The 288358-nt window shown below is 30.2% G+C and overlaps 3 protein-coding genes across 8 annotated transcripts; 2 read left to right on the top strand and 1 right to left on the bottom strand.

Annotated features, from left to right (window-relative positions):
• Positions 1–42756: 42756 nt before the first annotated feature.
• LOC126739782 (uncharacterized) lies at positions 42757–43215 on the top strand. Its single transcript, XM_050445595.1, has one exon. It carries the CDS (start codon positions 42757–42759, stop codon positions 43213–43215), a length of 459 nt encoding a protein of 152 aa, XP_050301552.1.
• Positions 43216–43748: 533 nt separating this feature from the next.
• LOC126739781 (uncharacterized) lies at positions 43749–44270 on the top strand. The gene has a single exon (XM_050445593.1). It carries the CDS (start codon positions 43749–43751, stop codon positions 44268–44270), a length of 522 nt encoding a protein of 173 aa, XP_050301550.1.
• Positions 44271–46678: 2408 nt separating this feature from the next.
• LOC126739158 (zinc finger homeobox protein 3) lies at positions 46679–281656 on the bottom strand. 6 transcript variants are annotated; one of them, XM_050444702.1, is made up of 6 exons: positions 281313–281656; positions 278757–278779; positions 137888–140207; positions 126771–129781; positions 119339–122606; positions 46679–48056 (listed from the first exon to the last, which is right to left on the bottom strand). In XM_050444702.1, the coding sequence occupies exons 3-6, from the start codon at positions 140172–140174 to the stop codon at positions 47452–47454; spliced, it is 9171 nt and encodes a 3056-aa protein (XP_050300659.1). In that variant the 5' UTR covers positions 140175–140207; positions 278757–278779; positions 281313–281656; the 3' UTR covers positions 46679–47451. The 6 variants fall into 6 exon arrangements, with proteins under 6 accessions (XP_050300659.1, XP_050300660.1, XP_050300657.1 ...); XM_050444704.1 differs by lacking the exons at positions 278757–278779; positions 281313–281656 and adding exons at positions 73068–73120; positions 188407–188723 and having other exon boundaries at positions 47889–48056; XM_050444703.1 differs by lacking the exons at positions 278757–278779; positions 281313–281656 and adding an exon at positions 191765–191818.
• Between the last annotated feature and the right edge of the window lie 6702 nt (positions 281657–288358).

Below are 288358 nucleotides of genomic sequence, written 5' to 3'. Positions count from 1 at the left end.
AAGTCATGAGAATAGATTCTAATATTATTTTGAAATTCTGAAGATTGAAACACCTTGAAAGTTTCACTTGAATTTAGTTGAGGAACGTTACAGTTCAAACGTGACCAGGACTGTATATACGACTTGGACAATCCACTATAAAAAAGGTGGAAACATGCAAGGGTACCTTTTGGAGACTTTTATTCACTTATGCTCTTTGCGTGCGTCGAATTATATTTTTCTCGCAATAATTTAATTTTTTTAAAATGATTTATTAGGAATATCATGAGAACATTGATAATTAATAATTGAAAAATATGAAGAAAAATCACTGGAAAATAATAGTTTTATATTAAAAATCCTTAGGAATTAAAAAGTCGCATTTATGCTTTTTAACAAGTGTTCATGTAGGTCTTAACAAATAATCTAAAGACATATCACTTCGTTAAGGAAACATGTGTAATTAATAATTTTAATAACAAATTATAATAGGGAATTAATAACAAACAGAAAGGAATATTTAACAAATTAAAATTTTTTGATTTGTTTCAAGAATTTTATTATTTATATGTAGTTTCCATATCTAGACAACTTCAAAGTTCAGAATATTTAAATATTAGCAGAACTTTGATAAAAAGTTTCATAAATGATCCGTCCTATTGATGTAAATATTTTTATTAATAAAGTAAAAAATTAAATATAGTATTTACAGATTAAGTGTTTATAAGTTAATGCCTATTCATTTTATAATATAACTCATTTTATTTATTTCTATTCAAATTTTTATTTAGCCAGTGATTTAATGAACAATAACCTGAAATATACAATAAAAATTAATTTTTTTTTTTTAAATTATCAATAATAAAATTCAAGTTTTATTTTTTTATTTTTTAAGTAGGATTACTTAAACACCCTATTTATTTTATGAATATTTTAAACTCCTACATATTAGCGAGTTCCACACATACACAGGTCAAAATCCACAGGTCGTAGATCTCTACGAAAAAAAAATGGCAAAACAATAAAATAGGATTAAAATCCGACTAGCAGCACAGATAGAAACACTCAAAATATAATTAGCTTCACATGCAAAAATGCAATTACAAAACCCCGTTAATAACCATTGTTAACGAAGAATGTTTGCCAAAATTACAGCATAGACCGAAGACTTCGTGGGAACCCCATCCATCCAAGAAGATATCCCTTTCAGTACGAAAAAAAAAGAGTTTTTAGTTGATGCATTTTGGAGCCTCGAATCCGCTAAAATTCCGGCAATTATCGGCCGAAATTGTCCATAATTTATGACTTTAATTGGGGCAGATCTTTGCTCTGTCGGTATTAAAACGCGATTATTATCGATGTAGGAATGGGGTTTATATAGTGTTCGATAAGTGATGGTAATTTAGAATTTATTTATTTATTTATTGCACTCAACAGATAACAAAACTATTTACAATAATATGTATCTAATTGGGTGACAGTTTTAAAACTAACAATGGGAATATATGAGAATAAAAAAAAAGGAATAAAGGGAGTAGGAAACGAAATACTGCAATAGCTAATTTGTTCTCCTTGATATATAAGTTTTATGTTTTTTAAATAAAACATACCTAAGTTAAAATTATATTTTTCGTTAGTAATTTTATAAATGTTTAAAGACATTTTTATTACTACCACAGCGTTAATCTTAAAGCCTGTTATTATTTCATTGATTGTTCCAAAAATTTTATAATATTTATAGCCAGATAATAGCATTTTATTATTCTCAGTATATCATTCTATGCTGCCAGTCTAATTTTCAAAAGCAGTTCAGTACATCGACTTTCTTTTTTAACGTTAATAAATATAAGACATAATCATGATAAAAAACTAATGACATGACCGTGTCTTCTGGACTTAATGAGTAAGGCTTTTGATACACTCAATCTTAAAATGTTACTTACAAAACTACATTATTTTGGTTTTTCAGATATTTCACTAAATCTAAGTGTTATCTTTCCGATAGATTCTATTGCATTGTAACTAAAACTCAACACTTAATTTCAAAATTAATCTGTGCACTATAACGATATTGTAAACACCGAGAAACCAGCTGATTATCCATCATTCCGGAATGACACATGTGGCACACCCCACGGCGCGGCGTCTCGAAAGTTAGCGAGAATCTTCCAGAGCGGCGTTTTGCCGAGTATATAAATAGCCGCACTCCAATAGTTGTCACTTCAGTGAAGTAAATTGGAAATATTGGCACGAGATTTAAATAAATATAGTATAAAATAAATATTTCTAGTAGTCGTGAGTGATCTGGTTTTCGTACTGTATGTGTGTAAATAAATTAGCTGACTGTTTCCGACTATTTTAATTTACACCTAATGAACGGGAAATACGTTACAATACTTACCTTTTACCATTATATTAACTATTACTTTTTACCACCTTTAATTACTGGAGTGCTAAAAGACTGTACTCTAGGACTTAATTATTTTCCTTGTATCTTGCTGATATGGAAACAAATTTGACTTATACGAAACTTTATGATTATTTGTAACTGTATACAGCGTTTTGTCGCGATTCTTTACCTGCTTCCCGAATACAATTTATACAAAATATAAATATAACAGTAGTGGATGAAACGAAACATTTGGGATTGATTACTGATGGCAGCTTAAGCTTCTTAGACCATATAAGTAAAAAGTTGAGCATTGCTAATATGTGTCTATGTGGTCTGCATAAGCTAAGCCATCACATTTAAGCAAAAACTAAATACTTCTAATGTAATACAAGAATACTATCTTTGGTTGGCTATTGCAATGTAGTTTATTGTAATGCAATTACTGGTGCAATCTTCAATTCAATCCAGAAATTACAAAATTTCTGTATGAGAATATCCTGATACTGTTTATTTATTGCATAATCAAAACTGGGCAACCAGCTTAGCTAAAAGATCTATTTAGTGTTTATAATCATTTCCAAGATCCTAGATATGTTATTATTGATATGTATTCACAATTTCTTGATATTTCTCCGCTATTTCGGATTAACAAGTGGCACATCGCACGACGTCTAGAAGGCTGACGAGAACCATCCGGAACAGCGCTGAGCCGAATATATTAGCAGTCGCATCGTCGAAAGTGGTCAGTTCACGAAGTTCGAGATATGAGCCCGAGATTTAAATAGTTGTATATAAATAGAGTAAAAATAAATATCTCTTGCAGTCGTAAGTGATTGTATTCTTTTAGTGAAATTGTCTTAATAAATCAATTGACTATTTTCGATTGGAAAAAAATTGATGTATTTTGATCCCAACATATTTTCTAACGTGCATCGAATAAGTCCTCGTTTATTTCAAGTGGGTTTATGTAACAATTTCGTTAAAATCAAGATGCATACCTATTTCCTAAATAGTTAATATGGTAGTTTAGTGAGTTTTTTTGTATTTCTTTTCTATAATTTGTATTTGAATTTGAATCTTAAAATTACTTTTTCTGTTTTAATTTTTTTCATCTCTACTCTTATAGGTAATTTTTGACTACCTAAATATAGTAAGTACTTCATTATCCTGTATGAAAACACAACAAAAACTTAAGGATACTTTAAATAAATTTCAAAATTACTGATACAGGTTGTGCGTTTATTATTCCGAAAATTAATAATAAAAGAAAATACAAATGTGAGAACTATGCTTCTATTTTTATTGCAGAGGCATTAGCAATATTAAAAGTCCTGGAATTTATTAGTGAAGTTAATATAATTTCAAACCTTTTAATACTTTCTGATTTATAATCAGTTTTGCAATCACTGAAAAACGGACATAATTTAAACACCCAGTTATTTTTAAGATTCAAGAGGCTATCAGTAATCTTAATAAATATAATACTAAGGTAGCATTCATTTAGTTAAAAGGACATACAGGATTGCTGGGAAATGATTCCTTCCAAAGTACACTTTAGTGATATAATTCAAAAGATCTTCAGAAACTTGGCAAAGGACATCTCTTACATATTTAGCAAACACTTTAAATACATACACTTTAATAAAAGCGTTCCTGAGCAGTTATTTCCAAATGTAACTTTCCAAGATACTTGACAATATTCTTTCTTTAGATTTTAATAAATTTTTACAAAAATTAGGAATAAATGACTCATATATATGTAATTGTGGCAACCAGTCAACTGATGATTTAAACCATATTTTATTTAAATGTAAAAATAATTTTGACGCAGTGATATTTCTGCATAATCAATTGAAAGAGCTGGGCTTGATTTCAATGTATCATACTTCACTTATGGCAAACGTAATTGCGGACTTTATTTTTGATATTGTCTAAAAGGAAAATATAACTTGAAAGTATATGCACTATTTAATAATTTTATTTACTTGGAGATCCCTTTGCCTTTTCCCTATTGTTTACCTATATATCCGAGCTTCCCTATGTTTTGTCTTTTAAAAAATGTCCTGCATTGGCTCGAGGACGAGAAACGTGTGACCCTGTCTAAGATTCCTAGTCTTAATTTTTCTTGCACTATTTCTTTTTTTTTATACTCTTTCATTAGATACAATGTCATACTACCCAATAGTATATTTGTTGGAACACGTGGCCAAATGTGCCAAGCACAAGGCCAAAATAAGGGAATAAAAATTTTGCTTTACTTACTATAATATAATCCCAAGGATACTTGTGTCGTGTCTTTGGCTTGTGTCTATCAGATGGTTACTATGATTAAAAGTTAAAAAAAATTGGATTATATTATTTCCAATGATTTTGCTTTTTGAAAAATAGTATATATTTTAGGACGGTTTGGTTCCTCAAGCTTAAAAGTAGAAAAAATATTAAATTTTAGACTATTTTATTATTTTTATAGCAATTTTTTTTTAATCACTTCCTTCCACTTCACAAAAAAATATCTTTTTCTGGTAACATAACAAGCAAACTTTTTAGGCATAACGATGACATCTTTCAAGAAAAAAAGTAAATTAGGTTGTAGTGTAGTATTCTCGCATCGGCAAAACCAATCCTTTAAAGAGCGACTGATCCGCACTGCATATATACACACTGTACCGTCGCGAAACGAAGGCTCTTTCGGCTCTCGCAGATCCGATGTTTTATTCATCGCACGGGGCGCCATCTTGCGGCGCTCAATCAACCGACCTTATTGGAATGTATGCAAGGAAGGCGAAGTCGCGTCGCGACGCCCCGCCGAAGCCGGATATATGGGAAAGTACCCCGAAAATTAGTTAGTTTTTCTTTGGCATATGCGAATAAGGAAAATTGGATTTTAAAGGAGCCTGGTTATTTGTATCTTAGTTTTAGCCGAAAAAGTTTACTATTTTGTATTAATGTTGCAAATTTATTATTAGTTAGAAGGATTGATTGTTCTGTTCACTAGGTCTTAAAGGTTACTGAGTAATTTTAAAAGATTTTTTATACCTTTAGTATGTTAAAGTGTTATTTATAACACCTTTAATTTTTGACATGAAGTGTTATTTAATTGTAATTTTTTATACATAAAAAAGGAAAGAAATGTGAACTAGAAGAGAAAAGCATTACAGATTACCAAATTTTATATGTCTTATAGGTGGCGATTAACGGGTATGTGATGTATATCCTTCCTAACTTTTGGAACATTAATTGAAATATTTTCTATTAAAAACCGTTCTCCATATTTCATATTGTTATCTAAGCAGTAAGTAAATAAAATACAAGATGTGTCTTCTTATTTCTAAAGTTTGAATATTGAAGTCCTCTAGCATCGTTTCATATGAAGCTAAGTTAGGGTCGTATTTTAACATAAAGATATCTTAAAAATCTTTGCTGAATTTTCTCTATTGTATCACAGTGTAATGCTGCCTGTGGTATCCATATCACTAAGTAGCATATTCTAAATGAGATCTTATTACTGCATTATATACAGTTGTAGAATTAATATTTGTGAAATCCCTTGTAGTCATTATAACAATCATCCTTTACATCTGTTTAAGTGAGCAATGGTACATTATTTATGAATTAAGTGAATTTGATATCATTTAGTTTTTCAATAAAAGTTACTGTAAAGCATTTACCAATGTTACGTAACATAAGATTTTGCTTTGACCTATTTTTTTGTAGAGTACCTTAATAACGGTAGTAGTATTTCGTTCTTTTCTCAGTAAAAAAAATAATAAAGTTAAGTAGGATACTAAAAAGAACAAACAAGCTCAGAAGTCGATAGATATAACATCAGCTCCTAAGTATATAAAACAAATTTATTATACCCCAAGTAAATTACTATATTTAGGATAAAAGTCCTGCCTTTGGAACATGCAATATAATTCGAAACCAATACATACAGGCTATCTTGGTGAACTAAAGACCAGTGAGACTAGCCATGTTCTCCAGTCCTCTTCTTCTGATGGGAAGTTACTATATAGTACCTCATACAATAATCGAGTTTATAGGTTTTGCCCATATGACGGGCAGAGAGTATTCGTAAGCTAAAGTACTCGTTGTGTTAAAACTGTGTTAACTGTGGTAGCAGACTCTTCCTTTCGGACAGTAAAGCCACCACTATGCTGGTATTGTTAAAAAGGGAAGTTCTAAGCTTGTGTATAAACCCTAGAGGAACTGATCGAGGAGTTGTACGGTTCAGCTTGTCTCGCTTTTTGGCTAATACAGGTTATATTAAAAGAAGCAATGTTGGAACTAATATATTCATGTTTTCAAATTTTGGCAATGCGATCATCTAAAGTATCAAAAGATTTTGCGAGATCAACAAATACTGCTACATCACTTATTTGAGTCAATATTTTGACCTATTAATTACTTATCTTTTAAAAGCGTTCGTTATACTGGACATTGTGCTTATTTTATTGGTCTGTGATTTGGCGCACTTTCTAATTAATATCCTTAAAAAAATATATAAAATGTACATCATTTTTAGATAAAATACTTTCAGATTCACCATCGTTTGTATTAGATTGCATCATACTGAAGCGTAATCGGAAATTTTTAAACGCTGAAGAAATTGGCAGCATCATCGGTAAAACGTCAATAACTGCAACTACTCGCAACAACCTAACATAGAATAAATCTAAAAGCAATTTATCAAAAAATTGAATTGCTTGTAGACGTTTTTAATCAAAAATATATTGCCTTGCTTAAAAGTTGGTTTTATCAAATTTCCTGTATAATAATATACTTTGGTAATTCACTTGTATTTAGTTATAAAAAACTTGTTAGTTATTTAAAGCTTAAGTTGCTAGTTAAAGGGAATTTTCATACAAAACTTAGACTACTAATATTTTACATTTTTAGACAGTTGATATCCATAAGTATATTTACAAAATGTAATTCAAGATTGGGATCGTATATCAAGGATCTAAAACTATTAATATATTTAAAAAGGTAACACGTGTTTCGCCGCTGTTTGAATGTAATGTTGTATCTATTTGATGTATTTACATTTTTTCTAAATACATTTTTAAATGTTAGCCATAGTTTATTATTTGTTGTTGTTTGTAATAATGTGAACGTGTGGAATTTCTGCTTCATGTAGGATGACGTGTAAGAGGTCAAAACATGTATCATCTTTGTTTTTTCACTATTTAAATTAAGTCTCTTTAAAAATTATGGATAACTTTTGCATATTAACGGGCCCGAGTAGTGTGACTTGCTTATAACTTTTCTCAAAATCCTTTTGCTTATTCACTTGTAAATCTTTAGGAGATACTTTAGCTACTTAAATTATTTATCATTCTTTGGAATTCCAATATAAACTAAATTATAAATGGTCTTTGTGAACAACGACCTTAAGCTTTATTTATGCAATATTTATTTACTTCTCACCATGTAATTTTTTTATATATATTTACATCAATGAATTAACAAAGCTGTATGAATGACGTGATATTATCAATTTAAAAAAAATTATCATCTGACAAAGCTCTCTCCGCTTCGATAAACGACCTAAACTTTCTGCATTTCTACAACAATACAAAGCGAATTTTAAAGACAACAAAATTTCCACACGAAATAATTTAAATTTAGTCTGCCATCCCGGGTCTTTTATCGATTCCTATCCATTTGGACCTGCGAAAACTAGCTTTTTCCTTATATCTACATACTGGAGTGGCGCTCAAATAAAGAGGTCGTTCTGCTGGATCTTGTCGCGCGAAGCCGGTATATGTAAAGGAGAAACGCGTTGGCCGACCGTCTCCCTAAGATGCTGCTTTCAATTTGCCTAATGACGTCTCCCGGTTGTCACGGGCACACGTTGAGAGACGTTCCCTAATTGGACTCTTTGCGAATGCGCCACCGATGAGGACGTATATTATAGGTGTGGCTTAATGTATGTGTGTGTGTTAATGTTTTCTTTCCTTGTCCTTTAAAATGTATGCATCATATGTAAATGTATGACACTCGCTCCCTTTGAAGGGTTACAATGTAAGCCTCTATACGTTTCGTTTCTACTTTCTAAATTTCTACGTCTTCGTTCATAGCAATAAACTGCTAACTTACAGTATTGTGCATAACTTGTAAGGGTACGATTATCTCTTTAATAAATTCCAATAATTTTTTTTAATAAAAAGTATATAATCTAAAAATCAGTGAATCTAATATTTAGAACTGATACGGAGGGATAGTAAGACATCCCTGTTCTTTCTGCGGAAACTAAATGAAAATGAAGTTCTGGTTATGCTAGAAGGCAGCGAGTTAAATGCATGCGTTGACATCTTTTAAGGAATTTATTGTTGTACCTTGGTATAGCAATGTGAGTTCCAATCGGATCCGTAGCATGGAAATAAGAGAAAATATTAAGTTTCTGGTATAGGTATCTGAAAAAGGAGTTCTCTTATAGTAAGCCAGCCATAATCTTTTAGACATGGTGATATATGATCAAACTTACAAAAATCATAGCTAAACCTCAGGTATGTATTTTAAATTTTTTGCAAAAACAAATGATCGTGCTGAGTTATACAAGATATATAAACAATATTACAGTTATTCAATTGGGATAATACTAATAAGTCACACAAACTGAGCCTACTTGGTGTATCTGGTAAGTCTTGCAAATTTTTTTTTCAAACTCATGATATATGCCTTCCTTTGTTACACTGGTTTCTTCCGGACTAGCTGTTATTGCTCTTGCCGGTCTTCTCAGTTGCAACTGCGTGCTATGGTACTTTGAGCTCCTATACTACTTTTCTCTGTAGCATGTGGGTGCTGAGCTTGGATTAAAGGATTTTTGACTTATTTCAGGATAGGAAAGAGTAGTTAGGCTTCGGGAAAAGGTTGCCAGTTATCTTTGGGCGGAGCCAGAGCCCGAGCCCTACTCCTCGCAGAGAAAACAAAAATTGAGTGAGTCGGGCGGATGACTGAGCGATCTCAAGCCTTTCCATGGCCGGTTTTCTCTTGGTCTAAGGAGAAATTCACCTATTAGGGAATTGTCCACACTTCTGACTTTTTCCTTGAATGTTAACTATGTATTCTTGTATTGTATCAAGTTTGGAGTCAGAGTGCAGATCAACATTCCTTACAAAGAAGGGTGCATTTGTAAACATCCTCAAACACTTATTCTGAAACACCTGAAGCTTTCTGATGTTCGTCTTTATGGTATTCCAGAAAATGTTTGAGGCGTAAAGCAGTTTAGGACGTAGAACCTATTTTTAGACCATTAATTTATTAGTCAAAGAAAGCTTACTGCTCCTGCAGAGAAAGGAGTAGAGCGCATGAATGGTTCCATTGCATGAATTAATTTGCTTTATTATGTGCGTGTTGAAGTTATTTTTTTTGTCGAAATATACTCCTAGGTACTTTATCTCATCTTTCCAGGGGACCAGCGTGCCCGAAATTGCCAAATTTGAGATGTTGCGGTCATGCTTTTTTGTTATTAGAATGGCCTCTCTTTTCTTACTATTTATTTTGATTTTCCAGTTGTTTGCCCACTCTATAATTTTATCTAGATGACTCTGCATGTACGCTAATATCTGAACTAAATTTTTACAGCTCGCAAAGTCACAAGTGTCGTCCGCGAATAGTGTGTGCTTTTTGGATTGTTCGCTTGGTATATGTTGAATAAAATTGGTGCGAGCGGGGAGCCTTGGGGAACTCCCGTTTTCATCCTGTTATAGGAGGTGATAGTTCCATTTATTTTAACGGTAAATTCCCTGTCTTTCAGGAAATTTTTAATAAATTTAGTAAACCTTGCGGACACCCCAAATTTCTGCAACTTATAGATCAAACCGTCATGCCACACTCTATCGAAGGCCTTTTCGATGTCGAGCGTGATCATGGCGGTAGATCCCTTCGCATTAAAAGAATTCACCAGACTGCTTTTTTCCATTCGACCGGAAAATTGCACAGGCTCATACATTTGTCAGGTAGTGTTTTCAGCATTTTGTTATTTATTTCATCATGACCTGGTGCTTTCTTATTCATTTGGTCTTTAATTACGTCTCTTATTTCTTGTAGGCTTATACTTTTGTAGTTTGGTAATGCGTTTAGTGGCAGGTTTTCGATTTGTACGTTTGATAGCTCTATTTCTTCACGTAATTCGGGATTATCTGGTATATCGTTTAGGTGAAATTGTTCTGTTAATGATCTGTTTCCGCCTTATTCCAGTTCGAGTATACTAGATGACCGTCTTGGTTTTCTATGGGTGAGAACTGTTTTTGTTCTCCCTCTCAGTATTTTTGAAACTTTCCAGAATTTTGATTTGCCTTTATCGCCATCGTTCTTCTAAAAAATTGCCCCATCTTTCATTTCTGAAGTCGAAGAATTCGTTTTTTATTCTTTTTGTGATATATGCCTTAAGAATCTTAGATCTTTCTCGATTCTTTCTTTCTTAGTCTATCTAGTCGATAGACCCAGATTCTGTCTATTGGGCTTAACGAATTGTCATTTAAAGTCAAAGGGTACAAATAATTAGTGCTGACTCAAAAGTATAAAAATAATACTTATCCATCATTACTCTAGTAACTACGGCCTTATACGACCGAAAGAATCCAAATGCAAAGTTTGTTTTTAAACATTTCTGCCATTTTAAAACTTTGTTTTAACATCGTAACTCTTAAACTGAAACCAAGCAGCGCGAGACCAATTTAAATTAATTAAAAATCGCTGTTAGCCGGCTCGAGTTAATTAAAGATAAATTAAGTTAAAAGTAGGAGGGTGCATTAACGAGACTAAGTGTAATTGTGAATTTCGAGATTCTGGAGATAAAGGCAAGTGAGGTTGAAATTATGATTAAGATTGAGAGATTAGAAGCTAAAGAGGTAAAGTGAGCGATTTAACAGCCGCTGATTTTTCACAGTCGGGTAGGGATGCTTCTTGAAGTTTTAATTTATGCACGAGGTGATTTATTAAATGTTTTGTTGTTGTTAATTATATAATCATTTACACATTATATGAAATTACTAACATTTAATTTGTTCACTTATTATTAAGTGCAATTATAATTGAAGCAATTTATTATATATTGATTAAAAAATATTTTCAATTGGTGCCTCTATAAATGCTTAACACCTACGCTGATACCTTTATTTTTATCTATTAATATACAAATTTGTAATTTCTTTATTATTTTGGCAATACGCAAGACTCCATGATAATAAACGCGTAAAATCTTGGTATTATATTTATACAAGAACACTAAAAAATATATATACAATTCAATCATTCAATTTATTTCTTAACAACCAATAGAAGTTGGTCATATATGCTTTGGATTAAAAAAAAGTAATGTTGTCTTAGGTATTTCCCATCTTAGGTAATCTTCTATGATCTACTATGAGCAACAATTTATATCGTAAGAGTATATTTTCCATACAGTTATTATATTAGTCATATCAGGTCAAAAGTTTTTTCCATCTTTTTCTGAAGATAAAGAGCAGAAGGGAAATAGAGGTTTTTTTAATAGGATGATAGTACAGAAGAAAAAAGAAAGGACATTGTTTTTGTGTTAAGGAAAATCTTGATAAATGAACTTATAAAGGTCGGCCTGGAGTTAGGTGAAGATGATGAAAATATAAAGTTTGTGTTATTTATTTAAAATAAAGAAACCAAAAGCATACTTAAACCTCTTAAATATGTTTTGTAGATAGATGTTTCGAAAGATACATAAAAATCTTATAATGTAATATTAGGTCTCTCCTAAAAATTTGATTAGAGTAATCACACAGTGAACAAGATCTTCTGATCAATCATAAATTTAGGTCAATTTTAATTGTTATAAGTAATCACTATTATTTAAATATTACTTTTTAAATTGTTTCCTGTTTTTTTTTTTGCTTAAAAATGATAAACTCTTAAAGATAATATTTCTTGTGCAATATTGATTAAGGAGTGACACACCTTAAGAAATCGAGTAACCCGATAGAAAAAAATCCAAACTCTTTCATCCCCTTAATTTTAAATATGCCCGCGGTGGTCTCTTGCCTTCATTATTTTTATTAAACCGCTCTGCTTGACCTGGTCTGAGCAAACAAAGTTGCCATTAGGATATTAAAAGCATTGGCGCGTTCTTTTTAATACTCCGTTATTAGGAAAAATCCGCAAATGTCAGCTAAAGAAGAAAAAAAAGATTTAAAAGAGGTTTTTATGGAATAGTGGATAAGTTATTAAAAAAACAGATGTTTTTTAAAGAAAACTTGGTGGCTAAGGCAACTTAGTAGTTTATATAATTTTATGGTATGGACTAATCATTATAATCTTTTATTGAAGAAATTAGAAAACCCGATGTGATTCTATTAAGTCTGTTTTACGTCAAGAACGTATACAGGGTGTCCCAAAATTAGTGGACGAAACGCGAACCCTGTATTCTTTGGTCAAAAATAACCTTACTTTGTCCTATAAACATATATCGGCAAACGCCCCCCAAGGGAGCTACGCCCCTTTTAAAGGGGGCACCTGAAGCTGGTTTTTTCCACTTATTTTCGAAACGGGTAAATATAAAAATTTTAAATTTTGGTATTCTCCCAATTTTGATATGCTGAATTTAGTTGTCACTTCATAATTTTCATTATTTAGTCAGGTACGTATCATTTAGGGGGTGAGCCTAAAAAAATACCTAAAAAAAATTGTTGGTAAAGTTTTTGTTTTTTTTTTCTTTAAATTTTAAAAATTTGAAGCTTTTTACGTAAAAAAGTATCTCTTGGTATATACAGTAGTGGAAAAAAGTAGAGCAACATTTGAAAATACTTTATTTTTTCAAGCAGTGAATGTAAACCAGAAGTAAAATTAATTCCAGTAATTTATTATTACACAAGCAATTTAATATTTAGAAAAAAAAAACATGTTTCCTTGTCCCTAGTATTTTTGTATTAAAAAATTATTTTTTAGGTGGAAAAAAGTTAAGCAACATTTTTTAATATTCGTTTTTATTTCATTTCTAATAAATAAAAAAAACATAAGTTAATATTTTGTAAAGTACCCGTTATTCTTAATCAGATCTTTACAACGTTTTGGCACTGATCTTATTAGCTTAGAAATAATTCCTGGATCCATATTCACCCCATGCTTCCTTCAATGCTTCAAACAATTCTTGCTGATTTGTATAAGATTTTCCTCTGATTTTGGAATCTAAAATGTCCCACAGATTCTCAATTGGATTGAGATCAGGGGATTCCATTACATTAATGTTTCCCTTTCTGAACCAAGCTTTTACGAACCGAGAAGAATGCTTGGGATCGTTGTCCTGTTGAAATAAATGTCTTAAAGGCATAGTATCATCAGCATATGGAATCATTTGGCTCTCTAATATGTCCTTATATTGAAACCGGTCCATTATACCTTCTACTTTATACAAGGGGCCCATACCATAGCCCGAAAAGCATCCCCAAACCATTACTGCTCCACTACCATGTTTCACTGTTGGACAGGTATACTTGGGGTTAAGTCTTTCATTGACAGGGCGTCTACCATACACAATTCCATCACTTTTGAACAAACAAAACTTGGATTCATCGCTCCAGATTACCTTTTTCCAATCATGCTCTGTATAATGTAGATGCTTTTTGGCAAAACTTAAACGGGAACTTCTATTTTTTTTTTGACAGCAGCGGTTTTTTGGAAGGTCTTCTGGCAAATAACTTGGCCTCTTATAGTCTATTTCTCACCGTCCTCGAAGTCACGTTTACTTCAAGCTCTTCGGATATGCGGTGCTTTATCTTATTGGATCCCAGAAAAGGCTTATTTTTAGCAATTTTGATAATTTGTTTATCGGTATATGGAGTGGTTTTTCTACGTCTCCCTGACTTTTTCTTAATAGATAAATCGCTATTTATATGAAACTGCTTAATTATACGAGACACGATAGATCTATGTAACCTAAATATCTTTGCAATAGCAATCTGCTTTTGACCACTTTTGTATAATTCAACAATTCTATTTTTAATATCAACAGATAAATGTTTACCGGGAGGCATCTTAAGCAGCCAATTACGGTCAACTTATCAGTTTAAACTAACACTAAGTAAAATATTTTGCATGATTTGAGAAATATTTAAATAATGTTGCTTTACATTTTTCCACTCTGAACTATTCTTTTTTGTGTCCCTTGGTAAAACGAGATAAGAATTAACAGTTTTTATTGGCAAACCATTTATAACTACCATATGTTTTTATCTACCGAAATTTTATGCTAAAAGTCATCATCTAATATTTTATTTTAGCAACTTAATAAATGTTGCTCTACATTTTTCCACTACTGTAACTCTACGAGTTACCATTTTCGAGAAAAACGCATTTAAAAATAACGCTGCATAGTATTATTTTCACTACCTCACCACTACCACATTTATACTATGCAGCGTTATTTTTAAATGCGTTTTTCTCGAAAATGGTAACTCCTAGCATTATTGACCAAGAATTACTTTTTTACGAAAAAAGCTTTAAATTTTTTTTTTTTTATTTTTTTAGGCTCATCCCCTAAATGATACGCACCTGACTAAATAATGAAAATTATAAAATGACAACTAAATACAGCATATCAAAATTGGGAGAATACCAAAATTTAAAATTTTTATATTTTCCGGTTTCGAAAATAAGTGGAAAAAACCATCTTCAGGTGCCCCCTTTAAAAGAGGCGTAGCTCCCTTGGGGGGCGTTTGCCGATATATGTTTATAGGAAAAAGTGAGATTATTTTTGACCAAAGAATACAGGGTTCGCGTTTCGTCCACTAATTTTGGGACACCCTGTATAGCTGATTATAGAAAATGGTAAGTTATTTTTCTTACTTTTAAAATACTCTGAAGAATCTTTCCATTTGGTGTACTGAAAATCTAAAACATGTTCTTTTGATTATATTAACAATGTTGTGATAAAATTTCTTTTGAACTTATGGATCTCGCTCATTTTAAATCAATTTTCTCAATTAGCTTCTTTGAAGTTTTAAAGCTTCTTTCGTATCCTTGAACTAGAAAAAAACTTTTGGTCAATCCACATTTATAATAATTAATCGCACAGTTAACTTTTGTTTTTGGCAAATTAGTTAATTCCTTGTTAGAAGATTTGCCTGTTTAAATTTTATAGAGATTTTAATTTACATAGTACCTTTGCTAGTTTAGAACTTTTAAAATAATTTTTATAAGGGCTTAGTGAATATCCCGACTCACCCCTATCTGATGTTATTTAGCTTTTTGGGCTCACTTTTTTTTTTAATATTTTTTAAGCTTATAAATTATTAAGTTTATTTTTAAGTTCTTTGAGATTTAAATAACTTTTTTTTTTTTTAAATTAAATTATTTGGTAAGAGTTTCAAATTTTCCTTTTTTCATATAGTAATAAATTTTCACTGTCAAAAGATCATAGATCATAATAATATATTAACTGAAGATTATAGCTGTAATCTTTTTTTAAATTACTGTTTTAAGTAATTTTAAGAAATTGATTGTAGTTCCTACTGGAATTCTGGTAAAAACTGGAAAAATCAATCTTAGAAAGCCAATAAGCCCCCATCTTTACCCTAATTTGATATATATTTTATTTAGTTATTTAGGTATTTTTTTATATATATTTTTTTTATTCTTGAGTATATTGGTAACTACTATTTTTTCAAGAGAATTTATTATTTTGTTAAATTTTTTAATAATGGTGCTTGAAGATATCACATATATTTTTTTATTTCACTTATAATTATAAGCTTTTTTCAGATAAAGTCTGATATTTGAAACTTAAAGTTAAATTCGAAGCTTAAAATCCAACAGAAAATTAATAAAATAAACAAAAAATGGCTCAATTATTTTTAATCCAATAAACGGCTGATAAAAATATGGCGAACAAAAACGAGGTTAAGGTAATTACGAGAAAATCTTATATATACGTGGCAATTAACACATCTGATGGTATTTTTGCTTAATGCAGGCTTGTTGCGTTCGTCTGATCATTATTAAATTCATTATAAGATTTTTATTTTGTCAAGCCCCAGAGCGATAATGACGAATCATTATATGTTTTTTCGACTCATATTTCGCGTTATTTTGAATCATCTAATTATAATGAGCAATAATTGCGAGGCCCCAACATTGGCCGCCTTCTTGTTGTTATTAACTTAATAACTCTAATTAAAGAAGATTATTAAATCGAAAGTATAATATACGAAGCCACGTTGCTTATGTTATGATAAGTTTTGCCTTTCGTGCTGTTGCCCTAATGAAAATTTGAAGAAAGCTCTTTTTATGGAAGTAATTATCATTTCCGGTTGTTTGGAGGTTCAAATTTCGGTTTTCTTTATGTGCTTTGATTGGCAGTTGTTGGGAAATAAATTGAAACAGGGGAATTAACAACCTTTTCGAAATAATTTACAAAGTTAAATTTTAATTGGTAAATAAAGTAAGTACTAATTTTTTTCTTAATTTTAGAAATTAACAACGCATTTTTAACATGACATTCTAATTACAATTCAGTTGTGACAGTCGCAATTATGTAAATTTGTAAATGTTTACTAATAAAATGAAGAAAAGTCATCGTTTAATTGTAAATTAGTCGGTCTTTATGGGATGTCCACCGGATAATACCATAAATTTACACCTACGGCAGACCAATTAAAATCAAATCCGATAAATGTCTTCATTTTATAGGTTGATGATATTTTATACCTTAATAAACTAGAATCTTAAGTAAGCGGTTATCTTGGCAAATTTATTAATATTTTTTAAGTGCTTAAAGGTTTTAAGATAACATAATTAAATTTATTTTAAAGATATAAATTTAACTACCTATAAAATGTAGTTTGAATTTTTGAAATCTTTTTTAACAGCAGTTTTACAAATAAAATGTCTTTTTTTGCTTAGTCACTTGGTAGGAATTATTAAAAGATTAAATAGATTCATTTTTAAGTTTTCAGTCCTAATTAATTTTTTTAAGATTTTAGTGAACAATATTTAATACTTACAGTTGATTTTTTGTAGAAATTATTTTTAATATAATTTAGTATCCTATAACCCTATCCTATAACTCTATGTACATATATATAACATAACATAACATAAATATAACCCTAAACATCAAAGAAGATATTAAACAACTACGCACATTGCATTAAACTATTGCTAAATTATCTCTATATAGACTGTTATACATATAGAGAACTAAATTTAAAATATTATTTTAATAATAAATTAATGTATTACTATTGTTTCTATAAAATGTATTCAAAAATTCACACGCAACCCAATTTTCTTGATTTAATCCCACAAAAACTGAAAAACGCGTATTGTATCTCTTTTTTTAAAGTATCTACGAGATGTGTGACACCTTTGCTCTCAGACTATTTTGAAGCACATGCGTCGTAACTCAGATGAGTTTCTGCGCATACTAGAAGTTAAACTCTACATAAAAATGGATTATTATGGCACTCGTAAGTTGATAGAATAGTCAAAACAGAGAATTGTTAAATGCAAACGGTCTTCAAAGAATACGAATACTCATAATATAAATATAATTAATAATAATGGATCTTATAGGGAAAAGTTACTTATTTGGTAAATGAGTGGTCCAGCTAAAGAAATAAATAAAAAAAAGGGAATAATAACCATAAAATATAACCATCAAAAGAGGAAAGTCTGAAACAAATTGAGAGTAAAATGATATGATACAAATGTTTCTAGAGATTCATTTTAATAAACATCATAAGATTCTAATTAATTCTAGATAATTATAATCAATTTAAATGTTTATGTTGGCTAATTAATTGTAAATTTACTAGTCTATTACTTTATCCTTCGTTCTGATTATAAAAGTGGGTGAGTATTTTAAAATTTAGTCATAATTATGCGTAAAGAAGCTTCTTTGGTTTTTGCAGAAAAATTTCCTTCTAGATAACAGAGTTTTTTTATTAAGTATTACAGTGCAAACATTTTAGGCTTATTAACACGAAGTGTCATCTATTCTATCTAGTCATCTTTCCCATTAACAAACACGTATGCACGGATTTACAAATCAACAAATCATTGGAGAATCTCCTTCTAAATATGATTTTTAAATCCCATTTGCATAAGAAATTATAAATGGAAAAGTTAATGAAGAAGGCTTAATACTACGAGAGACGTAGTCGAAAAAATTAATAGGAAAGAGCTTTCCTACCAGCATTGTACAACCATAAAAGGAGAAAAGCTTGAATCATAATTATTGCAAATAGGATAATTTGATATAGAGATCAAGAATTTATCGTGGAACTATTGAAACCGTTTCATAAGAACAACTTGTTCGAAATATTTTCGCTCTATAGGAAAATTATTTAAAATAGTTTGATAATTAAATGTTTAAAGGAAAAAATCTTAATAGCAGAAAGTGAAATGCTGTTAACAATAAATAGCTACTTGTAATAATTCATTTTTGCAAATTACCTAATTATAATTTTATCTACATATTCAACAAGAAGAAAGTATTCATTAATTAATAAAGTTTTTTTTCCCTAATTTAATCAATCTTATTATTTTTTAACTCTGAATAGCAATATATTTATGTAAAACATGTTGAAGGAACATTTTCACATTACTTCACTTACAACATCGCATCCTCCTCTTAATTCCTTTTTTTCCTATACTTTGCTTAACAATCAAACAACGAAGAAGCACATTTCTATTTACCACTTTGTCCAGCTCATAGAAAATTCTAATTTCTCCTGCGGTTAGGCTTCATTTGCAGCTAATTATGGTACCTTACATGCAGGTGTAAGTGTTCAATTTCTAAACAGAATTGTGTTCTACGAGATGTTGATTCAAATTACATCATGCGTCTGACCGGTCTACCAGAACGAACGATTTCGATTAAAAATAAATTTTCTTTAGTACGAGAGCCAATTACTGCTATAAAGCGCAGTAAATGGAGGAAAGCCACCATTCATTTGATATTTCTTTAAAGTAAGCCTTCTTACTATATGATCAATTTTTGTGAATGGGCTCTAGAAAATCTAATTTCAATTCATTTTCAATTATGGCTATGTGCTTTTTATATAAAAGGTTTTCTTTTTAAATTTCAGTATCTAATATGTTATTTGGGAGTTAATTATTATGGATTCTGAATTTAAAGGCATGATGAATGCGGCCATTTGTTGAGTAAATAGAGTATGAAATTAGGTTTTAATCCGTTGAGACTTTGTAAAGATTTCATTATATTTAAGTAAACGTTGTTTGGTGGTTCCAATGATGTTTGCTATTGCATTTACCCCAGTTTTGTTCAGATTTGGAAACCTGTATAAAAGAAATTTTAAATTAAAATGATATTCTGGTTGCCTATATTTTAAGCAGTTTGAGCGATACATAAGAAAATAAGAAATCAGCGAGCAGGTAAGGAAATCATAGAGCCTTAATTTTCCAGCATTTTTACAAGTTGAAATGGAGTTCTATGAATGCGTTGAAATTTTAAATTTTTATTCATGTAATGCAATGTAAATAATTTTTTTTTTAGATGTACCTACATAGTTACTATGCTCGATAAAAAAAATATATCTACTGGGTAGGAGTTAGGAGTAATGGGGGATTAAATCAAGCATCAAAAATGTATAATACAATTTTCGAAAATATAAGATACATGTACAAATAAATGTAAAAAGTTTGTTAAACTAGTTAAGATATATTTAAGTATCATTGTTATACCGTTTTTGTTTAAAATTATATTGTATAACCTTGAGGCCAGAGCTTCAAGCTTTGATTATAGATGTAGTAAATTTAAAAAAATTGTACTAAAGTATAATTATTTTAAATTTCGTTTTTAATTTCACTGGACTAAGAAATACGCATGAAAAGTGAAAGTAAAGACGCGCGCACCCCTCTGTTTACCCCCACGCTGTCTACTGACAGCGTGGAGTCTTTCGGGTAGTGGGGGAAGGGGTTCGCTGCACTTGAAAGGTACTTCAGTCAGTCTTGTTTCGGCATCGGTAGAAATAGGTCGGAAGAAAGTGTTTCCTTTATGGTTTTTATAGTAATGCAGTGTGAGTGTATGGTCCCTGTAAAGTTGGAGCAAAAGATAAGTACTGATTTTTTTTTCAATTGCATGCAATTTATTTTGAGTTATAGATTACTATTTTGCTTTTGTTAATGCATGTCCAATTCTGGGTAATTTTTGTTAGTAAAAATTATTTTAGCATGTTTATTTACGATTAAATATTCGATTCGCCTTAGTTTGCATAAAGAAATAAAACAAATTATGTGAATTTATTCGCTAAATTCACATCTACTTTAAATCACTAAGGGGTTATATACAAATGCGGCTTTTAATATACTCAAAGATTTTTTATTTATTTTCTTAAAACTTAAGGAAATTTATTTGTTAAATTTCCACCGTTTAAAACAGTAAAACATTTTCTTTAAAACACTTTAATATTCTTTCTCAAAAGTGTCTTGTGTGAATTTATTCGCTAAATTCACATTTAAATAAAATTAATAAGGGGATTAACAGACAAATAAAAATTTCTCTTTTTAAAATATTCCAGTGAATTTATTCGCTAAATTCACATTTAAATAAAATTAATAAGGGGGTAAACAAATAAATGAAAACTTCTCTTTTCAAAACGTCTCGGTGAATTTATTCAGCTAAATTCACAATTAAACGAAACAGAAACATAGCCTTATACGTTTACCATGTCTGATCTGATAAGTATTTCCTTTGTGGTTATTATGATAATACAGTGTCAGTGTTTTGTGAGTGTGTGGTTCGAGTAAAGCTGGAGTAAAAGGTAAGTACTAATTTTTTTTTTACAATTGCATGCAATTTATTTTGAATGATAGATACTCAACACAGAAACTAAAATTCATATTTTATTAGTAGCAATTCTCGAGTCAATTCAATAAATACAATTTTAAATGAATTAATATTAAATTTATTTGCTAAATTCACATTTAAAGAATAAAACTGAACTGAATTACTATTTTATTTTTGTTAATGCATACCAGTTCAGGGTAATTTCTAGCATGTTTATTTATGATTGGATATTGGATTCGCTTTGGTTTGCATGAAGAAATAAAACAAATTATGTGAATTTATTCGCTAAATTCACATTTACATTTAACTACTAAGGGGTTATAATACAAATACAGAGTTTAATAAATTCTAATTCTTCAAATCTTTCTGACAACTTAGGGAAATTTATTCGTTAAATTTCCACCTTTCACAATAGTAAAACATTTTCTTTAAAACACTTTAATATTTTTTCTCAAAAGTGTCTTGTGTGAATTTATTCGCTAAATTCACATTTAAATAAAATTAAAAAGGGGATTAACATATAAATAAAAAATTGCTCATTTCAAAATATTCCGGTGAATTTATTTGCTAAATTCACATCTACATTAAATCACTAAGGGGTTATATACCAATGCGAAGTTTAATACGCTCTAATACCACCTAAAATTTCCACCTTTCACAATAGTGAAACATTTCCTTTAAAACACTTAAATATTTTTTTCTCAAATGTGTCTTGTGTGAATTTATTCGCTAAATTCACATTTAAATAAAATTAATAAACGGGTAAATATTAAAATAAAAATTTCTCTTTTCAAAATATTCCAGTGAGTTTATTCGCTAAATTCACATCTATATTAAATTACTAAGGGGATATATACAAAATCCGGACTTTAATAAACTCTAATATTTTTTCAAAATTTTCTAAAAACTTAGGGGAAATTTATTCACTATATCATCACCTTTTGAAATAGTCAAAAACTTTTACCAATTTTTCCTAGAAAAACTTTAATATTTTTTTTCAACCGTTCGTTGTAGATTTATGCGCTAAATTCACATCTACAATAAATCACTAAGGGGTTATATATAAATATGGATTTTAATAAACTCTAATATTTTTTCCAAATTTTCTGAAGACTTATGGAAATTTATTCGTTAAATTTCTACCTTTAAAACAGTGAAACATTTTCTTTAATATTCATTTTCAAAAGTGTCTTGTGTGAATTTATTCGCTAAATTCACATTTAAATAAAATTATTAAATGGGTAAACATAAAAGTAAAAATTTTTCTTTTCAAAGTATTCCGGTGAGTTTATTCGCTAAATTCACATCTACATTAAATCACTAATGGGTTATATGCAAATACGGAATTTAATAAACTCTAATTCCACCTAAAATTTCCACCTTTCACAATAGTGAAACATTTTCTTTAAAACACTTTAAAAGTTTTTCTCAAATGTGTCTTGTGTGAATTTATTCGCTAAATTCACAAAAACTAAAAAGGGGATTAGCATATAAATAAAAAATGTATCTTTTCAAAATATTCCTGTGAGTTTATTCGCTAAATTCACATCTATATTAAATCACTAAGAGGTTATATGCAAAATCCGGATTTTAATAAACTCCAATATTTTTTAAAAATTTTTTGAAAACTTAAGGAAATTTATTCGCTAAATTTCCACCCTTTAAAACAGTGAAACATTATTTTTAAAACACTTCAATAATCTTTTTTAAAAGTGCCTTGTGTGAATTTATTCGCTAAATTCACATTTAAATAAAATTAATAAATGGGTAAACATAAAGGTAAAAATTTCTCTTTTTAAAATTTTCCGGTGAGTTTATTCGCTAAGTTCGCATCTACATTAAATCACTAAGAGATTATATACAAAATCCGGATTTTAATAAATTCTAATATTTTTTCAAAATTTTCTGGAAACAGGGAAATTTATTCTCTAAATCATCACCTTTTAAAATAGTCAAACATTTTTACCAATTTTTTATAGACGAACTTTAATATTTTTTCTCAATCCTTCCTTGTGGATTTATTCGCTAAATTCACATCTACATTAAATCACCAAGGGGTTATATACAAATGTGAAATTTAGTACACTCTATTATTTTTTTAAAATTTTCTGAAAACTTAGGGAAATTTATTCGTTAAATTTCCACCCTTTAAAACAGTGAAACATTTTCTTTAAAACACTTTAATAATATTTCTTAAAAGTGTCTTGTGTGAATTTATTCTCTAAATTCACATTTGAATAAAATTAAAAAGGGGATTAATATATAAATAAAATAATTTCTCTTTTCAAAATATTCCGGTGAATTTATTCGCTAAATTCACATCTACATTAAATCACTAGGGGGTTATATACAAATGCAAAATTTAATACACTCTAATAATTTTTCAAAATTTTCTGAAGACTTAGGGAAATTTATTCGTTAAATTTCCACCCTTTAAAATAGTGAAATATTTTCTTTAAAACACTTTCATATTTTTTCTTAATCATTCCTTGTGGATTTATTCGCTAAATTCACATCTACAATAAATCACTAAGGGCTTATATATAAATACGGATTTTAATAAACTTTAATATTTTTTCTGAAAACTTAGGGAAATTTATTCGATAAATTTCCACCCTTTAAAATAGTAAAACATTTTCTTTAAAACACTTTAATATTCTTTCTCAAAAGTGTCTTGCGTGAATTTATTCGCTAAATTCACATTTAAATAAAATTAATAAACGGGTAAACATAAAAGTAAAAATTTCTCTTTTCAAAATATTCCTGTGAGTTTATTCGCTAAATTCACATCTACATTAAATCACTAAGAGATTATATACAAAATCCGGATTTTAATAAACTCTAATATTTTTTCAAAATTTTCTGGAAACTTAGGGGAAATTTATTTACTATATCATCACCTATTGAAATAGTCAAATATTTTTACCAATTTTTAATAGAAAAACTTTAATATTTTTTTTCAACAGTTCCTTGTGGACTTATGCGCTAAATTCACATCTACAATAAATCACTAAGGGGTTATATATAAAGATGGATTTTAATAAACTCTAATATTTTTTCCAAATTTTCTGAAAACTTAGGGAAATTTATTCGTTAAATTTCCACCCTTTAAAACAGTGAAACATTTTCTTTAAAACACTTTAATATTTGTTCTCAAAAGTGTCTTGTGTGAATTTATTCGCTAAATTCACATTTAAATAAAATTAATAAACGGGTAAACATAAAAGTAAAAATTTTTCTTTTCAAAATATTCCGGTGAGTTTATTCGCTAAATTCACATCTACATTAAATCACTAAGGGGTTATATACAAATGCGGAATTTAATACACTCTAATTCCACCTAAAATTTCCACCTTTCACAATAGTAAAACATTTTCTTTAAAACACTTTAATAGTTTTTCTCAAATGTGTCTTGTGTGAATTTATTCGCTAAATTCACATTTAAATAAAACTAAAAAGGGGATTAAAATATAAATAAAAAATTTATCTTTTCAAAATATTCCTGTGAGTTTATTCGCTAAATTCACATCTACATTAAATCACTAAGAGGTTATATAAAAAATCCGGATTTTAATAAACTCTAAGATTTTTTCCAAATTTTCTGAAAACTGGAAATTTATTCGTTAAATTTCCACCTTTTAAAACAGTGAAACATTTTATTTAAAACACTTTAATGTTTTTTCTAAAAGGTGTCTTGTGTGATTTTATTTACTCAATTTACATTAAAATAAAATTAATAAGGGGGTTAACAAATAAAGAAAAAAAATTCTCAGAAAATAGACACTTTTGAAGGGACGAGGGAGCATAGGAAATTTATTCGTTAAATTTCCTTTTTATTAAAATGTACCTCTCTTATTAGCCAAATCTGACATAAAGTTCATGATAGTCAAACATTATTATGAGCAGGTTCTAAAAAACAACAAACAAAATATTTATTGTCAAATTTATTCGCTAAATTTGCACACCAAACTAATCTTATAAAAAAGGGATTTAGAATTTATTAAACTCTTGGAGGTTTTCTGTAGGAAATTTATTCGTTAAATTTCCTTATTAAAATTGCTTCATCTTCATAATATAATTAAAATCAAAGTTTTTATAATTATAACTAAATGAGATCTAAATAAATTAATATCCAATTGTAGATAAGCAACATAGGCATTTATGATGTAATAATTTCGTTTTAACGTTAATTTTTTTAATTTTAAAGCGTCCTCTTTAGATTTTAAGAAGTCATTTTCAGTTTACTAACCTTATGAAAAAGAATTATAACTTGACGTGACTTAACTTGACTCGATTTAACTAATAATATTGACAAAGCATGTAACCAGTATGCTCTCTCCCTTGAAAAATTGGCAAAGCATGTAACCAGTGTGCTCTCTCCCTTAAAAAATTGACAAAGCATGTATCAGTGTGCTTCCCTGAATAAAATTGACAAAGCATGTATCAGTGTGCTTCCCTGAATAAAATTGACAAAGCATGTAACCAGTGTGCTCTCTCCCTTGAAAAATTGACAAAGCATGTATCAGTGTGCTTCCTTGAATAAAATTGACATATCATGTATCAGTGTGCTATTTTTTTTCCTTGAAAAATTGACCAAGCATGTATCAGTGTGCTTCCTTGAATAAAATTGACAAATCATGTATCAGTGTGCTATTTCTTCCCTTGAAAAATTGACCAAGCATGTATCAGTGTGCTATTTTGAAAAATTGAAAATCTCTTGAAAAATTGACCAAGAATGTATAAGTGTGCTTCCCTGAATAAAATTGACAAAGCATGTATCCGTGTGCTTCCCTGAATAAAATTGACAAAGCATGTATCAGTGTGCTCTCTCCCTTGAAAAATTGACAAAGCATGTATCAGTGTGCTTCCTTGAATAAAATTGACAAATCATGTATCAGTGTGCTATTTTTTTCCTTGAAAAATTGACCAAGCATGTATCAGTGTGCTTCCTTGAATAAAATTGACAAATCATGTATCAGTGTGCTTCCTTGAATAAAATTGACAAATCATGTATCAGTGTGCTGTTTCTTCCCTTGAAAAATTGACCAAGCATGTATCAGTGTGCTTCCCTGAATAAAATTGACAAATCATGTATCAGTGTGCTATTTCTTTCCTTGAAAAATTGACCAAGCATGTATCAGTGTGCTTTCTTGAATAAAATTGACAAATCATGTATCAGTGTGCTGTTTCTTTCCTTGAAAAACTGACCAAGCATGTATCAGTGTGCTTCCCTGAATAAAATTGACAAATCATGTATCAGTGTGCTATTTTTTCCCTTGAAAAATTGACAAAGCATGTATCAGTGTGCTTCCCTGAATAAAATTGACAAATCATGTATCAGTGTGCTATTTCTTCCCTTGAAAAATTGACCAAGCATATATCAGTGTGCTTTCTTGAATAAAATTGACAAATCATGTATCAGTGTGCTATTTCTTCCCTTGAAAAATTGACCAAGCATGTATCAGTGTGCTTCCTTGAATAAAATTGACAAATCATGTATCAGTGTGCTATTTTTTCCCTTGAAAAATTGACAAAGCAAGTATCAGTTTGCTTCCCTAAATAAAATTGACAAAGCATGTATCAGTGTGCTTCCCTGAATAAAATTGACAAAGCATGTATCAGTGTGCTCTCTCCCTTGAAAAATTGACAAAGCATGTATCAGTGTGCTTCCTTGAATAAAATTGACAAATCATGTATCAGTGTGCTGTTTTTTCCCTTGAAAAATTGACCAAGCATTATAAGTGTGCTTCCCTGAATAAAATTGACAAAGCATGTATCAGTGTGCTCTCTCCCTTGAAAAATTGACCAAGCATGTATCAGTATGCTTCCTTGAATAAAATTGACAAATCATGTATCAGTGTGCTATTTCTTCCCTTGAAAAATTGACCAAGCATGTATCAGTGTGCTTCCTCGAATAAAATTGACAAATCATGTATCAGTGTGCTATTTTTTTCCTTGAAAAATTGACCAAGCATATGTATCAGTGTGCTTCCTTGAATAAAATTGATAAATCATGTATCAGTGTGCTATTTCTTCCCTTGAAAAATTGACCAAGCATGTATCAGTGTGCTTCCTTGAATAAAATTGACAAATCATGTATCAGTGTGCTATTTTTTCCCTTGAAAAATTGACAAAACATGTATCAGTGTGCTTCCCTGAATAAAATTGACAAATCATGTATCAGTGTGCTGTTTATTCCCTTGAAAAATTGACCAAGCATGGATCAGTGTGCTTCCTTAAATAAAATTGACAAATCATGTATCAGTGTGCTATTTTTTCCCTTGAAAAATTGACAAAGCATGTATCAGTGTGCAACCCTGAATAAAATTGACAAAGCATGTATCAGTGTGCTTCCCTGAATAAAATTGACAAAGCATGTATCAGTGTGCTTCCCTGAATAAAATTGACAAAGCATGTAACCAGTGTGCTTTTCCCTTGAAAAATTGACAAAGCATGTATCAGTGTGCTTCCCTGAATAAAATTGACAAAGCATGTAACCAGTGTGCTTTTCCCTTAAAAACTTGACTTAGAGGAATGGTTTTTAGTGGGTCGGGGCTGGAAAAGGCCTTAACCCCACACTATCCCGGGCCGGCCCGGGGTGTCTGTTTGCAGATTTTTTTAACCTCTCTAAAAAATAAAAAAAAAAAAAAACGATGGTAAGTATGTTTTAGGCAATCCCAGGCATAGAGGAATCTGCATTAGAGGATCATGAAGTTGAAAAAGACGATATCTAGCAAACTAGTTGGAGGCTTTTACAATTTAAACACTTTTGCTCATTGCATTACGAATTCTTCTTTCATAGGTAGTTGAGGAACCTTTAACTGCCTGGACCGGAATTACTTGATATAATCCCAAGTAGTTAAAGACTAGAATATTAACAATACATAGGTTATTAAGAAAATTCTCAAAAAATCATTAAGAGATTTGAAAAGACCACTTCATATATTAAGCCCCAAGATAAGCCTATATTTACATATACATTCAATCTCAATTCTAACAAGCATTTTTGAAACTTAATAATTACATTTCAAAATTATATGATAGCATAGTAGGGGTCTAAAAAATCGAAATGCTGATTCTAAAATCGAAATCACACTATGCTTATTAAACGATATCTGTAAGTAGATACTATTATTATTTTGCAAAATGAGCTAGGGGCCAAAAAGTAGTATTAAGGTTGCTAATATTGCTATATGTTTATATTCTATCTACATGTTATATTTTAGGCATCCAAGTCTTATTTATGTGTATTGTTATTTTTTTGTGTCCTTATGTATTGATTCGTTTTTTTTAATAAATATTTATTTCTTTATTAGTAATATAGAATTAGGACTTTACTATGACACTCAGACAATTTTTAGTTTAAAAATGAAAAAAGAAAATTAATCCCCCTCTTAACTAGACAGGAAACTAGCAGTGAGATTGTTTAAAGTAAAATTAGTAAACTGTATTTTTTCGAAGGAAATTGTCTTGTTTCATTTTAATTCTACACATAATGAGCTCTCAGATTTTTGAAATGGCGCCTTGTACAAATCTTCTTAGTTTTAATGTAAGAAATGAAAGTTGTTTACACCACAAAAAATGAACATTTATCGGTACAGAAGCTCGCCAAAAAACTTAAGCCGCGGAAATCGTTAAGAATAGCAACATAATTTTCGTACAGTGGAAGTCACGAAGCAATACCGACTTACAAAAATTGCATTTAAGATCTGATATCGACTTTAAATTGACAACGTTTTAAGTCAATTGGTTGACCCGTTCTATATCATCGCTGCAAAATAAATTAAATTTTATAATGAGTAAAACAAACTACCTGACTTTGGATGATACATTACAAAGTTCCCATCTATTTTGGAAATTACGGAACTACATAAAAAGAACAGATAACAACAATACTGTTAAAACAAGTAGTATAAAGCAAATTCAAAATAGCAGTGGCGGCTTAATACAAAATGAATAGTCAAGAAATATAAAAACAGACATAGACGTACAATTTCACGACAAGAGAATAGGTACAAAATTTATTGTAAAAAATATAAATCCCACACAAGTAGCAAAAATAATATAACTGTTGCCTTATAATTTCTATAAAGTCACAAATGCTGAAATGCCGCTGAACAAAACTGAATTTATTTAAGGTTTTGGAGCAAATATTAAAGGAACAATTTTAGCATACATAGAGTACACACAATTTTGTCGGAACATCAATACATGTACTAACATGTTGACATGTTCTTAGTATTTATCCTGTACCTTAAGGGATTTATAAAACAAAGGTAAAAAACAAGTCAGCTGTTACAAGTTCCTTTAAAACGCATAAATATTGACTTTCATTCATGATAAATTATGATTTAATAAAGTTATGGCTATATTTTCTTCTTGCAGTAAACCTTGAAAGTCATAAATCAGTATTAAATTTCTTTAAAATTTGACCACCCAATTGAGCTAATAAGCGGACTTTATCAGGGTCAGAATGATTAACACTAAAACCCGAGAACCCTAATTTTCTGCACTATCAAAAATAATATAACAGATCGGGGCATATTTTTGGAAATCGCCCGTTTAATTTTTATTGAGGGATCACCGAAATTACAATGGCATATTGCTAATTTAGTATGCTAATAGGGGTATCGGGACGCGCATTTTTTTCCATAATATCCCTTTTAATATTCAGAAGAAGACTATCAATTAGAAGCAACCGCGGATACTCATACTGTTATTAAATTATCACGAGACGGAAGATACATAGGGCTGGGGGAATATTTTTTATCGATATGCGAAGCCTTGTTTTAATAAATAAGACAAAATAATAATTTGTTTAACAAAACAAGACTTTAAATATCGATAAAAATCGTATTTTTAATAAACTGTATTTAAAGGATTCTGGTATAAAAAATAGCAAAAAAGGGAAAAATTAAACTTATATACAAAAAAAAATATAAAATAAAGTTAAACAGTTAACATACCTTATAGACAAACTTAAAATTATTGTAAAAAAAAAACTACAGAAAAAATAAATGTAAAAAATATAAAATTTTCTTTTTAGTCTCCCATGTTATTATTAATCTCTACGTATATGAAACAAATTAATTTATAGCTGAATCTTTTCTTTTAGCAAAAGAATAAAGAAATAACTTACAAATTTGTATTCCCCACAAAATTTTTATTTATTCAGAAGCTATTTATTAATAGATATCAATTTATTATGTTATTTTAGTAACTCAGCCTTTATTAAGCGTTCTTCAGGGCGCTACCAAAATTATAAAATGTTTTAAATATAGAAATAATTAATAGTGTTATTATACAGTAATTACGATTAAAAACTAAGTAGTAGTTAAAATTAATTAAATAAAATGTTTAAGTTGAACAATAAAAATTAAAAAAAGTTACACATGCGTGTTATATATACATATTTTGGTGCAAATAAATTAAAATATTCCCTCCTTTTATTTATATCTTTGCTTTGTAAGGGTCGAGGAATAAGAACAACCATCAAAATTTGGAAAACACATGAGTATATTACCATACAGGGCCACGTTAAATGGTACTTAAAACTTATAATGGGGTTTTGGTACAGGATTTTTTTAACAAATACTTTCTCTGACCGTCTTATTATTGGGACTGGTAATATTAAATGGCCTCCTGAATCTCTAGATTTGTCCCTAAACGACTTTTATTTGGGGAAGTAATTCTAAGAAGACCATTTACAAACACAAATTTGTTATGTGAACAAGTTTAGAGGAGTTGTGAAAGAGAATTGCTGAATTTGCCAATGTTTAGAAATACGAAATGGCTTATATGAACTTCGCGTAATAAAATTATAATACGGACTTTTATTGCAAGTAATAAAGTTACCCCCATGAAAGTCAAACAGTTACTAACGTTGTACTAAAAACAACGACGTAGAAGGAGAGAAGCGTTGCTATATTCGCCTTTAAGCATCTTCTCTATGCGTAATGATTCTTTATTCTCCAACCTGTATACTCCAATTTTAGGCATTTTATCTAGTCAATTTGAATTATTGTTATTGGGTAATAGGAATTATGCTATAGATCGAAAACCTGACATTACAAAAAATTTAAAAGGCTTTTTCAAGTAAGCTTTTTGTAGCCCTCAAAAAACTAGAAAAAAAAACAAATTTTTTAATTTTAGCAAAATAATCCTGACGGTTTTTTTTGTTCGATATAAAGGCATATTTAGTAAGACCCTGGGGTCAGATCTCCTCTCGCAGACCATTGCAATTACACAAAACGTGGGTATATAATCGCTCCTTCGCTACGACCTTCTATCAAGCTCCATCCTTGTCGTACCCATTTATTCCAGCAAATACTGAGCAACTCAGCGTGTCCGCATATTTGCGACTCATATAGCACTGAATATAATAGGGAAAATTAGCATACGATTTTGCAGCGCGGACCAGTTCGCTTTTGATCGAAACAAGCGTTTCTCATAGGTGGTGCATCGTGGCGGTCGACTAAGATAAGTGCACATTATTTAATAATTATTCTGATAAATCAAAATAACAAATCGTATATTTAGGGTTCGCGGTACGTTAAAAATAATTTTATTTAATTATGGTTTATTAGGCTCTCTCGCCGTGAACGCCGATTGGTGTTTGGTCGTAGATTAATGCCCCCTTAAGCATTACTGAAAGCCCCCCTCGATTGTTTGGGGATTTCTTTGAGATCCAGAGGCGTACAAAGAAAATTTTTTATTTAGAATAAAAAAGTGTAATGTGTAAATTGAAAAAATAGCAAGATGTTCAGTGATCGTAAATCGATATGCAGTCTGTCTACGTAAGTTGGCTACATATAGGAAACTTTTTTATTATTAGTTAAAAAAAAATTAGTTATTTTTTATAAAAAAGTTCTGCATGGTCCAAAACCTAAAATGCAATAATCAAGTATCAAATTTTATTAGTATACCAGGTTAATCATATTTAATAAGAAGAAAGAGAAAACATCTGTTTAAATTAAAAACATTTTATTATCTAACAGAAGTTGAAGTAGTAAAATAACAATTATAAAACTATGGAAAAACAACAAAAGAAAAATAAAATGCCTATCATCTAGAACCTTTGAAAAAGGAACCCTTGAGATATTTTTATAAAAAAAATTTATAAAAATATTTTTTTTTATCTAATTTCTTAGAAATTCTAAGGAAACAATGGATTCCCACATGGTAAAGCAAATCTCAATCAATGTCAACTCCAATCAACATTCTGATTATTCTAACAATGCCTAAGACACCCAAAATTGGTTTGTCCTAGTATATGATTTATAATACTATAAGGACAAACATTGGCCTGAAATGATTTTCACACAAGTAGATTTATTAAATTTAAACATTAATATAATATTAGAAATCAGTATTATTTTTAATATGCAGGTATGTACAGCATTAAACTTATAGCAAGGCAGTCTTAATTATTTACCTACTGGAAAGTAGAAAAAATTAATACTGAGAGTGGTATCAAATTATTAACCTTCCAGACTAGTCCTACAGACTTAACTCATTTTGGTTTTGTCTTAACTATTAAATGAAAAAAAGTCTCTACCAGATTTAATAATAAATCTGTTCACCTAGTCTTAAATCAACATTTGGAAAACGTATTCTATGTAGAATGTTATTATTATGAAATTATGAAATTGTCATTCCGTGACGTAATACGACCAAACTTAACAAATTTAAGTCTGCTTTCTAAAAGAAACAAAAATATTTTACCAGGTTTATGTAGTCCCACATATGTGCTTATGAAGGCCTTTTCCATCCCGTCAAAGGCTTTGGTAAAATCTGTACAAGTACTTGTAACATCCAACTGCTATTTACCATAAATGGCCTTATAGCAGTTTACAATTATTTACTGGATTTTACCTTTCTAACACTATCTATTCTATCCTAATCTCTCTAGTTTTCTTATGCTACTTCCTCAATTATATAAAAATGTCGTATTTGCTGAATATAAGATCAAACATCTTATTCATCACCAATCACCGATCACCGATAATTAAGTCATTTAAAATTGTGAAATAAATTCTTAGGAATTTTAAATTTCAAAAAAATTGGTTTGTATGTTATATTATCAATATTCTTTCGAGCTTAATCCTAATTAAGTTTCAAAGTTATACTTTCTGTTTTATTTTTCTACTAGTTGGTAGTTCTGTTTCATTAAAAAAATTACGGTATTAAAAAATGTATTTTCAATCTTTACAAAATTGTGTTAAGCTTTTATTATCAGTTTTTAATCAAAAATAAAATAAAACTCCAAAGGATAACCTCATCAAACCATACTTTTTAACCAACATAACAATTTTTAATGTTATGCTTAAATATTTCGGAGTGTAACCAATTCAAAAATTAAAAATCGAAACAGGCAAAAGTGATTATTAACTTCGACCGTACCACATACATTTTATTTAATAAGAGTTTTTAGTTTCAAATTAAAGTTTTTTTTTATCCTTCGACACAGCAGAGCATTATATTTTCGGAGTTCATTGATCTGTGGCCTTGTGGGTAATTTTCAGTAGCAGGCCTTATTAAATATAAGTAATTTAATTCCACAACAGTTACAATGCAAAGACAGTAATCGACCATATTGCCTCATAGCGTTTAGGTAATAAATGAGTCTTATCACTAATTTACCGAAACTCTTAAGATCACGTTTTTAATCTAGTGTAGAAACTCATGGTATTGTCACAAATAATTCCAGGCTCGCCCTGATTTATCTCCATCGGGATTTATGTACACACTCTGAGTGTGGCGCGCGTAATTCGAAAAAGATGGCAAACAATAATAAGAGATAAAATACGGGACAGTGTGTGTGTGTGTTTGCTCTTAATTGGAAGAAATGAGAAAGTATTAGTTATTGCGGCATAAATCCTGATTTTCGCCCGGGATGGCACAATAAGGCGTGTGATTGTAATGAAATTGGGTTTCGCTTTTTCTATGATAGGGATCGTTTTGAAAGATGACAAAATAAAACAATAAGATACAGATTCTTCTTTTATTTTTATACCGAGTGCAAACCGTGATATGCTAAAAATATTTTTAAAGAAGATGATACTTTCGTGCGAGAATAAATGTATATTATGAAATATGCTATTGGCTTTACTAATTATTGCCTATTATTTAAGCTTAAAAATTAAAAGTACAAGAAAATTTTAGGACATCGTTATAATAAAATCATTAAAAAAGTCAATATATTCTAAAATCAAAAAAATCTTGAAATAGAAAACCATTATTGAAATACCTTATTGTCATCTTACATAGAAACCAATGCAAATTAAATACTAGCATCTTACTATTTAATAAACAATTAAATTATTTTTTTTTGTTTAGTATTATGTGGAAAATGAACATTCCTGTGTGGCTATCCTTGGTAAATTCAGCAAGTCTCGGTTATTGAATTCTGTAGTAATGGTATTCTGTGAATCTAACCTTAGCCACCGTACCACACCAAGTAATAAAGAGAGGGAGAAGAAGCGAACGTCAACGGTTGCAGGAGAGTGCGCGAGAGAACTTCACTTACTTACGTAATCAAGACGAACGAGAACGAACAATAAATTTATTTAACTGTAAACCTTTCTTTTATTTTCTAAGTGTAATTAGTTTAAATAAATATAAAAAAAATTGAGCATGTTTTATGGCTGGCTGAAAGGTCCTCCAAAACAACCCCCAATAAAATTCATCTTTATTCGTCAATAAGGGAACTCGAGCTGGATTTTTTATTTTCATCTTATATTTAAAGATTTTTTACAATTTCTTTAAAAATTCACTCACTCTTGCGTCACTCTAAACGTTGAGTTAAAAGCTTAGACTTCTTTAAGTTTACTTCTATCAATCATTGTTCGTTGGCAGGCATATACATATGTAGATCGTTCGAGACTTAAAAAAAAGTTTCAAGCTATAGAAATCAGATTTTAAAGGTTGTATTAAGTTAAGTTAGATTAAAATCATTAAATCTTTTATTTCAATAAATAAAAAAGTAGAAGAAACATTAACTGTAGAAGCGGAAAACATTTTCAATCCACTGATATAGTCGATATAATAGAGCGATACGTGTCGTAACAAATAAAGCCCATTACGTAAATAAAGTATTAAATTTTTAAACATAAGACAAAGCAATTGGAATAATTAAATACTTTAAACAAAATACATTTAAATTATACCTGAAGAATATCGAAATACCATTTTTATCTAGTTTATCTAAGATCCATAATAATAATCCATAGCCGAATAGGTACATAAGACCAGCAATATCTTTCAGTAATTTATTATGTTACAAACTCCGTTTATCGCTGAATAATATCCTTAGAGAATTTTTGGGTTTTAACGCTACTTGGTCCAAAAAGTATCCAGGATATGAAGGTTCCAAAAGCTGTCCGTTCTCTTTCGACGTAAAAAATGTATTTACCAGCATTCCACCATAAGACTATATTGCTAATAAAAAAATGTTTACATAGAAATCTACTCACTTGGGTCATTGAAGATTTGCTTATATTGTTAGGGTATTAAAAAAAACTTTTCTAAACCTAACAATCCATTATTTAAACAAAGGGAACGGTTAGTTATAAGCTCTTGCCTTTTTTTGTCTGTCTAAGTGAGGTCTTAATGGACCACTTGGAACATAAGATTGTAAATAGCAATTTCAGGAAAAACTCATTCTTCTACAAAATATATGTAGACGGTTTTATCCTTTGGATGAAGACAATAAACAGCTGAGAGATTTCTTAAAATTTTTGATCTCACTACATGATAAAATAGAATTTACATTAAAAGTTCAGAATAGTGGTAGCCTTCCTTTTTTAGAACTTCTTTTAATAAGACAAAATAACAGACATTGTATTAGTAATAAAAGTACCCAAATAATCCTCGTTTATAATAATTGGTACGATTTATGAGAAAAAAAGTTGGCACCTAAACATATACTACAAGACATGAGCAGGATAGAGTCGTGTGTTTTATATATGGAGCTTACTGTTTATCAACCGATAGTGAGACACATTTAGTTATACCAATTAAGAGTTTATATTCTAAATCGTCCACATTATTATCTAGCTAGCCCTTAGCAACCAAGTTAAATCCTAGAGGACATCTATCATCAGGAAAACATGTAGTTAATGGACTTATGTAATATCAATTCTATGTAAAGTTCTTTTAGTCCAGCTGTGTAAATGTAGTATGCATTTCTTTAAAGGGGCATTGGCAGATTAATCACATACCAAGACTGAGTATGTGTTATGTCTGGATGGAAGATCATTGAGCTATACTTTCTAAGCATTAAACAAACAGATTCCATAATAAAAATATATGGTGATGTAAGAATTTTACCTTTTATAAGGTATGGGTGACAGGATTGTCTGGAAAAGGGATTGTAAATACGTCATACTGCTCTTTTTTGTAAGATATACACCAGATCAAGACCAGTGATGTAAGGAGCATTAATACTGAAAAAATATTTTTAGTATTTTTAGAAGAGATAAAAATACAACGTGGGATCAGACAAAGATGTATCTTCTCGCCTTTGATATTGAACTTATACTTGAACAAGATTTCAACGAAGGTCTTAACTGAGTAGAAGGAGGTATCCTTTCGAACAAAATCGGACTCAATAATATTGGATACGCCGACGATACCATGGTGATAGCAGATAGCTTGGAAGCACTGCAAAGGTTAATGGACCATATCGGTCAATACAATGAACAATATGGTCTTAACATCAACGTAAAGAAAACGACACAATTGATCATGAGCAAATAAAATATATAACTGGAAATTACCTGTATGTCCACGGAACTCAAATTAAATGTGTTCAATAATGTTGGAACATTCGAACCATCATAAATGCATAATGGGACAGTGCACAAGAAATAAAATATCGTGTAGAAAAAGCAGGAACATTTCACAAAATGAGTGCCATCTTTAAAAGTCACAGTATATATATCGAAACGATAAGAATGCACTATGATAATAGGCATGCTACTCGTATGTCTTCTTTGTTTTACTGTTAAGCATAGAATCCTGGACACTCCAGAAAAGCCACCAATAAAAACAGAAAACTACAATAAAACATCGGAACCGAATAAGTACCTTAAAGAAGAATGTTGTGTTACATCATTTCGACCACTTGACTTTGTACTTTGACCTGTTCGTTAGTAGGCATGCAGATGAAGGTACACTATGAATATATCCGAGAAATAAAAGTGGAAGTCCGGCAAACTGGTTCAGTAAAAAATAAAAAATGATAATAAAAATCTTATGAAAAAGGAGCCAGTAGAAGTAGCTGTTCTGGAATAAGGTCTATAATCCTACATTAAGTATTAGAGAAAGGAGCTTCCCGGACTATTATACAAAACATTCAACTTTTTCAAGAATTGAATGACGATGGTCAAGACCGCCGTTTATAATTTTTTTGTGAAATTATGTCCGAAATAAGTGGAGACACTCTTAACTATTTTTCTATTGCTCGATTTTTAGACAAGTATTTTTTTTCTCAATAACACTCGATATATTTGTCATTACTGGCCCAACACGAAACCAAAGATCTATCATGAGAATAATATACAACTTCCTTGGAAACTAAGGCATTTACTTCTGGGCTAGATCACATACTTAAACTATTCTATTACTGAGAAATTCAAATAAAAATACTTACCTTAGCCTTGTTGAAGAATACCCTCAACCCATTAAAATTAAAGAAACCGACTAATTTGAAGAAAACATGAAGAAATTCTAATCTACAAGATAGTTCTCTACCCCTAAATGAATATTAGGCTGTTATGAATCAAATGTTTAAAAAAAAGGGTACTATTGAATGGCACGCGAGATCACCTGATTTATCCCCCCTTGATTCTATTTTCGATTTGACATCTGTAATCAAAAATATATGCAACACAGCCTGAATCCTTAGAAACTGCATCACTAGTGAACAACATCATATACCTGATATTTTTCACTATGTCCAGTTCTATCCTGTTCTATTTAAAATTATAAAAGTAACTCTTGCTTGACTTTTCGATTGGCCTCCCTATATATTTTAATTTATATAAAATTTGCAAGGTTTTGCAGGTAAAAAAAATATTGATTAAATTAGTTGTATTTGGCAACACCGTGGCGGCTTAATTTCTTATTCATCTAGGTTAGAGTAGAAAAAACTTACCTTAAAGAAACTAAAGAAATCTGCATCAAAATACAAATAAGAGAAAATAAATAAAAAAGCAATTGCAATTAAATTAAAAAATTGAGAAAGACAGTAAAAAATATATAATTTTGTGTTTTTTATTAATTATATCTACATGGTTTATACTAAATAAAACAAGAAGATATGATAAACTATTTAGTTTATTTTGACTTTCATATACACTCACAAATTGAGAGGCGGCTTGTAAGCCGTAGGATACAAACATTTACCTATTAGATATTAGGGAGCGTGAGCAATCTGTCCGCTATTTTTAACGTAACCATAATGAGTCAATACACGAATTGAAAAAAACTATGATATTTCTGATATTCTTCTAACTATTACCAATTTGTAAAAATGTTGTCCCTAATGCGCTTGAAATTATTTAATATGATTAGGTTCCGTTAAAATAGCTGACAGTTTGCGACAAGTAACCATTATTATTAGTATTCAACTGTTTTATTAAATAAAAAAAAATTAAATTTTTAATGTAACATTCCAGATAAAAAGTATGTATTTAAAAATATAAAATAATTGTAATTTCCTAGTAAATAAAAAATCTTAAAAAATAGTTACTAAACAAAGTCCTATATACATACTTTACGAAAAAACGTATAAAGAAATAAACTATCAGTATTCTTATAAAACTAAAAAATCACTTTGTTAAGTCTTTATTGTTTGACGATTCCTACAATGTAATTTACAAAGATGCCTATAGACTCGCTGAAACAATATACTTTCTATTAAAAAATAAATTAAAACTGCATGCGGATAAACCAAAATAAAATTTTAATAAAAGTCAGTAAACCAAATTCAGTAATTCATAAAGCAAAAGTTATTAGCAAAATAAATGTGTTATAATTATGTTTATAAGCATCTTTGTTAGTTTGCCAAAAATTGAGTATACATGACATGTTAGAGAGCTCTATTGACATTTAAAAAAAAAAATATATAACAATGAACCATATCTGATTAATTAGTAACAAATTTGAATATTAATAATAATTGTATGTTGACTTTCGATGTATAGATGTGGAATTTTATACGCTACTGATAGGTTAAGTACTTTCTGCTAAAAAAATAATTTAAAAAAGTTTTTTTTGTAGTTTGATTGTCTGAATGTTATTATATTTTAAAAAAATACGCCTTTAAATCAAACTACCAATAAGTTGGTAATGCTGCATAGTAAGAAAGTTGATTTTTTTAAAGTTATACAAAAGAAATGTATGTAAGAAACGTTTATGAATATATCATAAAACGAGAAAGCAGAAAGTCGCCTAACCCAACACATCATCGAAATATCATCAGCAAAATTCTATAATTCAACAATCACACATTTGTTCCAAGAAAACTCACTTTTTAATGCGAGGCAGGTCACGCCAACCGAGTGGCGATCCCCATTTTTGAGTTATTTTGGATACGTTAAACCTAATAGTTAAAATTTTTAATATATATCTACTTACTATATATATGCGATCATGTTGGAAACCAACGAAAAACATAATAACTTACTATTCGAACAACGGCCATTGGACAATTTAGAGATTAAAGGTGGTTAGTATCTTGAAACGAGGCAGACAAAATCGGAAGAAGCGATAAGCGCCGAATGAAATTAAGTATTTATCAGGATGTTTTTATAAGTAGTGAAGTAAGTAGTTTTAATATTTTGCTCGATGTAATTTTTACTTACATTGATATATTTTTTATAATTGGCCCTTTAAATACTTACTTTCAAGCATAAAAAAAGACTAATATTGCACTTTTTAGTAATAACAGACAAAAATCACTTACCCTCTTCCTTTATAAATAAATCAGCCCAGCAGATACCAACACCTTCATCGTCCAAGACCACTGTACCACATTATAATTAATAATTAATATTATTATTAGTAGGAACCAAGTTTGTCAGATCGGGGGATATTAAAGAATTTCATGCGAATTACTTAAAAAAGCACAACACTTCTCCCATCTAGCATGATATCTTCAGTTACATATAAATATACATATACAAAGGTTTTTTTTTAGTGAAAACGATATTGGAAAAATATACCAAAGAAATTCGATCAGGACCACTTTAATAGCCTGTTTTTAATTTGGAAAAATATTTCCACTCGATTTGCCATTCAATTCCAATAGCATTTTCACAGAATAAATACAGAGCGATCAACTTTTTATAATAATAATAGATAAATAAAAAAATGTAATAATAAAAAGACTCTTGCAAATATTTATAATAATAATAATAATAATAAGTAAAAATAGGCGCGTCCGTAGTTAGCGGGTCGTTTTATTTTTATTCAAATTTGTTTCATGAGGAACAGGGACGGATCGCGCCCAATAGGAACTTGCTTTACTGACGTCATCGCCAAAAAAATTGGCGCATGCAGTTTATTACATACTAAGCCCAAAACAATATTTTCGGCAATATTTTTACTCGGACCTAGTAGTATTATTAATTTTTTTTTCTTTAATGTTATTACGCGAGATATAAGTTACATTTAGGAACATTTTATGTCGCAGTTTTCAAATTGTCTATTTACACACACAAAAAAAAATATCAGGAACTGGCATTATGCAGGACTGGCTTACGTCGGCTTCCCTCGGATCCGTACGTCAGCCTCCGCCCCGCTACGACTTAATAGTAACTATAAGTTGCGATATTAGGAAACATAACCCTACTTTACCTATGTTACATACAACAATAATTAATAATATATATTACACAGCTACCTTGATTTTGTCACACTACTTTAATGTTTTCTTTTTTGTCGTCTTAGTAGAGAGCTTATGTCCAAGTTGAGTTAAGTCATTTAAATCCAGTTTTTTTTTGTTAAAAATTGTCAACATTTAAAATTTTTTTATTCGTGAATTGGTTAGGAATGTATTGAAATTCCGAGTTTTATTTAAAGAATAATATCGGTTTTAAGGAATCTTGAATAACGTAGGTAAGTTTAGAAATTTGACATTTGGAAATATTGATTATATACTATAATTTGACACCTCTAGCTTCATGTTATATGTTATGGTATAAAATTAACTGACCATATGCCACTGATTTCTTTTTGACCATCGAAAATTTCATTTTTACTTCAAATAAGAGTTCTAAGCCTAAGAGTTTAAAATAAGAAATAAAAAAAAGCGATGAAATTAGAATTACAAATATGTTTTACTATAATTTTGCTATATAAAGCATAACATTTTTTATTTTTTAGAATTTTAATGAAAAAGTGCTTAATATTATTGAAAGAATTTGTGCTGGCCATAATGGATTCTTCAGAATATTCTACACATATGTCATGTAATATGTCGTATAGTAATTTTCAACGTTTCGGAGTTATTAAGTGTTTTCCGATTTATTCCAAAAATTCGTTACAACACACTCAATTCTGATATTCCAATTTTGTTTTGACAATGGGAAAGCAAACATATATTATTTCAAAATAACTTTTTACTGATATGAGATTTAAAAAAAAATTATAAATAAAATTGTGTTCTTCGCTTTAATTTAAGATGCTTGGCCTTAAAAATTATTGTCTGTCAGCAATAGTTATCAGTGTCGTAGTTTAATTTTAGTTAACTGCTTATCACAAGAATGGTTAATTCAACAGGAATATACAAAATAATGATCCTACAGTTTATTGGGAATAATAGAGATATCGCAGGGACACAAATGCAAATTGCTTACATATTCTATGAAAAATTTCCCAATTTTTTTCCTAGGGGAAAGGCGGGCAAAACGGGGTGCCGTGATTATTTTTAGTACAGCCAGCTCCATCTATCCGAAAGTTCGTACAGCTTAGTTTAAGACCATGCCCGATCGATGGCAAAAAGCGCGGTCGCTTCAGAAGCTGCGTGCATATCGGTCAGTCGAGCGGTGTTTGTTTTAGAGGTGCAGGTATATTTTCGTCAATAATTTAATAAAAGGTAAGTGAACCATAATTATAATTTATATTTAATTGTTATTCTTTATGGAAAAGTACACACATCTAGGCATATTTCTGTGTAAAAATGTTTAGTAACTTTTTAATCGAACAGGGAAAAAATATACCTAACCTCAAAATGTGCATTTGGGCAAAACGGGGTAGGGCAAAATGGGGTACTACCCCAATATAAAACAATAATAATAATTATTATTTTCAGATGGTGTTTAAGCACAACCGCCATTCTGGCCGACACGAATGGTCCACGGACAGTATGCAGAATGCTGTAATAGCAGTTTAAAATTGCAAAATGGGGTACCAGTCTACCAGTTTCAATGTGCCTTAATCTACATTAGAGCGCCACGTTAAAAAAGCTAGAGAAAATCCCGGGTATTTTGTTACTAAATCTTTGGGAGGATCTAAGGCAATATTCACTCTTGAACAGGAACAAGACCTTGAAAATTATTTAATGCACATGGAAAAAAGATTGTTTGGATTAACTATGACTGAATGCAGGCGTTTAGAATTTCAATTAGCTGAGCTCAAAGAATTTGATCATCCGTTAAATAAAGAACTTGCCATGGCTGGGAAGGATTGGATGCAGAGTTTTTTGCGTCGACATCCAGAACTTTCAATCAGAACACCAGAAGCAACATCTGGAGCTCGAGCAATGGGGTTTAATAAAGTGGCTGTAGCTAATTTTTTTAACTTACTTATCGAAACTGTAGATAAATATCAACTGACAGCCGATAAAATCTATAATATGGACGAAATCGGAGTGTCAGTTAATCCAAAGGGTATGTCTAAAATTATTGCCACTAAAGGGAAAAGACAAGTCGGAGCCTTGACGTCAGGGGCGAGGGGTGAGACCATCACTCTTGAAATATGCTTTTCGGCTTCAGGAGCATACATGCCTCCCATGTTTATATTTGGTAGAAAAAAATGCAACAAGCTTTCATGAATGGAATTGTTCCTGGCGGTTGGGTAGAGCTAAATGATAGTGGGTGGATAGATAAAAATTTATTCTTTATTTGGTTCAAAAAATTTGTTGAATTTGCCAAGCCCTTAAAAGACCGACCAATTCTGCTTCTTTTGGATGGACATTCATCCCACACAAAAAACCTGGAAGTTATTAATTACGCCAGGAAACATGGAGTTATTTTGATCTGCTACCCTCTCCATTGCACCCATCGACTACAAGCCCTAGATGTAGCTTTAATGAAACGCGAAATAAGTACCTTTTACGCTGAAGAAGTACGCAAATGGCTTAGAGCTAATTCTGGTCGTGTAGTTACCTTACAACAAATAACTAAATTATTTTGTGTAGCTTATCTCAGACCAGCTACACCGCTTACTGCCATGAATGGATTCTTAAAAACTGGAGTTTGGCCAGTTAATAAGGATGTTTTCACTAATGCAGACTTTTTGCCTTCTAAAACAACAAATATTGAACAAAATGAAAACTTATCAACTAAAAACAATAATAGTGAAACTATGAATGAAACACAACTATTGGAAATTAATTTAGTTAAAGAAAAAACTCCAGAACCAATTGATATTTCCAAACCAGGAAGATCAAAAGATTCAGAGGTAAGCTTTAAGCTTGTTAGTCCTGAGGGTATAATTCAAATCCCTAAAATAAAACAAACTAAGAAAAGAGTTTCTCGTAGAAGAGGAAATACTGCTATTTTATCGTCTTCGCCTTACAAAAACGAGCTAGAGGAAGCTGAGCAAAAAAAGAATAAAAATTCTAAAGGGAAAACTCTTGTGAAGAAAAACCTTGCACCATCACCAAAAAAGAAAAAAATTAGTAAAGCCTCCATGATTCTGAAAAATAATGACTCAAGTGGCAGTGAAGTTAGTGATGCGGAGTGCCTTTATTGTGGAGATTTTTACTCTTCGTCAACGGAAGGATGGTTAGCATGCTCAATGTGTCACCACTGGGCCCATAACTCATGCGCAGGATTTGAAGACGAAGATGACAAAGCCGTTTTAGTTTGTGAGTTATGCAAGTAAGGTCAAATCCCATTTTGCGCGACCGTGCGGGCAAAACAGGGCAATTAGCATTGTTTTGCTAAAATTACTGTAACAAAAAACTTGTATATTTTTTATTTTATTTTAAGCTCTTATAACTTAGGCATGATATGTAGAAATTATTTTCTTCGTTAACTAAAGTTTCTGTGTCAATTAATACTAAAGTTATCTTTATTTGGAGACAAACTACCCCATTTTGCCCTCCTTTCCCCTATATCCCAAGGGATGATGATACCAAATTGGATATTATGGTTCAGTTTATCGCAATCTACATGCTTCTGGTCGAAAAGCAGCGCCAATGTTTGATGTTAGCCATTCATGGATTATTCGAACATCGTAAAGAAAATAAAATGCATCCCTATTAATTGATCGGAACTCATGAAAGGCGATTTGATAGTAGAACGAATTTTTTGTATTGAGTTTCAATCAGAGCATGTTTTGTTTTCTGATTAGTGTACCTTTACACTTCATAGTCATGTTAATTGACAAAATTGACGCTATTGATGTAAAGAAAATCCTCGCTGGATGAGAAAACAACATACCCAACACCCTGAAAAGGTCAATGCTTAGGCAAGAATTGTTGAAAATCATATCATAGATCCCTTGTTCATCCATTGCAATTTAAATGGTGATAATTATTTAACACTGCTCCTATATAATGTTGTGCCAACTCTGATCCAGCAAACCACAAGTTCCAGCTAATATCATAAGGTTTCAACCAGATGAAGTACCACCCGATTACCGAAGATGACGTTGAAGAAATTTGTATTAAAGATTTGGATTTTACCAGGATGTTCGTGACTTGCCTATAAAACATCTTCTATTCATTATATTATATTCTCCTATCAAAACATTTATATATCCTATAAAAACATTTATGTTTTTTTGTTGTTGTTTAGTTAATAGATAAACAGTTTTAACTGCGTTGTAATGAGTTTATGCAACCAAATAACTCTCGTTGTTTTTAATGTTAATTTCTGCAAAAAAATCGGAAAACCCTTAATATATCCGAAACAGTTGAATATGTATGTACATGAAATATGGCTAAAATATTCTGAAGAATTCAAAAATAAAGTAATATACAGGGTTTCGCTTTTAAAATAGGAATGTTGATATTGTCCACTGCTCACAATACACCCTGTATAATTTTTTTTTGAAAAAAAAATTGGCTAATAAAAATACTTATCGACGTGTGAGCGTTTTTTCGAAAATAGCCCTATTTACTTATTATGGAATTAATTCTATTTGGCTAATATACACTTTAGAATAAATAACAAGCAATATTGATTTTCAAAATTATTATCCTTTAATGACCATAAGATAGTCAGCCAAGGAAGAATGTTCTTGAAAAAACGATGAATATAATTAATATAAGTTTTATTACAATGTGCTATAATGTAAAACAGCTAATAATTTAGAGATATCAAAAAATGATTATCGAAGCACTCAACAACTGATAATTTAAAAAAGGTTGTTAGTTTAGAGTTTATTTACAAAGTGCTGAAAATTTACATCTCAACTTATGCATCAAATATTATTAAAATCAAAAAATGTGAGAGTAAATTATGGAGGAGAAAACATAATATTGACAGAGGAAGATTGAAAAATTCAACATGAATTTAAAAGGAATTTAAAGAGTATTCTATACAGATCAGTAATTTTTACAAAATCTAGCTTCAAACGAAAAATCATGAAGCGTAAAAAGAACATATTATCATGAATAAATTTATAGGGTAAATATTACAACGCAAAACACCAAAATCGGTATTAAAGACACATTAACAAGAGATATTACTTCATATTTTCCCAACTTCAAATATTGTCAACAAGTATTTTCAAATTGATACTTTATACTGTCGTATAATTTTTCAAAACATTGATGAAAAATTCCATAGAAAACAAATAGCACACTATTAGGTGTGTACTTCAGCAGCTATATTTTATTATTGTATAAAACAAAAAAACATAAAATATAAAAAATGCTTTTTTGAGAAGCTAAACAAATGATTATACCATTCTAGAAGAATATGTAAAATAAATTTAAAAGAAAAATTATTTGTACCACTTTCTTAATTAAAAAAACTTGTCTCAATTCTGATTGTCAACCATGATTCAACTTATATTACTATAGAAGAGATATAATAGTGATTTTGAAAATAAGTCGGCATAGCAGAAGAGGGAAAAAGATCCTTTAGAAAACGATACGCATAACCGTGGTAAGAGAAAAATGTCATTATAGAGATATTTTCAGTTTCAATAGCTGCTATTTTAAACAGCCATAATAACTAAAAAAGCAATGGAAAAAATCCGATTTTTAGAAAAATAAGAATTAAATTTTAAGAACAAAAAGAATATGAATACTTTTAATTCTTGTATTAACCCTTTTGAAGAAATGAAAGCCTATTCAAATTATTATTCAAAATCTTTCAAAACAAGCATTTTATAAGATTTAAAATTGAATATGAGTTATTCTTTATTTCTTATATTCTAAATTGGCCTATCTGATATACATAACTATAATGAATAAATTACCCTTTATATTTTAAATATTCATCAAAAAATGTAATCAGTACTAAATTCTATTTTGTCAATCTTCCAATTTTATTCATTATACATCTTTTGGATTATTTCGTAGCAGTGAATTAATGGCTTGACTTGCAAATTATATGGTAATCATACTGCATTTTAATAATTTTCTAAGCTCCTTAAATATAAAAAAAAAATCATAATTAAATTACGTGATACGTTGTCTATTTTTTCAAAAAGTGAATTATGTCTTATACTTTGATTGATCTTCTTATAAAGCCTCAAATAGAAAAGGAATTTGAAATGGTCAAAAAGATCTAGTGAAAGTATTTTTTTTTGAAATGCCCACTCCAAACTAATTAACGAAATTAACAAAGGAGGCATTTTAAAAATAAGTTCTACAAAAGTACTTGTGATTGTAATTTGCAACTCATTTATGTCAATATGATGGAGAACCATAAAAAAATTAAAAAATATATAATATAGTGGTTAAAATCTCAAATAAATTATTTCCCAAATAGAAATAATGTTTTATTTACTTTTATTCAAGATTCCTTAGTTATATCATAAGTCCCATTTTAATTATATAATAATTCTCAGCTTAATAGCGAAAGCAAACAACAAAACATTCACCATTCTAGTGCCCGGCGCTAGTGAGGGCCGGTTGCGGACTCAAAAATCGTCTCTTGGGCTCAGCAGGTTGACAAAAGTTATTCGAATTCGAATCGAATAAGTGACCTTGAGTAACCGGACTCTCTTGAGCTGCTCTAGCAGCCAATAAAGTAATCTGATTAACAACGTCCTCCATTTCATGACTGAGAGGACTTTCGCTCGGCGGCAGTCCACCTCTTTGCTGGTGCGCCCCAGACTCAAAATGTCCCTTAAGCTCCATCAAACTCTTAAACTTCTTACCGTCGTTGCACTGTCTACACTCGTATCCAGTTTGAACGATCCTGAAGGCCCCTCGGGACTCTTGGTTGGGTCCATAGCACTGTCTCTGATGCGACAGAAGTGGAGAGTCACTCGGATAAGCCATTCGGCATTTTTTGCATACAAAACAGAGCTCTACGTCGACATCCCTTACTGGAAGATCTGGAGATCTTTGATAGGTAGCGTCGGGCAGTTTAAGGGTTGTTACTCCTGGTTCGGTGTTGTTTTGTGCCACTTGATCGAGTACTTGGGGGGGAAGAGGAAGGAATGAGGGACCGCTACCGGTATCTAGAAGCAGTCCTCCGGCTCCGCCTGAAACAAAAAAAATGCAATAAATTGCTTTATAACACTCCATTTATTAAAAACATACACATTCCAAAACTAAATTGTGGCAAATAATTAACAAGGCAATAAGATGGATTTTTCTTTTTTTTTTTTTGGAGGTTTTTTTAAGTGTTGTCTGCCTCGCGCCTGACACGACCAAAGAACAGAGAAGAATTTATTTCACTGAGGGCTCTAAAACGAGTCGTAAAATTAAAACCAATAAACCGTGGTCAAACTAATCATCCCAACACCTGAGGTTCCTGGCCGTGGTACCACACGGGCTATTAAAACAACGATTTATTTTTATCTGCTCGCAAGGTGGCGTTCAGACGTGTTCGAGAGCTAATTACCGGGATAATTTATGCAGGAAAATCGTTTGTTTGCAATACGTTGATCTGGTAACATATATTTTGGCTGCGTTCCAGATTTCATCTTTGCTTTATTAAAAGAAACCCGATTTTTATATAAATGAAATTTTCATTTAATTGAGCAGAAGATTGATAAAATTCTCACATATTATATAGTGCAATAGGATGCACGTTCTTACATCGTCGTCTCCTTTCGTATCTTTCAGCATGGATATGAATGATATCGCTTCATCAAAAAGCTTTCAGACAGTGCATACATTTTTTTAAGATTATGAGGATTTATAAGATTTATAAATCTTAGGAGGTACTACATCACTTAGTCACCAATAAAATACTAAGTTACAACAGAATTCAGATTCTTCATATTATCCTAGCACTTTCTTTGTAATTCAATCTTAATCGAGAACCAAAATGAAAAATCAAATCTTGACCATAACTGACCCCAACTTAGCTAACTGCGGCACACAATACAATAATTAGAGATACTGGAAAATAATGTACCTAATAGACAAAAAAAATTCGCAGACTCATGATGGCTAATGCTAATGCTAAAAGACATTTTCAAATTTCGGGTGAAAAACGCAATAAAATAGGAGAGACGAGGTAAAGTGTTCAATAATGCGTAAAATACGTGGAAATGTACTGTATTTATACTGATAGAGAAATAGTATATTCTATAAAAAGTGTGAAAGAAATAAAATTCTACTCTACTAGATTAGTTTTGTTTTAATTTTTTCAGTTCATATTTGTTTGAACGGGTTTCGTTTTTGGCTCCAGATACCTTAATTAATGTTTTCAAACCTGACTGTTAGATGTCGCTCTGGTATAGGAGAGAAAAATTTGACACATTTATTTGTTTGAATATGTATTTGAGAATGTCTTAAAGGCTCCGTATTGGATCATTGCTAATCAAATAATCCAATAAGAAAAGAAAGTCAGCTTGTTGAGTTTTGTTGAAGTTGAATTTTTTTACATAGAGATCTTAATTGCAAGGAGCTAGTTGCCCAGTGTTCTATCTAATTCTTTTTTTTTAGGTTAAACTTCTTATACAACCGTCAATTTAGTCTTCTTTTTATTTTTTCAGTTTATATTTCCTTGAACGGGTTTTCTTTTTGGCTTTGGATACCTTAATTTAAGCTTTCAAGCATAAATGTTAGATGGCGCCATGGTATAGGAGAAAAAACGTGGCACAGATATTTATTTGAAAAGTTCACCTTATCAGAATTTTAATGAAAACCTTAAACTTCTTAAGGCTGTCTGGTCTGTAGAAAACAAAGTCAGCTTAGGTTGAATTTTAGTATATATTGATGCTGATGCAAAAGAGCTAAATATACATTCTACCTAATTCTTTTTTTACGTTGTACTGCTTATACAACTACCAAGTTAATTTTCTTTTAGTCTTTTCAGTTCATATTTACTTGAACGGGTTTCCTTATTGGCTTCAGATACCTTAATATAAGCTTTCAAGCATGAACGTTAGATGCCGCCATGGTATAGGAGAGAAAACGTGGCACTAGTTGACATAATTCTTACTGCTCCTTGGACACAGTTTGACATAGGTAATTCTCTTTTACTATATTTCTACGACAACTAACAATTTAGTTTTGTTTTAGTTTTTTTAATTTACATTTATTTGAATGGGTTTCGTTTTTTGGCTTCAGATACCCTAATTTATAATCTTAAGCATAACTGAGAAGAGAAAACGTGACGACGCATATATTTGTATGAATAATTCAGCTTTTTAGGACCTTAATGAAATTTTAATTCGAGACTGTCAGTGTTAGTTCTAGTTTAAGGATTTAGTAATACCGATGGAAAGGAGCTAATTGGACATCTATATAATCGTTTTATTGTTTTAAATCTGGTATTTTTTCGAGACCTAAATGGGTTTACCTGGGAAAAGAGGTGTATTAGAGAGAATCAGGAAATCAGTCTAAACCTATCCTCGGTTTAGACAAGGTAAATAAATTAGAAAAGAAAGAAGCAACATGGCCGAAGATCATTATATCAGTTTTTATATCCATTATTTATTTATACGAGGGCGGGTCAATAAGTCCGTGACTTTTTGAATTTCCCGCCCTTTAATGGAAATGGCAACTCTGCTCCTGTCAACAGAGAACTGTCAGTTGACGCCTGTCAAAATTTGAACAAGCTGCGTCATTTAGTTTGTGTTTGACAGCTGTTGAGAGCAGACTACCACTCGCTTTGAGAAGAAAATGGAAAAAAAGTGAATTTCGTGTGCTCATTAAGCATTATTTTTACGAAAAAAAACCATCACTCAAACCAAGGCTAAGCTTGATAAATATTATGGGGACTCTGCACCATCCATTTCCATGGTAAAGAAGTGGTTTACTGAATTTCGATGTGGCCGTACAAGCACGGAAGATGCCGAACGTTCTGGACGTCCAGTCGAGGTCTCTACATCCAAAACAATCGAAAAAATTCACGATATGATTTTAGCCGATCGGAGATTGAAAGTGAGAGAGATTGTGGAAGCCATAGGCATCTCACATGGTTCAGTAGTTTCAATTTTGAATGATCATTTGGGTATGAGAAAGCTTTCCGCAAGATGGGTGCCGCGTTTGCTGACAATCGACCACAAACGCAACCGTGTGACATTTTTCCAGGAGTGTTTGGCGTTATTCAACCGCAATATGGATGAATTTTTGTGTCGTTTCGTCACCGTGGATGAAACGTGGATCCACCACAACACGCCGGAGACCAAACAGCAGTCAAAACAGTGGATTTCTCGGGGTGAATCGACGCCCAAGAATGCAAAGATGGATTTGTCAGCCAATAAAGTCATGGCGACCGTTTTTTGGGATGCACGCGATATAATCCACATTGACTATCTTCAAAAGGGGAAAACAATCAATGGAGAATATTATACCAATTTATTGGATAGATTCAATGAGGAACTAAAAGAAAAAAGACCACATTTGGCCAAAAAAAAGTTCTTTTCTACCAGGACAATGCAAGGGTCCACACATGTACAGTTTCCATGGCAAAAATCCATGAATTAGGTTACGAATTTCTTCCTCATCCGCCCTATTTTCCAGATTTAGCCCCCAGTGACTATTTCCTATTCCCAAACTTAAAGAAATGGCTCGGCGGAAAGAGATTTGACTCCAACGACGAAATCATCTCTCAAACAAATGCCTATTTTGATGACCTCGACAAATCATATTTTTCCGAAGGGATAAAAAAATGGGAGAAACGTTGGACTAAGTGTATAGAACTCAAAGGAGACTATGTTGAAAAATAAAATAACTTTTTATATAAAAACCTGTCTTTTATCCAAAAAGTCACGGACTTATTGACCCGCCCTTGTATCTATCATTATATGTATATTTAATAAGTATTGATACTTCAAGACCCTATGGATTATTTCACTCTGGATTCAAAGTAAATTTTTATCAAATGATAGGAACTACTACTCTATTATGACAAAAAAAATTGATGATTGAAGTAACGATTCCTTGCCAACAAGATCTAAGTGATTTGCATGGTATTTAAATTTTTATCAACAGATGTAGCTTTAACGTATAATGAGGTGTGAATCCAGCACATATAAAAGTTCGAAGGAAGTCTTAAATATCTTTCTCGTTTTCTTTACGTTTACTTGTTCTATATTAAATTGGGTACTAAACTCAGTGTGGACTTACAGTTCCGGAATTTAGGTAAAATGGAGCCAAAAGTCCCCAGATCGCAATGGTTATAATGTGGATAGATGAAAGAAGAATCCCATGTTTCAATATTTGAGTGTTTCCATTTGTAGTCTGGACTGAGGTAAATGTGAAGTGTGAAAGACGAAAGCGAACATTTTTTTTAAAGAAAGTAAATATTATGGGTTGACAGCATGTATATTCGCGTAGATATGTAACTGCCAGTAGAAGAAATATTTGATTGAAATTTAGAAAACACTTGGCATTTGAAAATACTTTTAGAAGTTTGATATTAGTTCACACATCTAATGACAGTATAGTCATTATACTAGGATTTAAAAAAAAATTATCTATTACAAAATAAAGAAATTTAAATTCATGCATTAATAGTAATACTGTAGACGTAATTTGGGAACGCAGTACTAAAGTACTTACACCTCAATAAAATCAAAGGTAAGAGTGGGCCGCAGGAGAATCACATTTTAATCTAGGCTCAATCTTAACACAAATGTTGGGACAAATTTATACAAGTCCATGAGACATTGGTCCAGCCCAAACTACAACCGTACAACTATATCGTCTGGGCATTTTCACGCCCCGGCCATGGTGAAAAACCCGTCTGGTCTGCCCGATAAAATGTTGATGTTAATGTATCGACAAGTATGTTATCTTTTAATGATTGTCTTTTATTTATTCTGGTCCACTCTGGGCAGGTTTTAATACCGGTAATGTGGGCCGTTCGACGATCTTTATGGGTATTTAAAAGTGTCGAGATAACGTTACGTTTTTGTTTAATTTTTATTGGCGAACGAGCGGTAATTTTTTGATCGTCGACGGAAGTACTTTATCGAGATTCGGCATTGAATTACATTGAGCTAATTTACATACCAAATTTATTATGTTTTAATAAATTGATTAAGTAAAAATGACTCATTTCATCATATATCACTAAAAACATGATTAATAAATCCTTAACTAGAAAAAGACGAACAACAACTTAATCAAAAAAGGAAACTTTCTTTACTCGGGAAAAACTTTTTAATTTTCTATAAAACCGTTGCCGTCAGAATACAGTGTATCCAAGCAAAATATATTTTATAATTCGGAAAAAGTCGCACACGGTTCGGAAGCAAAAATCCATATCTCACAGTGGGGAGTGTTTCGAGACGCTGGCTTCCCCCCCCGTTACCGTTTTCCTCCCTTACCGCCCAAACACGACTTTTCCCTATTATATTTCATCGGGCGAAAAAGTAAAATTTAAGAATCCCTCACCCTCGCCTCGCACTGGCACAGAGAAGTGGAGCCGCTAAATTTTCATCTTTCTTTTTTAATATTTTCGCAACGGATTTTTCTTTAGCTGGGTTATTCTTCAAAGAAAGGAATAATTAGCAATGCGAAGTAAGGACCTTAAAACTAAATAAACTCCTATTAATTAATATAAGGTAAAGCAAATAGTAAATGTTATAACCAGTTATTATAATGCTGCTTCATTCGATTAAGTATAGATTGGTTTTAATCATTTTTGTAATAAGATTGGCTGGAACCCACAAATTATATATTCAGAACTTCTTTATATTAAGATTGAAAAAAAACACAGACAATAAAATATACTCAAAATATAAAGAAGCAATGAGCACAAGCAACAAGAAAACATTTAGAGGGACAGCTATTAAAATCTGCGAATAATACTAATGAAATATCGCTTTCGGTAGTTTTTGGCTGCTGGAATGTAGTTTTTTGGACGAAGTTACAAACATGTGAGCAAAATAGGCATATATGCATTTAACTAACATAATTATTGTACTAAATTTCATGATGCAGAATAATTAAAAGTCCTAGTCAACTTAATCTATAAAGAAGTTTCTTTTGTATAGTCGGTAGCATTTTGAATTTCAAAAATGCATTTTCAAAGGAATGTATAGAATATATAGTATGTAGAGTTTTATCATATTCATTAAAATCTAAGTACAAAATTATTTAATTATATTTTTATACTGGGATCTGACCAAAGCATTGTTCACTTTAGGCCCAAAGACTTGAAACCTACAATTCATAGTTTTGGGATTTAATTTTTTAAGACAAAAAATAGGGTACAAGAGTTTATAAAGATGCAAAAAACTAATTAAACTGGTTTCCACGGGGTATCCCGCGAGGTAACGGATAAAGTTTCACTACGTTGGCTTTGGGCGAATATGAGTAGAAAAATTCCTATGAACATTGCTTTACAAATGCTTTCTTACCAAGATATGATTTTTTAAAATTTACTAGCATTATTGTGCCGAAAACTATAACAATAACAGCCATGGATACTTCTTTGGTTTGTTATTCTGTTAAAGTAGTTCCATCAGATTGACAGAAATTTGCACAAAATAGTGACATGTTTGTTTTTACAAACGAAGGATACCCAGATATATTTCTAGTATATGTATATCGTAACGGAAGTGGTAAAGTTGCAGTAGTTAAATATCGCCGCCGATATCCAAATAGAAAAATACCTGATAGACGAGTATTTGGGTTTTTAACTTGCAAGAGTGACTGTGTATATGCAGAACTAATAAAATTCTTTATAAAAAATATATACACGTTATACAAATCTCTTCTCGCATTTTATTTTATCTTTTTAATCAAATTTCAAATGCTTCCCTCATACTTCCATCACATGCCTAAGATATAATACTTGATAATCTTCAATGGTTACTATAAACTCGTGTTCGCAGATTATCACGTCGCACTAGTGACTACCCGAATGATTGGATGGAGAACAATGCATAACTTTGGTTTCTATCCATTTCATCTGAAACCAGTACAAGCTCTACAGATCACTGATCTGGAACCTCGAATGCAGTTTTGCATTTGGCTCATTGCACATTGTAATTTGGTTATTAACATTTTGTTTACCGATGAGTCTATGAGGCTTGACAATCACCATGTCGAACAGAATTTCCAACACAATTTTTCGGTTATTGTTGTTATGTGACCGAATATTGCAATAATACTTTCTTTTTCTGGACGTTGGATTGGTCGCAGGGGTGCAGTTTCTAGCCTTCCCGCTCACCGGATCTAAATCCTTTGGACTATTACTTGTGGTGACATGAAGAGTTAAGAGTATAAAGAGAAATTACTAAGGTGCTTCGTGAAATTAATAATATCGCTATAGACCTAAGTAAGAAGTAATGATTCATTTCACTCGGTAAGAAAGCATGTGCGTACCCACCTTCATATGATATTTTTGACTCGAATTCATCTAAAAAACACGTGTTAAAATTACATTTCTATTTATTTTATACGTCGCGTAAAACCCTGTATAACTGGAAATTATGCTAAAAAGGCATAAGACTATTTGCACGTAGTATCGAGTAAGTTTTTGTCTGACCATATAAAAGTTAGTAAGATATTTCAACTTTAATACCTTTATGCTTCCTAAATGTGCTCTTACTAAGTAATATTATAGATAGAATGCAATGCATATAAAATGCACAAAATTCAGAGTTTATAATTTTTTTAAATTAAAATTGAAAAGGTAAAAAAGAAGGCACATAATTTTACTACACAATATATAAGTTAAATAGCATTTCACTTTACCTGCCTCTAACTCCTATGTTAAGGCCTAGCTATGAATTTTAAATTTAATTTATCCGTAAATCATAATATTTGTGATTTACGGATCATATCAAATTCTTTCAAAAACTTACAAAAACTACAAACCTACCGAAACTGTCTACAACTCTGTACTCGCAAATTTTTTGGTGAATCCTAACTATTGTAATAGTGTTTACCACTCATGCCTTAATAAGTTTGATCTACATAGAGTAGAAAATATGTAAAATTCATTTATGGGATCTAGTTATGACCCAAATGAAAAAACTCATAGAATTACATCAGATCTTCGAAGGTCTAATTGACTAAATATGATTAATAGACACAAACTTCTTTTATATTGTTAAGGTTTTAAAATTTAAAAAAACATAAAATGCCTAATGATCTTTATAATAAATTACGATTTAGAAGGGATATCCATAGCCTAAACCTATGATAAAGAGATTTTCTGACAGTATCCAAAGATCGCAAAGAGCTCCTTAAAAGATCAGTTTCCTATAACTTGCCCAAATTATTTAATACTTTAATTAATAACTACATTTCTATAACAGTTTTTAATAAAATGTATCTTTTTTCAGTAAGTTATATGGTCATTTCGGTCATTCTAGATTTATCTCCTAACTTCTCTAGGATCCCACGGCATTACGACGTCTGTATTTTCTTTTCTCTCATATTTTAATTTTAAGGTTTGTAGCGTCTGTTAAATGGAACGTGTGGTACCTGGCCGCTCATGGTTTTGATCACATTTGCTCCTTAATGGTAAATTAACATACAGTGCTTTCATTTCAAATCAATCCACCCTTAAAAACTTTCTTAAAAAAAAAAAAAAAAAAAAAAACGTCAAATTAGATATACAGGGGACGTTTAATTATGCAATTACTGAAGTCCTGTCAGTCACCTCCTCACCTCCAGCGAACCTCACTTTAATATGTCAAATGGGAACCCCCATCGTGTGATACATCATAGTAAGTAGCGTAAAATTCTCTATTCAATGGTACCAAAAAAAATGAAATAACTAACAAATATTTCCACTGGTTCCGTACATAAAGTTTAAAAAAAAAAGTTCTTTCCTTATAAAATTCATATTCTTCATGAACTCGGAGAAGATGATTTTGACAGGAGAATTCAATTTTGTGAAGTGATGTGCCAGAGAATTGACGACGATCCCCATTTATTGACGAACATTTGCTTCAGTGACAAATCGACCTTTTTCTTAAATGGCCTGGTGAACAGACATAAATGTAGATACTGGGATAATGAAAATCCGCATGTTTTTCGGAAAGGCCATACCCAATATCCCCAAAAAATTAATGTTTGGGCAGGAATTTATGGGAATTAAATAATCGGGCCATTTTTTTTGGAAGAAAATTTGACTGGCGAAATTTATTTAAACCTTTTAGAAAATGCAATATACCCTTTCATCATCCAATCTATGGAAAATCAAGTAGATCAACATGGTGCTATATTATGGAATGAAAATAATATACATTTTCAGCAGGATGGAGCTCCGGCGCACTACACTTTGGTAGTTCGAGAGTGGCTTGATGAAAATTTTCAAGAAAAGTGGATTGGTGGATTGGCAGACATGGTGCAATCGAATGGCCTGCGCGGCCTCCGGACCTAACCCCACTAGACTTTTTTCTTTGGGGCTACTTAAAAAGCAAAGTTTATAAAACCCCACCTGAGAGTATTGAAAATTTTAAAAATAAAATATTTCAAGAATGCAGAGAAATTAGCGGGCAGACCCTTGCCAATGTTCGTAAGGAGTTTGAAAATAGGCTTTTTTATTGTCTTGCTAATAACGGCGCGCATTTTGCACATTTAATAAAATAAATTTGTTAAACTAATTAAATTCGTTTTTCTACCCTACCGATTTACACTTTAATTGCTTCTTGGTCAATCAATTTGATTTTTTTTGACAATTGTTTTTTTGACCATTGGTAGCATAACAAATGCCCTTTAAAATAATGTATCACACCATGGGGTAGCCATTTGACATACCAAAGTTTGGCGTAAATAAAATATTCATTATTTCTAGACATTTTCGCTAACTATTTGCTTACACATTTACTGATTTCATTTTTTTGGTACCGTTGAATAGAGAATTTTACGCTCCTTACTATAATGTATCACACGTATCACACGATGGGGGTTCCCATTTGACATATTAAAGTGAGGTTAGCTGGAGGTGAGGAGGTGATCGACAGAACTTTAGTAAATGCAGAATTAAATGTTCCTCTGTATTATTAATTTGACGTGTTTTTTTTTTTTTTTTTTAAGTAAGTTATTAAGAGTGGATCGTTTTGAAATGAAAGCACTGTATATAAGTGGAGTAGTTGAAAGCAAGATTTATCAAGCAAACAATATTTTTAGTTAGATTGGGGTTCAGACAGTACTTAGTATACCAGCATAACTGAATGGCCACAATTCTATAGAGCTCAGTGTTTAACCGAGAAAATACTGTGCTAAGTTATGTTAATATTGTAATTAATTTGTTTGGTGAAATTATAAATAAGTGTAAGGAATATAAAAGCAATTAAAAAAATGATACAATACAATAACAATTTTCATGAATAATCTTGCATCAAAAACCACATCAACAAAGGAATTATAGGTACTGTAGGAAATCTGATCCAAAATAAAAAAAAATATATTTTTTTATAGGATCAATATACTGCAATAGTACTTAATACTGTTATGGGACACTGCTAAAAAATAAATAAAACAAGAAATTTTATTTTATTTCGAAGAAGGCCTCTCCATTAAAACGGTTTTCCCCTTCGATATTCCGTACAAGGAATTTTCTTATACAACAGCATTCGTCGCCGGAGTCGACATTACAAAAAAATGGGCAATTTTCTTTTTATTCCCCCGGCGGGGATTTTTTAATTTCGACCGCGAAATATAATTAAAAAGTCGGGAAAAGTGTAATTTAGGACGCTGTTTTATTGGAGATTTTATTGTTAATGAAAATGAGTTTTCCGGCTCCGAGAGGTTTGCCGTCTTTTTATGGTTTTTAGCTTTGATATTCGGATTTGTATCAAGAGGGGTCGAAATTCGTTTTACGGTAGATTAAAGTAAACGGTGAGTGATGCTCGATACCGGTAATTTCTTTTATATTTAAAAATTTTAAACATTTATTGCCTTAAACAGCAACGGAGATCTCAAGGTTTTAAAACCTAATGTTACAAATTTTTAATTTTAATAATGCCTAATCGTATACATCAATTTAGTTAAAATTCCAGCATCCTGAAGATAATTTTTAAATACCTTCTTCCCAACGACGTAAATGAGCCCGCCCCCGCCGACCAGTGTAAATTGCCCCTAATAATTACCTTAACTAGAATATCCCTATTAAAACGTGAATAATTATTATTCGTTAAGTTAAGCGGCGTTCACACTGCAATTAACGCTCGCGCGTCACATCCTCTTCCTGTTTGATGCGGTAAAGGCGCGCAGATAATTCGGTCAGATTTCATTCTAATTGCGTTAAGGGTATGATTTAAGGCGATTTTTAAATTAACCCAATTTGCTTATTGTAATTGACGGCATGTCAGCTTCTAAATTGCGCTGATTCTTCACTCTGGTGTGTCTGGTCTGGTGACAATATTTTGCTATTTTAAGTATGCATGCTTTAATAGCAAAATGCGCAATTGGAGTCATATTTATTTAAAGGCAATTTCTTTCTTAAAGTATTGAAATTAAAGTATACACTTCAGACGGTCGATTTATATATTTTAGTAGATTTTCCGATCTGTATGAGATCATCCTTAACACTCTAAAAAATATTTGGTTTTAAGTATCTTTTAGAGTCCTCAGGATAATTTCACTAAGCTTGAAACATCGACAAAAATATTTAAATCGATCGCCTGAAGTAGTTTTTTTGATATATCCAATATCTAACAAAAAAAGATAGACCAGCTTACTTTTTGAATAACCCTCGTATTTTCAGAAGAAACTAAGTATTGATAAAACAGTAAATAAAAAGAAAAACTAAAACCTAAAAGAAGGAGAAAAAATTAGATTAAAATTACAAGTAGTGTAATATTTTGTATTAAGATTAATCAAAACTACACTTATATATTCAATCCAAATTAAAATATTGTGACATTTTTTTAAATTTTAAATCCAAGATAAATAAATAAAATTTAAATTAAAATATAAGACAAATGATACAAAAATGTGAATATAAAACATATGTTAAAATATTTTTTTAATTAACATTAATAATATAAGTGATAAATTTAAGAAAAGCATTGTTAATTAATTAAAATATTGAATTTTTAATTTCAAATAAATTCATTATAAAAACAACGAAAATCAAAATTATTCTAAAAGAATATACTCTCCATATAAAAATCCATTAAGAAAGGACATAGTAAAATAACACAAAAAAGGGTATTAACAAGATTAACAATACTAAAATTTAAGACGTTAAAGTTTAAGATTAAGTGTGAAAATAAAAGGATAAGTATACTTAGGCTATTACAGTAAGGCAAACTACATTTTTTTAAAGGATTTCTATTAAAAATACTAGAATAGAAAAAAAACAGGTGAGATATAAAAAATATGAAATAAATTAACTAAAGTTGATAAAATAAAGAAACTGAAAAAAATTAAACACAACACTGTCTGGAGTTACAAAATAATAATAAAATAAATTAAGGAAGGAGTCAATACAACACAAAAATCCATCTTACTACTTTAAAAAATATTAAATTGGGTCATAAATAAAATTTGCAAAAAGTCATTTATCATTCACCCTATTACTAACAACCACATTCCGTCTTGACTCCATCTGTCTCCTAATCCGTCAAGCAATTCTTACAACTGCCCCCGCCTCATTCTTAACCCTTTAACTACTCCTTTTCAACCCCTTATCGCCCTCGAATATATAACTGCTTAATTTGTCAAACTGGCAAAACACCACCAACTTTAAATCTGTTAAAACGACTTGTGTGCCATTTTAAATTCAAACAATACACTGTCGAGGCAGTAATTAAGTGTTTCGGAATGATGGTACGTACACCCTTTCATTCCGGGCCCGCGGGATCAACAAGTGGCGAAAAACGAAAGGGTTGAAGTCGGAAAATTAATTGCCGAAGAGGGTGAAAATGGCAATTAACCCTTTTAGCACTGATTAGGGCGGTCGTTTGTTTTTGATGCTGCAGGCGTGGGAATATTTTTGAATGCCTGGGAAAGAGTTACGAATTTACAGAAAATGAAACGTTTTAAGCTTGAACACGCTTAAGAAGAGATTAGTTCGTTAAAAATAATGAAAAATTCGCTGACGTTTTAAATAAATAGGCCCTCTCGATTCCGGATTTGCATTAGACATCAGACAAAAGAAGATTCATCCTCGCCCGTATCCAAATCGTATATATAGAGGAAGTTTCGATCTTAAAGGGCCATAAATTACCCTTTGAAGACAATGGTGCGTGGCAACCCCTCTTTTTAGCAATCTGGGGGGGTGAAAAAACTCATTATCTTCGATAATAACGCGCCTAAATCAAAACGCAGACTAGGCAAACAAAAACGCAAGGAAAGCTTTTTACGCGCGCTAATAAGCTTAAGCTGCGTTACTGATTTAAAAAATAAATGGCCACCGCTAAATGAAATAATGGTTCTGGCTAAAATACGGTACTCTACTAATATAAATTAAAAAACAAAACTAGTTGTAAGGTATTTCAATATAAACAGAAAATACATAATTAATTAATTGCGTTTTTGAAAGTGGAAGATATTTGTGAAGTAGTAAAATCTAATTTTCAAACTTGTTATTATTTTAAATATAGTACCACGTTTTGGCTTAGGAAGTATCTTTAACTATTATTAAGTATAGACTAACAATAATAACTACTCTATAGGGTAATAAACTAGAGGTGTATGACGTCTAGTCATCCGTGAACTGCATTGCTATGCCCTGAGAGTACGGGTCTCCAAAATATCAACAATGACCTGGTTAAAGATTCCTCAGTTTTGCGTGATGTTGATATTTCCAAAAAATGTTCTTTCCTTACATTGTTTTTCCTTGCACAAAATCTTTACTAATGTTACATTGGACTTACATTGTTATTGTGGTCATTGGATCAAGCATTCAGCTATTTCTGGTCTAAAGACTTAATTTCGAGTCATTTGAATATTCTTTTGTCCTGATTTCCAGTTTCTTTGTCTGGTGTATGTATGATTCTCCACATTCCTAGGAGATTTGGTATACAGTTCTTGGTGTCTAGTAGGTATTTTGGCTTTATATTTGTATGGTTGTCCTTAAAGTAAACGCAGCCTTAATGTTATTTTATATTTCCCTGATGGGCTCAACATTATTGTTGCATATTGTGGCTTCCCTCCTATACAGGATTTTACTAATTTCCACCTTTGTTGAACCAGGATGATTGGAAATGTAGTATAGGTATTTTCCTACAGGTGCTGGTTTGCAGTAGGCTGATCTCTTTAAGCATCCATTGTTGTTCTTTACAAGAATATCTAAGAAGTGCTGTGCTGACTAAGTTTCCAATTCTTTTTGCCATCATGAACGTTGACGATGTGCGTTAGAAAGTTTGCTAGTTTTGTATCGATTTTGACCCAAATAATAAAAGTCTCATCAGCATATCGAAGCCACACTTGGCTACCATTGGAGATATATACGAGCCCAAGCCCTTTGACCTTGGACGTTAAGTCTATCTTTGAATTATAAGTAGAACTGACCTAAAAAAACCTCCAAAAGGACCATTGCCTGCTCCAGCAGAAGTTCTGAGAATTCTGCAAATTAAAAGATTCCCCGATTGACTCATTTATATAAAGGCTCTCAACAACAAAGCTTACTGGCTTATCGGTGGATCTTTCGTAAGTGGCTTAAAGGAATTCGACAAAATAAGCTGAATTTTATACAAGCAAATCCATGTTTTCTTGTAGTAGTAGGATAATGCTCTACATGAGTTTGGCAAATTCCGATGTCGGCAAATTCCTAAAGCTAAAATGCCTTTAAGGTGGACAAAAAAAAACGTTATTTAGGGATCATTTTAGATTTAAAAGAACAATTTTTCATTATACCTAAGACCGTATTTATATATTTTTTTTATATTGCTAGGAAATAACATTATTATAAAACTTGGAACACACAACAGTCCTTTATTATCTTTGCATTTGCAATTAAAAAAAATGTTTTCGTTTTTTTTATCAATGTTTTCTACAAAAAAAAAACATATAACAATTCAAATCAGTTTAAGTTTTCAGTCTTAAGAACTAATGTTATAAAAGCGATAATAGAGAAATATGAAACGCTAAAACGAGTTAAAAGCCAACCTACAATGAACTGAAACAAAAAGTTAGTGAGCGAAACAAACAAAAAAATTAAACATTTTTTTGTACCAAAATACTGAGAATAAAATTTATTTTAGAGAAAAAAAATAAAGAGCAACATGAAAATATAAAGAACAAAAATTAAAAGGAATAGTAAATGAGTATAAAGTGATTAAATAGTGATCTAATATTGGGAAGACGGGTGGAATATATTAATTATATGCTAATATAATATAATCTTTTCAAAATATAAAAAGCTAGAAAGTCCTTAAGATGAATAAAATGTAGGTAGTAAATTTATTTTTTAATATCTGCTGCTATATATTTATGTAATATCAATATTTTTTCCAAAAAAAGCACAATATTAAATTTGTAAGATAAATAATGTAAAAACCATCAAAAACTATTTTTTTTGAAATAATTAACATTTATTGACAAAAGCACCAATTAAAATTTCCATAAAATGAAAACAGAAGTAAATATTTTATTGTTAATATTTAGTTTCCTTTACTTTATTCACAATATTGAAGAGTCACAATTTTATGGTATCTTCATACCATCCTCTTAAGAGCCCTCTTAAAAGTTGGAAAAGTCTTGGCTCTCTTTATTCTACATGGGAGGTGATTAAAAATTTTGAGAGATGTAATTTCCGGACCATCCTGTACCTGTGACAACTGGGTAAAAGGGATGTATAATTTATCTGCATTTCGAGTTTTATTAAAATTAAGTATATTATAAAATAAGAAAAAGATTATGGAAAAAATAAGAAATGGAGAAATGCAGTCTAAAATAGCAAAAGACAAATTAAAATAAACCCGCAATATCGAGAACTGTTTCTTATTTTAATAGAAGGGGTACTTTGGAAAGAGTTCTAAAAAGTGGCAGGAAAAGAAAAACGAATGGTATAGTAGATAAGAAATATAAAGAGATTGTTTCTGCAAGATCCCTTTATTAGTGCTTCTTGAGTTAAGCAGCAGTTAGGACTTGTTTCAATGTCGGTAAGCACTATAATACGCAGACTTAAGAAAGCTAGTTTAGAGACTCCGCAAAAAAGCCATTTATCTCAAAGGAAAACAGAGAGTCTAGACTTTGATTTGCAAAAGACCATCTTAACTGAACTTGCCATAAATGGAAAACGGTAGTATTTTCAGACGAAAGTTGATTTAAACTATTTAGATCCAATGGTATTTTCTGAGTTAGGAGACTGGTGAATGAAAGATTTAACCCTAAGTATACGCGACCCACCGTAAAACATGGTGGTGGTGTAATGTTTTATGGTTGTGGTGGTTGCTTGAGCAGGTTTGGTATGGGTACAAAAAGAGGTTTACAAGAGACTCAGACCAACACCACACAGATATCTTAATGCTTTTTTCTGAATAGTAAAAATGATGTTAATGAGTCGTTTGGAGCACAAACCCCAAAATGGCAACCCATAACGGATATAAGAGTCTATTAAGGCAAAATAAATTAAATAAGCAAAAAATCCTCCCAAATCATGCCTGGCCACCCTGCCAAAACAACCAGAAGAAAGTTTAGCAGTGAGGCCCAAAACATAGTTGTCAAGCTTTAAATTCCCATCAATGAAGAGGCCCAGAAATCCACAATACTCTCCACCATGTAAGAGTGAGGATTTTTTTGTTATCTCAGTACTCTGGAATGCATTAAAAGGGGTGAGGCTGGGCCCTGAAAATGAATGTTGGTGTCAAGGTAAATTTCCTCTAAATGTCCAGATTTCTAAGACCAGGACTGCAAATGCCTCCAAAACCATAACAGTCGAGCTTCTGAAGCAGAATTTCTTGGCTAATACAACTAAAAATGATGGGTCACAAAAGATTGCTGACAAAGACACCAATGCCATTTATTTGGGGATTTAGATCATTCAAGAAATTTTAAATAGTACTGTATATATTTTTCATTTTTATATTTCTGTATTTGTACTCTCTTGAAAGCCATACTGAAAGTATCTATATCATTTGAGGTAAGACAAAATTTTACCTTTTTTAAAATCTTAGAAAAACGTAGAAATTTTTTAATCTAATTTTTGTACATATGATTATTAATAATTAGATTGATTCCCCTTTAGGTTTAAAAAACCTATACATATATTTGTATTATCCAAACTTTTAATGCTTCCAGATACTTTTACAACTATTTATAAAACTTTCCATTAATTAGATGTGCTAGAAATTTTAATGCATTTGAACTTGCAAATTCCAGCGACTTATAATGTATTTATGCAACATTAAGGTAACTTAATGTTTACTTCTCATTAGTATTTCATTCCTTTTTATATATCTTTAGCATTATCATAGGTTCTTACTTTTTTGTACTTTGATTTTCATACATTCATTTCATACCTACTTCCACATTGAATGTTATAATTTGAGATATTTAAATTCAGTAAAATACTATTTATTCTTGTTTACTTGTTAATTGGTTTCTATTCATCTGTGCTTTTCGTTTTTGGATAATTAGCTCTATCTGTTGAAAAGTCTTTGCAATAGATAAATAAATAAAACATATAACTGCGTCAAAATCTTTGCACGCCTAAGAAAACTTAAAATTAAAGAATAATTGAATTAAAAAAATTATAAATTAAAACGTTCATCATATATAAATCAACTTTTCCAAATATCCTATTTAAAAAATAGTAATTCATCGTAGGTTTACTTTAATATTATTACATTTATTACATTACCATTTGATTTAATTTTTATATTTTTATAAATGCAAAATAAAGACGAAATAAATGCGCCAACATAATTGATCTAAAATAGCAACGAAATCAATCTAGACTGACAAAGTAACTCTAATAGCAAGTCAATAAAATAATTAAAAGTTATTGAACTGTTTTATGTTAGATATCACAGAAATTATGTTATTTATTTAGTGGCAAGAAAAACGACAGCTTACCAATCACATTATCCGATCATCAAAATTCAACTGAATTATTCAAAAAAATTTAACCAAAAAAAAATGGCGTCGACATCTGCCGTCACTTAATGCACAATAAAACAGACAACTGTTTCCGAATGTTTACACGCGTAAAACTCATTAGTAAATACATTAACAGTTTTATGGAGTTCATTAAGAACCGAAGAACCAAAGAACCAGAAGGAATCCCCATTTTGTCCCGCTTAGGTGACAGCCATTGATTTAATCTGACTTTCAAAGAAACCGCTTTGGCGTTTTTTTTCCAATCTAGATTCATTAATTTTCGGTTTATAAGATTGATTTGCAGCAGGTGAAATTATCGTTTTGGTCAGTGGGATTTAACGAAGAAAAAAATATAATGAAGAATTTGTGAATCTAATAAGTTTTTTATTTATAAATTTTTTTGCGAAAATGTACTTTCATCTTTGTCGTCCTTTTCCAAAAATGATCCGGCATAAAAGAGAGCCTAAATAAACTCCCTGATTATTTTAGGATATGTCAAAAGGGCCGCTCGCAAAGGGCTGTCGAAGGAAATCAATAATTTAAACCCGCGGGGCCCAGTTTGCTTTTTTTTTTGGGGGCGAATAAGACGTCCGTCGATTCGGAATTAGAAAACAAACGCAATGTTGTCAAGTTGAGCCCTTAGAATAAAGAAAAATAAATATATTAATGTCAATAACTACCTTGCTCCTTAGATAAAAAATTGTTTGTTAATAGTAAGCTGTTAGAGGTTCATTGTTGGTGCCAAAGAGGTGGCCAGTTAAAAAATTAAGAGAGAAAAAAATTCTCACGGATCATCATTATCAGCTCGTTCATTGATAATCCCTTAGAGGCTTTAAGATAATACATAGCCAACATAAACCTGAAAAGTTTGACAAGATATGCACATTCATGAATGAATCAGATAATAATAGCCTAAAACTAGTATCAAAGATTAATAATAACTCTCTAGCTTTAACAGCCGCCTTGTTCAAAAATAAACTGGATAAATATTGTTCAAAAGAGCTGACAATAAACAGTTGGAACTTAGATGTTCTTAAATCCCTTGAACTAATTAACTTTATTTTGTCAAACACGTCAACCTCATAACATTTCAATGTGAAAACCTTTCAATTTGTCAATTTTCGACTAGGATATTTAAAATTGTTTTAGGGTTAATATTGCTAAATAGAAATGTACAATTTACAGAACTATTCAATAATTTAAAAGTGAGAAAAAGCCCATACATTTTCTGATCAAACTAATTCATAAATCTATTCTGAAACAGTTCTATGCTCATATCAACTTGGTTACCAAACAACTAAGGCGTATATTAGATCTTAGAAGGGCATAATGTAATAGCTAGTGCTTTAGGAGAAACATCTTTACAAGATCTAAATAAAACCAAACATTCGCAGGGCTTTGAAACTTATAACTTGATATTAGTTCCTTCAAGAAATTATTTAAAAAAAATAATCTTAGGTCCTTTACGGCCTCAATTAACTGTAATCTACACTGGCTGATTGGCAGACGATTGGCCCTTTGAATTCTATTGATCAGAAAACCCTTTTAAATTCTGAGAGAGTCCAACAGAATTCAATTGGCAGTCAGCAGTTTTTGAGGTTAACTTTATCAAACGCCTCGGAAAATAAGTACTATTAATTATATAAACCTAATGACTTCCAAGACCTTGAACCCATTAAGGATTAAATTAATTATATTCAAAATCTAATTACATAGTTGTCAGTTTTAGGCTCCTAAGTGATATATTTGGAGCAATTGGTTAGTTTTTCCCTCTAAAAGATTTTCGTTTTTGAGGTGTAACATATGGTCACACTAGACAATACGGTTTGTGCGAAAAAGTAAAACTACTTTTCATATTTTATATTATTTTATTATCCATATTATTGAGTATGAAAACTAACAAAACACTGTACACATAGTCCAACCTGACATTTCTTGCATTGAGTGCATCCAACGCTGGTACATTTCTCATCTGCGCGTCATCTTCTTTTTTTATTTGGAACTTCTTCGACAAAATGTCTGAACATACCTGAATTTAAGAGATTCGCATGAATTTTTTGATGAAGATAGGGAAGGATCAGCACCTTTAGGAGAAATTCCGTACTTTTTTAGGTAACGCTGGCCAATATACCTTCTTAAAGGTTAGATGAGATAAATTGTTTCCTTTTTTTTCATTAGGATTCATAAATTTTGCATACATGCATCCATCATGTAGGTAGACAATACCATATTTTTTTCTGATGTTCCTATATTTATGTCCATTTGATAAAAGGATTGTACTATGCTATAAGATTTGGACGTGGAATTCCAACTTTCTTCTTTACAGCCAAAGAATATCTACTTGCCATTATTTCAGGATGAATGCCATGAATTGAAGAGGAAACAGTTACAATTGCGTTATCCATTCATCTTGCTAACATTAATCCTTATTCCATATCCATTGCAAAATCATAATCACCTCGAAGTTTTTTTATTTCATTTCATTTATAATGGGACAATAGTGTTGAAGAAATCGCCCTCTGATAAGGTTCACAATTGGTATTGTTTTGTTAACTAATCGGATATATTCAATTTCGCGTTGTGTTTATAATGCAAATATCTTTTTATTTGCAAGAATCTATTAATGCGCATTGAGTTATATATAAGACTATTGCGTACATCTTTGCCATTGCCCCAATATAATTTTTTCCCTGGCACTACACAGGAATTAGAAGACTCGCACCTCATTTCACCCGACGTAATTTTTGGGTCATTGTTATTCAAAAATTGGGCATCGTTACGTGATTTATCAATCAGACGATCTTTCACAATTTGGTCCCTAAAAAGAATAAAACAATCCACAGGGCACAACATTTTGAGTAGTAAGGTTTAGGAACAGAATGTCTGGTTACACGTAAATCATCTTCTTTCGTCCAATTCCATTCAATAGATTTGTTAATAAAATGGCTAAGTAGAAGGTTGTCGGTATGTCAAATTATTGACAAGACCACCATGGTGGCTTCCGTCGGCAGAATCTTTATCCGATTGCAAATGGTTATCGGGTAACTCAATAAAAACATGATCGAATTTAGCGTCTTTTCAAAATCTTATGCTTCTAAGGTATCTGTCAGTTTTTTAAGAGTCAGTCTAAAAATAAAAAGTATTAACTTAAATATTTTGACTAATATTTTATGTAAAATAAGGAGGTCAAATTACTAGTATAACAGCTAGTAAATATTAGCTCGTAAAATACAAATTTTTAAGTGTAACTAAAATAACATAACATTACAGCCACTCTATCATAAAATATTTAATTTACATAGTCCTGTGGTTGTAACCTTTGGTATGACACTCAAATCACGAGACAGCCTATTAACCAAAACTCTTTATTTCACTCTTCTGTTCTTTAAACTGTCTCGTGATTTAATTTACAGTAAAAAAAATATTTATAAGACTGTTAAAGATAATACTTACGGTTTAGAAGTACTCATTTTTGCACACACAAAAATAAACGTCTTATAAAAGCACCAATTGTTTGCCAAATTAGAATTTTACACTAATGTATAGTTTGAAGATACTATACAGCCTACAAAAGTCGGCTAACTCTTAACCATATTATTTTTATATTACTCGACCTGTTTAAATTGAATACTTGCCGTAAACATACGGTCCCGATAGTACTTAATGGGCTAATAAAGTAGTCTTATAGTCCAGATTACCGGTGAAAAAAATCCTCTGAACAACAAAAACATTACTAATAATTGTGTCATACACTCACCGAAGTCTCGTTAGTATATTGTAACTTTATCAAGCTTATAAAATAATATGTTTTACAAATGCATATCCATCAATTATAATCATTTTTCCTTTAACAGTCTACTATATACACAAGGCAATAACTCACAGAATAGTTACAATAACTAAGAAATAGTTGCCTAATACAAGGAGACGAAATCAGTCAAACAATAATTTTTTTTTTCAATATTATAAATCGTCCTAAGAATAGTTTCCAATGAAGCCTTGGAAGTACTGCTTAGTCACACAAATGTGAAATATTGAAAATGAAAACTTTTTATATTTTAATCAAGAGACAAACATATACATAAGACAAACATAATATCATAAAAAGTGCAAAAAGTAAAGTGAGCAAAGGTTAAACATTCATAAGAAAGTTTAACCTCCTAGAAAGTACAGTTTATATAAACTAAAAGCTATCTTGTAATTTTACCGATTATTTAATTAAACAAAAAAATCAATTAATTTTGACGAAATTCCACTTGCTTTCTCCAACCTGTTCAAAGTCAGTGAATTCACACCCTCACATGCTCTAAGATATGCTGAATGAATTTGGCAACGTCGATGATCATTTTTAACTGCTGTCCCGTGCGTGACTCATTTTTTTCCTACCCTTATTAACAGGGCTGAATATCTGTACATAAAAAATGCAACCCTCCCACATAAGGAAGGCTGTCTGTCTAATTTATCGCAAAGCTTTCTTTTTTTTTTCGTTTTAAAGGGGAGCGGATCTATCAAAACGAATTTATTTTTGGGGGTGCTATAATGATAGAAGTGTATGCTATAGAAGAAAATTCAGATACTTTAACATGTTTTAGGTGCAGATATTTATATATTCCGGAATGACCAACCTTTAAAATCACTTATGAGAATGGTGTTTTTTTTTTAAATAGTAAGCTAGGAATGTGTATTCTATTAGTTTTATAAAAATCGTTGTGTTGGGATTATCATTTTTAATCCGAAAAGATAACAAGGCAGTTTAGTTTCAAAGGTAAAACAAAGTGTTTTTTCCGAAAAGTAGACAAAATATTAAAATCATTGCTGAGTTGAAATATTTATTTACAGACAATATCATGTAGGAATACTAATATAAAATACACACCAAAAATGAGGTTAAAAAAGGTATCACAAAATTAAAATAGGTATATATAATATACTACTAAAACACCAATAGATGTAATAAGGTGCCAAGACAGATATAAGGTAACACTGGAAATTTAGGAATTCTTCTAGAAGATACAATGGAAATTTTTTATGTGGCATTTGAACTCTTTTATATATTTTTTTTTCACAGGATAAAGCGCTTATTAAATAGTTTAATATCCATATTATATGGTTTATTTTGACACTTCCCTAAGTGACAATATATAAGAACATTTTGTTTCTGGTGTCATAATCATATCTATCTTGATAAGTAGCAAAATTACCATTAACCTTAATGTAAAGAAGGTTTCCAAAATATATAAACAAGGGAGTATCAATATGCTTAATTGGGTAACAGAATCTTGGCAGTCCTGCCTACAGCCTATAATACCAAACAAAATTTAAATCCAAAAACCCTCTGTAAATAAGGGGATCCTTCCTATATTAATCCACTATAAGCGATAACGTTTTGGAAAATGTCAAAGAACGCGGTTCTCAAGATATAAGTAGAAACACACCCATATAGATTACGATTTTCCATTTTAATTTTAGATCCAGGAGGATGCCAGACAACTGATGATGGTTTTTTAGTTTCTGCGGTTTTTCTTAAATATAAAGATCATATTTTGGGTCTTATCTTAGTTCAACAGAAGCTTGTTTGCCAGAAACCAGTCGTCAATCTGTTTTTTCGCCTCAGATCGTTTTGCAAGTGCTTCTGCTTCAGATTTAGCAAATGCAGTCGTATCGATAGCAAAAGTTGCAGATCCCCATACTTGCCTTCAAATTTTTCATCAAATTAATGATACTTTAATTTTTGTAATAATAGTTCGTGAGACATACAATCACCGAATAAGGCAGAGAAATAGAGCCGGTCCTCATACCCATACATGTTATGCAAAAGTTCGACCATAACATTGGTATTTTTACCCTATCTAAAGCTGAACTGGCTGTAAATAAGTCATTGGGCTCAACAAAGTTAACAATTTGATTAACAACAACTTTTGCAAACTTTTTTGAAACAATTGGAAGCAAAGAAATAGGCCTGTAGTTATCCACACAGTTGTTATCGCCTTTTTAAAAACTGGTGACCTTGCTTCAAGCTAGATAAAAAGACTTGCTCACGTATATACATATTAATAGAATGATTAGGGTCAGCAATAAAATAGGATGAACAATTTCTGAGGGAATGAGAAAGCAAGTCGATTAGTTTGGGATAATACACCTTTTAAATCACTACAGAGATAATATTTTATTACTGCCTATTTTTTTACTGGCCCAGGATAATAAATATTGTATTATTTATGAAGCAATAAACATAGATACCTTGTCGATAAGTTTAAAAATAACTGCAAAGATAAATATTTTTTTAAAGGCAGCAAAATTTATAAGGTTTTAACTGGTTTCAGATCGTAAAAAATTTGAAATTTTGCTTAAATAAAATATTTAATTTATAATTTTCAAAGAGAAACAGAGAAAAGGCAACACATTATTGTTTATTGTTGTGAATTTTTGAATTATTATAGTTAAAAATAATCACTGCTAAGATAAATATTTTATTATATCCAAATAGATAAGTCAATTTAACTTTTTTTGTACTTTGGGACAAGGCGCTTTCAAAATCACCACTGCGATAAAATAAGTTTATCATTTTTGGTTTTTTTTTAAGTCAATAAGGAAACAACTATTTTCTTTATTTTTATTTAATATTTTAAACCTATTTCTTATTATTCATTTTTAAGGTATGAAAGGAACAAAATTTAATTTTTACTGAATCTAGAGAGACGAAAGGATTATTATTTATTTGAAGATAATAGCGGAAAAACCGTGCAAAAATTGACTTCTCTTCTTCAACCTCATATATTTCACGATAAAGTTTACGTCGCTGTAATTAATTATAAGTAAGGATGTAACAAATAAAGTGCTTAACGAATGGGGAAATTTTAAAATCTAAAACCAGTTTAAATAGGCAAGAATTAAGAAAGTACAAATATTTCACCTCATGCCAAAAGCCCATTTTATCGCTTACTTGCCACTAATAGTTTCAAAGTTTATCTTCAGAAGTTAAACTCTTATCAGCTAAAATTATGCATAATAAACAAATTACAGCAGTCTCTTAAATTATTATGCAAAAAAGCAAAACAAAACAATGTGCCAAAGCAGTGATATGACTAATAAAATATAAACGTGCTTAAAAATCACAAATACTTGTTACTGACCTGTCCTACAGAGGTCAGTATTGGTCCGTAGTCGCAAGGCGTGGATTCATAGGCTGAAATTCGAAAAAACTGATTCAATTTATATGGAATTATTAATTTTAATTTAGGATTAGCAATTTTTAAGCACGTTTACGAAAGAGTATTGGTAAAAAATAAATAGAAGTAAGTTGCCGCCTGTTGTTTATACAGTTATAATCTAAACATGCTTAAAATTAGATTATTTAAACAGTTTTAAATCCAGCAATTTAGACTTCAACAATCCGAACACACGTGGCATTTTCTTTTACATTCATATATTCCTTCCTAGGCAAATAACGTATGTATATCAATCACAAATTTGAAACACTGTTACCTCTCAGGTAAAAAAATACCATTCAAAGAAAAACCCTCTGGTAGAGAATAAGTCTTGAATGAGTGGACAAAACCTTGGGTCGTATAGAACCTTTAACAGGGGTTTCTTCTTAGAATTTGATATATTAGTTTAATTTGACAGATCTCGTGGCCTACCGGGGTGCGTCTGTTGGCAAGTAACCAAATATTTACCAATAAATTAACAAGGATTTGAATAAAAACTTTTTTTTTTCTCAAAAGCCTCAAACTCAATCTAAGGTAAGATTTATTGCGATCGAAGAAATTGAGTTCGTATAATGGCGTGAGATGTTCCCGAGACAATAGACAATAAAAAATAAATTATAAGCGAACGTTTAAGAGTCCGTTACGTTTATTTAATACCGGTTAATCATGCAACGATTCCAACATTTAAATATAAATCGGCCCGTACACGTTGGTACGCTGATTCAAATCCCCCCTTACCCACCTTAGGCCCCCCCAGGCGCTCTAAGGCCATTTACTTAAGGGCGAAACTTTTTTCATGTTCCATGATAACGATTTAATTTTTCTCGGCTGTCAGAAGTGGGATCGACTAGGGTCAGGAGCCACTCGAATTGGATTTAAACACGAGATTTTCTTTCTAAAAATATGCTTTGTCGTAAAAATTGTTAATATTTGTTCGTCAAACTGTCAGATATTTAATAAAAAAGTTTTGGGTCGAATAAAAAAGCCTTGTTTAATGTCGTGGGGTTACTTAAGTTAAGGGAATCGTGATGAATGTATTTTTTGTACCTTTTTTTGGTTGTTCTTTTTTTTTAAATAGGACATCTCTAGCACGATACTGAATTTAACAATTTACTCCTCAAAATTAGAAAAAAACCCACATTTACACTATATACTTTCAACATTTAAATTATTCATTATTTAATAACAATTTCAATATATTGGGGTTCTATTCACTTGCTAAAACATTTTAACTAATTGTTTTAATTCTTCTTTCTTGGGTACCTCTCCACTTATTATATATTAAATCTAGTTTCAGATCATCATTGCTATTAACTTTATTTTACTTAATTTGCCACCACTCTGAAAGGTTCTATTAAGCTACAGTTCTACTTTATCAATGCTTCCTTTTCCGTTTATCTTTCCTTGCATTCTCTAGTAACTTTCTTTCTTTTATGGTGTATATAATACTCCATATTCTTTACACATTTATTTGCTGTTTTTCTGTCTGTTCATGATATCTTGAGCATCCCTTTATAACAACATATTTGGAACGACTACAATTTATTTATGTGTTCTTGTTTCAGTATCCCGCTTTCCAGTCCCTAATATAATATTAAAAACACATAGCACCATAATATTCTTATACTTAGTTCTATTGTAAGGCTTCTCGAATAGAGGATTGTGTTCAGTTTTACAAACGCATTTCTTGCTGTTTATATCCTATTTCTTATTTTTGTTGTTTGGTGATTATTTTCTGTAATCCAGATGCCCAGTATTTGTGTTTTCGTACTCTTTCTATTTGTCCATCCAGTAAATTTATTAGTTATAATGTTTAATAACACCAACAGTAACGTTTTGAACAATATGCGATTCGCTGATGATACTATTGTAAAGGCAGATAATCTCAAAGATCTCCAAAGACACTTATGTTAAATAATATATGTAAATTCCTAGAGTCTAAAAATGAATCTTAAAAAAACTAACTAAGTTTACGGTCATAACCAAACAAGAAAATATCCAAGGTAACCTTGTCATAGATGATACACCTATAGAGAGAGTAAGAAAATATGAATATATGGGTAGTTAGATAACAGAAACGTTGGACCAGTCAGTTGAAATAAGATCCCGAATAGAGGTAGCAAGAGTAGCATTCCTCAAATTACAAAAATTTCTATGTAGTAATTTTCTACATAGAAATATCTCGGCTTCTATGGGAGCTATCGGGAAAATTCCAACGGTTTTGTCTTGGTTCTGTCGTAGCTTTTACGATAGCCGAGATATGACGTTTTTGATGCCCATTTTTGGCCTCAAAAACGGACGTCGAAAACGACTTTTTCAGGATTTTCAAAGTGCTCTCATTCCCTTAGTTCTGCTCGGATCCTGTTATAACCCGGTGTTTTCGTAATCAAGGTGACCGAAATAAGACGCTGGTATACTTAGTTTGATTTCGAAAAAAATCAATTTTTGGTGAAAACATTCGATACGGGGGGGTATACCCGAAAAATGAAAAATTCCAAACTTTGAAGGTGGATATCTCGGCTTCTATGGGAGCTATCGAGAAAATTCCAACGGTTGTGTCTTAGTTTTGTCGTTCTGAATCCAACGATAGTATCCGCAAAGTCGTAGCTCTTCTAATAGCTGAGATATGGCATTTTTGATGCCCATTTTTGGCCTCAAAAACGGACGTCGAAAACGACTTTTTCAGGATTTTCAAAGTGCTCTCATTCCCTTAGTTCTGCTCGGATCCTGTTGTAACCCGGTGTTTTCATAATCTAGGTGACCCAAATAAGACGCTGGTATACTTAGTTTGATTTCGAAAAAAATCAATTTTTGGTGAAAAAATTTGATACGGGGGGGTATACCCGAAAAATAAAAAAATCCAAACTTTGAAGGTCAATATCTCGGCTTCTATGGGAGCTATCAAGAAAATTCCAACGGTTTTGTCTTAGTTTTGTCGTTCTAAATCCAACGAGAGTATCCGCAAAGTCGTAGCTCTTCTAATAGCTGAGATATGGCATTTTTGATGCCCATTTTTGGCCTCAAAAACGGACGTCGAAGACGACTTTTTCAGGATTTTCAAAGTGGTCTCATTCCCTTAGTTCTGCTCGGATCCTGTTATAACCCGGTGTTTTCATAATCTAGGTGACCCAAATAAGACGCTGGTATACTTAGTTTGATTTTGAAAAAAATCAGTTTTTGGTGAAAAAATTCGATACGGGGGGGTATACCCAAAAAATAAAAAAATCCAAACTTTGAAGGTCAATATCTCGGCTTCTATGGGAGCTATCAAGAAAATTCCAACGGTTTTGTCTTAGTTTTGTCGTTCTAAATCCAACGAGAGTATCCGCAAAGTCGTAGCTCTTCTAATAGCTGAGATATGGCATTTTTGATGCCCATTTTTGGCCTCAAAAACGGACGTCGAAAACGACTTTTTCAGGGTTTTCAAAGTGCTCTCATTCCCTTAGTTCTGCTCGGATCCTGTTATAACCCGGTGTTTTCATAATCTAGGTGACCCAAATAAGACGCTGGTATACTTAGTTTGATTTCGAAAAAAATCAATTTTTGGTGAAAAAATTCGATACGGGGGGGTATACCCGAAAAATAAAAAAATCCAAACTTTGAAGGTCAATATCTCGGCTTCTATGGGAGCTATCGAGAAAATTCCAACGGTTTTGTCTTAGTTTTGTCGTTCTAAATCCAACGACAGTATCCGCAAAGTCGTAGCTCTTCCAATAGCTGAGATATGGCATTTTTGATGCCCATTTTTGGCCTCAAAAACGGACGTCGAAAACGACTTTTTCAGGATTTTCAAAGTGCTCTCATTCCCTTAGTTCTGCTCGGATCCTGTTATAACCCGGTGTTTTCGTAATCTAGGTGACCCAAATAAGACGCTGGTATACTTAGTTTGATTTCGAAAAAAATCAATTTTTGGTGAAAAAATTCGATACGGGGGGGTATACCCGAAAAATAAAAAAATCCAAACTTTGAAGGTCAATATCTCGGCTTCTATGGGAGCTATCGAGAAAATTCCAACGGTTTTGTCTTAGTTTTGTCGTTCTAAATCCAACGACAGTATCCGCAAAGTCGTAGCTCTTCCAATAGCTGAGATATGGCATTTTTGATGCCCATTTTTGGCCTCAAAAACGGACGTCGAAAATGACTTTTTCAGGATTTTCAAAGTGCTCTCATTCCCTTAGTTCTGCTCGGATCCTGTTATAACCCGGTGTTTTCGTAATCTAGGTGACCCAAATAAGACGCTGGTATACTTAGTTTGATTTCGAAAAAAATCAATTTTTGGTGAAAAAATTCGATACGGGGGGGTATACCCGAAAAATAAAAAAATCCAAACTTTGAAGGTCAATATCTCGGCTTCTATGGGAGCTATCGAGAAAATTCCAACGGTTTTGTCTTAGTTTTGTCGTTCTTAATCTAACGACAGTATCCGCAAAGTCGTAGCTCTTCCAATAGCTGAGATATGACATTTTTGATGCCCATTTTTGGCCTCAAAAACGGACGTCGAAAACGACTTTTTCAGGATTTTCAAAGTGCTCTCATTCCCTTAGTTCTGCTCGGATCCTGTTATAACCCGGTGTTTTCGTAATCTAGGTGACCCAAATAAGACGCTGGTATACTTAGTTTGGTTTCGAAAAAAATCAATTTTTGGTGAAAAAATTCGATACGGGGGGGTATACCCGAAAAATAAAAAAATCCAAACTTGGAAGGTCAATATCTCGGCTTCTATGGGAGCTATCGAGAAAATTCCAACGGTTTTGTCTTAGTTTTGTCGTTCTAAATCTAACGACAGTATCCGCAAAGTCGTAGCTCTTCCAATAGCTGAGATATGACATTTTTGATGCCCATTTTTGGCCTCAAAAACGGACGTCGAAAACGACTTTTTCAGGATTTTCAAAGTGCTCTCATTCCCTTAGTTCTGCTCGGATCCTGTTATAACCCGGTGTTTTCGTAATCTAGGTGACCCAAATAAGACGCTGGTATACTTAGTTTGATTTCGAAAAAAATCAATTTTTGGTGAAAAAATAAGATACGGGGGGGTATACCCGAAAAATAAAAAAATCCAAACTTTGAAGGTCAATATCTCGGCTTCTATGGGAGCTATCGAGAAAATTCCAACGGTTTTGTCTTAGTTTTGTCGTTCTAAATCCAACGAGAGTTTTCGCAAAGTCGTAGCTCTTCCAATAGCTGAGATATGACATTTTTGATGCCCATTTTTGGCCTCAAAAACGGACGTCGAAAACGACTTTTTCAGGATTTTCAAAGTGCTCTCATTCCCTTAGTTCTGCTCGGATCCTGTTATAACCCGGTGTTTTCGTAATCTAGGTGACCCAAATAAGACGCTGGTATACTTAGTTTGAATTCGAAAAAAATCAATTTTTGGTGAAAAAATTCGATACGGGGGGGTATACCCGAAAAATGAAAAATTCCAAACTTTGAAAGTGGATATCTCGGCTTCTATGGGAGCTATCGAGAAAATTCCAACGGTTTTGTCTTAGTTTTGCCGTTCTGAATCCAACGAGAGTATCCGCAAAGTCGTAGCTCTTCTAATAGCTGAGATATGGCATTTTTGATGCCCATTTTTGGCCTCAAAAACGGACGTCGAAAACGACTTTTTCAGGATTTTCAAAGTGCTCTCATTCCCTTAGTTCTGCTCGGATCCTGTTATAACCCGGTGTTTTCGTAATCTAGGTGACCCAAATAAGACGCTGGTATACTTAGTTTGATTTCGAAAAAAATCAATTTTTGGTGAAAAAATTCGATACGGGGGGGTATACCCGAAAAATAAAAAAATCCAAACTTTGAAGGTCAATATCTCGGCTTCTATGAGAGCTATCGAGAAAATTCCAACGGTTTTGTCTTAGTTTTGTCGTTCTAAATCCAACGAGAGTATCCGCAAAGTTGTAGCTCTCCTAATAGCTGAGATATGGCATTTTTGATGCCCATTTTTGGCCTCAAAAACGGACGTCGAAAACGACTTTTTCAGGATTTTCAAAGTGCTCTCATTCCCTTAGTTCTGCTCGGATCCTGTTATAACCCGGTGTTTTCGTAATCTAGGTAACCCAAATAAGACGCTCGTATACTTAGTTTGATTTCGAAAAAAATCAATTTTTGGTGAAAAAATTCGATACGGGGGGGTATACCCGAAAAATGAAAAATTCCAAACTTTGAAGGTCGATATCTCGGCTTCTATGGGAGCTATCGAGAAAATTCCAACGGTTTTGTCTTAGTTTTGTCGTTCTGAATCCAACGAGACATAAAGACTGTAAAATAATGTAACTAAATATATAATATAAAATAGAATAATATAACTGTGTGTAAATAAAAACTTATTGACATTTTTCAAAATAATAGAAAAGTAACTTTATAAATCATTCTGAAATTTCTAGGTAATGCTGAAAATATAGTTATTTTTAATAAAAGAGCCAAAAATTTCTTACTTTAAAACTAAACCTGGTGAAACAAAATACAGTCCTAAAAAAATTTGGAAAATTAATAATGAAGAGTTTGACTATAATGTAGAAGGCAGAAGCTAAATATCTCTTAAAGATGACAATAATACAACTAACACTAATAGAAAAGATGTAGCAAATTATTTTAATAATTTTTTATACAAATAGGAAAAACAATGTCGAGTAAATTTACAGCTACAAAATGATACTGTTTTATTAGTGGAGGGTGGGGCAACAGCTGGGAAAGTTCTGCAGAAAGAGCAGTTTTTGATTTTGAGAAGGTTCATCAATGGCTAGAAGAACATCACTTAACGATTAACATTGACAAGGCTAAATTTATGACTATTTATATTCTAGATCAGAACCAAATAAGTATAAATGTTTTAAAGGTGCACAAATATGAATGTTTATTTGAGGTGAAACCATGCAATTGCACCGAAACCTTGAGCAGAAAATCATGTATAAAGTACTTAGGCATTTTTATCGATTAAAATATCAAAGGACATATAGAAAGTATTAATTTCAGAATTCGTAAACTAATTTATAAATTTTATCATATTAAAAATTATATGCCTTTAAATATTTTATATATAACTTTAGCTAAATCAGTTTTTAGATATAGTATTTCAATATGGGGAGGATCTTTTTCAGTACCGTAAATGCTTTAAACATTACTCAACATTTTAAGAGTAATTCTTAAAGAACTGTCTAGATTTTCTACAAACCTTCTCTATCAAGAAGCACAAGTTTTTACAGTAAAACCATTTTATGCTAAATAGTGCTTATCTTTGTATATGAAATTCCTCTATTCTGATAGCACATAGAGAATCCAGTTTACTATACCAGAAGACAGACCGCACAATCTGTTATTGTACCTTACAAAAACTACTCAAAGATTTCTGACATACTTTGGTCTCAAACTTTTTAACTTGTATCACGTAATATAAGACATGCATAAAATAAACATCTATTTAGTAAAAAGATAAGTAAGTTGATTTGAGAAAACTTCAAGGTTTTTGTTATAATGGTGCCAAGATAGTTAAAGGTTATAAAAATTAAACGTTACTTCTCGACCAATAATATTTTTTCAATAATCTTAGTCAATAAGTGTAATGTTAGCTTGTGGTATAATATAGTTATATTAAGTATTTGTGTCTATTTTATTGAGTATTTTTATGTTTTGTCCACATAGGTGTAAATGTGTTTTTTGCTTAATCTGAAAAAAAAATTGCTTCAAATTGCTTGATAAAAATAGTTATCTGGTTTAAGTTCTGAAATTTGCAATATCAAAACCTGCACCAATTTCCAATATAATAGCATTAAAGAAAACTTCACAGAACAGGTATATTAATTTGCAAACATACAGCAAATTATCCTAAAATGTAATCCCAATCCGGAACCAAAAAAAAAACGGGACAAACATCACAATATATAAAACTCTGTGATCTTTTGTTGCGATGCGCCTTTTGTACGTGGGCGCGCAGGTAGCCGAAGGAATGCGATCCCGATCTCCGGTCGCCGTGATTCTATAAACACTGCGCGGGTGTTGGAAATTATCATTTATTTTGTCAGATTCGTTTGGGCCCGAGACAACACTACTCCGGTTCGTTATGTGTTATACGAGATTGAAAGAACTGTTTCCGCTTTATTGTCTGCACGATCTTTATGTTCCCTATATAAATAGGTAGGATTCTACTTTTGAAACTGTTCAGGGTTGAAATTAGAGAAGCGATAATAATTCATTTATTTTTAACTGTCGAAATTGCCCCGATCAGATATGTTAGGATTAGTAGGTTAGCAGAGACGGGCCTTTTTTTAAAGAATACGCATTGAAATTCACAAAACGTTTTTGGGGGGGAATAGCGTGAATACCTTAGGGTGTTTATTTAGGCTTTTGAAAAGGAAACATTAATTTACACCGAAAAAAAAACATCAATTTTTCAACTGTTTTTATTTTGAAAATTCTACTTTAAGTTATTGGATACAGTAACTCATTTGAGGGTTTTCTTTAATCATGTCACAATAAAAATGTAATCATTTTATTAATTCAATTGGAACACTGTACATTTCTTGTTGCCCCCATCAAAAATTATCGGCTGGATTAATCCACCGATCAGCAAATTTTTGATCAAGATTATCTCGAACATCAATTCCAAAATGTGCAGATACTCCATCGCATTGGAAGTATATGCCTCTTAAATTTACTTCTTCTAATAAGCATGGTAAAATATTTTGAAGCAGATCTAAATATATAATAGCGGTTACTCGTTCGGGAAAAAAATTTAGTCTAATTAAATCATCATTTATTAGTCCGTACCAAACATTTAACAAAAATTTGCATTGAAAATTAGCCAAATGAGGATTTTACCCATATATGAAGGTTTCTCGAATTAAAAACTCTGTCCTTTGTAAATTCCTTCATCAAATTTTTGAACCTCTTGTTTGGGTGTCCCATTTTGGGTACTTTTGCGGGATATCTCCGTTATTTTTAGAGATAGAGAGTTACGGTTTTCGCGATACTATACTACTTTTTCGTAAAACTAAAGATGCTGTATAGATATATTTTTTTTTATTAATAGTTTTTGAGTTATAACCCAAACTTATGTTTTTTTAAATGGAACACTCAATATATTTATAGTTCATAAAATTGGTTTTTTTTTACCTTTTGAAAAATATATAACAGTATGGAATTATTTTCAAAAATACGCAAATAACTAAGAATTTTTTAAATTAAATGCATAATTTAATAGTAGGCCATGAATAACAATAATAGAAAAATAAAAATTTACAAATTAATAACGACAAATGGGGAATTGCATAATTCCTATTTTTTTTGTAATAAAGAAACATAAAAAACAAATATATAAATTTAATAAACACTATAAGAAAAGAATTATATAACAAAACAACATTTTTACAAGAGATGTTCAAAATGACCACCATCTTCTCTGATACAAAATTGGCACATTTTTGTAATCCTTTGAATAGCATTTAAAATTATAATTTGTCTCCTTGTCAGATTTTAAAATGCGAAATGAATTGCATCTTGAAGTTCTATGAGATTATTGCATTGTCTTTTATACACTTGATTTTGTATATATGTACCACCATAAAATTATTTATTTATTTGTTAACGGTATCCACCAATTTTACAAAAATAAAATAACACAAAAGATACTAATATTAATTCAACTTAAGCTTGATAATAGTAAAACATAAATCAATGTTACCAATTAATTCAAAGAAACATGTTAATTTAATAAAATACAATTTATTTGTCATTTTTTTGTTTCTCATTATAAATAGCCATTGCCTTCCATTAAATTACGAATTTGATTATTTAAATTTAGAAAAGTGTAAGTTTTTTGCATATTTTTGAAAATAAGTCCATACTGTTATATATTTTTAAAAAGGTAAAGAAAAGGCCAATATTATGAACTATAAATATACAGGGTGTTCCATTAAAAAAAAAGTTTTGGTTAACTCAACAAATCAACGTCAACTCAAAAAATATTGATAAAAAAATATATTTACACCACTGGATTCTACGGAAAAAAATTTTATAAGAATGAACTTTTACTTTAACAAAAACTTTAAAGATAACGGAGATACGACGAGGCTCCCAAAATGCAAAAATTTCAAAAATGCCCTGTATTTTTTAAAATAAAAGGACTATGAAAATTGTGTTAACAGCATCTTTAGTTTTACGAAAAAGTGGTACAGTGTTGCGAAAACCGCAACTCTCTATCTCTAAACATAACGGAGATATCCCGCAAAAGTACCCAAAATGGGACACCTGGTACATGGAGAGGATATAAATTTTAATTTTTTATAGTTTTCCATACTCGTGACTGTGACTGTGGTATCACCAACTGGGCGGAAATTCGTCTAGTGCTAGTGATTAGATTTTCTCTTACAAGGTTGAGAATATTCTCTTCTTGAACCATAATATTAGCACCCACTCTTTCAACATGAACATCGGTTAAGGGAAACTTACCCTTCTCACATAATGTATTAAAAGTTGCGGCGAACATCTAGTGATTCGGAATTCACATCAAACAAAAATAAAATAGCTACATCAAGGTCATTTTACAATCGTCTGTCACAAAAATTCCAGACTTACTTGATTAGTTTGAAGCTTTAATTTATTGATTTTTTCAAAAATTGATTTTTTCAAATAGCAATAGTAGGTAGGTAGATATATAGCTTTCATGATGTTGTCTTTAGTACTGTTTAAATAGCTTTATAGCTTTAGTGTACACATTGCTGAAAAGGCGTGTCTACCATCTGAAGATTTTTTTTTGTACATAACCTTTGGTGAGCATTCAACATAGTTCATATTTTTCTTCAGAAATGTATGTTGTTTTTGGAAAAAAGTCTCACAATTAAGGGGCTCGTTTTTTGAAATGGTTCAATCCGACCCTGAAACTTTTTAAATGTGAAAAAGTATAGATGCTCGAAAGGTGTTTATATACAAAATTTTTAAAAAATCAGCTAAGCCGTTTAGGATAGGAACTACAAGGTAAACAACTTTCACCAAAATACCTAAATCACCCTGTATATTGCTAATAAAGCCGAATTGTTAAGTTAAATATCCTAGACATAAATCAAAAGACAACAACTCAAAGTCTTGATTTCAATTATTTTTTTTTGAGACCGAGAATTGGTGCTGTTGTCTTTTGATTAATTTTTATCACACATGCCTTATACTCCACCAAAGTATGTACAGTGGGTCGCGAATCACCATGTATATTCGACAATTTCTCATATTGCATTCAGTTTTAATTCCTAAATAAAATCTTTTTCATTGCCACTCGATTCCTTAGAAAACACAAATAACAGCTAAATTTGGTAATCTGAAAGAAAAATTCAGTTTATCCTTAAAACTTCCAATTTTCCAATTGTTTTCTTTTTGAAACTTCCGGTTTAAATTTTATTTAACTGATTCATCATCTTGTATTCAATTACTCTGCTTCATGTTCCAAAACAAATCTTTTTCATCACCACTCGATCTCTTGGTAAACATAATTTAAAGCTGCAGATCATAACATTTACCCATCACCTAAGCAGGTTCTTATTAAAAACTTCCCTCATTATCCTCGTAAAGCCGCAAGATGAAGAGCCAAGAAAGAAGAAAAGAGTCCCGGGTTCGAGAGAGTTTAATAATCGCGCCGCGACATCTGCTCGGGCCAATTCAAACTTTATAATTACCGGAATCCCCCCAGGTCCCATACAACCTTCTTTACGGAGGCGTATATATTTTCAGCGGGGGTATACGAGTATAAGCTTCTACAGAATGCGAAATGAGAGGCCCATATTAAAATTTTAACGTTCAAGAAGACGTCGCGTTGGGGGACTTATGAGCCGCGGGTTATTAGGAAGACGTTGGGGATTAAAAATGTGGTTTTTCTGGATTACTGACTCAGTTTCAGGTGGAAATTTAACAGCTATTAATGTATATTCAGTTATAGTAGAAACAACTTAAATATGATCTAAGTGTAGCTTGGAATATCTGAATAGCTGACTGACAATACTAGTATTGTACTTAAAATGACAGACAAGATCTTAGATTTACTCACTAGTATAATAATGTTGCCTAAATATTTAAAAAAATCCTGTCTATCTTATAGAACAGAAAGCCCTATATAACTCAATAGTAACAAAACGAATATTTATAATGTCTGGCTTAAAAGCACTGAAGCGCATAAAATTTTTGCTGTATAAGTTTGTAAACATAATATCTAATACAAATAGAGTCCTTTGTTTTTGTTAAATCCTTTAGATCCTTCTCAGATCTCCATCCTACAAAATAAAATCGTTACAACGAAATTGTCAATGGATTTTTAATAAAAGGTGACTTTACTTTTAATAAAATATTATTACCTTAATGCATAACTGAAATGGGTATGATATGATTTAAGTTTAATAACTTTCCTTATTACATTGTTATAAAGAATTTTTAGCTTTAGGTGGAAATTTAACAACTATTGATGTATATTCAATTACAATGCAACAAACATGATCTAAGTGTAGCTTAAAATATCTAGATAACTAACTGACAATTCTCTGGTTCAAAAATAACATAGCGCACAAAGTTTCCTTGTAATAATTCTGCAAATATAATACCTAATATAGGTAGGGTTCTTTACAGAGGAACCATACTCAAAAATTGTTCTAATAAGTTTGCAATTAATTTTTCACTTGTAACTAACCTGACCTAAGTCATGATCTCCAGAGCGCTTAATTTTATTTATGTTCGGAAAAGACAAAGTGAGCAACCATTATTATTCCAAGATCCCCAATAAAAGGTACTCTTACTAATATATAAGTATTTATAACCAAAAACTATGTTGCCCTTCTTCTTTGACATCCAAAAACCGCTTTTAGTGCTTCCGAAGCAAAGTCACACTCAGAAAAGTCAGTGTGAAACGTTCTTCCATAATAATGTAATATATTTAATTACTTTTTTAAATAATGTAAGTAAAGGGATAGTATTAAGATTTCTTAACGGAATAAAAAAAAATAATTGGAAGGAAATTTTACTGGCGGAGCTATTTAACACAATTTTTTTTAATACTATATTGTACCTCAAGTGAAATACTTGGAAACTTGGGGTGTTACTGATTTTACCTTACTTGATTGGATAAAGGAATATTAGAGACCAATTGATATTTATGCCTGTTTAAGATTATAATTTAACAAATGATTTCTTTAAGGATCCTTCCGATCCTTCTGATCATGAACTTAAAAATTAGAAGTTATAAGAAAATGCCTTCTAATCTAATATAAAGAAAAAATTATTAAATTTGAAATAATCTAGCAATAGCAGCAACAAATCTATAGTAGAATGCGTTTTTTTCTTATAAAATAATATTTACCTAATGCATAACTTAAATGGGTATGATATGTTAAGGCTTAATAATTTAATTTTAAAAATTTAATTATTAATTTAATAATTTTGCATAGTACTTATTTTTATTACGTGAATAATAGGGACTAAAAATAATATCTGATTCGTAAATTTTATTTAATTTATTTTTGATTTATTATAGGAGAAAGAATATACGTTTTAATTAAAAAAACAATGACGCAACTTTTTTATCTATTATTATCCTCGAATTGGAAATGAATTTTATATTCTTCAGATGTGTTAAATAAAACTTTAATTTCTGATAAACTAAACTTAACAAAGGAACTAGAGCGTTATAAAATTAAAAATTTAAACTGCTTATTTCAACTGATTATTTTCGGTTTGGACGCCCTTAATAACAACTAAAAAACAACCCAAACATTTATAAGCCCCAATCATTTAAAGCCGTCTCCATATTAAACTCTTTCTGGTTCAATTCATCTATATGCGGTCTAAAAGATAAACACACCCATAAGGGCGAAAATGATTTTTTGCTATTAAATACAGCGTTAAAAATATAAAAGTATACAAAAGTGCGGATATTTCTTTTTACGCCCGACTATCGGGACGTCATTAATCACGGGAATAATACAATGTGTCATTTATAAGGGAGGGTTTTGCATGAAAAATGTTAATTTTTTATACAATAAGAGAGATACACAGGGGTGGATTATGCGGTTTCCACATTTTCGTTGGGGGAAATTCAGTACATAACATTAATATATATATATGTTTAGTATATACCAAAACGCGCCTTTTGCAGTTAAGGGGATTAATTAAGTTAAATGTTAACAATACAAGATCCTATTGAAGATCATATACAATCAAAACCACGTTCATAGGATTACCCGTAAGGCAAAACAAAATAATAATAGACTTTCTACAAGCGCCAAACAATATTCAAATTACTCTTACCATTATTGTAATAAAAGAAAGGCTATTTCGTATCTCGGTACCGAATTTGACATTTGACGATAGAGAAGGTACGCCCCAAATTTTAGTCGAAACACCAAAATAAATGACCTCAGGTATTATTTTTTAATTTAATTATGATACCCAACCCTTGTTCGCTTGCATTAATTATATTTTATTGGTGGTTATAGTAATAAAAAGTGATGTTTCAGAAACAATAGAAGGTTAGATTAAAAAAGTTATTGATTATTAATTCAATGTATTTATTATTTTTTCTAAGGAACTATATTTATTAACTAAGTTATTTAAGAATAAATATTGTGTCAATTTAAGTACATTTACTTAAAAGTTAAATAAAAAAAATCTATTTAAATTTGTTTTGTAGATTATTATTTGTTAGTATTACTAAAAAAATAACGCTAATATTCGATTTAATTTTTTTTAATAAATTTAATAAGAAACTGTTTTGCTTTTTTAAAGATATTCAAACTATATGTTTCTTTCCTTAATGTAAAAGAAATTATAAAATTATGTTTACGTACACTCAATTTTTTTTATTCCTTTTTATTGATACAATTTTGTTTTTTCTATTCGATGACCCAATTTTTTAAATCATTATCTGTTTTTTTCTTTTAATATGTATATAGTCTATATTTCTTTATTAAAGAGAAAACATCATAACAAATGCAATGTTAAATTAAATGCTACACATATTTTTCATGGTATTGCTACCACATAAGTTTCGTTTTTCAGTATAAGCGTAAATGAATGTTATGTAAGTCTTCAGTTTTTTAAGGGAATCAAAATTGTAAAATTAAGAAAAATATATAATTATATATTAAGTGATTTATTATTCAAAACCCAATAATAAACATTCATTTTAACCCTTGCAGACTAAATTAAGTAATTATATTTTTCACAAATATTTACATGAAGCAAACTTAGTCTACTGATCTAGAGTAAGCAATACCTAATTTTTTACATTATTTTCAATTTAAAATAAAGTGCATATAATCTTATTATTTACAATTAGGCGGGCTAATACAGGCTATAGTAATTCGGTAGAGTAATACAGTGTTCTATTTAATTTTTTTTTCATATACTAAAAAAATCAGAACAAAAAAATGGATCGCAATGTACTTAACTTAAGTTCAAGCATCTTGATATCTGCAAAATTAAAAATGTTGCCATATAATATTTTTTACTAAGTTGACCTGTTTTAACTTATATAACAAAAACCAAACAATAAGATTGAAAAATATAATTTGTATTGTATTGAAAAAAATTAGTGCTAAGTAACAAAATCTCTTGTTTGCATTTAAATGTTCAACCAATTTTACAAATTAAAATAAAAATAATTTAACATTTAACATTTTTCCAAGATTTTATAGTTTTTCTTTCAGGCATAACTTAAATGGGTATGATATCATTTTCCAAAAGTTAAAATACTTAGATAGGCACTATTTTAAGTGGTCTTTGGAACATAATTGGAAATTGGGAAACTTTTCAGAACCCTTTTACACATTACGTACCAAAAATTTAATCTTGAAAATTCAATGGAAGCCTGAATCCAACCCTATAAATGATATTTATTATATTTAAATTGCAAAAAATCATATCACCAGCACCCCCCATATATATTATTTCTCACCCACCACCCTTCCATTCCCCGAGAAAAAAAGCCAGGATAACAATGGCTTAGGGTGAACGTCAATAATTTCAAAAACCCATTTTCCGAAACTTATTACTTTTTAGTTCAAACGGCTTTAATTTTAATGACTGTCATAAATTTAAAATTCCCAATTTTCAAGCGGTCTACTTTTTAACGACGTCCCATATAAGTTGGGGGACGATTTTATAATTTGAAATTTTGTTTCAATGTTAAGGGAGTTTAAACGAAGTAAAAAATATAGAATAAGATCTTGCAAAAGTAGTTTATGATGGATTATTTTATACGGGATAAAAAATGAAACTTTTTAAAAAGATGGTGATCTCAATTTTAGGACTTTTGTTTGCATTCGATAATATATTTCTTTACGATTATAGCAAATATCCATAAAAACCCTTTTTATTTTGTTTAATTTTAAAAAAAGTCAATAATAGTTAAATGCGACCTTAAAAACCCAAAATTAATAAATTAAGAACCCACTAAAAATCGGTTCCAAGAAACTTGCTTAAAATCTAATCCTAAACTCAGTTGCAAAATCTGTAGAATAATAGCGAGTTATATACATTTAAATTTTACAATGTACCATTTTGACTGTAAAATTTTTATTATTGCCGCAAAAAGGTTTTTCGGCACACACAAAAAGACCGCAAATGGTGCTGTATAGGGGAATTTTTAAAAAGATATTGTGGATTAAATAGGTCCACTCAATTGAACCGATGGGCTTTTACAGTTATTCTTGCCAATGGGTTGCCTTTTGAGTTAAAAACTTTAAACTGAAGTAATGGTTAATATTATGTGGCATACGTATGCATATGAAGCAAAAGGTAACCTATACGATATGCGGTAATAAACCTTAGGCATTTACATAGCCGTGACTTTGTCTTATTGTGCCCAACTTTACGAGCGTATCCCCGTAAACAAGCAAAAGTGGGCTGCCTTAACTCGTTCGTGGGCGATTTTAACACAAATAAACGCCATCCTTATCCCCTTGCAGTCGTATATAACTTAGTTAACCGGCCGAGTCTAAATGACCGAACTTAGCCAATAATTTAAATCTATAAAAACTCGCATCTTTGTTCTCCGACGATAAATTTTAAGTTTCCACATTAAGGCCTTTTGAATTCTGATTCTTCTCTGCGCGCTTTTTTGTCTGCCGTTATACGGGCTACTTTTATCTTGTTTTTTTTTCATCATGGCCGTTTCGCTCCTGCTTGAGGTTTTTTGCCGCGTTTTGCGTCTTTTATATGTTAATATAAAAAAAAATTAAAAAAACTAGCAGATCCTAAGTTTTAAATTAATTTTTGTCAACTGTTAAAAAAACGAATATCTTATCTTATAATATTATTTCGTATAACCGCAAAAAAGAGATAAAAGTTCTTTTACAAAATATAGACTAATTTTCTTATTAAGTCACTTTAGAAAGTAATCCCTCACTCATTTTTAAACACCTCTTTTTTAAAATAACAGAAGTAATTAATGTCAATTAACATGGATTTCTCCAGAGAAGATCAGCTCTTACTAATTTAATATAATTCGTTTAGAACATGGAACACAAACAAGGTCTCGAGACATGATTTCTCTAAGGCATTTGATAAGGTTCATCATCTAATGCTTTTGTGGAACTTGAGAATTTGGGTGTGCATGACGCATTGTTTAGTCTCATAAAGAGCTTTAACTAACCGCTCTCAATATGTTATAATAAATGGTGTTACATCTGAAAATATTGGCGTAAGTGCAGGTGTGCCTCAAGACCTCTCCTGGATCTAATATTATTTTCTCTTTTTTTAAATGACGTTGGAAAATGTTTTGTTCATAGTAATTACCTTTTGCACACGAATGATTTGAAATTATATAAAGTTATTAAAAATCCATCAAATTTCCAAACATCGCAGTCATATATTTCTAACTTTGCACGTTACTGTACTTTAAATAAAATATTTTATAATAATAAAAAATTTCATCGTATACTTTTCTCAAAGAATTCACCGCAATTACAGATATGCAGCAATACATGTTTATTTTGATGGGGCTAAATTAAAGTATTTGGATTATATTAGGGATTTGAAAATTGCAAAATTGTATTATCTACCTTAGTGTCTATTAGCTTAAAGGAGAATTTATTAGTTGCATTAAAAATATCAGAATTTTAACGTGTATTTTGTTATTATAGTTGTAATTTATAATTATGAAAAATTAAGCCACATATGTGTAAAATGTGTTCACAGGAGTAAAATCTTACTAAAATCTAAACTAAATAGCACCTAACAGAAAAAAAAAACCCTACACGAATAGAGATAAATATACACTACACACAACAAGAATATTGTTATATATAACAGTCACCTAAGAATTATCATTTCATTATGCAGCAAAAAGATTCAATATATAACTAAAGTTTTGAGCCAACCAAAATGGTTATCAACCGACAGGTAAAATTTAACAAAAATTAATTATATCAGAAGCTCTTAAAAACAAAATAAAGAATAAACCAATCTTAAATTTATTTTCAAACTTAAAATAAACATTAAATATACCAAAATATTATTGGTACATTTATTGTTTCTTATAGACATGTGATAATGCTAAGATAAATAGAGGAAGCGTGGCTAAGCTTAAACACTGGTTTAAAATTTATGTAGATATTAAACTTCTTATCCGTACTGATTAAACGCCATCCGACTTGCAAACATTATCATCGTGTTAAATGCAAATAACATAAAATAAATATATTTTAAAATTCTTTACGTAGTTGCCCTAGATTTTAAATATTTTTTAAATTGTTGTCTTGCTTCTCTTTTAATCTACTTATTAATTTTTTGGTAATCTAAAATATTCTCATTTAAGGCATAACTTAAATGGGCACGGTTCACCCTTTAATATACTCCAAACAAAAATGTGGTCTATTAATGTGTTTTTAAAATTTAAATTCATGTTTGGATTAAAGAATTGTCAACGAATTATAATAATTAAATGATACTACATCGCTAGTCTTCTTTCTCTTTATATCGGTTGTTTTAAGTATGTTTTATTTGCTAGTCTTTGCACTATGTCAAAATATCTATTATGGTTTAAGCTATTTCATCTTTGATCATTTTCTTTTATATATTTTTTTTAAATTTGAAATGTCTCTTTTACCAATATTTCTTTCTAGCCACTAAGCTTAGGTCGGTAAAAAATACAGTTCCCATTCTACAGAAACTACTCACCAATCTACAGGTGCGTATTATTCCCTTTACTTTGTAGGTTTAATAGAGACTACCTAACCTTATCTTTTTTTTATATTTTCCATTAAAAAGAAAAGACATTAATAAAAATAAAAAACTACTGATATCGCTTTCAAAACAAACATCGTTATATAAACGGCATTATCCTGCATGTCCTTATCTCTTTTTTCCTAATTTTTATATGTATTTAGATTATATTATTCTCAGCTTTTAATTATTTCATTCTCGAAATTATGAAAATAACCTCTTTAGTTACAATCTTATGTTTGCATTACAATCTTAGTTAAACCTTATACACTCGAGTAAGTAGCTGCTCACTTTAAATGCAAAAAACCTGTACATTTTTTCTCACTATCCATTTATAATTTTCTGCCCTCTTCATCTAAGTCCTATCCGCCATATTTTTTTGAGAAAAACTTTTTTCCAAGTTTCCTTTTTACTAATTTTCGAAATTTTTAAACTCCAAAAATCAAAAATGCCTAAATTAAAATTAAACAAATGTACAATCTTACATTTCCTTAAAACTCTAGTAAATAAAAATTGTATTGGATTAAAAAAAAACAAATAAACAAAAATATTTAGCCTAAAAACTGAATCGCAAGTTATCTTTTTTAATATCAGTCATCAATGTATTTTACCATTAAAAAATATTATAAAGGCCACATTTAACTTTAATAAACACCAAAGGCTGACTAATTTTATTTAAATTTTTACCACTTAGTAATCAAAGGTTTAGCAGTCATCTTTAAAAATTATTTTTTTACCTGAGCTGACATACAAGCAAACAATGCCCAAAGTCCTTAAGCCACGATCCTATCTCTAATCAGCCCAGAAATACCCTGACTTCATTAATTATTAATGTGTCATACAAAAAAAAGAAGAGGATTTTTGCCTATGGACCTCTTCAGTAACCGATTAGCATATTTAATTGTGTTCCAGCCCGAGATGAATATGGTTAACAAAACAAAAATGCCTTTGTTTGAAAATAACTATGTAAATCGTGATACCGATCGGTGTTTCGCGCCGTTTTAAGAGCACATTTTTTGATTTCGTGTTTTGTTTATATTCATTTGTATAAAGAAATCACTAGATATATAAATAAAATAATTAAGTTCTTTCTACTGCATAATGAAATATCTCTTTGTAAAAAAAAACACTTTTATCACAAACTTGCTTGAAGATATATTTAATTCCGCCCCTGCATCGTATTAATGGGTGTTTACAAAAAGGCGGCCAGCAACACCTCGACAATAGCATTATGACAATGTACCGAATGTGATCGATTTTGACCCTTAAATACAAGTGTCCTAAAGCCGTACCACCAGGATTATCGAGATTTAGGAATTAATATTATGTTCGGATGGAAAAATAGAATAATAATGAGGGTATTGATTTTGTTGCAGCAGCTGTCCTGATCTAGATCGTATATAGAATCATAATTTTATTGTGGAAGTGTGGAAAATATTACAATTAGGGGAAGTTTTATATGCTTTTTTTCTGTGAACACTAATAAATATAGAAAAAAAATTCTATTCATAAATAAATAATATTAGCTTATTGGTCAACTTAGTTAAAAAATTTTAAATTTAAGCTATTCTCTTTTTTTAAGGATATTCGAGCTAAATGACTTCCGCATGAGCCTGCCTATCAAAAACATGCATCATGGATTATTTATCTATATTTTAATAATAGAATTAAACAAGATATTTGGAATTTCAAAGTCATTGAGAGTCATTTCTCGTAAAATCCAATTATTTTCAGCATTTCCTTCTTTGCAATTCCTTTAATTATTTAAACTATTTACGCAATTACTTAAGGTTTTTATTATTTTTAATTTTGTTGCTTCCTTCCTAATTCACCTATTAATTTGTGATATTCTTAAATATTCCCATTCAAGGCATAACTTAAATAGACACGGTTCACCCTTTATTATACTATAAACCAATAATGGGTTATCGTTAGCATTTTTTTTCTTTAAATGCATGTTTAGGTTAAAAAGTTGTCAAATGAATAAGAATAGTTGATCAACACTGAGTCGTTTTTAGTAAATTTAACTGTTTTTCATCAGAAAAATTCTTCAGCTAGTCTTCTTTCTCTTTACATCTATTGTGTTAAGTATTTTTTGTTTGCTGATCTTTGCATTGTCTCAAAATATCTACTATTAAGCCATTCCATCATGAAAAATATAATTTCGATTTTTTGAAGCTTTGTACTATTATTAATTTTGAACAGAGTATCTTAAATGTACAGGGTATTAAGTTAAGGGTGTACAATATCTATATTTTAAAAATTATTGATCACATCCAATTAGGAAAAAAAAAACGAAACAAATATGGCAACAAAGAATCGTTCAAAAATATTTTTAACTAACACATATTCCAGAGACTTAACACTTTCAACCTTGACATGCTAATATCTTTCCAGAAATTAAGATTTAGGTAGTGCAAGCAATTTATCGGAAAAACCCAATCTCTCCAATTTTTGCAAAAGGACATCAAAGTCAATCTGATCGAAAACCTATTGAAAACTAGTATAAACCACATTAAACTGGCCTTGATTATCCAGTATTGCACAAACAAACCAACTCAAGCAACGAAGATTGGTAACACAAAAGTTTTTGCCCATATCAAAGAACATTAAACATATTTGCAAATCTATGATTTATATGGTATCCAAAAATTTTTAACGAAACAAGCCTAAAGAAAAGCATAGTAGTTTGTCTAAAATTTTAATTAAAATATGCTGTTCAATAAGAAGCCTCACGTTTATTTTAAGCCTTAAGACTATGGCTTCAAAACGATTTTTCCTTTAACTACTTTGGTATATCTCTTTTAGCAATATTTAATGTAAAAAAACTTTTCCAATTAACTCAACAATTCAGTTTTCCTCGGCGAGTAAACACGAAAGGCTGCCATAAAAAAATTAATTGAAAATCTTCACCGACCCAATTTAAACAACAATTTACAAAATTCTCACATAAAATCTCGGGAGAGAGGCGTCCTGGCTCGTCCTAGCCGAGCAATTTACGATCCGATGCTCTAAAATTCAGACCAATTAAGAGCTTGAAAGGCGAGAGAGGCTCCGCCCAATGCGCTATTCCAATTAAAATCGGGAGAGGAAAATCCCCGGAAATGAGAAAAACCGAGCTGGTCGGGATCATTATCCGGGCATAGGAGCATTCCTCCTCTGGACTAATTAGGGACGCTGGCCGGTCCAATCGAGGCGTCGCGGCCCTTGGCTAATTGGACGTCGGTAGGGGCGGCGCCCGTCGCGTCGATTAAAAGCTTGCGCGAAACGTCGCGACGCCGACCTGCTTCTTTTCAGGTCCAGGAGGATAAACGACATCGGATGGAAAGTCCGTCGTCTTCGCCGCCTAGACCAGTCACTGTGATTTCTTGGATCAATATTTAAATCACGAAGCATTGCCTGGGTTTAAAATTCACTTTTATGCAGGGCTTTAAAAGCTCGGGCGATCGAGAAAACTGAAAAAGAGTCATGTACCCTAGAAGTAAGTCTATACAGCGCTTTCATTTGAAATGCACCTATAAAAACTTCTTAAAAAAAACGACACCAGCTTAACGGGGCGTTTATTTTTATATTCTACAGAATTCTGTTAATCACCTCCAACCTTACTTTGATATGTGAAATTGGGCTCCCATCGTGTGTTACATAATTATAAGCAGCATTAAAATTTAACAGTGCTAAAAAAATTAAATCCGTTTAGATGTCAGCGAATAGTAACCTGGGAATAATGGATATTTTATCGACCACAAACTTTTGTATTTGAAATTGCTACTCTAAGTGTGATACATCACTTAAAAAGCATACAATTTCTAATCAAACCAAGCCGAACATTCATAAAGCATCATAGACGATGATATCCTGTGTCCAAACATATATAAGATAAATCAAGGATATTCGTTATCACCCTTACTCTTTATACCTGTACTGTCCCATTCAACTCACTTGTATAAGAAAAAATACTGAATGACACTTCAGGAAGTAGAAACTAAAATCAGTCGATGACTTACTGACTTACTTAGTGATAACAAAAGAAAATAACGAACTAGAAGCCCAGGTAAGAATAGTAAAAAAATGCAGCCACGACTTACATATGTAATTTGAATGAAGAATTGAAATACTCAAAACTGCCAAAGAAACCTGAAATTCCAGTGGTCCAATAAAATGTGATCGGTGCGTTCGTAGAGCCGCAACGGCATTTAACGACGGCATTTTATGAGAGATCCAGACAAGAACGTAGGCCATAAATATATCCTAAAATTGGTGAGAAAGTTTAAGGCAACGCGATTTGTTTGCATTAAAAAGTGTACTAAGGAAAGGATTGTAAATAAAGCATGCCAAACTAAAGTTCGGTGACAATTTGAAATAGATCCAACATTATCCATCTCTAAAGTCGCAGAGTTAAAAAGAATTTCAAAAGGCTTGTACACAAAATTTTGAATAAAAAATAAGTTTTTCCCTACGAAATTCAAATTCTTTAATATATAGGAAGAATAGGATTTTGATAGGAGAATTGAATTTTGCGAACTGATGGGCCAGCGAATTGAAGGGGACTCCATTTAGTAAAGAACATCTGCTTCAGTGATCTGCTTAAGTGGTAAACTGGGATAACTGTAGATACTGGGATAATAAAAATCCACACTTTTTTCCAGAGAATTATACTCTGTATCCTAAAAAAAATAATGTAATGAGCATTTGGAAACGAATTCATCAGGCCATTTTTTTTTAAGAAAAGTAACCTGGACTGGATTTATTTAGACCTCCTCGAAAATACAATATATCCTTCAATCGTCAAATCTTTAAAAAACTAAGTTAATGAAGTTGTGATACTAAACGAAAATAATTTGTATTTTCAACAAAATGGAGCTTCTTTGCACTATGTTTTGACAGTGCGAGAGTGGTCTAATAAACAATTTCCAGGAATGTGGATTGGCAGACGTGATGCAATTGAATGGCCCGCACGGTGGCCAGACTTAGCACCACTAGATTTTTTCCTTTGGGGGTATTTAAAAAGCAAAGTTTATAAAACCTCACCTGGAAATATTGATGATTTAAAGGATCGAATTACTCGCGAATGTAATTCGATCCCTTAAGCTGACAAATACTTGCCAATGTTCGACAGGAATTTCAAAACATACTTCATTATTGTCTTTTAAATTACTTGAACTTTGTCAAATATATACTTAAACATCTCCCTGTATATGTATATTGACGTATTTTTTTTAAGAAGTTATTAAGGGTAGTTCGTTTTCAAATCAAAACAACGTATAGATGGCGGTAAGAAAACGAAACTACTGCTTAGAAACTGCCCGAACTGTAAAGCATCTGATATATCATATAAAATGCGGCCATATTTCCTAACTTCTAGAATTTTGCAGACACCGGTTTGTGATTTGAGTGTCACACCAGGTTTCAATCATAGGATTACTTATAATTTACGTTAATAAAATTAAATATGATTGAAATGTTTAGTTTTTATTAAATATTAATGAAGAAAATCACTAATATTTCCTACACAACCTCAAATACTCTTCTGTCCCTACCTCTAATAGGTAAAAAAGGTATATATATTGCTTTTTATTCAGATAAAAATTACACATGCTATGTGTCCTATTTAGCGCCTAAACTACTTTTTGGTATTACCTAGAATAAAAGACTATTACTATAAGCTCACGCTGTATATGTAGAAGAGGCAAGTAGTCCTCCCCGTGCTTGAACAAAGTTTTATTACACAGTATAATAAAATTAATTTAGATTAAAAAGAGTCAGTATTGAAAATCAATAATTTGACAAAAATTACGAGAAAGAAAAGGAGATGTTACCGATTGAAAGCAAAGCAGTTTAGAAAAATAAGTAATTAAGAACTCAAAAAAACTGTTAAAGAAAGTTACAAATTAGAGATTTGTAAAAACAACACTGTTATGTGAGGTGGTACGGCGATTACGGAAAAAGGTAAAATAATTTAATAATACTGAAAAAGAATACTAAAATAATTCAATAAATTATGAATACAATTTTTATTATATTTTTCAACCTTTAATTATGATTTAGTAATCATTGATAAAAGTTTAAATAAAATATTAAATGATGTCAACGTTTTGCTCTATTGTAAAACGATTATCAGGAGTAGTTAAGTGCAGGAATAGTGTTGGAGAGTTTAAAATGTGATACAGGGATTTCGGTTGCTATAATCCCAATACACAAAAGGCAAGGAAAGAAAACAGAAAATAACAAAGAAAATAAAATACCTCATTTTATTTTTTCCTTTTTAATTTTTTTTTTAATACCATCAGATTTACAGTAGATTTCTCGGGTGCCTTGAAAAATAGATAAGTATAAATAGTTTTTTTCTTAAGCTTGTAGTAATAACAATAAAACAACACTTTCAGTAACATACACTATTCTCACAATGAGCAATATTCACAAAAAAGCAATATATTCAAAAAAAATGCACTTCTTTACCCGATTTTGATTAATAGTTGTCAACTGTATACGACATACTCAATTTTTCCAACAATGTATGTATCAATGCTATGCAGTAAAAAAGGGAAAATATCTACGGTAAAGCCTCTATTTACTCCTAAAACATTATTATAAATAATTAAAAACATTTATTTATCATTAATAAAAAGTCCTTTTACCTCATATTTTCTTTTAAACATTTTTTATTGTTTTCTTTAAAATTATTGATTATCCATTAAAACCCTTTTTCACTAAATCAACTAATTGAGACATTTTTAGAATTAAAACAAGACATTATCCTGATTCGGCAACTGAAAAAAGAATTACTGAATCGTGTTACCCAGAAGTGCTTTGTGTTAATCAATCAATATTCCCCAAATAACATTCTTTATGGCCCGAAGACTTACTGGCAGCGTTCTTTGCTTAACTAACCATGTGATTTAATCTCTACTTAAGCGTAAAAACCTTGTCTTAACTATTTAGCTTCCGAATTAAAATAAAGTTCGACTGTTGTTTTGCTTCGGGGGATCTTTATTGATGACCGCTCCATCCCGAAGAAGAAAAATCTACATTGGCTAATTTAATACGTAAATTTTCGCAAATAGATATCATTTAATAAATACTTTTGGCCAATTTGCACCCGGTTCACGTTTCACATGAGTCAAATTATATACATAAAAACTAATTGCCAAAAATTTATATGTTATTACCGTCACAATACTTGGAAATTATCAGTGGTTTACATCTCCCAAACATTCTGACATCCGTGGGACTCTTTTTGACAACTATGACTTGAATGTTAATTCGATGCTTATTTTTAACAACGTATAAGCAATAAATAATGTTTCTTTGTTTATATTTAGCAATAATAGGTGATGATAGGATGGGCATTTTAATTTATATAATTTAAAGTTCTTGTTTTCTAAAATATGCATTCTGAAGTCCTCTTGAGCCAATTCGTTAACTCTCGTTAGGACATTTTGCCGCCACGGGATTTTAATAGGGTCTGGTCGCATTATTTAAATATTTAAATGTGTCACCGATATTCTTTTGTCTGTCGAATAAACAAACGAAAATCAGAATTGCTAATTGTATTATAAGTTGTTGTTTTCAAAATGGCGCCGCGAATGTATGATTAACCTTAAAGTATCACTTTTTTACAAAATGGATTAATACTCGATTTTTTTAGGTAAAAAAATAAAACATTTTTAGTTTTAAAATTAGCTAGCAAAAACGCAAATTTATTTCATAATTTAATAAATTCTATCTAATCTAATTTTTCTACGCAATCCATCATATATAATGTATCCATTCTTACGCGATAGAAACCTAAACGAATAAATACTAAATAATCTTAACGAACTAATGTGCCATGATCTATAATTATCGAGTACCTATTAATTACTTTTTAAACATTTTTAATGAGTTCGACGCTTAAGTGGTAGTCTATGTTAGTAGAATCTCGTTTTTTGTTTGCCGAACTCATTTGGACAACGTAAAACCAATGCTAGTGTTGAACTTGTAATCTAAAGAGGTAGCATAGTAATCAATTAGATTTTCTTTGGAGCAGTACCATCTTAAGCAGTACATCGTACAAGGCCTATATTTAAAGATCGATTTGAGACGCTTGTCAATAGAGAATTGGGTCAACGAATTCAAAATGAGAAATAACACGCTCAAGAAGAGAAAGTTTTACCACTTTGAATATATAACGAGGAAGCCAAAATATTCAGATCAATAAAATATAATTAAAGAGCAAATAAAAGGAAAAAGGAGTTAGGGTAGAAAAAGAATCCCTTACATCAAAAATTTACAAGATTGTGTAATCTTACATCAAGTCAATTATTTAGAGTAGCGAAAAATTAGATTCGAATTGCCATAATGATCTCTAGACGAGATTAAAATTGAAGAAGAAGTACTTTCTTGAATTCTCTTTTCCTCTCTTTGTTTCTCGATGAGGTGACACAGATAAAAGCTTCTTAGGTATCAATGATTTTTTCAATGTTTGTTTCTAAATCCAAAACAGACAATCTTAATCTTCAGAACCTTTAAGTATACAGATTTCCTGGATAAGAGCTCTTGAATAAAACTAGTAGCGGAATCAGTAACTCCATCTAAGTATAGTTTTTTTTTTCAAATCTAAAGACTTACATATTAGAATCTTTGTTCTTCTTATCAAATGCTTATAAAATGCCACAAAATACACTTTTTACTATGCATATAAATATGTAAGTTAGATAAATAGCTTTCAATTTCAAAATAATAAAGTAAAAGAGTTCTAAGGTTATGATGAGACTATTTTTAAAAGCCATTATTTGTTAAGTCACATTGAGAAAAATCTGAATAAATATTTGATTCCTTTTAGTTTTTATTCTGAATTAACTTTACTAATTCCTATATGATTTACTTTGTATGAGGTTAGTTGGTATAAGAAAAAAATAGTCACAAACATTTCTATAGATGACTCTTGAATATAAGGATTAAGTAAGTTTATCCGCAGTTAGTATTAATTTTAATGTAAATTATTTCTCGTAACCTTAGTTCATAAGTTTGCTTAACTTTTGCTTTTGTTAGAAATAGGTTAAAAAAACTGCGCCAAATGATCAATTACATATTTTGTCGACGTTTCGATCTATACGAGATCATCCTTAGGACTCTAAAAGAAACATTAAAAATAAATAATGTCATTAAACCAATTTTATAAAATTAAAATCACGTTAAATCAAATTAATTATTTTTAAAAATTGGTTATACAATTTGAATAGCATAAAAAAAACTAAAACTCAACACAATTTCTAAACCTACATTTTAAAAACCAAAAGATCACAACATAAAATATTAGGAAGATTCGATCAAAAACGAAAAACTGCACATGCACTTACATATATTGTAGATGGTCCTCAATTATAATAACTTTATTATAATTGATGCAAGAAGTTCATAGGTCATTCTATGCTCTAAGATTTTTTTAATGTAAAAAAAACTCCGTTTTAACGTTTCTGATAGAATCTTCCTAATGTTTTTTTAAATTTTTATTTTAACAAATTAATTTGTATACAGTTCATTTTCAAAAAAAACATAACAAAACCTTTAATTAGAGTTTAAAATACTGGCCTCGAGTACCAAAAAATTTTTATAACAAAATATTTTGAATTCATAAAAAAAAGTTACTTTAAAAAGTTATTATTATTATTTATTTATTAGATTTAAGGTCTTTTTAATATTTTTAACAAAAATATTATAGTGATAATATCCTTTATAAATCTAGGTAAATTGTTATAAATTTTAATAGCATCTTTAATCAGATTTCTTAAGCATATATTAGTCCTAGTGCTTAGTTGACATATGTTATTTTGAGACCTTCTTTAGTAATTATGCACATAATAAAATCTATTTTATGTTACCTGGTTGTGGACGACGTAAAATCTGATAAATCATTTTATATTGCTCTATTTTAAAAACAGAGTTTTTTTGAATTTTTTTTTTTAAATCACTACCAAATACTCAAAAACCAACGGAGATACAGACTCGAAAATTTGTACAAATATTCTCCAATTAATTTCATTGGACACCTATTTCAGCGATTTTTAATTAATATACAGTGTGTTGAAAAAAATAAAAATATTTAAAAAAAAAATTTTTTTTCGGAAAATCATCACCAAATGCTCATAACTCAAAAACCAAAAAAGATATAAGCTTGAAAATGGGTACACCTATTCTCCAATTAATTGCATTGGATACGTATTTTAGAATTTTTAATTAATATATAGTGTGTTGGAAAAAATGAAAATAATTGAAAAAATAATTTTTTTTTAAATTTTTTTTTTCAAAAATCACTACCAAATACTTATAACTCAAAAACCAACGGAGGTACAAACTTGAAAATTTATGCAAATATTCTCCAATTCATTTCATTGGACACCTATCTAAGCGATTTTCAATTAGTATACACTAACCTGAGAAGAACCAAAATATTTGATTTCTATTTCACCACCCAAACACCCTCATAACTCATAAACTAAAATATATACAAATTTAAAAATTTCACCACAGATTCCTTGACTAACAACATGTTTTCTGGCATTTATTTTACTTAGGAGGCACAAACCATTCATGAGATATTTCACTATAAACCTAACCAGCAACGAGCTCCGAGACTGAATGGGACAACTTCACCACAATCTCCAATATCTCCTTGATTATTTTCAACCTTATAGAAACTGTATAGTGAAAACCTTCCTTTACATTTTCATAATAATTTCATGATAGTAGCTCAAGTAGTTTTTGACAGAAATTCCATCATTACTATAGACTCTATAGTATCCAAGGAACTTACCGAAACTGTACCCTCTAAACATCCGATTTTGCACCAAAACTTCTTCTTCTTCTAACTGATGTAAATGTAATTTTAAATATTTTGTGCTGGTACTAGTGAACCAATCAAATCATAATTAAATAATATTTTAAAAAATTTGTTTTGTTATATTTGTGCTTTATTAAAATTAATTTGACCTGACATACCCTAAACTGGCAAAAGATATCTAAAATCTTCCTAATGTGACCTTTTGGTTTTTTAAATTTAGAAGGTTTAGAAATTGTGTTGAGAGTTTTTATTTTGGTTAAATTTTATAATCAACTTTTCAGTATAATTATTTTTACTCAATGTAATTTTAATCATATAAAATTGTTACAAATTTATTATATTATTATATATATTAGTTAAAATTTTAAAATTAATTAGTTAAAATTAAACTGATTTTTAATTTAGTTATTTTCTTTATTTTTAACGTATCTTTTTAGAGTCCTGAGAATAATCTCATAAAGATCAAAATATCGACAAAATATATAATAGATCGTCTGAAGTAGTTTTTTTTGACCCATATCCAACAAAAGCAAAAATAATTCTAATGCTTTAGCACAATACACGACAACTCTTTTGCTTATCCATTATTGCTCATTTTCTATAATCTAAAGCAGCAAATATATGAAGACTGAGAGTAAAACCATTGAAATATCATAGATAAATATTAAATTATTAGGATTCTTGTCCTTTGCTGGTGAATACCGTAAGCTACGAAGATCCAACAAGTAGAAGAGGAAAATCAAAAATTAATATAAAAACTATACCGGTAATTCAAAACAAGAAAGATGAGAATTACATGTTTACAACAAGGTCTATATAATTTTTAACCAAACAAGATTGTATGAAAATGATCTTAAATGTCGGAATGATTTTAACGAGGCAAGAGGACAAATTTTAACGTATGAGGTTACGAAATCATTCTATTTGTATTAGTTAGAAAATCAACATACTTCAGGAATTTATTTTACTTAACCTTTATTGCTGATTTTCATCAAACTAGAATTCACATTAACAATTGAAAATGGAACTATAGAAATATAAAACCAATAATTTTTTAAATGTTTGGGCTTTGGTGATGAAGAGTGTAATTCATATATTCCATGTAAAGAAAAAGTCAAGACGAAATTAAAGAAAAACAATCGTCATTGTCTGAAAGCAACAACAATTTAATATAAACATTTTAATATTAATAAATTAGAATCTTGACAAAACAGGATTACCTTAAAACCACAGCATATTTAAATATTACGAAGAAATACAAAAATTATTAAGTCCAAAAATTAACTAAAAAAAAGCATTGAAATAATTGCCAGAAGGAAACAAATGAAAGAGCCATGAGTTCTACTCCTATATGTAAAGTAAATTCCACTGTCTTAAAGTTATGAATGTTTGAATAAACCAGAATTGAGAAAGAAACTTACATAAGTTCTAATTTAAGTGCCTAGTGTGACGTGATTATTGGATATTTTTAATATAAGCTTTGTGGCTGTAAATGGACTAACCTAACTTATAAGATAAGTTTGTAATATAGAAAAGTACTAAACTTCTGAAAGTACCTATCATAAATCAGTTTTTAAGCTGGAATGATAATACTGTATCTTTAGGTGAAGCTTCAAATGGTATTTATTGTAATTTGAATATTGCTTAAATAAATGCAAAAAATAAAGAAGTACATGTTAAAAATAAATATATCCTAAAATAATTTTAGCATATTTACCACTAAACCTGAGTCATCAAAAATTAAAAATAAGTGTTTCTTCAAAAGATCTCTTGTTTCCTTAAAGTAGATGGGTAAGGTTAATGATATGTTAAAATGTTAATTTATTATCTAAAAATTAACAATTTTGTATGAAAATAAAGGCCATTTAATACATTTTATTAAATATATAATTAAAAAATATTATAACAGGATTTTTTTAAATCTTTGAGAAAAGGTTTAATAAAAAGCTGTAGAAGCTTAGTACAAATAAAACGATTGGTTATACTTTCTTGTATGGTGAATATTTTTTGGATTTAAGGGTCTAGTTACAAAATTCTTAAAATAAGTTAAATATGAATGTTTAAAGCTGAATATAGAGACATTTAATCATAACTGCAAATCAACTTGATGTAAGATGATTATTTCATGTTAATCTTAAATAATTCCTGATAATTGAATTATTTAAGTTCACAGATAAAACTTCTAAAAAAATCTTTTAAACTCAAGGATGTGACGTCCTGGAAAAATTTTGGATTAGATACAAAAATTTAAGATCATTTGTAGCCTTTTTGGGGGAAATTCCAAAACACTTTTGAGGATTCTGCTGTAAATGTTTCATATTTATATACAGCAAGGGAAATATTGGGAATTACATACATGGGGACTTACATACGAAGCTCCTAATACAATTTGAATATGACAGGTTTAAAGTCGAATGTGGAGACATTTAATCATAACTTCAACTATACATAATGTTTCTTTTAAGTTATTCTTAAATAATGTGCTAGAGCATTTTTACATTAGAGAAAAATTTGAAGATAATTTTCACTTTTGCGAAGGTAATTCCAAAATAATTTAAAGAATTGTTATGAGGTTTTCATATAAAGCTATAGGGCCTATATTACGAACATAACGCGTGAAAAAGTATAGCTTTTGTAGATTGCATAGAGTTAAATGGAGATTTATTGAATATTAATATTGAAATTTTTATCTTCTGAAAAATGTCCAAGCTCTGCTGAAGTATATATAAAAAAGTATTCATCCTTGATTCTTATTATTTTATTTTCTTTCCTGATTCAAAATCAATTATTCTCCTTCCAGGATAATTATAATACCTACCCGGTTCAGCAGAAAGAGCCGCGAATACAAAATTCTTGATGGCCCATAAATTTACCGCTTGATAGATGACAGTCCAACATCAACCGGATCATGATGGACCGGCTGGATCGCCTTTTGTTTTCGTTTTCGGCCATCCTGCCTTTTTTTGCCCCATTTAAGTGCGTCAAAGGGTATTAAGTATTCGGTTTTAATAGACTTTTGAGAAAATTCATGACATCTACTTTTTTATAATAGCCGAATATACTACCAACTGTTTCAATACCTTCACAGTCGTTTTTTTTAAACCTCCTGTGTTATATTTAACCACGTCATTGTGCTCTTTATAGTCCCGATTTCTCATCGAATTACCATTAATAAGATTCTCAAATATAGGAACACGAACAACAAAAGCAAACCTTGTGCTTCCGAAATGGGATTTACATTATTTAATCGACTCTAAAATCGAATTCTGGTCTTCGTTTCCGATTCGGACATTAAAATTTCAAAAGTGGATCTTCTTTGAAAAGGTTTTTAATCAAATGCGTATTAGGAATTCAGTCGACTGAGACCAAAAAATAAAGTTAGAAACAACTGATTTTATTAAATGACGTATTATTAAATAACACTGATGCAAGAAAATTCCTTGAATCCAGATGGTATGAAGTAAGCAAAAAATATGACAAAAACCAAAAAAAACTCTCAATACAATTAATATAAAATAAATGATATAAAATCCAAATATAAAAACCAGTATTTTATGTTTTTTATGCGTGATACAAATCTGATGGCAAAAGGCGTAAAGAAATCAATTTCCAAATGTCATAAAGTATTACGCCGACAAACTTGTACTGATAATAAGCCCTAAATGCGCCATATATAATGACCGGACGACTCATATAAGAGGTCATAATTTTGATATGGTATTTCTGATGACCTGCTCGTTATGGATTCCTCGCATACCGTAACATCAAGGTCTTAGTTTATGAGCTTTTATTTGGATTAAGGAAAGAATAGGGCAATTTTTTTGAGTGGAGGGGCAGAGGTACACTAATTTTTTGGATTAATTTAGGTAATCTGGGAATTTTAAGGGAACTTAAAAAATTAAATTTATTTATAAAATAAACCAAATATAAAATAGTTATCAAGTTTAAGAAAGTCGCTGAACGGAAGACTTGCAAAAAAGTATTTTATACACTGAGATATAAAATATAAATTTAAGAAGAAATGAATATTATAACATTTTAGTAAAAGGTAATTATTGTACCAAATATATAAAACAAAGTTATATATTTTCCTTATTTTAATACAATATGTTAGTTGAAATTAACTTGTTGAACTTCTATTAAATATTGAGCGTAAAAGTAATTTGAATATAACTGCTTATTTTAACTAGAGGATTCAGTTTTAACGTGTTTTCAATTTTCTATCAAATTTACTTATTTTATAAAGTTTTGCATCATTTCGTTTTTATATGAAAAAACTATTTAGCATCCGCAATTTTGTATAGACTTATTTATCAATTTTTAATTCGTATTTGACACATATTGGCGCCCAACAAAAATGTTGCAAGCAAATTTTTTTAGTTACTAGTGGTTTTACTAAAAGAAGGCCACTCTCAAAGGTTTGTGGCTAATAGAGTTGGGGTTTGGCAAACTGATGTGTCACGCACTAAAAATCGTTATACCCAGAATAATTCTCTTCATCATAGAGCGATAGAAGGCGTGTAACTAATCAACAACAGAAGTGTTATATTCACTTAACCATCCGAAGAAACTTAATTAGGCCAATACCAGCACTCCAAAGAGATATGAATGATGCTTTAGGAATTCAAATACCTGTCTCTACATTGTCAAGGCGACTATTAAAAGTACCTCGATTACAACCTGAGCACAAAATTTGTCGACTACAGTACATACAACAGTAGATACTTTACGTGTAATATTTTTAAGCCCGGTGATTTTTTGATAGTCATTGAATGCAGGTATGAAGGAAGCCAACACGACTTGCTCATACATACCTCGTACTACTTTGACAGGAGGAAGTAGTGAAGACTATCATGTCTAATGATCGCACAAGATTAATTTATATATTAAGGGCACAATAACTAATGACAAATACATGAGGAAGATTCTACGTCGGACTATGGCGACAAACTAATGAGGCTTTTTTATGGATAATAACGCCCGACGTCACCGTACCAAAGCTGTAAATGAGTATCTGGAATCAAAAGGCATCAATCGTTTGGACTGCACTATCGCCAGACATGAATCCCATTGAACATTGTACTTTCTAGGTCGGTGACAGCATGCAGAACCTACCTAGCACTATACAAAAGCTTGTTTATATTGCTCGGGAAGAATAGCACAATATTCGTCAACAGCATACATATCTCCGATACGAATACATTCTTTTACAAGGATTGTAATTGTTTTTTTAATATATGAACAACTCGTTAACAAAATGTAAATGAAAATTTAGCTTTAAATCAAAGTTTTATTATACATTCTACACATTTTTTTCGAACCATGTATATAGGTGAAGAGCTAAATTTTGAAAATGAACAAGCTAATTATAACATCTAAGAGCTTTGTCCATCAGTATATTGTTTTATATATTATTTAATATGAAATCGTGTTCAAAAAGAACAGAAAATTTTATACTTTCATAATTTAGAATACCTTTTTTGCTCTAAAATTTTTATAGTACTGTTTAAGAAATACCAGCAAAAAAAAACCTTTGGGCTAAAATAGTAGCTCTAAAAGTCTAATATATTTTAATAACAAAATATTTATTTTATTATTAATTTTCCATACAAAAACTCTCTTGACACCTCGAAAACCGTAATAGAGGTATAAAGTAAGGTCAGTTAAATTAAGGCGATATTGCACAATTTAATGCTGCCTAAAATTTAAAAAAAGCTATTATTTTCAGAGGTGTTTAAAAAAATAAAATTGAAGATTTTTTTTTATTACTAAGTCATAGAGTAAAATAAATGACATTTTTTTAAAGCCACTTTTCTCGCCCTATATGATGGTGATCGAAATGATATTTTGTCTTTTAACAGCCATCAATAAACTTGTTTTTTTGTCATGGATAGCATATTATTATATACAAGCTTAATAAAGGTATTTTAATTAACTAAAAAATTATATATCACATTTGCAGATCCAACAAATATTTTAGGTTCATAAAACCTCTATGAGAAAGAGAGAGTTTGGCTCAAAATGATTTAATTAAACAAATGTAAACCATTATGGCATACAGGCAAAAAATAAGTCATAAAAAATATTATTTATTTTGTTTTACAGTTTTAAATAATATTAGAAAAAAATTAAATGAAAAAAAAATTTCAAATTTCCGATTTTTAAAATTTTAGACTGTATTTTAATAAGCATTAAATTAAGCAACATTGCCGTAATTTAATATACCTTGTATCCTTGTATTATAATTTCCGAGATCCCAGTGGGTAACTGTGAACAATGATACATTTCGGAAAGTATACCCTATACTTAATAAACATCTTGTATATTTCCATAAAATTATTTCCACAACGTTAAAAAACGGACAAAAAAAAACTATTAAAATTAAAAAAAAAAAAAACAAAAGGTAAAATATTTTCTTTGAGTTACGCCTCTGAAAATACATGTACCAACTGAACCAAAAAATGTTAAGCTTTTATAACTTCTAATACGAATCTGAGTAAAACCATTTTCCAACTAAAAGCCTATTGTTTACATTGTGTTTAAAAATAATTGCGTATACGGTAGACAGTTGTTAAACCTCTTATGTATAATTATTTAATTATAATTGTAATGAAACCTTGAAATTTGTTAACTGGGATAAAACTACATATTATTATAATATGGTTTGTAAAGTTGCTTGTTAAAAAAAACACACACATAAATAAAGTCAATTAAAAGGTATTTATTTAGTAATCCAAAAATAATAATTTATCATCACTATACACAACTAAATTTTTTTCAGCCACTGTGTATAATATATACTAAAAATAGTAAAGGCCGCTATCTTACAAATCTACTAGGAACTTAACATACTTTTTTATTTTAAATATTTATTACATTATGTACAGTTAGACCTAATTAAAAAGCAAGTCTCTGAATATAAAGAAAAAATATCACATTTTAGTTTCAATATTATTTGAGATATTGACCTACAGGCGAAGCTTGTTATGAATGACATTTATTATATAATAATTTTTACTCTGTTCAAATTTTAAGAGAATAAGCAATAATTAATAAATATATACAGAGTATACAAAATATTTACAAAGTCTTATTTAAAAGTTGCGAGGTAAACGTTTTCTTAAAATTTGAATAGATTCTGGGCTAGGTTTCTTCAGTGACATTTTAACCAGTGCACACTTATTCGAGATAAGGCTTAGTCTCTAGATAATCACATTTTGGGTAAAACCACTTCTCTCACGGATTGGCTTCTTCACACTTAGAACCAGAGAATATTGATCAAATACGTTAGCCTGAAAGAAAACGAAAACAAAAATTGAAAAACAAAATAAAAGCAAACAATAAAAAACATATAAAAACACAAAATGGCTAAAAAATATAGTATGTGTATAAGACAAAACGAAATAAATGATATACAAGCAACAACCCCCTACAAAAAAAACAAACAAACAAAAATGTGAAATGGACAAAACAATACAAAAAAAATAAAATGTATATATTTTGTTTGTCCACTTACTAGCTGCAATTTTTCAAATAAACACTGTTGTCACTTTTGTGGTTATTTATTCTCAGAAACGTAACCAAACAATGTTTCAAATAAACTCTGTTAATTATAATAAATAATAAAGTTTTATGGTTTAACCTGGCAGATAACAAATAAACTTAATAACCCTTAAGACAAAAAAATCCGTACAAAGATGGGCCAAAAAGAAATATCAGATGCATAATTCGGCAATTTTCTCAAGAAAAGCGAGCGCTCAATTCCCGCTTAATAACCCCTCGAAAACCTACAAAGCAATCGAAAACTCCTATTTATCCCGAAAACAGGCAATTTCCGCCCCCGTATACCCGTAGAAATGAGAAATATGAATTAATATTTCATCCCCCCTATTGTATTTTCCCATATTATGAATTGGTAATGTGGCGAAGTCCTATACTGAGCTTATGTGTACGTGTTTCCCTTTTCACGTAATTTTTTTCGTTAATAATTGATCACCACACATCCAAACTCTGTAGGTTTTTCGATTTTCCCAACAATACTTGAAAAAAACCCAATGTGTCCTCTGATTAAAATTCTTTACGTGGCCCTCATCAAAAATTTCCAATTTCCACATCGGATCCAATCTTAAAAAGACCGAGGGCCGCTCTCCGTTCTCCTGCTTTTCCGCTTTAGGTATCCAATGAATAATAAACGAACGCGTAGCGCGCCCTCTATTTTCCGAGGGGTAGTTAATTATGACGTTTCAGAATGATAAATTACCTGGACCTGATAAGGATATATAAGAAATTCTGGACGGTATTGTTCTTGAGAAAAATGAAAAAGTTAGGGTGCATTGACTATTAACTGATATAGAGTGAAATTGAGCACCTTGGATAAACAGGGTCGGTGTAAATTCGGTATGGGCGATGGAATATTGGTTGTTTTACTGTAGAGAAAGTTTGGGAAATAAATTATTTAATGTTATTTTATAGACTAGGGAAAAAGCATATCTGAAAATATATTAAGAAATGTTAAATTTAACTACAATGTTTTTATATATTCTACTGATTTTTTATAGTATATATCCTACCTGAAATATGTTTTTTTATTAATTTACTTTAAAAACCATTACCTAAAAATACAGTTTTTTTTAAATAGCTAAAAAAAAATTTAATACATATTACCTGATTTAATCTAAAGAGCAAAATTGGAATAAAATACAGTAGAGCATCATATCCAATTAAGTTATGCCTAGACACAGCCTAATTGTGCATGACAAATAAATTATTAATAATTGAATATTTTATTAGAGTTCAAAAACTTTATTAATTTTGTTAATGCATACAGCTAAAATAAATGATATGGAAAACATACCTCAAAATAAATGTAAGTTGCCTATACTATACATTTAATTGAAATAAGTTCCTCGAGTAATTTATTTATTTTTATGCTGTCGGTCAAAATCGATAAAAATGTCTCTAATTTTATGATTATAAATATTAAGGTGTTAAAGTTAAAAAAAGAATTTCTTAGCATTATATTAATTTTTAAAAAGACATTCAATAATCCAATAATTAGTTTTGATGACACTAAGAATTTGCTAATATTTGAAGTTTGCCTTAAGTCAATAAAAAATTTAAGATTGACATTTTGTAATTATATAGTAATATTTTTTTAAATATTGATAGACTCTTCAATTTTGTATAGTAGATAATACTAAACTTGTTAAATTGGATCTAAAACTTCTTACAAAAATAAAAAAAAAAGATGTGAATCATTTTTTGTGACCTCAGTTTGTAATCTTGCTTAATTTTTTTTTTGGATATAGGTAAAAAAAAATTACTTTGGACAATAATTGATTTATATATTTTAGTCGACGGTTCGATTTACATGAGCTCATTTTTAGACCTATAAAAGATACACAAAAATAAAATTAGAATCATACATTCTGGCACAGTTACAAAGGTTAATTTTTCACACACAGTAAGAGTAACAATTAATGCTTAATTAAAAATAACTCCTCTTCAGTCTACTTTATGTTTTTGCATCAAATTAATTTTTTAAGTTTTTAAATTTAAAAACCAAAAGGTTAAAAATAGATAAATTGAGAAACATTTTATCAAAATGAAAATACTACATATATACTTACACATATTGTAGATCATCTAGGTTAACAATAATAAGCATAAAGATTTATAAGATTTGCGTGATTTGAAAATTTTTATTTTTTGTCTATATGACTGTATACTTTTCCTAAAAATTTATAACTACATGGACCTTATCAGTGCTTTACTCTTGACTATATAAAAAATTGATAAGAACATCATCTGCTTGACAGATAATTGTCTTACAGCTATCGTCAAAATCCATCTCCCAAGGTAGATGTTTAAAAAAATTTTAAAAATCTACACCACGAGAATCCTATAAATTTTTGTACTTATTATGGTTTTAATAAAGACGATCTCCAATATAGGTTAGTGCATATGCAATATTTTTATTTTGATAAAATGTTTTTTATATTATCTGTATCTTAAACCTTTTGGTTTTCAAATTTAAAATTTTTTTTTTTTTAATTTAAGGTGAAATTTACTCCTTAATATTCAATTTTTCACAAGAATTAATTTGATTTGAATACTTAAATTAGACTGAAGAAAACTTACTTTTAATTAAGCATTAATCATTAATTTTTTTGTGTGCGAAAATTTAACTTTTGTAACTATGCCAGAATGTATCATTTTATTTATGTTTTTGTGTATCTTTTACAGGCCTTAGAATGATTTCATAGAGATCGAAGTCTCGACCAAATAATAAATACCGATTATCTAAAGTAGTTTTTTTTTAACCCTTATCCAACAAAAAATAATTAAGCAAGATTAAAAAAGAAGTTTTTTTTTTCAAATAATATCCTCTAGAGAATTGTTGTTAAATTTTATTTTAACAAAATTAATTTGACTTTTTATTTTATTTTTATGGATCGAGCTGAATTCAAATTTTATATAATTTCCTATCGTGTACAATTAGATTATGCCAAAGTATAACAAATTTATAGGATAACACTCAGTTGTATAATCCATATTTTGAAAAATTAATAATTATTTAATTACCTTTTTTAACATGAAAGTAGTACCTCACCAGTCAAAATAATGATATGGAAAAAATACTCAGAAATAAATGTAAGCTGCTTATACTACACATTTAGTTAAGTTCTCCATATAATTTATTTTATTATCTTATATTTCTATAAGCCAATAATTAATTTCAATGATATTAAAAAAATACAAATATTTAAAGTTTTACACCTGAAGTAAATAAAAACAATAAAGTTTTGAGATTGACATTATATAATTATATAGTAATATTTTTAAAAATATAGATCGATCCTTCAATGTTGTATCTAATTTGCAAATTTGATATTATTTTTAGACCGTAAATAATATTTGTAAAATTGGATATAAAATTTTTAGCAAAAATTAAAAAAGGATGAAAATTATTTTTCGTGCCCTTAGTTTGTGAGCTTGTTTAATTTTTGTTTTGTTAGAATAGATAAAAAAAAACCACTTCAGACGATCAATTTATATATTTTGATCGACATTTCGATTTTTATGAAATCATCCTTAGGACTCTTCTGGCATAGTTATAAAAGTTTAATTTTCACACACAGTATGATTAATGCTTAGTTAAGTGGTCTGATTTGCATGTTTGGCAACAAATTAATTATTTTAAAGAATTGATTATTAAGGTATAAATCACAACTAAAAAAATTTGAATTTTACAGATTTTATAAACCTTTTAAATTTGATTTGCCTTAATATTGCCTACACCTTAATAATCAATTCTACAAAGGAATTAATTTGATGCAAAATACTTAAATAAGACTGAAGAAAACTTACTTTTAATTGAGCCTTATTTATGATTTTTACAATTTGCGGACATTTAACTTTTCTAACTATGCCAGAATATATGATCATCTGAAGTAGTTTTTTTTTATCTATATCCAACAAAAAACAATTGAGCCAGATTAAAAAAAAATAATTCAAATGCTATCCCCTAGGGAATGTCTCAAAAATTATTCAAATAAAACTAATTTGACTTTTTATTTTAACTTTAATAAATCAAGCAAAATTTAAATTTTCGATCGTGTCCAATTAGATTATGCATAATTGTACCACAAAACTCTCGTATAATAATTCATATTTAGGCAAATTATCAATAATTTAGTTTAAATTTTTACATGAAAATAGTACCTGATGAAGCATTCTAGGATATATATTTAAATTTAGTAAATTTGATCTTTGATCGTAGCAAATGGCAAAACTATCCAAGGGTAGGTCATACCTTGCAAAAAATTGTTTAATATTACTAAATTTGTTAATTATAATAGAACTTTTAAAAAACTTCCTTTTATTAGATTGTGAACACCGGTTTAAATTAGAAGGTTGGTAAAAACAACATGCAACGTCAGTGTCGATAAACCAATAAACAAGAACCAAAAATCTTCCATGTATCCCATGCGTCTCGTAAAAAACTCATCCAAACCAGTCGGTTGCACGTACAATTCAATAAATCCGCTTTAATAGATCCCGACTACTACTCGAGCTGCTTTTGAGAAAACACAAATCAAGAAAAACAATAAAACGAGCAAAAATTGCACAATGTATGCCGGTCACGGCGCGCGAAAAGAGGACAGAAGTAAGGGAGTGCGAATGTGCGGGAGCGAGTAGACGTGTGAAAAGGGGCGGGGCTCGCGGCCGGGAGATTCATTCTACTTTTGCAATAAAACAAAGATCGGGTTCCTATAGCTACCGCATTACGCCACGCCATTGGTCCACGATACTCGATTATAAAAGTTGTACTCTTTAACAGTGTGCAATGTTTTTGTCACGGGGTTTTATAGCCTTTTTTTTGTTCTCCCGGAATTTCATTTTAAAGTTGCCCCGTTTGTTCTTCTCGGTTTGAGAATTTTTAAGTCTCTATTATAGTAGGGACTCTTCTGACTCTTCGTTTCTTTTCTTCGGGGTTGGTCCTATATGTTTACGAGACGACACGTTGATCTGTTAGAATTTTGAGTACGTTTATTTTGATATTTATGATTAGGCAGAAATTTGTTAAGGCCCATGCTTCTGCAAATTTAATTTAAAAAAAAATTGTTTATCCGCTAATGCAAGAAGATAATGGCACTTTGTTCCAGGTAAGACAAAAAATAGTAACTCGAAGAAATAGTCATTTTTTGCTCAAAGAGACTAGTAAATCAAACTCATAATATAAGAATAAAATGTAATAAATCTAAAGATGACACGTATTTCGTCTGTAATAGGCATCATCTTTCTTCTGTAAAGAAGAAACAGAGAAATAATAAGCCTTGCGAACCTAATTTACACTAAAATTATAAACTAATAACTAAGTGCATACTTTGCGTATGCGCTAATAAAAAAGAGAAACAAATACACAACACTTCATGTTCCAAGTCCAGGGTAAAAACTAAAAGCTAATAAAATAGAATGGAGGCTAGTTATCACATATTAAAAATATAAACGGAAAAAATTAGGTTAGTTTTAAAGCCAAAAAAATAAAATAAAGAATATATGAAACTTGAAAAAAGGCTTCGAGTGTCGAATGTAAGTGGGGTTTAAAATTAAAAATATCTTTCACACAGTTGAGCACTTGACTTTTCTTGGCTTTTGTTATCTCCAATTTTTCTACAAGGTCCAACTTAATACATGACACTTATATAATACTTTCACATTCTCATGTATGGTAATAGAATGTCTTACAGATAGCAGATGGTTTGGAGTCTTCATGTTTGTTGTGCTCCAATACCCATGTTAGTTGTCTTTCTTGTCCTAAAGTGGAATTTTAAAAACTCTAAAAACTAAAGAAACTACTGAAAGCAGCAAACTTATGTGAATAGTTTATGGTGAATTTTCACATAAATTTGCTGCTTTCAACAATGGAGAAAATGCCCAATGATCAAACAAAAGTGTGTATCTGTTAGGGGAGACTAACAAAGAAAAAATTAGAAAGTTAATTTAGCTTAACTTAAAAAATCTCTAGTGTCAGATGGTATACGCTCAGAAATTCTTCAGGAAGTATGTACAGAGGTAAAAAAAGTTCTTTGTTACCTCATTAACTTGAGTTTTCTTTTGAGTACTTTTCCAAATATTACAAAAAAAGGCAAGATAAAGCCTTTATATAAAAATGGATCAAAAAGCAGACTTGGCTACTATAGACCAATATCTTTAATCTCAAACATCTTAAAAATATTTCAAAGTATTATTAAAGGCCACTTTTACTGGCAAAATATATAACGCATTGAACTATAAAAAACCATCTCTTTGCATATTTGTCGACTATAAAAAAAAAACTAGATCAAGTCAGCATCAGAGGCAGGGCAGTGCATACAATTTGCTTGAAAATTATTTAAAACATAGAATCTAGTATGTTCTAGTTGTATCTAGTATGTATCTAGTATTTTAATTCCGGAAAAATTTGGTTGCATGTAAAAAATATTGCAGAGGCAAATCTCAATGAAATTTTTGAATGATTTCGAAAGAACAAGTTAACCCTTAACCAGTCTAAAACCAAAAAATACGTTTCTTTTAATTGAAGTCTAAATTTTAATTTTTAGGGACATCTGTACAGAAAGTATTAGTTGGATCTTTATTCAGGAGTAGAAAGTCGTCAAAATTAAAAAATGCAAAACTGTTTCTATGCAAGTGGCCGTCTTCATAAGAATTAGACAGGAGACATTGTCAGTTTTAGTGACAATTAAATCATTAGATTTTATTTTGTCTTTTAACGACCAATACTCTGGTTATGAAAGGAAATTATCTCAAGATTTCTTATTAGAAATGTCAGTAGCATTCGTAAGGCGTATTATTTCTGTCTCTTCTTAACAGAAGATCTGATAATACCTACTACAGGCGAAATACCTGTCATATTTTGACTTTGTATTCAATATATGTGAGACCTATGACTTATTATGATAATATTTTATTATTATCAATTATCGGTATTAGTTATTTCTTAAATAAATATTATAAAGTAAATACAGTATCTTTTATGTCATCATTAAAAAAATTTAAAAATCAGGAAAAATTAGTTTCTTATATACATTTTTCCCAAACAATATCAAGAAAATTAATTTTTTTTATTCTCTTAATAATTATTTTTATAAAGCGATTATAAAATACTGGACGATTATTCTTAAATCAAATATTACAAAATACCTTATTATAGTAACCTAATTAAATCTAAAAAGGAAAATGTGTTAAAATGCAAGGGTTTAATCATTTAATAAAAACTGAACATTATAATTAAATATAAACAGTTTTTTTGCCCAACGTCTTATGCATTAATAATTATCTTTTTCAAAATTCAATTTCTGTTAAAAATCAATCATTTTTAGGAACATATTACATAAAATCTGCAAAAAAGCATATTTGCAAAAGAAGCACAGAAATAGCAACTATTTCAACATTATTTTTATTTGAGGTTATATTTTAAGATATGTAGAACAAAAGAAAAACAAATTAAAACCCAATATAAAAACCTTTACTGATACAAGTTTTAATAAACATCAGGACTTATGATTTCGTTTCTCCCTATGGTACTAAAATAAATTATTACATAAATTAAAAACTATACAAAACGTCTTGATAACACTCGATTACTTGGATTGCATTAGATAACTAATACCTAAAGACAACTTTTCTTTTATTTTAATTTTTATACTTTATTAAAATTTAGATAAGCACCCTAAAGTGGTGCAACTCATTACAGTAACGTAACGTTAAAATATATGCAACTAAACCTCCCTACTATATTAGTTATGGATCGCGTCTTTTATTATTGGCAGTGTATTTTACTGCCGATCGACCGGGGCAATAAATAACTTTTTTGCAATTAACATAAAACACAATGGGCCTCGCTCATATGCATGTCCTGTGTTATTAAAATTACATTTCGTATTGGTCATTGTTACTGTCAATTCTTTTTTTATGTTTCTCTTCTGTCTCTCCCAGGCCTTGTTGAATCGATAATTGGACGATATTTTTGACACTCCTTTCTCGATTGATACTTATTCAATTGTCATAGCGCGTTTTATGCGTAACCTCACCTCCTGTATTACCACTGCATATGTGAAGCAAGAAAAAAACGATCAACTGGACAGTTTTACCTACCCAAATTAAACAAAGACCTTTCTGATCATTTTTCGTAGAATCTTACCTTTACTCAAGCTTTAAATATCTCTTGTTTTGTCCAAAAATGTGCAAACAAAACAGCTGTTTACATTACCGACTGATTGATAAGCTATTTTCAGGTAGAAAAATGCCTACAACCCAAAAGAACAGTGTGTGTTTTTCGATTTGCCTTACACCTGGGCAGGATTATAGTTTTGAACAATAGAATTCAGAGGACCCGGTAGATTTTTTCATTAATAAGTTCTTTTGTATTTTTAGTTAGAGAGCGGATAAAGCTCGTGATGTGTGGAATTACTGTGACACATTTTTAAAATGCTCATGATTCCATTTTGCTAACCAAAATCATCCAATCGTAGTAAATTTTATTCATCACAAGCCGAAGTTTTGAATGATTAAAAAAATACCACACGTACAAAGTCTACGAAATAAATCTTAATCACTAAAATATCGCCTTCACCGTTAAAACTTATAAAACTACTAAATTTAATGAACACAACATAAAACTCACCATTTGCTCCAAACATCGCATGATGCACGTACTGGTTCTGAACTCCAAAATTAGAATTGTTCCCCAAGGCATAGAGCTGTTGAAACAAACTCTCCGGACTCTCTTCTTGCTCTGCAGCTTTTGTATTTGGAACCTGCATACCGGCCATCTGCAGAAGCTGAAGATGAGTGTTGTTGTTTAGCTGGTTCTGTTGCTGGCTAGGTGAATGTTGCATATTATGGCTATTTGCCCCCTGTAAGTTTGTAGTAGAGTCAGCACTGATTGTCCCAGGACCAGCTGGGAGCTGTGGCACTTGAAACTCATTTCCTTCCTGACAGTCCTTATTTTGTTGCGATTCTATATGCACGCGCACGTTAGCAATATGGCTTTTAGTAAATATATGGTCTTGAATCGAATATTTATGAGAGTATTTAAAGTTGCAATACTTGCAGTCTTCTGGTAGTAACGGATTTTCATTTTCAGTCTGTCCTAAGACTTTTTGCAAGGCTATTTTACCCTTTTTTTCTTTCGCACGAGCATTCTGGAACCAAACCTGAATAACACGTTTCGGTAAACCGATTTCCTTGCCCAAACTTTCACATTCTGCCATGGTGGGCGTTTTATAATCGTGAAATAGCGACTTCATAATTTTAACCTGTACAGAACTCATCTGGGTTCTATATCGTTTATTTCCGGTTTGAGACCCACCGGACGAATTGAGTCGCTGGGTGTTACTTTGAGTGCTGCTCGCTGGAGAAGTAGGATTGCTTTCATCATCTATATATTCGGTAGTTTCAGACATTGTATCACTTTGTTCTTGTTCATGTTCGCGTTCATCGCATAACGAACGCTCACTAAGATCTGTTAAAGGACCTGGATCGCAAAGCCCTCCATGTTCCATGGAGACTTTCATAGGTCTAGATAAGTCGACTGGTTTTGATAAATCTAGAGGGATTTCTCCGCCTTCACCCTTTTCTGTTTTAATTTCACTCTTGTCTCCATTAGAAGATGTGGCATGATGTTGCAGCTCATTAATATACCGCTTCATACTTTCCTCGTAATATTTTTTAATAGAGTTTTCCATGTCAGGATGCAACGCTGGAAAAAGTGAGGGCATCAAATTCGGGTTTTGCTGCTGAAATTTATTCTCACTACCGCCCGAAAGACTCGGGGCACTTTCAAGGCTGACCTCCTCGTCTGGCAAAGCATCAATGTTAATTTCACCTCGTGCACATTGATCAGCATGTTTAGTAGTCAAGTGAGACTCTAGGGCACTTTTGACTTTAAACAGAGCGGGACAAAAAGGACATCTCTTGTTGATCACCTGAGCATGTGCTCGAAATTGCCCCTTTCTCTCTCTAGCTCGGGTATTTTGAAACCAAACTTGCACAACTCTTTTTTTTAATCCTACTTCCCTGGCAATGTTCTCCAGCATTTTTCTGGAAGGGTTGCTTTCAATCTGATATTTTTGGTATAGGTAATCTAGCTGTTCTGGCAAAATAGTCGTTCTAAGCCTTTTGTCTTTAGGTTGATCCGAGGTGTCACTTTCTGCGTCACCAAACTCCTCCATTTTACGTTTTTGACCGGTAACATTATTCAGCATATTAATTAAAGGATGTGGAACATTTTGATTACCTTGCATCTGATTATTTTGCTTAGAAATGTCTCCAAGGTTGGCATTAAGTTGCTGAAGCTGAGCGTGTTGCTGAAGTATCCCAAAAGGGCTATCCGGGGGGTAACTGGGAAATAAATTTGGATTCATCAAATGAACGAGCTGATGCTCGCGCCAAAGTTCAAATCTGGGAAATACCAAATTACATTTGTCGCATTGGAAGGTACCCTCTTTAGTTTCTGAAGGAGTTGGTGACGTACTGGGAAAATTTCCTTGTGACGGAGTTGGGGTGGTGGGAGCGGCAGGCTGTGTAGGGCTCATAGCCTGGATACTCGAGCTTTGATTAGATGTCGTCATAAGGTTTTGCGGCTGATTTTGCATTTGTTGTTGTTGATGGTGATTCGGTTCAACAGTGGTGCTTGAGTTTGAGTCTTCTGAGCTTAAAACAGCGGCAATTTGGGCGGCGGCAGCTTGAGCTTGCGCACTACGTTTAGCGTCTTCTTCTTTAAAACAATGAGTTTTTTGATGTCTGATTAATTCATAGTAACGTTGGAATACTAGTAAGCATTTTTTGCATTGGTAGTTTAGGCCTGGGGTTCTTTGAAACCGGTTAGCACCACTTTCGTCGATACCTGGGGCAGGCTCTACTGCAGGCTGGTTTTCGTAAACCTTTCTTGCTTTTTGTCTAGCGTTTTGAAACCAGACCACGATAACACGAGGACTTAGGTTTAGTAATTTTGAAAGATATTCAAGGTCGTCATCTTTAGGATATGCGTTGTTCTCAAAAAACTCTTGCAGGACCTTAATTTGATAGTCAGTAAATCTGGTTCTGTTAGCTCTTTTGCCAGTGGAGCCATTGCTGCCTTGGCTATTGAAATCTCTATTCGGACTTAGGCATCTATTGGGGGTCATTGGCAACATTCCTTGTAAGTTGTTTGGATTTGGAAAGTTTTGCTGATTAATTTTTGGTGGTGGAAGCATTGGACTAGTTAAGCCATGATGCGAAGACATGCCAGCTAGGTTTAGAGTGGGGGTACTTGTAGTTAGTGTGTCACCTAATTGTGATGCAATAATGGATGTAAGGCTTAAGTTATTCGGCGTGGTGGGCTGAGAAGAAACGTTAATACTTTCTGTGGAAGCCACTGAGGTTGCTGGACTCTGCGGGGGCTGTAGGTTTGGGGGAAGGTTAAAGAAGCTTTGCGCTCTTTCTTCCAGAGATTCATTATGTGGCTTTTGAATTTCGAATTTTTGATGGTGTTGTTCATCGCTCGGTTCCTCTTTAATTTCCTTTTTTATTTCGGGAGTTTGGAGATGCATTTGTATTGGTGAAATTGACTCTTTGCTCTTGTTTGTTTCATCTGAGCTACTACCAGAAGAGCTGTTTAAAGGCATCACCTTGGCTTCTCCAGTTTTTTCATATTCTTCCAGATTTAAAGTCGTCGAGGGAGGGTTGTTAAAATTATAAGGGCTGTCTTTATTGCGCTGTCTTTCTTTGAACAAAGTGTTACGAAACCAGTGCTTAATTACTTTAGGGGGCAAACCGCTTTGATTAGCCATTTCGTGGATTTGATCTTCAGATGGGGAGTTGTTAATATCAAAGTGGGCTCGAAGAATCTTCAGCTGATCATCTGTTATGCGGGTTCTTGCACGTTTTTGGTTTGCAGCAGCATTTGCAACCTAAAAAAGTTAGAAAATTTAATTTAATTTTATAATGTAAATTACATATCATATTTATACAATTCCTATCTGCTAATGTTAATGATTTTAATGTAACACTTTCAATTCCTCACATAAAACGATATGAAGCGAAGACTAATAAAGTTTTTTTACGGGATAAACTTGTTTTATAGTCCATACTGTAAGGCAATTTGATATAGGAAACTGCATTAAAAACCTTTTAATCTCTGTTTTAACAAGCTGTGTGCTTTAAAAATGGTTTTATGTGTCATTTGACGCTGCTGCTTTTATATTAGTTCCTGCATTAAGACGCGATCGCAATCATTATGATGTCAATGTGGAATTTCTTACTGCATGGCTTTGATATAATTGGTTAGTTTCTAAGTGAGATTAAAATTTTGTTTTATTAGAGGATATTCAGCAAAAAAGCTAATAACTCCTTTACAGCTTAAACTGAAATATACGTACTTTACTATTAGTAGTTTTACAATGAAATTTTCTGTGAACAATTATAAAAGCGAGTCCTCAGGTAAATTTTAAAGGGACATCACGATTTCCTTTTGTAATTATCTCCAGTTATTCTTTAGACACCTGCGCCTTTTATTTCCAGCCAACTTTACGGTATCCTTTCATTTGAAACTTTGTATTATCAAAGGCCTTTGTGGCCTGCAATGGTATTGTGTTACAAATAGGGCAAGTTTTAGTTTTAATCTTTTTGGGACAAAATCCCAAATTACCTAGGCAGTGTAATAAAGGGATTTACTCTACGAGAGACTGTATATATGTAGGTTATATTACGTTATTCATAAGAAGCAATTAAAATTTAAATTATTAAACGTGACAAGTTGGCACACATTTCGAGAACAGCGTTAATTTCTATTGTGTAAGGCCAGCTTGTTATTAATACATATATTTAAATAAAATATTAGTATTGTTGAAGTAATTTAACAGGCTGCGAGAACCGATGTTTTTTCATCTTCAATGAATATGAATTTAATTAACGTATTTTGAAATAGGCTATCGGTTTCAATTGGTATATTGTATCGTTAAATTAGATTATTCGGTAGAAATTATTACTAAAAAGTATTGTAACTTTTATATAATTTAAAAATTCATTTGACGGTTTCATTTGTATTATAAATAGTAGAATTTTACGAATTTTATAGTAGAGGATTGGAGACATAATAAGATTAAAAAAAGAAGTATATAATTGCTTTTAAGGAGGCCATAAATCATACTGGAGTATAAAAAAAGTAAATTTTCAAGAAGTAATATGAATAGCAACTAAACCAGAGTTATTAATTTTGGCATAGATTAAAACTCGCCTAGAACTCATAGTCAACGTGTGTTTAAATGTAAAATAGGTTCAGTTTTAATTTTTTACCTTAGCACTAAAATGGTGAGATGAGGAAATATACTTTTTGCTTTTTTCTCTTATTTATTCTTCATTTACATGGTGTAAAAAACCTAACACGTCAAAACACGTCTCTTATCTACCATGAAACTTTCAAAAATTTTAGAAAGTTTCATGGTAAATAAGAAATGAGTGATTAATAACTAAAGAAAATTAATTATTTAATTCATCCCTTAAATAGCGTTCTGAGATAATAAAGTAAAACGTTAATCTATTCACAAAGTTTTTTTAATCAGACATATTAAATATTTTATTAAAAAATAAATATGTAAAGTGTGTAAAAAAAAAACAAACAATTTTATTAATGTTATATCGGTAGCTACATTTTATAAAGAAAAAAAGGTTTTTAGTTTTTAAAAAAATCAAAGAAAAAACGAACCAATAAATTTATGTTTTTTTGCAGTTTAGCATAAATTGTGTATTAAGTGTATTATTTAAAAATTAACAAAATAATTAACAAATCACCATTTTTGTAGCTATTCTAACATGCAGATCAAAATTTGTCACCAAGTTTTAAATAACTGCAATGACAATCTCCAAAAACTACAAATTTTGAATACTATTTATTAAAAATTGAAATCTATTTAAGATAAAATGCAAATTTACTGTTTTTTTTTTAAATTTCAACTCAACCTTTTTTAAAAAACCAGTATTTGAAACAATCTCGAAAGAATAAAACTAAAGTAAAAATAGCTGATTTAAAAAAAATAATTACATTCAATAAAAATGCTTATTAAAAAAGTAAAACTGATATTATTATATGTTCATAAAGATGACAAAACTAATCTACATAAGGTAACATTATTAAAACCAAAAATTTTTAAACAATATGCCTATAAAAATATTATTCATTATAAAAAAAGAAAATTATAATATTCTATAAGAATTAAATATACTGTAGGTCGCACCGCGATATAAATGGTCAACGGCAAGGTATAACAATGGGTTCATGTGACTCGGATCGACACAAATGGATGGCTTGTTATTTCGTAGGATAAACGTGAAACTTCCATATAAAGAGTGTTAAAGTCGAAAGTGTATCAGATGTAACCGTTATTTTATTGTTACGAAGAATTTACATCGGTCACGATTTTTAAAAAATTATTTATATCCGTTAGGAGACGTCGTGAGTCGCGGTGACCATGTGTAATTGCTTTAAATTTGTCTCCTATACTCGTAAAATATAAGCCTTGTTAATGGAGAATGGCGCGGTTTGAACTAAATAGGACCATTAACGTTTTTTTACGTAATATGTTAATTAGGATCGATAAATTTACGAGAGAACGTGTTAACGTACAAGAAAACCCAGGCCGATCGGTTTTCTAATAAAGGAGACATATAAGACATCGGGTCAGATTTGTGAGATTTTCGAGATTTATTTGATTCGGTTAATAGGCTCACGATTAACGTACACAATCCTAATAAATTGTAACAAATTGGCCGTAAATCAATTAAAGATAATTATCACAATGCAAGGCTGGATCTCACAATACGCGGCATTTAATGTAATCGGCGATTCTTTTCTTTTAACTTAAGGTATCTCGGTGTGTTGGTATTTAAAATATTTTATAATTGGTAAAGGACTGACAGGCTTTACTTACTTTATTAAATTTATGCAAAAACCTTTAATTTCTCCTATTATGTATAATTTTAATCGTCATTTTATATATTTAATTATAAGCAATTTGTTTTTGTCTTTACTGACCAAGTAAAATTATAGAATTTATCCAAAGCATATTTTAGTTAAATCATCAAAAGAAACCTTTCAATTAGCATACCCTCTTTTTAATTTTTTACATTATTTACCATATTACAAGAAAAAAAATATTATTTTACCTGGCCCCCCACACATCACCTAACAATTCTACACATTTAACGATGAGTCAAAGAAACTATTTATAAATTCACCAACGGTCAATACATTTTGGTTATTATAATGTCCTCCGTGTTTACCAGATTTTGTCTCTATTGATTTTTAAATATCGGTTGAAACCTCGCGCCTCTTGAATATTGATATTTTTTGTTATTGTTAGTGTCCCTCAATGCGTCATGCGATTTAAGTTATTAATTAAACGCACATATGCTTGATGAATTTTAATTAACATCAATACATGGCTAAAAACTAGTTAATTTAAAAAACCAAAACGGCAATATCGCATTTAATATTAAATAGAAGTGTAACATTAATATTTAATACGCAACAGACCATAACTAGATATTGTCGTTTTTTGTTTTACATAATTAATGATGGTACGAGAAATTTTAACGGTATAATTTGATAGTACACTAGATGATTATTGAGCTAATGGCTGTCTTTATAACAAGCCATTTTTATGACAAATTGTAGGTTTCGACCATTTGACAATGATTTTAAATACTAGCAGGTCAAGACAAAACGTATAGCGGAAATTGCAAGTTCACCGGACACTACCAGCTGTAGCATGCAGAAATGAAAGAGGTTAAACCATTAAATCAAAATTAACGCGACCGAAACGTAATTATAAAGAATCATACCGCTGGTGTACCGTTAAACAAGCAGCTAACGCAAGAATTTGCACTCCATGTTATTATTTACTCTTGGCATTTGAAATATGCTTCCACTAACAAAGTAATGTTAGGTAATTACTAGCTACACCGTGTGCTCTTTTGTTGTTTCTTATTGGCTTACATTAAGTATTTAAGAAGAGAAGAAATTATAAATTTAACACATGAAAACACATCAGTTTTTAACAAATAGAAAAAAGACTTACCGCTTGTTGCTGCAACATGGCAGCCTGCTGCTTAGCCATCATAGACTGCTGGTCCTGTCCACCAAATTGACTCATAGGGTCAAACGGAGGCGGCGGCATCATCAAAGGTACTAGTGGTGGCTGCAAGTTCATCGCAGCCAAAGCGTTAAGTCCCAAAGGTAATCCCATGCCCATCATTTGCATCACGGGATTAAACTGCTGCAGTTGTTGCAATTGCATTACGTTTAAAGCTGCCTGCATTTCTGACATTTGCTGAGCTAAAGCCATAGGATTCTGAGCCATCGTTTGTGCCAGCATTGCTTGGATGTTTGCAGGAAGAGATTCAGTCGAGCTGGCAGGAGTCGTGCTACTTGTTGGGGTGCTTGGAGCAGTAGAAGTTGGCTCCGTTGGATTTTGTAGGTTAAGTTTAACATGGAGACCTTCTTTGCTTTCGTCTGCATCTTTTTCTGGAGTGGCAACTTCAGTAGTGGGACTAGTGCGATCGCTTGCGCTTGTTGGAGTTGTAATTTGTGGAGCTGCGTTTGTGGTGGAACTTGTTGCAGCAGTAACGACGACGGTTTTCTTTTCGATTTCATTTTTCAATTGCTGAGCATATTTTTCAAGATATTCAAGGGGCACTAGGTCCTTGTGCACTTCTTCACAATGACTTTTAAGCACCCACACACTGGAAAACTCTTTGTTGCACGTTTGACAAGTCGATTTACTCACTTCAGGTAAACTACTCACTTCTTCGTCTTTTTCATCACAATTTTGTTTTTCAGGTTCTTCATATTTTTCCTCCTTCAGTTCAGGGATTTCACATACCTCTTGTTGCGGCTCCGGCACATCTTCTTCGGCACAAACCTCCTCTTTGCTCTCTCTCATTTTTAATTCTGCTTCGGCTTTTTCTTTTTCAGCTTGTCGTTGTCTTCTTTGATGGCTTTCGTTATATTGCATCACCAAATCGAAACCGTAACCCTCAAGCAAATGCTTATAAATCGGAGAACCTTTTTTCCCAGTCATTGCTTTGGATTCTTCTGAAATTTCGTCATTGTTACCCGCGTGTAATACGGCCATAGGCGTCGCGAACAAACAGTACACCTGGTGAGCAGCTAACTGATCTTGCGTCGCGAAAGATGAACCGCACTTTAGACAGTTCATCCCTTGACTACCTGGCATACCTGATGGGCTCGGCGGGGTGGGGCAGGGTTGTTTGATCGCCTCCCCACCACTCGGTGTCGGAGAGGGTTGTTTCGGAGACTGTATGACGTCGGGCTGCTCGATAAGAGGCCTGGACAGGTCAATCTGCCCCGACATTGCCAAATCTTGCAGTTTACTGGCCCTCGTTTGATGTAAGACGCTTCGCATGTGTATGTCTAGCGTGCTGCCCTGGGTATATGCAACCTTGCAGATATTACAGCGATATTTTTTCTTATCATCATCTTCGCTTGCAGTGCTTTTAGGTGTCATAGAGAGATTCTGGGCTTGAGTTGTACCAATTATTGGTGAAACTGGCGAGTTATTATTATTATTGGCCTGTTCTTGCATGGCTCGTTTTAACTTGTGTAGATGGCTTACAGAGTTATAGTGCACCAGCAAAATATTCTTTTGCGTAAAGCTTTCTTTACATACATCGCATTTGTATGGTCTGTTAGGGTCAAGGTACTTTTCCATAGGATAAGTGAGTTTTTCGCCTTTTCTGTGAAGCAAGGTCTTATTATGTGCGGTCAAGTAGCTTTGTCTAGTAAAGGCTACTCTACACCTATGGCACTTGTACTTTCTGTTTGGGTCATTATAACTATCTTCCGCCATTGCTTGGCTATTCAGATAATCTTCTAAAAATTGCTGATCTTTATAGACAATACTATCATCGGAATTTTCACCATCATTCTGGTTGCTTTCGTCTAAAGATTGACTAGTGCTCAGATCCTTAGTTTCATCACATTCTGTGTTGCTTTCATTTTCCTCTCGAAGACTTTCTTTCTTTAGCAGATCATTAGTATTACTGTCCAGTATTTGCCCCTGCAAACCCGCTAACAATAATGGGTTGTTCATTAAGCTTTGCTTGTAGGCATTTAATTCTTCATCAGTCAATTCAGAATGTACACTTTCTACATGTTTATGCAAAGCCACAAGAGACCTAAAGCTTCGTCCACACAACACACATTTTGTAGCATCTCTAATCATGTGATACTGTGAATGTAGCTGTAGTTTTTCTAAAGTTTTAAAAGCAAGAGAGCACTGATTGCAACGGTATTTGTAAACATGCTTCTCGCTCACAGACATGTTGGCAATAGAATTTCGAGCGTGTACTTCCTTGAAATGCATCTGTAATGTGTGTGCAGTGGGAAAGAACTGATTGCAACCCTTCTTCCAGCAAACATACCCTGGTCCACTCGGAGTTTGTTTCACTTCTAGCTGGTGCCCTGTTTCATTTTGGTGCAAACATAATTCATCAACATTTCTAAATGTTTTGAAGCAAATGCTGCAACGTTCGCTTTCATTTTCTGCAGTCTCATCACTATTAGGAGACAATAAGTCACGGTTCTCATCATTGTTGCTACCGTCACTTTTCTCCAATTTACTGGAGTCCTTGGAAGACACTGAGGTAGGAGATATTTGGTTCTGGACAGCTGGACCTGGGTTGATTGGAGTTGACGTTCTAGAAGTCTGATTTAACCAGTGGCTTTGATCGACAAGCATTAGAAGTCTCTGAAGACCTTCGCTGTTCACAGAATGTACTTGCATGACATGCCTTTCTAAAGTAGCTCTGTCTTTAAATAAATCTTGACATAATGGACAATGAATAGCGGACTGTTCTTGCTGTTGCAGACTGGGATGATTTGGACCATGTTGTGCTAAAACATGGGCTTGAATTCGCATTTCACTATCACTGGAATAGTCGCAATATGGGCACATATGACTTCCTGGATTGGAGTCTATATGATTTGTCTCTTCCATATCGGTTGGTTCAGATTTTACTTGGTTGGAATCTAGTTGTGAGAGATCTGAAGCAACGCTGTCACGTCGATCTGGAATAACAAAGAATTGCCTGAATTTCACTGGGGTTTTTAAAGTTCGAAGAAATGCTTACTAATTTTAAAAATCTCAGTTGAGTTTATTATTTATCTATAAACATTAGAGCAGTATAACTGTGCCCTTTTATTGTCTACAATTTATACAAATTGTAGAATATAAAAGGGCGCCTTAAATTATCTACAAATGATTCTTGTCCTAATTTTATGGAAATATGCAGAAACATGAAATAAAATCAGTTTACCTTTACTGTAAATTGGTTTGTAATCAATAAATTGTTACCTGGGGAAACAATGTGGATTTCTTTTTATTTATTCAGCTAAAAGGTACAATGCATTGTAAGGTTATTAATTTAATAACACCAATTTAGAGGTGAACCTTGAGGCCCTACAAATCAATATAAAATTTAATTTACAGAATTTCCTGGAATATAAAATATTAATATTTTCATAAATGAATTAAAGACAATATTGATTTTTGCATTTGAAATATTTGAGACTCAAGTGTATTGAAACAAACAATGCAGTGGATTAGTAGTATCATGCCTTACCACACCGGTCTTTTTAAGCAGAAAGAACACACCGGTCTCAGTTAACAAAAAGAGACAAAAAGAACAATGCCCTATTCAATTTCAAGACCCTAAGGGTGTCACACCGCCTTTTCGAAAAAGGTATAGGGTCTAATTACAGCTTTTAAAAATGCACGGTATTATATACCATGGTATTTAATAATTTTTTGTAATTTTTCTCTTAAAAATTAGGCACATGGCTGATGCCTTTCGATGAGGGAGATCGCCTAAAGGGTACCAATGCGGTCACGAATCCTACAAAAAATCGTTATTAGTGAATGTACTGTTATGGTGCATTTCGAAAGCAAAGTACTAATTTCAAAATTTTTGGAAAGGGTTCATGTTAGGTAATGACTAGATGGGAACAAAAAAGGGTTTTACCTGAGATTCGGTTCTGGTGCGTTTTTCTATTGTTTGCAAATTGTTGGGTACCAAAAAAAATCTTTTCATTTCTTTATGTTATGTGTCGCAGATTTAAATAAAAGTAATAAAATCTTGGAATAATAAAAAAATGTGTGAACGATCTTATGTTCGCTAATATTGTTGTTTTCGAATTTATTGTTCTTTTTTTTAAGAACTATTTACTAGCCCTTAATGACATCTAAATCAAGTGCATTGTAACATATAAACAGTATACAAAATACAAAACAAATGATAAAAAACTCGACGGTCTACCTCAGTCAACTAACCATAGTTAAAATAAATATAATTTATAAAGGAGTATAAAGAACAAATAAGATATCTAGACAAAACATTGACAACACCTAAAATATCTAATAAAACGAAGAGATACACAATTATAAAAATAGAAAAGACACTGTTTTCTCTATATCAAATGATGATGCAACCGCTACGTTTACACGTATATACATTATAACATAATTTTTAGGACCAACTTTGTAAGAAAAATATTAATTTGGTGTCCTATATTAAGCCAAACAACTTATCCTAAATAGCATTAATTTTTATCAAGAAAGTCATGATAGTATTTTTTATTTAAAGGCGTGTTTGTTAAAATATTTATCGATAATTTCTGCACTAAACCTGGAAAAATATTATTGAGTTTCTGTGTTTTTCAAATTAATTTTAACAAGAAGGAGTTTAAGGTTTTGTTTATTTTTTTTATACAAAAGGAATTGCGAATAAAATATATTTTATAGACTAATCAAAAATAAATTCATACATACAGTGTGACCCATTTATTTTCAATAAAAAGTTTATTTTTGATGCGATTTTGCTCGGGTTTTTTTTAATTGTTAGGTTCAGAAAAACTGCATCATTATAACAAAAAAAAATTCTACCATGCAAATTCCAAGGCCTACTAATGTCAGTTTTTAAGGGCCAAATTTTAAGAAACCATGCTAGGTATTTTTTTAGCAAAAAATTGTGCACACCACTGGATTCGGCATCTCCCAAGACGGCCTTATACCAAATTTCACCAAAAAATATTAAGTAATAACAATTTTATAACAAAAAATAAAAAGGGAAACTATGCATTTATTTACATTTAAAAATGTGTAGATAGCCATGAAAAAAACAAATTGAATAAAGATAATACAAGCAAATAACAATTCCAAACTAAATACAAATAAAATAAAAACAACAAACAAAAAAATTAAAAATTAACCGCTACTAAATTTTTGAAATTTCTACTAATCCACCATTGTTTTCTATGCATTTTACATTCCTTTTGCCTACATTTAAAATAACTTTACGGACTTGCTCTGGAGTAATTTCTGAACAAACCTGGATTATTCTGACTTCTAGATCTTCTAAATTTTGAGGTCTTAATTTGTACACTTTTTCTTTAAGTAAGCCCCAGAGAAAAAAATCGAGTGGCGTTAAGTCAGGGGATCTCGGTGGCCACTCAACGAAAGGACTGTTTCGTCCTATCCAACAGTTTTCAAAATGTTGATTTGACCAGTCTCTTACTAAACGAGCATTATGGACAGGACAACCATCTAATTGAAATTTCAAATTAAGGTGATATCTTAAGGGTAAATCTTCTAATGCGTTCGAAACTCATTCTCAAGAAAATTCAAAAATTCAATTGTATTCAAATTACCATTAAAGAAAAAAGGGCCAATAATTTTGTCGCTTAGTATTCCACGCCAAACGTTAATTTTTTGCGAATACTGTCTCCTTGCATTTATTATAAATTCTGGATTCTGCACGGACCAGTGGCGGCAATTTTGACTGGAGACTACGCCATTTGTGGTCTAGAAAGTTTCTGTTGTTTAAATATTCTCCCTGAAGCCAATAGCAAAACTCTAATCTTCTTGCCTGGTCACCATCCTCTAAGGTGTGCAAAAATGTTGGCTTAAATGCTTTTATGTAATTTTTTTGCAAACATCTTCTTATACTTTCTCTGGATATGTTAAGGACCAAACTAGCCGTTCTGATACTACTTCGAGGATTGCCGTTAAAATATTCCAAAATGTAATTTTCATTTCTTCTGAGCCCACGCCGTCCATTATGTCTATTTTTAAGTAGATTTTTCGAAACAGATCCTGTTTCATTGAAAATTTTATAAACACGTTGCACAGTACTTAGACTTACTGGTCTATCAGGATGCCTAATATTAAATTCTCTGGCAACTTCTCTCATCGAACGCGTGTTACCACCAACAAAACGAACAATTTCAATTTTTTCTCTTAAATTTAAATTTTCCATGATTACTAATACTATCTAAACATGTTCTATTACCACTTTTGACAGTAAGATGTAAAATGTGACAATTCATTATTTTTCAATATTTCAATAATTTTTAGAGACAATTTAGAAGTAAAGCGCATTTCTTTTTTTTATCATAAAATTGTTATTATTTAATATTTTTTGGTGAAATTTGGTATAAGGCCGTTTTGGGGGATGCCGAATTCAGTAGTGTGCACAATTTTTTGCTAAAAAAATGCCTAGCATGGTTTCTTAAAATTTGGCCCTTAAAAACTGACATTATTAGGCCTTGGAATTTGCATGGCAGAATTTTTTTTTATTATAATAATGCAGTTTTTCTGGACCTAACATTTAAAAAAACCCGGAGCAAAATCGCACCAAAAATAAACTTTTTATCAGGGTGACCCGAAAACAAATGGGTCACACTGTATTTCCATTTTTCAAAACGGTTAGTTAAATATTGAATGACGACAAAACTAGAGTTTATTTAAATCAAACTTGTATAACTTCTTTGTTAGTATTAAAATGATTAAGATGCTTTACTATTTTTAATGTTTACTGTTTTCCTATTTTATTATTTAAACATATTTTGAAAAATAGCAGTTGAAATTTGCAAAACTCGAGAAAATAATTAAGAGAACAAATAAGTATTATTGAATTTAGGAAAAAAACATATAAAAAAGTACATTTGCTTATAGGTGCTTATGTAAAATAGGTTGCTCATCATCTACATATTTTAACTTGTACTAGGTGGGTGGTTAAACGTAAAAGCTAAAAAATATAATTTAAAATGAATTAAAATATAATAGCTTATATATAAGAATATTTATTATAGTTTTAATTTATCCATCGATAATAAACGGGACATTACAAGCTGTTTAATTTAATAAGCGAAGTCGTGTACGTCCGCTGTTTTATATTATCTAGTAATTCTTGTATAGCTATAATATTTAATTAGGGTCTAAAAATGTGCTGAACACGTATAATTATTCAAATTTGTAATAGCAACCATAATTATCTCCGTATATGAGTCAAGTTTGAATGATATGTTTAATTACTTTTATGGTCTGAAATGACGAGATTGTCTTTCTTTGGACGCATTTAGTGTTTGATGCACTAATTTTTCCAGCATAAGAAATATTATCTCTCGTATAATCAAATACCTTTTTATGCCTCACGTACAATTAATTAAATATTTTATGATGTGCCTTATAAGGAAGCTTCAAAGAAAAAGTTCAAATCCATATTTACGCCATTAACAAATTCTTTAGAGTCATTAAATTTGCTATAAATCATCACAATTATTGCCAATAAGTAGCTAAAATTGGCCTGAAATATGATATAAAATTAATAAATTACTAAAATATGTGCATATATGATTAGGTTTATACTATTGTGCAATACAGGTAAGAATATTAAGCTGTAGCAATATAAATATTAGGTAGCTAAACGGTCATAATGTATCATGCATATATTTATCCTAAACAAGATTTAAAATCACATACAGCTCTTAAATAGACCTAAGAAAATTTTCTAAGTGTTTTTAAAATTATATTAAAGAAAATAATAAACTATTTTATGTAAATAAATACCTATTAAGCATAATGAGCGTATACCAGGTTTATGCCAAAGCAAACAATAAATCTAGTAAGTGAGATTAGATCTCGAACAAGGATTAAGCTGTCAGCGGGCGTTCACTTTGCTTGTTTTTTGTATTAAAACCGTTTTAATTTATCATAATTGATAAACATGTCGAAGTTTGCTTATTTAATGTTAATTTTAAATATTGTTATTGAACTTTTTAAGTACATTAAAGGTATTTCGAGAAAAATAATGAAATTATAATGACAAGATATACATTTTAATTTAAAGTAATTTTTCTTTAGAAAAATATTTTATAATATATCTGTTTTGCTTGTATAGTATAAAGTGTTTTAAAAAGTTTATTAATTTGTAAAGATGGCATATGATCCTATGTAAAAACAAAAAGAAGCTATGGGGAAATATTACTATTTTGTAAAAGAAGTATCCATAGGTACGTTTATGAACTATTTAAAAATTCTGAATGGACACAAAATCACAGTCAAGTTAAATATTTATTGAAATAATTGTAAAAAAAAAATTACTTGAACTGATTAAAAATTACTAAAAATATTTGATGAAATTAGTTCTATAAGAATTAATTTTTAACGTAATGTTACAAAAATATATTTTTTTTACTTTTCTGATTAAAAAAACATATACATATATAAAAAATTTAATTCCTAATCGTAATATTTACGATTAAACTGAAAAAATAAAAGAGTAATAAGAAAATTTTTCAAAAAATTAATGCAATTATTTTTCAAGATAATTTAACTACTTTTAAATTTATTCTGTTTTACATTATTCAATTTAATTTCAAAGAAAGGAAGCTAGCTAGCACGTTAAGTTAAATGGTAAAAAGATACATTTATAGCGATATTACGTAAAACGGAAACCAGAAAAAGTAAACGTGGTAGTAAACTGCCTTGAACACGTGTCTCTGCTTTTTAGCTTCTTCACCAAAAAATCAAAGAAAAAGAATAGGAAGAAAAATGAAAGAGATCAGGAACAGGACTGAACAACTAATTTGTGTAATCAGCTTTATTATCTCCTGTTTTGGAGAAAAAAATACAAAATCCACACTAAGTAAGCATAGGATAAGATATAAACTTAATCGGGTTAATATAATTTTTACTCGCTCCTGTTTGTGATTCCTTATGTGTTTTTTTTAAATTTTGTAAGTAAACTTACCCTTTTATTAATTAAGTTTTTTATCCATATGTGAGCAGTTTATGATTATAGTATTTGCATTTTGTTTTAGGAAACTATTAACATATTTTAAAGGCTTACCAAAAAAAATATCAAAATTATAAAGACAAGATAAAAGCTTTAATTTACAGCAATTTTTCATATGTGAAAAAATAAATTATACAATTTTGATTTCTACTCAACATTTTCTAAATATTTTTGTCAATACTCAAAAAATGCTATAAAGAAAGAATAATAAAAATGATTTTTGTTTGTTTTAAAATTAATTTTTTTAATATTTGTTAATGCTATTTACATGAAACGTAAAATTTCAGTGTTTTTTTTTTGAAAACTTTCCATATATTAAAAAAGATAATATTGTTATTATAAATATTCTTAAAATACAATAATTAATTATTCATTAAAGAGACCTTCACTTATAATATAATGAAATCTAATCTTAATCTTATAACATATAAATTGGCTTTTCTATTTATGATTTTAAAAACAGCTACTTATTAAACATTTTAGTTTTTATTAATTATATCCACTTGTAAATAAAAAAAAATTAGTTTTAAATGTAATCTATTTGACAAAACTATCCATATATAAGCACAGTATAATAAGTACAAAAAATATGAAAAATATGAAAAAAAAATCCTTTTAGCGTATATCAGCGTTTTATTGTTGTGTTATTGTGTTTCAAATATATGTAGTAAGATTTGCAGCATATAAGTTAACTTTTTTTAATACAATAAAATAGTATATTTTTTAACTATTTGCATTAATTCAGTAATATAATTTATTTTGTAAATTACATAAGTTTCACATGCATCTAAAACTTTATTTTTTGAGCCTAAAATCTAAAATGTTATTTACGCAAGAGAAAAATTGCTGCTTATTTTAATCCAGTTTCTTTGATTTATATATAAAATTTTACTACTCAGTACCAGTGTTTTCTAAACTATAATTATTATTATAGTTTATATTTATTATAATTAATTATTAACCTAATCAAAGTAATTTCCAGTATTTTTTTTATAAAAAACCTTAAATCTTATTTACAAATTAATAGATTTATGATTTTTAAACTTACTTTATATCTACATACAAGAAAATAAATAAAACACCTATTTTTATGTACATAACACGACTGCTTCTTCTCACTACGTACGACTAACCAATATCAAGACAAACAACATTTGAGTTATTTAAATTATTTTAAGAAACAATTATTGTTATTAAGTTAACCAGACATAGATAAACAATTTAAATTTTCAGGTTCTGTTTTCAGCGCAAAATATTACTAGTTATGAGAAATAAAGATTTATTTTTATTTAAAAAAAAGAAAATGTATTTAACCGGATATACGATATATATATATATATATATATTTCTTAGATATATATTTCTTTCTCATTGGCTTAGATCTTAATTTCAATATGGTAAAATTAAAAAAAATATATATTTTTTTCGATAAAATGGTTCAGTAGATTTTTTTTGCAACCATAGTAATTTTCCTATACACAATTTAATTTTTATATTTGTCATTCGTGTTTTAAAGCTTAAAAATTGTAAAAAAAAGTGTGACCTACTTTTTTTTTTGTAATAATTATTGTTTTATTATTTTATAGTAAATCTGATTTCCTGAGCTTATTCACTCGATGCACAAAATTCGCATAAAACAATAACATTTTTTGTGGTAACCCATAACTCCCAAATCTAATTACTTTTTAAAAAGTAGACATGGACGGCAATGACTAATATAGATATTAAAGTTTCATAGAAAATGGCGTCGCTTGCAGAAACTCCACTCTAATTTTCAGAAAAATACTTATAGAGATATAAAATTTATCAATTTTTTTTTCTTACCTAAAAATCCTAACCCTACGGTAACACCATGTAAATATTGAGTTTAAAAAATATATTTAAAAAGATTTACTTATTATATATATAGGTATTTCTTTTTATATGTCTTTCTTTTTCCAAGTGACTTTAAACATGAAAAAAAATCGTATCAACTGAGATTTTTAAAGCCATAATATTTTTAAAATTACCACTTACTAAGTTAGAAATATTAAATTCTTACCAGGGGATTGCCTATGTTGCTGATTCTGATCAATAGGTCCAGGCACCACATGAAACACCTCGCCGATTTCGGGAGATGTTTCCTTTCCCTCCGCCCGCCTTTGCAACTGATGCAACTGCTCCATATGTAAATGTTTCAACGACCGCACGTGCTGTAAAAGCGGTAACCGATTAGTCGCTGAAAACCCGCACAAAGAACAATGATACACTCTCGGTTGATTCGGTTGCAAACTGGAGCATCGGTCCTGCAAATGCTTCAACAAGGCAACTCCAGCGTCGTGTCTGCCCGCAGCTGAATGTAGCTGAAGTTTGTGTGCCGAATTCGTATAGTAGTCACAGGCGTTACACCTAATTTGAACACCCCCCGGTGCCGAGGCGTATTTTAGTTTCCACTCGTTACGTGGTCCACCCTCTTTCACGTGGTTAACGTGTTGCAGCCTTTGAAGGTGTTTATCAGTCTTGCAGTGAAGTTGGAAATTAGCTTTGAGATTCGTTTTGTATGTGCACAGTTTGCAGACGTAGTGGCCTGCGACTACAGCTAGGATCTCTTGCTCCCTCAGTCTAGTTCTGTCTAATGCTAAGTGTCTCCCCAGATCTTCTAGAGAGTCGGTTTGGAACACGTTGCAAACGCAACATTGATAAGTCTTTTCTGGATCAGGATCCGCTGGTTCTGGTGGTGGTTCCATGGTTTCGGGATTTAATCCCAAATCGGAATGAGCTGCCATCTCCGCAGGTCCTGCGTGTCCTGGAAGTTGACCTCCAGTCATCATCTGAATAAGTAAAGCTTGGTTATATGCCATGTCGGCGAGGGCAGCCTCTGGCTTATCGCCAAGCCCTGGGTACATCCCGTAAAGGCTCTCCATATGCTGCTGCGGGTGTTGTTGGTGATGCAGCGCGCTCAGCGTTTGCATATGTTTCACGTTCTGTTGTAAAACCAACATATTGTGCGTATGTTTTTCACTGGTCATGTGAATTCGCAAATTTCTCGCTACATTCGTTTCATAATTGCACACGTCACACCTAAAACTAGGCTTGGGTTTATGTCCTGAACTCACTGGGGAATGATGTAATGAGGGAGCCTTTGGTGACGCTTGTCTAGTTTCACCATTGGGACCTCCACCATTTTGTAACTCTTGCATATTATTCAAATGCTTATCAGATTGCATATGAATACTAAGATTGCCTTTGGTAGTTGTCGAATAGTTGCAGACTTCACACCTGTACGGTTTGTATCCGCATGTATATGTTTCTCCCCTCGCTAATCGAGGATGAGGCTGGCCTGCTATACAATATATACAGCTTGTTTCTGCTTCCGGATGCTTTTCCTTCATGTGAATCTCCAGAGTCTCCTGATATTTATAGTGCCAGTTACATTTTGGACACTTTAAAGTCTTACAGGAGTTTCGGCTATGCACATTAGCAAGCCCTGCAGGTCCCAATCTGCCGGAAGCCAAAATCATTTCGCATCGCTGACAATCTACTCCCGAGGGCCTGCCTTGAAGATGCTCTGGACAAACTCCTATCGTCGTTCCTGTCATAAAAGCAGGGGGGGAGGCAAAAGGAGGACTAGGTGACTTTCCAGGCGTTGATTGCACCTGCTGCGTCTGCTGCGGATGCTGAGGAGGTTGCATCGATTCAGTTCTGTTAGGTATTGAGGTTTGTTGTTGTATCAGCTGTTGCTCAGTATTGATTGGGTTACCCAAAGGTTCAAGGAGAGACACTATTGGTCGCTTCTCGGCTCCCACGCATTGCAAAATAGCGCCGCAGTCCTGCGCAAGCACTTCGCGTTCCGCGTCTTGGAGCGCCACCCCGTGTTCTGCGCTTGCGTGACTAGCGAACGACCGAGCGAACCCGAACGACAGCCGACACACGAAGCACATGAGGATTGGCTTAACGGGTAACGACGCAGGTCTGGGAGGTCTCGCGTCCCTTAAAGCCACCACCCGATAACTATGAACCGCCGGTAGCTCAGAAGGTCTCGTGGGCTGTCTGAGCATTCGTGATACGTACACAGCCTGTAGAGGGGGTCCATTTTCGGGAGCGGGTACGGGGGCTTCACAATCGCTTTCGGAATCCTCGATAATGTAAGCGGACCCGTCGGGATTGTAGACGATTTTACCGGCGAACTGCTCCACGTCCGAGGTGGAGGCGGCGGGGGAGGGAAGGCGAGTTGGGGGTGGTGGCGGTGAGGCCCCCGGTGCCGCTGGGGGTGGTGAGGCTTCTTGTTCGGGACTCATGGCGGCGTTTGGCCGCGTCGTCGGCTCAGGAGCCGCGGACGAATTTGGCATTGCGATGCATCACATGGCAGCCTGATTGACGCTCTAGAACAAAATATCGTATAAGTACGTTAATATATAAGTACGTTTATTATCCAAAACAAAGTTGTTGAAAAAGCCTAATTAAATTTGAATCAGTAAAATTTAAGACTAGTAGATATCAGAAAGCAAAATAGTGACAACAATTTTTATTTCAAATTACACATACATGTTTGGTAATTAGAATAAAACATCATTAAAAAACTCCTCGAATGTATAATATGCCTTGATAACTAGCAATCTTTTTAAATGCTTTTAAATTCTAGTTAAGAGCTAAGTGTTCTTATCCAAAGAGGAAAATGATTAAACATTTTTTTACCTATGTAAATAAACTTCTCACTTGCTCTGAATGTGGAATAGGCAACCGAAGGGTATATGTAAGATGAGTTCCAAATGAACCGCTTCCTACAATTTCCCATTTGTGCGTTTTGAAGATCATAGTTATTGTTCCAAGCATATATAAGTCACAAACAGTCAAGTTTCTATTTTGCACAAAAAGATGCCGAGAAAATGCACGATTTAGAACCAGTGAAAAAGAAAAATTTGCAACAGATATTTAAGTGATAGCTACTCGAATTTAACTCGAACTCAAATAACTTTAACTTAATCAAAACTGGTCTGCTTGAATTTAGCGTAAACCAATAGCTTCCAATGCTACTTTTTTATATAGTTAAGTAAGCCTAGTTTTATAAAAACATTTTTAAAATTTAAAAAAATTGAAAATGAAAAAGAATCTACAGTAAGTTTTCAAGAATGGAGAGAAAGATCAGTTTGTTTTTTTTTTAAATATCTCAAAAACTACTAAAGACAAAATTGCAATCCTATTCCTTTTTAATCCTTTTTTCCCTCTAACAATTTCCGACATCCGTATGTTTTAGATACGGCTCTAGTTTCATATATATACTTTCCACATAATTTTTTAAATATTCACATTATTCTTGTGGTTTATTGTGGCAATACAAATCAAACGACTCGTTTATTTTTATTTTTACAATAATAATAATTATTTTACATTGTTATGCTGAGCTGCTCTGAGGTAAGAATAATTTCAAGCCGCAAGAATGTTAATAGTGTATCTATAAAATCACTTGAGTGTGAAACTAAATTATCTTCATGCGGAATAGATTTCGTTTTGGTTCTTAATGAAAAAGTTTTTGTCAGTTACTTAGGCATGCGTTTACTCCAATTTGCTTTATTTAATAAATTTAAATTATGATACTTTGTATTAAAAATATCGAATATATATAATATTGTTATGGTTAATTTGATGAATTATAACAGCACCTATAGCTGTAATTTCTTATGTTTCTGTTTACAGCCACTTTTAATTATGATTGATGATGATTAAACGGTTTGAAAGTGCGACCGGATGACATCTTAATTATTTTTCTTAATTATTAGCAGGATGTTGAGTTTCTATTATTAGGGACAAGAAGGTGGAACATAACCATAAATATACAAAAGAAAAATGATTTTTTTGAAGGCTACGATCAGCCTCAAATTGTAAAAATGACTATATAAATATACAAATTATATGATTATGGTTGTCTCTACAGTGCAAATTGTTTTGGGAAATAATTTTGTTATTATTATTACATGCCATCGACAGTCTTAAACAAACAACGGACTAATAATTAAGGTACAAACGCAACATGTTATTTGTGAAACTGCTGTACTGTTGATCTTATTTTTTTTTGAAAAATAAAGTAAAAGTGGTTACCCAAAAGAGAGGACATTCAATTTAAATTTGAAAGAGGTCGAAATATCGTGCACCATCAGATAAAACAAAAGCTAATCGAAACAATGGCGGACAGGACAAAGCCGACGCTGTTTCGTTCGCACTTTTGCCTTTTGTTTAGCAAAACTGCTCCTTATCTCTACCGGGGCATCTTAAGTTTAATTTTGGATTCGTTTGTTTTTCTTATATTCCAGTTATTTTTATTTTCTTTTTGATATGGTGATTCTTTAAGCTGAAAATTTTGGATTTAACACCAAAAATAAAAACGCTCTCATTATATATATTTAACTAAGTTGTTTAACATGTAAAATAGGTTTTTTTTAAGGGACGACATTTTAATACAATCTCATCTTAAGACGCTTACATTCTCTAATACCCACCCGTTTAGCCATAGCAAGTTCTTCTTTTGCTTACGGTCTTTCTTCGGCAAAGACCAAAAGGTATTTAAATGATCTTCCGCGGATTCCTGTTTAGAATATTCGTCGATGCCAACTCGAGATTTCACATATTTCCCATTCCCAATAAATATTTAATCAACTCCGCGAGATGACTATAAATCTTTCTGCTGTAAAGTATGGAAATGACTGGTATGCATTTTTTTAAATTTTTTTGTTCTTGTAGTTACGCAAGACTGGTGGGCTCAAAGTTATATTGCTGTATAACTGAGTCTGGGACTTTTGAAATTAACATTTGCATAATGTCGTTCATATTTCTTGTAAACCTATTCCAATCCAAGTTCTTTATTTAGTACGTTAAACAACTTTTACCAATTCATAAATGTTTCTTTGTTATATTTTATAACTTATTAATTTTTTTTCTTCTTTTATGAACCTCCTTTGTTATTTAGATAAAATACTTGACTGAAGACTTACATGATCATTTACTTTTAAAGTCTTATACAGGGTGTTCCATAAATAACAATAAATAATTTACCAGCAGATAAGTTAAATAATAGAAAACTCCTGGGAATTTAAATTACTACAGACAGCTTCGAAATTTCACCAAACATGCCATAAGTAGAGAGAAAACGGCATATTTCAAATAATTTTCCTTAAAAAAAGGTAAAGATTTTTGGAATACCGCTAAAAAACTTAATTTTACAAAAACTAAAAACAATTTTTTACCAGAAACACTAAATAATGCAGTAGACCTAAACTCATTTTTTTCTAACTCCGTGGCTTTTACAAAATCAACCTCAAATGAGAAAATTGACTTCTACAAAAATAATAAACTAAATGTTAATCAGGAAGAGTTTTATATCAATTTAATTGGTGAGGAAAAAACTGCGAATATTATAAAAAACATTGGAAGTAATGCAATGGGAGTTGATGAAATTTGTATTAAAGATTTAAATATATGTCTTCCTTATTGTTTAGAGGCTTTAGTTAATATTATTAATAGTTGTATTTTGCAGAAAATTTATCCTAGTGAATGGAAACAAGCTATTCTTATTCCTTTACCTAAAATTTCCTCCCCTGAAGAATTTAAAGACATAAGACCAATAAGCATTTTACCAGTTATATCAAAAATATTAGTCACATTTAAACTCTCTAAATATTTATATAATTTTAAAATAATTCCTGATTGTCAGTCGGGATTTCGACAATCTTTTAGTAGTACTACAACAAGTCTCATAAGCCTTATTAATGATATTAGAATTAAAGAAGACAAAAAACATATAACTTGCTTAACCCTACTTGATTTTAGTAAAGCATTCAACACCATTGATCATAAATTACTATTAGCTAAATTACACTATTTTGGGTTGTCAACAAATGCCATTATATTTTTCCAATCTTATCTTGAGGGTCGGTCTCACTGCGTTCGGGTAATCAAAAAGTCAAACTATGAGTTCTCCAACTTCTTGCCTCTTACCATGGGTGTTCCACAAGGATCCATATTAGGACCATTGCTGTTTTCTCTCTATGTGGCTGATATGGAAAAGTGTCTTCAAAATTCAAAACTCCAACAGTATGCTGACGATTCCCAGATATATATTGCTTTTAATTCTCCAGGTCTGCATGAGGCGCAAAATAAAATAAATACTGATCTACAGAGCATGGCCGTGTTTACTGAGAATCATAACTTAAAACTTAACGCATCAAAATCATGTGTAATGTTTGTAACACATAACAAGAGTCAGCTGCAAGAGGTTTCAAACAGATTTAAAGTAGTTGTTAATGGCGAGTCTGTTCCAGTTGTAACTGAAAAACGTAATTTAGGTGTAGTTATTGATGCAAATCTTAACTTTACTTCCCATATTAAAGTCAAACTTCAAGCCGCCTACATCAGATTAAAGGGCCTTTATCAGTATAAGAAAATGTTGCCTTCAAAAATAAAATATTGGCTGTGTGATACACTAGTTCTTTCATTACTTGACTATGGGGATATTGTATACGGCGATTCTTTAACTAAATACTTATCGAACAAAATACACAAAAACTTCAGAATAGTTGCATGAGATATTCATTTAATATTGCCTCTAGAAACCGCATAACTCCATATTTAAATTCTAATTTAATTCTGAATATGAGCAATAGAAGGAAAGTCCATATGTTTAATTTAATTTATAAAATAATGAAAACCGGACTGCCTGCAAATTTAAGAAATTTATTTTTTAATCAAGATATTCCTTATAATACAAGAAATCCCCATTTGCTTAGAATTCCTTTACATAGAACAGCAACCTTTAAAAAATCTTTTTTATATATGGGCATTCGGATGTGGAATAAACTACCTATTTATATAAAGATGTTCGCCTAAAAAAATTATTATAAACTTAAAAAAATATCTCTTAAACACGCAAATTATGGTAACCTAATGTGACCGTATTTTATAAAATGGTATTTTTGTTTTAATTAATGTTCTGCTCGTCTTTAGATTCTTTTGTTTTTTTTTTGTTTTTCTTTTTGCCCAGCTTCATAGCCACTCGCTAGTTCATTGTAAAATGTACATATTGTCCCTTTTGATTTTGGTATGGACCTTATTGTAAATACATAATATTACGTTTTTTTAGAAAATAGTTTATTTAGGAACACGGGTTGTACAGCACATGTACAAGTAATCTATGTACTTGCATGTGTATCGGTTTTTTTTATAAAAATCGCGTTGCACTCCGATTACCAAACAAATTGTTGTAATTTTGAATTATTTGTATATTCATGGAATTTTGTTTTGTATATTCTGTAATAATGTTTAATAATTTTGAATGTTAATAAAAGTATGCTCAAATATATTTGATTGTCAAAGATAAAAATAATATTTTTATTAACAAAATAGTCTATAACTTTATAAAGATAACGGTAATTTTTAAATACTTATATAAGAATAAATAAAACATCGTAAGAAGATTTTAATGAGGAGTCAGTAAATGACATAGTATCTGAAACTTAAACTACTTTAGCTGTTTTAATGGTTTTAATTTGGTTTTTCTTCTCAATTATAAATAAGCAATTATTAAAAAACAAGCATTTTATAATAAAAAAATATAGAGGGTCACGATGTACATCACACACGCTCACAAATAAACTAGGAACTTTTGCAGTTAATTATTAAAATCGTATTGAAAAAGTGATTTAATAGAATAAAAAGCTTCTTTAAATAGAACTCTTTTTTAGCGATTTGAAATGTTTTTAAATTCTCGATATTTCTAATTTCATTAAGTAAGTGATTATACAATATAATGCTCTGGTATACGAGTGATTTTTTAACGACTTCTTCGGATTCTGTTATTATCTTGGAAGTGTGTTAGATGTTCTGTAAGAACTAAATATATAACATTTTATTTGTAAGCATTTAAATTAATAACAATAAATACTACAAGGTAAATTAAATTATTAGGATAAACTACCCAATGGTTGGCACTTTAAGGAAAGTTCTTAAATCTTTACCTTTGATTTTTAAGACTCTTAATTATATTTAAGGTACATTTTTGGAATCTTTAAAGATACTATTAAAAAAAAATAAAATCAGTTTTACAGTAAACAAAGTCATGCTTATTAAAATTAAATAAAATTAGAAAAATTGCCCAATGATTGGCACCCCGGATTCTCTAACTCAAAATTTTCTTTTTGATAATCTTCTTGATTTCTTTTTCTTTTATTTGGATTATTTGGCTTGTTTCGTTTTTAGATTGCTTGCTTTTTAAGTCTTTTTTGTTTTTTATTTTCTTTTTTAAGTTTTTCTTGCCAATTTATTTCTTGTTTTTCTTTCACTGCTTTTTTATAACCTAAAGGTTAAATAACAAATGAAGTTCTTAATATTTCCCCCTTTTGCTTACATTCAGGACTTTTAGCAAGTTACGTAAAGTTATCGATTTTTACTTTTGAATCTTCAGGAATAGCCGAACTTCTAATGAAAAAATCTACTGCTTGGATGCTAATATTATCTTCAATCGTAGAATTTTTATAGTTGTTGTTAATTTTTATTTGCAATATGTTAATGTAGCAAATATTAAAATAAAAATGAACTTTTAAACAGCGCCAACTTAAGGCAAGTATATTTTCTAAAAAAATATCCCTATAGTTTGGTTGCCAATAAATAGAAAAAAAACGCGCTTTAATTACCTTATATAGTTACAACTGACCTTTTTTATAATTATATGCGTTAAAACTAAATTAAAAGGTAATAAAATATATTTAAAAACTATTTATTTACTTAAATTCTATAAAACAAAAATCGTAATTTTCTATCGGTTTGTCACTACACCGAAACAGGCACGTATGATTCGCTAGTCTAGGCCATGAATCGTGGATGATTTGTTTTGCAAGTTTACTTTATTCCCAAAATTATCTGTAGATATTTAATTTAATTTAATTTGTTTTTCATTTTAATTTAACTATTTATTATGCATATTTAAGCTACAATTTTAAATCCAAAGCCAGGAAAGATTTGAAAAGAATTAAAGCGGATTTTAAACTTTTGTTAATTTTATTTACCATACGTTCAAAAATTATCCAATATTTCTCTATTATAGCAGCAACCAATCAACTAAAATTTTGTCTTAACAATTCGAGATATTACCTAATTAAATATACCGGGATCCAACAAACTACGGACCGTTGGAGACATCATCTTTTGTTTGTCTATTCCACCGGTACAAGTAATTTGTTAAAAATGTTAAATACCCGAGTGGGACACATCCTGTCATTATATTATACGAAATAATTATTTAAAAAGGCAAAAGAGAAAAAATATTAAATTATTTTAGTTGCAAAGCATAAAAATAATTACCATTTCATGGTATATGAGATCGGTCATTGTTATTAAATTTTTAATTTTTTTTTGTTTGTCATACGTGGGTTAACGCTGGTGTCATTATAATGCTCTAATAAGAAAACCTCTGGTCGAATTAGGATATTCCATCGATTCGACGTGACTGCGCGTAAAGAAGAACAAGGCGACATACCCAAACCTTATTAGCTAAACAAAGATAGAGCCTACAATCTAGGTAATTGATATCCTAGGGCAGTGCAATCAAGCCGTGATCGTAGCGTAGTTAAACGTATTCAAGTCTGGGGCGTAAGCGGGCTTTCCCGGCCAATATTGGCATCTTACGAATATTAAAAACGAAAATTACATCTTAAACACGCGAATTATAACGAAGTCCGTCCGGCCCTGGGCGGAATTCGACCGATTACGATCGATAATTCGCGAACATTACCGATTTTTGTGTGGACGGCACGATGCAAATTGTTGTATTTTTTGAAAATCGGCCGAGTAATTACTGATATTTTTGACGTTTGGATTTTTAGCGGAAAAGGCACCTTTAATGTGTAATTTTAGTGCTGTAAAGTACCCGGCTTTTATTTTAATGGGGATATTATGGGTATTATGGCTAAGGGCCTAACCGGAGATTATACGTCATAGAGTTCGCTAGAAGGCTTCATTTTACGAAATCATAGAACCTTTACCTTCACAAGAAAAAGGATCAAAAGGGATCATATTAAAAAAAAATATTTTTTATGCATAAGTGAATTAAATTGTACAAAAAAAAATTCATGGTATTGTCAGTGTAGTGGACAAAGTAGTAACAAGACAATGACGCTGATGCTCCAGACAGCACAGCTAATTTCCTACCAGAAAATGGATATAGTAGCACTTATAAAGAATCGAAAATAAGGAAAAATGAAAATGTAGTAGTGATGATATATTGGGATTTCACATAAGATATGAGCTTAAAATATTAAAATGATGATGATAAATAAAATTCTTTTAAGACTTGGAAAGTAAATAATAACGTTAAAAATTGGATCAATTGGAATAAAAATTAAATTGGCTAGTTTAGTTCTGCTTCTAAGAAGTCCAGTATTTTGCTCAGTGATGTGGTTCTTAACCACTCTGGTAAAGGTTTCGCTTCACCTAGGACTGTCGTTCTAGTCTGGTTGATTGCTTCAGAAGCATAGAATCTAAAGAGTGGTTTCTTCCTCCTCCTCACAACCTCTATATAGCAATGTATCTAATTTTTCGAGTGTTTCCTGTACAGTGCATGGCCTATGAGGAATCCTGCTACCTTTCGCAGTTATTACCTGGAGTGACCGAGTATGTTGTCACTCTTTCTAAAGGGAGAGCTGCTCAAAATTTGTTCGGAGAGTTCCAGCTTGGCTAAGTCCAATCAGTGTCTGAGATCCCTTTCCAGGTTTTATTGCTGACACAGCAAATTGGTTCTGGGCCCATAAGTTTGTTGTAACTTGAAAAAAAGTAGTAAATTTTTTCTTCAAAGAGCACAGCTTAAATTAAAAAGAAATGACTTAAACTCGAAGTCACAGGTCTCAAATATATTGAATATAAGGTCAAAGGATTACACGTGTTTCGCCTATACATAGGCATCATTAGATCTTCTTGCATATTTACTAATTAAAATAAACATAGAAAAACAACACTTCATGTTACAAAAACAGGGTGAAAATAAAAATGGGATGGAAATTTTTTATCACATTAAAAATATATGTGAACCTCATTTTATTTTGTTTATATTTTTTTAATATGTAATAATTAGTCTCCGTCCTATTTTATTACCATTAAATTTTTACCCTAGACTTGTAGTGTCGTTTTTCTGTTTTTCTATTTATAAGTGAATATACAAAAAGGATCTGATGATGTCGAGTACAGGCAAAATACATATAATCCTTTGACTTTATATTCAGTATATTAGAGACCTGCGATTTGGAGTTTAATCTTCTTTATTGCAATTTGCATTACCCTTCTTACTGCACCATGGTTGTTCATATTCTGTGATAGGATTATCTCTCACCTGTCTTGCTCTTTGGCTTGGTAAGAGAGATCCTCCTTACAGTCTTTGACCTAGTCTTACACTGTCCTAAAATGATTGTAAAGGTTCTGGCGCCTCTTCATTCATTAGTTGGACACAGGTCTGGTATGGGATAGAGTCTGTTGCTTTCAGGCCCAGGTTCAGCGTGAGTTGCCTTTCGTGTTGTCCATCCTCTAGTATACCTCGATCTTCGATCGTGTGGTAGCATACGTAGTGTACCATACTGAGTAGACTAAGTTTCTTATGGGCTTTAGTTTCTCCCTTTTTTATGAAGGCAACTATGGTGCTTTTTGCGGGGAATTAGCTTTTTTTCCCATGCACCAGGGCTCGACATTGTTCATAGCTCCTTGCATTTTTTTCCAAATACGTGAGCCTGGTTACCCCCTCGTGCTTGTAGAACGATCTCGTCTGCTGTCTCCTAGTCGTGTCACAGGCTGTCCTATAGAAGGTTCCCCAGCAGCAAGAAGAGTGTTCCTCCTTGCGGTGTTTCCCTGCATCCCTTGACTTTTACCGTGATGCTATTGACACTCGCTGTCACCTTTCTATGGTTTAGGATTTGGTTGACCCAACCGTACGTCATAGAATGTATCCCTCAAATGCTCCCCCAATGTTTAAGAAGGCTCGTAGGGCGATTTCTTTGTTCTTCAATGATTACTTGACCCTCTGGGCTTAATTGGCTTGGAGATACTGAAAACTTGCAAACAAATATGCAAAAATAGTATTAGTATTTAATCAGAATTGTATCCAACCACGGTAGTCTTGGTGAATGATTCTCCTTCAGACCAGATACTCTTCCAGTAGTTTTCGAGCTTGTTACCGTCTGTAGTAGCAGACTCCTAATGTTCGTTGTTTCTTTCCAGTCTACAGAAAAACCTCCGTCTGCAAGAGTTAAACTCGCTGCTTTACTCTTTCCGTTTGCTGAGTTCATTATATCTTCTCAATCTTGCGATACTCGTTCGGATCTAGTTTCTTATATATGCATGCATAAATAAAATTTAAAAGAAACGTTAAAGTATGACTTATAAGACTTATTATTCGATGTTCTTTACACTCTGTGGCATTTTTATTTTTCGGAAGTGGTTTAGATATTGAAACGAACCATTCTTACCTGGTATTATCCCAGTTTTATATATTTTATTAAAAAGAATTATTATGGGCGTAAGTTGTTCGTCTTTATTGTCATGCAAACTTCCTTTTGTGTTATTTCCGAGCTGGTTATTATGACGATATTTTCTTAAGCTTCTTCCATAGATTCTATTCATATATTTGTTCTTTGTCCTCTTACATTAATCTATTTGTTCTTTTTATCCTGAATTAAACTGATATAGTATGTCTCTCTTAGGTTTAGCATCCATGTCTCCTTTGCCTTTTTTAATTTCTTAAGTATTAGTTCGAGAATTTATTTATATTTTTCTGCATTTATAATTCTACAAATTCGTGTCCCTTCCATCAAATATAGAATTTTGTCGTTTATTAATTTTTCTAAAAATAATTTAACAGGAATTGCTTTTTAGATTGACTTACACTAATACAATAAATTATTTTTTTATATCATGGTGGTTCCAAAAAGAATTACTAGCCTGGTCTTTGACTGATGTTCCTTTTAGTTTAGTTCCTTCACAAAGTCCTCGCAATCTTTTAATACTATTTAAACGAAAGAAGTTGATTTGTGTACTATTAAAAGGTTGTGAGATTGTTGTATTTTCAAAATATAATTTTATTACAGATCGCATCTTAATTTGTTTTAAAAATTACTCGCGTATGTAAGGGATTAGTTCAAAAGATTCCTTTTTATAGAATAGAATCTATATATTTAATAAAAACATGTATAACTGCACTTGGTTAAAGCTACTTAAAAATAATTTCAAAAAAATAATAAGTATTTAGAAAAGGATGCATTTAAAGAAACATTTTAATGATATTTTGAAGGAATTTGGAACAAAATACTTGGCCTTTTCCTTGCTCCTATAAAAATAATTTCTAGTAAAATCTTGGTGAGTTTTTTAAATAGTATCAAACCAATTTCTCATTTTTCTAAAATTTGTTACTAAAACTACGTAATTCTTTATTTTATCCTTGTTGCAAGTTTTTATTCACAAATTAAAAATTCTACAGCATGATTTTTCTGACAATATTTCTGTTTTTTTTTTCTTAACATTTTAATATTAGCACAGAAAGTTAAATATTGAAAAAAAACTTTTTTGACACTTTTGTATTTCTCTTATGAATTTTTTTTTAATACAGTTAATACATAGAAGCTTATAAATAAAAAAGAAACATTTCTGTTATTTATATTCTATCATTTCTTTATCTATATTTATTGCAAACCTGCATCTTTCTAGATATTTCTATAGTGTTATTTTTTCTTCGGCCTAAATCGTACTCAAACATGTCTGTGGTATCTGTATAATAATTGTTACATTATTTGTACACCTTTAATATATCTTTATTTATTTTCCCGAGAAATAATAAACTAAAATTATTATTATTATTTATTAAGATTGCCCTGTCGTAAAATTTCCTAACACAAATATAAGAAACAAGTAACCCGGTAATATTTCATTTTAAAAACAAATAAAAACACTAGGTTAGATTTCCAAATAATAAAATAAACGGTACTTTTCAACACCGGGTACCCGGAACAAAAATCGAATTTTTGTATTATAATTAATTAAGTAATTTTTTTTAACTCGCCGCCGAACAAGAACTGGTGTTACGAATCGTAATAAATTGAAATTCCGAAACTATTAATGAACATAAATGTAACTTAAAAAAACTTTTAATAATAACCTTTAAAATTTGTGCTTGCGTCACCTGCGGCGTAATTAATAAATTCGTGGTGCCCCCAAAAAGTTCGTAAAACGGACCATTACAAATAATTAAATTGGGTTAGAAACAGTAAAATTTTTTGTCCGGTTTAAGTAATTATACTTAATCATTTTTCCTACGTTCTCAGACCTATTACATTTTATTTAACTAATAAAAAAGCATCCAGAATAAGTATATTTTATCAATTGCCCTATTCTACAAGATAAGTAATGCAAGCTGTGTAACCTTTCGTAAATTCGTATAATTCTCTTACGATATCTTAGTGATTACCAATAATACTTGTTTATCTGTTAAAGTAATAAAAGTATCGGTGAGCAATTAACAACGCTCGTTATCAATGTGTGAAATGAGGTAACGTTCAAATCACACGATAGTGTTAAATGAATGACGCTTTAAAAGATTTTAACGGATTTCTATAATGACGTTTTTTAAACAAACGGCTCTCTGTTATGTGAATCACTTTATTCTTTTTTTACAAAAAAAAAAAAAATGCACCTTGGAACAAAAGCGAGAACGTCTTAACACACCTGGACTCATCGGCAGAGTCCTTGAGAGACAACGGTTAGAAAAAGGGTAAATCCACCCCTAGGAACATACTGACCGATACTGAAAGGCCGGTTTTACTACCCCTCATTGAAGAAAAATGACCATTCACGTTTTTATCCCCATTTCTCACCCTAGTTTACACTGTTTTGGTTTGCGCCCCGTTGTGAATCGGATAGTTTCGGCGATTTTGGGGTAAAAACGTGTGAAAGTGTCAGTTTTGCTCTATTGACAAATTGGCTTGCTAAAGTAGAGTATAGGTGAGATTTTTTTTTTAATTTAGGTTGGTGTTACAGTTTTATCCTTACATGGCTGAAAAATATTAAATACTGTATAAATTTCAAAATTCTTTATATTTATTATGCTGGATGTTTCATAATTAGTGGGATATAATTCGGGGGTTTGTCGAGATCCTCAAAATAATCATTATTGCGCCATAAATCCCTATATGAAAATGATTAGATTTTCAGATACAGGGTAATCAAGTTAAAAGTAGTCAAATAAAAGCTATCAAAAAATTATTGTTTTTTTCTATATTAATCTATATTAATTTGATATCAATATATATCTATAAAACCTAAAAATTAAAAAAATTTATTCATATATAATGAATACCTACCATAAATATTGTATCAAATGGATCAAACTAAAAATTAAAATTTTAGCCAGAAATAATTTTCGAATAGTAGAATTTATTTTTTTATGCAAAAACCCTTACGTCGCAGAAAATTAAGCTAAGAGGTAAAATTTATTCTTAATTAAATGAGGATTTAAAAATGTATTTAAAGAAATAACGGTGCGTTCCATTTTTTTAAAAGTGTTCACTAGATTCTAACCCGCATCGACGCCACTGGTAAAACAAAAAATTAATTTAAAAAATAATACTAAATGCATAGAATCTACCTACTAATTTTTAGAAAAAATATACATTACTAATTATGAAACATTACAACCTGTATATAAATATACCTTTAAAAAATATGTTGTAAAAATTTTTTTTCTAATTTTTATATAGGAGATTATTATTTTTTCTTATGTGTTTTACATGTTTAAATATTTAAAAAGAATATATATTTTTATTACTGAACACTGTTATAACCAATATACCTATTTTTATTAATGCAGTGTAATAGAGTTTAATTCTTTTAATAGCTTTTTGTAATTTTTTGCTTATTTAGTTGTATAGTTTTTTATGCGTTAAAATGTATAAAATAAAAGCTGTTTTTAACCGGAAATTTTTAATATTTTTTTTTAAATTTATAAGTTACTTTGATATCATTTAAAGAATAAAGTTATTACTATAAATATTTTAAAATTATATTTTTTTCTTACTATATATTTACATATGTAGCTTTGGCTTATTAAATAAATACTTTAAAATAACTGTTTTAAAATCAAAATGTCAATAACTGACAAATTAATTACTTTTACAATTTAATTACATTAACATTATATTTTCGCATTAAATAATCTATATGGGAATATATTTTAAATGTAAGTAAATTTGCACCAAAATGAACGACGTATGAACAGTAAATGGGTTATTTAATATAATATCATATTATAAGCAGATATTAATAATTTCTTACTAAACAAAATTAACTTCTGTGTACATAATGTATAATTATTAGTACTTTTCTTATTTATTTTGCCTTAGTTTATTAATAAAGTTCAATCCTCACAATTAGTAAAATTTGAAGAATAATTAACCTTATTCAATGAAAAATAAATATTCAAAATCTGAAAATGTTACAAATAGTAGTGCTTATAATATAGGTAGTATATGATTTATTTAGATGTTTAAGAGTAATGTCATATTCTTTTAAAAATATAATTAAATCCTAGGCCAAAACGTCGAAGGTACTAAAATTTGAACTACAACTAAGTTCTATAAGTACAATTAGTTCTTAAAGAGTACACAATTCTAAGTAGGCACATAGAGCTAGATCTAAAAATTATTATAAATCAAGAAAATAAATTTATAAAAGTTTTATTTTTATCTGACTAAGAAAAAATATAGAAAATAGAAAATAAGAATAAAAATATAATGAAATAAAAAACTTAAAAATTCTATTAAATATTAAAAAATATTAGCAATATTTTAAAATAACCTTTACAGGATGCACCGACTCCATACTTAAATGTTAAATTATAATTAATTTATAAGAAACTATAAACAATGCTAATCGCTTTCACCTTAAAATCACTGCACGCATATTGGCCAATAGGAACGTCGATTTTTACTTGTTCAGCACCAATCGTGAGTACCACAATTTTAATTATATAGAATTTCTTATGAGCTTTATTGAGTTTTTGCCACGAGATTACCGTAATATTCAGTGCAACGGTATAATTTTCGATTTTAATTATTTCGCCTCACTAGCTAAGGGAATATGTCGATTATAAAACTCACCCGTGTAATACTAACAATTATTAATTTTAATTATATAATCGTATTTTAATGTTTTCTATACCGCAGCTGGTATATCCGATTAAATACAGACGAGACGGGAGCTCTTTGAAAAATTTCTAATAAATTCGATTTGGCTTAAAACTGGACCGATTCCAAAAACCGTAATTAAAATATAAATTATTTCCGCGGCATCGTCATTACTGAAAATTAGTTTCTTTCATGTAGTTAATTATACAGGCAAGATATCAAAAACTAATGGTCCGTTTTGAATTATTACGGATAATAATGTTTGAGCGTTGCCATCAGGCAGCCTGGTCACCTCATCGACCAGATTTTAATCCAATTAATAAGAATTATAATTAAAAAAAACCGCCCAAGGAATTTCTTTGTTAACCTAGAACGGGGTACATCCTTATTGGTCCTCAAGCTTCCAAATATTAAGGATTGTTTTTACACAGTATAAATGTTTGATAGTATTAAGCATTAGAAGGTCTGTTACACTGGTAAAAGGCACAAACTGACTTATATACCATTACGTTGACTATTTTATTACGTATTTGAGGCATTTAAAAACTTATATCCTTAGACGCAGTAAGTATTTTTATACTGTAGTAGTAAAAACTCCCAGTACAGGTACCGTAATGTTGCTGTGTGTAACTAGAAACTAATAATAAGTTGAACAATTTATTTCTAAATATAAAAAAATCACTTTTACAATACAATTACAAGGTGAGTCCACGATTACACCTTTTTGCCTGAAAGTAATATGAGACTAAGTAAGTTAAATCTTTTCTTTTCTAGTAAAATATTCAAAACTAGTCAAATTCTAGAAAGTAATCTGGAAAAAAATACACGTCGTTAAAAATACATAGCTTCTATGTATTTTTAGCGTGAAAAAAAAATGTCAGGCGATGTTGTTGTTGATGCCGAACTTCTTTGAGTTTGTGATGCTGTTTACCATCTAAGTTGTTTTTATTCCTGATGTAAACAAATTAAAATAAGCTGATATAGAAATATTTTTATTAATAATGCTTGTACAGCAACTACAGGAGAAAGGAGCAACACTTTTTCAATGAGAAAATGAATGATAAAAGGTCAATTAAATACAATGAATAAGAAATATAATGAGCTGAAAGATACCAGGGTAAATGATATAACATGTGTGAGTCAGGCAAAAAAGGTTAAGATTTAAAAAACAGAATCTGTAATTGTTAGAAAACCTAAGCAGAGGCAAGAAAGATCAATAACCAAAAGGTTTATACAACAGAAAATAAGTCCTGTCGGAGTTAGTATGTCAATGCTTCAACTGGCTAGAGACGAACCTATTAATAAATTAGTTAAAACTACGGACATTGATAAATCAGTTAAAAGAAAACCAAAACTCAAGCTTATCACCACAAACTCTGCAGATATATTCAGAGATGACATCTGGCCAAAAATTCCTCAATACCTAAGGTTTATTCTAGGTGTGTAAAAAATTATTTATTAAAAGTCTAGTCAGCTAAAATGCATTAACTGTCTGAGATCTAACAAAAAGAATTCTGGACTTAAGCTGAGTACATTACATCTAGACCTTGATAGGGAAGGTCGATGTAGACTAAACTTATTAGAGGTAATAAATCAGAAAATTGACTACTTTATTAATATAGAAGGAAAGTAATACTTAGGAGTACTTAGCTTTGCGCAGCTGAATCTTAGTTTGGTGTTTACAAATTTTGTAGAATTCACTAATATAATTCAAAATAATAGCTTTGATGTGGTTGGTGTAACGGAAACATGGTTAACAAGTGATACGTCATCAAAAGTGATTAGTTTTCCAGGATATAAGTTTTATAGAAAAGATAGTATATACAGAGTATTAAGTTTAATGCTGCAGGAAGAGCTAATAATTTAAATGGTGAAACTGTGCTTGCATAAAAGAATTTCTTAATACTTCACTCTCTAAAAAGCCAGATCTTGGCAGTTCTACAGATTTGAGGCCTGTGTCTGCTACCTGTCACCTCTGGAAGTTCTCGAAAAGGTAGTTTATGTTCAGGTCACTAACTAATTTAATAAAAACAAACTTTTTTTTGTATATTAATTGGGCTTTTGATTGGTAAATATTTATTTATTTTCTTAGATTATTCTAAGGCCTTTTACGTAGTTAATTATAATCATTGCGTGCAAAACTGTTTTTTAATGGTTTTGATGAGATTTCAATGCTCTGTAAATCGTACTTGTCAGGTCACAGATAGTTAGGATGGATATCACAAAGAGATCACAGAATATCACAGTTTGGAAGCATTATTTCAGATATATCCCAAGCATCGATTCTTGAACCTTTATTGTATGCTATTTATACCGCAGACTACTTGCCTTTTATTGGATCTTCACCCATTTAGGCATATACTAATGATACATTATTGTTAATTTAGTATAATCTAGACTATGACGCTGTTGAGCAGATAAATTTAGATTTATGTAATATTTTGGAATACTCACAATATAAAGTTCAATGCTACTTTGTGCATCAGAAATTATATGAGAATAAAGTTTTTATATACATGCTCCTTTTGAACCTTAAAATCTAGAAAATAATTTTATAAGTCTCTTATTATATGGATATATTCTTATTGCTTTATAGTAGGTGAAATATAATAAGTGGAATACAATATGTACCAAATGCGTGCTGTACATTTGTTTACAAATTGTGTAAATTTGATATTTTTTAATATACTAGAAAATATAAAAAATAAATGGGTTTGGATCTGATAATTTGGCTGATCTGTGCATAATCTTTCTTTAGAAGACAAACATTATTTACCAATGTCACAACACAAACTTGTTAAAAATTGTGTCAACTTATATGTATAATAAGTATCCTCTACAATATAATATGTAATTTTGGTTATTTAGGGTACAAGAAATATCTTTTAGATACACAGTAGAGCTTTGGGGCTTACATAGTAACAAATACGTATATAATTTGCATATAGTATTGTATCGGTATAATTTGGTGGAAATTTTCTCTATATTTGTTAGGATCTGCTTGAGAATCAACTTTTTTCAGATGGATATGTTATATTTAATTTTTTCGAAATTTGTTCTCATTAATCACATAAAAAATATAATACATTTATTATATTAGGCGCTGACCTGAGCGGACGTGTGTTTTTGCGCTGACCAGTAAAGTGTTAAGGTTTGGCTGTATTTATGGTTCGAAAATTCTGAAATTTTCACAGAAGCTTCTCTGGTGACCACTACAGATGGGTAAGTGATTTAATTTCACTTAACCCATTGAATTCCATCAATAAAGTCAGTTTGATCCACACCGCACGAAATTTCTTATCAGTCTATAGAGATAAAAAATGTCCTTGTGTGGGCTTTGCAACACGTCGGCGGGATCCTCTCGCAGCAAGCCGCATCTCACCTGCGCAGGATCTTGTAAGAAGCGATTCCATGCTGAATGCATGCGTATACCCAGTGATGCAGTAAATGTTATTACAGCGATTCCTGGACTGACTTGGCGTTGTCTTTCCTGTCGTAATCTACCTTTGGATGAAATTAAAAGTACCATTCGGGAAGCTTTGCAGAACGACATTTCTTCTGTCAAAGAATCAATATTGCAGACCATAGATGAGAAACTCTCTGTTCTACAACCTACTGAGATCCAGCAACCTAGAGTTAGTTATGCAGATGCGTTGAGCGGTCAAAAAACAAGGCTTATTATAAAACCGAAGAATACGGCACAAGATAACAGTCACACTAAGGCTGACATCTTAAACCGTATCAAGCCAGCGGATGAAAGCATATCCTTCAACCATGTTAAACACATTGCAAATGGCGGTGTTCTTGTCACAGTTGAACCTAATAGCGCAGAAAAAATGAAGGATCTGGCCAATGAGAAACTTAGGGAAGACTACGAGATTCGAGAACTTCAGTCGACAATGCCGTTGATCCGAATAGTTGGTTTATCAGAAGATTACTCTAACGAAGCACTAGAATTTCATTTGCGGTCTCAAAATAAATTGTTGTTTAGTGGTGCATCTAGGATGAGTGTACTTAAGGTCTGGCCTACAAAAAAAAATGAAACTATATTTCAGGCTACTTTACGTTTAGATACTTTTACTTTTAAAAAGCTAATTGACCAAAAAAGAATTGTTGTGGGTCTTGACAATTGCAACATTTATGACTCCACGTCAATAACACGCTGTTTTAGATGCAATGTTCTTGGTCATTCAGTGAAGTTTTGCCAAGGTAACGTCGTTTGTCCTCTTTGCGCAGGCGCACATGAAGTTAGAATGTGCACATTAAAAGCAGCAGATAAAAAAAATTATAAGTGTGCTAATTGCGAGTCTTTAAAAAATAAATATAAATTGAATATTGAAATCAATCACGCTGCTTGGGACCAATTTGCTTGCTATGCATACAAACAATCTAATAGCAAATTCAAGTCCGATATTTTTGGGTCCACTCTGTAGCAACCAACTTTATTGGTTTCCCCCAACCTGCAAGGTGAAACCGCCTGCCCTCTCTCTCGTGGTTCCTGCGGCTCGCATTCAGTCGAGTCTCGGCAGCATGGTCGTTGCAATGACCTTCGCATCTGTTATCAAAACGTTAGAGGACTTCGCTCGAAAACAAAAGTACTTTACAATTCTCTTTTAACATGCAATTTTGACGTTATTGCTTTGGCCGAGACTTGGCTGAATGATGGGATTTATAGCTCGGAACTTTTTCCGAATGCGTACTCTGTCTACCGCTGCGATAGAAACTATGCAGAGATGTCCGAGAAGAGGGGCGGGGGGGTGGCATTAGCAGTAAAGCAGTCATTTTCGGTGGTAAAGTTAAACTTGGCGCTTTCTTATAACCTTAAAAATATTATTGAAATCATAGGTATAAAAATTATATTTGAGCACTCTTATGTATATGTTATTTTAATATACATACCACCCGGACTTAATGCTGATATATATGAAAATATTTTTGAATACTTATCTTCTTTAACCTATCTTTTCAACTCAAAAATAATTTTGCTAGGAGACTTTAATATACCTGAGTATATTAATTATTCGGAAAATTCATTATCATCCAACAGATTAAACCAGATTATTTATACTTTAAACTTTTTTGACTGGAATCAGGTAAATTTTATTAAAAATTCTCAAGGTAAATTATTGGATCTGGTCATTACATCAGAGCCTCAATTCTGTACTGTGGAGCGATGCTACGACTTCTTGGTTGACGAGGAAGCTATCCATCCTTCGTTATTTATAAGGTTCAATTATACCCCTGACAAAAAGTTTAATAACTGTAAAATAGATAATATTTTTTATAACTTTAAAAAAGCTGACCTCAGATTGTTATATGACAGTTTTCTTAGAGTTGATTGGAGTGATTTGGAAGCGGTTAAAAATGTTAATACTGCTATGAACATTTTCTATCTGAAGATTTATTCTTGTCTTGATATGTATGTTCCGAAAACTGCAAAAAGAGCTCGTACCTACCCGCCCTGGTTTTCTTTTGAAATAGTAAGAGACATAAAACAAAAACATAAATTTTGGATAAAATTTAGACGCTTTCATTTTCAACAAGATTTAATAAATTTTCGAGAATTGCGTTCTAAAATAAAAAGAAATGTTGAGCTGTCATACAAACAATACTGTGCGAGACTTGAGAATGATTTAAACTCGCAGCCTAATAACTTTTGGAAGTTAATTCGGAGTTCACAAAAAAATAACTCCCTGCCCCAAAATATGTTTGATCAACAAGGAACTTTGTTATCGGATCCGCAGAGTATTACTGATGCATTTGCAGCTTTCTTTCGGAGCTCATACACGACTTTTAGTTCACCTCAAGCCTCTAACTCTAATAATATTCAGACACCGTACCCGGAGTGCATAACCATAACTAGATTTACTGAAAACGAGGTATTAAGTGCTTTAAAAACTATAAAACCCACGCCGATAGTTGGACCTGACAAAATACCCGCATTTCTTTTATCAGACTGTAGACATGTTTTTGCAAAACCATTAACAATTCTTTTTAACTTGGCTCTTAAACAAGAATGTTTTCCTGATCTTTGGAAGTCGTCTAAAATTGTTCCCATACATAAAAAGAATGACAAAAACATGGTTGAAAATTACCGGCCTATCACAATAATAAATAACTTCTCCAAATGTTTTGAGCGCGCACTTCATTCTGCTTTATATCCTAAAATGGGGAGTCTTATAAATACTCGACAACATGGATTCATGAAAGGTAGATCTACCACTACAAATTTGATTTCTCTTACAGAATATATCACCGAATCAATAAATGCAAACTCTCAAGTCGATGTTATTTATACAGACTTTTCAAAAGCATTTGACCGACTAGACCACAACATTCTCATTAATAATTTCGACCTATATTATGGATTTTCTTCTTCTTTGTCAAATCTTTTACAGTCCTATCTTACCGAGCGACCACAACACGTGGAATGTTTTGGTCGTAGTTCGGTGCAGATAGTTGCCACTTCCGGAGTCCCACAGGGCTCAATTCTGGGACCACTTCTTTTCAACTCATTCATTAATGCAATATCTGACCAACTTGATGTTAATAGCCTGCTGTACGCAGATGACAATAAACTATATATTAGAATTGACTCTATTTTGGATTGTGAGCGGCTACAAAATAATTTAAGTCTTTTGAATACATGGTGTAAAAATAATAATCTACTCCTTAATGCGGCTAAATGTAATGTTGTCTCATTTGGCTTAAAGAAAAACTTCATTACTTACAACTATACCATAGATGATGTTATTCTGCCTAGATCAACTGAATTTAGAGATTTAGGGGTGATCTTTGACAGCTCTTTCTCTTTTCAACCGCATATTTTAGATATTGTCAAGCGCAGTTATAGAATGTTGGGATATATCATCAGGAACTCGCAAAATTTTAATAATGTTCTTAGTCTAAAAATCCTGTACTTTTCTTATGTCAGATCAATATTGGAATATGCATCCCAAGTTTGGTCACCATATTATACAAATCATATTCATGAACTTGAAAATATTCAACGAAAATTTCTCAAATATCTTTGGTACAAGAGTGACGGAGTGTACCCAGAAATTGGTTTCCCACATCAGCGTTTATTGGAAAGATTTTCGTTTGCTTTGCTGGAGGATCGGCGAAAATCCGCTGATTTGCAATTTTTATTTAAGTTGGTAAATAATATTATTGATTCACCAGATCTATTGCAGCAACTAAATTTTCATGTGCCTCGCATATCAGCAAGGAATACATCAACTTTTTACCTATCAAGACCTAGAACCAACATTTGTAAATTTTCTCCTCTGCGCAGAGCATGTAACATACATGACTCTGTTCTGGATCAGTGTGACATCTTTAATTGCAGTTTGTCGGAAATTAAAAGGGTACACTTTTCCTAGATGTTTTACCTTTAATTTACTTTGTCTATATTTCTTTTAATACCATTTGCTTGTAATTATTGATAATATTGTATTCTTTTTGATTTTCTTAAGATACCTATGTTTTGTAATTTATTGTTGTAATTTTCCCACTCATTAATTGGAATTTATTCTGTGGAGTGGTGTAAATAAATAAATAAATAAATAAATAAATAAATAAATAAATACAGATTCAACTACTACGTAAATACAGATATAATTAATACTTTCGCCGTATGCATACTAAAAATAGGAAAATTCGCTATTCTGGAACTCTGCTGAAATTCCTAAATTTCACATTGAACAAATAATATTTTATTTACTCTTTACTGTAAAACTGGATACAATGACCAGCAATAAACAACCAGAACGAAAACAACAAACATGACGAATATTTTACCAAGTTGTTTGGGTGCTAGTAGTAACGAGTTAAGTAATTTTATAGTTTTAATTTTATTTATCACAAACCCTGTAAAACGTATTCACCTAATATTTTAAGAAAACTAAGCTCTACATTGTATATTTTATATTTAAATTACAAAATATCAATTACGAACTGTAATTTCTCTATTACTCTTTGTTCATTTAAATAAACTGTATATCATTAGTGATTTTAACCTAGTTATAATACTCTTGGACGCATTTGCGTATAGCAAAGCCGGTAAAACAGGCAATTCAGAAGTACATACATACCACAACTTACGGACGTAGTTGGACCAACCGTACGGACCATCATGGGCTCTAAGGAACGTTACAGACCATTGCGTGCGTCGGGCAATTGCACCGACTCGTCGACACTTTAGGCGGTACCCATCGCGCTGAATAAAGGTATAGGTTTAATAACTATCGTTACCTTTAATCTCTGCTTGCTTATGAGCCTTTAGGCACTTCGTTATTTTATAATTTTCACGAATATATGAGCCCGAGAGACGGCATATGTGGCTCTGTTGTTGGAAATAACAGTACGACGCTGATGGTACTCGAAAAATTATCATTATTATTATTATTAGTGTGAATGTTTTGTAATGACTCCCTTGAGCAGCTGATTGCGTTTTTATGCCTTCGATTGTAACTTTTATTTGTAATTATTTTCTATTCATATCAATATCGTAAATGTAGATTGACATGCATTTAAATGTATATCTAAATGTAGAAAAAGAGTAGCTGGTTTAGGACCTCGAAAAAAACTAATTTTATTTTGCCATAAAAGACAACAAACTCAAGATATAAACAAAACAACTTCTAGGTACATATAGCGGCGACTTGTGTTTCTTAAGTAAATATAGCCCGGAAGATGGTTGAATAAAGGCCGAAACGTTGGTATTTCCTCTCAAGTAAAATCACTTATATTCGACGTTCTAAGCCTGCTACACTTTCTCCTCATTTAACACTAAGGACGTTAAACTTTAACAGTATTTAGTAATATAGGTTTAACAATAATTTATTACAGCTTATTTTTTGCATCTTAGCAAAATATATTTATTGGATATGTATATGTTCTTGAGCCACAGGATATATTTTTCTTAATAAATAATTCTGTTCTTCTCTTAAAGCAACCAGGTTCTTGTTCTAATTGTAGTTGTATTACAGAGCTTTGTAAGTTAGCTGATGTAATTTGCTGTTTGAATAAAATTTTGTCATGCTGGATTATAGCAAAGCTTTTGATACGCTTAAGTTCGAACTTTTATTGTCAATTCTTAGCCTTGTAGTTTCTTCTAAAAGTGCTGTAGACCTCGTGAAAAGCTTTATCACAAGTAGAAAGAAAACAGTTTATTTAAATAATAAATGTTTGAATAACAAAAATTGTTATTATTCTTGGTCCCCTTTTTTATTCAATATACATGTCAAATTTTCTTAAATCTATAAAATATTCAGAATATCATATTTATGTTGAAGACATTTAGCTCTTTTGACTCTTCAAACCTTAATACAACCAGCAACTACTTGAATCATAATGACTTGTCAAATCTATACGATCAATCATTAAAACATTATTTGCAGATGAATCCTAAGAAGTCTGTAGCAATATTATTTATTAAGAAAACCTCCAGGCAACATCTTTTGGATAAACTCACTATAAAAATTAACAATGAGCCTGTTCTTTTTTAGAACACATGTAGGAATCTTGGTTTGTATATTTATATTGACTTTAGATTCTCCTACCTGATGTGCAAATTGCAAAATGACTTTGTATCCAAATTGCCATTTTGTGGGTACCCAGGTAAAACAAGTGCTCTATGACTCTCTTGTTTCATCGCATTTTAATTTCTGTGACACGGTTCATGGTTCTTGCCGTGATCACGCAGATACAAAACGCATACAAAAATTGCAAAACGCGTGAACTAGATTTAGTTTCTTGAAGTGTCACATAAGTTTTATTTAGAGCTAACATGTTATTCAAAACAGACATCTCATAGACATTCCCTGGCATCGAAAGGAAACTTTTAAATGCTTGTTCTCTTATAATATTGAATTCCTTAGTGAAGAGACATATAGGTCCTAGACCATTTGCTCGCACTAATGGTTCCGAAATAAAATAAGAAAAAGACTCATACTCCAGTAATGTAGTAATTTTTTTTTTTTAATTTAAAATGCCTTTAATTTTAGTAAATTTTATTTAAGTTCTCAGTTTCAATTATTTATTTCAAATGTCATTCATATTGGTTAAAAAAATCCGTAAGGTCTTTCAGAAAAACACTGTATTTAAAAAAAAAAACGACTTTATTCTTCTTCAAGAGTCACACAATCATTATAATGCTTATCCAACTTTTCTATACCAGCAGTATTATACGATTTATCTTTTGCCTCCTAATGTGCTTCAGTTTCAGCTATCACTTCTACATTGGAGCCAAATCTCTTCTCTTGGAGCATTCTTTTGATATCTGCGAATAGCCAGTAGTCACTGGGAGTTAGGTCTGATGAATCCGGTGGGTATAAAAGCAATTCTTAAAATACAGTGGGCAAAACCTTCTCAACTGACTGTTGGAATTTTGGTCTTCTGGGAGGACAGGCCTTTTTCTACTCATCTGATTGTCTTTCCAACTTTGGTGTGTAGTGATGGATCCAAGTTACATCCATCCTTACATTTCGACACAAAAAGTCCTTTTTATTACGTTTGAACAGCTCCAGCCAATGCTAGGAATCACAAACATGTTGTTGTTTTAGATCGAAAGTAAACATGTGTGATACTCTCTTTGAAAATATCTTGTTTATGAACAAATGTTCATGTATAACAGTAAGAACACTGTCTTTCGATATGCCTAAGGTGTCATCCGTCTTTTGCAATTTCAGTTCTCGAGTAGGAAAAGTAAAGTTGATAAGTAAGTAAATATGTAAATTAAACAAAAATAACAATTTAACTTAATAAAATTACCTATATAAAAAAATTTAAAATTTATATACAGGTTAAGTTTTTTTAGGTTTATTAAAGGAATCTTGGAAACTATAGCAAATATGAAAAAAGGGGCAAAGAATTTTTTTGCAGTTTTGTGAGTTTTTAACGGATTTAAAACAAAAATTGATTTTATTTTAATTTTATATCAAAAATAGCAGGTGTGATGAATAAACTTTAATAAACTTTATGTTATTTTGTTGCAAATAATATTTTTAATAACTTTTATATGAATCTTTTTTTGGTATGACTAACAATCACGAAATCTTAATTATGTTTATATTATTAGTACTTGTAAAACACCAATGCTGCACCAATCTTCTTGCACCATGCTTTGTTAACAAACAAGTTTTTAAAATTCCTGTAATAAATATAAAATAATATACAAAATCACCATTGTATAAGTTAAAAAAAAATTTAAAAAAATCAAGAAGTTTCTTATTACCAATTGACAATTTTTTTTTAATTAATTTGCAGCAGTTCAGTGATTTTTAAGCTAACGAAAAATTAATTAAATATTTTCACTTTCCTAAACAGAAGATACTTAATAATAATAAAAATTAAATAAATATAAAAATTATATTAAATATTATTATTATAATTAAATAAATAATAATAAAAAAATTCATTAATAAATAAGTAAGTCGTTAATCGTGCTTCTATTGCATTACTAAATAAAAGAATTATTTTTTTTCGTTCAGTTCTTATGTTAAAGCCTCTTATAATAAACTTTTAAGATATTTACTAGGTAATATTATATAAACGCTATTTTCATTAGGGTTCAAAGTTGCTTTAGAGCTTACCAATATACATCAAAACATGAACGTTAAAAATGAATAAAAAGTTCATAAACGTTATAATATTGTCTATATTTTAAGCATAGTCTATTATTATTAGATACTTGTAATGTAAATATTTTTTCACGACGTCGCTGGTAAAGATTCCTTGCGTCGGTAGCATCATCAATGTGATCAAGCGGTGTTGCAATGTTATTGCTCTTTTCTCTAATATAAGTTATCTACCTTTATTTAACTTTAAAATTGGCTTCTTTATAGAGTATCCTATTATATTTTATTAAAAAAAATACTTCATATTTTATTAAAGGAAAACAGTAGGATTGTTTTACGTCTGTCAAAATAAGTGACAAATTTTTATGATATTTTAAAGTTTTTTTTGTAATTTCTATACAGGGTGTCATTGAAATGGTGTAAAAAAATTCGGGGGGTGATAGTACTCCTAAAAATTTTAAAAAAAGTTCCTATAACTATAGGGCGGAAAATGCATATTAAGGGAGTTAGGGGCACTAAAAGGGTAAATTTAAAAAACGGTTTTTTGAAATTGTAGGCTTAAAAAACGAGATAAAATTTCGAAAAAAAATCCTCTGCCATAAATTTTGACCCAAAATCAAATGGTGATACTGAAAAATAATTTGGAAAATCGGAAAGGGTAGTTTTTGCAAGGGTAGGGGGTTAATTCGTGAATAACTTTTTTTAGGTTATTTTTTTCGCAACGTGGGTTCATTTTTTAAAAACTACATACTTTTTCCTACAAAAAAGGTACTCTTGTTGCACATCGCCCAGAACGATGGTTTTCGAGAAAATTGAAGGCAAAAAGTTTGCTCTGATGGGTTGCTAACTGGTTAAACAACATAAACCTATGAAAATTATGGGGTTTCAAAAGTAAACACGTAGTTATTAAATAATTAATTGAAAAATCTAAATTTTATGATTTTTAAAACATCTTATTGCTTTAAAAAACGAAATAAACCAATTACCAAAATTCCTTATTAAAATAATGCATTTCTTAATTCATTCATAGTAAATGTTCAAAGTGACCACCATTCATTTCAATGCAGACATCTGCTCTTCTTCTCCATGATCTGCGTACCCTGTGGAATATCCCTGGGGTTGTACGAATTTGATTGGAACAGTCGATAATGCGTTGACGTAGTTGCTCTTCAGTATTAATCGGCACTGAGTAAACCAAAGTTTTCAAGTGGCCCCAGAAGTAGAAATCTAATGGATTAAGATCTGGTGATCTTGCTGGCCAAGCTTGTGGACCACCACGTCCTATCCAACGCCTCTCAAAAACTTGGTTTAAATGATTCCTCACCGCTAGCGGAAAATGAGCTGGTGCACCATCATGCATAAAATACGTGATCTGCCTCTGTGCTATGGGAACTTCCTCCAAAAGTGCTGGTAGATCATGTATTAGAAAATTAAGGTAACTTTGACCATTTAGCCTAAAATGTTTATTATTATAAATAATAAGCGACTTTTCAAAAGGTGTCAAATTAACCTCGGGGGTAGAAAAAATGGTCCAATAAGTCTATCGCCAAGAATTCCCGCCCAAACATTAACTGAGAATCGAATTTGGTGTCGACTTTCCACAACAGCATGAGGGTTCTCATCGGACCAGTGATGTGTATTATGGTAATTGAAAATTCCATTTCTTGTAAACCCAGCTTCATCCGTGAATAAAATATTTGCCAAAAAAAGGGGTTCTTGTACCTGTTTTCTTAATAACCAACGACATGACTCGAGCGGGATAGTCTGCCGGAGCAAGAGGTGTAAACTAGGCTAATGAATCAAATAAGTATGCATTTAATAAGGAATTTTGGTAATTGGTTTATTTCGTTTTTTTAAAGCAATACGATGTTTTAAAAATCATGAAATTTAGATTTTTCAATTAATTATTTAATAACTACTTGTTTACTTTTGAAACCCCGTAACTTTCATAAGTTTATGTTGTTTAACCAGTTAGCAGCCCATCAGAGCAAACTTTTTGCCTTCAATTTTCTCGAAAACCATCGTTCTGGGCGATGTGCAACAAGAGTACCTTTTTTGTAGGAAAAAGTATGTAGTTTTTAAAAAATGAACCCACGTTGCGAAGAAAATAACCTAAAAAAAGTTATTCACGAATTAACCCCCTACCCTTGCAAAAACTACCCTTTCCGATTTTCCAAATTATTTTTCAGTATCACCATTTGATTTTGGGTCAAAATTTATGGCAGAGGATTTTTTTTCGAAATTTTATCTCGTTTTTTAAGCCTACAATTTCAAAAAACCGTTTTTTAAATTTACCCTTTCAGTGCCCCTAACTCCCTTAATATGCATTTTCCACCCTATAGTTATAGGAACTTTTTTTAAAATTTTTAGGATTACTATCACCCCCCGAATTTTTTTACACCATTTCAATGACACCCTGTACAAAAATTTGACATCATTGCATCAGAGATGTCGCAAAGCAAGCAAACTGCCTTAGTGTTCTAAGTGCAAATATCTGAGAAAAACCGAAAATCAATAACTCTTACCTGCTTCCTAATTGTTACTTTTAGATTTACAATACGACGTTTTACCATAACATTTTGATCGAATTATGTAGCTTTGCCCTAATATAACTGACCCTGAATCTGTACATTTTAATATAAAATTTTAAAGTGATATCACATATCATAGTCAGAGGTAAACTTAAGATGAAAATTAGGCTTTTAAAGCGTACTTAAAAGACTCAAATTGCAGAAAAGTAATACTTGTTTAGACATCTATGCCTAGAATCGTTATTTATTTAAGGTTGATCTGCATGGCAGCAATACAATGTATTTTTCAATAAGTATTTCATGAAAATTAAAAAAGAAAAGTGACATTTTAACAATACGAAAGTTTAAAAGCGATCTCAAAAGTTTAGTAAAAACCTCATTGTGGAAACCACAAAAGAGCTTATATTAGTTATTAAACTTGAAAAGGCCGGCACTCTTAATTTCATGGTCAAATTACGTGTAAAAAGGGACAAAAAGTGATTTTAATTATTAAAGATTATAAAAGCAATCTTTGGCGCGCGAGTTCTTAACAAAATTTCAGTTAAATTTCAACCAAAGCGAAAAAAAATCTTATTATCCGCCAGTTTTGTAATTCGAAACGTGATTGTGTTTGTTATTTCAAAAATCTGCGTGGACATAGTTATACGGAAGCGTGATTTAGTTCTATAACTTTTTTTCGTCACAATTAATTTTGTACGTGTTTTAAATTACACAAGACCTAATTAAGTTGTAAATCGGTTTTATTTCCTTATTTTATTTTTGTGGTAGTACGAAGTAAATATATTTTTTTGACGCTTTCATAAGCCTTTGATTTCTTTAAAATTAACGTCTAACGAAAATTATACACCCGAAATTGTAATGGTCCCACGAGAACCATTAAAAGCGGACTTTTTTTCGAAAATCGAGAGCTGCAGTACCTACCAATTTCGAAGAGGTTTTGATGAGCATAATTCATAATTACGGTTAATTCTAGCTTAATGCAGTCAGGTGTTTGAGACATGGGCTCATTGATGGCGCCTTGTAAGGGTGTTTTAATAATTTCTTAATAGCACCGGCGGATGGTACAATGGTACTTTTGGTTCATTCAGTAAAACAGGCTCTTTTTTTATAGGGTTCCGGCTTTATAATTATACCTTTCACTTCCTTTGAAAAATATTAGGTGCTGTAATTAGTAAAACACCGCCACTACTATGAATTATTCTCTAACCGAATTTATATTAAGTATAATAAATGGCATGTACTTATAAGTTCTCGGTAGCAAAATAATAAAACAATCACCATTTTATTTAAGGATAATTTTCCAAGTCGTTACGTCAATATAACTGCGTTTTTAATGACAGATTCATTTAAATTCGACTATTAAAGGATGAATTAGCGTTTATTGCCGTTTTCAGCATAACATTTTCATTATTTTCATTATTCTCATTAGTAAATTGGTATTTTGTCTTTAAAATAGTTTTAGACACGGCATGCCAGAAGACACGAAATTGGAATTAGCGAGGTTTTCAATCCAATCTTGAGAAAATTACGGCTGATGGGGCATAATTAATGGTTGTTTAAGCTTATTTTGTCGATGTTCGTTGTACTTTAATACATATTCATGTATTTTATTGAAAATTTCAGGCCAATTTAATAATTTTGATCTGGTATCTTCGGATTTCCTTCATGCCAAAATAAAAATTTAGTTGAAAAAGTAAAAAGCAAAAAAGATAAGGAAAATTTCTCTTTATTAGTATACGAAAATATATAGGTAATTTTAGGTAAAAATAGGAAATAAAAAAAAATTTCCCTCTTTCTTAAATGGTCAAAAATAAGACAATAATCATATCTCAAGGCCCATTTAGCCCATCTTGATGTGATTATAATTGACGCAGCTTACTACAGAAAAAAATAGTTATAATAATATGAAAAGTAGTTATAATATTGAATTATATCGAGTATTTCAAAAGTACTTACAGAAAATTTAGGTTCCGTGGCGTTCTCTAGAGGTTTTTCATTTCTAATTATTCGCAGGTATTTTTCTATGTAATTAGAAAAGAGAAAGAGATTTATAGATTAAACACATTAAAGCATTGTTTTTGCAAAAGTTTTTTTATACTTCATTTTGCTTTAAAGTATAAAAATAGTGGGTTTTTTAAACTTGTTAACAAACGAACCATTTAATCAGTTATCTGTATATTTTGCCCTGCTTGGAACACTTTTACAAATTTTTCGATAATTTCAGTATAGGCTTAAGAAAATATTTACTTTAGTAAGCATTTGATATAAGTGAATTTGTTATTTAAATTTTTTATATTTAAATTCAACATAATTTTATCTATCATTAGAATAAAAAACATAAATAATAATTTAAAATAAATAGGCCATTATGATAAAAAGGAAATGCCTCAATTATAAAACATATGGACAAATGCTACTTGTAAGATGGAGGCCAACGGATATCAAAGCTGTATCAAAAAAATGTGTACAGCAATTTTCTTGTTTTTTTACAGAATTAGAAGAGTATGGGAAGTTTTCGGGAAAAAAATTATAAATTGAAGGAGAAAAATACTATTTCCAGGCGATCCAGACACTATAAAGAAATTGATGCTATAATATAGAAAAAGGTGGAAAAGTCGAGTTCTCCTTTATATATTCCTATCTCAATTACAGAATTAGAAAAGTATGGGAATAAAGTGATGTTTTGATGTTTTTCGGAAATAATCTGATAAATTAATGGAGATAAACAGTATTTTTAAGCGAATTGTATTTACTTCAAATTTAGTTAAGCATTCCATTGCTGTTTTTTAAGGAGATACTTATTAATATATTTTTTAAATGCTCATATTGAAAATTGTTTAACATCCAAAGTTGAGAGGCTACAAAAACAATAATTAATTTTTAAAAAGTTTTATTTCTATGCAGTGAGACTTAATAAATTTATAAATATATGTAAAGATGATTTTAAAGTTATTCTTTAAAAAATAAACATTTTACAGTTTTTAAAACATTATTAATAAACGTGTAAATATGGTATTTTCTATACGATTTTTCATATTTGACGTAAGATTGTTATTTAAACAGTAAGTCGTATGATTCCTAAATGGTATTTTGAATGCACAATACATGCAACAATTTTGGAGTTTTATAGAGTTCTGATTCCCTGGTTTGGTCAGGGAACCAGAATACAAAACATCACAGTGAGGGAGAAAAAAAGAATAGGTCAATTACATAAATATTATTTAACATATGCAATTTTAAGCATATTTTTGATATCAGTTTGTGATATAATTTGTTGTTATCCCATTGTAAAAATACACGCCAAGATTTTTGACCTTATTGAGTACTGGTAGCTATACATTTTAATCTGTGCATAAAAATTAGAGGAAATCTATTATTACATAACAAGTTAAATTATTATTAAATAACAAGTTAATCACAATATCTATAAATAAATATAGATATTGTGTAAATAATATAATATAAATAACAATATCTATTATTAAATAACAAGTTAATCTATTATTACATAACAACATTAAGTTGGGATTTTGTGAAAAGTATCAATACGTTTTAAATCTTGATTAAACTGTAATTGAGTTATAGGAACATTTTGGCATAAAAACGAAAGATACAGTTTTCAATGATGCACATATTACTGTAATATTGTGTGTTTTATACAATATATGATCTTAAAAACATATAAAGATAAAAGAAATGGACTCAAAATGGAACTTTGTGGGATACCATATAGTGTAGAAACTTGACTTTAGTGCATAATTCCCTATTAAAAACTACGTGTTGATCGCTGTCGGCTAAAAAAGACCAAAAAAATCTACTGCATAATTAGAAAGTTCAAAATATTGAACTCTTGCTATTAACATTCTGTAACTTATAGAACTTAACTTTCTGTAACTAGAGGCTCTACTAAACTCTAACAATCCAAAGATGTTAGTTTTGTTTCGTTTTTTTTTCCGATTTTATTAAGAAGGTCAACTAAACTGATCTAAAATTGCTACAATAGTTCTTTCTAAAACCTGTCAGCTACGAGTATAGAGGAACTAAAAAAATTAATTTATTAAATGCTGAAATTTGTTGGTGAATAAATTTTTCTTAGATTTGGGCGGCAATATACTTATAGGCCTGAGGTCTTTAAATTTCTTTGAATCACTGATCTTTACTAAGGGTTTTATAATTGCCTTTGGAAAATATTTTTCTAAAATGCAACTATTAATAGTAAGTAATGACTTTAAGCAAAAAGATATACAAAAATGTAAATATTTTAAAGAAAAAACGTCTTGACAAATTGCATTAAGGTGAATGGTGGAAGAATACCGAATGTTTCATATAAAATCTTGTAGCAATGTCTTTCAACGATTCGATGTTTAGTATCAAAAGGTATAGGGCTACAATTAATAAGAATTAAACACGTAACTGATCTTTAGTACGCTGACTGCAACTTGATTTTATTTAAATAAAAACTATCAAGATAAAAAATTATTTATTAAAAAAAGAATTATGACTATAAGGTTCTTGTTAAAACGCAGATTAAAATATATCCGTTTTCCACTGTTATTTATTACGATATTCATGTCCCATGCCTATCGTAACTTAATTAAAACAAAATATCAAATAACCAAAGTCCATGAAAATGCCAAATGAAATATTAAAACAATAAGGCAAAGGTAACGTTTTTATGTGTTATCGTAGTTTTAATAAGTTTTCATCGCTTCTGGCGTTAACGTTTTTGCGATTTTAATCTTGCGACAGGCATGAGCAATCTGCGGAATATCTTTTGTAATAATTGTTGTATTACAGCGCTTATTATGCTCCACCGAGAATGTACAGTAATATTCTCGTTATTTTACAGCGTCGGCATGTGTACTTATTAAAATAATGAGAATAGCTTCAAGTGACGTCAGTCAATTCTTCGTCGCCCATAGGAAACGTATTGTATATATGTTTTAACAGTAAATTTCTGGTTAATTATTTAAATTCAGGCAAAGCTACTTTTCTTTTATTGACAATAAATCATCGATGCTCAATTGATTCAAGCTCGCACACGACTAAACCCGGTGCCCGCGCACGCAATACCACTATAGATTAAACCTTTATTTTCCTGACAGCGTTTCCTACTTTTTTTTCGAAACGTCGACATTTGAAAGTGTCAGACAGCATGTTAAACATTACGAATCCGCTCGCCCTGAACTAAGTAATTACAATATTTTACTGCGCTCGGACACCCGCCCAGCTGGACGCCAATGGTACGGCTTGTTTATGCGACTTCCAGTGGCGTTTTACGACTGAATTTTTCTGATTATAAGTGCTGTATAGCACGTGTTTACCTGCCTGCATTAACTATTTAATAAAAAAATACTGTTTATTTTATATATTTTAGGGTTTGGGTAATATGGCTAATTAGGTTATTATTAGCACATCGCAAGTAATTACTAATAAATAGCCATTTTTTTAGTTGAAATATTCAGAAATGTTTTTTTTTCAGTAGGTAGGCTTAATAGAGATTATTTATTGGGCTCTTAATGGAGATTGGTGAAGACTTAATGGTTTGTTTTATGGTTAAATTTTCCAAAGCACCTCATGACTTGCAGAAGTGAATCAGAGGCACGTTTGTAATTGATAAAAGTAACTATTACCTCTATGAGTCTTAATTGAAGATGTATACTAGTAGTCAAAGTATAAACGTTGTATAAACACCTGCTTTTAGATCTAAATCCTAATAGCGACTCGAGTATAACCTTGAAGGCTTTTGCCTATAGCTCTAGCCTATTTGAATAAAAAAAGAATTTGGGTAAAAAGTTCAGCTGTGCAGCTAATAAGAACCTTAGTTAGTTGGAACCTGATAGTCAATTTTTTATTTTCATTTTATTAGCGTTAAAGTCAACTCTTCTACAGTAACTGGTAAGTCAAGAGACGAATTGAAGATGCCACAAAATAATGTAAAGTCAGAGGATTTCGGTAAATAAATAGAAGCGAGAAATTGCTCCCACACTTCAATCAAAAGATTGAGTTTGCAAAAAAATTCTTATATATATAAATATCATCTCTAGAATGAAAATTAATCACTTAAATTAGATAGCGTTGTAATAATAGAGTTTTGATAAAGGGATTCTTTCACTTTTAATAAATTGCAATAAAGACCTCACCTTCTTAACCTAATCAAAATTACATAACCTACATTTTTTAAAGCATGGTGTTAACTGCTTCCTTATTACCATACTCTCCTGATTAAATTACAAACAAATGGTGTTACAGACGCATCCTAAGAATATCTTGAGTTGACCGAGTCACAAATAACGAAGTCTTGATCAAAAAGATTGAAATAGTGAACATTGGAAGTGAAGGACTAGAGCCATGGTCACCTAGATCGCCCGACGTTAATCCTCTTGATTTCTTCTTATGCGGACATTTGAAATCATTAGTACACATGCGTAAAGGACTTAAGAGTCAGAATTATTGAGGCACGTCTGACTATACGAAATATATGAAGTATTTACAGGAGAGTTCGTCAATCAATGTTTAAGAGAGAAGACGCCCATATTACAGTTGAAGATTTAGTGAACATTTATTGTTTTTTTTTTTATTTCATTTATTTTTTTAGTGATAGTGGCTCATGTTCATATGAACATTTTGTCTTTGGTTGAATTTTCTCTACATATTTTATTAACACCTTGTATATTGGATAGTGATTCCTAAAATGTTCAAGTAGTTCCGAGTATTCTTTTATATCACGTTCTTCTAACTTATGTCATACTTGAGTCATATACACAACATCTTACTGAAAAAATGTACTCTTAATCTAATACATAATAAAACTAAAATTTTCCATCAAACTAGTTACTTTCCTCTTATGTCTGGGTATATAAGATAAATATTTAAAGCTACCGGTGGCACAAACCTACACAGATGGTGTTAAAGAAGAACCGAGAGACCACGGACACGCCCTAGTTGAAACAAATGATGCGTCAGACGGTGCATGGCACACTAAATATTAATAATTCTCCCGAGTTTCTTCTGCTTCTCTACCTGAGACTTGAGGGCCCGCATTTGTTTAATTTACGTTAAACAGAAGTGGTGACAGGTGAAGAAAAAAATCGAAAAAAAGGCGCCGCGAATAAAGGTGCTAAGGAAAACAATAGGGAAATAATTAATGACCCATCCGTTTAATTCTGTTAAAATACCATAAACTGTCAATAAACAATTGACGGCTAACACATTCTGTTAGTATTTCGGATCAAAAGCGAAAATCGTTTTGTTCGATGAGGCTCGGACATGCCTGACTGACCATCATGGGGTCCTGTAAAATGTGTGTTGCGTGTTTAGCAATGATTACCGCACCAATCACTCGGAATTACCTTTTTGGTAAATTAAAATTGCCCGATTTCGCTTAAAAATGATCGATATTATTATCAGGTTTTTGTTTAAGAAAATTAAATGTGTTCCTTCTTTTAAATTACAATGTAAGGGGGCACGCTATATATTTATCTGAGAGATCTATACTATACTTTCATATAGTATAGATCTCTCAGATACTGACATTTATTTTATATGATAGAACAAAAAGAAATTTTAAGTAACAATGATATATTCTTCTGGTGTTGTGGACAAAATATAACTGCATTTAACTTAATTTAACCAAGAGATCGTCACTTGATGATAATTGATACTTGGCACACTATTCAATACTTCACATTATTATAAGTTCACTTTATATAAGATGTATAATTTTCTTATGATTTTATGTGATATGCATATCATGTCATATCATGCATATTATGTGAAAAAAGTTTTTCTCTCCCTTTTTTCCAAAGTTTCCCTCTTTATTAAATGGTTTTCTTTTTAAGTTACCAAAGTTAAACATTGATACGTAAGGAGCATCCGTACACATTACATTACATTTATTAAAATTACTATTTAATCAAATAAATCTTCTATAATTTTAAATGTTTTATGACAGTTCTCAATATATTTTAAAACAAAAATCAGCCTAATAAATATTTTTTGAAATACAAATACCCGTTGTGCCTCTAATCTATTACCCCAAATAGCAACATGTATGTCTATTAAGAGAGGGTACATTATTCCATAATATATATTTAATAGACCGTTCCTTTCCAGATGTCTCTTAAAAGTGAAGGCCAGATAGTTTGATGCATATCTTGTCAATTTGAGAAAATAAAAATATAAATAAACCTTCAAGATACCAATAAAAAATTATGCATTAATAAGATAATAGAGAAAATGTTGTGGTCTAGATAAAATAAAGCACCAGTTCCTATGTAAAATTAACTGTAGGGTATTAGAGAATTCTTTGAGCGGGACAAGATTCCATAATTCCATTAAAACTAGGTTTATTTATATAAAAAAAAATAAGAATCATATCCATTTATGTTTGCTTGTGCAAAAATGTAATTTTCTAATGGATTAAAAAAACCGAGATTCGTTTAAATAATTTTATAACAAGCAAACTTTTCAAATTGTGTTTATTAAAATCTAGATTCATAATATGTTTACGCCTGAAGTATGGGTGAAATTCATAATTATAAATAACTAAAATTATAAATATGTGACCTAGTCATATACAGGGTGTCTGGGAGTTACGTCGCAATATTTTACCAGCTGCATCTTTGTCTTAAGATAAGACAATAACTTCATATACATGAATCTTAAAAAGTGAATCGTTTTCACAGGGTTTTTTATAATTTCTATTGAAGATGGTTCTTTGTTAATATTTTCGAAACGCCTAGTCGTTATTTTTAGAAATTTTCATCGTATAATGTACTCAAAGTTATAAATAATCGAGAAAAATTAAAACAATTAACTCATTAGCTAAAAAAAAAATACTGAAAATACAAAACAAATAAACAAAAAATTTCTTAAAACCAGAGGCTGCTAACGAAATAAGAAAAGAGTACCCTTTTTATGTAAAAATTCTGGTTCTTTTTAATTTTACTATCCAAATAATTAAAAAGTAACCAGAAAAAAAGTTATGACATTTTTATCTTTGCTGACCACTAATTTTAAACGACCCTATATTCATTTTAGCATAGAATGTTATAAAATCAGTTAGTCACAATAGTAGTTATATACGATAAAAATTTCGAAAAACAACGACCAAGCGTTTCGAAAATATTAACAAAAAACCATCTTCAATAGGAATTATAAAACACCCTGTAACATAAAAACAATTTACTTTTCACGATTCCTGTATATGAAGTTTTTGTCTTATTTTTAGGCAAATGTGCGGCTGGTAAAATATTGCGATGTAATTTTTGGACACCTTGTATTATTACTAATAAACTTGATCACATTTTAAAAAGTCAAATATTAAGTTACAGAGAATTACAAATAGGTTTTAGTATAATACAATAAGGCATTAGACAAAGTAACTGACAATAACTCTTTATAGAATACCTCAGTCTCGGCACTTTTATTATTGAGTATAAGTGGTTTAGAACACATAATTGGAGAAATACACTTCCTGGAAAAATAGTGATGCAATAAGATTAAAAAAGGAACAAAATCAGAGAAATCAATAAATAAATAGGCAAGGAATTGTGATTAAGAGAAATAAGAAAACAAATTAGGTAATTTCAAAAGTAGAAATTAAATAAGTAAGGTGAATGCAATGCAGACAATTTCAAGACAGACACACAGATTTAAAAAAACGAGAAAAAATAGGTTCAAATTTTAATTAACTGAAACAAGAAAAATATCTAGTAAAAAAATAGACTTACTTAGAAATTATTAAATAAGATAAAAATAGAATAAAAGGGTTAAAAGTTCAATAATTATGATGCAAAAAAACCATGATGGTGATAAGAAAAAAAAACAATCATTTAAGCATTAAGAATTTATTAAATAAAATGGCTGATAACAATTAAAAAGTGAGAGTATTCACATTTAGAATCTAATTGGCTAATTAACAATTTCAGAAATACGAAAGTTAATAGTAAAGAATCCATGAATAAAATTTTAGAAATCCATTCTAAAAACTAAGAAATTTAATTTAAAACATAATTTCGTTTTTTTTACAGCATAGTTTTAAATGATCTCTTTTTAAGGCATATGATTCCATTTGTCTAAGAAAAAGTGACTTCTACATCAGATGCCATCTGTTTATACGTTATAGCCGTGCTCACCTTCTGGTGAATGTACATTTACACAAATATTTTCTTGGTGCCTATGTACATAGTCTATGTCTATGTACCAATAAAGTCCCAGTTTTCAAAATATCATGGATGCAATTGTTGGTGCATTTATAGAAAACATTGCTGCAAAAACTATCAATCCCTGCAACTAGCGTTAAAACGAATGGTTCTTTTATTAAACCATTCACTTTATAGGCTCATACATTCGAATAAATTAAAAAGATTAACCCATTAAAGGATTATAACGGTATAACAAATTTGTTCAAACCAGAAAATCTATTATCCCTCACGATTGCATAAATTGTTTATATTACAAAAAAAATCTTTATTGAGTAGGCACCTTTGTTTATGGTTTGTTAAACAACAGGTTCCCGAGAAGCAATAACAAATGATGTCTATATAAATTGTCTAGTGGATAACCGCAACCCGATCTAACGTCGTATACCTTTCAATTTTGCAACATCTTAAGCCAAAACGACAACTTTATATCAAAATAAACTTGGGAAATAGAATTATTTCGCCATAATGGAATCACGTATCGTATAAAAATCATAAAAATGCTATGCGATCGTAAAGATCCTTATTGAGTGCAGCGTATATTCATTTTATTTTCTCTATAGACTTGGAGAAGTCTGTTTACGTATGACTTCTCTTTGAGGAGGATACTATGTTTGGAATCTAGTCACATTTATGCTCATAAATATTTTTTTTATTCATATTATAAGTAAAAGTAAGTATTGCAATTGCTGCCTATAATTATTAAATAGTGTATTTGGCATCATTAATATATATGAAGAAAAAAGTCTTGTAATTTAAATCACTTAATAACAATCAAAGTGATATTATATGATTGTATTGAGGAGAAAGTCCCAAAAATTCCAAATACTACAAAATTATCACCAAGAACGGTACAGAACACGCCTACACACATATCAGACCATAACCGGATTTGAGCTTTTTTCGCGTCACCGAATTCTTTGGGATTGTTCAGCTACCTACGCTTGTAATATTATTGCTAATCTAAATAGATATAATAAAAAAAAAACGATTAACGATCGTAAAATCCCCAAGTTATTTTAATTAGGAATTCTTGTTAATTATGAAGATAAATCAAGGATAAACTATCTGACGGAGGCTCTCTAAAATAAGTCATTTAAAAAGTATAGAAAAAACCCGGGAGATTCGGGGCGAAAGCTCCCTACATAAGTACCTACAGTCTTTTCGTCCATCAATCGTCTCGCTGTTGTCTGCAACCTGTTTTCCCAGATTCCTGACGCGATAAAGGCGGCAGTAATTACCAGAAATTCGCCTTCTCGGTCTTTTCGGAACGACAACAATCGAAATTTGCCCTTTGGAAGCTCTGATTCACGACCGAGAGGTGAGAAATCATTAGCAGTGTTATAATAATGCACACTTGAAGCTGAGCTATTGTGAACTTTTAGTCAAAGAAGTCCTGAACAGGAAACCCTTGAGTTTCCGTTAAATATTTTAGTCGTTTTATTCGATTAATCGATAAATGGATACATAATAAAATACTTTGGCACTCAGCTAAATGTTAAATATATCATAATAGCATATTGCTAAACTATTAATAGATTTTTTTAAATTACAATAAACTCGAAATAAAATATAATACAAGAGGTTGAATTTAAGAAATGAAAAGTCGATAAAGGACGCAAATTAGCCAATATGGTATATTTTGGCGCCCAACAAAAAAAAATATTTTAAATATATAAGAATAGAAGATTGATAAAGTATTAAATTGATTTAAATTCGTAAACAATTTATAAACTACTACAAAATATGCTCAACATATTCCTAAATTTTTGTTGTTTTCTCCTTGTAAAGAGAAATATTTAAAAAATTTATACAAGACTTAAATTAGCCCCTCTGGATTTTATAATTTTTTTTTTAAATTATACGTAATATTTGATGTCAACTAAATATATTAAATAACTAAATTAAAATTAAAAATGACTACGATTATAGTCCCAAAGTTAAACCCAATTTTAAGAAATACTAAATTCAAAAAAAAATTACATTTATGGAAGTTCTGATTCAGGACCAAGAGGTGAGAATAATGTAAATTTATGTTAGTAAGATATTTAAATGAAAACCGTAAATATAATTAAAATATAATCAGTAGAAATTATTACGTTAATTTTATTATTCAAAAAATATTAGGTTATAGTCTAAGTTGATTTGTGAATTATTCCTCTTTTCTTCCTTATATTAAATTCTTTATGTCTTGTTCTTTTAATATTATTATTATAGTAATGTCAAGTGGCTTTAAGAGTAGATTGGTGTGAATAATTAAATTATTTGATTGAAAAACTTAAAAAAAGAGTTGAAATCCAAACATTATAATAATAATAGGCATACACAAGTATTAAGTTACTCAGGTGCTTATTTTGTACTTTTTTATTAATTGATGTAAACAATTTTTTTGGATTATAAATAAATAGATAAATAAGAGAAATATTTTTTATATCAAATATTACCTTTAATTTCCATATAAATTAACTTATAGATTATTTTCCTAGTGTTCAATGTAAAAATAATATAAATATTTTAAAGCTGTTAACAAAAGAGGCTGAGCTACTACCTTGCCAAATATATAAAAATGTGATAAAAGTCTCAAAAGGAAACTCTTTAGTTTCCATTAAATATTTTAGTATTTTTATTCTAGTGTTTGATAAATGAATAGTGCGGAACATAATACTTTGATATTTAACTAAATGATCTATTTTAAGTATATCGAAATATCATGTAGCTAACCTACCTAGATATGAATTTATAAAAAAATAATAAAATATAATGAAAATACCCCTAAGATTTTTTTAATAAATCTTTAAAAGCGGCTAAATTAAAAAAAAATTAAAATCGATAAAAAACACAAATTTATAAATTTTTTCAGCATTTTTATTTATTTTACAAAATTATTGTGTAACAACTAAAAAACCAATTTTAAATGTATCATAATAAAAGATTGCCAAAGTATTAAACATAACAGTAAATATATAGTAAAAAACTGAAGAATTTTTTTTAAATTATTATATTTAGTTTTTATTTAAGTTATATATGAATAGTATTATAAAAAAGGCGCAACTTTTTTTTATTTATCTTTGTAGAAAGAAATTTTACACAATATTAACATTTAAAAAATGTATACAAGACTTTAATTTGACACATTAGTTTTTTTAATTATGTTTAATTATTTATTTTAAAAACTATGTATGTTCTGGTTTTTAATTTTTCAGAATCTGTGTAAAAAATAACCAGAAAATAGATCGAATTTAGAAAAGTGACAAAAAGAAATTTCTTCATTTGATTTTCTTTATGTCGTTAGCAGATATTTCTAAAATCTCAAAAGTTTTGATATTTTTGAATTTTTAAGAATTTAATTAATTTTATTTCGTTGATTTTAAGATTTAAAAAAATATGAATAATTAGCATATTCTCTTGAAGTTTTTAGAATCTGTGCCAAAAATTATGAAAAATGTGTTTAAACTTAAAAATTATTTTATCAAGTGTTTTTGAAGATCCTTTAAAGATTTTATAATTTCCATAAAACTTTGAAAAAAATCGTAAGCCCTAAAAGCCTAGTATAAAGTTTTTGAAAAAACTAATAATATTTTAAAAATTATATAAATAGTTTATTGACTTAAAATCATCTAAAATCACTTTTTTTATTGAAAGTCTACTAAATACAGCATATTATCTTATAAAATGTGAATAGATCTAAAGGCTTACATAAAATCTGCAAGGAAAAATGACCAAAGGAACTTGAACTCGGCAAATTCATTAAACTACTGGAGATATTTAATAAATCAGAGTATTTCCTGATACTCGAAGATAACTCCATAATAAAATCCTAAACATAAAAAACACAGCAACCTTTAAACTGATAAAATCAGTATCTTACCAGCACCTGGCTCGAATGCGTCTCAACAAATCGATATTCCTTCGAACCCATATCGCTCCTATCGTATAATTTTACGATATATAACCTTGAACGAAACTGACGATAATAAAACTATTTTTACCGAAACGCGGGTGAAAGTTTTCATAAAATATTCCGTCGATCTTCGACACATTCCTTATCAGAGCACCGTTTCACGTCAATAAGAAGAGGAAGACAGTCAAACTCGCTTTCGTGGAGGTATCGAATTTTTTTGTTTTTTTTTTTTTTTATTTGACAACGGTAAAGTACGTATTTACGCCCACGCAACTTGGAACGCAACCGGAAATTTTGACATTTATTTATTGATCGTTAGTGAATCGGATTCGGATTGTTGTTTTGTGGTTACTTGATACGGGTCACCGTTAACTTGATAATGTTGTAAAATTGTCGGTTTTAATGCCCTATAAATTTTGCAAACTATAAACGTTGATTGTTTTAGTGAATACTTTAATTTGAATGAATTGGATTAAAAAAATTAAAATGCACAATTTTATATTAGCAGTAGGAGGTGATAACAAAAAAGCACAATTAAAAAAGCTTTGTGCTAATAGCATTCAACTAAATAATGTTTTACCTAAGTAATTAATTGTTTTAGACAAAATTAACAAAAAGTAATTGCCAAGAGTTTATTACCTGAGGTGCTTTTGGCACTTTAAGTATTGAAACTGGATACAATTGAAATCGTGGTATATAAAATAAAATGCAATTAAAATGTAACAAAGCATGCATAACAAAACTGGATATGGTACACGGATGGCTATGATAACAAAAAGTTTTACATATATTTAACTTGATATTCCAAATTGATTGAAAGAGCCCAACAGTCAACTAAGTCAGAATGACTTTACTCTTGGGGTATTCCAACGTTAAAGAGACATCGGTTTTTATTGGTCTTGAACTGAGGTGCTATTGCTATATTCTAAAAAAAGGTTGCTATATACTAGAACAACCAACATGTTAGTGTAATTTTTAATACAGTTTATAATCGATTAAGTTTTATTAACTAAAAGATGCAAATTGCCTTATGTTTTTTCATAACTTCATTCTAAGTCTTATTACTGTCTTCCTAGTTTATTTTAAAAATTATTATAATTTCTAATATTTGTTATTATTCTCAATAGCTTACTAACGAATAACAGACTTTAACTACATTTCATGTATATAACCTAAATAATTGACGTAAATGAATAGGTAAATCAGAAAATCGAAAAGATATTTAATTGAATATAAGGATCCCAATCAGTACAATAGGTATTCTAATACTAGGAAAAATAAAAGAGTAGTTTTTTCTTGCAGAAGATTATTAGTATTATATATTTATAACAAAGTGGAAGATGAACGTAACACGATTATCAAAAAGATACTACTTTTTATATTTAATTTTAAGATATATATTAAACTTAATAATAAAAAAATTGTATGATTTAAAAGTAGATTTTAAAATTAAATAAATGGACTAAATGAACATATCTCTGACGAAACTTTTTAACAATAAGAAGACACAAGAAGAAAAAGGAAGCAGCTGTTTAATAAGCATTATATTATTTTTAATAGACTCCCTTCAAATCGAAATTAAATTAAAAAAAGCAAATAAAAAGACCTTAACAAGCATAATCTCAAAGGATACTACCCAAATATTCTAGTCAACTCCTTCCAATTCCAAATCCGAACTTGGGATAGAAACTTGAAAGAAACAAGATGTTATAAGAAGCGAACCGAGGAAAACTTTGTAATTGTTCCGAAATACGAAAAGTTTTGATTAAAACACTTGATTTGATATCGCTCGTCCCCCATAAGGGTTTATTCGACTTTCAGATTATTACATTTTTCACTCTAATATGGAATAATTGCCTTTATTAGATTGGTTTTTATCGATTTTCGTTTTGTCCTTTCTGGTATATAAAATTGTTATTGATTAAATAAGAAAGTAATATTATACCCCTTTTTACCAAATAAAAATAATAAAGTAATTATCCTAAGTGCTTGGAAAAACGTAATTTTCATAGTTCCAAAGTTTTCCCTATCAATAAATTCGATAAACTAAGTAAGAATAATTAGGCTTGATAGAGCGGCCATTACTGAAAAATGTTCTGGAAAATTATCAGTAAATTGGGAACTGTTTTGGGTAATTTTTCTTGGGCTTGACATATGATAGGTCAATTAGAAATAGTGCTTATTTAGGTATTATTATTTAGATATGTAAGTATATATTTTTTTGTAACTTATAATAGATTAAAAAACATGTTTGAATTTTCCTATATGATTTAAGTTATATAACTTACTTAAACTAAATTAAAATTACATATAAAAGTCTCCCAAATTTGCACATTTAATTTAATTTTAACATTTGGTCCCAAATTATTTTCTTGTTGGAAATTTAATATATAAACCTTATCTTATCTTAGTTTTTGAAATATTTTAAAAGTCACAATATGATACAAAATCAATGTATTGCAACGGCTGTGTTTAAAGATATGACAGAAAAAACAAATAATTATAGTCCGAGTACCTGAGGATTCTTTTATTAATTTTAGCTTAATATCTGCATTCTACTAAGACAGCAAACTTTTGTACAGAAAAATGTCGAATTTAATAAATTTTACACCTAAAACGATAATTCTATCACCATATTCTACACACAAATAAAAAAGAATAGTTTATTTAGGTTATAAGCCTTTTGATTTTAAACTATTTGAACTGCGTACAAATGCAATAGTGGTCTATGAAATAAAATGCATAACAAAAATGGAAATGGTACATCTTTTATTTATTTTAATTTTTACTTAAATTATAGTGATATCACTAAAAAAAAATTCATATAAAGACATAAAATATATTCTCTACTTTATATATTACGTTCATAGCAGAGATTCCTAATTGCATAATAACAATAAAGTTTACCTATGCTTTAAAGAATTCCTTTTTTGTTTTCAAGTAGTTTAATCAAATTATTATAACAAATACTTAATACATAGTAATAAAAATATATTCCAACACACCCAATTTAAATTCCACACATAATTTTTTTCTACCCTTAATAATACACATATAAATAAGACGTACCCTATCTTACAACATAAACCCTTAACAGACGACCAGCACACGCCTAACAGTTAAACGCCCAATCATCTTTAAGACTCCAGCCAAATAATTTGCATACCATTTCATAAAATGGCTATTTAACATACTCATAGATCCGATTGTTGCATGCATTGCATATTATTTGGAGTATTATAGACGCACCCTTGAAATTTAGGCTTAGGCGTCTGCCAAAAAAAATTTAACTAACAATACGCACGCGTTTTTTTTACAAAAGGGTTTTACAAATGGCGTTTAAGTCGAATATATGGGTGCACGTGGAATTATTTGAATAATTTTTGAATAAGTGCGGATTAAATAACTGCTGGTGAATGAATATAATGTCATTTGCATATTTTTTAAATTTAATGAGACTAGTGATATTTTATCCTTGGATATTTGATAGATGCCTTGAGTTGTTAAATTTAATTGGAAGAAGTTTATGAAAACACCTAATTTATGCGAGGATTTTTTGCTGTTTTTAAGCAATTTTGCCCTTGATAATACTTTTAATGGTTTTGGTAAAATATTTTATAGTTTTATCATGATAACAAGGTATCAACATTTAATTGATAATAAAAAGTATGAAATTAACGTTTTGTCAATTTCTTCAAAGACTTCAAATTTTATTAATTTATAATCTTAAGTTTTAGCTAAATAGAAATATGGTAGGGGCATATAAATTCAGACTGGCTTTTTTTCTTACCATATAAGAATTCTAATAAAAATTAAGCTTCATATAAGAGCAGATCAAAATTATGAATTCCGTTTCAATTTTTCTTTAATATTCATTTTAATGTTTATATATTTTTTATATTTAGTACCTCAAACATTTCAATTTTAAACTCATATTAAAACGTGCCTCAGCTCCTATTAAGTTATGCATAAAAGGGTTAAGGACATGTTCACAAAATAATTGTTTTGGCTTTTTATGTGAAGTATATGACAAAAAAATAATCCAAAAAAAGACCAATATTCCAGAACCAAAATTCAGAAACCTTAATTTATAGTCACTTTTACCATTTTTAACTAAGACATAAATAGTCTACTGAAAATCAAGTTTCTTGTAGGCAAATCAAAATTAAAAATTACATTTTTATCAGTTTAAATTCTTCTTCAATGCTCATTTTATAGTTTATTTTTTTGGATTTAGTACCTTAAACACTTTGAACGTGTCTCAGCTCCTATCAAGTTATGCCTAATTTGTTTAAAGATATGTTCACAAAACAATGTTTTTGGCTTTTCATGTCCAGTTTTATCTTAAACATTTAAGTATTCTCATGGAAATAAAATATCTTGTAGTAAAATCTTAAAGTCAAATCAAAATATTTGTGTTTATATTTTTATTTTGGATTAAGCACCTTAAACATTTGAATTTGTATATTTATAATAAAACGTGCCACAGATCCTAATAAGTTATGCACAAATGGATTAAGGATATAATCCTAAAACAATTATTTTGGCTTTTCATGTGGATTATATGACAAAAAATATTTCATATTCAATTATTGGACAAAAATATTCCAACGAAAATCAAAAATGAAAATCCAACTTTTATCCGTTTGAATTTTTCTTTGACATAAGTTTTTATGTTTATATTTAGATTTAGTACCTTAAACATTTGAATTGATGTACTCGTAATAAGTCGTGCTTCAGCTACTATTAAGTTATGCACCAATAATTTAAGGATATAGTACCAAAACAACATTTTCATGTGTAGTATAGGATAAATTGTCTTAAACGCATGTTGTTGTATAATAAGAAAAACAAATACTATTTGAATTTAGCAAAGCCTGTTATATTTGTTTACAGGAAAAATGTCCCTTATACCTTATTGATGTCTTTTTAAAGTGCCCACCTTTTGAAGACAGGGTAAGAATTTCACAAACCATTATTTTTGAATTTGTTTACAAACAGCTTAAGTTTGTGTATATCCCTAGGCAAGTAGCTACTTGAATTTAAGTAGAATTTCCGAATTAAACTTCTTTCCAGATATTTAAACTTGATCTTAAATACTTGAAAATGTATTTTCCAAGGCTTAACTGATCTTCGTCAGCTAGTGGGGACCCTGAAAATCAAAATTACCTTTTATCATTCCTGCAACACCAGGAGTAAATCCAAAAGGTTAGTCACCGTAGCCACTGTCTCAAAAAAATTACACTTTAAATCACCCCCACTTATAGAGCGTTTTAATCCTGTTCAGTTTTGCGGACGACACCTCATTCGCATTCACTAAGCAAGGAAAAATCACTCTCTCATTCAACTGTTCTTAAAAACACACTGATTGGACTAATAATTAACAGAAAAAAAGACCTAATTAATGTTTTAAAAATTAATTAACAAGAAACAATACAAAAAAAAAACCGGGTGCACCGCGCAACACCACTGACATCATCACTCGTCGGTTTATGGTCTTCGACTGTTTTCCGCGGAACAGTTGACACTCGGAGGGGCGGAGCCTTGGAGGGGATGCCGCCCCCCACCACGACGCACCTGGGCTGGATTACGGCGGGGTGGGGGGCCGGAGAGGGCGGGCGAGAGACGCGAACTTGGGATCCAGTGTTTCTGTTTTAAATTGGAGGAATGTGATTATTATTGAATTGAGAAGAACGATAATAAGAAAGAGCGAGAGAGATGCAAAGAGATGATGAAGAGAGAGGAATGTCTCTCTCAGTCCGGAGAGGAGTTATGTGTTTGGTCTCTAAACGAAAAACGGCCCCGATGAAAATAATAATGAAATTGTTTTGTTGTAGGTGTTGTTACGACTCTTTATTTGCTTGGTATATAATTATTTGTCGTTACGTAGATTAAATTATCAAGTTTTTAATTAAGCCAGTCACGAAAAACACATTTTCTTGCCTTGCATAAATGTTTTTTTTTCATCTTGGTGGTGTAAACTGGAAAAATAAATCGTAAAAGCAAAACAAGGATAATAATTACTAGAAATCGAGCAGAAAATCAGTTATATTTTAATAACAGCATTCGGTCGTAATTCAATCTAATAAGAATATAATTACGTAACTGTTAGCGTATATATTATGAAACCCTTTTCATGAACAGTTTTGCTATTTAATCATTCATATGATCTTGGAATGATCCTTAGCAAGGATCCTTTTCAACAGCAGGCCATGCATTACTATTTTATAAAAAGAAAGATCGTAACAGTTGCCTTAGCCTATGACGTTGCCATAACTGCTTACCCTACCCTTTCCTTAGGATATACACAATCATCCATATGAAAAGCAATTTTTAAAAGTATTAAATAAACATATTTTGTTAATCTTGTGAGACCATATTCGATGCTGACAATTTTTTTCATTTTCAGATAGTTCATATGTAAGGCAAACAAATTATATATTTATTTCTTGTTCAGTTTTCTTTTACTTTTACGTTTATCTGTATCGAATTTAAAAGTATGAAAATTTAACACCGCAAGGATACATAATATTTGTTTGTGTAAATAAAAGAAGAAAATTTAAAGAAACTACAAAATGGTGAAAAGCGATGCAAAAAAACGAAAGACCCAATAAAAAAAAAGGGAAAGTGACATTTTTGAATGTTCCTTTATAGATAGGCAATAGTGGAGATCCAACCAAGATCATCAACCCTCTTTTAGCATTCGAATAGACTTTTCGAATAAGTACAAATGTTTTATACGTATGAGTTTATTCGCAACTAATTTAGTAATATTTTTCTTAACATCGTGAATATGACTGCTTACGACAGAAAAGTTAAAATATCAAAAGTAAAATATCTAGAAAACTTATTTGATTAATTTAAGCACTTTATTTTTAGGATTAGAGCTTTGGTTAAGGCAAATTCTAAAATAATAATAAAACGTACCTCAGGTCCTATTAAGTTATGCACTCCGAAATTAAAATAAAAGGTCTAAATCTACAGTTTCGTTTAGTAACGGTCAAGAACTTACATTAAGGTTAAGAATTGGTTACAAGTGTTTAATTTCTAAAGTCGTTCTTAAAAAAAAAAATAATTCACGTAATTTACGTTCTTAAAAAACAGCAATGGATACATATATCGGTAATCTATCCGTAGTGTGCACGTCTTGTATGATGTAAATTTTCGAAACTGTTGATCATATCTGATGATGACTGATTGATGTGATTGATGAAAAATTCAGAGTTTGAAGGGACACAAAGTCAATGGTCTCAGATTATGTTTATTTTCTAAAAAGCTATTACACGCGTTTCGCCCTAAGGAATCATCAGATCGGTAAAGCTATTCGTTTAACACCACAAACATTTAAGTTAAAATAAAAAAAAAATATTGCTGACGTTCACATTATATCCGGTTTCAAAACTAAATAAAATATAAGATTTTTTTAAATACGTGTAATCAATTCCTATTCTTATAATTAATTAATTATAATATAAATTTAAGACTTTCAACCAAAATTGTTATTCTTCTAAAAACTATAGGATTTATCTATACTCTATCTTTTAAATCCAATTTTGTAAGAACATGCCGAATGTTTGTATGTATTCGAAGTTAGTGAATTTATCCTTAAATACTGAATAAATAATTTTTTTTTTATTTCTTAATTTCTTATTTTTAATTTTCAGCCTTATTTTCGAGAACACGAAGTTCTTAAAATGATGGAAAAGTCAAAATATATCAATAATATCCAGAACACTCATTTTAGCATTTTATTTATAGAATCTTATTGCTAATCCGTAAATTCTAAAATAATATTAAAACTTCCAATTAGGTTATGCACAACTTAAAAAAAAGAGAAGCAGTTTTTTGAAAAACCAAAACAATTAAAAAAATATTTGAATATTTCAACTGATAATTATTAAAAACTATTTAAGATTTGTCCAAAAGCTATAGGGATATGCTATATATAGATAATTCTATAATTTTTTGATTTAGTTCAACTTAAAGTTTGATTTTTATTGCAGCATTAATGACAAAATTTGATACAAAAAGTTAAAAAGCAATAACTAATATTAAACAAATGTTTTAGAAGTTACATTATACATGTCTTGTCAAATAACATAAAAATCTACTAATACATATTTTAACTTCGAAGCAATGTATCTTACTAATTATAGCTACAAGTTGCTTACGTTTTTTTCGTAATTAAAGTAATCCATTATACCTAGCCAGTTTCTGTAAGGTTACCTTAGAGTTAATTGGAGGATAAAATCAAAATTATGTGTTTAGTCTCCCATTAAAATACGACCTCGATAAACTAATTAAATGCTCTTGTATTGTTTGTAGGTGTTTTAACGTGGTTCGCCTTTAGTACGTAATTATTATTTAATATGGATATTAAACTATAAGTCTGGGATTATAAATCTCTTTTAATTAGGCTGGTTATGAAAATATATTATCCTTCAAAAACTTTGTTTTTCTGATATAGTAAAAGTAAGTGTAGGCAAAAGGTTACGTGTCTAAATTACTAAGAAAAAATAATACATACCGATACTAGTTTAACTCTATAACACTGAATATCAGGGAACAATGTTACCTTCTAGACGTGCATATTACTACTCGTATTATAAAGACGTAACTTTTTTCTATTACAATAATAAAAAATTAATTTATTGTTAAATTAAATTACCCAAAATAATAAACTCGCAATCAAAAACACATAAATTTTACATTAAAAAAGAAACGTATTTAATTGTAAAGTTGTTAAATCGGCATGGCTAATAAACACCATTGTTTAGAATTTTTCAATTACGAAACTTTCAATTAATTTTTGAAATAGCAATTAAATTTTAGTACTTGTCAGCGGAAAATGTTCAAAATTTAATGCTCGGCACGCACTATTGTTAATAATAAAATCAAAAATAAAAATTATTAATGGAAAGCGTAGTTTTAATAAATCGACATCCCATATCTGCTTGTTGTTCAATCGAACGAGGCAAACATAAGATCTTCGAGCCATTATTTACAGAAAATGCGGCATTCCGATCATTTTCAGCATGTTTCGACGATACACTATTATTCTTCTCGTGTAAGTATACGGAATTCCACGTAAACGTAAATTTATTTGTACAGCCTCGGCCGACGTAGCTGTATAATGTACCATTGGCGATATGGGCGGAATATTATTGGATAATCATGATATAACTTCTATATGTCGGCTACAAATATTTAATTTTAATCCCTAATTACACTCACTTGGATGAAACTACAGGATATCACTTTGGTCATTTTTCTTTCTGGATTGACCATGTGGTTATCAAGTTCTTCATTTAAAAAGATCCTACATATATAAGTAATACACTTATTTTATTAAATTTAAGATTTTATTTCTAAAAGAAGATTATTAAACAGGTATTATAGTCTATGATGTTATGCATAAATTATAATTAAATAAGTGATTTATAATTTTCTCTTGGTAAATCTCGTAAATTCAAATTCTTATTAAATTTAGAGATACCAACAAATTGTTATTCTCTGAAAATATTTTCACTACAACTAGGAGAAAAAAAATATGATAGTAGGAATATTTAATTGTATCGATCTTTCATATTGTGATAATTATTCTTAAATTATATAAAGGCAACTATGTAAATATTAATTTTTACTTCTGGGCAATCTATTTTCATTTTAGTTAATTTTAATTTACTCATAATTCATGTTTTGAGTTTTAAATTAAGAGTAATACTTTTTAGGTTTTTTTTATATAAAAGTTATAAATAAAAAAAAGAAAAATATATTTATTTAATATTCTATTAGAATGTGTACCTTTTTCTTTTGCTTGATGTATGTATTTGATATACTTTTTAATGTGAATTTTTAATTGTATTTTGAAAAGAATGCTCTTTTTAAAAAATTCTATCTGACATTCAAAGGTTTAAGGCCTCTAATTAATCTGATTTGTTAAATACAATTTAGCTATAACGAGTTTTGAGAAGACGTCTTTGCGATGCTAAATGCGTAATAAATTCAAAACTAAAAGACTCCGAAATATTGACAATTTTTATTTATATTAATACTACAAAAGTTGAACAGTTTTAAAATAGTATTTGTTAACATATTATTATAGTTTTAATGTAATTTAAGTTCTTTTCTGGATAAACCAGAAATTTTTTATTATTTATTATATATATATTATTAATATTTTTTTTATTTAAAAATGTATATGTTATTCACTTTATATTTAATCTATTTTGTGGTTCCAAAGCTTTTCATATAAGGAATATCCTACATATGTGTATTTAATATACTTCTTTTATTGAATTTAAGCATTCATTTCTTTTGAGAAAGGCTCTGATGAGGCGCTCTTATAACATTTATAAAATAGGTTTCACAGCCTATTATGTTATGCATACACTTTCACTAAATTAGACACATGATCTTCTCTTAGAAAATCGATTAAATTAAAATTCATACTAAATTTAGAGATGCGAATCAATGATAATTCTCTGAAAACGTCTTTACTATCAAGGAAAAAAAATTACATGATATAGTAGTAATAATAAATTGTATCAATCTTTCATATTGTGAAAATGATAATATTTTTACTTGTGAGCATACTATTTACATTTTAGACCAACTAGCTTTAAGTATTAAGTTTTAAATTAGGAGTAATGCTTCTAAATTTTTTATATATAAAAGCTAAATATTAAAAAAAAAAATTATAGTGGATGATAATATTGTGTGAATAATATAGCATGATGTATGCATATTTTAACTTATTTAGAGAACTATTCTTCGTGCCAAAGGTCATCTTAAAAAAAATTATGTTTAGTAATACGTATGTATTTTATACTCTTTAGTGTGAATTTTGTAAATAATTTTTTTATCAGGTACATAAAGTACGTTTAATAAATGTTTTAATTCTCTAAGTAACTGATTAATTGAATATAAATTAGGTTTAATGAGTTCTAGTGATCCACGATACCAAATCTCCAATAATTTGTAAAATAAAATACTTTAAAATACTGCCAATATTTATTTATAATAATACTACAGCAGTTAAATAGTTTTAACATAGTATTGTTAACATAATATTTACAGGTTTAATGTAATTTAATTTCTTTTGAAAGTTATAAAAATAAATTAAAAAATAATTAAATAGTTTAAAATAATTTCATTATTTCTTTCTGGAATAATTCCGTGGTTGCCCAGCTCTTCATATAGGGAATATATATATCCTACATACATCTAATACACTTATTTTATTAAATAAAAGCTTTTATTTTTTAGAAGAAGAGCTTTAATTAGGGGTTCTTATAATAATTATAAAACAGGTATCACAGTTTATTATGTTATGCATATATTTTAACTAAATTTAGAGATACGAACAAATAATAGGTCTCTGAGAAACTTTTTACTCTACGATTAAATTACTTGATTAAAGCAGATACTTTAAATGATATTTGCCTAAAAATACAGAAATAAACGAATGTTTATTAATAAGATGTTTTCCAACTTTGCTTGAATAAAATAATAAAAACAAAGTATAAACTAAAAAACCAAACTCTTAAAATAGAACAAATAGAAGACTGTACCAAAAATCGACACAGTTTAAAAAATAAATTTTGTATGAAAATAACAATGATCTCATATATGTAAATTATCTGTAAAAAAACATATCATTTAGCCATATTAATATAGATGATTGTCGAAAGCTCTGATATACTAAATATTTCTAATGAAAAATGAACAAAAAGAGCTAAAAAAGTAGAACTCAAATTTTCAATAAAATTATATAATTTTTTTTTTGAAGTTTGTTTATTAGAAGTTTATTAGCAATTTAATAATTTCGTGCTCAACTAACACAATTCAAAAAAAGGTTTATAGATAGTTTATTTTCAAATTTGCTTAAATATTTTTTATTTTTAAATAAACAAGATCGTCCTAACAATCAGACAATGCTTTCTTAACACTCCTATAAAGTGCTGCCTCTGGTCAAAAAGCTCGGAACTCTTTAAGACGCTCGTTTCTTACTAGGCGTCGCGACGCGTCGCTTTTTTCTTATTAGTCTAACGTCGGCTATTTGGTCGCGTGCGTGCCTGGACATCTAGTGGCAAACCATGGAATTCTTTCCTAACTTTAACGGCGTCGATTTCCTATACGTATCGAAAGAATAGGAAGTTTGCGGTTCTGTGTTTTTCAAGAGGTGTCGACGTCTAGACGCTGAATATTTATGGGATATTTCTTTAATTTATATCAGTTTTTATAAAAATAAACCCTACTTAATTCATAACTAATTATCGGCAACACTTTTCCCTTTTCTTTTAGGTACAATCGAGCCCTTAAAACGCCTACTTTGAAACGATTAAAACCTTAAAACAACACCCCCAAGTTTGCCGCGGAAGGTCTCAAATTAATGTTCTCCGAGATTTCCTCATTTTGCTCATTTACACCCTCGTTAAGTAATAAAAGTCAATTAGTCAGATCGTGATTATAAAGCGGCTGGGTTTAAAGGGCGGCCAACTTTGCATAACCGAGGATGAAAGGGGTAATTAAAGGCTTTCGGGGGATATTAATTAAAAAACAACTGTTGCTTCGTCGCTTCTGGTATTTTAGAGGGATTAATTTTTTTAGACAGTTTAGAATTTTGGGTATACACGATCATTTGAAATGACGTGCTTTTAATTTGTTAATTACGATTTTCTTTAACTTGAATATTTGTTACATGTGATTTTATACAGTGTAGTGACTTTAACTGGAATAAATTCAGTTAAAACTAATCAAAATTTATCTCGCAAAATTCCTGAGACCCGTCGATTTTTGTTTATTTTTTTTCACATTTCAAGATAGTTTTTGTATTTTTTCACCTACAGGGGGGTCCAAATTAACCCCAACTTTTTTTTTCAAATTGAAAGCCACTTTTTTTAAACTCTCATTGAAAAGAGCCCTTTTTCTTGATTAAATTGCTCTATTTACTTTTGTGATTATCTAAAGGAGAAATACAAAAAAAAATAAAAACCATAAAATTATTAAAAGTTGCGTTTAATGTATAAGATGCTCAAAATGAGCACCATTTACTTGTTGGCAAAGCCCAAGACGATAATAAAATTCATTTCTGACATTGTCTAACACTTCTGGAGATATTTGTCGGATTTCTTGCCTAATACGTTCTTTGAGTCCGTCTAGGTTTCCTAGTTTGCTTATATAAATTTGACTTTTCAAATGTCCCCACAGAAAAAAATCAAGTGGGGTGAGATCGGGAGAACGTGCCGGCCACTCGATTGCACCCCTTCTACCAATCCATCTGTTTGGAAAATTGTCATCTAAATACTGGCGTATATTACGGGCATAATGTGGGAGAGCACCATCTTGTTGCATCCAGTTTCTTTCATCATACAAATCTGGATCGAACTGACTCGGATATAAGGTACGTAAGACTGGAACTAGTTCATGTTCAAGAAATTCTAGATATCTTTCCCCAGTTAAAGTATCATTGAAAAATATGGGTCCTATAACTTGCCTGCCAATTATGCCAGCCCAAACATTAGTTTTCTGGCGATATTGTGTATTAGTTTCCCTTACCCAGTGTGGGTTCTCGTCAGACCAGTAGCGACAGTTCTGCTTATTAATATGGCCAAGACCTTTCTCTTGACACATCCCTCACGTGCCCAACTTCTCGAAATCTGCTTTCAATTTTACTAACCGTACCTTGGTTAATAGGTGGCAAATCTGGATATTTCTGCCTGAATAAGTGGACAACCTCTAGCCGAGTACGACTTCTGTCCCCATAACCAATCATCATTAAGATATCAATCTTGTGGGATTCAGATAAATAAGGCATTTTTTTAATATAAGTTAACTTATTTAACAACTTGTTGAAATTCACTTTAACAGTGACACTACAACAATGTCAGGAAATGTCTCGATACCAATAAAATAAACAAACACGCCAAAAATTTACCAACACAAAATATTTCGAGACTTTTAATAATTTAATGGTTTTTATTTTTTTTTCGTATTTCTCCTTTAGATAATCACAAAAGTAAATAGGGCAATTTAATCGGGAAAAAGGGCTATTTTCAATGAGAGTTTAAAAAAAGTGGCTTTCCATTTGAAAAAAAAAGTTTGGGTTAATTTGGACCCCTCCTGTAGGTGAAAAAATACAAAAACTATCTTGAAATGTGAAAAAAAAATATACAAAAATCAAAACAAACAGTTTTAACTGAATTTATTCCAGTTAAAGTCACCACATTGTATAATTAGAAGATTTTAAGTTATTATTGTGTTTATTGGGGGCCTCTAAATCAACGAATTAACTTTAATTTAATTATCGTGTTTATGCCAACTGAACAAGTCTTAAGACTGTTAAGTGCCAACTTTATTAGAACTTGAAATAGTGATGGGTAGTGTTGGAATTACAGATTTGTAGAAATTGTAATACAGTAAACGAACATGATTATCGTCCCTCCTTGAACTTTTCTTTACAGTTGTGTAAAGAAAATCCTCAATTCCTGATAATAATCAATCATCCTTTATCTATATCTATTCAAAGAGGAATATTGATTTTTAATATAACGTAATTCGATTTTTAAATTAAGATGATTTAAAAAATTAAAAGTTTTATTTAAGTTTTTTTATGAAAAGCTGTACTCTTGCATTAATATAGCTAAATACCAAAAAAGAAGAGTTAGTAGCAAAAGTAAGTGTAAACCCCCAAATTATTTTCACTTGATTTGATCAAAACATAATGTTTAAAAATGAAATTGCAATAATCTAGTGATATTAAATCAAATTATCTTTTTTGCTAAGTGCGAAAAGAAGTTAAAGTTGAACTAAGGATCCAAGCACTTTTTCATCTTTTATCTATTAAAAAAGTATACAAATTGGTATACTTTAACACGTTAGCTGCCACATTTTAATTTTAAAATCTAAGACCATAATACCTAAAATGGTTTTTAAATTATTTTATTAAAAAGAGCCAAATAGGTCCATAATTCATAAACGATTTGTGCAACCCGAGAGGCAAAATTTTACATTAGATACATGGAATCATACTCTTTCTGTCTATACACATGCGAAGCTTTTTAGTGCAATTTCGTGCCTATATTCCTTAGTACTTATATGATTGCATAAAAGAACGTTTGAGGTCGTTTGTGTCATTTTTGACCAATGAAAATGACACAAACGACCTCATGTTCACATCTAACAAATGAAGCATTGAATGATAAAAAAGGAGAAGGACTTCAGGATTAGAATAAGATCTTAGATATGAGCGACGAGGACCTAGCTGATCCATTTGAAGACCATTCTCATGGAAACCATAATTATGCTTCTAGGGATTTTCCTTATCTAAAGATTCTTATGACTATATACAATATAGCAAAAAAAAATGGGAAGGTATATAAATAAATTAGTCTCCATGTTAGGATGGGTATTAACAAAAAAATCAAGCTATTGGTCCTAAAAGAAGATTTATAAAAAAAATATGGTAAAAAATGTAATATCAAGAAATCGCTTTGCACTTATTTTTGATGTAACACTTTTCTAATAACAATGAATGTGAGTGTTCGTCTTTTTATAATTAAACCACTTTTAGATTTTTCGTTGAAATGTTTTCAAACAGTAATTATACCTAAAAAAGATATTTATAGCGACAAAACCCTAGTTCATATTGGTGACAGATTTTTATTTAAACAGTTTATTAAGATGGATTTTATTAGAGGCGTTTTTAGTCTAATCCCAGAAAATTGATATACTTATAATTTGATAGTGCATTATGGCAGAGATGCTCAACCTGTGGCTTCATCTGTCATCATGGGCTTCATTTCAAACTTCACAGATTCAAAAAGAGTATTTTACACGTATAACTTGTACACAAGCGTGCAACTAGTTCAGGAATTAGCAAAACGATCAACTCATCTTGTTGGCACTCTCAAAGCTAATCGAAAATTAAATCCTCAGAAAGTAGTTCAAGCAAAATTAAATAAACATCTTATAATTGCTTAAAAAATTTACTGGAAATCATAATATTCCCACAAAAATATATAAAAGCTGTGATGACTTTCTCATACAGCCTTTGACCTATCTTTTTAATAAGTCAATTAGAAGTTTCCCCAAATGCTTCTAAAAAATCTGTAGATTATAGACTAATAATTATAGAATTATAGATTATTAATGTATTTTAAATTTCTAAGCTAAAATGTTTAAATGAATGATTCATGGAAATATATTTAATATATTTCAATCAGAATTTACCTAACAGCAATACTCATTCAAATAATCTACTGTTGCTTTTAGGAACTTATCAGAAAATCTAATTGCAAGGACCTAGGTTTACTTTAAGAGTGGTTTTATATTTAATATTCATTAATAACATAAAGCAAATAAAGCTTTGTTATAAAAACACAGAATTTTTTAAGGACTTTGATAGTACTATAATATTATTTAATGCCCTAGTAACATCTCATCTTAAGAATGCTTCTTTTTTATGGTTATCATAAGTAGAAATAAACACGAATCTAATAAAAAAAGTACAGAAAAGACTTTTTAGGCATAAAATCCATCAAAAACATAAAATCCATCCATATATGATTTCATAGAGTAGCATGCTTTAAGATTTTAATGTTGTGTCTTTGAAATGCCAAATATCATTTGAAAGTGTACTTTTTGTATGCTTTATTATCAATAACTTAAAATACATCTCGTGAGAGATACTACTAGTTTATAAGTAAGTATTAATCATTAAACCTTAAAAATATTTTGAGACCGAGACCGAGTATTTTTATATTGTCTATATTTATTTAAGTTTCCAAAAAACAGCTAATACTAAAAAGCTTATTTGAGCAGTATTAAATTAAACAATTTATTTTTTTCAGTAAACTTTATCCTAAGGTTTACTTAACCCTAGGTTTTTGTCAAAGCAAAGCCGATATAGCTGCATAATAAAAAATTTGTTATTAAACACAATCATATAAAATGCAGAATTAAATTTGACCTGAGCTCAGCGCAAAATAAAAATTTACTGATTCTCTTAATTTTTTCCAAGGTATCAAGGAAAGCATTTTCTATCCAAAGAAATGCATGAACAGGAACAAAACTTAATTATATTATAAATTGCTGAGATAATGCCATTTCTGAATTGAGTTATAACTATTTTTGAAATCCACTATGGTCCTATATAATATACCAAGAAAATGCATCTCTAACTAATCCAACAGTATTTTTTGTTTAGGTTTAAATTAAACTTTTTACGCAAGACAACATTTGTACAATCAATACGTATTTTAATTGGGTAGGTTTTAGTTAGATATATTATCATATAGAAATCCAAGGCTCTTACAATTTTATTATACCAACGTTTCGGCTTTTAAGGGACCTTTCGTTGTAAAGTATGAACGGAAGCATTTACAATTACTTTTAAAATGTTAAATAGAAGTCTAGTTTTGAAAAATGTATATGCACACAGGTATCTGAATCACTACTCAGTAATAATTACTTATTTAATTCAAATACCTGTATGCTTATATGTATTACAAGACAGCCTTATGGAATATTTTTAGAAAAATACTGAATGTTCCGTGTCTTATTTTACAACAAAGAAATAATAATATTTTCTTTGAAAATGATAAGAGTATAAACCAAATGAAGCTGATGTAACTAGAAAAAATTATATACTATATTTTAGAACCTGCACAGCTTGATGATGAAAAATCTATTCATACTGGTAAAACTCTTAAATTTATGTTTTGATATTTTATCGGTATATAAAAACTAAAATAGTTTGACTTAAATGAAACATTAGGTAAAGTGCCAGTATTATTAAAATATTATAGTATCTATAGTATTAAATTCTAATCTAAATTCACCTAGTCACAATTTTCTTACAAATGGTTGTTTAATTTTTTAACGATGACCTTGTTTATATTATGAATAATTACAATTAAAAACTAAAATGTATAATTGCAAGCCTAAAACATTACTCAAAAAACACTTATTCGACTCTGTTTTATTAAAAACCAATAAACTTAATATATTATTTTTAATATTTCTTAAGTTCTAGTGCACATCTCCATCAAAAGCGCTAGAGCGCTAAATTAACGCCGTTTTCATAATTTTATTATAGGAATCCCGCACAAAATTGCTTATTTATGCAAATTTTTACTAATTAGGCGTTTTGTTTTATGTAGTGTCGGTCAATTTGTTTTTAACGCGCATAAGTTATTTGATGGAATCTTATGCAGATCTACATATGAATTAGAACAGGAATGGACTGAAGAAAACTACAATTTTTAATAAAACGTCTAAAGATATAAATATTTTAATGTCATAAAAATTAAATTTTTTCCTTCTGTATATTTAATATTTAAATAAAGTCTTAAGACCAAAGGTTTTGGTTTCGTTAAGATATTCCTCCCTAATTAAAAAATAATAACAAATATTTTATATATGAGAAGAAAGAAAATAGTAAATAGATAAAAATAAAAGGAATCACCAAATTTTAATAAAGGCATATAATTAGAAAAACTTTTTAAAAATGATTTATTAAAATAAAGCTACAAAAGATTACCTAATATTAATTTATTAAATCTTAAGTTAATTTAATTTGTTATTTATTTATTATGGTTATGTTTTATTTTCTACGTCTCTATCACCTCTGAGAGTTTGCCAACATGTTAGAAAACTTTCTGCGTCACATCAATTTTTTAAAAAGGAGATAAATCTAAATGACCTATTTACAAAAATATATATATATTTAGTATAATTTCTATATATTTTTTTAAATGTTTACATTTTTTTTTTTCAGTACGGCTATTCATCTGATCAACATGAGTTTATGGAGAATAGCCGCACTCATTTGGGATATCTTACTTAGTTTATATGCTCCACACTTGATAATCAGAGACAAGTCAATGTGATTTATATCGATTTTTAAAAGGAATTTGATCAGGTCGATGTTTTACTACAAAAGCTGGAAAAGTAAGAGTTTCAAAAAAACAATGTTAAAACTTCTAGGATCTTACCCACTGGAAAGGCATTAATTAATCGAAGTAGAGAAATTTAAATCTACAAAGTATGTTGTTAGACCTGAGGTTCCTTAGATCTCAAATTTGGGTCGTTTATTATTTTTGCGATTTATAAATAATCTAGCAGAACGCCTTGAATATCAGAAGTTACTGTTTGCTAACGACCTAAAACTACTATTGGGTTCCTACTGTGTCTGAACATCTCACAGGGTCAGTTAAACTTACTAAATGAGTGGTGCCAACCAAGTAAACTAAATTGATATGTATATTATAATATTTCTAAATGTTTTATAGTTTTATATTCTAGGAAGTAGAATATAATAAGTTATCCGTACCAAAGTGTTTTCTTTTAAATTACCTTTATTGCTTTTTTAGCTTTATTAATTGTATATATTAGTGTCTAAACTAAAATAAAATAGTTTATTTTACAAAGCTTTGATAAAAGGATATTTGAAGAAGAATGTAATATTTAAGTTGCCCAAATTAAAGAGACTAAGATATTATTTATTTTATTTTCATTTGTTCAACAAAAATTAAAAAAGACTTTTAAATCTAGTAGACTTTTAAAATTATTAAATAAAAAATTAACTTTATAAAAGTTACTAGACTTTATTTAGGCTTCTGAAAGATATGCCAGAAAACAGCTGCCATAAATTCTATAATTTGGTCAAAATTTTTTCGTTAATTTAATTTAATTTAATTCAATTTATTGATGTCAATATGCCAGACATTTATATAAGTCAAAGCAGGTAAAATCTAAATACATAGATCAACTCATAAAAGAACAAATATTTAACTGTTGGGTAAATAATATGCTATAGGAGCTGGTACAATCACAACAAGAAAGCACCACTATACTCCCCCTGTGTATAATATGTTTTTGACAAAAGAAGTTTTTTGCATTTTATTTTAAATATAAATATGGGCAGTTTTCGAACAGGGTTAATTTGTCAAGCAAATGTATATAGGCCATTTCTACACCTCTCCATTATATGAAAACTCGGGTCAATTTTCTCTCCAAAACGTGCGTTGATATTATAAATATCTTGAAAAGGGAAATGCAGGATAAATGTCCACGAAGCGAAGATGTGTTGCTTAAGAGCTAGAGACTAAATTCCAGTAGAATATTCAAAATTTAACACGGGATCCATTTTTGAAATCATCAGCAATATCTTCAAGACTGACTGACCAAAGCCTCAAGTAGTAAAGGGCTGAACACAGCCCTGGGGAACCGAAATCTCACTCTCTGGAAGTGGTATTAGCAATTAGCATCTTATGGGACACACAATCTAAGGTTTTATTTAAATCGCAAAAGTTGGACGATACAAAGTTACCTTTCTTACAGTAGTTTTTAAGTGCAGGCCATAAAAAAGTGAGCAAATCATATTGAAAAATGTTGTTTCTTAAAAGTTTCAATACACATATAGGCGATCGTCCTCTCGGTACTTTTAAGATTTAAAAAAATATAAAATGTTAATTTAATTCCTTTGAGAATATTTAAAGCCTTAATTCACTTTCTACTTAGCAAAGCTGAAAAAGAATGAAATAATTTTTTTTTGTTGCCATATCTAATAAAATTAAATAAACCTATTTCTATAATAAACCGTGGTGCTACCGATCGTCCGCAGATTGACACACAGGTGTTAAAAAGAAACCCAAGCTCGGGGCAAAAACCAGAGGCGCTGAAGTGTCCAAATAACGGCTGTAAACACAAAGCGGCTAGTTGCACCGAATAGTGCAGTCCGGATCCCTTCGTTTGTGGTAAAAGGTTTGTTTCACCAATGGTTACATACTTTTAGCACCATTAAGTTTTATTTCTGATGTGACTAATTTACTTTATAATCAATTTTTCGTCATTAGTGGTCATTTAATGTGCTTTTAAAACAACCGCTTTATTTCTTTTATGACCCTTAAATCCTTTAATAATTTAACTATATTTTTAAATTAAATAGATTTCGAAAAAATGAGTTTTTATATTCAAAATATTTATTTTTACAACTCCATGATAACAACAATTTCAATAATATTTATTGTTAGTTTTTATTTTGTAAAACTATTGACACAAGTAAATTCAATAGAATTTTCTGTTAGACGCATAAAAGGTAATATTTATTATAGAAGGCTTATTTTGTATAAGATGAAATTTTACAATTAATTTATTATTACCATTAATTCAATTTAATAAATAATTTCTATCTTACTACTATATAAAAATAACTCATAACATTTTTGACCTACAATAGTCCTAAAAAATATAGAAGTCAAAGCTCATTATTTAAAAGAAAGATAGTAATTAAAACCTGATAAATTTTTTCTCTTTATCTTTTTCATATGCAAAATATAACACGTGCCCAAAGAAAAAACATTCCTTCTAAACCTATACAGGTGAATATCTAAATTAACATACGTGTTACTTAAAGTATTTATTCACCCTATTTATTTATTATTTAAATATATAAGTTGGGGATGTAAAGAATGAAGTTCATACTATTTTACATATTGAAGAAGTAAACTATCCAGATAGTCCACGTGCCTATATAGGATCACTTATTTGACTTATAAAAAGAGGTGCATAATAATAATATGTAAATAGGTGGAATGTATTATCTAAAGAAAATTTAAATATTTTAATGACAATTTATTACCAAGGAATTTCAATGCTTTCAAACTTCATAATTTGAAAATGAAAATTATTTTCACATAATGTTACTATTTTTTAATAAGGGAAGCGATTGTTTTATAAAAAGATATACTCTGAAGTAAGATTGAGTTAGGTATAATGTATTATTAAAATAAGAGTTCTTAATTAAATCTTACACAGTATACCTATTACATGTATAACAAGTTTCTTAATAACTTTTAAAGAATAATAAAATAACGATATTCACTACTTTAATTATTTTATTTTACAGAATTTTAAAACAAGACAAAAGTCACCTAAAAAGTATCCTCCAAAATAACATAAATTTGTAGTAGTTTTGTATCTCATACATATTTTTTTTACGTAACAAGGTTTTTAATGAGGGTTAAAATGTTATACATTTTCTATTTGACTCCCTGTATACAAGATAATAATTTACATAAGTGAGCACGGCCATCAAAACCCACTTTAAATTCACCTTATAAATATTTAAAAATACTTAAAGGGTGTTATAATATGATGCAAAAGTACGTCTTACTATAGTATAGGATTTGCCTGCTTTACATATCTAAGAGGTTAACTAGCCACGTGGATATAGTATCATTTAAGTTATGTATTTATTAAATGTATCAAGTAGGGTAAATATTTAGTCAAGAGAAAAAAAGGGGGACAACTAGATTTTCTATAATTAGAATTCATATCAAGTAAAATGGTTTACTAAGTCAGCTAATGTAATGTTGCAATGATTTGTATTCATTTATAAATTATTACTTTATAAGATATTAAATAGTTTCAAATTAATGATTTGCAACTATATTAATGATTTTAGATATGGAAAATGGTACATAACCTAAGTTTGTTAAATTATTTATTATGTAGGTATGAGTAAGGCTACCTATATTTGGGTTTTTCTGCATAATAATATTCATTTATATTTTTATATCTTTAAATTCAAAAAACATTTAGATATTATGAAGAGATAACATACTAATTTAATGCAAGAAAATACATTTTACACAGATCAAAAAAATACTTGAAAATGCTTGCGTGAGGTTGGTGTAAGGACTTCTAAAGTTTAATCAGGTATCTAATTTGTACCGAGATATTTTATAGCTAAAAATGGACATGCGCAGACAGAAAAATAGTTAGAGATCTATGTTGCCTTGCCTCCCTAGAGAAATCCTAATTTTTCGTAATACTGTTCATAACTTGAATCTAGTGTCTAATAATAATATTTCAATTCCACCTTATCAGCAAAAAATTATAATAAATAACCGATTTACCTGGTTAACCTATCACCAAAAAGTTATAGGATATAATTTAAAAAATATTTACTAACCTTGTAAGTATTTAACTAGTGGAAAAGTAAAGAGAATAATAGATGTCGTGTATGGTCAACAATAGATGGTCCTAAATATAGCTTTCAATAAGTAAGCTGAATACAGGTGAGGAATACTATAGATTCTCTAAAAAATAAAGCAAGCAGAGATATATATAGTTCCAATATATTAAAAAGTTTATTAATAACTATTATTAAAAAGCTAAAAACATAGCTTACTTATCCCATAATAATAAAACTAATTATTAAAAGTATCTCGACAAAGGACTTTCCATTTTTTCTAAAGCTTTCCATGGTTGTTTCTATTTTTAAGAAGGGTTCAAGGTCTGATTCTCCCAATTACAGGCCCATCTCATTAATTTCTATTCTTGCAATAATCTCTTACCCTCGCCTTTGGTGGATGTGTTTAAGTACCTGGTTGATACCTTTGAGAAATAGCATTATGCTGCTGTAGTGTTGTAATCTCTTGAAGGTATTCGACTATGTTTCCCATCGGATACTGGTGGACAAACTAGGATTCTATGGTGTAAAAGGCTGTAGCTTAAATCTGATAAAGAGCGACATTATGGTTGCAGATAGCAAATAGTACACAACCATGAAATATCAGATAGTGTCGTTATATATCATGGAGTTCCGCACGGGTCGGTGCTGGGCCCTCTCTTATTTTTGATTCACATTAATGACGTTAAAGATGCCTCTTTTGCATCTGACCTATGACTATTTGTTGGTGAGACTGCCCTGATGAAATAGGGTCGTCGCCTTAAGGAATTAAGGGTGTCAGTGCTGAGAGAGATTGGTCGGCTGGCAGCGTGGTTCATGAGTAATAGGTTATATCTAATCAGAGGTAACATAATTTGTATGATATTTGTACTAAGAGCTTTTCTTGAGGGTAATCAGGACGCAACAAAGTTCTTAGGGATGTGCCTGGATCCTGTGCTGCGATTTGATAAACATTTTAACTACATATCAGCTAGACTTACGAAACATACTTTTCTTTTACGTAGCCTAGCTAAGATATTTCCTGTTTCTGCTTTGCTCCAGGCCTTTCATGCTATCCACCGGTCAGTTATAATGTATGGAATTTTTGCATGAAGGCATTTTAGCCAGTAGGTTTGCATTTTCCTCTCCAGAGACGAGATCTTCGAATTGTTACAGAGTAAGGGTATCGTGAGGACGCTAGGAGAAGGTTTTCTGAGATTGATGCGCTCACAATGTCACTAAAGTTTATTTTTTGCGTTCCTTTTTTTTCTACGGTATACTACAATCATTACCATAACTATACTAGGCAGGATGGTAATTTTAAAATTAACTTATTAAGATAGCAGAGGAGTCGTTTGTTCCTAAACCAATACTGTCCACTCTTTTAAAATAAGTTATCCCAATATGTATAGACCTTAAAACTACCAGGTTATAGCATTGCCATAAAAAATTTTCTGCTGAAAAATGCTTTCTACAATATTAAGGAGTTTCCGTTGTACGATTTCTCTATTTTAAATTAATGATAAGGACCAGGGCGCCTTATTTGAGTATTTTGATTTTATTTTTTTTTCTAGGAAATTACTCTCTGTTAAAAGTAAATCAAATATTTCCGTTAGTGGATCTAATCCTTCCAGTGTAACATTTTCGTTTGGTCAACTGGTCTATGTCATTGGAAATATATCCAGAGCGGCTAATTATTGAATCATTTTTCATCATATAAATTTCTTCTCTGTTTAACCTATATTGCTATTATCTATATTAGCGTTTGTATTTATGGATTCTTTTATATACAGTACTTCATAATTATATATTCGTATATTTGTAAGTAATATGTAGGTTCTGCAGATTAATTTGCTTTCTATGATTGTGATTTGAGGAAAGATTGTATATCAAATAGTCGATATATATTTAAATTTAATTTTATGTAAGTTTCCCAATAACTTAAATATTATTCGTCAAAAGTTTAAGGTTCTTCTTCTTCTTCAGGTAACTATCCGTTTTGTTTCTCGTTGTTCACCATGTTGGCAATTATAACTTTTTTGGTAATAGGTCGCAAATGATCTTTTTCTTCTTCCGAACCCTTTTTTACCGAATACCTCTTCATATATGATGGTTTGCAGGAGGGATATCGTTCTTTATTTCTCATAAGATGCTCCAGATATTCTAGTTTTTTTATGAAGTACATAATTTATATATGTTTTTCATTATTCTTAGCACTTCAATGTTTGTAAGTAAGTCGTCCGTGGTCGTCAGATTTCCAGTGATGGCTGCAGTGTGTATCCGAAATTCTATGCCATACAAAAAAAAAAGGAAAGACATAGCATCTTAAGTGCCTTACTTTCGTGTTAAGAAATATGTTGTGACTTTTGAACAAGGCACTCATTTTGCGAAATACCGTCTTTGCTTTTCCCATACGATATTTTATTTCTTGTGCACTGTTCCATGAGTCTTGCATAATGGTTCTAAACTAGCAACGTTGTTGAACTCCATTAAGTCGAGTTACGTCTACATATAAGTGCTCATATCTCATAACTCCATTTACGTTGTTTTTTAATGATCATTAATTATATTTTTTTTTGTGTTGATATTAGGACCATGTTGTTGATCTGATACCAGCATGGTATATATCACATATCATCATATCATCAGTCTAATACTATGGCTTATTATTCAGTCTAAATTCGTTCATAAGGATACCTTCTACTCCGTTAAAAGCTTCGTTGAAATTTTTTTTGGAATATAAGGTGGATATCAAAGAAGAGAGTACTCATGTCATTTACACCTGTTTGACCCTAGATTGTATTTTCACCTGTTCCGTTCAATATCCATCAAATCTTAGGCATGCTGTGTGATTCCACTGGAGATTTAAAATTATTCTGAAATATTTACCGTCCAGGCCGGCCCCTTCTAAGATGTTGCTGATTTTATAATGTTGAACGCGGTAAATTCTATTTCATAATTGATTAGATATTTGAATACATCACAGCTGATACCTTTAGATCAGAGTGCCTCTCTGGTTTCAACTGCATTTATAAAACCAAATTGATTTTCGGATATCTGTTCTTCGCATTTGTTATAACTTCTTCTGTAGATAATTTTAAGAAAGAATTTTGGCATTTGACTCATCAGACTGACAGCTCGATATTGGTTAAGCTTAATCCTTAAAATATTGCAAAACTTTATGATGCAGACCTTAAGATGTGATTATTAGTGAAGTAGAGTAGTTATTATAGTTAGTCTGTGCCGACTTTCTACACTAAATTTTCTATTTTTTTACAGCTCTGTACAAAATTTGTATTAAAAAAAATGCAATATTTAAGGTACTATAAAAAGTTTCAATATCTCGTGTAACTTCAGCTGCACCACTGGTGCAAAAAGAGACCACCCAAAAAACCACCCTCATTTAAGCGGGCCATAAGCGTCGCCGGGTGGCGGGGAAAGACGCGCGCTTTTAATTGCGGTTTGCTAAGATGGCGTGCATGCCACACTCGCACTTAGCGCCGCGACGCTGGCTTTTTTCAGCGTCGTGGCCGTCGATCGATAGTCCGACGACGCTCTTACTCTATACCATATATACACCGTCGTCCTTCAATATATCCTCATGTTTTAAAAACAGTTAGCGCCCGGAGTTAATTAAAAAACTGCCCCTGATGGAACCCGGAAATGAACTGACCTGCCTTTTCACGGCCCGGGGCCGCTTTACTGAAATTTAATCCGGTTATTTAGCTCCTTCGGGTAGTGTACCTTGATTAATTTAAGATGTAGAGATGAAAAATTGGCTATAATATATGGCTTTTGGAATAATACAAGAAGTAATATAGTTGCTCTTCCGTAATCAACTAAGATACAAGCTATAAAGACTTAAATACACAGTTTATTATTTTGATTTTTTAGCATTTTATTTTTTCATTGCTGTCTGAATACTGCACGAAAATTTTCATTCCAAGATTTTTTGAGTTTTTTTTTAGTTTATATCTGGTTTTTAACATTTAGAGCGAGTATTTTATTCTTCACCATTAGTCTACTTCAGAAAGCCCAACCTGTTATAAAACACCATGCAAAGAGCCTTTTAATTGATTAGTAAATTCAGACTTGGCTAGAGCCTTTGATAGCGTTAATCTATACTGATTTAAGTATAAGAAATCCATTGCTTCATTGCTCTTGTAATAGCTTTTCTTAAAACTATTACAGGAGCAGAAGCTCTACTTTTTAATCTCTTTATGTTTGGTTCTGGTTGTGCTACAGACCATAGTTCATCATTTTATTTTGCACATGACTATGGTGAAATCTAATTAGTGGTGCTTAATAGATATGGAATAGATCAGTGTTATAATATAGCTTCCTTTTCATTATCTCAAATTATAAGTCTTCCTTATAAAATTAATAATACACTACTACACAAAGTTGCCATTGTCAAGGACCTGCTAGTAGAGCTCTAAAATATCTATTATTGGTCATATTAACAATATAAGGTCAAATGCCACAAAAGTTTTAGGTTTCATGTGTAGAATATCAGCAAGTATCATTCTAAATTCTAAAATACTGGTCGTGTCTGTATTTAAATACTTATTAAATATTTGATTACCATGGTCTGATGTGCTTACACCTCGAAAGAATTAAGAATAGGTCTTGAGAACAGACTCTATCCTAAACCATTAAAAAAAATCTACATTAATGTGACTAGGTTTTATTGTAAAAATCAGGGTTGGTATATTGGTCACAAATTGAAACAGAAATCACACAATACAAGAGTGACTGCAAACTGGGCCTTTCTTTATTAAAAATATCTAAAATTTCGAGACAGGTAGTCAAAGTTCGGTTTTAGGAAGAGAAAATCAACAGAGTATGAAATCCTCTAATCTTATAGATAAGATATATTATTATGTTTAATGCCTAAAAGAAATAAAAATTCTTCACTATGTGGCTTTATTGAACTAGCAAAGGCATTTGACATATTTACCATAAAACACTGTTAAAGAAGTTAACCAAGTTATTTTAAAAACTGTATAATGTGTTAAGGTAGGCAATTTTAATAATAATTACAGACAAGAAATTTGCAAACTTCTACAGGATACAGTCTTAGGATCGCTTTTGATTCTAATTTATGAGTATATTAATAGCTCTTGGGAAGGAAAAACTTGGTTTAATTTAAGAAGATAAGCAGAATTATATCTGAAATTAATAAGTTGTCCTTAAATCGGTCTAGGACTAAGTTCGTCTCCTTTGTATTTTATAAAGTATCTAAGTATCTGTAAATATTTACAAATTATTATTGATCAGCAGTTATATTGGGATCAATAAATAGCTTATGTTATATCAAAAACCGAGTACATAAAGGGCCGCTTTTTGTTTCTGAATATCTTAAACGAATTTTCGATATAAGGAAGTCGTAGTTTTGTAAACATTACCGTAACTAGCGTTATTAAGCTATTGTATATAGTTTTAGTAGAAAGTTCATTTAATTAATAACAACTTAGTTGGAAATCCTAGACTGCCGTAGTCAACATCTGGTTTAAGGCTAAATGCATTTAGTTTTATTAAGATTCTTTAAGCAGAAAATCCATTTTGAAGGATAAAGGGTCAGTCAGAAGACAAGTGACTTTGGTTTCACCACCAATATACTCTAGGGGAGGATATCTTTAAAAGTTTCGCTTTCATGGACTTTTGAGACTCAAACATAATTTTTAGGGCATTTTATTCCAGATCTAATTATACTAGTTTTAATGGTATTTATTAGCAATGACAGATGACGATTGACAGTAGCTGCCGTAAAAATTTGGCTTTTTTACTCTTTTAATAACAGAGAAAGATATTAAACCTAAAACCAAGTAGAAACGTTGTGAGTCTGTTTTTGAGAAAAAAGTGGCCTGCGCTTCTAAAATGTAATATAAAGAAACCAAAAAGAAATAATAATGGAGCGACTTGGACAGTATTAAAGTTTTAAAGTACTAATGCTAATAATTAAAAGATTGTACTACATCTTATTACTTATGAAGAAAATACTACATATAAAAGAGATTGCATGTTTTTCGCTTTAAGTAAAAAAGAAATAGGATACAACTCCCTAAACAAAATAGCCCCAAGATTCTGAAGTTCTGCCAAATAATGTAAAAAAAAAAGTATTCGATAAATTGAAAAATATAATTTAAGAGTGGATATTCCTTACTAGAAAATATGTTCACGGCTTTTTCCAAAGCTCAAGTGATAGATAATATTTTAATTTAGTAAGGTATATAATTGTGGAAGATAAGTCTCTGGATTAATAGTGTGTAAATTATAAATACTGTGTATTAACATATAACTTATTTACAAAATGCACATCATTATATGACTACTTTACCCTTATTAAAGAAAAAAAAGCCAAATAAGAAAGACTTTGATCTGTCCATGAAGAAATTTAAACCTGGATTGAAATTACTGTAACATGTGGTCATGCCTTTCTTCAGTCTTCAGTTTTTGTTTATATATGTAAAATTTTTGGATTTATTAGGAATGAAATTATTATTATTTTCAAGAAGTGAGAGCGCTTTTCGTAGAACAGCATTGTTTATAAAAAAAAGGATCATAAGATATACGATTTATAGCTTAAAATAAATAGACCAAACAAAAAACTTTATTTTTCTCCAAGAATTTTAATTTGTACTTAATAAAGAGAAAGGAGGACAAATTGATAAAAAAAAAACTTTAAAACTATTGAAAATAGATAAGAAGGACACCAAACAATACTTGCATATTATAACATACAAATAATAAATAAAAAATATAATAAAGTCTATAACTCATTTTTTAAACATCATAATTGACTCTATCAAAGGCTTTTTCAAAGTCAGTGCAAACAACTCCATCTGACGAGCATTTATATTTTTAGAAGTATTCTGAGTTGCTATTAGTTAGTTACAGTTTAAGAATTCTGTAGGTCTGTAGTTACTAACTTCCGATTTTAATGATCTTTGATTTATCTTTTTTCCATTTATCTGATAATGGGCTAACTTTAAAGGTTTAAGTACTAAAATTACAGAAAATAATTGCGATTATGTCTTTTAAATCTCCAAATACGAAAGAAACATTTTTTTAAACCCGGAATTTCACCTATTTACTTAATTTTTAATGGATTTACGTACGTCTATGATCTCAGTGCACGTTAATGAAAGTTTCGCAAAGTTAGTATTTTGCATAACACTAGTGTTATGTTATTTCTACACTAACTAAATCTAATTTAATTTTGTTTTTCAACAAATTAAGTTAGTGAAAATTCCAACGACAATTTTGCTGCTGTTCTTAAACCTATTAAATTAAAAGCAGCATGTCGTTCTAATCCGTACACTTTTAAAAACGTAATTACAACCGAAGCCAACAAACCGACTCGGCTAATTAAATTTCCCTAATTAGTACCAGAGATCGATAATGTTTTTCTTTTAAATAGCCACGGATTACGTTAAGTATCGCTTTACTAATATGCTTAGGCCGATTACGAGAAACGAGACCGGCAACATAAATTAAAAAGTTTTAATTCGATAATAATGAAAGCAGTATAGTGTCCCAGATCACTCAATAAAATCTGTAGTGACATAAAAATGGCAACCATTTTGTTTCCTTTTATAAAATCTTCTGATAAATTGATAAATAAAACATCAAGGATGATGGTAGCCGCGGCCAAACACAATTCAGTATAGAAGAAAAACCACTTTTTTCTCAGCACCGTTTAAAAGTGGTTTAAGGCATGATTACTGGCGGTTATAATGGAAACTTGTTACCATAAAAACTAGTACCACTGCCATCGGAATTATATAATATCAATTGATATTAAACTAAGTTAAGGTTAGTTCATTTTAATATTCGAAAATCGTAGTAATAATCCTTATAATTAACTAAAACGGTATTAATAATTGATTTTCCGGCAACATAAAAACATGAAAAAATGAGTCTAATTCGTTGGGGAAAATGACGAAAAACAAACCAAAACTGTTCTAATTATGTTTTAATGTTCATACTTAAATAATGTAACGACCTAACTCCTATATATAGCAAAAAATTTCCTAATTATGTCCAACACGACAACGAAGCGTCGCTATTGTTTGCTTTTGGCTAGACCATTATGGTTGTAATTAGAAAATTATTATTTTATTACCCCTTTTATCATTAATAAACCATAATGCCTTAAAATATTACCACCCGATCAACATCTCGGATATAAAAGATACAGCCGATGATTCATTTTCCTTTAATGAACCCCAAGGAAAAAAAGCTGATAATATGATTACACGAAAAAAACGTCTGAATATCAATTAGGCAACCCTTTCTTTTAAATCCCCCTTTCCTTATTATTTTACTCAAATCCCGGCATTAATTTAAATCCGGTTTCCTATTAAAAAATCTGGCTTTTTCCAGCCTCAGAACGCAACCAAATAAGGGTGTTAAAAGATAAACTTAATTGGAGAAGAAAAAAGTCTGTCTGACAAAGTTTCACCCTTTCATTGTTGTTTTTATTAACCAAAGATAACCCCTTCTTAAATCTGATCAAAGAAAAGGGGTGCCGAATTTTGCATTTTTTCGGTTAAGGAATTTAATTGAAATATAATGAATTTTAAAACGTATATATTAAAGTTTTGTCATGATATTTCATATTTTGTTAGCACTTATTTATTTTCCTAGTTACCCTCGCTGACATCATTAAGATCTGCAGAGGTTTCATTTACTTCCTAAAATTCTGGTGATGCTAGTGACGACGAAAAACGTCTTTCGGTTTTACTCAGATACTTAAAGTCAGGCTTCAAATGAATTTATCTTATGTTTAAATCAAACTAGTTTCTTTTAAATAACTGTATATGTTTCACCCTCTCTGGGATCATCAAGATCTTTACAAATGATGCTGATGATGATCAAAGACCGGGTACCATTTTACTAAGATACTTAAACTCAGGCTTTACATGAATTTAACTTTTGTCTAAGTAAAACTAGGTCTGTTTTAAACTTTTTTTCTTTCTCTATCAAATTCTTACAGTAGACCGATATTTAAAATATCTTCAAAATAACTTAATTCTAACTCTCACAATGTTTTTTTCAAGGAAAAATAAATTGCGAGTAAAAAGTAGTAGGAAGGGTCCTACGGAATGGCCCGCAATATCCCCAGATCTGACATCTCTGGATTTTTTTCTTTTAGGGTACTCAAAATCAAACGTTTATGAAGAGAAATAGCGCAATTTAAGTGATCTTTAATTTAAAATTAGTCAAATTAATGAAAAGACTAAAAACATTTTGCCAGGAAGTTGGATGGTGGGCATTTCAAAAAAATAAGTAAAATATTTAATTCGTTGAGTTTCATTTAAAATTTTATCTACATTGATTTTTTATGTATCATAGTTTTTATGTCTTCACAAAAAAAGAATTAAAATTTAAAAATAGAAAAATAAGATTCATTTTTTTTCTATTTTGAGTAGAATAAGTTTTAGAGGCGCGTATCTTAGAAACAGTGAAATAAATGTATGACATGTGAAACATGAAAATGTTTATAATTTTGTGTAGAATCCAAAAGTATAATCACATATAGATGTGCCATTTAAAATAAGAAAGTTGGTATTGACCACGGCCACTTAAAACACTTTATATACGGAATTTTTGTTCAAAAAAATGCGCAACCAAAAATATGAATGGAGGTGTGCGAGCGTTTCTTCGAACACGACTTCATTTAGTCTTTATTCTACTTGTTCCATTTTTTTACCGTTCATTGTATGTATACAACTATTGGAATGTGTGTATAAAATTTTAAATTCCGTATTATACGGCCTTTTTTATAGATGGTACTTTTAACGCCAAAAAATATTTTAAGTTTTGTAAGTTCTTCCTGTCATTTAAATCCTTCTTGATTTATATCTGGGATTGACCTTTTTTACAAGATGAATAATTGGGATATTAGGAAGTATATGATTGTTGGGAAGTGGCGACTTCTTTTGGAATCACAAAATAGCTTTAAGATATTTAAAATAATCTACTTTTATTAGAATTTATATTTTTCATTCATCACAATCACACTTTTTTGAGATTACAGTTTTATGTAGAATCTACACTAATGTATAAGGTATTGACGTAGCAGGCGACTATATGGATGCATCTGTATTACGATCTTTTGCCTTTCAGCAACTGTCTATGCGTAATGATCGATTCCCCAATCTGTATACAAATATAAACTTCATGAAGATGAATTTATAGAACTTGGTTTTTATTTGTAATGATCTAAGTAATTTTTATGGCAATATAGGTATAGTACTTAATAATAATAATAATAATACGTTTATTTGCCAAAATTTTACAATTTATCACAAATAAGTATATACTTACAAATGAACGAAAAAAAATCACAGAAGTTGCCCTCATTGGCAACTTATTAGTGATGTGTTTTTTTTGTTACTATACTAAGGCTAACTAATTATAAATGGCATTTGGACATTTAGCATGATATCTTTTCGGTAAAATATTGATCTTGCAATAAAAAGTTCTAAAACTAATTTTTTTTGTATATTTTATTTATTGTTCACTAAGTCATGTAAAATTTGGCAACTTGTTTCCTGAATCCATGCTTGTAGTTTTGATTGAAAGCGTTTCCAATTACATTTTGAAGATTATATGAAATCATCTTAAACGCCTTAGGATCAATAAATGTAGAACATCTTTGTCCAATATTTTTAGTACTTTATTTAAGTAAAATTTTTTGTTTAAAGGACTCATTCTGGTATCAAACTTAATTTAAAATCGAAAATTTTATATTCCTATATATTATGTGTACATATGAATTAATGTGGTACTTAAAAACAGGCTCAGTATACAGGGTGTCCAAGATAAGAATCCTAAGCATGGGAATCTCGGTACCTGTTGGAGATACAGCTTCGGTTAAATTAGGAAAAAGTTGTGCACTTTAAAGCGTATTTACATGCCGTTGAGAAACTTCAAAAATTTCCATGGCCTGCTGAGATATTTGGAAAAAACGGAAATTTGCCAATATCGATTTTATTTTTTCCTGGCTTTATTTTAAAAGATATCAAAAAACTATTGACACTTTTGATGTAGTACGTGACGGCGCTTTTAAATTTTATATCCGACGGTTCGTTTTCGAGAAACCATCATCAACTTTATTTTTTTATATGGCGCGAAAAGGAAGTACACCCTGTATCTGATTCCATTTTTTATTACAAATTCAATGATGTATCACATGGCACATTTTTTTTGTTGGCATGTAAATACGCTTCAAAGTGCACAACTTTTTCCTAATTTAACCGAAGCTATATCTCCAACAGGTACCGAGATCCCCATGCTTAGGATCCTTATCTTGGACACCCTGTATACTGCTATGAAAATACATAAAATGTAAATTGTTCTCATTTTATACTATTTTGCTATTATTTTGCAGTTTAGTTTGATGAGTTAATGTTATTTAGGATTCCATTTACCTTTAGTTTTGAAATTGTTCTATGGCGAAGAATTATGACACTTTATTAATCAACGCGAGTCAGTTTTATATATTTTTATGACGATATCAATTAAATAATAATTTCCTTACATAAAAGTGTCTATTCCTGAGTACGTTATAATATTATAAACACAACTATCTATTTATTTAATATTAAATACTAGAAGCAAATATTACATATCAACTGACTTTATTAAATAAATAACCAAAATAAGAATAATATTATGTTAGAGTTTAGCAATTTTAAACGCTGACTTCATACATCACTATATTAGATTTCACTTTATTATATTCTAAATATCTCTTTTAAACATTATTTTTTTAAGGGATATCATAACATATATTGAGTATTTAATAATGCAAACTTTGTAACTTTTAGAAATTTCAAAAGGATTAATATGAATCAATTTCAGCAGGACTTGGAAGTAATTGAGTGGAATGCTATTTATATTTTGGATACAGTGGATGAAAAAGTTAATTTTATTTCCACTAAATTAACTACCTTAATTAATAAACATGCACCTCTTAAAATAATAAAACAAGTTGGTTTTAAACCATAATGTCCGTAGTTTACTGATAATCTAAAATTACTAAAAAGACTAAGAAATGATGCACTAAATCGATTTCGCCTTACACGTTTGCCTCAACATTGGGAATATTACAAACAGCTTCGTAATACTTTTACAACAGCATATCGCGCAGAAAAAAAAAGCATACCCAAATATAAAATTCCTAAGTTGTAACTCTAGACAAAGGTGGGCTGAATTAAAGAAAATTAATGTTGTGAATAGAAAAATAAATTCACTTCCGACTCATTTAAAAAAACCTAACGAGATCAATTCACATTTTGTTAGCACAACAAATTTAAACTCTGCTCCTAACAAAGACCTTTTAGAATTTTACAAGAATAATAAAAAAGTCAATGTCAATCAGGAATTCTGTTTCACTGAGGTAACAGAGGATTCAATTTCCAATATTCTGCTTGGGATGAAATCTAAGGTTTCTGGAAGCAATGATATTAACAGTACTATTTTAATATTGTGCTGCCCCTTTATCATTCCTTATATTAAACATTTAATTAAATATTGTTTAAAATTATTAACATTTCCGAGTGCTTGGAAGTCGGCCATTGCTATTCCTAATCCAAAAGTAAATTAGCCCAATGACTATGGACAGCTAAGATCTATTTCTATCCTACCAACTATGTCCAAAATTTTAGAGAAAGTTATGGCAATGCAAATTTCTGTCTTTATTTCAAGTAATAATATTTTGCCAGAAAAGCAGTCAGGATTTCGACGTGGACATAATTGTACAACTGCGTTGGCTGAGATTGCAGACCGTATTAATGGGGAATTGGATAACAGCAAAGCTAGCGTTCTGGTTCTTCTAGACTATTCACGAGCTTTTGACTTATTAAATTATGATGTTTTATTGAGTATTTTGGCTTATACTGGTTTTCGGTTTAATGCTCAATCTATGATTCAATCTTTTCTAAGTAACAGGACGCAGAGGGTATTAGTTGATGGGAAGTACTCTGAGGTAATGACTTTACACTCAGGTGTCCCACAAGGAAGTGTCTTGGCCCCCTTCTTTTTACAATTTACACGTCTAATTTTATTAATTCTATTCGCCATTGCGATTATCATTTATATGCCGACGACACTCAAATTTTATACTCTTTTAAGCCAGAAAATGCGACAGAGGCTAACCTTAGAATAAATACGGGTCTTCAGGCGCTTTGAGAGGTGTCCGAGGGTCACATGCTGAGGTTGAACCCCTTGAAATCGGTGGCTTTATTATTTTGTAATGATAAACTACGTGAAAATATCTTGAGTCAGTTGGATCGGAAGTATCGTAAGTATCGGAAATGCTAATATTTCTTTTAAAAACTCCACTAAAAACCTGGGTTTAATTTGTGACACTGAACTTAAATTTCCCGAACACATAACAGCTTGTATTAAAAAATCCTACTGCGCCCTTAAATCTCTTTTTCCTCATAGGCATTACTTAGAAAAGAAAACCAAAATTGAACTATGTGACGCACTCGCACTATCACACTTTAACTTCGCGGATAGTGTTTATGGTCCTTTTCTGGATACAACACAGGCCCGGAGAGTACAAAAGGTTCAAAACTCATGCATACGTTTTATATGTGGTACAAGACGTGGACAACACGTATCACATAAGCTTAAACAACTTAGTTTAGCTGGTTGTCAATGTTCAATAGGCGTGTACTGCACTCGGCTTGTCTGTTTTATAACATCATTAAATTTCAGTGTCCTATCTATCTCAGTAGGAAAATTGTTTACAGAACTGATGTTCATAATATAAATATACGTAGAAAGCACATCCTTACGATCCCCAAGCACAATAAGGAACTTTTTAAAAGAGGATTCTCTTATAACATAGCGTCAACCGTAAATAAATTTCAACTTATTCATTTTAACACATCTTTATCCTGTTTCAAAAGAAGGATCAGACAGCGGCTTCTTAGTTAGTGAATGAGTTTTCATGGGCGTTTATATGCATTTCAGAGAAAATAAGATATTATATACATACGATTTTCTTTTATTTTTTCTGACCAGAGCTTAATAGTTTTCCCATGTACTATCTCTGTACCGCTTAACATAATTTTTTCTTCATTTATATATTTGTTTTGTATTTGCAAAATTGTTATAATTAATTGGAACAAAAAAATGATTTATTATTATTATTATTATTATTATTATTATTATTATTATTATTATTATTATATCTTCTGCATAAATTTATTTAAATATAATGCTGATTAGTAAACTGCAACCATCTCAAGCAATTAAAATTAACTAATAATAAAAAAACGGACGAAATATATCATACCAAGTCCGAATTCAAAATAAATTCCGGTATATTGTGTCTACATTGTGACTACTTTTATAACCTGATAATTGGCTTAAGAAATATTTATTGACAAGACTATCGAAAATGTTTTGTTAATCTTATACTAATAATATCCAAAGTCTTATATGTATCTTATTAAAGAGACTACATACACTGAAATGTATATTTTTATGTCACAGCAAAAGAGCAAGAAATTTTGAAAGTCTGGATAATTCTTCTAAAAAAATGATACAAGAAGAATTGCGGGTACTTCTATAACTTTATCTCTAAATACTAAAATATTATTTTCGTTTGTTGTAAGGCTCTTTGCCCTAAAATTTACAAAAAAAAATCTACAATATTTCAAACTAAGTTTCTTATTGCAAAACTAAAAATCATTCATTTTTTTACAGCTTTGTCAACAAGATTTCTTATGACAATAAAGCTTATAATAATTGATTGATTGTTTGAAACAAAGTTACTCTAATAAAAAAAAGAAATTACATTGTTATATAACCCATTTACCGAATAATTACTTTTTTACAAGCGATTGATTTTTTCCATCCCCAATGGAAATAAGATTACATTATAGTCGCTCTACATTATTAAAAGGCCTGCTTTGATTACGGCCTTATTAACGTGCATCGTCTCCCATTACGAAAACCTATTTCGTGTTCGCATCGAATATTAAAAGGTTCACCGATCGATTTGAGGTTGATAGTTTTTCGCGGAATTTCTCTCGAATTATTCAATAAGCAACGGAAAGTTTCCTTTTATACCTCGGTTTCTTCGGTACATTTTTAAATACCAATATTGCTTCTGAAATATTACTGTTAATAAACTTTTTATTCTAACAAGACTTATAGACGCTATATTTTTTTCCGACCCCGCATTTAATATGAAAAATATCCCTAATTTCCTTTTATCAAGAAAGATTCAAAAGCCACCCGGCAATCTTGTTTTTCCTTTTTTTGCCTTCACTCACCAATTAAGGGGCAAAAACTCGGTTGTAGGTCGGCTCTTATTACTACAAATTACCCAAATTAATGGAAGCATTGTTTTAAAGGGCCTCACTTTTGTACTGGGGAGGAAAATTAAGCACTTCGAAATGTAAAACAGGATATTTACTGAATTCTGTTAAGAGTTTCTTAATTGATAATTATAACCTTAAATTTTGATTAGAAAATATTATTTTAGTCTTGTTTTAAGTTCCAACTTCAAGCAAAAAAAATGCTATTCTTTTAGAGGTCAGGTGTAATTTTGTAATTGAAGTAAAAGTGGTTAAGGGTGTATAGATTAGATAATCAAGATTTCAAAGTTCAATTAGCTGATCCCATAAGTGCTCTATAGGTATTTATGTGAAATCAAATTCAAACTAAATAATAGTACAAAGTTTACCGAAAATTTACAATAAATTAATAATAAATGTTCATAAGTTAGTATTGTCGAAAAACCAAAACGCATTTTGCTTTTTGTATGACACTCATGTCGAATTTTTCCTTTCCCATATCTTCCATATATATAATCCAGTATAAACTTTCCTACTGATATACAAAACTATTCAAAACTTCACGCCAATTTACATACTTTTTTCATAACTAACAAATTTTTTACAATATTTAATCATTTGATAATTTATTATACACTCTTGAAGTTGCACATTTTTTTACATTTTGGAACTATTACTTGGTTACAGATGATTATAGATCGATCCTACAATCATTATATAACAAAAAGCTATCTAGCTGCCTTCTTCTGTTCAATATGATTTAAAGTACCCATTTTTTTAATTATTTTTAGACATTTAACATGTAAGTTTAGCCTTCCCCAATTATTCCAAAGATCACATGTGTCTGTACTAGCCAAAAATATAAAATTCTTACAAAAAGTCTTTTAAATATTTAAATTATTGCTTAATACATTTTAAAATACTAACCTTTTGAATAACATATTTGATATGATGGTCCCAACTGAGATTGTAATCTATAATAACCCCTACTTTATTAATTATAGTATTTTTATAGTTTTTATAGCAGGTATTACTTGATTATCCACTATTATGCCTTGACAATTTATTGTTTTATTAAGATTAACAGTTAATATAATCAAACCATTTCTTAAATAGTTTCAAATCCCTTTTTGCTTAAATTTTTAATTTTTTCCATGTTTTCTTTTTAGACAAATGAGCAGTATCATTAGCAAATGAAATTGTTTTCCTATTTATATTCATTTTTAGCATGCCATTTATATACAAAATAAACTAAAGTGGTCTCAGAACAGGCTACTGATCCAGCTTAATTGATTACTCCACCGATTTTTGTATTTTATATTCTTAACTTTTATATTCTGTCACTTAAGTAGCTTTTTATGAAATAAAATATTTTTGCCTCAAGGTGATTTTGAATTTTTTTAGTAGTGTGAAATTGTATCGAACGACTTGGACAGATCAACAAAGATACACAATATCAAGCTGGTTTTATTAAGATTCTTATATATTTGTGATGTTAGCTCTCTATGAATTCGTATTGATCATCAGATATAAATTTCTATTTTTTTTTTAAATTTCATGATTCATTTTTTTTTAACTTTTTCTAAAGATTTTTGCTATATTTGATAACAGAGAAATTGGCCTGTAGTTTATAATATCCACCTTACCTTTAGATTTTAGCAATAGAGAAAAAATACCTAATTTTAATTGTTTTGGAACATATCCTTTCTTTATACATTTATTTATTAAAAACGTTAAAAGATGGGAAATTTGCCTGAGAGATTTAGACTCCTTTTACACATCTTGTAATTCTGTTTAAGAGTTCAGTTAGATAAAAATTTTTTATATTTTTGATAAGGTTAATTTTTTTATTAATAACCTTTAGAAGGCTTTGATTAATCCAAAGCCGTTCTTGAAATATTTTCAATATATTATTTATGTAAATGTTAGTCATTATCTAAGTCCTCTCAAGAATAAAAATAATAATATTCTTAGAATAACTAGATTTGACAAAATAGTGGTCGAGGAAAGTTTTTTGTAAATATCTCTCCTAAGGACAAAGGTTAGTAATATACAAAATATAGGAGTTTGCACTAAGAAGATTAAGATATTCTTGAACATGGTTTAAATCTTGTTTCTGTTCTAAGACATTGTTATTAATATCGATTAACGTAGCCGAAAAAAATTGAGCTTGTCAATCAATGTAAAAATTTTAGAAAAATTTAGATGTGTATTTTCTGTGTTTAATACTTTTTAAGTCTTGTTAGTGAAGTCGTCTATCATGAATGGCCGAGATGACTGACATGCATTCCATTTATTGACTTGCTGATGGCAATTCATTACAAGCTAGTCGGTTGTATGTGAACGATTTCCTAATCATAATGTACCTAACAGAAAAAACTTCCAAAGTAACTACTTCGCGAAACAGGAGCATTGAATTGAAGTGGAGGATCAAGAAGGCCAATGACAGTAAGAACGGTAGAAGTAGAAGAGAATGTGGAAGAATATCCAGGTACCTCTATTAGAAAAATTGCCTATTTTTTAAATATAAGCAACGGTACAATTTAGTTGTACCCATACCGCATACAACGCGTTCAGGTACTTCTTCCTGCAGATTTTCTTCCACATTCTGTCAATATATTTTGCACACATTGGTTCAAATTCCCCAACTGCTGACTCTTATGCATTTTACCGATGAAGCCAGTTTCTCAAGAAATAAGGAAATTTTAAAATAACCATAAATATGAATAATCATTTCTGGATTGGCCACAAGAAATGCAATGTGGGTTATGCACGATGGTGCACCAGTGCATTTTAGCATTCCGGCTCAACAGTTTTTAACAGTAATAAACGGAGATCCCTGGATAGGTTAAGGTGGACCTCACGTATGACCTGCTCGATCCCTGGACTTAAGCTCCCTGGATAATTTTCTATAGGGACACCTAAAGTCATTAATTTATACTACTTCAGTACAAGATTTGAGAAATCGGATAATTGCTGGATGGAACGCAATCAGAAACGATCCTGGTGTTTTTGAGAAGAGTTCGGGAGTCGATGAAGAGACGATTGGATTTTTTGGATCTGAGCGGGGGGTAGCCATTTTGAACAGTTCTTGTAGATTAAGAGACATTACATGTACTTTTTGATAATACATAATTAATATTGTCAAAATTCTTTTTCTCCCTTTGGCACAAAGCGTCCTATCAGAAATCATAAAAGAACAAAATATCCTTAGAATAGTATTTCTTAGACTATCCCTTAAATTTTTGCCGCATATTTAGTAAGCACCCTGTATATAGCGTTAATTTTAAAAGATATAATTTTTAGTTCAGTTAGATTTATGTCAATCAGATTTATATTAAAAAAAAAATTGATTGTAAATTAAACTTTTGGCTAAAGTAGAACACCGTAATTTTTATTAATATTGCTACAATTATAAAGTAAATTTTACCCTGGAATATTTAAAATATCCACATTTATTATCTGAAAAGTTTCTGTCTTAACTTCAATCTGTGACAATAGGAATAATAAGCTATCAAGATTTTAAATCGAACTACAGATATTTACAGAATTATGATCTAAATATTTTGAGTTAATACTATTTAAATGATTACACACTATGTTTTTTCAGTTGTTAGCTTCAAAGTTTATAATATATATCGATCCATTTTTTAAAATAATTATTGAAAAATTAGTATTAAGTACAGTAAGTTAATAATTATTTCAATTTTCAGTTGATCAAATTAAAATTAGTGCTGTAAATAGAAAGCGAAAAATTAAATATTATCATGAGGGCAACATAGGTAATATAAAAAAATGCAACAAACTAAAAAAAGAGTTACTCAAAATTAAATGTAAAGGAGTAATAAATAAGAAGGACAAAGAGGAACAAGTAGTTCAGATCTAAAACTCCGAAAAAAAGAATATGAATATTAAGCATTTTAAATATAATTATAAAAACAAAGCATGAATTAAAAAGAAAAAAAGTGCAAAACAATTAAAGAGATTTATTTCAATCTCAAAAAATGAACATATAAATAGAGACCAAATTAACTATTGATTTAAGTTAGATAAAAAAAAATTAAAAAATGGCAAAACTAAAAACGTCAAGAACTAGAGAGAACACAATAAAATGAATTAAAGCGAAAAAAAATCATACATTAGTAAAAAAGTATTAATAATATATCAATATGTATATTTTTTAAATAAATATGTTTATTTTTAAATTGAAAATTTTAATTAAAAAAAAAGAACTTAAAATTAAAATTTCAGACAAAATTAGGCTAATTTACCTCGAGATGCCTAACCTTAAAAGAATAAAGAAATGTAGATAAAATAACGCATTTCTTCACCCAATAGTTTGAATGCCAATTAGAATAAATTAACTTCAATACTTAGTGCAAAAATTACATATCTTTTCTTTTATAATAACTAAAGTGTTGCTCGTGGAAGAGTCATAATTCAAATAAAATTATCGATTTTATAGCTTGAATAATTAAATAGACAAAGCACTACTAACCCTTAGGCGAGTGCTTATAGTCAATTGTATAGACAATCCTCTAGGCCTCTAAGAGAGGAGTCAAATTATATATAATTAAAACTGAAGCCGTTAAATAATACAAATAAAAATTCTAACATAAGCTCATTATAAACACAAAACATAATTACAATAACAAAACTATTAAAATCAATAAAACAATATTTTTTTAAATTTAATATAAGTAAAGCTTATCAATTCTCAGTATCTTCAAACTAAAAACGCTAGCGACATTAAAGAAATCTGCTAACTAAATTCTTTGAATTACGGAATTGTATTTTCCCTTTTCTATTAAACAATTTCATTAATTAGAGAGAAAATGTAACTATAGCATCTTCGAAGTGGATTCATTATCAAAATATATTATTGCATTCTTGGCTGATTTATTTAGCAGGTTCTTAAGCCAGTAAGGTGTATAAATAAGACAAAAACTATAAATTATATAAAATAATATTATTAAAGTTCCTTGTAGTCGACTAGAAAACTTAAACTATAACCAGCAAATAATAAGGAATAAAACTCTTGGGATGGATAACTTCAGGTATGACATAATTTGTATTAAGCAATCAAAAATACTGACACAAAAAAATGACAAAATGTCTTTCCCACGATTAAACAATATGTAAGCAGTAGCAAGCCCCTATATATTTCAAACGACATATTTTATTTATATTATCGGTGCTAGGAAGCAGCGCTGAAAATAAACAGTTGTTTCCCAGAAACGTCTCGTGAAGAGTAGCCATAAAAAACCGTTTCGCTAATAAATTTTCCGTTAACAATTAAGGGTCGATATCAGTAAAACTCCCGCCTCTAAAAATTAATCCCATTATCAATCGGGACCCGGGATCGACTCGACCGTGGCCCATCGAAAAGATTAGCAAGACAGATTCATTAAGCGGGCTTCGATCACTCATTTGGCTGATTGCACCGAACCGAGAACCGTTCGGTAATGATCCACTGCCGGGCCCCATTTTCATTAAATAGATGGAAACTAATACTCTTTGCTTAAGTTTTATGGGGTTTTTTACTCAATTTTACCGGGAAAGAGTGATAAAAATACATGCGATCCTGTCGGCCGAGACATTTTACTAGCCAGATGACAACTATTGAAATAAAAATGCCTTCATCATTCATCAAAAGCAATTACAACAAATATTTATACTACTGATAAATGTTAAAACTAAATAATTATGAATGAGAAAGATATTTAAAAACACAAGTAGCAACTTGAAAAAATAGGTGAAAGCAAAAGAGATAACTTCATATTATAAGAACTGAACAAAGCAGCAAAACCTCTTTTAACTTCAACTTACTAAAGTTATTTAATTACAGATAAAATTATAATCTTAAAACTAAAAGTACCTCAGCAATTGGAACTCAATGTGATTGATCAGTATTTTTACAAATTAACTTATACAATTTACATTACAACTTCAAATTTTACATCTTTTCTTAAGCATCTTATTTATTGTTTTTAATTGGTTTTCTAAGCAAGATACTCCATACTAGGAAACCGATGACAATATATAACATACACAATTCTGCATAACTTAAATGGCTATGAGTTACATTTGCCTTAACTTATCTTGTACTTGTGACCTTTCCTTTTTTTTACAAGTGATCTCTATTTTATGTATCGTAGAGACATAAAATGAAGTGCTCACTTTAATTTTGCTACGTATTCCATACCGATTCTTATTTCTACTTTTTTCTGAATCATGTGAATGGTTTCTTTATTAGCTGAAACTATTTTCCTGAAGGTAAATCTGAATTAGTTTTAGGGTTTAATGTTGACTAGACAAGAGGAAGATTTTTATTTTTTTTTTGTCAGAATACGCAACAATTTTATTTAGAAGTACTATTTGTCTTATTTTATTTAGAGGCTCTAATTTATATAGATTTACTTTTTTTTAAGTTTGTTTTGTAGTATTTGTAGGAGTTTGAGTACGTGGATTTCATCCGCGATAACTTTATATTAAATTAATATATTTAGCTTCAAAGAGTGACATGGCTGCAGCTTTAAATATATTTATGTATATATTAGTATTTAAGTTTGCTTATTAGAGTCCTTTTTAATCAGTAATTTTTTTTCAGTCTGAATTTATAGAAGATTTTACTTCTTTTTTATACTTGCAAAGTAAAGGCTTATTCAAGTTTAATAATACCAATTTAAAAATTAAGTAATATTAGAATTTAGCAACAGCTGGCCTTAATATAAAATAAGAAAATTATAATGCAGGTAAACTTGTTCTGTTAGAAGAAATTTATGACCAAATTTAATTGAAATTATTGAGTAAAATTGAGATCTTTCATTTTTTTTTTCTGTTAGTTAATAAAGAAGTGTATTGAAAAAACTAAGGCAATTAACCACCAAAATTATTAAAAATTTGTCGTAGAATTTCGTAAGCAAATACGACATATCATTCAGGTTCTACATGGACTAGTGTTACTAGAGGATTCGCTCTTATACATATGAGGGGTAAAATGAGTTTTTTTATGTTTTTATTAGTCCAATTGGATTATTTGATCCAGTTTGATGAAGAAAAAGTAAATATATTATTACTGATACAATAAAAGGTAGAAGAAAGTAGAATGATAAAAAAAATCGAATGAGAGTGGCATTATCAACCCCCACCCTCCCCGATAATCACTGTACAATTATTCCTCTTATATATGGAATAGCTAATAGCTGATCCTAGATTAGTAATAACTGTTGCTCCTCAAAATGATATAATTTGCTCTCATGGTAAAACATATTCTAAAAATGCAGTTGCTACTACTGAGAAAAATATTGTTAGTCCGATATTCAGATTTAAATTAAATAATAATATAATATTAAATAATAATTTAAATTTCCACAGATATGGGCTACTCTAATGAAGGCAAAGTTATGATTTTAAAACTACAACAATAGTAAAAAAAATTTGTTCAAATTTTAATTAGAAGATATTATTCTTTCTTTGGATTAAAAAACAAATTTATTGGCAAAATCCTACTCACGGCTCAAGTTGCCTTCTTATTCTTTTAATTTTTATTTAATTAATTTAGCTGTTCATATTTCTCTAGCGAGTCTGTAATCATTTGTACTTCTTGTGTCTTAAGACAATGACAAACATATTCTTATTCTGGTCTTTTGTAAATTAATTTTTAGTCACATTTATACCAAGACTATAGTAAATAATGTAGTAATAACTCTTTAAAAGTGTAAACCATAGTTTGATCCTCCAAAATAAGAGTCAAGAGTTTTGGAAATCACCTTGTCAAATGTCTTATCCTTTTTAGATTGTATATAATCTGTTTATAGCAAGAATCTGTTCTGCTCTGCTTCTGTTCACAGTATACCCTATCAAATAGGTTCCTAAGGTCGATAAAGGTAAAAAACCAATTCAGATAATAAAATTTTTTTTTTTATATAAATGTTTTAATTGTGGAAAGATGGTCTAATATAGTAGATCCATTTTTGACATCAAGCAATTAAAGCATTTGTTGTATGAATATACTTTCATTTCTTTTATTTGCTTGTTTATTGGGTTTTGTTAGAACCTCTAATTTTGCATATCAATCTCATGTAAAAATCAATATTAGTGCAAAGCAACTGCATAGTGTGACCGCTCAGTGCGCCGAAAACAATAATTAAAATCGCATTAATCCGTAATTATAAAATATATAAAACCGAAATTACTTGAATATAAAATATGTCACACATGTCACACGTCCCTATTGTAACGTTCTATAATTACAATAATAATAATTTAACGACAATTTTATTTTCATTTACGTTTCGTGCCAGAATCGTTTTTATTATTGATGAGTTTCTTTATAATTGTTTATCCGGTGTTGCTGCCACCGGTAATTATCCCTCGGAAATTTCAGTGGCGCACCAATATCATATTATTTCGTACTAAAAAAATAAACGTGACGGTATATTTTAAATTGGTACATCCTGAGATTATCAAATATATTTTTTTTAGTTGACATGCATATTTATGTTACATGAATAAAAGTTAAATTGTTAACAAAACAAGCAATGTTATTTTATTGACTTATTAATGTAAATTTTTGTTTATTTTAATATTATCAATTCATAAGGCACTATACATTGACAGTATCTTATTACTTGATGATAATTGAGCCAGCATCTCTCTTTTTAAATTTTTTTTTTTGTCTTTTATCTATTATTTTTTTCGCATTCTTTTTTTAAATTTTCCTATACAAAAAGGATATTGTAGATTTTTTTAAATAATATATATTGGGTTCATATTATTTATAAATATAAATATACTTAAAATTAGAGTTATCGAGCAAGGGTAAGTTATTAAAATTTATGGAAAATTGAACTATTGATTTTATCTTCATACCGAATTAATTTTTGAAAGCTGAGTAGCTAGTACATGTCAAATTTTGAAAAATTTGAAATCTCTTATGTCTTTACATTCCCAAATATTGAAATTTTGAATTTATATTTTTTTCATATAAAATTAATATAGGGCATATAAAGCAAAACAAACGTTTTATAATTGACTTTACAGAACCAAGTTTAAATTTTAATTTTGGTTCATAAATCACTGCTTTAATTTTTATTAGTTTAACATCTTTCGTGAGTAGTCAAGTAGAGTAAAGAAAATGTAATAGCTCCCATATTGTCTCCAATTCTTTTAGTTCAGACGCGATCTGTTCAACATTCTAAACATTGTTTTGGACTTTCTTTTATACTTTACACTTTTCTGGTTCATTCAATGATATATCATTCTTTCTTTATTTATTTAACATTGATGTCTTTTTCGTCTGTCCAAATCTTAGGATATTAATTGTCATATTCTATAGCCTATTAAATTTTAATTTAAAGAACCCTATAATACATTTTATAAATCGACTTGAATTTAATTAAAACAAAAATTAGATTTTAGTGGTGTTTTTAATTAAGCCTACTTAAGTTTAGCTAAGTGAGTCAAAGCGTCACCATAGAGATCTATCTACGAGTAAAACAATAATATAATCAAATTATTTATTCTTCTTTTTGCTTAAAAATAAAAAACAAAATTAAAAATTTGTAAGATATATAATGCTGTCCACCACTGGGCTCTGCGGTAATTATACCGAGCTTGATTTTTTATGTCGTATACCTACGCGACAATTAAAATGCTATTTAGTTATTTTTTAGTGATTTTACAGGAAGGAATATAATTGTTTAATTACTGGGCTATTATTTTGTAATTAGGAAGTCGAATAAACGACATGGAACCGAAAAAACTAGGTCTGAAACGTAATATATAGTTGCTGTACAAGACGGTAAACCTTACCTTTCTGAGTAATTTACTATAAAAAGGAATAAGCAATTTACTTACCCGTGTACGTTCTTTGACACTCACCTTCTGAAAATAAAAATTATTAATAAGAATATGTAACTTGCCTAATACGTAAAATATTAATTTTATCCTAATCGAAATTTAAAATCATTATCAAAAGTTAAACAACCCCAGGTTGTATATTGATATACCTTTGAGACATTAAAGATCCCATGTCTTTAGCACCTTCGTTCAATATTTGCTTTTTGGTATCACATTAACAGCTGCGTTTATTATTTACGATATTTAGATAAATAAATTAATCAATGCATCCTTCATTTGCGTCTGTAATGGTCGTTATCGATTAAAGATCGACTACGTTCCAATATTTCGTTTAGACTTTACGAAAAATAATAATTAAATAAAGTGTTTGTTTTGTAGTCACTTCAAGAACTATATATAAATAATTATATTTACAATAGAAAAAAACGTGTATAATTTTTGAAATAACTAAGGCTAAGGAATCAAAAAGTATGATATTTTAGCAAAAAGTGAGGGATAGAATGAGATCTGTATATTAAAAAATAATAGTGAATTATTTCTGGGTAAACTGATCAATTTCTAAACAAACCATTTTTTTTATCCCTATCATATCTACTATTTTAATTTAACGTAAGAGAACTACATCTTTGGTCTTTGGTAAGGTTTTTTGATAGTTTTTCCTTCTACCCTCTTAAAACTCTATGACAGGAACATTATCACTACATACCTAAATGTTAACTTATATTTTTTTACTGAATATTTTTAGATAGTTTTTGAATAACATTTCTTTTCATCTATTGTAGAGCCCTAACGTTTTCTTCAGAAATTTACCAATTTATACACAAAACACCATTTCTAATTTTAGAACGCAGCTGTTAAAAATTCATCCAAGGAAATGCCGTTTCCGATAATAAAGCACAAATACTACACAAGGATAAAAATAAAAGCGAAGGCAGAAATTACTTATCGATAATTTTTGTTTGTTCTGTAACGAATTAATCATTATATTCTGAGAACGCTGATCCACGCCAAATGAACTGGCTGGCGAGCCTAGGGATTTCGGTTTTATCAAGAAAGGACCGTTTGTTTGACACTGTCATAATGATTTTAAGCGGAATTTAAAATGTAAATAATAATATTGAGGCGTTATTAGCCGACGGATGTTTAGCGTGTTTTGACTGTATTGAATTGGCTAAGAATACTAATTATTTTAATAGTAATATTAAAAGTCCATGTAGTATTGGGAAGTAAGAAGTGTGAAGTAAGTAAGAAGTATTAGCTCTCTTTTTAGGGAACAAAAGCATTAATGTTCTTTAAATACTTAGCCTTAAAAACATATACATATACGCTCGTCCTAAATTAAGAAAAAAGTCAACCTTAGCCATTTAAGTTATGCATTAACATTTTAAATATATTATTTAAATATTTGATTGTGACTAAATATTGATGTAGAAAGCTATAGAGTCTGTCAAAAATATATATTTTTTTTAATTTTATATTTACAAATAATAGTTTTTCTTGTAATTCAGAGAGATAATGAATGATCGTTAACTACTTTTAATTTCAAAATACAACGAAGTAAAATTAAGTAAATATATATAAAGACTAGGTTTAATTATAAGGATTTAACTAAAAGAACAGTAAGTCGTTTTTGTTAGTATTTGTTGATTTTTTTTTTGAACAAACAAACAAATTTTTTTTAATCGACCTTTTTATATATAAGTGTCAAATATTTTCCAATATTTAATTTTGTTTATATATTTAAATAAATAAAATTATATAAAATTAAATATTTAAAGAAAATATTCCTTAGTGCGGTCATAATTTTTACATCAACGGCTCCGGTCTCTGCTGACATTGACAGATAATCAACGGGTTAAACGGCAGTGGTCATGTGGAGTTTATCAGAACCGTACTTGAAAATTGTTTCACTTTCCTCAGGTCAGAACATTTCTTAAATATTTCTAAAACATCTCACTGCACAAATGCATCCTTTTAAAATTCAAATATTAATATTTTATTGTTATAGGACTTATCCTAATAAAAAAAATGTTAAAATTTGGTGTATCTGGCATAGACAAACCAATAAACATGTCTAAAATCTAAAAAGGATTAATAGGCTTAATCTTAAATTTTTTTTAGGGAAAAATAATTAAACTAAAAAGACTGTAGACATTTCATTAGATCCTGCATATAAATTCTCTTTAGAGCATTTATATATTTTTCAATTACTAAATTTTGTTGATGTCTTATCATTAAAATACGAAATCATGAGAGATAAAAAGATCAATTATTCTCTATAAGCCTTTATAAAAAAAATATACAAAAATAGACATTCTTTATATATGTACTCTTTATTTAATATGATAGGGGTAAATTTTTCTATTGTAAGATAACTACATTAATTTATTTTATTTTGTTAGCAAAAATAAGGAAACTCCGTAAGTCCACGATTAAAGTACTTAACTTCTTGTCACAGTTTTCACCCATTTGATTTACATAACAAGAACTCAATAAGAAAACGTTGTTCTCACATTCATTAGAAGCATGACATTATCGTTACTCAATCACTTTTAGCTTTAACAACATAGCCCATTATACCTAAAAACTAACAAAGCCAATTTAATATTCGAACTCCTTTTCCATAACCTTGGCCAAATAATGAGTCGACTAACGTAAACTAATACAAAAATATATTTTAAGGGTAGAACTAATTGTTTAGTCAATACTTTACACCCCAGCGTGAGTCATTTTTTTCAACCCTAAATCCACCAATCGGGGGGGCTGTGCTAATCACCCCTACTAGCCCGTTAAACGTAATTATATATTAGAAGATCGATACTATACATTTTATATTGTAACTCATTTGCTTTATTTGTAACGATTTTTACCTTAAACTATTTTGGGTAAAAATTATAAACAGGATTTTTGCTTGCGTTATCTCAAGTACCTACCTCTTCAATATTAATACACCTATCGATATAATGTTTAACATCTATGAAAAATATTTACATAAGAGCCACTTGAAAGTTAACGTGGCGTATAACGCACATTTTTTTAACCGTCATCAACTGAAGTTCGTTTTAAATACGAATTTCATCATTTTCCTAACTCCTTTCTATGTTCTATTAGTATTTTTGCTCCTTTAAACCTCTATGCCTATATAGAAAGTATCAAATTTCTCTACCCTTCAGCCAGGGATTATTCAAAATACCCGAAAAAAAATTACCTGTATTAAAGAGACTTATAAATTTTATCCCGAGGCACCAAAGATTTCATATATCCAACCCTAAGGGGTGAAAATGTTACACATTGTTCATCCTAGGGCTAAAATAAATGCCCTAAAAATTTCTTTTTATACAAGATGATCCGATGGCTTGAATAATAAGACCTTTCGAGAAAAAACGGTGGCAGAGAGACATCGGATGCAGTAGACCAGCCAAGTTTTGTCAGTCAAAGAGGAGGGGTATGATAGGTATTAGTTGGTTGGGCGAACGATTATGAGCTTTTGTGGACAATCATGGGACAAAATTAACACAATAAGTTATAACGAACTGAAATTTTAGAGCGGATATATTTTGAAATTTAATATAATTGATCAGTCGTCTGTGAGTAATATTGAATGTGATAATAATTCATTTATTTATATATAAAAACCGTTAATACAATTTTTAATATTACTGGGTAACAAAAGGTATAGACAGGGCGTTTTTTTTTAATATTTTATTTAATTTTTTTTTCAAAATATCTAATTTACAATTATTTTCTTGAAAATTAAATTGTAATAATAACGTTTATTAAAAAACAATATACATAATAATAGTATATATTAGTAAGTGATTGTGCATAAATATTCATATTCATGAACCTAATGAAGTTTTACTTCAGTCATATGGTCGTAGGCGCACTATTTTTTTTCCAGATTTACTTATTATTTCTAAGTCTTATTTAGGTAATTTGATGGTCATTTTATAGTAAAAAATAACATAAGAAATATCTTAAAAGCGAGAAAAAAAAATTAAGCATTGAGTCCAATAAGAACATAATGAACGAATTTTCTATCTTTTTCTATGTCATCATCGCATCATTTTCTTAATAGTGTCTGGATGGATTTCTTTTCGTCAAATAAAATCAGTTTTATTTGAAGTCCTAAGGCTGCCACACTTTCTGTCATAATTATATTGGTTCTTTTACACTTTGAAGAATATCACAAAACTTTAAATATTTATCATTACCATTAAATAGTACATTTTCTAATGATAGCTATCCAATATTTATGTTCAATTAGTAGTCTCTATTTGTTTGTTTTAATTTATTTGCCACAACAAAACTAATTTATGTAAGATCTCTCTTTAAAAATATTTAAGAAAGTTCACAAATACCTAGATAATTCTATCCTATATATATTTGTAGTAGCTGATATATTTGTCAGCCACAATAGGCTCATAATATTATTACAATATTCAACTGGAATTATTTTCACTGCTTCTTCTACTAAGGCATATCCGATATAAAAGTCTGAAATAGTTGAAACTTTATAGCCTAAAAAAACGGCTTCGATGATACTTCCAAATATCAGCAGTGTTCTTTAAAAATAATTAATACCTAGATATTGTTCATATTAATTCTGCTTTTACATGAAATACTCAAAGTGAAAATCACCGAAACTTATTAAAAAATTACAGTTTTTGCACATTAATATGGCTATTGTAAGAATCGCTTTCCATAGACACATTTAAATTAATATAGTTGGATAATCATTACCAGAAATTAGGTTTTTAGTGTTTAAAAGCGCATTTACTTACAAAGTGTATAATAGAATGATTCTTAGTAATAATTCTTTTATTTACTTTCACTGTACTATGGGGTTTTTTCAAAGAATGGCTATTTCATACAAATGATAACTAGTGCAAGATTCAAATTACGGTTTTGTGAATGTAACTTTTACTGAAAATTTTAAAATGTCTAATAAAAAAAGTAAATTTAGATTTTGCAAACATTTATAACCGGCTTCTTCTTTATTAGAAGTAAATATGTTCACAGATGTTCTATAATAAATTGAAGGATATAAGTAGACTATTTATTACAGATAATATTATAAATATTTTTTTTGATATTATAAATGGATTTATCAGATTAAAAAATAAAATATTATAATTTTGAAAACAATTGACCAACAATTGCAGAAAAATGCTTAAAAACAAAATCTGTCTTCCATCTAAAAAGAAAGCAGCCGTCTAAAGGAATATCCAAAATATTGTACTCTTTTAAAATACCACCCAACTTAAAATGATTAGCATACGAGGTGTTTTACATACCACGGCACGCGATATGTATGTTAAAATATATATAATATGAGCACCTGTCATTGGGTTTTCAGACCTACCATATGGGCATTTGAGAAAAAAAGAGGAACATATGACCTGACTAAATAATAGTGCAGGTGAGTTAACACCCAAATGTTGTCAATTATACACACAGAAAATAACATACATTTGTACGTTCATGCCTATACGTAACAAAGTGTTAAAGCGTCCGATCATAAATAAAAAGAAACGGTCCACCTAAACCATATTTACAACCTCACCTTCATGCCTATGCGCGACTTTTATAGATTTTAAATAAAACACAGAAGCAGAAAACACATTTCTTAAACAAATTATCTGTGTTTGGGTACGCGTAAGTTGCGTGTTTGTTAATTAGGTAATTACAGTGCCTTTTCTTTGGGAAACAAATGACAAAAACTTTACCGCCCAGGCTCATAAAAAGTTATTGCCTATTCAGGTAGACTACAACCAGGATTCCTAATTGCTCTGTTAACAGAAAACAATGAGTATTTAAGCTTTACTTTTTTAGTCCTCTAATAGATATTCGAACCAGCTCTGGCGAAGATGTAGTAATTGGATTGGATTTGTTTATGGCTAAGAAGTGTTGTAAGAAATCGTTAATGGTGTCGGATTGCTGTTGGACTTTTTTATTATGGAAATTATAACGATTTTTTCGAATTTTTTGTTTAGTAAGAATATTTTGCAGAATATATGTTATTAACTATTTAATCTTCAAGTAGAATGGAAATGTTGATAAAGACTCTTCCAATATATTATTTACTTTCATGTAATTTCTAATTATAAGATAGACACTTGATGAAATAGTAGCACGACCAACATTTCTAGATATAAAAGGCTTAATAATGTTTGAACGACTTACGTTTTAATGCACTTACGCCAATTAGAAATCCATCCATCCACTCTCTGCAACTGGATTAAAGGTATCCAAAGTCAAAGAACAAGTTCAACCCAAGAAAAGATACACTTATAGCGACAGTTTCTTAAGGCTGTTTTCAAGAACATGTACTATTGCCATTAGGTTTTTTCGTATAATAGGAATACAAATCAATGAATACCTTGCAACTTCCCTGACGTCTTGGTCATAATAGTCAGAGGCAAATGCATGAACTATGTTTCAGAAATAACATTAAAGATGCTCTGAACATAATTAACAAATGGTGGAAATTGCAAAAATAAAGACTTGTCAGTAAGTCCGTTCAAAACTACAATAAGATTTTTGCAGAGAATATAGCTAACAGATCAGGAATTAAACTAAGGAAATACGATACCCTTGTCGAAGAAAGTTAAGTAACTAGAAGTAATTTTTGGTAAATTCAGGTTGCATACAGTAAAAAGGCATTCACTACGAATATTTAATAAACTTATGATAGGTTTACTACTAATTCCTTTACAACTACATTCATAATATAATATAAGGATACTTAAAATGAAATGAGACATAAAAAATGTTGATTAGAATGTAACATAGAAAACTATGATATTATTATGAAAATGTAAATACGTTAATTATTCTGCTAGTTTTTGTACAATTTTATTAGTATTGTGTAGTTAAAGTTGATTCGTAGGGTTTCTTTAGGGTTCTACTTACGTTTGGTTTATTATTTTCATCTATAGTGTTTAGTTTTTAGGTAGTTCATCTTGTTTGAGAGCCCCATTTTGGCCCCAATTTAGGTTATTTAGGTTATATTATTGTAAATCCCTGTAGTTCTAATTTTCTAGAATTTGTATACTTGCTTGCTTTGACTGTCAGTATTCTCCTAAAATTATTGGTCTCTTTGGGCAAAAACAATGAAGATAATTCTAAATATTTCGAAACTGTTCCATCGGGTTTTAAAAAGGACGCGCTTCGTGACAAATCATTCAGTTTTAATTGTTTAGTCAGTTTTTACCTTGGAAACAATTAAACGACAGTCAAAGCGAGTTAGGTTAGTGCTTTTGACGTTGACAATAAAAGTGTGTTCCCGAATTTCGTTACAATTGGTGTCAGAAGTAAAGGATATTTGGAAGCTCATTTTAGTGGATGCCTTTAACAAGAAGTCAGGCCAAGATGGAGACCGAGAAATTGATGGAGCTGCTATTAAGGAAGTTTGACGAGCAAAAAGTAGAACAAGAAGAACGAGACCGTAAACAGAAGGAAGAACAAGAACAACGAGACCGTAAACAGAAGGAAGAACAAGAAGAACGAGACCGCAAACAAGAAGAACGAGACCGTAAACAGAAGGAAGAACAAGAACAACGAGACCGTAAACAGAAGGAAGAACAAGAAGAACGAGACCGTAAACAGAAGAAAGAACAAGAAGAACGAGACCGTAAACAGAAGGTAGAACAAGAAGAACGAGACCGTAAACTGAAGGAAGAACAAGAAGAACGAGACCGCAAACAAGAAGAGCGAGACAAGAAACAGGAAGATTTACTAAAGACAATTAAATCTGACCTGAAGAAGGAAAATGAAGACCTGATAAAGACCATGAAAGATGACCTAAAGAAAGAAAATGAAGACCTGATTCGAACCATGAAAGATGACTTACTTAATTTAAAAAATAATCTTAAAAAGGAGCAGGAGGAACGAGACAGAAAACAAGAGGAACGAGTTTTACAACTTAAAGAAGATCTGGAGAAGAATCAGAAACAATTAATGACTAACTTTGAAGCAACAGTAGAAGAAGAATTGGGGCAAGTACAAAAAAAGATCCAAGAACTAGAGATGAAAGTAAAATGGACTCCTCTTCATCCCGATCCTGGAATGCAAACAATGATGAAAGTAAAGCCACCAAAATTCGACGGCAAAGAAGCTTGGAGTACCTATTTGAATCAATTTGAGGCCGCTGCTAGGGGAAATCGCTGGGATAACGAAGAAAAGGCAATCAATCTTAAGCTAAGCCTTAGAGGAGAAGCTACAGAAATATTAAGAATGGTGCCATCTGAGGATCAGCTCAACTTCGACGTACTGGTGCGTACCTTAGAGATGAGATACGGTGAAGCCCATCTACAACAAGTGTACCAGGCTCAATTGAAATCTAGAAGACAACAACCCGAGGAAGGACTCCAACAGTTTGAGGCCGATGTTGCTCGATTAGTAAATCTGGCTTACCCTTCAGCCCCAACAGAGTTCCGAGAACAAATTTCTATAAATTGTTTTATTGACGGAGTTCGAGATCCAGATACTAACCACGCTCTAAGGATGGCTCATCATAAAAGTATATCAGAAGCTTTGGCCCATGGACTAGAGTATGAGGCAGCTTTTCAAGCAACTAGAAGGCAGACACGAATAAGACAAATCAGAACTTCGGAAAGTGATCTCGAAGACCGCCTAAAGAAGCTTGAATCATTGTTAGCGAGGAAACCTAAAAGACCATTGCAATGCTGGAATTGCAATGAGGAGGGGCACCTTAAACGTCAATGCCCCAAGCCTTTAAGAGATCCAAGGAACCAGGAAAACTTCAACTAGTCAGCTTTATGGGGCGCAAGCTGGCTGGGTGCTACCAAGCCCCACGTATAAGACTAAACCGGCTGCCACATCCTGGAGAGAGCTTGGTAGTACCGGGAAAAATATGCGGCCGTGAATGTGAGATGGTAGTGGATACAGGATCAAGTCATACTATCGTGAAGCCGAACATCGTAGCACACTGTAGGCTCTCAGCACCACCCAATTTAATTCTGGAGTCTGCAAATGGAAAAAGGATCCCGATTCTTGGATTGCACGAAGCTACAGTCACCATTGGCTTAACAACATTCCAACAGCCAGTACTAGTGGCAGAAATCATGGATGATGTCATATTAGGATTAGATGTTATGAATGCTCAGCAGTTTAAAATGGATGTATATAACCGGATATTGACGACGAGAAATGAAGAGATTTTTATGCACCACCTATATGAAGATAAAGTAAATACCAGAGTCGTTAAGTTATTCAAGGATGTTACTATACCAGGAAATTCAGAGGTGGTGGTTTATGCTACAACTGGAGGAAAAGAGGGAGAAACTGTTTTGATTGAGCCCATGGAAAAATGCAAACTATATGGTCAAGGAATTTTTCCAGCCAAGACGTTAACTACGCAGAAGAAATCTACTATTTTGGTTCGAATGGTAAATTTAAAAGGATATGATCAACACCTGAAACAAGGAGAGAACATTGGCGTATGCTCTGAAGTAGTGGCAGTCATGAAAAATGCTGATAGAAGTCGTTATTCAAACAGACCTTTTCCTGTATGTTTACAAAACCTATTTGAAGAATCTTCTGCCAATTTAACCATGGACCAGTGTAGTAAATTGCGACGTCTTCTTGAAGAAAATCAAGATGTGTTTTCCTTGCACGATAAAGACCTGGGAAGAACTGATTTGGTGCAGCATCGAATTAACACTGGAGACAATGCTCCGATTAAACAAGCACCTCGAAGAATTCCGATAGCTAAACAAGGAGAAGTTTCCTCAATGCTTCAAGAAATGAGGACACAAGGAGTGATAGAGCCTTCTCAGAGTCCTTGGACATCTCCAGTTGTGCTAGTGAAGAAAAAGGATGGATCCACTAGATTTTGTGTAGACTATCGGCGACTGAATGATATTACCAAGAAAGACAGTTATCCCCTACCAAGAATTGACGACACCCTGGACACGCTATCAGGTTCACAATGGTTCTCAACACTCGATCTAAAGAGTGGATACTGGCAGGTAAAGATGCACCCAGAAGATAAGGAAAAGACCGCATTCTCGACTGGAACAGGACTTTGGCAGTTTACAGTAATGCCCTTTGGACTCTGCAATGCTCCAGCTACCTTTGAGAGACTTATGGACACAGTTTTACGTGGAATGACTTGGGAATCATGTTTAGTTTATCTGGATGACGTTATCATACTGGGGAAAACATTTGAAGATCATTTGAAGAATATTCAAAAGGTATTTGTTAAACTGCGAGAGGCCAACCTGAAGCTAAGTCCTAAAAAATGTTGCTTATTTCAAAAAGAAGTTCGATACCTTGGCCATGTAATATCAGAAAAAGGTGTCAAGACTGATCCAGATAAAGTAGAGGCGATCGAAAAATGGCCACGACCCACTAACAAACACCAGTTAAGAAGCTTTCTGGGCCTTTGTACCTATTACAGAAGATTTGTAAGAAATTTCGCTAATCTTGCAAAGCCTCTACATAAGCTCACGGAGGACAAAGTGGTATTTAGTTGGTCAACAGACTGTGAAGAAGCATTTCAACAGTTAAAGAGAGCACTATGCACATCTCCAATTTTAACATATCCGATTCCTGGACAAACTTTTATTTTGGATACCGATGCGAGTAATGTTGGAATTGGGGCCGTTCTATCACAAAAATATGAAGATGGCGAGCAAGTAATAGCTTATTTCAGTAAAACATTATCAAAACCAGAAAGAAACTATTGTGTCACTAGACGAGAGCTATTGTCAGCAGTAAAAGCTATTGAACATTTCCATAAATATTTGTATGGTCAACGATTTATCCTTAGAACCGACCATGCTTCGTTGAAATGGCTGTTTCAGTTTAAAAACCCCGAAGGACAAATAGCAAGGTGGCTTCAACGATTACAAGAGTATGACTTTACAATAGAACATAGGAAAGGCGCATATCACCAAAATGCCGATGCTTTATCGAGAAGACCCTGTATTGAAACATGTCAACATTGTTTTAAAAAGGAATCAAAACAGCATCCAGAGATATTTACTTGTAATCGTATTGGCCTTCACAGTTCTAAAGAGTGGGATGTAGCTAGTTTAATCCAAGATCAGTGTGATGACCCAGTATTTGGTCTTATTTACGAACTGAAATCTCGAGAAATTTCAAAACCAGAATGGAAAGACATTTCTGACAAATCTCCAGAACTTAAAGCTTATTGGTCTCAATGGAATTCATTGGTTATAAAAGATGGATTATTAAAAAGAGTCTGGGAGAGCGTAGATGGAAAAGAAAAGACATATCTGACAGTCCTTCCTCGAAAACGTATTCCGGAAGTCCTTGAAGCTGTTCATGGCGGTGTCGGCGGAGGACATTTTGGAGTTAGTAAGACCTTGGCAAAAGTGAGAGAACGGTTTTACTGGCTGAACAGTCATCAAGATGTTGAACGCTGGTGCCGACAGTGTGAGCAGTGTTCGTCAAGCAAGGGCCCAAAAACCCGGACAAGAGGAAAGATGATGCAGTATCTTGTTGGTGCACCTTTTGAACGAATTGCCATAGACGTAGCAGGACCCTTTCCTACTAGTAGCTCCGGAAACCGATATGCTCTTGTTGTTATGGATTACTTTAGTAAGTGGCCCGAGGTTTATCCGATTCCAAACCAAGAAGCAACGACAGTAGCTGAAGTGCTGTTCCAGAACTGGATTTGTCGATTTGGTGTACCCAGAGAGATACATTCAGACCAAGGAAGGAACTTTGAGTCACAAATATTCCAACAAGTATGCCAGTTGCTGGGAATCAATAAGACCCGTACAACCCCACTACACCCTCAGTCTGATGGAATGGTTGAAAGATTTAACCGGACACTTGAAACCTATTTAAGGATGGTAGTAAACTCTAAGCAAACCGACTGGGATACCTGTATACAACCATTCCTATTGGCATATCGTTCTTCTATCCACAAGTCAACTGGAAAAAGCCCGGCAAAAGTTGTCTACGGTGATGAACTTCGTTTACCTTTGGACATTATTACTGGAAGACCCCATAAGTCTGAAACCCTGGAGGAGTACGTCGACCATTTACAAGAGCGTTTACAAATTGTTCACGAACAAGCACGGGATAAACTTCATCTAGAAAGTAACAGAATGAAATCACGTTATGACATAAAGGCAAATTCTACCGGTTTTAATCCTGGGGATAAAGTCTGGTTATACAATCCACGGAGGACGAAGGGCAAGTCACCAAAGCTCCAGAAGGATTGGGAAGGTCCATTCAATGTGGTCACCAGAATCAACGACGTGGTGTACCGTATCCAGCGACATCCGACAGCGAAGATGAAAATTGTAAACATCGTCCGGCTAGCGCCCTATCATGACTCAGGTGGTCCCATGTTTGATCGGGACGATCAAAATTGAGAGGGGAGCAGTATTATGAAAATGTAAATACGTTAATTATTCTGCTAGTTTTTGTACAATTTTATTAGTATTGTGTAGTTAAAGTTGATTCGTAGGGTTTCTTTAGGGTTCTACTTACGTTTGGTTTATTATTTTCATCTATAGTGTTTAGTTTTTAGGTAGTTCATCTTGTTTGAGAGCCCCATTTTGGCCCCAATTTAGGTTATTTAGGTTATATTATTGTAAATCCCTGTAGTTCTAATTTTCTAGAATTTGTATACTTGCTTGCTTTGACTGTCAGTATTCTCCTAAAATTATTGGTCTCTTTGGGCAAAAACAATGAAGATAATTCTAAATATTTCGAAACTGTTCCATCGGGTTTTAAAAAGGACGCGCTTCGTGACAAATCATTCAGTTTTAATTGTTTAGTCAGTTTTTACCTTGGAAACAATTAAACGACAGTCAAAGCGAGTTAGGTTAGTGCTTTTGACGTTGACAATAAAAGTGTGTTCCCGAATTTCGTTACAATATTATAACATAAATATGATATATAAGTAACTCTGATACAAAACAAGATTAAAGTTAAATAAGAAAAGATTTTTTTTTGGTAGTTCTTTAGTTAGCGTTTATAAGATCCTATTGGCCTAATAAAAATATCCGATTTTAGAAAATGTTATCATAACTAAATATACTTGAAAACCTACATGTTGAAGAATTCTGATCCATGTTACTTCTATGGAAATCAGATCCAAACGAGTCTCTGGCCCTTGTATTTTATGTTGGTATCCTTATATATTATTATCCGTATATATGATAGGAGAGAATGTGATTTGATATTACTATTAACTGTTTTTTGAAGCATAAAGAGTCAACTCTATAGACATACTTTATTAAACTATATTGTACCATATTTTAGATATAGAGGCAGTTTTTCTGTGTAAATTTCCCAAAAAGTGAATGTTAGAGTCGTTTTTTATAAAGCAACAGTATATATCATAAAGCTTATGTTTGATAAATTATTAATGACACCGGTTGTTAGTTGATTGAATTTGTAGGAAATATTTGATGAGTTTAATATATACGTAGTGGCAATAAATACCAACCAACTAGAATAAGTTTTCCCAATATTCTTCTAAATAAAAGAAATTTTATTAAAAATATAGCGCGATCTTTACGAATAGAAAGAATTTGAAAAACTTAAAAAACTAACACAAACATATGCAATTTAGGAGTTTAAAATTTAAAAGCAAGGATATTAAGTAGTTTTTTAATTAATTTAGGTTAAGTTAATAGTTCCTAAGTAATTTGAAATTTTCTAGTAAGCAAGTTTCTAATAAGTATTTTAATTTCATTTTTTGTAATGATTTATTTAAAGAGAAAAAATAGCCTTCTAGTTTTTCATAATATTTTTACTATATTCTTATTATATTTGGATCTAAAAATAGAAAAATACATTTAACTTCTTAATCTCAAACAAGTTTGTCTTCAATATTATATTTTGAAAAATCGTGTAAATATGTACATAAAATTTGATTAAAATATATTTATACATGTAAGCAAAAAAGCAAATCAACGTCAAAAATACATGCATAACTCAAATGGAGGTGGCATTCACTATACATTAATAAATAATTAACTGCGTCAGAAAGCATAAAGCTTCAACCAAAAGCTTTAATAGGAACACAAAACAAATAATAGTTATTGGTAATGGTACTTAATTTTAAGTATTAGTGTACAATAATGCGGAAACTAAAGAAATTAAATAATAATGAATTTCTAATAAAATACTAATATTTGATAATTTCCTTTAATACAAACATTACATGTGCGTTTTTATTAATACAACAAAAATTGGTCGCGACTAAAGAAATCGACATCATATAATTTATGCATAACTTAATTGGATGTTAATTTCTATGTTAACAGAGAAATAAAATTAATAATAGAAAAAATATGAGTCTATAGTATATATTTAGTGAAGAACTGAAGTAATATTCTGAATACCACTAATAAAGATGACTTCCAAAGACGATATCAAGATATAATAGTTACCATACTATCCAAGTGCAACGGTTCTATGGGAAATCTAGCTTAGAATAGCAAATTTTATGTGGTTCATAAAAAAGGCTTCTAAAGTATGTTGGTAGTATAGAAAGTATTTGCTGAGTTATATCATACGTATTGTCTGCTATATATTGTCTATTAAGATGTGCTATCAGTAAGAGTCATAATTAATCTGTTAAAAGAATACAATAAGTATATAAGTTTCAATAAATATTAATACAACTCTAGTGATGATCTAGGTGAAATAAATTTGTTTATAGCTAGCAAAAACATTTAATTCAGACTATGGTTATGTTAATGTTTTAGCTGACTAAGGCATAACTAAACCTACAAATAGGTCTTAATATATATAAAAAAATTGATTATAGTGGACAAACTTATTAACTGGGAAATGTCAAAAAACCTTCTAAAAATTAAACTTCAGCATAAAACTATTAAAACTCTAAACAAAATCGTGGTATATGGGTGGTCTTATTTAGTTATATAACGACAATTTCTATAAAGCCTTTCAACTTAATCTTGGGATATGAAATGCAAATATAAATAATTAATGTATACGTCTGAATTACCCTGAATTGATATGAAAAGCCAAGCACGTGCTATTCTTAGAAATCCCCTACTTATATTCCTTATCAATGACACCCTTGATATCCAAGAACCTTTTTTTGCGCCAACTTATATGCAAAATCTATGCAAATGTAAGGTAGTGGTATGCATTTATGCAAATTGCTTATTAACTATGTTTAAATATGCGTAGTGGCCCAATTGAATTATGCTCGTAAAGTAAGTTGATAGTGCTAAAAAAACTTTATTGGCTTCCCAAGAAGCGTGGCATTAATGTATGGCCTTTATAGATATAAAAAATATGTAAACGAATAGATAAATATTTTCTTTATAAAATGTAACCAGTATATTAAATCACGTTAAATGAACTTAATCAGATCTTTTTTAAAGTTATTTTCTTATGAGTATATAAATAAATATTTTAAACCCAACATAATATTATTAATTATCATAAGAGAACATAAAGATCTTTTAGGCTATATTTCCTTACAGTGTCTCTCAATTTCACCTGCGCATTGTGACCATAATGCATCCGAACATGGAAACAGGTTGAAAACTGCATCTATAACTCATAACGTGGAAATGATAAATGAAACGAGTTTTAAATAAATGTTAATAAAATTAATTCACTGCGTGGAAGTTTAGAAACATTCGAGCAGGCTGGTGTCTGAACGGTGACAGCAAAATATGGTCTGGTTATTTATTAATTCGACTTTGTATTTCCGGTCTTTGATTATAGTAGTATATAAGAATATATAAAGATCGATTTTTTTGCTATGTTTTATATAGGAAAATTAAATTATATGAGGTGTTGTTAGAAGTTTCAGGTAATAATTTTTAGGAGATGTTTGATAAGTTTAATAAATTCGTAGTGAAGCATATAAAGATGAACTAAAATAATGCTTTATAAAATTCATTTAAATTAAAGAATTCTTAAACTTAAGAAATCCACATCAAATAATGCATGCATAACTTAATTGGACGGGGCTGTTTTTAAAGGACATTTTTAGTTCATTACTTATTTTACTGTAATGTTTTAATATTTATGTAATTATTTAATACTTATGTAACTGTACTGTACTGTAATGTTTTAATTGCAATTTTTTTAATTGAATTCTGTTAGTTTTTTTGTCTGCAATTAAAGTTTTTGGCTAATTTCAAAGCTAAAGACTAACACAAAACAAACTGACCACCCAAATGCACCTGAGCAATCTTAATGAAGTTATAAATAAATTGGATATTTCAATCCTAAAACTTCTACTAGGCAATAATCCTAGATAAGAGATCCAAGTTTGAACGAACACTTGGGCTGTTATAAGCAAAAGGAGGGTGCGATAAATATTAGCTTTAATAAAGAAATTCGTGTTGCTTGATTTAAGGATAAATTTATTAATGCCTGAAGTGTTAAATCGTGTAATAATAATTAAGTTATTTAAATACTTCAGGAAAGTCAACTTGGTTATTTTAAAGCTTTTGTAGGGAACTCTGCTGGAAACTGGCTTAGATAGCGCGATCCTGAAGTGAATGGAAGTTAGATCTCTCCTGTAATATGTTATAAGGTGTATCTCTTAGATAAAACCCAATCAAGGATAACTCTCATATTAGAGTGAGATCCCTGGAAGATATTGGAGTGAGAGGTTTGGTGTCCCATCTTTTTGCTGACTATCTTATAAATAGAGAACAAATGATATAAATTAGTGAAAGTGAGTATGAAACAGCAAATCTCAATCGGAGTATCTCAGGGCACAGTTCTTTCACCATTTTTTTTTATTATACTTTAATAATATATGCTCATTGAATTGTCTTAAAACTCTCATATGTTACTCAGACGATCAGGTTTTTTAATGAAAGAAATATATGGAATGAAGCAAAAGATATGGAGGAGAGTAGCTTATATCTCATAAATAACTGGTTAAAAGTAAATTGTCTTTCTCTTATATTTCTAAAACAAAATTTATGGCGTTTCCTGCCTACAAATCAAATGTAGCTAATTTCGACTCTATACCGCTAACACTCAATAATTCAATTACATTTAAAGAAATATTAAATAACTTAATATAATTGACGAAAATTAAAAATGGAAAAAATATTACTTCTACGTCACAGATAAGCTTCGCACATTAATATACAAATTCTACTTACTTAGAGATGCTCCAGACTTTAAGATCAGTCTACTTAGCTTTTATCGAATCGATCTTAAATTATGGTTTGATTATCAAAGGTGGAACATAAGCTAATGCATTATATCATGTAACAATAACGCAGACATTTTTTATTCGAATCATGTTTCATAAACCTAAATCATACCCTAGTAATGAACTTTTTAAACATGTTAAGTTACTACTTTTAGAGGTCGTTGCATCTTTAATAACTTAATAAAAAAAAATCACGTCAATCTAGATCAGAAGTTATCAAGGTGTTTGAAAGGAAAGCACAATATATTTAAAATCATTGCTTCCATAAGAAAACACATTGGTGAATACGAAAATCCTTCTCACAATTATTTCATAAGGTTTGTCGCAAATAGCAACATAAACAAAAAATCACTACACGATCAATTTAGATCAGTTTTTTTTTATTTTTTTTTAGATTAATTAAAATGTATTATAATTATTTTAAAATTAATGGTTCTAAGCGCAACACAATCCTAGGCTTAGGCGCTAACATAATTTTGGTATTTAATATTAGATAGCAAAAAAGTAATTATTGTATATCATACAATTTTGTAAAATATATTTTGAATGTGAATAAAATAATTAAACAAATTTATTAATAAGGAAATTGTTAGCATGCAAAAGGAATAACCCAGCATCATCATCGGACCACACAGCTTGAATGAACCAGAGCTGTCAGCAGCGTGATACGTAAACCTGTTCTCGTCCTTTTTCTCCGTAAAAGCCGGGGTGCACTCACGACACAACAACACACACACAAACACAGGTGCACCCCCGCACTGACCACTAGTCAACCCCCTGACCCCTTGTTGATTCAACAGTTGGTTTGATGGTCGATCGATATATCGATTCCGCTCTACTTTACTTTTGCCATAAAGGTTTTTGACTGCGGTTTGTGAATGTATATACGTCGGCACGCACTTTACGAGTATAGTAAAGAGTCTGGTAATATAATAGTAGAGAATCAAAATAAATATGAGATAGAATAAATAGAAATTTACGTGCATATATTTTTTATGTTTATAACTTTTTAAAAGTTCAGATATCCTAGAAGTGGTTTTTACGATTATCGAAGGAAATGCTTAATAAAAGAGTTTTCTTCTTTGGGTGTATATAAATAGTGTTATAAACAGGACAAGCGTGGCAAAAAGCAGGATTTTCTTAATATTGAGTCTTTAAGAAAATGTGCTTCCTGCTTTAAATAATTTACGATTAAATAGGATTTAGGAGTACAATGCTTAATAGTTCAAACTTTTTAATTAATATCCAATACCTTAGAATTCAAGACATAAATAGCAAATAGGTAACTAATAAGTATGGAGTACCAAAGAGATGAGTTTTGAGATATGCTCTTTATGTGTTAAATTTAAGGTGCACTAATCTAAAAGCAGGATATAGAAAACATATGATATATGCAATATTTAAATTTAATTCTTGATAACAAGTTTAAATAATTACATATATTAAAATGCATAAAGGTTAAGATTACCATCCTAAAAAGGAAAATTCTAGGTATATCTATGCTTTTATACTAACACTTTTAAGATATCTTTTACCAGTGTGGAGTACATGTAGTGAAGTTCAGTTAGGCAAAGCTATGATACTACAAAACAAAAATATATGAAATTTTATTTAAATATGACTGGCTTATTCGCATAAACCTAATTTACCCATAGTTATAATTTCATAGCTTAAAATTTTTAGTAGAGAACAGTCCAAATTAAATCATAAATAATCAACAAAAATTTAATGTACATATAAGGTTTTATTCGGCTACCAAAATTCCAAAATAATATTATCGAGTGTAAGAAATTGCAAACACACGCTTAAATCCATATCTGGTCAAATTAGGACCTTTAACAATTTGCTTGAAAATATTAAATTTAATTGAGGAATACGGTGAAATTTTATCTTAAGCAAGTTTCACTTCACATTACCTTTTGCGCCTTCAGAAAAAGATTTTTTATAAATCGTGTAAATATGATTATTAATCACAACATTTTAATACATATATGATAAGCAAGAAACCAAACCACCACCACAAAATTCATGCATAACTTAATTGGGGATCAGAATCTTTATGCCTTAATAAAAATTTAAATTCAGATAAAATGAAAATTCTACAGTCGCCCTCCACCTATTTAATAAACATCATTTAGTTTTAATAATTCCCGACATGTTTCGGATAGAGTGGTGTCTATCATCAAGGGATAAAAACTTTAATATGGGTATAAGTTATACCGACCAGGGTTTGAATAGATGTGAAAAAACCCTTTTGAAAATAAAAAAAATCTGATAAAAATAGATGATTTCAAAATCTTTATATCAACCAAGTTTCACTCCATTATTACGTTTCAAGTCTTCATAGATATATTCTTAAAAAATGTTTAAATATGAATACAAAAGGTAATCAGAACATTCTAATAACGCCAAAAAATGATGCATAACTTAAGAATGCATCATTTTTGGAGGTGGATATCACGATATTTCATGAAAAAAATTAAGTTTTACCAACAATTGCACAATTAATATTATTCTGCACGTTTGAATTAACTTTTCTACTATGCATTTACTATTCTACTATGCGAAACAAAAAATTCTAATGTAAAATCGAAGGCGTACAAATCTCTTTATACTTTTAACTAAGCAACTGAAGTTCCTTAGGATTGACATGGTTTTTTTAGTTTAATTTAAAATAATTAATTTTCATTTAAAATAAGTTTTTGTATGCAAAATCATATTCGAATTAAGGCCACAATTTAAGAAATTGTGAACCAATCTTAAAAGGAGGTTATTAAATCTGAATATCTAAATATCAGCTTCGTGTTAACTAACAATTTAATTTTTTTAAGATCTCCTAATCTAATCCATGATCTGATTCAAGAATTTTATAATTTCGTAAATATATTCAAAAAAGAATATATGCATATTTATATCATAAATGTATTTCTCTATCAAAACAGAACAATTTTACGTAGTGAATAAAATCATCAGCAACTCACAATTCGATACCCTCTTAATTCACATCTTTACCCATACTTTCCCATCAAACCCTAATTAAAACCCTGATATCCCGTGGGTATCGTTTTACGTACCTACATGACAGTTCTTAGTTCTTAATATAACTGAATCACGGTACAGTAGCGCCAAATAATGTGAAGATATACCAAAATAGGTCGAAGTAACCCTTGCAAGAAAAAATCACCCTTTATGCTCTCGATGGTGACATGGTTGGCCAACCCTAAAGATTTAACTCCTATTTCAGTGCCATTATTTTTTTTCTCATACCAGATTTGGACCACCAGAATGATTTTTCTAAACAACAGAGCGAAATTTATTCCATGTCAACTTAATGTGTGAAAATCAGGATTAGAATTAGTAGGAGAAATTATTTTTTAAAACCCTTTAATTTAAATTAAAAAATTAATTTTAAAATGTGTTAAAAGAAAACATAGTTTAAAACTGCGTATGTTTTAAATATAAAAAAAGTCAATACAATCGTGTACAAATAAAGAAATCTAATATAACTTAAGGATTAACTACCTGGAAAACCTATGGGGTTAAAATTCTGATCTAGTTATTTGCATTTTTTGATCAGGCATACTTATAACGGTTTTAAGAGTCAAAATGTATAAAATGTAACCGCTGCTAACAAAAACTGAGTAGTAATTTAGCCACCCCTTCGGTTATTCCGTAAAACGTTCAAAAAGTAAGGGTGAATCTCCTCTTTTACCCCCACATCGGATCGGCCCCGTTATTGAGAGCTCTCATTATTTAGAAACCTATACTTTTTATGCTGCAAAGTGTATAAAAAATTTATAAAGGATAACATGCTGAAAGTTCATTCTTGCGTAACTTAAAAGCGCCGATTTTGATTCGGAAAGGGCGCATCTTTTTTACAAGGAATTTTAAATGAATGGGGGTTGTCGGCAAAGTGGAGCTCCCTGGTTTAAATATTTAGTAATAAGGTTCCGTTTTTCTTTGAGACTTTACTTTAAAAAAATCTAAGTATTAATTGATCTAGTGTGTAAAGAGAATCTAGTTTCTAGTTATAGATCTACTACCCACAATACTCATTTTAGAAAAAGTTTATCTTAAAAACTCTTTTCTAGGAAGTACGTTATTTATTTCTAATGTTTTATCTGTTTATTGTACCAAAATAAATCGACACATTCTCTCTGTTATTTCTTAGAAAGGCACGTTAATTAAAGATTTACTTTACAGCTTTGGATTTTGGTATAATCGGCTATGTGAAGCCGAATCTTTAAAATATGGCTCTCCAATATAATATACTATAAAATTACATTTTTATAATTATTACATTAATTATTTTTCCTTTTAATGTGGATCCGTTATTTTAAATTTTAATTTTAAGCATACATGTTTATTTTAATTTAGGAACATAAGACAACCATTGACAATAAATACCAGTAAGATGAATGACAAATCCTTTAACCTTAATAATTTCTGGTTATTATTAACGTAGTTAACGTAATAGTTTATGGTTATGGTACTCGTACTATATGATGCTCCAACCCATTGACTAAATAAGATTTATATATTTATGATATCTTTTATAATAAAAAAAATAAAATCTGTTCCTTAAAAAGTCAAAAAATGACATTGATATTTATTTTGTATAATTCTGTAAGTACTTTTTATTTGTTCAAGGTTTATTTTCAGAATCAAATTTTTTTTATTTTCTCTAAGAACTCCTATTACTTGTATTTTCTATAATAGTTTTAAAACAATTACATCTACTAATATAAATATTTAGCAAAAGAACAAAATTTAATCAAATACTAAATAAACTGGTAATCATAGCCAATTTGGTTATGCTTTTAACGATGTTCCTAATAAATTTTTGTAGTCAATTTAAAATTATAATTCTTTAAGTATTGAAATAATATTTTTATAATATGAAATAAAGTATCTAAGTCAGCCAACAATTAAGTTAATTTAAAAAACAAATAAGCATATCTGATTGCTATATATTTTTTTACAAATAGTTGTTGCCAGAGTTAACCGAAAAAGGATGTAGACAAAAAAATCTTAAAGAATAATAAAATGTTTAAAATAATAAATGATTATTAAATTAGCGTTTTAAATTTGTTGCAAATTTAGTTTTATTAGATAGTAATAAACTTAAATAACTAGAACTGAATTAACTAGTTAATTTAATCTTAATAAGCGGATGGTGTTTTCTTATTATACAATTTTTATGATTAGAAAAACAAATAATTTTTTTTTATATTTGTCTACATTTATTTGAAGTTGACAAATTTATTACTAAGAAAAGCTTTAGTAAAAGATTTTTATAGCCTCTATCCTTTAAAACATATACCAGGTTTTATTTGAGATGTTCAGGATAATTTTAGGTGTTTGGCGTAGAAAAAAAAAATTTGTCTTTAAAAATGGTACTAACATTTTAATTCGTGCTGTTTAATTTTAACTCGTACTATTAATGTCATCCCTCTTATATTAGATTAAAGAATATGCTCTGAAACCCTCATATGGTTAAGCGTCAACAAAATTAATTATCTTTCAATTTAATTAAGCCCTATAGAGTATGTACCATTTACAAAAAAAAAATCAATTCAAATCAAAAACCATTAACACAACCAACACTTCGATAAACCATTACCATTCAGTAAAAAACCGAACCATTTGCCTTTTGCAAACACTTCCTTTATGAAAGTGGGCGTATTCTGACACCCCTAGCACCCATTGATTTTTGCAACCTCCCCCCGTAGAATCGAAACCGATTAAAAACAACCCCTTATTCTCAATAAAAAAATTCGATACGTTGTCAATTCGATTTGCAAAACGCAGTTTTTTTAAAATGGTCCAGTGATTTTATCGATAACCCTTGATCGGACCTTTGTTATAGGGTAACCGACTCGTCTGGTCCGCTGTGTAAATGAAAGTTTGTCCCTGTTTCTAATGACAGAGTTATAGGGTGCACCAAATTTAATACAATAGGTTCTGGAAGACGTTGGGCTATATACATGTGGGATTTCGTATGTAATTCATTTTATTGGACCAGTATGTGAGATTTATTTCCGTTTTTGTTAATTGTGTTTAAGCAAATGGGGTTAACTTGATTGTCACATTTGGCAGTTAGACTTTTTTGGGACAACTGTTACATTATTCCCTCTATAAAGAAGCAAAATTCAATAACTTTATAAATAAAATCTAAAACAACCTAAAAGCTCAAAAGAGCCCCTTGAAATAAAAAAAAATAGATTTAAGAGTTTCCCCGAATTTCCATACCATATCTCCTGCACTTGCTGGAGAAACTTTCCAAGACAAGGGCTGTTCGGAAAAGTAAGTAAACAAAGCATTCTTTTCTCTATTCCATATTGATTTTGCGTTGATTCCGGCTTTTGACTCTGCTCCTTTAAAATGATTCCAATTTATTACGTGGAGAATTTACACTTTTTTTGTATATATAGTTACAGATTTTGCACCAGTAAGCACAAACTATCAATTCCAGCATATTTGCATGTCCACAGCTCAATTTAGCCGGAGGTACATGTCAACAATCCGTCTAATTTCGTAATAATAAAGGACTGTTTACCCAGCGGGGCAAGAAACTCACAAGTGAATATTATGAAACCGAAGCTCGCATTTTGCTAAAGTAATTTATGGACAAATATTTAAATTAAGCAAGCAAGAAACAAGATACTGGCGCTGTGTACTTCTTAGGAACGTGCCACAATTTTGCATAAATGCAAATCTATTTGTGGTAACTTTTTTTTTGTTATGTAGATAAAGAATTATCATAGCGGTAAAATAGGTAAACGCACAGGTTTAGGTTTATAGAAGGGTGGATTTTATAAAGATCTCAATAATCTTATATATGTGTATTTTAAACTATAATTCAGTCTTTTCCATGACAATTTAAAAATATTACTGATTTAAAAATATGACTGACTTACAAATAAAAAAAAATGTTATTCGTCGATTTTATAATCAAGGTACAATATTGTGTTCCCTTATTTTATAATAACAAGTGTGTCGGGATTAAAACAACCGTTTACCTACACTATGAGTGAACTGAAGTACAAGTGAAACAACCCTTTTAAAAACTTCAACCAATTATTTGCGTACCTATTGTAGTAAATTATAAATATTTAACAATACCAAAATTAAAAGAACCTATAGTTGGGCAGGAATGTAAGAACATATAAAAAAAACATACCCATATAAAGGTATACACCCTCAACGAGGATACCAGCTTAGGTCGCATCCAGTATTATTAAACTGATGCTTTCAATTAGTAATTACAAAAAAATAAGATTTTAAAACTTAAATCTATACAATATGTACTTTTTGTAATTAACATCATTAATGCAATTCATATTTTAAATTATCTGCACTCTTGTATTGAAAATTAAAAAAACAATTTTGAAAACTACATTTAATTAAAAATTATTTGATATGTGTATATACTGAGTTATAAACTGACAATTGTATTATATTCAATAAATTTTTAAATGGCTTAGAATTAATTCAAATAAAATTTTGTCTACCTACTTAAGTTTTTTATAAAAACAATTTTAGACTGAGAGATTATATCTTGTTTAAATAATATACATGTAATATTTCTTTAACCTGCTAATATTAAGGTTGCTTAATATTTTCTATTTATTCTCTCACTTTATCTTATTAAATATTCTATAGTTACTATAATTATTTAGTAATTTTACATTACTTATAGCAAAAAATATATTATGCATGATTAAAAAACCAGTAATATGATAAACGAATATGCTATAAAATTTATAGAATGCTTTTTATTATATTTGTAAAATAATCTTATGACATCCTTTAAAAAGAAATTTCCACAAATGACAACAAAATATATAAATTACCCAGTATTATTAAAAAGAATAACTAAAATATATAAAAGGAAATATAACGAAAAAATGCATAATTAAAATAGATATGATGCTCTCTTGTTTATTATTAAAATTTTGTATATAAAATGATCTCTCTTTAACTAAATTATTATTTTCTAAATAGGAAATTAAAAACCTTTTTATCCTCAGTTTGCGCATTTGCAATTTTACTTAAGTTTAATTTTAATTAGATTTAAGTTTAAGGATTTTAATTTAATTTTTGAGAAAATTAAAAATATAAAGTAAACAAAATTATGCCTATTTGCGTTTTTACCGAAGAAGATTGTAAGGTTGTTCAACTTATTTTATTTAAATATTTATACATTAAATACTTCAAAAAATAAAACAAAAAACGAAAAATGCACTTAATATTTTTTTACTACAAAAATGTGTGTATTTTAAAATGAGACACTAAAGAATGTTACACTTTCTTCAAAGATTATATCTATAATTGGCTTTAGATTTACTAAATTAATTCGTTTAATATATAACCTTATGAATGAAGTAAATACAACCCCCGGCTTTTAACAAAACAAAAAATAAAAGTCCCTTAAACCTAAGAGTTCCCAAATTTTATATTTTTTTATTTTTAAATCTTACCATTAACCTTTAACCTTTATCTTACACATGTTTAACAAAACAAATATAAACTTAGATATTGATAATGTCATAGGAAGACAATGAGGCACCTAATTAACAATAATAAATAAGAAATTTTAGTTAAATTATCCAAGCTATGATGAATATATTTAAGTAGCAAATCTATCAATCATTCTATTATATATTCAGGTCTATATTTCTGTATATCATATCATTCTGTGTAGCTGCACTTAAGCATTAGCTGACATAATAAACTAATATATTCAAAACTATATTCTTTAAGTTTCTACTTAAAAAAAAACTTACCTGTATATTTCTGTACCATTTTGTATCAGCATCAATTATTAATTTCATATTCATATGAAGAACACTCGCGAAAATAAATACGGTTTTGCAAAATAGGAGATATATTTATATAAACACAACGTTAAAACTCTAATATAAAATTCTAACAGCGACAATGATTGTTTGATTCAGGAACTATCGATTTCAGATATTTGTATAAATATAGGTCAAAATAGGAACATCGTACCGGATACTAACTGTGTAATGCTTACATCACTGTTTAGTATAAAAGTACCTGTAGAAATAAGTATTAGGTGGGAAAAAGAAACAATTGGCGTGATATGTTGCTGGGATAATGAGGTTTTGGATATTACTGGTTTGTCCGCAATAATTATAATTTGTATGTTTTTTATTAAGTATCAGTAAAAGAAAAATTTAATATAATAAACAGCTTTTTATCTGTATAATTTAATTAATAATTTTCACACCATTAAATATAAAGGGTAACTTAATTATCGCTTTGTCATAAAAAGTATACCGAAAAGTTTTCAGATATAATATGTATTTTAAATGCAACTTGCAACGCGTAATATTTGTTATATTAGTCATACATTTTTAAAGTCAGAATTCGCTTTTTCGGTCGCTTTTTATAGACTCTGCCACATATTTGAACCCTAGATCAAATGATGGTACTGAAAAATGATTTGGAAAGTCGAAAAAAGTAGTTTTTACAAGAATAGTGGGTTGTTTTGTGAATAATTTTTTTGACGTTATTTTTTTAGAGGACCAACTTTTTGAGAGGCATTGAATAGGACGTATGACAAGGTTGGCCAGCAAGATCATCAGATCCTAATCCACTAGATTTCCACTTCTAGGGCCACTTTACAACTTTGGACAACACCAGGGATATTCCACAGGGAATTCTTATTTGGTTTATTTAATTGTTTAAAGCTATAAGATGTTTTAAAAAATCATCAAATTTTAATTTTTTAAATATTTTCTTAATGACTACTTAATTTCTTTTCAAATGCCATAATTTTCATAAGTTAATGTTTATTAACTTATTAGTAATCCATCAGAGTACAACGATTGCAAAAACTACCCTTTCTGATTTTTCAAATAATTTTTTAGTATCACCAAAATTGAAGATTGACAAATTCAAAATTGTATCTCGTGTTTTAAGCCTATAATTAAAAAAAAACCTTTTTTGAATTCACCCTTTCAGTCTCCCTAACTTTTTTTACTATTTTTATAAGTACTATCGCCCCCGAATTTCTTACACCATCTCAATGACACTCTGGATAAGACAATCGATAACAAAATAAGTTAAGAAAGTAAATAATTATTTTTAAAAAATTGCAAGTTATTGTGATTTGTCATTAAGTTGTAACCTAAACCTTAGACTAGTATGGTAGGACGGATATAAACTTAAGCGCCTATTTAGGTAAAAGCTCGTTCACGCTAATCGACACTTCAGCGGTTTAATAAAACTAAAGCAACAAAGTGGTAAACGAGCGCACATTTCCCTAAGAAAAAAAACCCTTAGAAATTAAAAATTTACATAAAACTTATAAGCATCAAGGGGGAGGAGGGCAAATCACGCGAACGATCGCCGCGGCTTTGCGTGCCGAATTTCTAATAATTTTAGGGAAATAATTTTAGCCTGTGTTAATTTCGGTGTAGCATAATTTTTCTGGGGTATATATAGTTCATAATTACACCGAAAGTCCGCTGTAATTTTGGGGCTTAGAATAACGTTCGTTTTGTTCCGTTTTCAGAATATAATAATCTTTGCGGTCTTGCTGCACCATGTTTTTGATGTTTTAAAGCTTTTATCGGGTCCGATCTGTTCGAAATTTTCAGTTTAAAATTTACTTTCAATTTGGTTCAGAATGAATAATCGAGAAAAAAATTTATTAAAATGCAAAATTTATGCAAATGTCAAAATCAGTCAAGGAATCAGCACACAATCTTGCAGAAAATTGTTCATATACAGTTAATTGCCGATTACAAGTCGAGCTACTTTAATAATTATACTTAATTTTTTCACTTTTCTGTTTGTTGCGTGTTGTGGTATGATGGCATATTATTAAAAGTTGACAACTTGACAATTAGGCTTTAGCTCGGAACAAAATCGTATGTATACACTATGACAATGCATTTGCATGAGTTTCCTTGGGGCATCCACCGGAAAATAAGAAGTAATTAAGCATTTTTTACTCTATCATTACCGGTAAACGGAACGGTCGCATAATTATGGTAACATACGAAGCCGTATTTAAAAAACTACTATATCACTATAATAGGAAGTTAAAGAAAAAAGTATTTTAACTGTGATAAGAAATGAGAGAGCTATATGGTTGGTGTAAGCTCTCATCCTCATAAAAGATGTAACACAATGTAGAGAACGATACCTTGAATATACGAGTAGAGAGGTATTTTTTTGTGTTTCCTAATTGTAGGTTAGAACTGTCAACTTGTACGGGATTAAGAAAACATTTATTGCAAATACACAAAAAAACAAGTATCTATGTGTTCTGCGCTCAATATTCTTATAAAGGTAATATAAAACTAATTTTTGCACATGTATGTCAACATTTAAATCAAGACTTACACTGAGAGAAAAGAAACGTTAATTCAAACTTTTAACTGTAAGCTGTAAATTAATACTTTTTAAATTATAAATATGTTAACATTTGAGGAAACCTAAAAAAATAAAGAGCATTCATTTAAGAGTGAGAAACTCTTTAATGAACCAAATATTAACACTGAGATTAGCATTTAAAATTAATTAAATATAGTTATTAATTAAATATTTTTTAAACAGTAATAAATTAAACTCACAGTGCTCAAATATATTAGAATATAAGATCCAAGGATTACACGTGTTTTGCCTATAGTACGCAACATCAGATCTAGTGTAAGAAAAATACAGTAATAATGAGCTTTACGAATTGTTGGAAATTAAGTGAGGTTTAACATTAAAAATATCAATGACATAGTGGAGAACTGAACTTTTCTTGGCTTTTGTTATTTTCAATTTTCCTAGAAGATCCAGCTTTTTTCGTTTAGGATATTTATGCAATACAAGTTCTATTCTAAAGTTTTGTTCTATTACTAAATTCAACAAGGTTATCTATCGCGACTATCATGACTAGTAGGTTCGAAATTGGTAATTTACGTGTAATATCACCCAAAAAATGACAGGATCCATTAATTTCGAAACAATATATGTCCCATAAGGTTTTCTGAATACTTTATTTCAGGTGATTTAAAAAACAGGAAAATTTTCAAAAAAATTATTTAAGAAAATATCTGAAATACTTGAAGCCATGACTGAAAATTATACATTAACTGTGATTTCGGAAAATGCTCAAAAAATCAATTTATTTGAAAAATTTCTCAAAAGAATATTTTCATTTACTTCGAGGCACTTGAATGAATTCAGTCATCCCACAGAATCACAGAAAGTAAAGAGAGAATTATGCTGCAATTCAATTCCTTGGAAAGTTTCTTTATTTTGTTAAAGAACTGCATGACAAATCAGGAAAGTCTAATCTTGGTATTCTAGTACCTCATAAAGTTTGTTTAGACCTCGTTTAGTGAGGTTTTAAAAGAACGTTCAATATTTGTACCTTACAGAAGAAGCTCGACCTGGAAATCTAGAGCAAAGTAGTCAGAGAAAGATTAGTATTTTTAATGCAATTTTATTTATTTATATTTCTAAAGATTTACATCTGTACCCTATAACGAGGTCAATAAAGGTTGTTTCTCTATGATTATCAGTATTGAAAATGATATACCTAAACCGGTTCCAGTTTTAGTGGATGAATTCCAGGATGCCTGTGATATATCTAAAAACAAATTACAATAACCATCAAGTGCTCTATAAACAGTTACAATTATAACATTAAAATGTTTAATTTTAATAAATAAGACTTCACAATGTTCTTTAGGTTCAGAATACTTGCAATATTACTGCACCATGGTCCATAGTTGATATAGTAAGATATTACTATACAGTTTTAAAATGCTGAATCAATGTTTATTAAGTGTTTGAATTAATATACAAAAATAGATTGCCTAAAGAGAAAGCAACATTAAAAACAACATAAAACAACGCAAAATATTTTTTTGTTGATTAACCATTTTCAAAAAGACTAACCTAAAACCGTTGATTCAAACGATTCATTTTTCTCGGTATAAAACTAAGATGTCCATTAAGAGCCATATCCAAGTGCAAAAATTTGTTTTGTAATTAAATTAATTAAAAAACTTAGCAGCAATAAAGAAAAAAAGAATTAATTGCTAAATAAACTTAAACTGATGAAATGAATCAAAGGCATTAACTTAAGGAATGTTTCTTCTTTATTCATTTTGTCTGTTGTGCATCAATTAATAAAATCCGTTTTTTTTTTTAATATACATCTTTTGTATAACAAATATATTTTTTCTAAAAATTATTGAAAAGTAGCCGTTTTTCAAGGAAGAAAATTTAGGTAAATAAATATTCCTACAGAAATGCTAAAGTTGTAAAATAAGTTTTTATATTTATGTTGACTATTGTCTATATAATATTCAATAACCAATCGAACAAATCTTAAAAATTTTAAATAAACCAGTATATAAGAGGGTTAAATTCATTTTGAAAAAATCTATACTGAGATCACAATAATTTCAGTTATACCTGGGATAAATTTCATACCAAAAATTACTCACTACATACAGAAGCTATATCAATTTAAGTTATTTCTCACATAAAACTTTACAGAACGAATAACTGAAAAGTTCACAATACAAATTCACATAGATCCCCGGACCTAACACCTCTTGACTTCTTGTTGTGGGGTCAACTAGAATCTGTGGTTTTTAAAACGCACTCTGAGACACTAGATCATTTCTAGCATAGAATAGTTGAGTACCATATCCAGAGAAACATTTGTAACTCTACGTGAAGAATTTAAAAGTAGGCTTTATTATTGTTTTTAAAAAATTCGAAAGATTTAATTAAATAACATAAAATAGTGTTTTTATTTATGATTTTCCTTGATAAATAAACAAGAATTTTCTAAAACGTGCCTTTTTATGGTATATCATTGGAAATAATTTTTCTATCAAGGATATGAGGGGTCTATATAAAGGAAGATAATATGCTTGTTTCTGTTTTCCTTTGATCTTATAAAAACTATTTTTAGAATAATTTATTTAGTTTTTCGTTACTAATATACAGTATTGGACAAAATTGAAACAACTTTTCCAAAAATGTAATATTAGTATTTTGTTAAGACTGGAAGTGTATAATAAATTCGCATTCCTTATTATTTGATTTGAAAGAACGCATTATAAATGCGTATAAAGCAGCTGCCTCTCAAACCAATATTGCAAAACAATTTCGAATTCGTGGTAAAAATTTTGCATTTTCGGTATTGATGGTGTAAGGTGAACACGTCGACTAGAAGGCAAAAGACTGCATCCTAAATATGTTAACCTGACAATAAATCCATGGCGGAGGTAATATAATGATGAAGGGTGATTTCTCTGCCATTATATAAAATTTTCGGGAAAATGGACTGATTCGAGTATCGAAACATCCTAAAAATGTTAGGCTGCCCTATGCAAAATTAAAAATTTCGTTGAAATTCATGTTCCAATGATCCTAAACATACCGCCAATAGTGTAAAGTAACGAAAAACAACATTGAAGTTTTGAAATGGCCACCTCAGTCACCGGATCTTAATATGATAGAAAATTCGTGGGAAATCGTAGACAACCAAATTCGAACAAAAAATAACAAAGAGGCGGCACAATTACATAAAGATGTCGAAAAAGCATGTAAGGTGATTCATGATAATGTTGTCAATAATTAAATTGATTCCATGCTAAGACTTTGTGCAGCAGTAATTAAAAACAATAATTAACTGGACTTAATATTAATATTTTATGTTTTATTATTTTTATATTAGGAATTTTTGCCAATTTTGTCGCGCTCATACAAGTCTTTTTTATATAGGTTCATATATTTACATAAAACCTATAATTAATAAACCTTAAATATTGTGTTTGTGTGTATTTTTTTTGAAGGTGTTTTTTCCGTAAATAGTTGTGGCTTCAATTTATTAAAGTTTGCCTTTTCTAAATAAAATGATCAAAAGTTGCTTCAATTTTGTCCGATACTGTATGGCCATTTCAAGTTTTTAAATTATCATCCTATATATGTTTGCTATGTGGGTATTGTGTTCTGTATATCAAGCAAGAAGTCCCATATACATATGCCGTAAATATATATAAACAAACATCTATACTACAAAATATCATAGGAGAAACGCCTGCCAACTTTATACACAAATAAATATTAATAAGAAAAAGATGTGTCAGTGTAAAGTATATAAATGTAAATTTTATTCAATGTTTTTAAACTTTTGTGGAGTTGTATATGCTTTGGCTAAACTCTGATATGACATTTATTAAAAAACTTAGATGTTTATATACTAGATACGGTACTCATCAAAAATTATTCCGAAATACCTACATACAAAAACAAAATTATTGCGGAGGCACCTTAATCCAAACAAATTTTGTGAACTCCTTCACTCAAATCAAAAACAAACAACCACGTCATCCCAGCAACTAATCAATCGGCAATTCTCAAACTAACAAAAAAAATTAAATTAACCACCAATAAAAAAAAAACAAAAGAAAAAACTAATCACCAACCAAATGACTCTTTTTCTCGAAAAAATATGGCCGAAATTTGAATGCGTCGCCCGCGGAACGGCGTTGCCTCGTGTACAATAAGACGCCTATATTCGCGTCGTAGTCGGCGTCGATTTTTAAGCGCTAGTTCTAAAGGACGCATATTTGCATGTCATCCCCCCCAAAGTTGCTTCGCGGAGGGCTAAACGCGACGAGCCACCTGCTTACGAGACGGTGGGGGAGGGAATAAGGGGAAACGGGGATCCCGGGGGGGTTGATCGGGAGAAGAGGAGACGACGACGCTGCCGGACGCGAGCGTCGGATAACACGTGGTCGAAAATTTAGGGGTGGGTGGGATGCCTTGTTTACAGACTCGGACCTGCTTTTACACACTGATAAAAAAAAAGGCTGCCATAACTAAAAACTTAGTAATAATAGCCCGAAAGTGTACATACATAGCATAGAGGACAGGTGAACAAATTAGTTATAAGAACAGTATAAAATAGTACGATGACCAGGAGGTTTCTATTGCTACGGCAACTAAAACTCTGGTAGCTTTTTTAGAACTCCTCCTATTGTTTCGGTAACTACATTTGTTGGTTATTTAAAATAAAGAACATTGTTGCAGTACCCAAAAATTTTATTAAAAATTTTAATTTTTCTATTAATAGAACTAAGTGTTTAAGGTATAAAGCAAAAAGTGGTTACACAAGCTGTAGTTCTTCTTGAGTAAAACTAATAAACTCAGTTTTCACAACTAGCTTTTCTGGTTTGTTTTAATCTTATTCTTCGCATCAGCAACCAATAATTTTTTATATGACAACTAATAACTTTTGTATGACTACCAATATTTTTGGTCACAATAACCAATAAATTTGTGTCATGATAACGAACTGTTTTTGTTCTACAAACAAAACAATTTTAGTCAAAAAAATAGTTTTTGTTATAATAATCATTTATTTTGTTTGTGACAAATTATAATCCTAGTAATGGCAACTAATAACTTTCTTGAAGTCCAGTGCAAATTTCGAGCCAAGCAAAATGTCTTTAGGACTTTGTAAATATTTTGTGCACTTTATGATGAACAGATTTAAGTCCACAAATTCGTTAGCGTCTTAGCTCCATATCATGTAGGGCACGAAATGCACACGTTTGAAGACATTTTGCTTGCTTAGTTTAGACTCGTCTTAAACCAAAATACTGTATTTTTAAAATTATATCATCACAAAAAGTATTAATTGTTATACAAAAAAAATAGATGGAAAAGTACTAGACTAAAATCATTATTAAAAAAAAACATTTACAAAGAAAAACCAATATTTCACCTACTAAATTTAAATATAAATAAAATCCTATTCAACTAAAAAGTAACTAAAAACATAGGTAACACCTCACTCTTGCCTCCTCCTCTCTGTTGAGATGCCGGTCACCCTACATAAACACTATTTAAAAATGAAATACTATAAAAGTAATGTTATATTTGAAAAATCAGAGGTATATAGAGTGACAAACGACCGCGCCAAATGGCATAGAGACTAATGATGTAATGACCATAATGAGACTGAAAGTGATCCGACAAACTGAGGATTCCGTAAACTTCGGGGCCGAGGCACTACGTGTAATAAGTATTATTTTCTAAAATCTTGGGTCCGAAAGCTTCCGAAGGATAAACTAACAAACATCAGTTGTTTGAACCAGGTTGTCACAGCTAAACTTGTAGTAATGTTTTGATTGTTTTTTATTAAACGTTCTTGGAAAATAATGAAGAATCGTTTCCACAAATAAATTAATAGTAAGATATGTTATTACAAAAAAATAGTCATTTTTGGAGCTGATAAAGTTAGTTGTAGTAGCTTGCAAGGTTCAACTAATTTAAAATAGCTGGAACAATAGAGACATAAAAATTGAAGCAACAAATTTTATAGTAATAGCAACTAAAAAATGTCAACTAATATGTTTAGCTGACCTGTTTTTCTCAGTGCATAATTTTAGTTTTAATATATTTTGTTTATACAGGATTTTCATTTCAAAACGAACCACCCTTAATAACTTCTTTAAAAAAAACACACTCTCAATTTAGATATACAGAGATATACAATCTGCTTCAGTGACGAGTCAAGTTTTCTTCTAAAAGGACTAGTAAACCGGCATAACTGAACATACTGAGATAATGAAAATTCACATCTTTTTTGAGAGTATTATACATATCCTGAAAAAATTCATGTATGGGCAGGAATTTATGGTAAGGAAATCATCGGGCTATTTCTTTTGGAAGAAAATTGAATTGGACTAATTATTATATATTTAGACCTCCTTGAAAATACAATATATCCTTAAATCGACCAATCTTTTAACAGTTCGAAAGCGGCTTAACGAAAAGTTTTCAGCTATGTGGATTGGCAGGCATAGTGCATTCAATTGCACTATGTAAGGTTCACACGGTCGTCAGACTTAACACCACTAGATTTTTTTCTTTGGGGGTATTTAAAAATCAAAGTTTATAAAACCTCACCTAAAAATATTAATGATTTAACGGATCGAATTACTCGCGAATGTAATAAGCGGACAAACACTTGTCAATGTTTGTGGGAAATTTTAAAACAGACTTTATTATTGTCTCGCGAATAACGAAGCATATTTTGAGCACCTAATAAAATAAATTTTGTAAACTGATTAAACTGTTGTTTATTTTTTAAACACCTTTTTCACCCTTACTATTAATAAGTCCCTAAACTTTAATTTTTTATACACCGTTGGATGGCAGATCTTATGCCATTTAAAATGACATATCACGTTATAGGATAGCCATTTGATATGCCAAAATATGACATCAATAAAATATTCATTATTACCAGGTAATTTAGCTCGCTATTCGCTGGTATATCAACTAATTTAGTTTTTTTTGGCACTGTTGAATAGACATTTTAATGCTGCTTACACGATGAGGTTTCTATTTGACATATTAAGGTGAGGTGAGGAGGTGATTAACAGAACTTTGTCAATTACAAGTCTATTATGGTCTAATTTATAAAGTATGTTTTAGTAAATATACTGGGTGATTTATAACGGGTACGTATTCAGAACATAAAAATAAATATAAAATCCCATACAAATATGGATCCGCAAGGCCCTTGTTTCCAAAATACAGTATGTTAAAGTTCTTATTTAATTTTTCAATTTTTTAAATTAAATCTATATAACTATTGGAGTAAAAAATTACTCTCGGGGATTTTTAATTACATACTCTTAAACTACAATGCATCTGATTTGTGAAAAATGATTTTTTCTATCAAATACACATACCGTGCCCATGCACTTCAAAAAATAAATATGTAAATTTCAGTAATTTACGTTAGCCATAAACCCACGTAAACTACCGTAAAATTACTGCTTATTTATTTTGACAGCTTTATATAGTAACCTATCCACAGTAACAATTTTATTAAAAATTATTTAGTGGTACTTATAATGAGGAAACAAAAAAGCACAACTCCTTAATAACAGTTCCAGTCAAAACCGCGAACAATAATAAGATACAACAAAATAACATTCTAATGTAATAATTAGGAATAATTTTATTAATATTTAAAAAATAATTTTAACAATAAAATTGATAATGGATTCTAAGAATAAAATTGATATATAGAACACAAAAAATCTTAAATCGTCTTGATGAAATAAAAAATCCCAAATTTAAAAGTTCTTAGATACACTAGTTTCAAAAAAATATTCCTTTTTGAGCATTCAAATCCAGCTCTTAGCATTATATAATATATGTTTTCTAACTGCTATAGATACCACTGGAAAAACTATTTAAGTTAACTTAGCAACGAAAAAAAGTTCTTCTTTGTTGCTTCTACATTTTTTGATTTTGTTCCAGTGTCCGGGTGTATTTTAAATAGTAAAAATGCGACATATCTTCTGAAATAACATTTCTTATAGTCAAATATCAAAAATGTAATTCGGCCCCTTTTAACATGGCATACTAACTAAAAAGTAGTTTTTATCAATAATATATTATGAAAATGAAACCATCGCGAATGGTTTCATACAATAAACGATTGCAGACGCTTTTTATTTAGCACATCATTTGGTCTCCCAATACTGTCAAACCAAACATCTATCATTGGTCTGTCAAACTGTGATTCGTACCACGATATGCCGTTTGACAGACCCAAAATGTACCATAATTAATCTGATGAAATCTTGTTACATTAGAAAAAACTTTTTTATTTAGTACGAAGATGTGTGAAAAACGTAGCTAATTTAAATTTTTAATTAAAATATAAACAGATTGTACCAGTAAAGTTTTCCGCACCATTTCGTTGACGAGTCTAATAGAAACATCTTCTTCGACCAGTTCCAATAGATCCTAGAATAAGACAAAATGAAACTAATTGCTACCTTAGAGAGTTCAATGTAAATTTAATCCAGTTTTTCCCTAAGTCTTTTTTGTTAGATGTCTTAAACGTTCAACAAAAAGATCAGTAGTTTTCTTATCAGGAATATAATTTATATTTGCTTTTAGGTTTGACAAGCAATAGCAAAGAAGATTTTTAATTTTTTCCTTACTCTAATCTAAAAAATGTATTTTGCAACTTATCCGTTTCGAAAAGTGCTAAAATATTCCGTTCTTAGAAAAAAGAATTGGCCAATTATCATGAATTCTTATTATCAATGGCAGTGAAAATTTATTAATGAACTATCTTTGTTCCGAATAAGTTTTTCCCACTATTTTAACCAAATATTGTTCTGTAAACGACAGGACTTTTTTGCAGCTACTATCTTCTTCGGATATTTATTGTCATTGAGAAGAGGTGCAGCCTACACTTGCACTTTTCTTTTCATTGTTTTAACTGAAAGATTTTTTTTTTGGATTTACCTCAAGTAAATTATTGTATTTACCATTCATTGAACTTACACAAAATTAAACATAACGAAAGGTATTGACAAAGTTTTAAGTTCATATTTCTTCGAATATAGAATAAGTCTATTTTCTTTTTCTTCTCAATATTTGAGCATGTGGGATAGTATTTTGTACATTGATTTTGCAATAAGAGCCGGTTGTATAAATCAATTTTGATCTTAGGTTCAACGGAACGCCAATCAAAATGTGAACTGCGTTCATTCGATATTCTGTTGTTCCATGTAAACTGAACTTTAGTTCAGCTGAACTGAGGTTAGTTTAGGTTGGCACTACAAATATTGAGTTACTTTTGGTTTTTTTTTATTTTTGACATTGAACATAACCTAAAGGGAGAGGTTTGTTTTGTTTTTGTTTGATTTGGCGGGCTGGGTTGCTTGCAAGTAAAAAAAAGTAAAAGCAGTAAAAGTTTATAAAAAGTGTATTTTCTACTTGGTGTGGCTGGTACTACTAATTAAACTTGATTTTATATACCTATAGGTAAGTACAAATTGATATTTTTGCAAGCCGTTAAATACTTTCGAATTTTATTGTAGTAGGTATTGCTTTTATTTTATTAGGTACAGTGTTTAGTTTTTGTATTTATTATTTGTAGATTCTTGTTTGGTGGTGGAAAATGAACAACGATTTAAAGCAGAAAGCTTGTGAGCGTCTATCAAATGAATTTAATAGCATTTGTAGAGAGCCTTTCAGAGATGCAAAAGTTCTAATAGGAAGATGGCAAAGATTCTAATGAGGAAGATAGTTTATTGTCAGGTATAGGTAAACGCTATCCCTATACCTATGTTTCAATTATTAGTATTAATAAACAATATGTTTAGATGACACTTTCTTCTATTCTGACTATTCTTATTTTAGCTGCTTTACCTACCAACTGGAACAAAATAACCCCACAAAAGCTTCGCACTCCAAAATCGAAGCCATTGAAAACCATTTTGAAGAAGGCTTGTGCTAATAAGGGTAAATTTTGTAATAATTATTATATTTCAAATTATTTAAATTTATTTTAATTTTAAGAAAATTAAAATGTTCTGTCAAACAAAATTATTTCCTGGGCTGCAAATAAAGCTGAATTAGTCTCCAAGGAGACAAAATACCTTGAAAAAGAACATCTTTTAAGAGTAGAAATGATGAAGGAACGCCACAAACATCACTAGCTCAATGGCACTAGCAACAAAGGAGAGTGATGAAAGAATTCTTATTCAAGCTAAGAAAGCTGAACTAGAGCTGGAGATCCTTCAACTGAAAAAAGATCAGCTGCTATCTGCTAATAAATTATGTCTGTTTTTAAAATTTAAAAATATGTATTTGTAAAATAAGTTGTATTTTATTTATAAAATAAAAAAATGTTTTTAAAATTTAGCTACATTATCTAACAAAGGCTGAAAATACTCAGTTATCAAAGCTTGCCGAACCACATTATTTAGGGCTATATTCTCAACACCTGGTTATACCACAGGTTTAGGGATATTTCCTAATTCAAGAGCCGCTTCAGCTTCTTCATTTACAAGGGGAACGTCATCTTTCAACATGCATGCAATATTATGAAGCACTGCACATGAGACAACTATTGCTTCCACTTTTTGCATATTTAATTTAATTCCTAATGCTAATATTGGGAATCGACGTTTTAATACACCAAAGCATCTCTCTGTTGGGTTTCTCGTTCTTATTTGTGCTTCGTTGAATAAATGTTCTACAGGAGTGGTTGGGTTAGAAAGTGGTGTAATCAGGTATGGTTTGTTACTATATCCACCATCCTATCACCCACTAATAAATTTTCGCCAAAATCACCATTTTCAAATCGAGCTCATACTGTTGAGTTCCTTAATATATTTGCGTCATGAGCAGACCCAGGCCATCTGCACACAATGTCCCAAATTTTTAGTTGTGAGTCACATATTGCTTGTATATTAAAAAAAAAAACCTTTTCGGTTTCTAAAATTTTCTGATTCTTCTCCACCAGGAGATTGGATTTTTACGTGGGTACAATCCAAAGCCCCAATACATTTTGGCTCCTGCTAATGTTGTAAAAACCCTGTCGAACATTATTTATTTCTTCATCGGGTAGTGATATATAGGTTTCATGCATATGTGCAATTGCTGTAGATTTGTCTACACCAGAAAAATCTCCAGCTGCTTTCAAAATGCACCCTGTTGCAAAAAACCTTAAAGTTAGGAGTACCATTTCTGAAGCCAAAAGAGCGTGATTCCTTAAAAATATAATAAGTACCTATATCATAATACGTAGTAAAATAAATAAAAATATACTAATTTTACCTTCTGGTTGTGAAAGAGATTGTGGGAGAAACACATTAGCTAATGTAAGCAACTGTCTTTTTCGTCAAGCGAAATCTTTGTAAAAATTCATTATCTGTTCATTTAGTAAAATGATCAGGACGTTCTCTGAATGTCCGTGGCATTCTAGGATTCATTACAGCATTCACAAGACCCAAAAAATCTTCATCATCAGTAATAACTTCGTCGTTAAATTCATTCATTTTTATAAACCCAATAATAATGAGAAGGAGATAAACAAAGCACAAAACTTGTGAATGTCAGGTTAGAAAATCACTTGAACGAAAGTTCGGCTTCTTGAACGGCGGCAAGTGGGCGTTCACTTGAACTTCGAATTTGAACTTAGATCAGTGTCAAATATTATTGATACAACAACTTTTTTACTTTGAACTGCAGTTCAACAATAAACTACAGTTCAAAGTGTTTATACAACCGGCCCTAAGAGTGATGTAATATTTGACAAAATAAGTAACTCAATAAGAATTCGTCACAACAATACAGATTTTACTTCAGGAAGCAGGAGAAATCAAGGTGATCAGAAAATTATATAAATCTATTCGCTACTTTTCGTGATATACTTCTTTTCTCTTTCCTTTGCTTTTTTGATTGCTTTGCTCTAAAAAAGCTTATAAACTGAAACATGTATCGGCAAATACCTCTTTTCCCTTTCGTGCTGCAAGTACGCCGACAAATTTTTGTTTTTTTATCATTTAACTCTTTGTGCTAACTTTCTTTTAAAAACAATATGTATGTCTATCATTTGTAGGCCTCTTTTAAGTTTTAGTAAGGAATTTCTATTTAAATGTCCCTTTAATCTCTTATTTTTTTTTATTAATTTTAAACTTACTTAAAGTTTTTAGAGATTTTTGAGTTTTGGAATGTTTGTATTTCTAAACGTTTTCTGTTAAAGTTTCAACGAAACAGTTATCATTAGCTGGAATCAAGTTACTCTACCTTTTACAATAGGAATATAAAGCAGAAAATATAGGTAACGAATTTAAAAATGACTTTTTTTACTTATGTTTATTTGTTCGCTAGATATTTAAAGTTTTTAATAATATTAAAACCCCAATTAAAGCTCTAAGCAACATAGTTCTCTTACTAAAGCTTTGAGTCTCTATCTAAAGAACTGAAACAAATTAAAAAACATTTGTAATGCCATTTTACGAAATGAGTTTTATCAACTAAAAGACTATTAGAGACAAATTAAAAATTTCTTGCAACTCTAATCTGGGATAAATTTTATGAAAGCCATTTTATCTTAGTCAAAAAAAGCTTTTTCCAAGCAAAAAAAAACTTAAAAATACAATAAACTTAATTTGAAAAGTCAAATATCCCAACAAAAGCCCTGCTTAAAATTTTAATCTGGCTTCTGCATCTTTGGCCCGATCCTTTCCCCCCACCACTCCTTGGCAGCGTCCAGAAAAACAAGGAATAAAAAACCTCGTTTCGCGATTTTCTCGCAAATTTATCATCTGGCACCCGAGAGAGAGGGTCGAGACTAATTAGACGCTTGAGGGAGTGAGACGGGCGCACATTTCATTAAGCCACAGACAGAATGAAATTACAAACCCTATAAGAGTGGCTAAGACTGGCGAGGTACAGTGGCGTGGAATACATACTGTTGACCTATAATACTTAAGTGCTTGACCAAGGCCATAGGTTGCATATTTCAAACTAGTTATTTGAGGTTATGAAGATAAATCAGTTGGTTGGTTTGGTTTTTCGTGTATTGTTCATATAGTTTTTTTTTTTTAAATTTGTAATAAATATTTTTTGATTTACTTAGTAAATGAGTATGTTAATAAGTTTGAAATGGTTTGCTAAATAGGGATAGCAGATGTACTATTTATAAGTTTAATTAAAACTATTCCAAAAGTTAAAGATTAAATTTAAAAAACAATAAATATGAAAATAACGTACTCATATGTAAATAAATGGACGGGCCTACCAATGAAATATTTATTACACTTTAGGCATTTTTATATAGTAAATGATCTAATACGCAAAAATAATTAATTTGAAGTTTTAAAGAACGTAAGAAATGTCTATATTGTAAGAAATTTGTATAGATTATTTTATTACAATTAAGTTTTGCTAGTAACTGGAGAGTCCCAAAAGTACTAAAAAGTTTATAAAAATCTTTAACAGAGACGTGAGGATTTATTTTGGGTAATTTCTCATTTCTCATTTACTCTTTATTATTATACCTAAGCAATATTTTCTAGTCACCCTGTATTTTACAAGTATAATCTAAGAATATAAAATCAGAAATTGTTAAGTAAAGAAACAACTAATCTGATGGTCTACAGGTCAATTTGGAGGTCAAAGCAACAGAAAGAGATAAAGTCAGCAGATTCTATGCTGTTATATTTGATGATGTTTTGAGGTGTTACAAATTAAATAGCAAATAAATATAATAATTAAAAATTTTGTTATAATATATCTGCAATGGGAAGAGACTAGGATTAACAAATAACGAAAGAAAAAAAATGATTATTAGTCGTAAAAAATTTTAGAAAAAAAAGCTGGTTTGTACAGTAAAGTTTTTAGCTTCTATTAATAAGAAGCATTTGTCAGTTGTCTTATCACTGTTACAACTACATTTGACCACATAAATCACATTTCTAACCAATAAATTCACAATAAATATTGTTTTTATCCCATCCTAACTATACCCATTCTCAAATAATTTTATTTTTTATATAAATTCTAAGAATACATAATTCTTGACCTTCAAATAAAAAATTATTAAATTAATTTTAAGCGTATATCAACATACTTCGTCTCTATCTTTAAGTATATACAAAGTTTGTATTATGACTAAATTCATTTAATTTTATTTCCTTGCTTTTTCACCCTGTATTAGTAAATAGCAGTTTTGCTTTATTTCAGTTTGCTTTGAATACTTTGCCCTTATTGTCAGTCATTTCAATTGACAAAATTTTTCATAAATAATACAAAATCAAAAAAATACATAATTAAAAAAATCCCTTAATTTTAATAATGACTATTTTGTTCAATGATTTAGTGTTCAAGAGGAATTTGCTTCTCAACGTTTTAAATCATATTAATTGTGGCTTCTATGCAATAGTAATGCTCCTGTACTATTTACAAGTACTACATTTTTTCAATTGCTAATAAATAATTTTTTTTTCATCTCAATTTTAGTTAGCACTAAAGATGTCTTAAGGACCAAAAGCGCTTAAAGGACAAAATTGTGTAAAATACAAAAACCATCCCTTTATTTCCAAAAATTCTCAAATAAAAAAGACAAAACCCTATGACTACTTAGAGCTATTAAATCGCTGATAAAATTAAAATTTAATAATTTGGATATCTTTTCATTCCTTATATAACATACAACAGCAGCTTTTCAAAAATCATTGCAGATCAATTGAGGGGCTTGCCGTAAGAAGGCACACATAAGCCACATTTAACTGAAAATCGATAATTTTTTATTATTTAACTGGACTTTAAAGGTCACAAGCCATTTGCAAAGTAATTTAATAGGAACCCACATTATTTTGTTGCCTCTGCAGAATATATTGAATATTTTCAGTCAACAACAAATGGGTTCAGACAATTTGTCTGAAAGTCATTTTAGCTCAAATGAGTATAGCAGACAGAGATTACTATTCAACTGATAGTGAGCTTTAAAAATTATCTGAATCTAAAATAATCGTAAGTAAACAAAATTCTTAAAAAATCTAAAAAAAAATTTTTTGGGTGTCTAATAAGCAATTTGTATAAAAACAGAAAAATTTAAGTTGGGAGAAGCTCCATACATATTGGAGACAAAATTGTTGCCATCTGAAAAAATTATAAGCATTGGATTTGCCATCCCGATCAGCGATTACCTCATTTGAACATTATAGGCAATTTTTAGTCCCACTTGGAAAACAAAATTAAAAAAAAGAAACATAAAAAATCCGGAAGATCTATGGCTAACTAAATTAAAAGAAAAAAAATAGGGTGAATAGTAGTTTTTTTGTTTACATTTTATTTTATTTGTTAATGTCCATACATTTGATTGCCACGGTCGGTATTTTTAAAGACTATTAAAAATCTAGCAATTTTGATTTTTTTATCAATAACAGAAAGTATAGTTTTATTTTGACATGAAAAATAGACATACCACCTTTAAAGTTGTTTTTTTCAAAATTACTGAGTGGGACTTATGTACTTTCTTGCCCCGAGCGCTTCATTGCTCATTTTTTAAAAATTATTCTTTTTATAAGTATAGTCACAGTATGATGCCTAATAAATAAATATTTATTGAGTTTCATGTGAATTAGGTTCTTTCTAGTCTCTTTTCATTGAGGTTGTGGTATATGCCTGTACTGGATTAAGTAAGTCTACACTCACATTTTCGCTTTGCATTTATAATATGATATACCTATATCATATTACATTTATTTAGATATGTTGGATATGTTTCCTTTCCTAAACTCCCTGATTCAGTCGTCGTTTTTTTTTTAAGGATATATCTCTTAAAAATGCCTATTGCAGAGCTACTTTTGAGAAACGGTTCTAATAATTGAGATGCATTCCTAATTTCACTTACATCATACATATGTTCATTTGTTTTTAAATTTTTAGTATTGGCAAATAAATGTTTTAAATTTCTAATGTTACATGAGACTTAAAAATTAAAATATTTCATAACATAAGATTAATTATTGCAAAAATTATCCTATTCTGATCATCCTTTTTAACCATTTTAGTGTTTTTGTCGTTTTTCTGAAGAAAACTATTTCTGAGAACTAGTAACACGCCACTGAAAAAGCAGTTAAGACAGAGAGCGTTGCTTAATTTCGTGGAGCTGAAAAGAGCGGACGATATGCAAGCTAATTAATCGCACAGTAATGAGAGCACAGCGCCTGCGCCTAGCTGCGGTTTGGGGGCTTAAGGGGGGCCGACGAGGAGGAGACTAGACGAGGGATTACATAGTCACTGCTGGAATTAAGAAACTAAGAAGAAAAAGTTCCCTTTAAGGAACGAACGTTAAGGGTTCATATGTGGATGAGTTTCGGTTTAAGTAGTTTGCCTTGGGAAATTTTCTTTAGGGGTTATTGCTTTTGCTATCGACTAAATTAGGAAAGTTAATGAGTCTGCTGGCAACTTTATTGCAAAATTTAGTTAATCGTGTTGTTCAGTAAAAAAAAAAACTTATTTTAATTCCGTACATGGTCTCAATCGAGCGTTAAGCGCATGTAAGCGGGGCATGTCCGTGCGTTTTTTATCGACATACTAGCAGTCACTAATATAAACCGCTTTTTATCACGTCCCTCCTGTTTAAAATGCAATAACTTTTCGCACTATAAAATCGACCCAGGCAGTACGGTACCATAATTGAGCTGATAATTTAAATGTCAAATACTGCCCGTATAAAATAATTTATATCTTATATCTCGCGAAAATAATGAGCCGAGGTCTTTGAATTGTCGAGCTTAGACTCGTAAATATCGCTCTTAGCACTGTCACGTTCGCGGCTAGTTTTTTTTTTATACAGGGTGTCGACAATATTGGAGGCTCACACGAAATTAGTTTGTTTAATGGCATAATATAAGTAACATGCCTTTATTTTACTATATGATGAGGGCCTTATGAAGAAAAAAACGTCAAAAGAAATTAACCTTTTGAGATCATTTATCAGCTTTAAATTAACTTCAGCAATAAAACACATTATAATAAATCTGTACTCTTTACTCATAATAAGCCGAGGAAAGATATATGGTTAATTTCTTCAGAAGTGAAAAGGTTTAGTATAAATTATATTCATATGAAGAAAAAAAATGTTATTATTATAAACAGAATAATCCAAACCTTAGCTATAACCTGTTATCCTGATAGCACTACATATTCTATGAATATACGGTATATACTGAATTCAGCTGAATTATTTACCAATATTTGTCAGACAATGCACTGAGGTTAGCAAATTTGAATATTTTTTAATTTTATAAGCTTGTAATTATTTATTAAACTACCAAATTATAAATTGATCTCTTGCCATTAAAATTGCTATAAAATTAACCCAACCTAAACTTACCTAAGTAATATCAATATTTAATAGACGACCACTTTTTGACCCTTTAACTTATCCTCGGGAATCCCTTTATTTTGATATAAAAAAATGCAGATATTTTAAGTGAATCCTCAGTTAAGTGCAGTGATGCCTGCTAAGCTTCCATTAAAGTTTTACAAAAAAAGTTATAAATTCTAGGACCTTTATTCTTTAGATGAAACTTTTTTAGGAATCTTAAAATTTTAAAAAAAATACGCCATAGTTAAAAAAGTTAGTGGATACAAGTTGGGAATATATTAGGGAAAAACTGCTTATTCATTCTACTAACGAGGAAATAAAAACCTAATTAATTAAGCGGGGAAAGAATTTGCCTTTTTTATTTTGATGCTTTAATATTCCAATTGTCTCGTGAAAATATTCTTAAAACTAAGAATTTATTAAGAAGAGATAGATCAAATAAGTGAAAAGTTGGCAAAAAGATTAGCAAAACTAAGACCTAATTAAGTTAAATTTTTGATCTTTTGCTATTCGTACTGCAACTATGTTTAACCATCCAAATCCTTAATCCAACATTGCGTTGTTATTATCAAATCGTTTCTCCAAGGAACTTCTCTAAATTAATGTACCTACAAATATGTAAATATTTAAAGTAATTGCTATATTAGATAATAACTGCTAATAAATACAAATCTTGATCTACTATTACAGAGTATAATAAGATTCAAAGCAACCCAAAGGTTTAATATATTATACATTATACCATGAAAATAATATACAAAATAATATAAATCCTTCGAGATAACTAGCAAAAAAATCTCAAATGATCAGTTTTATCCAAATATATAAGTTTTTTTAAATTGGTTTAGATTAATAAAGAAGCACAAATACAAAAAATATAAATTTAAAAGACCGATATGTTGCCTTTTATCGTTTCTCTGATGCAGTGATGTCAAGTAGCTAAATATTCTTAATCATGAAGTGCTTTACTAAGATTCAAGTAATGGTAACTCCTAAGTGACTGATTAAAAAAAATATGTTTTTCTTACGTTACCTCATTTATTAGAATTGACAAAGCTTTAAAATACTTTATGATATTTGAAACTCATTTTAAAATAGTTTTTGCATTCTCATTTACATAGTTAGTAGTTCACTTTAAAAGTACCTTATTTTTATGTAAATTTTATTTTAAAGCAGAACCATTTCATGATGACCTTTTCGGATACGTGAGTCTAAGATATGACATTTAAGAAATAATATTTTTTTCTCTGTGACCAACAAGTCATCTAGTGTTTTGGAGTATTCCTAAAGTCCCAATACCAAACATTCCATGAGGATTTCTAAAGGAACATTTCACCAAAATTCATGCAATGGTAGATGTTTTTTTCTTCTCCATCGCATTCTAATTTACAGGTCATAGTTACTTTGAAGCTGCATTGCTGTTATGTATGATGATGATTTTTTTTAGATACTTACTTTAGGCAAAAAATTTTTTTTGTCTGGAAATAATAAGGATATAGTTAAATATCTAAAGTAGTTTTAAAAATATAATAAAATTTAATAATTTTAATTAGAATTTTAATTCCGTGTAACTGTGTAACAAAGCATTTTTTAAATATAGTTTACATTACAAATTTATGTTATTTTTGGGTTTTCTTTAATGTACCATTTGACGCTTGCTTAAATATGTGGTTGGGTACCTTTAGTAGTTTAAGAAATTTTATATTTCTATTTTCAAATTAATGTCGCATTAATTTTTAACTAAAACGCTTTCTTGATTTTTATATACAGAATATTTCAAATTTGACCCTTAACATGGGGATCTATAAGAGATACGAGGATCATTGGAGCAAAGGTGAGAATTTTCGATATTAACAATATGCCGTTTGATTAAACCAAAAATTCCAAATGGTTCCGAATATAGTCGAAAATTTTCAAAAATCAATTTTATTTTTTCCTGACTCTATTTCTTATCCGATTTTAGAAAAATTTTCACTTCTGCACTTTGTTCGTGTTACGTGATGGTGTTTTTAGATTTTAAATCCGACGTTTTGTATTTTGCGAACCATCATCAACTTTGTTTTTTTGCGAACCATCATCAACTTTGTTTTTTCTTATGGGCGCCATATTGGATTTTTACATTTTTAAAATTTCTGAAAATTATCTTTTTAACGATATATTAAAATTTTTTTTTTTTGTAAAGACCCAAATTTTTAGAAGAAACTAAATTCGCTGCAGCAGGTTGTGATAAACTGACAATACAATAATTAAACTGTCATAAATATTTGTATGTTTTGTTAGTACAAAGTGATAGGTATTTTACTAATAATTTAAGCAATTAATGTTATTAAGAATGAAGAAAAGCAAGATATGATTAAAATTTATTATAATTGCGATAGAAATGCGAGTAGAACGTCAAAAATTACAGCAACCATATTATACTTTATTTAAAATCTTGATAAGTTTAGTTCTTTTAATATGCCTAAAAGTAAATATGAAGATAGGATGGATGAAAAAACGAGAAAAAACTTATTCAATGAGCTATTTAATTAGCGATTTTTGCATACTGCGGCAAATTTAGTTTTTTCTCAAAATTCGGTTTTTACCAAAAGGAAATATTACTGGTGATACATCGTTAAAAAGATAATTTCGCAGTGATTTTAAAAATGTAAAAATTCAATATGTGGCCCATAAGAAAAGAGAAAAAATAAAAACCCTAAGTCTCGGTCTCAACATTTTTTTTTATGTCCCCAAGGTTAGAGGAACAGACCTTATAAACTAGTGATAACTCTTACGAGATGACTTGCGTAGTACTAAGAGTTTATACGTTCTGATGATGCTTTATTTTAAGCGAAACATGTAACCTTCAGGACATTAAAAAAAAATGAGACCGAGACTTTTGTAGATCTCTTTGACATAATCGACGAGTACTTTCAATTTGCCCATAAAAAAAACAAAGTTAATGATGGTTGGCAAAAGGCGAAACGTCGAATTAAAAATCTGAAAACACCATTAGCACATCATCATCATGTAGCATGAATAAAGTGGCAATGCTAAAGTGCAAATTATTTTAAAATCGAATACAAAATAAATTTAAAAAAATATATAAAATCGATTTTTAAAAATGTCGTATTTGTTCGAATATCTTTGGAACCTTTCGGAATTTTTAATTTTTTAAACGGTATATTGTGAAGCTCAAAAATTTTCAACTTTGTCTCAATTTAACCATCTTCGTATCTCTTATAGATTTCGAGATCCTCGTGTTGAGGATCAAATTTAAAACACTATATATTTTTGGTATATAGTATAAAGACCTATTACTAATACTAATAAGCTATCAGTTACAATTAAAATTAATAATTAAAATTGTTTAAATGGCATATTCACAATTCTTTTAAAAGCCTAAATATTTTTCAAAATTACAATCTAAGATTAGGAAAATTTCTTTAAAATATTTTGAATATACTGATTAATAAATTTTGACCTTTAGTTTAAATTTTTACTTATTAAAATAATAATATTAGTAGTCTATTATCTTTGAATAAAGAAATTACACGCCATAATTTTTTGATCAACATATTTTTATTATTTAAAAAAAAAAGAAATATTCAATAATAATAGTAGAGCCTAATATAGCATAAATATTTTTATGCTATATACACGTTGATATTCTAATTATGAGCACATGAACAGAATTTAAAAACTTCTCATATAAATCTTGCTGAAATGTTAAGGTGTTTTTAACTTCTCAATTAAAAAAATATATTTATTATTTACAAAATAAATACAATAATTATAAATACAATATTATAATTTTAAAATACATTTGATTGTACTACAATTTTATCTAAATCATAAAATTGTAAATAACCATGTTATTTGAATCTTCTACAAGTTGTTAAAAAGTTATTTAAAACATTTTACATTGCTGTATAGAATTTTGAGATTTCACACTGCTTATTTCCTTAAGTTACCATGGGTGTTTAAAACTATGTTAGTAAAATTCAAGAGAGAACATCCAAAAGCACTTACTTTTACTATTTTCCGAGAACATGAAGTTCTAACAAACTAAGTAATAAAGTCCAAACCACAAAAGTACGACACTAAAACATTTTCATATTATTTACAAAACAATTTCAGTTTAAAAAACAAATGAAAAAGTCGTTCGAGGAATTCCATTGAGGAACCAAAATGTCATTGTCACATTGGTACCAATTGACCATACCGGGATCCACGTGACACACGTAAACAAATGACAATCGTACGTCACGATCCACGCATTCGTCTATGGCGAACGTCACGTGAGACAAACTCGCGAAAATTCCGGCGAAGTCCGTCGTTGCAGCAGTTTGCACGGGTTACCGCGACGCTCTGTGCTTGACCACTACGTGGCGGCTGAGTGCTGACCAAAACGCATCAAGAAACACACTCACAAAACGCGGAGGGTGTGGGAGGTGGAGGAGGAGGAGGATGAGGAGGGATGCATCGCTAACTAACATCGCTCGTGGTAATTACTCCCCCGCGGGGAGGCATTGTCTGTTGGTCTCTATTATCCGCATTCGATCAATGAAAAAATTTAAATATAGGGTATAAACTATTAATGGTTTTTCACTTTTACAAGTTTTCTTTATACTTGGATAATACTTACTAAGAAAAAGCATACATAATGCTATGTTTTTGTACTGACCATTACCTTAAGTTTGCTATTTTTTTAATTCAGTGTAGTAAACCATTTTTTGCACTTGTATGAACTTTCTTAACTGACGCATTCTAATATATTCACTGGTACCAAAAAAAAAAAATTATAAAAACTGTTTTCATGTCTGCGCAAGGCTATAAAAACACCGGCCGATAATAATATTAAACATAGTAATTTGTTGTGTCTATTGCAAAACGAGGCCCACTTACGAATGGCTCATCGGTGGGCACTTCTAATTATACAAGGTGTCTCTAAAACCGCCAAACTTTAAGAGGTGATTAAACAAGTCATTTGCAGCAAAAAAGTCGTATAAAATTTTTTCGAAAAGTTGTTAGTTCTTCTGGTATTTAACATTTTTTGATTTTATTAAATTTCTTTGTTTTTTTTTTTCATATAAACAAGAATATCTCCGTTATTTTTACCACCACATAAAACTTAGATATTCCATCTGAACGAGAATAAAATTTGCTATAAGCTGGGTATATTTAAGTTTTTGAGTAATTTTTTATACCGTGTGTTATTAGAAGTTAAATGTAACATTTGGGAAATGTGCAATATTAGTGGTATCTTCTTCGTTGTCGTTTTTCTAAAATTTGGTAAATAGGGACATGTTTTTTTTAGCAAAAACTACTGCATTTAATATAATTTCCAATAATTATTTGATGCATCTTCTTCTGACACTATCAACAACCCGTTCAAGTTAATCGCGTTTTTGTCGCATTTCATTGCAACACACACTAATTCGATTAATTAGTTCATCTCAAGTATTAATGTTAATACATAATAATACATAATACATAATACATAAAAGTCAAAGGGCGTAAGGTCAGCGCTTCTGGGCGGCCATTTTACCGCACCGTATTTTCCGATCCATTTCTCCCCAAAGCATTGATTCAAGGAATTTTGCATAATTCTGCCATTATGGGCTGGGTTTCCCTCCATTTGAAACCAAAATTCCTGTCTAGCGGCTAAAGGGATTTCTTCCAGAAAGTCAACAAGTTCATTATTTAATAAATTTGAAAACTCATTGGAGTTGAGCCGATCAGGAAGTATTACAGGCCCGAAAAGGCGACCTCTCATTAATCCTATCCATACGTTGACCCTTATCTCATGCTGAAAATGTGAAACAACAGTCGCATGAGGCTTTTCTGTTTGCCATATATGGTTATTTATTAAATTTATTATTCCGGCTCTTGTAAATGTTGCTTCATCTGTCCAAAATATTTGATCTGCTCTCCACTCTGGCAACTTATTCAACTACCACCTACAGAATTGAAGCCTCACCTCACCATCCACTGGCAATAAATCCTGGAGTTTTTGCAAATGCAAATTATTTTTTTAAAGAACTCTATGTATAGTAGAATGGTGAATCCTTAAGCAGCACCAATGCGGCGAGTACTTCTAGATCTATATTCTGTAACAGCTCTCATAATCCAGGTTCTTGTCTCCAGTGTTGACCACCTTCTCTAATCCGCAAACCTCGAAAGGAACCCCACAGCGTCTGAACACTTCTGCAAATGTACTTCTATGGGGTTGGGATCTATTAGGAAAACGAAGCGCATACTCCCTTGCTGCCTCCCGCGAGTTTCCATTTGTGACACCGTAAATAAATAAGATGTCCCGATATTCAATGTTTGTGAAACTAGCCATTATTTTTTTAAGCACGTTTAAATCAAATTACTTATTTAACTACTTTAAGTCAAAGTGAAAACTTAATGACAGTTATTGTAAAATTGTAAATATCTATGCTTTTGTTTTAAAATCATGTAATAGTGTATAAGTTTAAAGTAATAAGTTTGTGAATTTTCTTCTTTTGCGGAGTCATTGCCATTTACAAAAGAAGGAAAACCTGCATTTTTTTATAAAGAATGAATAGTATCTAGTACGTATTGTACTCAATTACGTACGCTCTAAAGTAACGCACTCACCGCATTGGTGCTCAAAATATCAAGAAATATAAAATTTGAAAATTTTGAATTTTTGTGGTTTTCTTTCTTTTGCCCATGATATTGCTGTGAAAACAAATAGCTATCACGAAAGTAAGTATATCATTGGAAAGAACCATTATACCCCTAATTTAGCACATTTCTCAAATGTAACATTTAACTTCTGATAACACCCGGTATAAAAAATTACTCAAAAACTTAAATATAACAGTCTTATAGCAAATTTAATTCTCTTTCAGATGATATATCTACATTTTACGTGGTGGTAAGTATAACGGAGATATTCTTGTTTATATGAAAAAAACAAAGAAATTTGATAAAATCCAAAAATGTTAAATACCAGAAGAACTTACAATTTTTCGAAAAAATGTTATACGACTTTTTTGTTGCAATTGACTTGTATAATCATCCCTTAAAGTTTGGCGGTTTTTATAGTAGACACCCTGTACAGATAGTACGGTAACTTTCCGTCTCCAATGCCAAATTTCAACGTTTCCAAAAATTCCTGATTATCCATCAAATTCAAAGCAATAAACACGTCGACATTTAGTTGCTTCGCTGATATCAACGCGTCCTGCATTAGATTTATCCAGTTGGTCGAGTCACTTACGTTTGTTACAGTTTTTTTTTGTGAGCATAACACTTTAACTCAATGCATTTAAATTTGAAATATTTTAATATAATTTAATAAAGCTTCTTTCATTTATCAAAGTCTTAGATTAGTGGTTATAAAAGTAGAAAGCAAACAGGGTTTGGGCTTATAACAAAAAGTAATCTCCATAGAAAAATCAACCATAATTGTATAGGTTTCAATAAATTTTAGGTTTTTTAAAATTTTGATCAGTTAAGAAAATAACCATATTTATTGCAAATGTATTTATAAATATATCAGAATAGAATATAAATATTATGGATAGGATATTTTGTATTATAACAGTAACTACTTATTAAGAATAAAATTGATAAAGCATAATCTTGACTAGGTTGATATTGTTGGTACCTTGATCTTGCATTGTGAGGTTATACAGGTGTCTGATTTCTTTCGGTTGCCTTGGCCAATGTCGATCTCAAAATTAGATGTAGACTTTATTATGAGTGATGTCTGCAATAATCAGTTGAACAATTTACTGCTCTTGCTTTTCACATAATTTTATTTTAGGAAAAGTGTAGTGAATCTTTATTTCAATAAAAATGTAAACAAAGTAACTGTCAAATCCAAATATTTTTTAAGATTTTCTTCTCAAGACCTGTTTAAGCTTTATTGTGGCTGGTACATACTTACAGTACTACTTATTTCATGCAGAAATTGTCTATATTTTCAGTAAGATTCCGAGGTTGACAGATGACTTAAACATGGTAAAATCTGAAGGAAAACAATTTCGACAGATTTGGGTTAATGGGTCATTTTTCAGCTGAGAGTTAAAGACTTCAGCTGGTTTCACTTTGAGCGGATTTACCTTATCTAGGTCTGATTTTTTTTTGTGAGTTACAAAAAAAAATCTCAGGTATCACAGAATAATATAACCATTTAGAACTGCAAAACAAAGGTCACACACATTATTTTTGCATTGAATAAATATTGCATATATATTTGCTAGTTTTACTTTAATTTTTGAGGCACCTTGTTGCCATAATCTTTGTTGGGAACTGAGTGTATACGTATATGCGAGGTATATTATAAATTGATTAATATAATTTATTTATTTAATTATTTTTAATTTATTTAATAAATATAATTTATTTAACCATAACCCGCCCGTTTTTATCACATTATTTAACTTTGCTTAATTCTAGTGAACTTATAAATTTCATATGATTAATATCCATTTCTTTATTTAGCTTTTGACACATTCACATTTGAACTTTGATAATTAGAGTTTAGGTTATTTGTCAATATACTAAAGCTGAATTTACACCACTCTCGTGGGCTAGCTGGAGGCAATTTTGAACCCCTGATACCCCCGTTTTGCCATAAGCCACCCTTAATTTTTCTTAAATAATTTAATATTAAACATCAATATTAATTCTATTTTTTTTCTGTGACACGTTATAGAAACTGTAGGCGGCTTACAAAAAGGTTGATATTTGTCTTAAACAGTTATTGTCTATTGAACTATTCTTAATATTTATTAAGATTTCTTACTTATTAAGATTATAATTGGTGATGTGATTTTGCTCTTTAACAATGACTCCTCGAGAATCACATTATTTACTTGGATATCACGGTTATGAAGCTTGTATGGTGAAAATCGGAATCGTATGACGGCCATCTTGCTTGGCAAAATTGACAGGAGCTGACAGAAATTTGTTGACATTGACTAATAGAACATCATTTGTCATATCATTTGAGTTTGTTTTTTAGTTCAATGTATGCTGGAAGTGTGGGTTGGGGTTGTTTTAAGGATGCTCTTTTGAATCAATAACTTTTTTTCCTAAAAAGTTTTTTTTCAATATAAGGATTATTATTTTAATTGATTTGCAGCAATTCCAGGTATCCGGTAAGAAAATGTGATTTTATTTGTTACTGTTGTTTTTATGTTTTGACTGAAGGACTTTACAATTTCCTTTAGTCCCTATTACAAGAAAAACATGAAGTGAGATATTCAATGTAAATTTTATTAAGACTTTGAGCTATAGAATTGGTTCTGATCAGTCCTCTCCAACAAATTTTCATAACGCTGATACTGCTGGCTTTACACTACAATACATATTTATTTTGTCATTATTTTTACATGACTCATATATAGAATTTATTTATAAGGTTTGCACTGCCTATTTTTTTATTTTATTTCATGCTGGTATCATACCACTTCCTGTGTTCACTTTGGCGAGACATATGTATGGAGACAAATAGAGTTGAGCACCCAGAATAGATCACAGTGACAATAACTTGTTTTTAAATTTATTTTTATTTTCTTTAGGCATTTGTCTTTAAATTAGGTATTTTCAAAGTTCCCAGTTATGTTGTTAGTATACATCTTGTTTTCATTTTCAAAGAGTTTATTTTGTATTGCAGATAGATATATTGTTTTTTAGATAATATTTTGTTATAGAATTTGTAAAATATGTTTAATTTTTCTTTAGAAAACAGAAAGAAGTATATATTAAACAAAGATAATTTATTCAGTAGGTAGGGAAATTAAAATTTTTTTTTTAAATAAGATTATTACAAATATAGTTATATTTTATGTATGTATTTTTTTGCTGTATATGTCTGGGTCTGGCATGTTTTATTTTTAAATTATTTTTTATAATATAGATTATGTATTCTTTTAAATTGTGTAGGTTTAGTACATGGATGTTAGTACTTATGTCATTAGTCTTAAGTATTATCTGAAACCATTACCTTAATTGTCTGCTAGCCGAACTGTTCACATGTTAACACTAGAATCTGCACTGCAGAAATTTGAATTTGTCGGTCTTTTATTTGCATATATAGTTTTGTATTTTACTGATAAATATTTTATGTATTGTATTTTGTATCGTATTTTTACAAATAAAAAACATTTATTATTATTATATTATTATTCCCCATAGAATCTGTTTGTGTTAGTAAAATAGGGATATTATGAACCTAATGTCTTTTCCTGTTCTTAACCCGAAAATTTTTTACATATTTTCTAATCTGTTTGGGTTGACATAGTTCAGTGGTAACAAAATACTTTTAAACATTTTTAGGTTAATTCTAATTTATCTGGCATCTATTATAATGAATTATTGTATATTATTTAAATAATTTTAACTAATTATTTTCCAGGAAAATTAAAAAATAAACGTATTAAAGAAATACATTGTTTTATTTTCATTTTGAAATGAGTGATGTGTTGTATACTATTGTAAACCGATTACTGCAGTACATTAAGTTATTTAGAAATTATGTAAAATAAAGCTGAATAGTGTTATTTTATCCTGACCAATATCTGATGCTAACACCTATTTAAAAAGGTAATCTTTTTGATGAGGTGTTTGCTTTGGATATCGCGATTAAATAATAAAATTACGAAATTTCTTATTACATTCAATTTGAATTTTCCCGCCTTCATTTGGCCACGCCTTTCTACCGTTTTGATTGGTCTAATTAGGTACGTTAAACTGTCAAGTTAGTTACAATACTTTCCGTTGAGAGGACGCTAGCAGATTTGTCAGAAGAATTTCGATCGGTTTGTATGCAACCACCACTTCTCTATATATTTGTGTTTTGTGTTGGATATTCATGTTTGAAGGAAAAATTAAGTTTAGGTTGGATCAATTATTATTATTACGACTCAGTGTTTAAAATTTCACATTCATAGTTATTCTGCAGTAGAGTTAGCACATTTATTCATAAGATATCCTTTGAAGAATTTTACAAACGTGTTTCTCCCTTTTAACAGATTTTTTACTATACCATATTTATTTTCCCTTAAGAGTATCTATAGGACCTTAAACAAAAA

Source organism: Anthonomus grandis, chromosome 8 (genome assembly GCF_022605725.1).
Source record: "Anthonomus grandis grandis chromosome 8, icAntGran1.3, whole genome shotgun sequence".
Lineage (NCBI taxonomy): Eukaryota > Metazoa > Arthropoda > Insecta > Coleoptera > Curculionidae > Anthonomus > Anthonomus grandis.
Note: the sequence above shows the minus strand (reverse complement) of the source record. Positions and strands in the feature narration are given on the sequence as shown.

What these genes read in the sequence shown, in the direction of transcription:
- LOC126739782 (XM_050445595.1), top strand. Translation starts at nt 42,757, where the DNA reads ATGACTGAATGCAGGCGTTTAGAATTTCAATTAGCTGAGCTCAAAGAA.
- LOC126739781 (XM_050445593.1), top strand. Translation starts at nt 43,749, where the DNA reads ATGAATGAAACACAACTATTGGAAATTAATTTAGTTAAAGAAAAAACT.
- LOC126739158 (XM_050444702.1), bottom strand. Translation starts at nt 140,174, where the DNA reads ATGCCAAATTCGTCCGCGGCTCCTGAGCCGACGACGCGGCCAAACGCC. An exon ending in GCAACATAGGCAATCCCCTG is followed by an intron (nt 129,782 to 137,887) that starts GTAAGAATTTAA and finishes TTGTTATTCCAG; the next exon opens with ATCGACGTGACAGCGTTGCT. An exon ending in TGCGATGTTTGGAGCAAATG is followed by an intron (nt 48,057 to 119,338) that starts GTGAGTTTTATG and finishes TTTTTGTTTCAG; the next exon opens with GCGGAGCCGGAGGACTGCTT.